Below are 279670 nucleotides of genomic sequence, written 5' to 3' on the forward strand. Positions count from 1 at the left end.
ATGGATTTTGCTGTCCAGTCACAGCTCTCCCAGTATGACAGACATCTACAGTAGTATGTAGGGAAACCGTCTCCTCTCCAATAGCACCAATTTCTAAGAAACCATGGTTGTGCAGTATGGTGTTGGCAAGGAGTGGCCTTCCTGCTGACACCTCTTCCTAACCAAGAGGGATACGCAGTGGTTTCTGGAAAGGGAGTGACCTATCCACTAACAATCTTACAAGAGTGATAGGTTTCTGTAGAAGGGTTTCAGAAACATCTATCTCCTCGTACCTCTTTCAATGCTGTCAGGTATGCATAGTAGGCTGTTGGAAGGAACTGTCCTGTTTGCTGACAGATCTCTCTTGCATGATAAATCTACGTATTACATTGTGAAAGAGACTGGCCCCCTCTCCTGCGACCTGTTTCTTGGATGATGGGTGTATAAATTAGGGTGTTAAAAAAGGGTGCCTACCTCTTTGGTCACAGCTTTCCCCAAGATGGCAGATGTACAAGCAAGGTTTAGGGATGAAATTACCTCTATCATTCAAAGTCTGCCTTTCAAAAAAACTATAGTTACTATGGTATGGAAACACACTGCCCTGTCAGCTGAGATATTTCTTTAGATTAATATATGTACAAAGTAGGCTGTCGGTAGTAAGGTATAGCAATGGAATATCCTCTCAGAACGGTGTCTTAGTTGATTGGTGTGGATAGTTGAAAGTAGGGACACATTCATCTCTCCCTCAGACTTTTCCCCATGTGGACAATGAGGCGCAGTAGGGTGTGCATGTGGACAGACTTCTCAGCTAAAACTTCTCTTCAGAGTCACAAGCATCTATAGTAACGAGCAACAGAACTGTTCTCTCCACTATCATATTTCCACCTGCTGATAGCAGTGAGTACAAGAATAAGAGGATGCACTGGCCTCGGTGCTAAAACCTCTCTCTTGTTTGTGAAGTCTGTATACTACAATGAACACAAGCTCTGATTGCTCCAATGATACCTCACTGTTGCATGAGAAATCACCATAGATTGGGTATTCAAATAATCAGACTCTACATTAACAATTTTCTCTAGCATAAAAGATGTGCATAGTACCTGAAAGATATATTGTATATACTTCAGCAACCCTTGAAAATGGAATTGACAGTTTTTTAGAAGGAGCTCACAAAGGATAGCTCGGGCAGTGTTAGCTCGTGCTGCAGAACTGGAAATCTCTTTATGTCCTTCCACATCATTTGAGCCTGAATACACTCTGCCTGGTCAGGCATTTACTGCTCAACAGGGCAATAATCCTGTTTGAGTTAAAAAGGCTCTTTTGTCCTAATACAAGCAACAAAATAGTATTTCCTTAGAAACAAGTAGACCTACAGAAGACAAGCGTGTCTAAGATCACAAAGGTCCTGCTATGCAGTACAAGTATTATCCCCTCTCCAACTACTACTTTTTTCTGACTTTCCTCAGAGTCATTATTTGCTGTTTTTTAAAAAGTGAACAAGACTTATTTTTCTCCAATATGCATTTTTCCACATACTAGTTTCCTTTGTACAACTTCTGTTTTCCATTTCCCTCCTACAAAAAGAGAAAACAATCGAAAAATTAAAGTTACATACTAGTCAATAAATCATAACAGTCCTTCACAATATTCTGTAAAGTTTTCTACCTCTTTCACGCACTATCACATATTTATATCTAGAGTGCCACGAATGTGTTATTACTTTCTCCAGAACAATTCCACACTCTCACCCAGTGCATTTATTTCACAAAATAAATTATAACATGCCATCAAACCTGATTCCATAAAAGTTTATAAAGTAAAACATTCCTCTTGAGACACCTTTGCTAACACTGAGCACGGTGTTTCACTCTAGAAATATCAATATCACTGCTCAAACATCTCAAAGGGCTAAAGTTTCTGTACGGCGAGGACCTTAAAAGCACTAGGTCTTGTACTAACTCATTTCACAGTTTTGGTTTTGTAATTTGAGAAACACTGCCTCCTTTACTTACAAGTTGGAACACTTCATTTTTCAACACAATCTGCAATACATGCTCATATCTCTCTACATTCTAAAGTCTACCTCTCAAAAGCTACATTATGAGATCTATACATCCCCAAACGGATTTCACCCTGAAACATGCTCTAGAATACATTTACCAACATTAGTACACTTGCTGACACTTCACAACAACGGTTCTAAAATTTTGCATTAATGACTTGAACTTAGAGTTCTTTCTTAAATGCAGATGAAGACACCAGTCTCTTTCAGCTCCAAATACATTCACTTCTGCTGAGCACAACTCAAACAGACTTCCTTCTCCTACAAAGCACCAAAAACAAACTCAGCTATTGCTGGTCTGTACCCAATCACATCACATCATTTCTTCAAACATGTAATAAGAATGGTAACTATTGGTTGAATGGTTGCATTTCTCCCCATATCACCTTGCAAGACTCTCACAAGATCTTAAAACACTTCATGGCAGGCCCAGAAAGATTCAGTGTCGGTCTTGTGTGATTGATCAATCCCAGAAGCTTTTATGCTACTCTTGTGAGACTCTTGCGGGATCACAAAAGATTTGTAGGGAAAAATTAGTAGAAGGGAAGCACTAGCTTTTCCACTAAAAACCCTCTGTTGGAAAATGGGAGTGCATACTGAAGTATGAAGAGGGACTACCCTCTGCTTTCAAACTTCTCTTTTAAATAACAACTGTGCATAGTAGGGCGTGTGCAGGGACTGATCTCTCTGCTGGGACGCCTCTCTTGTCTAATGGGTGTACATGGTCGGCTGTGTTGTGAGACAGGCCTCTCATTTCAGTTCTCTCTCTTGGATAACCAGTGTACATAGTAGTCAGTGGGGAGGGACTGGCCACTCCTTTCTGATCTCTCTCTCAGATGACAGGTATGTGTAGAAGGGTATGTGGATAGAGTAAACTATTCTTTGAGACCTCTCTCTCAGATGACAGGTGTGCACACCAGTGAGTTGAGAGGAACATCCCTCTCCTTTCAGGCCTCTATCAGATAACAAGTGTGTGTAGTAGGGCATGGGAAAATACTCCCTCTCTGTTTAAACCTCTCTCTCCGATGACAGGTGTGCGAAGTAGGTTGTGGAGGGAGGCTCTGGCTTCTCAATTAAGAACTCTCCTTAATGACAGGTATGCATAGTAGGGTATGGGTAGAGACTGGCCTCTCTGCTGAGTCCTCTCTCTCTAATAATAGATGTTTTATTGTAGGGAGTGAAGAGGAGCTAGACTCCTTTCAGACCTCTCTCTCATTTGATGGGTGTGTAAAGCAGGGTGTGTAAAGGATGAGCATCACTGCTGAGACTTCTCTCTGTAATGATGGATTTGTGTAGTAGTGTGTGGAGAGGAACTAGCCTCTCCTTTCAGACCTCTCGCTCAGATGACAGATGTGCATAGTAGGGTTTGTGTAGGGAATGGCCTCTCTGCTGAGACCTCTCCCTGTAATGATAAGTGTGCATAGTAATATGCTGGAAGGGACTTACTTCTCTGCTGAGACCTCTCACTATAATGGTGTGGGGAGGAACTGGCCTCTCCATTTAGACCTCTCTCTCGGATGATGGATGCACATAGTAGGGAGTTTGGAGGGACTGGCATATACTTTAAGACCTCATTCTCAGATGACAGGTGTGTTTAATACGGTGGAGGGACTGATGTGCATAGTAGAGTTAGTGGAGAGAATGACCTCTCTTTTGAGACCTCAATTTTTAATCATAGGTGTGCGCAGTAGGGTATGGGGGGACCGCCCTTTCTTTTAGATCTTTCTCTCAGATGACAGATCAGTGTAGTACCCAGTATAGATCAAACCAACACCCTTTCAGGCATAGAGAGATGAAAAAATTGTGCAAAAAAGAAGCAGAACTCTGGGTAGTTCTCAAGTTTAGGTGGAAAGCTGCTCCTGTATAGAGCACCCTCAACACCAGTGACACACTAGATCTTCTCACCTAAAATGTCTGCTTTTCTATCAAAATCTTTAAGCATAGGATTAGCACAGTGCCATCCACACCAAGATAGAAAGGGACAAAGGGGCATACTCACAAGGAGTTATTGCCACGTTAGCTGCACTTTTATGCCGCTAATGCGGCAATATTTTTATCATAGTATTAATAAGCAGTCACTAACAGCCGTTAGCAACAGTTTTTAGGTGAAAACATTAATTATAAAGATCGCCACTTCTGGCTGCAAACCCCACTTCTCCATATTCACAAAGGAATCCTTAAAGTTCTGAAGACCAAAAATACTGTCTCTAACTGCAGTTAGAGATAGTTACTTAAGGCCAGAAATGATCTGGTCTTAAAAATGGGAATTACACTTGGAGCCAAATCTCAGCAGGTTTTGGTGCTGGGTAGCACTGCAAGCAATGTTGCAGCGCTGCCCTGCGACAAAACTACTGTGCAGGAATGCACACCATCAATAGGATAGTGCACTATCCTGGGCCCCAGTCATAAAAGGTGTTGCAGCGCTGCGACAATACAGCGTTGCAACACTTCTCACTACGCCCTTCTTGCGACAGCATGGATGCGCTGTATTCACTGGACAGCGCTCCATGATGCAAGTAATGACAGATATGTCACGAATCCTGATGTATCTGTCTGCGCCAAAGTCACGAATTGCTGGAGTCATGTTAAACCCATGATGCAACTCCAGCAATGCATGGGGCCAGCCTATCCCTGTGGCACTGCATCATCCTCACGCCTGCCATCAGGCAGGTGGAGAGGCACTGATGCAGTGCCGTTCATGAGGGGTGTCCGAATGTTGGTGCTGTTGGAGATCCGTTGCTGATGGTTCTATGCTGCTGTGTCATCATTTGGAAGCATTGGTGGAGTGTTGGGGTGGAGGTAGTTGACATGACGTTCTTCGATGGCCTTATTCCAGCTGTGAGGGGGTGCGATGATGGCAGTGGCATCTGTGGGCAAGGTGAAGACGTAAAGTTACCAATGATGGTCGGTCCAGGATAGTCCGGTTTTGTGGCTGTAGTTGAAGTTCCCGCTGGCGAAGGTGACATGCTCAACAGTGTGTCCTGCTATGTGGCTTGTTGAGGTGACTTGCTACTTGCGTCTGATGTAGGGGACCTTCCCCAGGAGGGGTGGTTTCCTGGTCTCTGGGGTTGTCCAGGTAGAACTTGGGTTTATCCAGTAGGATGTCGTCGGTGGATGAGAAAACCTGGGGTGCAATGAGGTCTACAATGGTATTGGGAAAAGGGAGGTCTGCACATAAGGGTGCCGCAAAGGATGTACTTGGGCTTGGTCCGGATCTACGAGTTGTGGTGGTCCATGGTCACCCTTGGGTCATTAGAGTGCGCGGTCAGTCGGAGTGTGCTTCTGTAGGGAATGGCAATACATCCTCTTTAACAGTCGAGGTGCTCCTTGTGGGTGATACTGCAGTCATCAGTGATGGCAATGTCTGGTCTGGAGCAGAGGTAGGGCCTGGCAGGCGAGGTGGCATCCAGGGTTGATGGCGAAGAGGGTGCTGGCGTTGTAGTGATGGAGTGTCCAAGAGGAAGGCTCCTTGGTGCTGAGCGCGGTCCAGAGGAAGATGGATGCAAACGGCGTAGCCTATGGGTTGCCTTTGGCACAGGAGACGTCCATTACAATGCAGGCAGCACTTTGTTAACAACTCAACTCCGACAATGCAGGTGCTTTTACATCGCATTTGATTACAACGTATTGTGAGGTCAGTCATGGGGTAATTAACGTTTTATGGGTGGGTATGGGTTTCGGGTGTCTGGTCAGGAAATTGGGGGGTGTTTTGGGCTGAAATATGAATAGTGGGATGTGTTTTCGGGGTAAATTATGAATATTGGAGTGTGTTTTGGAGGCTCAAAAAGGAATTTTAGGGTTAATGCTTTGGTTTGGGGTACAAAGGTTAGTTTTTGGGTGCACTCACTGAAGTGGGAATAGTAATTTTTAGATCTCTGCTATGCAACACCTTCCCTACTGTTACAATATGCCTAATATTAGTATGCATTGGTATGGAATGCCATGTAATGGCATGCGGCGTAACTACGTATGTACCTTTGGCACATGAGCGGTACGCCTGCTACCCATGGGCGCACAGCTGCAGCCATTGAGAAGTGCTGGGGGCTGGACAGCTGGGGTGTGGTAAATGCTGCAAAGAACACTGGATGGGGCGTGGACGCGTGGGGTGTGTGTGAGCAGGTGTCGTAAATAATTTAATAAGGGAAGTCTTACCTCGAGGCCGTCTCCCGTGTCTCTGTTGCTCCTACTCTCCTGCATCTGCTTCCAGGAACAGGTAGTAGGCAGCCAGGCTTCCACCTCTGAGCCAATCACAATGCTGCGATGCGGCGGTGGAATTGGTAATTAGCAACTGAACAAGGCATGCAGCTACGGCCTGGAGGGGTGGGCATGTTCTCCATGCAGGCTGTAATGCAGCCTGCATTATGAACAGGGAAGCACACATGAGTGCTTTGGGAGACGTGAGTGGGTTGACCAAACAGTCATTTACGCAATTGAGTGGGCATGCCAATCTGCCATTGCCCTGCCCCGTGCTTGGAGCAGTCCTACCCACCCTTCTACTCGCAAAGGAAACAAAGCACGGTTACATCACTAAGTTATCATCATGTGATGATTGTTCCTCTTCTGTACTGCTTGAAAAAAGTGGGGTGATGCTCTTCTGCCATAGCGGATGTACCGCCACTGGGGGTGAGTCATCTACGTGTGCTAGGCCTGTGCGACACGACCCCCAGGCGTCCTGCGTTAAGTGTCCCACCTTCTCCTTACCTGGACATTGACAACGTGGCGCAATGTGCTACACTCTCTCCAAATCCAAATCTGTGACTCAGCCAGTAGGTTACTCAGCCAGGTGGGATTTCACAAGCCTGGGTACAGCAGTCGCCGCCAAGTCCGCTGGTGAACATCCTGAAGCAGTTGGTGTAGCAGGAACCCCTTATGCATGAAGGTGCAGTGCTCCCGCCACACAACTTCAGCACAGCTCAAGGGCCTCACCCTGCACAACGTCTGGCCAGCCCAACATCATCTGGCCTGTGATGCTGAGAGGCGCCATCCACCCTTGGTGATCCCCTCTGTGCACCCCGGTGTAGTGGTGGATCGTAGTATGAGATACAGACCTCCCTTCATTGGGACTATTAACAGATCCAATGTGTACAAGGCGGTCTTCTCACACAGGTCAGCAAGGTGTCTCCATGCAACCTACCAGACTTCACCACTAGGGACGGGTGATTGTCGCGCCTCAATGTCTATCGCCACTGCTCAATGACTCCACAGCTCCTCCGCATCTGTTTCCAGGCTCCAGAGGCAGGTCCAGTGAGGCAGCCAGGCTCCAGGCTACAGGTGCAGGTGCAGCGAGGCATGCAGGCTACAGACACAGGTCCCAGACCCAGGTCCAGCGAGGCATGTAGGCTCCAGACACAAGTCCAGCGAGGCATCCAGGCTCCAGATGCAGGTACAGCGAGGCATACAGGCTCCAGATGCAGGTCCAGCGAGGCATCAAGGCTCCAGATGCAGGTCCAGACAGGCATCCAGGCTCCAGATGCAGGTCCAGCCAGGCATCCAGGCTCCAGACGCAGGTCCAGCCAGGCATCCTGACTCTCATCCTAATCATCCCGTATTTTGTGTGGCTTGCAGGGGTTGTTGATATGTGCTGCTCTTGGCCCTGGCTGCTCCATTTGTTTTGTTTTTTGTACCTATTTTCTATTGGAGGTTGCCTGAGTGGCTATTTTTTAGTTTAGAGGCAAAAAAAAAAACACGTTGGGCGGACTAATGAGAGTTTTTTTGCCGCTAATGGGCCTATCAGTAGTTTTTCACCCGCTAACGCCGGATTTCCTTCGCCATTGCGTTGATGTTAGCGGTAGTTTTCACCACTGTTCCCTGATACTATAGCCATGTAGCAATGGCTTGTTAATACAACACTAACATGGCGATATATCTCAGGGCTAGGCGGCAATAAAAAAAACTGCAGCTAACTGGCGTTTGCGAAAGGTATTGCTGGTCCTAGTGAATATGCCCTAAATAATTTTGGCATTTCTACAGCAGAGTCTTTAAGCATAAGACTAGCACAGTGCTGTTCATGCCGAGCTGTAAAATGATAAAAGCCATTTATTACTCCAGGCATAGTATCACAGCTTTGAATTGGTAAAATACCAACCAAGCCAACCTGAAATTAGTAAAAGCAACCCCTGACACACTGTTTCGCTCTACGTAGAGCTCTTCATAGTGGTATAGCTTTGTTCAGACACAAGGGAGCAGCCAGTATAAGTCAAAACAATACCCTTTCAGGCATAGAGTAACAAATAAATTGTGAAAAAAAGAAGCAGAGAACTCTGGGTAGTTCTCAAGTTTAGGTGGAAAGCACTTCCTGTATAGAGCACACTCAACACCAGTGACATTCTAGATCTGCTTACCTCAAATGTCTCCCTTTCTATCTAAATCTTTAAGCTTAGGATTAGCACAGTGCCACCCACGTCAATATAGAAAGGGACAAAGAATTTTGCCATTTCTACAGCAAAGTCTTTCTTGGCATCGTTTGATGAATCTTCACGAAATTTTCAAAACTATTGGCCTGCTCAGGTCAGCTCCTGTCTTTAAAGTTTCAGGGTGATTCAATAAGTGGGAGCCGAGAAAAAAAGAGGGACCCAAAACTAATTTTTTTTATGTTCATTTCCATAGGAAACTTTTGTCGCAGCTACAGCCCGAACTGCTCAATCAATCAATCAATCAGGGAATTGTAAGAGCGCTACTCAGCCGTGAGGGTCTCAAGGCGCTTTGGGGGGGTCCACAGTTATGTTTAGCGGAAGAGCCAGTTCTTGAGGATCTTACTGAAGATGTTCAGGGAGAGGGCGTGTCTGATGTCTACCAGTAGCTCCTTTCAAGTCTTGGCTGCAATGTGAGAGCTGGATCTTCCACCTACTCTGGCTCTGTAGATGCACAGGGCTTCGGCCAGTGCAAGATTTGAAGATTGGAGGTTTCTTTTGGGTATGTGGAAGTTGATTCTGTCGTTGAGGTTTTTGGGTCCGTTGTTATGTAGGTATTTGTAGGCATGAGTGAGGATTTTAAAAGTGACTGTTTTTCCACGGGGAGCCAGTGGAGACTTCGTAGGTGTCGGCTGATGTGTTCATGTCGGGGGATGCTGAGGATGAGTATGGCTGCGGTGTTCTGTATTGTCTGGAGTTTGTGGAGTAGGGACTTGTTGATGCCGGCGTAGAATGCGTATGCATAGTCCAGTCTGCTTGTGATGAGTGCATGGTTGACTGTCTTCCTTGACTCAGGGAGGATCCACTTGAAGGTTTTGCGGAGGATGCGGAGGGTGTTGAAGCAGCTGGAGGTGACGTGTTGACCTGTCGGTTCATGGTGAGTGATGAGTCGAGAATGATGCTGAGGTTCTTGGCGTGGTCTAAGGGGGTAGGTGGGCTTCAGAGGGTGGTTGGCCATCAGGTGCTGTCCCATGCAGAAGGGGTGGTACCGAGGACAAGGACTTCTGTCTTCTCGATGTTGAGCTTCAGGCATCTGTTGGTCATCTAGACTGTGACGTCTTGCATTCCTTTCTGGAAGTTGAGTTTGGCAGTAGTGGAGGGAGAGGATGAGCTGGGTGTCGTGGGCGTAGGATAGGATGTTGAGGCCATGTTGTCGGACGATGGCTGCGAGGGTGTTGTAATTTAGCAGCGATTAGGTTAAGCATTAGCAGAAGACATCATGTATTTGGAGAGTATCTTGTCCTGGGTGAGAGTAAGGATGGGAGATGGTCAGACATTATCAAAGGAAATTCCTGCATTGGAAGGGCTGAAACAGGGATGTGTTCTGGCCCCCCTCCTCTTTAATCTATTTCTAGGAGACCTATCGGTCAACCTGAACGACCTTAATGCACATCCCCCTAAGTCGGGGGGAAAATTGATATCCAACTTGATGTATGCGGATGATGCGATCCTATTAAGCCACACTAAAATAGGTCTCCAGCGCTTAATCAACAGTACACTCTTGTATGCAAACGAAATGGAATGGTTATTAATGAAACCAAAACAAAAATCATGGTGGTATCTAGGAACAAAAATATGAGACAAAAAAAAATGGAACATGGGAAATAATCAACTTGAACAAATAGAGGTGTACAAATACCTGGGGGTACTGTTTGACCAGAAGGGAAATTATCTCCTACAGAAACAGGACATCCAAAGGAAAGCCAACTCATTAACAGCAGCATTCAAGATAGCACAAAAATCCCTTGGAAGTTTAACTTATGGCCCACTATTGAAAATCATAGGTGCTAAATTGCTCCCAACTATTACATATGGAAGTGAGGCATTAATGGGTAAGGATGCGGCACCAATTAATAAGGCACTTTCTAAAGTATATAGATCTCTCTTCCACCTTCCAAAGAACGCTTCACCAACACAAATAAGACTGGAATTCGGTTTGACCAATCAAGAGTTAGCAAGAAAAGGTCAGTTTATTAAAATGTGGTATCGGTTTAAGAATGACCATGATAATCAAATTTCACAAATACTCTGGCAAGAAGTAAATAATAATAAAAAATCACTTGCTGGGAGATATCTTCATGATGCACTAGAGGAGTTTTCACTGATGCCTATATGGAACAATGCAATAAACAATGGATCGTTTAAAAAAATAGTGAATCGAACAACCAGTTGCTTATCACTATTACATGATAAAAACGTGCTGGCAAAAAGAAAGCACGCGTGGACAGTAATAAATGGATATGAAAAAAAGAAAGTGCAAGAATACTTGGAGATACCGTGGTCTGAAAAAAGTAAACAATGTTTCATAAATGCAAGATTTGGAATTGTGCCAGGCCTTAGTCACGCTCTGCCATGGAAAAAAACTAACTCCAGTTTATTGTGTAGACTTTGTAAAGGTGGAGAAGAAAATATTGTCCATCTCCTATGTATCTGTCCTGGCCTTAGCAGGGAAAGATGTGCATTACTTAAACCTCATTTTAATCTTCGGGCCACAAGAACATGCAGGCAGGCATTGAAAATTTGCCTTGATCCAAATGATATAGTTATGAACGTTGCCTTTGTAAAAAAAAATTAAATTATAACTACCGAATTAGAAAAGTAGATGAGGAAAAAAGCTTTTATGAAATCATAAACAAATAAATAGATAATTTAAAAAAATTTTATTATATTTTTATTTAAGTCCAATCATCTCAATTTTAAGGATAAAAGAAATGCCTTCTTTTTTATTGTATTATATTGTACTGTATACGTTGAAAATAGTTTTGTAATGTAAATATTGTAAGATTTTAATTAATCAAACAATAAAGAATTACTTACACTTGAGACTATCTTGTCAGTTGTGTAGAATCCATTTTGTATTTCTGACAGCCATTTTGTTTGCCATGTGCTCCTCATGTGCTCTGTCCTACCTTCCTGTTAACTGCTCTTGAAATCTTCCTGGAGACGAGATATATGCTCAGTTGAGCTTACAGCTGTCCCCAACTTGTAACTGTCAGGATGTGTCCACCAGAATTAGCTAACTATCAGCCCCTCCCACTTGTTGCCAGCACACTCTCTGTATGACCTTATATGTATTTGAAACCAGCATTCTGTACTTGTACCTCCTTCATTTGAGCCCCTGTGTGGGTATAAAAGGACCAAGCTCTTTCCAGTCTGTGTGCTACTTCATGCATTTCCGAAGGGTGCTGTGTGAATGTAGTTCCACCTCATAAGGTTTAATAAACTCTGTCTTTTCTACTACAGTTTCTGTGCAACTTCTTCCTATTTGTCTGAGGACTCTGTGCAGAGAAGGGTGAATCCCTTGGATTGGTAGGCCTTGCTGAGGCTCACCACCACAACTTGGCGCTTCCAACGCGGGGCTCATCGGTGACTCGGATGCCCGAAGGACTGGTCGTGACGAAGGATTGGAATCTCGCTTTGGATGCAATCGCTGCCTGAGGAGACCCGAGTCTTGGCACCCACAGCGTTTTTCCTTTCTTTCTGATCTGACCATCCAGGTGGCACCGGCCCTCGACTGAGAATAAGATGCAGTCAATCCAAAATGCAGCCGCACGAATGCTGGCTGGGATCCCCAAGTTCGCACCAGTTACAAACATCATTAGGGATCTCCATTGGCTCCCGATACGCAGCCGTATCAAATTCAAATCGCTGTGTATTGTTTACAAGTCACTCAATAATCAAGGTCCCCACTTTCTCAAACAGAATCTTCTCCATCATGTCCCAACCCGATCTCTTCGTTCCTCTATTCAGAACTTCTTGGCTGTGCCTTGCACTAGAACAGTCACCTGGGGCGACAGGCGTTTCCTGGTTGCCGCCCCTAGACTCTGGAACACCCTTCCTGCACATATCCGAGCAAGTCCCTCCCTGTTCACATTCCGCAAACAGCTAAAGACGTGGTTATTTGACCAATAGCCTTGTATATCTTCTTTACCCCAGTTGCTGATCCATCCCTTAACTAGCGCCGAGACGCCCACGGGTATTCGCCGCGCTCTACAAATGTCAATAAATAAATAAATAAATAAGATCTCTTCTGTTGATTCGCCATGCAGTGACCATTTGGTCAATTTGAGAACTTGGTAGTTGGAACCTGGACACCATTTGATTGGTAAGAGCCATTCTGCGGCACGTGCTGTTGGTTTGACGCCTTTGATTGGGAAGGTAGTTTAGTAATACTTACTGCGGCTGTACCATTGGCAAATATTGAAATCTGTTTGATAAATATATATTCATTGCAATTCACATAGGCAGGCTAACTCGGTTTGAATGGCGCAACGTACGAAGAGTACCTTAAGCGCTACTTTGATTAATAAATACTGCAAATTCTGCACTATTTTTGGCATGCATGTTTCCAGCACACTTCGTTGGATGTGTTGCTTCTGTAGTGGAACCAGTTTGAAACTTGACGAAGCACAACCAGTCCCCCTGGAGGGGACGCCTAATAGGGACATATATATTAAGTATGGTATTTCTTCCATAATGTACAGCACGTTATGGAACAAATACACTTGTAAAGATCCTGAGCTGAGTTGGCCTATGCATTTGTCATTTGATTTGAGAAAAATTCAGTATGTGGAGAAACGAATGTTTAAGCGAAAGGCTAGGCAAGATATGTTTGACTGTGTACGAATGTGGGAGAAAGAAGTGCGTGAGTGAATATAGCGTGAGCAAGCCTTGATTGAAAAAGAACAACGTAGAAGCATTCATGCGAAAGTATTTGAAATGAAAAATAGGGAAATGAAAGAAATTAAAGATAGGGAAGATAGGGAGCGTCATTTACAGGTAAATTGCCAATACGCTGTTCGTAGACCTCTTTATCCTATTCTTAATAAACCCCAAGATGATTCTCTCTTATTAGATCGTTGTCCACCTCCATATACTCTTCCTTCTGCTCCTTATGAGTCAGATGAGGACTCTCCTACAGAACAGGACAAAGCTAGAGAATCTTATTCGATGTTATCTGCTGCAAGTGCGTCTCAGATTAGATCTGCTGCGCGTAAAGCCGTTCGTAGTACTGCAACTGCTTCTGAACTTTTAGATAGTATAAAAGATTGGCAGGAAAGGGAGCAAATATATTTTATCGATACATTTGCCGCCAAGGTTATCGAACAGTTTAGAAAATATTCGGTAGAAATGGAGCCCGATGATGTAGCAGCTGATTGTAAAAAAACTACGTGAAGGTCTTTTCGTCTTCTCACTGGTGGCTGACACGATCAGACTCTTGGTTAAACTGTGTATTGAAGCAGCCCGTTTGCAAGAGGAGAAAAAGGCAGCAGACGCAGCTGCACAAACATCTCGAATCAGCATGGCGCAAACTTCTACTCCTGAAACAGATAAGAATGTTGTAATTAATGTGAAACCCATGAGGGAAGCTGCACCTTTATATGTCCCTCCTAAAGGAACGGGTACAAATGATGATAAGACTTCTGTAGATGCTAAAGGATATTTTATTTATAATTGGGTTTACACTCCTTGGAATAGAGCAGATGTTATGGCCCTTAAAAATGCATTGCCTGATCCGTGAAAGAATCCAGCAGCCTTTTATGAGGAAGTTGAGGGTGCCATTAGTTCTTGTACTATGACTTTGCCTGATATTGATTTGTTTTTAGGATTAATATTGCTGCCTGATATGTGGAGAACTGTGCGTAAAATTGATCACCGTGCAACATTTGGAGCATTGTGGAAATATTTAGAGCAGTTAGATGAAGACAGAGAACCTGCACAGAAACCGTGTCAGTTAATATTAGATCTTCCTGCAGCTATATTAGTTAAGTTAAAGACGATTATTCCCCCTAAAAAGATAGATTGGACTGTATTAGGGTTGTGTAAGCAAAAGGCAGACAAATCGGTTTCAGATTTCTTTACCCGCTTTGAAGAGGCATTCCATGATTTTAGTGGCCAGTCATTGACAGATGACACAAGTAGACATCTGTTTGTCGATAAATATGTCGCAAACCTTTTGCCAGGAATAGCTAGTCGCCTGAATGCCAGTCAGAGTTCATGGACTACCTCTTCTCCGGTTTCTCTCTTAACCATGGCTCAGTATTATGAGCAACAAGAACTAGAAGCTAAAAGTAATGAGGATAAAAAGTCCAAAGAGTTGCAAACAAAGGTTATCTTAGCTCAATGTTATGACCCACCTTCTAGAGGTAATGATAGAGGCGGACGTGGATCTTATGGTTCATCTTTTCCTTCTTATACTCGTTCGAATTTATCTGTTGACCAGTGTGCGTACCTCAAGAAATTTGGACATTGGCTTTCTGATTGTCCAGTACGGCGTGCTCAGCAGTGTCCACGTGGTCGGGGACAAATGAGAAATCGCTCAGGATATTCAGGGCCTAGAGGAAGCACGAATGATCGTGCTAGGTTTGATGCAAATACACGTGGGCAGGATGGGTTTAACACTTTTGATAGAAGGAACCAATATCAAATGTCTGACTATGTGCCATCTGATTTACAAGATTCTGCTTATGCATAGGATTGCCTAGGATGGGGTAAGGAACCAGTTGAAGTTCCAGTAGATCAGAAGGGTCCCTATGTTACAGCACATGTTTTGGGTTCTACTGATCAGTTTCTGGTTGATACAGGAGGGAGCTACTCGTAGCGCCTTGTCTAAACACTTGGTTCCTAGGGCTCCCCTGTCTGGCTTAACTATTTATCGATAGGTTTCGATGGAACACCTTCCTGTAGCCCACTGTCACAACCACTCGTATTCCATGTTGATAAGTTTATTGCTCCATGTCAGTTTTTGCTCTCTCCAAACACACCGGATAATAGTGTGGGTCTTGATATGCTTAAATATTTCAGGGCTACGATACAATGTTTTCCGGAAGGAGTTTGGGTTATTTTGAATGACAACTACCCTGTGATTGAGAGATCTTGTATTGTTAAAGAGGACATTGCACTAGCCTCACTCCCTAGTACTTTGTGGGCTACTTCAGACACCGATGTAGGGCAAATAATTATTCCACCAGTGCATATTAGTGTCAAGGAGGGTGCTTTATTGCCAAGACTGCCTCAGTATAAGATTTCTCGAGAAGGGGAAGAAGCACTCACACACATTGTACAAAACTTGATCAAAGTAGGGGTCGTAGAAGAAGTTTCGTACAATGTTTGCAATAGTCCGATTCTTCCCATTTTGAAAAAAGATTCTGACCCTAAGGTTTACAGATTTATCATTGACTTGAGAGAAGTAAACAAGATTGTAGTACCGCAGTACCCTGTGGTTTCTGACATAACGACACTACTTACTTTGGTTCCTCCGACAGCAACTACATTCTCTGTTATAGGGGGATCATCCTTTACAACGCAACTTTTACCACGCAGTGCCTTTACGACGCAACTTTTACAATGCAAACCATTACAACGCATTGCGCTGGGGGGCGCTCTAGGATAGGGAATAGGTTTAATGTACCATCCAACACCTTCCCTACTATCCACGGGGACTGGAGATGGAATAGTAAATTAAACTATTCACTATCCAGCGCCCCAAAGCACTATGCGTTGTAAAGGCATGCGTTGCAAAAACCGCGTTGTAAAGGCATGCGTGGTAAAAGCATGCATTGTAACGTCATACATCCCTGTTATAGACTTGAAGAATGCTTTCTTTTCGATCCCTATTCATCCTGATAGCCAATATTTGTTTGGTTTCACTTTGAATAATCGATTGTATAGATTTTGTAGTGTTCCTCAAGGCTATACTGAGAGTCCTAGTATTTACAGTCAAGCATTGAAGAGACAGCTTGATTCCTTTACTTTGCCTGAAGGAGTGGCTCTCATACAATATGTCGATGACATCTTGTTGGCAGCTGATACACCTGAGAAGTGTGAAAAAGGTACTTTGTCTTTGCTTTCTTTTCTTGCCACACACCATCATAACGTGTCACAAAAGAAATTGCAATATTGTAGACTGAAGGTAACCTACTTAGGTCACCTTCTGTCTAAGGAGGGCCGTGCATTGACACCAGATCACATTCAAGCAATTTCAGACAACCCAGTACCTTCCACACAGAAAGATGTCCGTGCGTTCATTGGTTTGACTTTGTTTTGTAGGCAATGGATATTGGGCTTTTCACACATTGTTAAACCCCTGCTAGCGCTTTTGACTAAAAACACTCCGATCCCCCTTCCATGGACAGATGAATGCAAAAATGTTTTTTGTCAGTTAAGACAAGCTCTTTGTTATGCACCAGTGTTAGGCACACCAGATTACACGAAGGCTTTTACACTCTATGTACACGAGAAAGATGGGTGAGCATTGTCAGTTTTAGTACAGACACATAGTGATAAGCAGCGCCCTTGTGCATTTTTTTCTGCAGTTCTTTATCCTGTTGCTGGTGCGTTAGCTGGATGCTTCCGTTCAGTTGCAGCGACAGCTGTGTCCATACGTTAGAGTGAAGGGATAGTGTTGTCAAATAAACTGTTGGTGCTAGTACCCTGAATGCCAGTCAGAGTTCATGGACTACCTCTTCTCCGGTTTCTCTCTTAACCATGGCTTAGTATTATGAGCAACAAGAACTAGAAGCTAAAAGTAATGAGGATAAAAAGTCCAAAGAGTTGCAAACAAAGGTTATCTTAGCTCAATGTTATGACCCACCTTCTAGAGGTAATGATAGAGGCAGACGTGGATCTTATGGTTCATCTTTTCCTTCTTATACTCGTTCGAATTTATCTGTTGACCAGTGTGCGTACCTCAAGAAATTTGGACATTGGCTTTCTGATTGTCCAGTACGGCGTGCTCAGCAGTGTCCACGTGGTCGGGGACAAATGAGAAATCGCTCAGGATATTCAGAGCCTAGAGGAAGCACGAATGATCGTGCTAGGTTTGATGCAAATACACGTGGGCAGGATGGGTTTAACACTTTTGATAGAAGGAACCAATATCAAATGTCTGACTATGTGCCATCTGATTTACAAGATTCTGCTTATGCATAGGATTGCCTAGGATGGGGTAAGGAACCAGTTGAAGTTCCAGTAGATCAGAAGGGTCCCTATGTTACAGCACATGTTTTGGGTTCTACTGATCAGTTTCTGGTTGATACAGGAGGGAGCTACTCGTAGCGCCTTGTCTAAACACTTGGTTCCTAGGGCTCCCCTGTCTGGCTTAACTATTACATCGATAGGTTTCGATGGAACACCTTCCCGTAGCCCACTGTCACAACCACTCGTATTCCATGTTGATAAGTTTATTGCTCCATGTCAGTTTTTGCTCTCTCCAAACACACCGGATAATAGTGTGGGTCTTTATATGCTTAAATATTTCAGGGCTACGATACAATGTTTTCCGGAAGGAGTTTGGGTTATTTTGAATGACAACTACTCTGTGATTGAGAGATCTTGTATTATTAAAGAGGACATTGCACTAGCCTCACTCCCTAGTACTTTGTGGGCTACTTCAGACACCGATGTAGGGCAAATGGTTATTCCACCAGTGCGTATTAGTGTCACGGAGGGTGCTTCATTGCCAAGACTGCCTCAGTCTAAGATTTCTCGAGAAGGGGAAGAAGCACTCACACGCATTGTACAAAACTTGATCAAAGTAGGTGTCGTAGAAGAAGTTTCTTACAATGTTTGCAATAGTCCGATTCTACCCATTTTGAAAAAAGATTCTGACCCTAAGGTTTACAGATTTATCATTGACTTGAGAGAAGTAAACAAGATTGCAGTACCGCAGTACCCTGTGGTTTCTGACATAACAACACTACTTACTTTGGTTCCTCCGACAGCAACTACATTCTCTGTTATAGGGGGAACATCCTTTACAACGCAACTTTTACCACGCAGTGCCTTTACGATGCAACTTTTACAATGCAAACCATTACAACGCATTGCGCTGGGGGGCGCTCTAGGATAGGGAATAGGTTTAATGTACCATCCAACACCTTCCCTACTATCCACGGGGACTGGAGTTGGAATAGTAAATTAAACTATTCACTATCCAGCGCCCCAAAGCACTATGCGTTGTAAAGGCATGCGTTGTAAAAACTGCGTTGTAAAGGCATCGTGGTAAAAGCATGCATTGTAACGTCATACATCCCTGTTATAGACTTGAAGAATGCTTTCTTTTCGATCCCTATTCATCCTGATAGCCAATATTTGTTTGGTTTCACTTTGAATAATCGATCGTATAGATTTTGTAGTTTTCCTCAAGGCTATACTGAGAGTCCTAGTATTTACAGTCAAGCATTGAAGAGACAGCTTGATTCCTTTACTTTGCCTGAAGGAGTGGCTCTCATACAATATGTCGATGACATCTTGTTGGCAGCTGATACACCTGAGAAGTGTGAAAAAGACCAAGACCAAGTGTGAATCAGACCAAGACACAACACTTAATTAGTGCTCTCCTGACAGGATACCAATTGACACTGTTAGCACCTCATATTACCTTGAAGAGGTGTGCGACACTGAACCCTGCCACTTTGTTGCCACATACTGTGGCTCAGTCCCAGTCAAAGGAACCTCACGATTGTATATTCCTTACTGAGGACCAGACAAAGGGTTTCATCGATTTGCAAGATACGCCCCTTCCAGATGTAGATGGGGAACTGTGGGTTGATGGGTCCTGCCTGAAGTTATCAGATGGCACGACTTCAGCTGCTTATGCAATCACCACGCTTGAGACAGTAGTGGAAACAGCTCGCATACCTCAGAAGTTGGCTCAAGCAGCTGAACTAATAGTTTTGACACGAGCGTGTGAACTTAGCACTGATTTGTGTGTGAACATTTACACGAATAGCCGCTATGCTTTTGGAGTGGTTCATGATTTTGGCCTACTCTGGAAGGAAAGAGGCTTTCTTACATCCCACGGGATGCAGATAATGCACGGAGAATTAGTACATAATCTATTGACTGCACTTACATACCCAAAGAGAGTTGCTATTATGAAGTGTAGCGCACACCAGAATATCATTGACAAAATAGGACAAGGCAATGCCTTTGCAGATCGTGTAGCTCGTGAGACTGTGATGCACTACATCCATGTACGTAGTGAAATCACAAGCTGAGCGTTGGCATAATGCTAGAGCGGAAGTATTGGATATACAGAGATCTGCCTCTGTGGAAGAACTTAAGCAATGGTCTAGTCTAAAGAAGGAATGTTAGACAATGAAAGCTGTTGGCGTAATAAAGAAATGAATAAGTGGAAATTGCCTGCAGCCTATTTACAACCTATGGTTCAAATGGCACCTGGGCTGGCACATGTTGGAGCTCTAGCAATACCTAAATTGCTTACGCATGTTTGGGAGCATCCTTAAATTGCCAGCACAGCTAAAAGAGTAGTACAGTCCTGTTTGATCTGTTGGCAGTATAATCCTGGAAAAGGGACACAGACTCCTACAGGAGGGTTTGCTACACCAACTGCACCTTTTGAAGTCTTGCAGATGGATTACATCCAACTTGAACGCTGCAATAATCTGAAGTATGTCCTAGTGGTGGTATGTGCATTCAGTAAATGGATAGAGGCATACCCTACAAAGGATAATACAGCTCTTACTACAGCTAAGGTGCTTCTAAAGGAGTTTTTCCCTGGGTATGGTGTTTGTAACCTTTTGTGGAGTGACAACGGACCTCATTTTATTGGGCACGTTGTTGAGTATGTCCTGAAAGGATTGGGGATCAAACAGAAGTTCCATACAGTCTTCCATCCGCAATCAGCAGTATTAGTGGAAAGATGCAATGCTACTCTAAAATTGAAGTTGGCGAAAATACTAGCTTCCACGTCTTTAAAGTGGCCAGATTTACTCTCCTTGGCATTTTTGTCTATAAGATCGGTGCCACACTCACGATCTGGTCTCACCCCGTACGAAGTGGTCGTTGGGGGACCAATGAATATTTGGGAGTTCCTAAGCCACGCCCCATACATGATGTTCTTTGTGTTCTGTTGAATGATTATTTGGCAGAGTTAACCGACAGTTTGATCTCTATTCATCAACAGGTTCGAGAAGCGCTTCCTGACAGATCTACAGGTTAGGTCCACGAACTCCGTCCTGGCAGCTATGTGATGGTCAAGGTCTTTGACAGATCGAACAGCCTGGAACCGATGTGGCGAGGTCCGGAGCAGGTGCTCCTGACTACAAGGACAGCAGTTTGAGTGACAAACAAGAAGAACTGGGTCCACAGTACACATTGTAAGCATGTGTCGCCTGCCTTGGTGGAACCTGCTGTGCTAACCGATCATCAAGAGATTCTGGAGACGGAGAAAGGTCAAGCTATCCCACCTGATGAATCTGCGGAAGTTCTCCCGGACCACAAGATTCCTGGAGCATCGCAATATCACTTGAGACCGAGGAAAGAATCTGCAGTGTTGAAAAAGACTGGTTGAGCTACCGCCCTGGGTTAGAGAAATGGAAAACCGATGTGGCATGGGGGGGATCAGCCCTGCGTTAGTGTAGTGACATCCGTCTTGGCCCGTGGTGAAGAAATAAGAGCTGCCCGAGGGATAAGAGCTCCAACGATTGTTTTCAACGAGTTTTTAGAAAGATCAATTATCGCTGTTGCTGAAATGAATAACAAAAGAATGATTTGTGCTGTAGGGTTTGTTGTTGCTCTGGCGCTTATGGCGATGATCACCTGGTTTGTTGAGAAAGTGGCTCCTGCTCGACAGCTTCTTGTTGCCACTACTCCAGCTTCAGTGGAACATAACTATTTTACACTTCCCTATCACGAGCAGAAGCATCGACAATCCTACCTAAATAACACATTCATCCAGATATTGCATCATACACACAATGTCATGAAAGCTACCAACTGTTGGGTGTGTGGAATGATACCTGCACACCAAAAGAAAGGAGGAACACCTTTTATTCCTCTACCATTTTCCCACAATGGTTCATGTCAAGCTTAGTATACCCTTTTGTTTGCTTTCAGAAAGCCCTCAGTAGGTGGAATCATCTTTCGGTTGAATAAAGTATCTACCAAGATGAAGATGGTTATCCTCAAGCTAAAGGGACTAAATGGCAATGGGAAGAGTACCAACTGGACAAAGTTTTGACACCATATGTCTTCACGAATATGAGGAACATCAAAGACAATGGACCTTTCGTAATTTCTGTGACCAGAGCTAAAGCAGAACTGTGTATAAGTAGTGTTGGGAGAATTCCAGTAGGACAGAGTGAATGTATTCTGACATTGATTATTGAAGGAGCTAACAACAGTAGTTTTACCTCTTCGCATAATTCGTATTTTGTATGTGGTAATAAAGGATACTATCAATTACCTGTTGGGTGGTCTGGGGTATGTTATATATCATTTTTGTTGCCGCCTGTGTTCTTGGACCCTCCATCATATCACCTGAATTTAAAGTTGTATAATGACATTTCCAAGAATAGATATAAACGAACAATAAGTGCAGATGAAGTTGACTAGACAGATACCACTTTGCAACAGTATGTCAATTTCAATTTGTGTTTGTTCTTCTTTGTGGGTGCTGCATTGAATTGCAGAAAGATGAGGCGATTAACTCGTGTTGTGGAAGCTGTCACCAATCAAACAGCTATGGCACTTGGGAACATTACAGAGGAACTACAAATTGTGAGGATTGTAGTACTCCAAAATAGGATGGTGCTAGACGTGATTTTGGCTGATCGAGGTGGTGCATGTCGCATCATCGGTAGCAGTTGCTGTGTATTTATACCAGATCACTCACCTTCAGTATATGATGCAATCTCAAAACTGCCTAAGATTGCTGCAGAGACTGGTACATGGACATTTTCGAACTGGATATGGACACTCTTTGCTACTTGGGGCTGGAAGCTACTGACTATTCTTTGTATACTACTGGTGATACTTTTTACATGCTGTACTTGTATACAATGTGGTCCTATGTTTTGCTGCATGTGTATCACTGCTTGTACACCTGCCAAAAGAAATACTGCAAACAAAAAAGCACAACAAATTTAAAAAAATGAAATTACTGATATGATCAGCATCAATGTACAGGATGCATATCTAGGTTACCCCAGATAAACAAATGTCTTCAGCTAATGCTGAAAGGGTCATCTGTTGTAATTTAGCAGCAACTAGGTTAAGCATTAGCAGAAGACATCTTGTATTTAGAGACTATCTTGTCCTTTGTGTGGAATACATTTTGTATTTCTGGCAGCCATTTTGTTTGCCATTTGGTCGCATGTGCTCTGTCCTACCTTCCTGTTACTGCTCTTGTAATCTGCCTAGAGACGAGATGTATTTAGCCTCTTCTGCTTCGCACATGCTCAGTTGAGCTTACAGCTGTCCCTAACTTGTAACTGTCAGGATGTGTCCACCAGAATTAGCTAACTGTCAGCCCCTCCCACTTGTTGCCAGCACACTCTCTGTATGACCTTATATGTATTTGAAACCAGCATTCTGTACTTGTACCGCCTTCATTTGAGCCCCTGTGTGGGTATAAAAGGACCAAGCTCCTTCCAGTCAGTGTGCTACTTCATGCATTACCGAAGGATGCTGTGTGAATGTAGTTCCACCTCATGAGGTTTAATAAACCCTGTCTTTTCTATTCCAGTTTCTGTGCCAACTTCTTCCTATTGGTCTGAGAACTCTGTGCAGAGAAGGGTAAATCCCTTGCACTGGTATGCCTTGCTGAGGCTCACCACCACAAGGGGGCCATGTAGGTGTTGAAGAGGGTGGGCCTCAGCAATGAACCCTGTGGGACTCCGTAGGTGATTTTCACGGGGAAGGAAAGGATGGGTGGGAGTCTGATCCTTTGGCTTCTTCCAGTGAGGAATGTTCAGATACAGTCCAGGGCTGTTCCTTGCATGCCTGCGTCATGTAGTCTGGAAACTAGTGTGCAGTTGGAGATGGTGAATAAGGCTGCTGATAGGTCAAGTAGGATGAGGGCTGCAGAGTGGCCTTGGTCCAGGAGGGTGTGGATGTCATCTGTGGCGGCGAGTAGGGTGGTCTCTGTGCTGTGGTTTCTTCAGAATCTGGATTTGGACGGGTCAAGGATGGCGTTCTCTTCAATGAATCATGTCAGTTTCCTGTTGACTGTTTTCTCTGCAACTTTGTCTGCAGAGGGGAGGAGCGAGATGGGCCGATAGTTCTTGAGGTTGGTGGGGTCAGCTGTGGGCTTCTTGAGCAGGGTTCTTCCACTCATCTGGGAAGGTGACTGTTTTGAAGGTGGTGTTGATGGTGCATTGTAGTTTGGGTGCGATGGTGGCTGCGGCTCTGTGGTAGATGTGAGGGGGTAGGGGCAGGTGGAGGCACCCGAGTGGATGCTTTTCATGGTTGAGACCATCTGTGGCACCTAGTGGATGGTCAAGGAAGATGCAGTAAATGTTTTTGATCTTGAGGTAAAAACAGGTTCCAAGCTTGTCGCAGAGGTCTTGGGATGGGGTGATGTCTGTAGCTTCTGCTGCGTGGGTTGGGGAATTCCTGAATGACACTGAAAAGTTCCTTGGAGTTGGTGGAGTTGGCCAGGATTTTGTTATGGCTGAAGTTTCTCTTGGCGGCTCTGATCTGGTGGTTGTGGTGGTCCGTCATGGCATTCTTGTAGGTGGTGTGGTTTTTGGTTTTCTTGGTGCTTCTAAAGTTCTTTCCAGGCATCTGCAGGTGCGTCTGGCTTCTTGGACAGCGGAGGTGAGCCAAGCGTCTTTCCTGGGGCATTGTCCCGTTGTGGGTGCATAGCGGGGAGATGCAGGTGTGGAGTTCTCTGGCTGCGTTGTTTGCGTCAGGTGCCCAGGTGGGGTTGTCTTGGGTGATGGTGGAGTTAAGTTTCTCATTGGTAACCTTGCTCCAGTTCCTTCGTGGTGGACGTGGGGCTGGTTTGGGTGCCTTGGGCTTGTTGATGGCGAAGTGTACGCAGTGGTGGTCAGTCCATAACGGCTGCATTGTGTGGCTGAATTGGATGATGCTTCCGGCCGCGAAGATGGGGTCGAGGGTGTGTCCTGCTCTGTGCGTCAGTGTGTTGACGTGTTGTTTCAGGCCCATGCTGGCGAGGTTGTCATGAAGGATAGTAGAGTTGGGGTCACTGGGCTTGTTGAGGTGGAAGCTCAGGTCTCCAATAAGTATGTAGTTTGTTGAGGCGATAGCGTGGGTTACGATGAAGTTGGTGATGGTGGTGGCGAAGGGTGTTCAGGGGCCAAGGGTCGGCAGATGAGTGTAGATTTGGGGGTGGTCTGGATCTGGAAGTGCAGGTATTCAGTGGAGGGTAAGGTTTCACTGGAGGTGGTGAGGCAGAGGGTGCTCTTGTGGGCAATGGCGAGGCGCCCTCCAGGGTGATTGGGGCCGTCTTTCCTCAGGATCTTGTATCTGTCTGTGATGGCGGTGCTAATGTCGGGGGCGGGGGATGCATTGGTCCAGGTCTCTCTGAAGAAGGCACTTTCGGGGAGAGAGAGTCGAGTAGGTTCCAGATTTACACAGCGTGTTTGTGTATGGAGCGTACATTCAGGAGGATGCATTTTAGGGTGTCGCCGGTGCTGGCGTTGCGGGTGTTGGAGGCCAGGGTGGAGGTGAGGGTCTGGCGGCCATGAAGGCAGGAGAACTGTCTGTGGCTTGTTTTCGGCGAGGCCTGTTGGCCTTCTCTAAGTCTTCTAGGGTTGAGTGCGAGGAGGGTGGTGGTGTCGTAGCGATAGGTAGTGGGTGGTCCAGGGTTTCTGGCACTGGTTGTGGTCGGGTCATGGACGAGCGCAGATGTACTTGCCTTTGGCATGCATTTGGTGGGCCCGCTGCAGGCGTCAGCTGTGTGACTGCGCAGCGGCTGCCATTAAGTAGGGGAGGTGGGAAGGAGGAGAGGCTGGGAGGCAGGAGCAGGGGAATTCCAGGGGGGAATTCCAGGGCGGATTCTGGGGGGAGCGGTCACAGGGCCACCAGCGGTGAAAGACAAAAGGAACAGGCAGGCATGAGAAAATAAAAACAATGGTGGAATTAGAGCAAGACACAGATGGGCACAATAAGAGTGGCACAACAGGAAAAAAATAAGAAAAAAAAAACAGCTGAGAAAGGTTACGGTGGTTGCAGGCCTTCTGGTCCCAGTTGGAGCGGGCAGCAGGCGCAGGAGCGGGCAGCATCCTTGAATCTCCCAAGGAGGAGGTCGGGGTCTGGAGGCAAGAGACGGCACAGCAGAGCTGCAGGGAGAAAATGGACCTAGACTGAACTACTGAATGGATTTACCCTAAATTTGGCTGATAGGTAGCTCTTGGTCCAGAATGAACTCTTTGCTTTGAATAGTGTAAATCTGTTTAGCAGTTCCTGAGACATTCATATTTAAAAAAATATTGATATATAGTGACAGGGGTGGATCATCGAACCCTCACAAGAACGAGCATGGCTCTGATTAGCTGCTAATACTTCAAACCAGGAAGTGTTGGCAGCCATCTTGTGACTCGGTTAAACCGAGTCACTCTGTAAATGCGAGTACTAGTTAAAGAAGCATTTGGAAATGTAATAGGTCTCGCATTTGCGAAATTTAGGGTGATTGGCATTTTAAATGTAAAAGTGTTTTACTAATGTTTTTTGGAGTGGAGTGGAGTGGATGTACATTGTGTGTAGTAGAATTGCGTGGTATGTAGAGTGGGATTATATGTTATGGAGACTAATTATGTGATATGGCAGTTTGTGTTGTGGAGTGGTAACGCAAGGTTTAGTCATCCTCGTTTCCATAGAAGCTAAACTATAAATTCAACTGAGGAGCACTTCTGCACCTAGTTGGAGGTATGAGCAGGGCCACTGCAATTATGTGACTGTTCAGCTGCACCGCTTTTTTTGCATAATTAGACATTTACCACATTTGACACATAATCCATCATCTGCTGCATAATCTGCAAATTTGAACAAAAAACCCTTGTTTCTACCTCAAACGGCTCAAATGCTGGCAAAAATGCAGTAACAAGTGATGCAGCGTGATGGAAGGCCCTTAGCAAATCTGGAGATGTCACTTGTTACTGATTGCTAAATGTGGGTGTTAAATCTGTAATAATGATGTGCAAACCACTCTTGCTTCTTTCTGTGCATCTTTCTGCATTTCTCTTGCTTCTTTGTGCAAATCTCTTCCTTTTCTGCACTTCTCTTGCCTCTTTCTGCACATCTCTTCTACTTTCTGCACCTCCCTTCTTTCTGTAACTCTCTTGCTTTTTTCTTATGTACCTCTCTTGGCTCTTTCTGTACTGCTGTTGCTTTTTTGGCAGTTCTCTTACCTCTTTCTGTACCCTCTTCCCTCTTTCTGTACCTCTCTTGCCACTTTCTGTACCTCTCTTGCCTGTTTCTGTACTTCTCTTGCCTTTTTCTGCACCCCACTTGCATCTTTCTGCACTTCCCTTGGTTCTTTCTGCACCTCTCTTGCTTCTTTCTGCACCCCTTTTGCCTCTTTCTGCACCTCTGTTGCTTATTCCTGCACCCCTCTTTCTGCACACCCCTACCCTCTTTCTGCACCTCTCTTGCCTCTTTCTGTACTTCTCTTGCCCTTTTCCGTACTTCCTTGCCTCTTTCTGCATCTCCATTGTTTCTTTCTGTACTTCTCTTGTTTTTTTCTGCATGTCTCTTGCTTCTTTCTGCACCCCTATTGCCGCTTTCTGCACCCCTCTTTCCTCTTTCTGCACCTCTCTTGCATATTTATCTGCTTCTGTTGCCTATTTCTGTACCTCTCTTGCCTCTTACCACACCTTGCTTGTCTCTTTCTGCACCTCACTTGCTTCTTTCTGCACTTCTCTTTCCTCTTTCCTCTTTCTCCACTTCTCTTGCCTCTTTTTGTACCTTACTGCCTCTTTCTGCATCTCTTTCTCCTCTTCTTTCTGCACCTCTCTTGCCTCTTTCTGTACCTCACTTGCCTCTATCTGCACCTCACTCTCTTCTTCCTAGAACTCTCTTGCCTCTTTCTCAACCTAACTCTTTCTTTCTCTTTCTTTCTCTTTTTCTTGCCTCTTTCTGTACTTCTCTTGACTCTTTCAGTACCTCTCTTCGATCTTTCTACACTTCTCTTGCCTCTTTCTGTACTGCTCTTGCCTCTTTCTGTACCTCAATTGCCTCTTTCTGCACTTCACTGTCTTTTTTCTGTACGCCCTTTGACCCTTTCTGCACCTCTCTTGATTCTTTCTGCACTTCTCTTTCTTCACCCCTCTTGCATCTTTCTGCACCACTCTTGTCTATTTCTGCACTTCACTTGCCTCTTTCTGCACCACTCTTGCCTATTTCTGCACTTTACTTGCCTCTTTCTGTACCGCTCTTGCCTCTTTTTGCACTTCTCTTGCCTCTTTCTGCACTTCACTTACCTCTTTATGCACTCCTCTTGCCTCTTTCTGCCTCTCCGTTGGTTCTTTCTGCACCCCTCTTGCCTCTTTTTGCAAGCCTCTTTCCTCTATCTGCACCTCTCCTGCATGTTTATGCACATGTCTTGCCTCTTCCTGCAGTTCTCTTGCCTCCTACTGCACCACTATTGATTCTCTCCGCACTTGTCTTCCTCTTTCTGCACCACTATTTCTTCTTTCTATACATCTCTTGCCTTTCTGCAGTGCTCTTTCCTCTTTCAGCACCTCTTTTGCTTCTTTCTGCATTTCTGTTACCTCTTTCTGCGCCCCTCTTGCCTCTTTCTACACCTCAGTTGGTTCTTTCTGCACTGTTCTTGCTTCTTTCTGTACCTCTCTTGCAAATTTCTGTACCCTTCTTGCCTCTTTCTACAGCCCTCTTAACTCTTTCTGCGCCTCTCTTGCCTCTGTCTGCATACTTGTTCCCTCTTTCTATACCTCTTTTGCCTGTTTCTGCAACTCTCATGCTACTTTCTGTAGTTTTCTTGCCTCCATCTGCACCTCTGTAGCTTCTTTATGCACTTGTCTTGTCTATTTCTGCACCCCTCTTGCCTCTTTCTGTACCCCTGTTGCATCTTTCTGCACTTCTCTTGCTTCTTTCTGCACTCCTCCTATCTCTTTTTGCACTCCTCTTCTCTCTTTCTGGACCTCTTTTCCCTCTTTCTGCACCTCTCTTGCCTCTTTATGTACTTCTCTTCCCTCTTTCTGCACCTCTGTTTTTCTTTCTGTACTTCTCTTGCTTCTTTATGCACCTCTCTTGCTTCTTACGGCACCCCTGTTGCCTCTTTTTTCTCTCGCCTTCCCTATTTCTGTACCTCTCTTGCCTCTTTCTGCACCCCTCTTGCCTCTTTCTGCATTGCTCGTGTCACTTTCTGAACATTTGTTCCTCTTTCTGTACCACCCTTGCTTCTTTCTGCACGTTCCTTGTTTTTTTCTGAACTTCTCTCGCATCTTTCTGTACTCAAATGGGAAGTGCAAGCTATCAAGTTTGAAGTTCTGGGTGCTCTTGTGACTGAGGTATGTGTCTACTGAGGTATATGTATTATAACATGTGTTATGCATCTGAAGATGGCAGTTTAAAAGTGGGTAGCTTCTCCTGTAGGTGGTTAAATGTTTTCAGTTCTGCTGTCATTCAGTTGCACAGGCAGACATGTCTTATGTATATAGGTGTTATAGAGCCCCTCCAAAATACTATTGAATACCCATGTGCCCTGTATTATGAGCAGAAAGAAATGCATACACCTTTTTTTATACATATTTAGAGAGTATACTGTTTGAAAAACAGGTATTCAAATATGTGTATGTTTATTTTTATGAAACATGTCACTAGGTAAAAGCAGAGACACGCATGCATACCTTCACAAACGCGGTCAGACTTACAACAGTGATATGGTTAGATATTGCTGTTTTATATCTGATAGGTCTAAAATTCTGAACAGTCGATGAATAGTGAACCTTCAAGAGAAAAGTGAGGTTTAAGACATCTTGGGAGAAGGATTAGTGTTTAGGCTACTTTGTATGAGTCTTTGGTAAGGTACAGTCAATGTAGGCTTCTTTCTGCACCTCTGTTGCTTCTTTCTGCACTTCTCGCTTCTGTTTACACCTTTCTTCCTCTTTCTGGACTTCTGTTGACTCTTTCTGCATTTTTCTTGTTTCTTTCTGCACCTTTCTTCCTCTTTCTGTACCTCTCTTGCATCTTTCTACACCTCTCTTGCTTCTTTTTGTGCCTTTCTTCCTCTTTCTGTACATGTCCTACCTATGTAGGCATAGTTAAAAATTAGCATTAAGTGTTGAGGAGGAGCTTCGCGGGCAACCAAGATGGCCGCGTAAGCTCGGAGCTCCGCGGACCTTCCGATCCTCCGCAACTATCCTGCCCGTAATCCTGATCCACGAGGGTGGATACTTGTTGCTGGTGGCTACCTGAGGCGAGCACCGTTTTCAGAACTCAAATCGGTGTCTCCTACGCGGAGCTACGTCGAGTGGGACTCCGTGCCAGCTCGGTGCCATTGTCTCTGCGGACTCCGCTACTACGTCTTGCTGAACTCCAGAGTGCCAGCCTGCTTTTGTCACCGGAGAAGTGTGCTGGACAGCGGTGCTAGTTGGGCGGCGAAGCGCACCTGGAACTGTCTCCCGCTGACGTCCCGGACACCATTCCGGGTTTCTGGGCTTGGACTTGCCTGGCATAGCCCTTTGTTCTTTGAGACCTAACATGGCGGGCAAGGGGGACCTCGACAAGCAGTCTAATAGAGGAGGGCGCAATAAACCGCAACAACAACAGCAGAATCGGATTGAGCGCTATACTCAGCTGAAAACACCGCCTGCTACAGGTCCCTCTGCCAAGGGCATCCCACATTCGGGCTCGCCGGACGGCTCTGAGCCCACTTTGACCGACATTTTGGGAGCCATCACTAGTTTCCGGGCAGACATGCAGCAACAGCATGAAGTCCTCACACACAAGGTGGATGGCATGGCCGTTGATCTGTCCCTCATCAGAGCCGACTTGGGCAAGACTAATGACAGGGTCAAGAATCTGGACATTAAGACGGCCAGTCTCACAGAAGACGTTTCGGATATGCAAGCGGAGGTCCGGAACCTGCAGAGGACGGCGGAGCACTTCGCGAAGCGGCTGGATGATTTCGAAAGTCGGGCCAGGCGGCAGAACGTCCGCATTGTCGGCGTACCGGAGGGTTCGGAGGAGGCGGCGACGGACCTCCTCGTTGAAGATTTGATCAGAACACATCTTGCCCCGCCTGGCCTCAGTAACTTTTTCTCGGTGGAGCGTGCCCACCGAGTACCGGGTGGCCCGCCGAAGACTGGCGTGGCGCCTAGACCTATCGTGGCCCGGCTGCTTAACTTTCGCGACAGGGATGCCATCCTGCAGGCCTCCAGGCGCCATGGCCCTCTTAAATTTCAGAACGCTGATGTCCATTTCTACCCGGATTTCACCAGGACAGTGCAGCGACAGCGCCAAAGCTATTCTGGGGTGAAGCGACGGCTACGGGACCTGGGCCTTAAGTATTCTATGATGTTCCCTGCCAAGCTCCGGATCGAATACGAGGGCCGTGCACTGTTTTTCGACTTCGCCGAGAACGTCAGTGACTGGCTGGACACTCTACCACCGCGCCGAGAAGCGCAGGAGGACCACGAGGGTGGCGCGGCTGGCGGCCCGGACCCATGAGACTTGGTTCTGTAATGGGTGACTAAATGACTCTCTTGCTTGCCTCGGGGGCTATCCAATGTTGCTCTTAGTTGCCTTATTATCTTTCTGTCAATACATGGAGGGTGGCGGGAGGAGTTCGCGGAGAGTCCTTACTCCCCTGGGTGTCTTTTTGTAGAGTAGTTATGGGGCGACAGGCACACTGCTGGTTGGGGGGGCTTTTTAGTCACATGCAGGGGTGCAGGGTGGGGGGTGCAATTTCGTGGGGTTTGTTCTTTGTTTGTTCTATTTCTTTTTCTTCTTTGAGGCAATGGACTGTGTGTTTTGTTGAACAATGTATGATCGGGTCGAACGGAGTCGGGTGGGGTGGGTTGCTTGGGGATGGGGGGTAGGAAACTAAAAGTGCTTAGCTGGAATGTCAATGGATTAGGTGATAGGGTCAAGAGAGGGGTGGTGCTCCAGCTGATAAAAAGGAACATGCCTGATGTAGTTTTACTGCAGGAAACGCACTTAGTGGGCAACTCTTGTAGGGCCCTGAATCGCAAGGGTTATAAAATGGTCGCCCACTCTGGGTTCTCCTCGGGCTCCCGGGGGGCGGGCGTCCTTGTACGTGCGTCCCTTCCGCTTGAGATAGACGTCACCCTGCTAGATGATAGGGGGCGTTACGCAGCTGTGGCGGGGAGGTGGGAGGGGCGTTCCCTGGCCCTGTTGTCGGTTTATGTTCCCCCTGGTCTCCAGTCTAGCACCTTCCGGGACCTTGGTGGCGCCATTTTGTCTCTGCCCTCGGGCCTACTGATCCTAGGGGGGGACTTCAACTCAGTCTGCTCTGGTACCCTGGATCGTCAGCCACCGAGAGACCTTCCGGGTTCCCAAACGTGGCTGCCGACCTTCCTTGACTCTATGGGTCTGGTGGACTGTTGGCGACTTTTACATCCGGCGCTTCGCCAGTTTTCGTTCCTCTCCGGTGCCCATGGAAGTCTGTCCCGCTTGGACTATGTCCTCACCCTGGCGGCGCAATCGCCTGCCATTTCTGAGGCGCGTTTTTTGGCAAGGGGCATTTCCGACCACTCGCCGTTGTGGATCTCCTTTGACTTCGGTGTCCTTTTGTCCAGCCGCCCGGCTGCCGTAAATCCCTGGTATTTCCGCAACCACAACATGCGAGCGCTGCTGGCCAAGGCCATCGCCTTCTATTTTACAGAAAATACTGGCTCAGTGGGCTCTGCGGTCACCCTTTGGGAGGCCTTCAAAACGGTGTTGCGGGGTGAGGCCTTGGCTCTCATCGCGGCGGCCAAAAGAACTCGTGATGCGGATCTCCTGCAAGTTGAGGAGGAGGTCTTGGACCTCGAGTCCCGTCTGGGGCCCGAGCCCGAACCCGCCCTCCTGCATGAACTCTCTCTGAAGCAATCGGAGTATCACGATCTTGCTACGAATGCAGCTCTGCTCTTAGCGAAAGAACAGCAAGGCCGCATTTATGACGTCGGGGACAAGGCTGGTAAATTGTTGGCCTGGCTGGACAGGCGGGAGATGGCGAGCCGAGTGGTTCCGGAGATCCTGTGCGATGACGGAGTGGTGGTTACTGATCCGAGCGCCATCGCCGAGTCCTTTGCTGACTATTTCCGGGGGGTCTACACCTCCGGGTCAGATCGCTCCGAGGCCGACTCGGCTGAATTCCTCTCGGCGATAGACCTTCCTTGCCTCTCTGAGGAGGACAGGGTGGACATTGACCGGGACATCACTGCGGACGAGATCGCCTTGGCGATCCGCGCTTTGCGTACGGGCAAAGCAACAGGACCCAATGGCATACCGGTTGAACTATATAAGATCCGGCCGGATGTGATCTCTCCTCACTTGAAAGACATGTTCCTCCGCGCCCGTGAGGATGGCGTCTTCCCCCTGGACCAGCGACTGGCCACTATTGTGGTTATTCACAAGGATGGCAAGCCGCGAGATGTCTGTAGGTCCTACCGCCCTATTTCCCTCCTCAACGCCGAACCCAAGATCCTGGCCAAACTGTTGGCTAATCGATTGGTCGGGGTTATTAGCGACCTGGTACACCCGGATCAGTCCGGTTTTATACCCCGCCGCAATACTGCCCTTAACCTGAGACGCTTGCATGGCGTTATGGCCAGAGTTCACGCCCTCACTGAACCGGCGGTGCTGGCCTCCCTTGATGCCACAATGGCTTTTGATTCCTTGGAATGGAATTATTTGTGGGCAGTCCTGACGAAACTTGGTTTTGGGTCGGGCTTCCTGGGCTGGGTGCGACTTCTTTATTCTAGCCCCTTGGCTGCTGTTACGGTGAACGGTCGTATGTCTGCTCCCTTCGCACTTCAGCGAGGCACCAGACAGGGCTGTCCCTTGTCTCCGCTCCTGTTTGCGCTGGCTCTGGAGCCCCTCGCGGCGATGCTGCGCTCGCACCCTGACTTGCATGGGATCTCCTGGTCCCCGGGCTTTGAGGACAGGGTCTCCCTGTACGCGGACGACATCCTGTTGTATCTCACCTCCCCTTGCAAGTCACTTATCGTGGCGTGCGATGTGCTCAGGCTGTTTGGGCGTTACTCCGGCCTGATTATTAACTGGGCCAAATCCTCCCTTTACATCCTCAAGGGCGATACGCCGCGCCTTCCCAGAGGCTGTAATATCCAACTGGCGGGACAAGGCTTTAAGTACTTGGGGATTTACATTTCACATAACCCTAAGGCAAGGTATGACCACAACTTGCTCCCCCCGCTCCACCGTCTGCGGCGGGACGTGGAGAGTTGGCGTAAGCTCCCTCTCTCGTTGCTGGGCCGGGCGGCGTTGTTTAAAATGATGTCCCTTCCCAGGTTCCTGTATGCCTTGCAGAATACTCAGGACCTTGTCCCGGCCCGCTACTTCAGGGAGGTCGAGAGTCTGCAGCGTGCCCTTCTTTGGGACGGCCGACCCCGTGTCGCTGCTCGGAAGCTCACCATGCCATGGTATGATGGGGGCATTGCGCTACCAGACGTGCGGAGATACTACTGGGCCTCTCAACTTACCGCCATCAATCATGGTTTTTACGGTCCCGTGGACAACCCCGGTTATGCCATGGACCGCTGGCTTTTGCACGGAGGCAATTACTATCGCGCCCTATATTCTAGGTCCTTTGATCGTAACCTCACCGGCCCGACCAAGGCGGCGGTCCATACGTGGCGGACGGTCACTAAGATACAGGGATGGCAGGGCAGACTGACGAGATTTACCCCTCTCTTTGATTCCGACATTTTGGGCAAGCTTTGGCACACCAAGGGCTTTGAGAAGTGGGATCTCATAGGCATCTCGAGGGTTGAGGACATGCTCTCCAGGGGGGTGGTCAAGACTTTCCCTCAGCTGCAGGCGGAGTATAAATTGAGTGCTACGGAGTTTTTCCGCTACGCCCAGCTGCAGCACGCAATAACTGCCGCCAGGCCGGAGGAGGGTGACATCCCCGAGAGTTCCCCTTTGGAGGACAGGGTGTTGGACGGGCATATGCCTGATAGCGCCATCTCTCTGTCCTACAAGAAACTAATCAACGTTCAGGTGGACCTCCTCCAGCGCTTGCGAGAACAGTGGGTGGCCGATGGGCTGGAACTGGACGATGAGGACTGGCAGAGTGCTGTGTCCTCCCCTAAGGAGGTAGCCATTTCCTCGCGTCTGAGATTGGTCCAGTTTAAAATCCTTCACCGAGTGTATGTCACCGGCCCCAGGCTTGTGCACATGGGCTTCTCGCCGGATGGCCTCTGCCGCCGTGGATGCGGAGCCCTTGCCACCTTTCTTCATATACTGTGGGAGTGCCCCGTTATTGCCCCTTATTGGGAGAGGGTTCATAGAGTGATGCGGGAGGTGACTGGAGTGGAGTTAGCGGCGGAGGCGCGTAGGTGCCTCCTGAATGTTTGGGAGCCTAATGACTATGATACGGCGCAGACCCGATGGGCCACACTGGGCAATATGGTCGCTAAACGGGACATAGCGCAGAGGTGGGGTTCTAATGTGGCCCCCCTGGTGGTACAATGGAAGGCCAACATGGACTGGTGTATGTTGCGCGAAAAGACTGTGTATACTGCCAGGGGGCGGCCTCAGACGTGGAACAAGGTATGGGGTGCCTGGAATGCCTATAGAGGGGACTTGTGTTTACCACCTGCACCGTTGCCACGAGATGAACGCTTGTCACCATAGATGTTGACGACAGCTACGTTACTCTTGTACTGAATCTCCTGTTCTTCCTTCCCCCCCCCCCCGCTTTTGCTACATTCTGTCTCAGTTCTTTCTACGACTTCTCCAGCTCCTTCCGCCTCCTACCGACTAGTGGTCTTCTTCATTTCCATTGCCTTTTTCACGCCCTCGGGCGCTTTGCTTAAGTTTTTTGTTTTAAAAAATAATAAAACAACCTGCATTGTCCTGACAAGAATCACTAGGCACTATGACCGTTCTATACTATGCTGCCTTGCCTCCGGGATGTTAGGCTGAATAGCTGTGTGCTTTTTACAATAAAGGTTCTAAAAATTTAAAAAAAAAAAAAAAAATTAGCATTAAAACTATTCTTAGACACTAGTTTTAAAAAACGCATGTTTCAGGTGCATTATAGTTAGTATTAGCATTTAAAAAACCTTAGAAATCCACTGAAAAAAACAAAGGTTTCAGGAACCTTATAGTTAGGAATTAGCATTTAAAAAGCTTAGAAATTCACTGTTAAAACAGAGGTTTCAGACACTATAAACTTAGGAATTAGCAATAAAAAAACCTTAGTTGTTCACTGAAAAAAACACGGCTTTCAGGGACCTTATAGTTAGGCTGACATTTTACTAATAGAAAACCAGAGAAATTCAGCTGTTATAGTTAGCTGAGCTAACTATAACTCGTGCCCCAGCCATGCACTGCTGATGACATCACATATTACATCACTCATGACATGGTCAGTGACATCACTGATGACATCTCAAATGACATCACTGATGACATCACAGATGACAACATACACTTAATATCTGATGCGCGACCTCACACCTTAATATAACCTTTTATACACCCACTCTAAAATATTGACTACCTTTCTCAAAACCGTAGACACACCAATACCGGTTAGTACATACCCACTCACTGATTCATAGGTCTACACACACATCCACTAACTAGCCCATACAGTCACTCATACATGCAGTCACTCATCAATACAGCCACTGATATATGCACTCATACATACACTCACACACTGCCATTCAGCCATAGAGTTACTTGCAGGACTACACCTACCAGCATGCAACTGCCTGGAGTGTGAGCATGAGGTGGTCACCACAACATCTTTACACCTAATGACCCCAGGTGAAAGGACCAGCCTGTGAACCGGCACTGAGGTAAGCCACATCGGCTGAAACCAGTTTGCCATGTGTTTCATGGACTCTAAGAACCACATGCTGAATACATCCACAGATATATATATTTTTTTTCTTCACAAAAGCCTTTTTAAGTTTCTTCCAAAAAGCAATCTCGAGCCCAGCTCCATTAAGCGTGAGATTTATTAGAACAAAATGACAAACAAACGCCTGACACATTTCGGGCATTTGTTTGTCATTTTGTTCTAATAAATCTCATGCTTAATGGAGCTGGGCTCAATATTGCTTTTCTGAAGAAACTTAAAAAGGCTTTTGTGAAAAAATTAAGAGGATCGCCTCCTCGCTCGAGCCCGCCATCGTCCAAGTGGCCAGGAGATTGATGAACTGTATTTTGAATATATATATATGTATATATATATATATAGTAAGGCTTATAGGTCCATTGTCGACAATTGCTAAATTAGCATGAGCTTCACTACCCTGAGGCTGCTTTTGTGCACGACACTGCAAGCATCTATTTTGCAAGACTTTATTTGTGCCCCTTTACACATGAGAACTGTCTGCCCTGCAGGTTCTTTTCTGTGCTCTGAGGTTTAGTCTGCACACAATGTTCAAGGTTAAACAACAATGCCCCTTGTTATTCTTTTCTGATCTGTCCCTCGCCCCTAGACATAACAGGCTACACACAGCTGCACCTCTGAAAATCGTGTACTTTAATATTGCAACCACAACCTGTTTTGCACAAACAGAGAGACACCTTTCCAGAGAGAAGACCCATGTTTGTCCAGCGATGTGAACATTGCATCTAGGCCTTGAGGTATGGGGGTCTGCTGATGAAGCCCAGAGGTCTTCTGTTTTATAATAAACTATCTCTTGTCACAGGGAGTGTGGTCAGGTCGTTCCGTCCTTTTCCATTGTTGTTTAGAACATGACATCCCTGTTTGTATTCTATGGAATTGTAACAATGCTGACAATATTGTGTTTATGCATTCTTCTTCTGCTAGTATTGGCTTGTGTACTACACCATAGAGCTTGTTAGTTGAAATAAACATTTTAAAGTATAATGCGTCTCTGATTACTCACATTGTGGACAATTATGAGTGTCTGGCTCCCGCAATTCATAAGATAGAGTTACATGTTCTGGGTTGTCTAGTCAGTGGTAGCTTCGCTGTAGACGGAGAACGAATGAGACACTATAGCTAGTCAGTAAGGGATTTTGGGTATGGATGTGGTAGGTTGGTACACCACCTATTCACTGAGCTCCTGTTTTCCTGTGCATAATTCTGTGAATGTGCAGAATCCCCGAAACATGGCGCCACCACTGTTTGATCTCGTTCTTATCTGCAGGACGTTTGAGTAGTGCTTGTCCACGATACCCTCACATCTGCCTCCGGAGGCGGCTGTGACGGGACAACCTCCTATATTGAAGTTTTATAGGTTTTTTCAAGTGTGAAGTTAAATAAAAACGGTTACTCTCTCTTATTAGCCCTTGCTGAGCTGCCTGTCGTTGAGTTGTACATCCTACTTTTGTGAAGGGGCATGAGCTTGCCACACACAGTCGTGCCTCGCTCAGGGACTACTTAAGGAATTTTGGGGTACCTGATGCATGGGTCAATTAAATTTTTGTAGTTGAATCATATCCTACATATCCATTTGAAGTCTTTTATTATTGGGTCACCTTTCCGGCAGTTGAAGCGGATGATAATCTGTTTCATGAGTATAACGCCTCTGCGGTTCCGCTCACGTATTGTCCATATCAGACCCTAGAGGTTCCGCCATCGGCTTGTAAACACTGAATTTGGTTTAAAGGTGCCCTTCCTCACACATTTACACCTGTCTGTTTAGGTCCATATCAACTGAAGGAGCCTCATGGCTGGTGTTAGCTGGGTATGCACCTCACCTGCATGGGTTAACAGACGCTAATCTAAATGAGTTGCGGGTGTTTCATACTTCCTTAATTTGTGTTCATAGAGCTGTTATACAGTTCGTTTCTCTTGCTTTTCAGGTAGCTCCGCCTGGGGTTGTCGAGCACCCTGCGGGGACTGATGGTGTCACTATCTGTCCCATTATTGTTAATTCGGTAATAGTCAAGCGTCCGACAAATAAGGATGAACTACCTTATTGGCTTGCCAAAAAATTTAGACAGCTTGAGGCTGTTTTTCCCTAATACTTCTCCTGTAGAGAAACACTGAATTTTGACTATTAGTTTGCCTAAGGATTTGATTCCAGAGTTAGCTGATTATAACACCTGGGGAAAGGTGTTTGCAGCTGTATTCTCGAAGTGTTTTGGCACGCCATCCATGACTGTCCTCCCCTTCCTGATACAGCGTGTTCAAGATGAACACATCGCTGAAGCAGCTGTGGAACTGGGGATGCGTTAGGTGGGAGTATTTGACGTGGTGGCTGATTTGATTCTTGCCAATGTCAAGGGCGATGCTTTAAGCTTCCAAGTCTCTGACCGCTTGGCGCCTGTCCCTGAACTGGACAGAACAAGTGAATTAACAAGAATTGTTGCACAGGCTTGTAAAATAATTGCCTGCAATAGTTTAGGAAACAAACCTTTTAATCAAGCGCAAACACAGGCACAGCTTAAGGTTCCATCTGATACAGATGGACGCCCAGTCGTTTCTAAAAAGAAATAGAGAAATAAGAAAAAGGGGTAACAACAACAACAGAAAGTAGGCTCGCATACTAGTTCCCCAACACAGGAATCTTTTGAGCATTCTTATGACTTGCGCTGCTGCGCGAAAAGAAAGACTCCTGATAGATTTCAAGTCCCTGATCAGCGTTCCCCTCATTCTTCACAGGACACATCCAGCTCACAAGCTGGTGGTGGTGATCGCCAGGATCGTGGCAAGAATCAACAGGTTGCAAGGGGACATGAACAGCCTCGTCAATTTGACTCCAAGGGGAAGCAAGAAGAGCAATCACGTTTCCGTACAACTTTTTAAAAGAAGAAAGTTGCCGCTTTAACAGCAAGATATGCCTCAGACAGTGAGAACACGACTACTGGAGTGAATCCTGCGAGACAGTGCAGTGGAAGTTGCAATAGTGAGAGAGGCACTGCATCCTTGTCTGGAGGTGACAGCAACTAAATCATTAATTACTGTGGAGATGGCCGACACATGGGTAGCCCCCCCGGGTCGGCTGTAAAAAATAGTTTTTCGGACAGAGGGAGACATTTAGTGTGTAGTTACTGGGATTTTTTGGGAGAATCGGACCGCTTCCTATGACATTTTACTAGCGGAGGCGGACTGGCCCCCACCTTTTGTTCTGGCCATGGCTCACGGGGAAGACGTGATACTTCCTAGTTTTTCACATTACGTTCCCAAAGAGCATGAAGATGCCTTTGCAGCTGAGTGGGCCTTGACCCTTTCTCCGGTATGTACCGCATTCAGGTTGGCTGGGATAAAGATTCACCACCACATGATATTCCATTACGGTCAACCCCTGAACCGCAACCCCAATATTCTATTAGACGGGACGCTAAAGGTCCTGTCGCCGGCATTCTCACTCAGTTGGAATGTCAAGGAGTGATTGAGATGTGAATATCGCCAATGAATATTCCGCTCTTAACTGTATCTAAACCGGATGGGTCGTACTGCATTGTTTTTGATTACCGACATGTCCACTTCCATTGCCAGACCTTTACGGTAGCGAATACCCATAGTTCTGCTTTGGTGGACAGCATAGTTCATAAAAAGTACAAAATAACACTTGATATTTCAAATGGTTTTTACAGCCATAATCTGGCCCCTGAATGCAGCCAATGGACCATATTCACAACAGGTGGAATACAGAAAAAATACCGGCGTTTGCCAATGGGCTACAAAATAGCCCCAGAATATTTACCTCACAGATGACGAATTAAGGGCCCAGATGTGCTGAGTCGACCTCATACTTCTTCATTTTGCGGATTACGGTTACAAGTTTAATTTTGCCAAGTATCACATCGCATGATATACGGTGCTCTTCTTGGGTTATGAGCTCAACAATGAAGGTCGAGGCCTGACTTCTCATTTCCTGGAGAAATGCGCATGGTTGCAAACACACTGAAAAAACTTCAGTCTTTGCTGGGATTTTTAATTTTCGGGCGATCTTATATTCCTGAACATGCCCGGCGTATCAAGCCCCTTTATGCCTTGATACAACCAACTTTTTCAAAAGCCAGCTGGTTACCGGAACCATCTGCTATATTACTTTCTTTGCAATCTGATTTTCTTGAATCTAAATACTTGTTGACGTGTGATAACCACACTAAACTGGTGATACGAATCATACCAGGCGCAGTGGGTTTCACTTACTTGACGTACAATGAAGGAGACACAGTGCCAATCGCATACAAATCACATTTGTACCCTTCAGCCGAAATTAGGTTTTTAATTGTCGATAAAGTTTTGACAGCTGTCCAAATGGTGTTTCTAAAAGAACACGCCCTAGCTAAGGGAAAATGCATTTTGGTAAATACACCTTACACTGCCTTAGAGGCAGTAATGACGGCAAGTGTGCCAAACTCAAAAGCTTTACATCCGCATTGGATACAATGGGCTACTTCTTTTACGTCCCTGGATGTCACTTTTATCTTTGACGCTTCTCTTCAGGCACAGGCAATCTTACAGTATGATCATATTCATCCACCGCCTTTGTCTTTTACTTCTTTTGGAAGACTATGTGTGTATTATTTATACCAATGGTTCAGCTCAACCGGCCACGGCTTCTAAACATGCTTACTTAGCAGCATGTGCTATAGTTGCAGGTATAATGGTGAATGGAGAATTCAAATCTTACATAGTGCACACTCAGGTACTAGGAGACTCTACTACACAATTGGCTGAGATGCGTGCCTTAGTTCTTGCTCTCGAGTTTGCTGATCCTAAAGTTTTGACTCTTAATGTCAGCGATTGTTATTACTGTGTTCAGTCTTTCAAAGACAACTTATTCTTCTGGTCTCAAAATAATTATCGAGATTTTAAAGGCAGCACAAGTAAGCCTAAAAAGCTTTGGGCTCGAGTAGCAGATCTTAAACAACGTTTGCCACTCACACATGTTATACATACTCTTGCCCATCAGCGTGTTGGGGCACACACTGTTGGGAATAGTTTGGCTGATGAAGCAGCCAAATCTGCAGTAGCCACTTGTTCCATAGCAGCCATTACTAGATCAATGACGAAGATTGATAATGACATTTTGGCAGCGATAGCTGTAACGAAGGAGGACCTTAATTACCCGCAGGGTTTACCTTCAAAATATTCTTATCAGTTAAATACCGAACAAGTTCCTTTTGCTAGAATACCAGAAGTTGGAGATTAGCTGATTCCCAACGCGGACCGCAGACACTCTTTAAATAAAATCGCACAAAAAGGCATGGCCTCGGCACATGCTGGAGTGTCTGCTACTGTTTCTATTTTGCAGCAGCTGTACTGGTGGCGTGGTTTGTATAAACAGACCCACAATTATGTGCTTTCTTGTGACATTTGTCAGCAGATTAAGCCATCTGTGGTAACACGATCTCCACAAAGACCGCTTAGCATTGCTAAACGGCCTTTTGCTTGTGTGTACCTTGATTACTGCGGTACTTTCTCTCCAGAAACTGCATATAACTATATTTTAGTTGCAGTGGATTCGTGCACCAAATTTCTTTGGGTGTGGCAACAACGCAGTGCTGATGCTCGAACTGTCATCAGGAATGTGCATGTCTTTGTAGGTATTTTTGCCTGTGGCAACTTTTATTCTGACCAGGGTCCAGCATTTGCCTGTAAGGCATACAAGGAGGCTATGAGGTCTTTGGGGATGCTATTGCAATTTTTTTCTCCATATAGGCCTGAGGGCAACTCAATTGTGGCGCGAATAATCCATGATTTAACGCAATCCTTGACAGCTAGAGTCTTGGGTACTGGCAGAAACTGGTTAGCCCATTTATATGGTGTCCAACATGCACTTAATAGTCTTCCTAGAAGACCCCTGGGTGGGCAGACCCCATACGAAATGCTCTTTGGCATCAAAATGTTTGTGCCAGAGCTTGATGGTTAAGACGTTGCGGCGGCTGCCGAAACCTTTGACGTAGATAATCATTCTGCTTTGTTACAGAATCTAAAAGAGACCCGTGCCAGCCTTGCTACTGGACACTTGTCTTCAGCAACAGATGCAGCGCTACAGAATTCATTGGTCGGATGGCTTCCTAAAGTTGGAGATCTGGTCCGAGAAAAGGTGGAGAACAACAACGAATTTGGTCCCTCTTATCGTTCACCGGTTCCAGTGCTTGGCCTGAAGGGTACTCGAACAGTAATTTTACCTCCTCTACCTAGTCGCAAAGACAACAGATACATCCTAGTGGACTTTATCAAGTTACATCTGGCTGATTCTGAATAGTGTGACACCTGCTGTTTCCTGTCCCACAATTTCAAGAACTCGAGTGACTATAAGATCTTATAATTTGTCAAATGACACTGTCATCGAGATGGTCACTGTAACTGAGCCTCCTACCATCCCTGGTGTAGCAACAGATATGACAGATGCTGAATACACGTATCCCACAAGTGACTCTGTGCATGATTTGCTGGATACCCCTTTACACTGTGGCAGATTTTCATTTGACGCATCCAACACATCATCAGGTAACCCGACAAAATTGTAATTTTTTTTATCTTCGTTTAAAAAGAATGATTTGGTTTCTCCATGGACATACATTTAGTTGACTCTGTTTTTTTAATTTTTCTTTTTATGTCCATTGGGAATTTAACTGTATTTTTTCATCTCATCAATGGTCACTACTTGCCAGAACATTCTGCTGCGAACTTTGTCAATGGAATTTTGGCTGCACATTCATCTTCACACATCATGAAGCCGGACCAGACTCCTCTTAACATTTCTGCGTTCCCTGTTTAGGATGGTATAGTTTGTAATAAAGTGGGTTTCCAAATTCACGGTCCGACAGAGCTGATTAACGTACCGCATATGTTTTTTAAATTGGGGCACGCAGATCTTTTTGAGTACCCGGATAGGATTAAAAAAGAGGATGTCAAATGGGTTAAATCCAAACTCTTGAATTTATTGAGGATGGGGCATGAGGAAAGGGAGTTATTGAAACCATCAGTGAAGGCTCACTTTCTGTTAAAAACCTCCCCTTTGGTTGAGCCCTACCTTAGAATTGTTACCAAGCCCTTTCACTGTTGGCTTTTAATTAGGCTCTGGTTTAACTTAATCCATTTCTCCTTAGGGAATCTGCAAGGCTGGTGCAAACCAAAGGATATAGACCCATGTTCTTGTGATAATTTTTCACCACAGGACACAATACATCTCATAATGTTTTGTGACTCTTATAGTGAGATTTGTAGGAGGTTTTTAGTTCCTCTGTTAAGGGGAAAGGGTTTCTTACAGGCCAGACCAGCCTTATTTTATCTTCAAATACTTAACAATACTTGGGAAATTTTAAATGTTAGACCGAAAAAAAAAAAAAAAAACCTTGTAACTGGAGGAGGGTCTAAGGGACAGTTAAACGACCAAACAAACAGATTTAATTCCCAATTCACTTATGTCTAATCATAAAAGAATCTGGTGATCAATAATAAAAGAATGAGAACGAAAAAAGGACAGCAATATTTACACATTTAGTCAAATATAGAAGATCAACAGGCGACCCGAGCGAGGAGCAGTCGGATTTCCATCAACTGCTAAGAGAGGCCAGTGTCATCATTTGGATATCCTAACACCCACTCCCTTGTTGATCAGAAACAAACAAGAGGTGTAAAGAGAAAATAAACATATGATCACTAGATGCAACAGATAACATAAGTGTATGGTTCATTGATGGAAAATATATGTGCAGTGCAAAGTGAGTGAAGTTTAAAAGGAATTTATTCTAACATCTCTTACACTACCATTAAAAACATGTGAAAAGGGCTTTTAGCAAATATGCCACTTGAAAAATATTGGTCAACTAGTTTAAGCCAATAGAGCCTTTCACCCAGGCTTTCTTCAGGACCTAAAAATACATTGCTACTACATAATCTTTATATAGTGTGAGTGTGCATACACTCATAACAAGTCCAGAAATACCTCATTACCAGCAGGGTGATCTTCACACCTGTAGAAAAAGATAACATCAAATAGACATAATCATCAATAATCGCCTCTTCGCTCTCTCATTAGACACCATCCTAATCTAAAGGTGGGTTCTCATACACATAACAGTAACACTCACCTACTATGTATGAGGTCTAGGCCTCACCTCACCTGCTTACTACTCAGGAATAGGAGACCCCGCCCTGTAAAAAAGAAAGTCGCTGGTCACAGGGCGATCTATTAACTAACAATGCTAAGTATTTGGATACAATTATGATATATAGCAAGTATGAATCTACTTGCTATTTCTCATTCAAAAGGACGCATGACCTGACCAATAATTCCTCTCATTGACATTAACACATTCAATATTCTTTCGCATTTTAAATATAAAATAACTAACATCATTAAAGCTTAGTCAGCATGTATATTGCCACCCAAATCCCAATGGAAAGTAAAAGGTCAATCTTATTTCTTAGCATCATCCTATTAGAGTCTAATGTATGCTGCGATATGTCTAAACTGACAACAATTGCAAATTCTTGATTATTATTGTTGTCGGTCCCTGTAATACGCTCCGAGGCACTTTGTTAGCCAAATGTTAAGAAAGCAGCACCACTGTGTGTTATTACTTGAGGTAATTTGTCGTCAGGCTTCCACTCATTATTAGCAGAGCGTCTCACTCAATGCTCTCAAAGAAGACACTCAGCAAATAACGCTTGAGAAAGAAGATCGAAAAAGAGAGGAGAGAAGCAGTACAGTTAACACTGATTGTATAGTTTACTAGTCGATTGTATCTAGCGGTTAAAAAACAGTTTATCAGATGTCTTTATTCAATGGACAACAACACGCCTTACCTCTCCGTCGGTGCTTCGGGCTTTCCCTGAGATCATGGGAGGTCCCGAGGCACACCGAAAGCGCCATTAAGTAAGTCAGTCCGATACGTCTATGAACAAAACTACAAATTTACATCATCCGCGCCGTAATTGTAGTTTCAATAGTGTCCGTCATGGTATAAACAACAAGTCATTAACGTCTTGACATAGCGGTTGTATTTATTTAAAATATCGATGGTGCCTAATCCATCCATACCCACTCCATAGAAAGTAGTTGTATAGAGAATGTATTTCATGATTTCTGCGACAAACTACAACATGACGTCATCAGCGTCTAAATTGTAGTTTGAAGAATGTAATATTAGTATAGAGATTGCAGGCTGATCCCGATATGATTATCTTAACTGGGTAAAAAAGATTGATATAAAAACTGCAATAGATGCCTGATGCATCATATAAACCTCGAAAGATGGTTTACCAATAATCAATACCAAGTAAAGAGATTCTTTTTGTCAATAAAGTTAGTTTTTACCTAATATGACCAAAACATTACGTCAAGCGCTACGTGACATGTAGTGCAGATTGAGCGTGCCACCTAAATCTGCCAATATTGTACCTACTAACGGACTACTGTCGATAAACCGCCTGATTCATCAAGCTAAATTGCACTCGCAAAGGGCAAGATTCTCAGAATCTTGCCTTTTGCGAGTGCAATTTTTGCATTTGGGATTCATCATCCCAAATGCAAATTTCGCTATTTAAGAATTCGCACATTTGCGAAGAATTGAATTTAAGGAATCTCTATTTGAGATTCCTTAAATGCAATTCATGAAGCATTTTAAAATTGCGAAATGGCAATTTTGGGCCGCTATTTACCGAGAGGTCAGACCTCTCGGTAAATAGCAAAAACTGGACATGTGTGTGCGCAACACCAATGTAGATTACATTTCAGGGGCGCTACAGGGTGTCCTTTGGACACCCCTGCACCCTTGAAATCGCATCCTTATTTGCGATTAGCTAATTGCTAATCGCAAATAAGGAATAACTCCCCTTGCATTCCTATGGGCCTGTAGGCCCATAGGAATGCATGGGGAGTTATTCCTTATTAGCGATTAGCAATTAGCTAATCGCAAATAAGGAACATGTAGGAATCGCAATAATTATTGCAATATCTACATGAATCCCGTTTTGCAAGTCCTTAATAGCGATTCGTTATGAATCGCTATTAGGGGCTCGCAAAACGGGAGAATGATGAATCAGGCTGTAAATGTTTCATGAACGATCAGAAGACATTTATTCAGAACACACCTATTGAAACCCACTCATTACAATGGGCACATTTCTACTTGAAATCCTTTGTATGCATCAATATAAAAAAATCACTGTCTGTGTTGTCGGTAGTTATTGGTATATGTTGATAAAATGTATCGTACTAAATACCTAGTTAGATATTCATAAATAGAGGTATTTACCAGGTTGTGACTGTTTCCGATTAGTCAGACAGAGAGCTAATATAAATGGCCATGCATCTTCATGAACAGCCATTATTGCCAGTTGGATCTTGTAGTTTTATAGTTTCTATGCTCGTGCACGTCCGCTTCTTTTGGACTGGACCTTCTGTATACTCACATGGGCGCGCACTCTCTTGAGGTTTGCAATTGTCTCATAACAGTGCCCAAGGTATTGAGTCCTTGAGGGCCGCGGTGTCTTTTATCAATCTAAACACCCATTTCTGTTTTTTATAAAAGAGAACCTTGGTTTTATCAGAGACATGTGGTGGTATAAACGGTTTCTCTAGAACTGTCCAAGTGAAATCATTGGGCTGGTGATTGGCACAGCAAAATGTCTAGTGAACTTTGTATTGGTCTTTTTTACACCGAAAGGTGCTCTTGTGTTCTAACATCCGCAGTCTCACTTTCCGTGTCGTCATCCCAGCATAACGGTTTTGGCAGGGGCACTGAATCAAATAGATTAGATGATCGCTGTTACAATTAGAAAAGCTTGTTTGTCGCCATGGCTTCGATAGCCCTATATGCAGCTCTTTTGTTTGTTTAATTTGTGGGCAGATGGCACAAGCTCCACATGGGAAGTGGCCTTGTACTTCAGGTAGGTTGCACAGAGTTCCAACTTTTTTTGGTCCTTGTAGTATAGGGCAGGTTGAGGTTCTTCGGTTTCTGACTTCATCCCGTATTTAGCCGCCATTTTGTGTCTCGTCGCCATTTTGTAATGCCCTCACTCATAGAGCACGGCGAACTGAGTGTTTTTGCTTTTCTCAGCTGCTACGTGTCTCTTCTGTTAAAGAGTAACTCCCTGTCCTTGTTTACGAAACCGATGTCAGGGTCTGGCCGAGTTCGCTAATCCATGTCTGGGTTGATTGATCCCTGTCTCGACTGACTATTTGGCTTCTCCCATTCTTTCCTTACATTATCTTATCCGACTGGCCTTCGCTATTCTCTCCTTGTGTTCTCTTGTTACACATCTATCCTTTGAGGTGCACAAATACGTCCTGACACCTGCAAATTGGATTACCGGTACTAGCACTGATTCATTTGTTGGGAGGGGTAACACACGGTGTTTCAGAGAGGGGCGTATTTCGGACACCCGATTTCCAACTTTTCCTATTGACTTGCTTTGTATGTACAGGGAGTAAACTTTGTAAATATGTGTGCTATAAAAGATTTTGCAAACAAAACAGGTGATGGACCGAATGTGGATCAATGTCACACATTCACCCCAGTCCAAAGATCTGGGCCCAAATCCATCGTTTTTTTGCACTCCACACCACCCTGGGTTAGACAATGGCGATATGCAAATCAGCTCTGACCCTGTGCCCCATGGGAACAGTCCAGTCCGAACTACAAAAGCCATGTCCTTCCCAGAACGGAATCAAGCATCCGAGGACCGGACCGGTTTCGAGGTAACACCTCTTATCAGCCCGGCTAGCTTGACTCCAAGTGGTGTGGAGTGCCTGGGACCCACGTCTGAGCATCCCCAGCGCACTTATGGCGGCAATTGCAAACAAAACAGGTGATGGACCGAATGTGGATCAATGTCACACATTCACCCCAGTCCAAAGATCGGGCCCAAATCCATTGTTTTTTTGCACTCCACACCACCCTGGGTTAGACAATGGCGATATGCAAATCAGCTCTGACCCTGTGCCCCATGGGAACAGTCCAGTCCGAACTACAAAAGCTATGTCCTTCCCAGAACGGAATCAAGCATCCGAGTTTGCATATTCCGCCCTAAGTGCGCTGGGGATGCCCAGACGTGGGTCCCAGGCACTCCACACCACTGGAGTCAAGCTAGCCGGGCTGATGAGAGGTGTTATCTCGAAACCGGATGCTTGATTCCGTTCTGGGAAGGACATGGCTTTTGTAGTTCGGACTGGACTGTTCCCATGAGGCACAGGGTCAGAGCTGATTTGCATATCGCCATTGTCTAACTCGGGGTGGTGTGGAGTGCAAAAAAACGATGGATTTGGGCCCAGATCCTTGGACTGGGGTGAGTGTGTGACATTGATCCACACTCGGTCCATCACCTGTTGTGTTTGCATATTCCGCCCTAAGTGCGCTGGGGATGCCCAGACGTGGGTCCCAGGCACTCCACTCCACTGGAGTCAAGCTAGCCGGGCTGATGAGAGGTGTTACCTCGAAACCGGTCCGGTCCTCGGATGCTTGATTCCGTTCTGGGAAGGACATGGCTTTTGTAGTTCAGACTGGACTGTTCCCAAGGGGCACAGTGTCAGAGCTGATTTGCATATCGCCATTGTCTAACCCGGGGTGGTGTGGAGTGCAAAAAAACGATAGATTTGGGCCCAGATCCTTGGACTGGGGTGAGTGTGTGACATTGATCCACACTCGGTCCATCACCTGTTGTGTTTGCATATTCCGCCCTAAGTGCACTGGGGATGCCCAGACGTGGGTCCCAGGCACTCCACACCACTGGAGTCAAGCTAGCCGGGCTGATGAGAGGTGTTACCTCGAAACCGGTCCGGTCCTCGGATGCTTGATTCCGTTCTGGGAAGGACATGGCTTTTGTAGTTCGGACTGGACTGTTCCCATGGGGCACAGGGTCAGAGCTGATTTGCATATCGCCATTCTCTAACCCGGGGTGGTGTGGAGTGCAAAAAACGATGGATTTGGGCCCAGATCCTTGGACTGGGGTGAGTGTGTGACATTGATCCACACTCGGTCCATCACCTGTTGTGTTTGCATATTCCGCCCTAAGTGCGCTGGGGATGCCCAGACGTGGGTCCCAGGCACTCCACACCACTGGAGTCAAGCTAGCCGGGCTGATGAGAGGTGTTACCTCGAAACCGGTCCGGTCCTCGGATGCTTCATTCCGTTCTGGGAAGGACATGGCTTTTGTAGTTCGGACTGGACTGTTCCCATGGGGCACAGGGTCAGAGCTGATTTGCATATCGCCATTGTCTAACCCGGGGTGGTGTGGAGTGCAAAAAAACGATGGATTTGGGCCCAGATCCTTGGACTGGGGTGAGTGTGTGACATTGATCCACACTCGGTCCATCACCTGTTGTGTTTGCATATTCCGCCCTAAGTGCGCTGGGGATGCCCAGACGTGGGTCCCAGGCACTCCACACCACTGGAGTCAAGCTAGACGGGCTGATGAGAGGTGTTACCTCGAAACCGGTCCGGTCCTCGGATGCTTGATTCCGTTCTGGGAAGGACATGGCTTTTGTAGTTCGGACTGGACTGTTCCCATGGGGCACAGGGTCAGAGCTGATTTGCATATCGCCATTGTCTAACCCGGGGTGGTGTGGAGTGCAAAAAAACGATGGATTTGGGCCCAGATCCTTGGACTGGGGTGAGTGTGTGACATTGATCCACACTCGGTCCATCACCTGTTGTGTTTGCATATTCCGCCCTAAGTGCGCTGGGGATGCCCAGACGTGGGTCCCAGGCACTCCACACCACTGGAGTCAAGCTAGCCGGGCTGATGAGAGGTGTTACCTCGAAACCGGTCCGGTCCTCGGATGCTTGATTCCGTTCTGGGAAGGACATGGCTTTTGTAGTTCGGACTGGACTGTTCCCATGGGGCACAGGGTCAGAGCTGATTTGCATATCGCCATTGTCTAACCCGGGGTGGTGTGGAGTGCAAAAAAACGATGGATTTGGGCCCAGATCCTTGGACTGGGGTGAGTGTGTGACATTGATCCACACTCGGTCCATCACCTGTTGTGTTTGCATATTACGCCCTAAGTGCGCTGGGGATGCCCAGACGTGGGTCCCAGGCACTCCACACCACTGGAGTCAAGCTAGCCGGGCTGATGAGAGGTGTTACCTCGAAACCGGTCCGGTCCTCGGATGCTTGATTCCGTTCTGGGAAGGACATGGCTTTTGTAGTTCGGACTGGACTGTTCCCATGGGGCACAGGGTCAGAGCTGATTTGCATATCGCCATTGTCTAACCCGGGGTGGTGTGGAGTGCAAAAAAACGATGGATTTGGGCCCAGATCATTGGACTGGGGTGAGTGTGTGACATTGATCCACACTCGGTCCATCACCTGTTGTGTTTGCATAAAAGATTTTGCGCCACGGACTGAAGTGGCAGTCTCCTTAGAATATACCTTGTACGTACTGCTGGGACAACTGTGCTTGGCTGCAGCTAATAAACCTGGTTTTCTACGCCCATCAGAGTGTCTCGTGTCTCTGTTCGACAAGGCAGGTGAACTCGGGGATTTAAGGCGTGTCCTGCGCCGCCAGGCCCATAAGGCCCGGTTCTCCAACTGGCGCCCACCGTGGGGCGGTTTCAGTGGTAGCGGTTCAGCCCGAGGGTCGTGAGAAGCCTCGCAAGAAAATTCTGGAGGATTCGTGAGCCACGTCATGTGACCCCCTGTATGTCGAAGTGGACCGAAGGTCTTTTGCAGCGCTGCTACTCCTTTCCGATGGCTGCTGACGACTGCTGTCCTGACTGCCGCCCTGCCTTGGACCCTTTGGTGAATACTAGTATCGCGAGACGTTAGACGGACCTCTGTTGGCGTGAGAAGACCATTTAGTTAAGTATTCGTGGGTAGCGCCCACTTCTTTGTTTTGTTTTTGAATTTTGTTATTCGACTGTTGCAATAGCCGAAGCCAAGGGGTGAGTACGTTTGTGCTATGTTTCTTTGCTTTAACCCCTTGAAGTTGGTAAACAGACCAGTGAATTTAAGATGCCTGGTTAGTAAATTTAGGACGTTTTGTTGTTTCGGTTGTAATAGGGACTCCCGGCTCGAGTACTCTTGTCCGATTCCTCAGGTTGGAACTTCCACCTATGAGCTCTATTCTAAACATGGTGTTGGCCCCATTGTCTTTAATGAGGCATGGATCCGATACACGAAGAAAGATGGTGTTTTACAGTGGCCACAAAATGGTAGCTTTGAGCCTGATATATTAGATAATTTGGAAGCAATTTTGTTCAAAAGAAAAGCCCGGCCGGCAATGTTTGACTCTTTCCGCCTTTGGCATAAAGAAGCCAAGCAGAGAGAAATTAAGCAGGCAAAAAGAGATAGAAAAGCGAAGGATATAACGATCATACAGGCTGCCCAGCAGTTCAAGGACAATGAGACTAATCGAGTGATTGAGGTCTCAGACAGACAACATCGTATGGCAATAGATCAATGCTACCCTGCATTGCCTACTTCTCCACAGAATAAGGATCTTGACGAAGATCCCTTAATATCCCATTTGTTGAGATTGCCTCCGCCTTATGTACCAGGAGCTAACGCGCGCTTATTGTTGCCACCTGTCCAGCAACCTGTTGTTCAGCCAGCTGGTCCGGTTCTTCCACAATTGCCTTTTCCTACATTGCTACCCCCGCCTCCTTTGCCACTAACTTCTGTACCTCAGTCTCCTTCGTCTTCGGTTCCTCCTGTCACGGCTAGTCCTTCTCTTCCTTTGCTTAATACCGTGTCTCCAGTTTTATTGTCTGCTTCTTCCGCAACCCGCAATCGGTTGGTTGATACTGTTTCTGGTCTTTTCTCCCCCCTCTTTGGGTCTTTTAATCGGACTCCTGCTTTTTCTTGAAGGCAATCCTGTAGTCAAATACCAGATTCTGATGAATGAGTTGCGTTGGACTCTCTTGCTCACAAATGGATCGTGAGTGGTCCACAGTATAGTGTACCCGATATTTTGAGTACCTTTCTCAAGTGGAATGCGCCCACGCAGAGATATTTTTTTAATGTCATGTGTGAGATTCTTGTCAAAGGATAGGAGAGTATGGAGTTGGATTTAACTCCTCAGGATCTGTTGGACGTACAGGATAAGTTTGATAAAGGGCTTATTGTGGGCCCTGAAGTTGAGGACGCTGTAAGGACACTTGTCACTTTCAGGGCTTTATTTTCTTCTCAGACTGTTCTTGAACCTGATCCTGCAGTTAGACAGAAAATGGCACATTATCATATGAGGGAAGTTCCTCCAGTATGGAGGGAAGCGGTTCCACAAGCAGGTGCTGTTCCGGTTATCCTTGCTCATTTCCAGCGTATATGGGTACATGTCCCCTGGAAACGATCTGAAGTTTTGGCGCTCAAACAGTCTCTACCGGACCCTCGTAAAAATCCTGCTGGATATTATAAAGAGCTGTCCCAGACTGTTGATGCATGCATTATGAATTTGGCTGATATTGATATGTTGTTGGGGAATGTAGTTCCACAAGCGTTGTGAGCTTGGATTCGTAGGGAGGACCACGACCAAGCTTTAGGTGGTAATTGGGCCGCTATAACTGCCGCAGATACAGCACAAGTGGGTGGTGCTAAGCCAGATGATTTGATTGCACAATTGCCTGGTAGAATCGTCGCTCTGATGAAGACGATGATGCCTGCTTTACACGTTAACTGGGATAAGTTAGCTGCGTGTAAGCAGAAGAAAGATGAGAGTGTCTCTGATTTCTTTACTCGCTTTGAGGAGACTTTTATCGATCACAGTGGTCAAGATATGAGTACTGAAGGTGGACAGAGATTATTTGTGAATACATTTGTATTTAATTTACTTCCAGAATTATCGCATAAGCTGAAAGATTCAAAGAGTTTGTGGGCTGTTTTCTTTGTCTGCACAGATATTAGCTACTGTCAGTATTATGAGAATAGGGATAAAGAAGAGAAAGATAAGATTGAGAAGACTAAGGAATTAAAAATGAAGGTTCTTTTGCAACAGGCTTATCCCTCTCGTTCTGCCCAGCGTCATTTTCAACAGCCTTCCCAGCTTCAGAGGTTGTTACAGAAACATGACCCTTTTGTTCTGCTACCTTTGCTTGGTCCTAATCAATGTGCCTATTGTAAAGAGGAAGGTCATTTTGAGAATAGCTGTCCGGTTTTATTGCTGCGTAATGGTGGATTCCCAGGGCCGCGAGGCTATGGTGGTTTTCAATCAGCACCTAGAGGTAGAGGGCGAGATGCGTTGCCTCAAGGACAGCGTTCCTTTCCACCTCAAAATTCTGTGAATTATTTTGATCAGCAGAATATTCAGCCTGCGCAATATTACAATGACGACTATTGTGTTGAGGGTGAGGTTCAGGATTTTCATTCTACATAGGACAGCCATGGACAAAGTAAGGGAGTTGTATCAGTTCCAGTGGATCAGAATGGGCCTTATGTTGAAGTTGTTGCATTGGGTGTTGCAGAGCCATTTCTTTTGGATACTGGTGCAATGAGAAGTTCTATCATTCACTCCAAACTCCCTGGGGCACCTTTGTCTGGTTTAACTAACGTTTCTGTAGGATTTTCTGGCACCCCAGTTACTAACCTGGTTTCTTGTCCTTTGCCTCTTTCGATTGGTCCTTACAATTTGGAAGCTCAGCTTATTTTAGCGACTGGTTGCGGAGAGAACTTGTTGGGTTTGGACTTGTTGAAACGTCTTCATGCAAAGTTGTATTGTTCCCCCTATGGTGTGCATCTTACCTTAGGTGAGAAATTGTTTTCTCCTATGTATTTATTGAAAGACACATTCCCACCCGAATTGCATTCTCTTCCTGCTACGCTTTGGGCTAAAGGTCGGAATGATGTTGGTCTGCTCCAGATTCTGCCTTACGTGGTTACTATTAAGCCTAATGTTAAACTACTACGCATTCCTCAGTATAAGCTTTCCAATGATGGTGAACGAGCTTTGTTGGCTATTATCTATGATCTGGTTCAGAAGGGTGTGGTCGAAGAGACAAGAGGTAATGTTTGCAATAGTCCTGTTCTGCCTGTCCTTAAACGTACTGATCCTTCTCAGCCTCCTGTATATCGTTTTGTGATCGATCTTCGGGAGGTCAACAAGATTGTTGTCCCCCAGTTTCCTGTTGTCCCAGGTATCACTGCCTTGCTCACTATGATACCCGCTTCAGCGGCATGGTTCTCAGTTATTGATCTCAAAAATGCTTTCTTCAGCATTCCTATTGCTGAGGAGAGTAGGGATATTTTTGGCTTCTCTCTTGGAGGCCGAAGTTTCCGCTTCAAGCGTGCACCTCAAGGCTATTGTGAGAGTCCCTCCATTTATAGTGAGGCTTTGAAATCTCAGCTCGATGCTTTCATTTTGCCCCCAGGTGCCACTCTTATTCAGTATGTGGACGATTTGTTAGTTGCTGCTGATTCAGAGGATGTTTGTAAGAATGTGACTGTTTCACTGTTGCGTCATTTGTCTGACCTGCATCACAAGGTGTCACCCTCTAAGTTGCAATATTGCCGCCAGGAGGTTACCTACTTAGGTCATCTCTTGTCGAAGGAGGGAAGACGATTGACCTCAGAACGAATTCAAGCAATCGCGCAAATGTCTGTACCATCCAAACAAAGGGAGGTGCGTGCCTTTCTGGGCATTACCTCTTATTGTAGACAGTGGATTCCGAATTTTTCTTTGTTGGCTAAACCTCTGCTGGCACTTACTCTGAAAGACACACCCCAACCTCTTCCTTGGACTGATGAATGTCAGAAGAGTTTTTCTGATTTACGTACTGCCTTGTGTTCTGCCCCTGTGATAGGTACTCCAAATTACAGTAAGCCTTTCACACTTTACGTTCACGAAAGGGAAGGTTGCGCATTGTGAGTTTTAACGCAACAATTTGGAGACAAACAACGGCCATGTGCCTATTTTTTGGCTACGTTGGATCCAGTAGCCAAGGCATTGCCTAGTTGTCTTAGAGCTACAGCAGCGGCAGCGATTTCCATTCGTCAATCTGCTGGATTGGTACTAGATAACACTCTTGTTGTTATGGTACCACATGCAGTGGATACTCTTTTGAACAGAACGAAAACACAACACCTCACGAGTGCTCGCTTGTCTGGATATGAGCTGACGCTTTTAGCTAGCCAAATACACATCAAGCTGTGTAATACTTTGAATCCAGCAACATTGTTGCCCATTCCAGAAGGGAAAGACACTCAAGAACAGCATGATTGTTTTCTCCGGACGGAGGAGGAAACGAAAGGCAGAATAGACTTAAAAGACACACCACTTGTGGACCCGGATGGGATCCTATGGGTGGATGGGTCTTGTTTCAAACTTCCAAATGGCGAGACGACTGCAGCTTATGCTTTTACCACCTTGTATACGGTAGTGGAGACAGCACGCATTCCACAGAATTCAGCCCAAGCAACTGAACTAATAGCCCTGACGAGAGCGTGTGTGTTGGCTGAGGGAAAGAGAGTTAGGGGCTAGATGTAGGTAAATAGGTTTTACCGATTCTTAAATACCGAATTTTACCGATTCGGTATTTAAGAATCGGTAAAAGCTATGTAACTAAAAAATCAGTAAAAAATACCAATTCGGTAAGATTCGGTATTTACCGATTCGGTAAATACCGAATCGGTATTTGCTATTGAATCCTATGGGCCTTGAAGCCCATAGGATTCAATAGCAAATACCGATTTGGTATTACCGAATCGGTATTTGCTATTGAATCCTATGGGCCTTGAAGCCCCTAGGATTCAATAGCAAATACCGATTTGGTATTTACCGAATCGGTAAAAATACTAAATTGCCAAGGGGGACAGGGTGTCACTTTGACACCCTGTTGCGCCCCTGTTTCTGGCTTGTGTGCCATGTGGCACACATACATGCCCTAAGGGCATGTCTGTGTGCCACATGGCACAGGTGTACATGCACAGATGTGCATGTACACAAGAATTTGTTATTTACCATGCAATTGTATTGCATGGTAAATACCGAATCCTGAAAGCCCTATAGCAGTGCTAAAAGTGCTACCTACATTGGAAACATACAGAATCGGTAATTTTACCGATCGGTATATTTACTGAATCCGTAAAATTACCGATTCTGTATGTTTTCAAGGGCCTTACATCTCCATATCCCAATACCGGTCGGAAACGGACAAAAATCGGTATTTTCGGCCGTTTCCGACCGGTTTTGGGCTACCTACATCTGGCCCTTAATGTTTACACTTATAGCCAATACGCCTTTGGTGTAGCTCATAGCTTTGGTCGTTTGTGGAAGGAAAGAGGATTCTTTACTTCCCATGGGACCAAGATACAGCATGGTTAGTTGGTGACTGACCTTCTCGAATCACTTGCTTTGCCTACCCAAATAACAATAATAAAGTGTAGTGCTCATAAGAAGATTACTGATGATGTGGGTCGCAGGAATGCTTTTGCAGACGAGGTAGCGAAAGAGATAGCAAGAGATGATATGAGTCGCATGTATGTTGCAGGCCCTGCAAGATGGGTCAGAGAGGGAGGAATGTGTGAGGACACAATAGAAAGTGTGAGAATGATTCAAGAAGAGGCTACTGAGAAGGAATTGAGTAAGTGGAAAGAAAGTACGGGAATGTTGGACGCAACAGGGTGTTGAACGGAATTGTCAGAACATCAGCGTTGGCTGTTACCAGATGCCTATGTACTGCCTGTAGTTACTATGGCGCATGGTCCAGCCCACATTAGTGCAAAAGGCATATGCAAACTTCTGGCTCCAGTATGGCAGAATGAAGGAATTCCTAAATGTGCGGAGGATGTGGTGAAACATTGCATTGTTTGTTTAATGCATAATCCAGGAATGGGAACCCCAACTCCAGCAGGTCATTTTGCTCCCCCTACTTACCCTTTTGAGGTATTACTAATTGATTACATTCATATGGATCGTTGTAATAACCTCAAGTATGTTATGGTGGTGGTGTGTGCCTTTTCCAGATAGATAGAAGCCTACCCCCTAAAGGTCAATACTGCTTTGTCTACTGCCAAAGTCCTCTTGAAGGAATTTTTCCCGAGGTTTGGTTTGCCGTGCATTGTCTGGAGTGACAATGGGAGTGAATTTGTAGGCCTAATTATGCAGAAAGTGTGTGCGGGTCTGGTATTAGGCAGAATTTCATGCGGCAAACCACCCTCAGTCAGCAGGTTTGGTAGAGTGCTATAATGGCACTCTCAAGCTTAAATTGGCAAAGATTCAGGCCAGCACGGGTCTTGCTTGGCCTGACACTTTACCTTTGGCACTTTTATCCACGAGAACTACTGTAAATTCTCTTTTAGGACTTAGTCCATATGAGGTCATTTTTGGGCGCCCAGCCAATGTCTGGGGAGTCCCTCGACCTACAAAGTATTCTGACATCCAGAACCCAATGTTGATTGACTACTTGCATGACCTCACCACTAAATTACGTGTTCTTCATCAACAGGTTCAAAACGCTTTGCCGGAGGCCTCTGCAGATCCAGGTCACTCCATCCAACCTGGTGACTGGGTCTGCCTGAAGAATTTCCAGCGGAAAAAGAATCTGGAACCTCGTTGGGGCCTGCCTCTGCAAGTTTTGCTAGCAACACATACAGCAGTAAAGGTCGTCGGGAAGAAGAACTGGGTCCATGGCGTGCACTGTAAGAGGGTACCTTTGTCTTTACCCTTTGATCAGTGGGTTCGTAAGGGTATAAGTGACAGTGAAGGAGAAAGGGCCCCTCGATTTGTACCTTTCAGTAGTGCATGCCTGGATCGAACAAACTCTGAGAAAGAAGACGACGACGTGTTGCAAGAAGCTGTACCATCACATCTGCAATTGAACACAGTAAATCCAGAGACTTTGTTTCAAGAACAAACGATCCCTAATAAGACTCGGTACAACTTAAGATCCAGATCAACGAAAGACAATTGAACGTTTCTTTTTTTCCATTTTCTGATTACATTTTTGAGAGACATTTCTTTTTTCCACTATCCATCAAGTTGCAGGGTCACGGTAGGAGTCTTAAGCTGTGACCTGAGTAGTGACAGAAGTCCTGCAGAACTTGCAGTGTCATAGGACGGCTAATAATCACAGCTAAGTGATCTAAGAAGATTGCTGTGAGCAACGCTTTAGAGAATGGATATTAAAGTGGAAAGCAATGATAAGAATGCAAAATTGAAAAGTAAATATAAAGAACTGTTGGTTAGTCCATGTGGCATAACCTGATGTATTTTAATATGTTTATGTATTTTATTGGCTTGTGTAAGTTGGGTTGATTACACTATGCAGCAAGCACCTGTTCCAACTTCTGTTTCCTTATCTTTTCCTACTACTGCCTCCCCACATCAGTTTCATACACTCCCGGAACATGAGCAGATTAGGAGAACAGAATACTTCAATAATTCATTTATTCAGTTATTGCATCAGCATCAACTGGTAATCAACACCACTGACTGTTGGGTCTGTGGGCTCATGCCCCATAACACAGAGAGAGGGATGCCATATTTAGTTCTTCCATTTTTCTACGAAGGCTCCGCTTGAGCCTATTTGGCCATGTTTTCTAATGTATATCAGAATCAACTTCGATATCCTCCTGGTAGTCTATATGGTGGTGGAGCAGATTTTAGTCACAGTTCTTTGATAAAGGGAATAGTGGCCATGGCTAGAATGCCTGAGTTTAGTAAGATTCCCGTTGATGAGAAACAAGCATATGATGGCTGGAACGTGACTCGTTATGTTACTAGCCTTACAGATAATGATAGACGAAGGAGATCCCCACCAATTTGGACTGTACCTCATCGAGGTAATTTCTGTCTACAGATCAATGGCCAAAATGTAAAAAATCAACAGGAGAAGAGTGTTTGTTCCCATGCTTACATCTATTCACCTCAGATTTCTTCACCGTTAGTGCCATCACAAGGCACATATTTTGTCTGTCATGATAGAGCCTATACGTGGCTTCGTACTTACTTTACAGGAACTTGCTACGTGGCTTTTCTTCTTCCTCCAACATATCCTGCTCCTTCAGGTCATCATAGAAAAATACATGCAAGAGGGGTTATTGATTCTAAGGACACAGCAGGCCAAGAAGGAGGTGACTTTATTAAAGGGTTGCATCTTTCCTGGGGCCCAATGGCCAACAGCAGAGACATTCGACAGCTAGTTCGTGTTGTTGAGGCTACCATAAATGTAACTTCTGGAGCCTTGAGTAATTTGACAGCTGAACTTCAGGTGGATCGCCTTATGACTGTGCAGAATAGGATGGTTCTAGACATTGTCCTTGCAGATCGTGGAGGAGTCTGTAAATTGATCAGGTCTAGTTGCTGCATTTACATTCCTGATAATGACCCTTTGGTATACCAAGCCATTTCTAAGTTGCATATAATATCCGAGTCTATACATCAGGACACAGGAGATTGGTCTGTAATGGGATGGTTTTGGGACTACTGTCCACTTGGGGATGGAAGATACTAACCTTCCTTGGAATGGTTTTGGCCATCATTTTTTCTTGTTGTCTCTGTTTGCAGTGTGGCCCTGCCATCTGTGGTCTTTGTGCAACCATGTGTGTCCCAAGGCCTGTGTCACAGAAAACAGAGAACATTAAAATGATGTTGCAGCAACAGCTCGATGACCTCATGACCAAAGACATCGACTCAGACTAACTTGAGTCCTTTTTGTTTTGCCTGAGTAATGGCAAAAGGAGGGTCTGAGGTTCTTCGGTTTCTGACTTCATCCCGTATTTAGCCGCCATTTTGTGTCTCTTTTTTTTCTTTCTTTTTTTATATCCTCATTTGCGTACATGGCTTCAATCTATCAAAACAAAAGCTGCCGCAGAGCAGAAAATCAGGCAGTGCCTCTGTACTGTCACAGCGTCAGCTGGCAGGGATAGCGTAGGAGGGATGGTGACCAGATCCCAGCAGTAACATCTGGCAAGCCATGAAACTCTAACATGCGGGCTGTTTTGTTGGATAATAGTGCCCGAGATACCAGGGCCCCAAAAGCACCGCTACTACTATAGCAGAACCAGAAGGTGAGCCATGTCTGCGTTAATCATTGGACCTGGGGAAAAAAAAAACCCAGGTTCAACGTGACCTCTCCAGCTGCTTCCAAATGGCTCTTTTTCCCTGATTCCCTCCCCTTGCCAGATCGAGTTTTGAAATCTGGAGAATTGAAGAACGCCATTCGTAGAAGGTGGGTGGCAAGGCGTCTTTCCAATGTCTGCAGATTTCCCTGCGAGCCGCCAAAATGGAATAGAACACCAGGTTAGAGGCAGCGCTGCGGGCCTTCCCACTCAGACCAAAGATGTCTAAGCCCAAATCCATGGAGATCTGAAAATCCAGTATCGAGGACAGTTTATTACTTATGGAATCCCAGAAGGGGGTAATTTGTGGACATTCAAAGAACATATGGATGTCAGACGCCGCCTCCAAACCACATCTTGGGCAAGAGACCGGTCCTGTCAGGGAAAATTTTGACAGTCTCTGCGGGGAATAGTAAGCCCTGTGCATTGTAAATAAGTGGTTCCGTCGGAGCCAAGCAGGCTTAACCAAATCCCACAGCACCCTGCATGAAGTTATCCAAAGTTCTTCCACGTCTTTTCCTGGCATTGACTCAGCCCACAATTGCGTTGGAAGACAGAATTTACCATCTGCTTCCTCTAGGATCATGTTATACCAGAGAGATATCTCTTTCTTTATAGGTGGTTTGTCCACCAGGCACGCCTCTAATTCACTCCCTCCCCCTATGGGAAGACTACTGTTCCGCGAGGACTGTGTGCTAGATGCTTGAACCCAACTTGAGATTTGTAAATATTTAAATCTTGAGAGTCTAGGCCCGACTTTGTTGATCAAGTAGTTCCATGGAAGTAGAGACCCATCAGAAAACAAGTCACCCCAGGATACAATTCCAGCCTCTTTAATTGGTAAGGCTAATGCATCTTCCGCCCAGGCTGGGGGCGCAGGTAAATCCCATATTGGAGCTCTGCTTGAGTGATATCCTAGTTTGATCAAGTGCCTCACTCTATACCACGTGTTGGCCATCCCCTGTAGTACCTTCAGCTTTATTTTTTTTTTTTAATTTGGGGTCTCCAAGTTTGAACAAGAAACTGCCCTGCCCAACTCCCTCACAGCTCAGCAAGGTGGGAAACATAAGGCCCAGGCCTGTCTCAGTTGGTGTTTTCAAAAGCATACATGCATGCGATAGCTGAAATGCCCATGCATAACCCTGAAGGTCTGGGCCCGCCAACCCGCCCTTCTCCCTGCGACGCCTTATCTTTTTCCAAGCAATTCTTGGATTCTTGTTGTTCCAAATGAAAGAAGAAATCTCGCTCTGCAGCTTTGAAATTAATTTGGGATCGAAAAACAGGGAAATTGAATTAAATAAGAAAGATATCTTTGGCAGTATAGACATTTTTATTAAATTTACCTTCCCCAAAATGGTAAGAGGAAGATGTGCCCAAGCTCTCATCAGTTTTCGGCACTGCGCTGCAACTTTTGCAAAATTTAAAGAGGCTATCAAATGTATATTTTTGTCTATATTAATCCCCAGGTACCGCAAGTTAGCTCTTGATGTTTCACTCTGGGTATTTAAGTTGACATTCCATGACATTGACTCAGTTTTGGAGGCATTCACCTCATATCCTGAAACCTTTCCAAATTCCAGGGCTAAATCTATAACCGCTGGAAACGCAGTGTTAATGTCTGGTGTAAAAATCATAATATCATTTGCGTAAAGGGCCACTTTTTTAACCCAGTCGCAGTAGACAAAAGGTTTAATTAGTGTGTTTTCTCTCAATTTCTGCGCGAATGTCTCTATATATAAATCGAATAGCAGGGGAGACAGGGGACAACCCTGTCTCGTGCCCCTCGTTACCCTAAATGGCTCAGATAGGCCCCCATTGATCAAAATTGAGGCCGAAGGGCTTCTGTAAAGCAGTTTTATTGCTCTGCAGAACTTGTCCCCCACATTGAATTTCAACAAGGCCTCCGACAGGTATTGCCAATACACCCTGTCGAAGGCCTTGGTGGCGTCCAAAGTGAGAACCAAGAGGGGCAAAGCTTCCTTCGTCGCCACATCTATAGCACCTACAAGATCATACGTGAGCTCAAATAGCTGCCTCCCCTTTACGAAACCTTTTTGATTGGGATGCAATATATCCGGGGCTACCTGACCGAGCGTTTTGGCCAATATTGACGCAAAGATCTTGTAATCAGCGTTTAAAATTGATATTGGCCGATACGAGCCACAGTCGGATGGGGGCTTTCCTGGCTTCAAGAATGAGTGTTATGGAGGCCTTGTCTCAGGAGGCTGGGGGGGCCTCTCCTTCCCTCAATATCTTATTGAACAGTACCACCAGAACGGGAGATACCTCTAATTGCAAGTTTTTGTAGATTTCAGACGGTAAGCCGTCAGTTCCTGCAGCCTTACCTCCCTTAGCTCCCTGTATGGCCTGCTCTACCTCAGTCTTGGTTATTTCTTTGTCTAAAAGTGTACTCTGTGCAACCATCAGAGATGGTAGGGAGATATCTTCTAACCAGCTCGCAATATTTTCAGAAGTAACACTAAGGTCTTCCTGATATATTGCCTGGAAGAAGTCTTTAAAAGTTTCCCTAATGTCAACATCTTTTGTAAAGGTGCCACTATCTGTTGTGACTGAGTCAATATGATTTTGCACCCGATCGGATTTTACTTTTCATTTTGTGTCTCGTCGCCATTTTGTGTTGCCCTCATTCAGGCAGCACGGCGAACGGAGTATTTTTGCTTTTCTCAGCTGCTATGTGTCTCTTCTGTTAAAGAGTAACTCCCTGTCCTTGTTTAAAAAACCGATGTCAGGGTCTGGCCGAGTTCGCTAATCCATGTCTGGGTTGATTGATCCCTGTCTCAACTGACTATTTGGCTTCTCCTATTCTTTCCTTACATTATCTTATCCGACTGGCCTTCGCTATTCTCTCCTTGTGTTCTCTTGTTACACATGTATCCTTTGAGGCGCACAAATACGTGCTGCCACCTGCAAATTGGATTACCGGTACTAGCACTGATTAATTTGTTAGGAGGTGTAACACAAAGGGTTTGAGAGAGGGGCATATTTGGGACACCCGATAGCTTGTTTTCCAACTTTTCCTATTGGCTTGCTTTGTATGTAGAGAGATTAAACTTTGTAAATATGTGTGCTATAAAAGATTGTGTGCCACGGAATGAAGTGGCAGTCTCCTCAGAATATACCTTGTACGTACTTCTGGGACAACTGTGCTTAGCTGTAGCTAATAAACCTGGTTTTCTACGCCCAACAGAGTGTCTCGTGTCTCTATTCGACAAGGCAGGTGAACTCGGGGATTTAAGGCGTGCTCTGCGCCCCCAGGCCCATAAGGCCCGGTTCTCCAGGGTGTGTACAAGTCTATCTTGAAGGTTCAGACCTTGTTTAAAAGAGAAGAGAGGCATTGGGATCTTTACTTTACCTGTATTCAAAATATGCCAGTTCTTTTGGATACATTTTTGAATACCATTGGACAATGTACTAAAGGTGTTAACAAAAGTCAGACGCCCCAATGGTGGTTTTTCAATCTTCCGTTCCAAAAGAACCTCTCTGGGATTATTGAAAGCCCTCTTGCACGCTTGTCTGATGAGTTTCTTCGGGTACTTTTTCTCCAGTAATTGTACCGACAGATTCTTGTCATGATGGTCATATCTCTCATTTGTAGAGCAATTGCGCCTCACCCGCAAAAATTGCCCAAACGGCAAATTATCAACAATGATTTTGGATACTAGCTGTCATATCGCAGCCAAACCAAACAAACAAAAGAGCTGCATATAGGGCTTTCGAAGCCATGGCAACAAACAACCTTTTCTAATTGTAACAGCGATCATCTAATCTATTTGATTCAGTGCCCCTGCCAAAACCGGTATGTTGGGATGACGACACGGAAAGTGATACTGCGGAAGTTAGAACACAAGAGCACCTTTCGGTGTAAAAAGACCAATACAAAGTTGACTAGACATTTTGCTGAAGCCAACCACCAGCCCGATGATTTCACTTGGACAGTTCTAGAGAAACCGTTTATACCACCACATGTCTCTGATAAAACCAAGTTTCTCTTTTATAAAGAACAGAAATGGGTGTTTAGATTGAAAAGTGACACCGTGGGCCTCAAAGACTCAATACCTTGGGTACTGTTATGAGACAATTGCAAACCTCAAGAGAGGGCGCGCCCATGTGAGTATACAGAAGGTCCAGTCCAAAAGAGGTGGACATGCACGAGCATTAAAACTATAAAACTACAAGATCTAACTGGCAATAATGGCTGTTCATGAATATACATGACCATTTATATTAGCTCTCTATCTGACTAATGGGAAACTGTCGCAACCCGGTAAATACCTCTATTTATGAATACCTAACTAGAGGTATTTAGTACAATACCTTTTATCAACATATACCAATAACTACCGACAACACAGACAGTGATTTGTTTATATTGATACATTAAAAAAATTTAAAGTAGAAATGTGCTGATTGTACTAAGTGGATTTCAGTAGGTGTGTTCTGAATAAATGTCTTCTGATCGTTCTGGAAACATTTAATCTACAGTAGTCCATTAGTAGGTACAATATTGGCAGATTTAGGTGGCTCACTCAAGCTGCACTATATGTCACGTAGCGCTTGAAGTAATGTTTTGGTCGTATTAGATTAAAACTAACTTTATTGACAAAAAGAATCTCTTTACTTGGTCTTGATTATCCGTAAACCATCTTTCAAGGTTTATATGATGCAACAGGCATCTATTGTAGTTTTCATATCGATCATTTTTACCCAGTTAAGATAATCATATTGAGATCAGCCTGCAATCTCTATACTAATATTACATTATTCAAACTACAATTTAGATGCTGATGACGTTATGTTGTAGTTTGTCACAGAAATCAAGAAATACACTCTATATACAACTACTTTCTATGGAGTGGGTATAGATGGATTAGGCACCATCGATATTTTATATAACTACAACCGATATGTCAAGACGTTAATGACTTGTTATTTATACCATGACGGACACTATTTAAACTACAATTACGGCACGGATGACGTCAATTTGTAGTTTTGTTCATAGACGTATCGGACTGAGGTACTTAATGGTGCTTCCCGGGTGCCTCAGGACCTCCCGTGATCTCAGGGAAAGCCAGAGGCACCGACGGAGAGGTAAGGCGTGTTGTCGTCCATTAATTATAGAAAACTTGATAAACTGTTTTTAACAGCTATATACAATCAATCAATCAATCAAAGACATTTATAGAGCGCACTACCTACCCGTAGGGTCTCGAGGCGCTTGGGAGGGGGGGTGCCGCTAATGCTCGAACAGCCAGGTCTTGAGTTTCTTCCTGAAGGAGAGGTGGTCTTGGGTCAGGCGCAGGTCGGCCGGGAGGGAGTTCCAGGTCTTGGCGGCCAGGTAGGAGAAGGACCTTCCTCCTGTGGTGGCTCTGCGGATCCGTGGGACGGCGGCGAGGGCGTGGCTGGCTGATCGGAGGTGGCGTTTGGGAGCGTAGAAGTTGATGCGGTTGTTGAGGTAGCTCGGGCCTTGATCGTGGAGAGCTTTGTGTGCGTGGGTAAGGAGGCGGAAGGTGATTCTCTTGTTGACCGGGAGCCAGTGTAGGTCTCTTAGGTGTCCGGAGATGTGGCTGTGTCGTGGGATGTCGAGGATGAGTCTAGCCGAGGCGTTCTGGATGCGCTGGAGCCTCTTCTGGATCTTGGCGGTGGTTCCGGCGTAGAGTGCGTTGCCGTAGTCCAGTCGGCTGGTGACGAGGGCCTGGGTGACGGTCTTCCTGGTCTCTGTGGGGATCCACCAGAAGATCTTCCGCAGCATGCGCAGGATGTTGAAGCACGACGAGGAGACGGCGTTGACTTGCCTGGTCATGGAGAGGGAGGAGTCCAGGATGAAGCCCAGGTTGCGTGCGTGGTCCGTTGGTTTGGGTGCGGTGCCCAGGGCGGGGGGCCACCAGGAGTCGTCCCAGGCGGAGGGCGAGGAGCCCAGGATGAGGACCTCCGTCTTATCTGAGTTCAGTTTCAGGCGGCTCGTCGTCATCCAGTCGGCTACCTCTTTCATCCCTTCGTGCAGGTTGGCTCTGGTGGCGGCGGGGTCGTTGGTCAGGGAGAGGATCAGCTGGGTGTCGTCGGCGTAGGAGATTATGTTGAGGTTGTGTTGGCGTGCGATGGCCGCGAGGGGGCTCATGTAGACGTTGAAGAGGGTAGGGCTCAGTGAGGATCCTTGAGGGACGCCGCAGATGACTTCGGTGGCCTCTGACTTGTACGGTCGACTAGTAAACTATACGATCGGTGTTAACTGTACTGCTTCTCTCCTCTCTTTTTCGAGCTTCTTTCTCAAGCGTTATTTGCTGAGTGTGTCCTTTGAGAGCATTGAGTGAGACACTCTACTAATAACGAGTGGAAGCCTGACGACAAATTATCTCAAGTAATAACACACGGTGGTGCTGCTTTTTTAACATTCAGCTAACAAAGTGCCTCAGAGTGTACGGTAGGGACCGACAACAATAATATTCAAGAATTTGCAATTGTTGTCGGTTTAGACATATCGCAGCATACGTTAGACTCTAACATGATGATGCTAAGAAATAAGATTGACCTTTTACTTTCCATTTGGATTTGGGAGGCAGTATACATGCTGACTAAGCTTTTAGGATGTTAGTCATTTTATATTTTACATGCGAAAGAATACTGAATGTGTTAATGTCAATGAGAGGAATTACTGGTCAGGTCATGAGTCCTTTTGAAGGAGATATAGCAAGTAGATACATACTTGCTATATATCATCATTTTATCAAAATACTTAGCATTGTTAGTTAATAGATCCCCCTGTGACCAGCGACTTTGTTTTTTACAGGGAGGGGTCTCCTATACCTGAGTAGTAACCAGATGAGGTGAGGCCTAGACCTCATACATAGGAGGTGAGTGTTACTGTTATGTGATTTGAGAGCCCACCTTTAGATTAAGATGGTGTCTAATGAAAGAGCGAAGAGGCGATTATTGATGAATATGTATATTTGTTGTTATCCTTTTCTACAGGTGTGAAGATCACCCTGCTGGTATTGAGGTATTTCTCTACTTGAATGAGTGTATGCACACTCACACTATATAAATATTATGCAGTAGCGATGTATTTTTAGGTCCTGAAGTAAGCCTGGGCGAAAGGCTCTATTGGCTGAAACTAGTTGACCACTGTTTGTCAAGTGGCCTATTTGTTAAAACGATTCAGAAAAGGGGGTGGTGATGGACAGAGTATCTGAATTAAACAGAACACTCGTACCCAGTCAACAGATCAGGGCTTGATCCATCACCGTTTATTAGCTCACTGCATCATCCCAGCTCAGAACCTGGCTGTATGCAAATTAGTCTGTCCCTGGCCCAGTGCATCATGGGAACAGGGCAGACCAAACTACCAAGCCAATTCTTATACTGGAAAGGAAACAAGCTTACGGGGACCGGTTTCTGGCATTACAGCCGTCTTCGGCCCGGCTTGCTTGAATCCTGATGGTGCAGTGAGCAAAGGACTCACATCTGAGTATACCCTTCCACGCTTATGGTGGACAAAACCATTCAGAAAAGGGGGTGGTGATGGACAGGTTCTGAGCTGGGATGGTGCAGTGAGCTAAAAAATGGTGATGGATCAAGCCCTGATTTGTTGACTGGGTAGGAGTGTTCTGCTTAATTCAGATACTCTGTCCATCACCACCCCCTTTTCTGAATCTATTTGTTAAAAGCCACTTTCACATGTTTTTAATGGGGTTGTGAGAGATGTACCATACACTTATGTTATCTGTTGCATCTAGTGATCACATGGTTTTTTCTCTTTACACCTCTTGTTTGATTCCGATCAACAAGGGAGCCGGTGTTAGGATATCCAAATAATGACACTGGCCTCTCTTGGCAGTTGATGGAAATCCTACTGCTCCTCACTGGGGTTGCTTGTTGATCTTCTATATTTGACTAAACGTGTAAATATTGCTGTCCTTTTTTCGTTCTCATTCTTTTATTATTGACCACCAGATTCTTTTATGATTAGATTTTTAATATTGTCAGTTTTTTAGTGGCAGCGGTTTGTGTTAAGAAAAAAGGTACCCTATGATAAAATCAGTATGAGCTTATATCATACATCTGCTTTATTTTTTATGAAATTATTCTTAATTATGTTTTAAGCTCTTTTGCATTAGAAAATTGTTCCTTCTGTATCAATTCCTTTTTTTTTTTAATCGCTCATATGTCTTAATGGGTTACATGATTTTATTATATTGTGCAATGTGTACTGAACTTTCATGATTTTAACTATCGAATAAAGTAATTTGACTTAATAATTAACGTACCATACGTCTTTAGTGTCTCTATGAGTGATGTGGTTACACAAGACATTCATTCAGATGATTGGGATGTGCATGCGATTCAAGATTTTTTTCAGATTTAAAATATTATGCTTTTAATGCTGAAGACTTGTATATGAATTCTGCTAATTATGCTGACCTCTTCTGTTATCAACATTATGGGCATCATTTTATACACAAGACTAGTACATTACGTCCTGTCATAAATTACACTCAGTGGGAGCATTGCCTTACGCCAGTAAAGGGCTGCTCGAAAACATTAAAGAAAAGTTTACCTACTTTACAGAATTTATCCTATCTAATCCTGAATCATTGTATTTCACAATAAATAGCCCTTCTTCTCAGAAACTCATGTTGACACATAGTAAAATAATGTATTCTTCTTCCTTTCGCCATAATCTGGCCTTAAAGGTAATGAACATTGGACGGAAACCAATGATTTAAAATACATTTGGGGTTCTAAAGACTGGCAGGTGCGAGGCTCCGAGGCCCTATTGATGAGTACAGGCCTCAGCAAGGCCTGCGAATGCAAAGGGTTCGCCCTTCTGTGCACGGAGTCCTCAGACTACACGAAGAATTTGGCACGGAAACTGGAAATACAAAGACATAGTTTAATAAACCTTTTTAAGGTGGTACTACAGCCCACACAACACAGTATTGTACAAGGTAGCGCAAAGAACTCGGACACACAGTCCCCTTTTATACACAAAGAAGGGGCTCATAAGTAGGCGGATACAGCTCAAGACATGATTTACAACCATATATGGACATTTCTTGAACATAATCGATACATGGGTGGAGTTAACGGTTCTTGAGACCCACCGAAATACACATTCCTATCTACGCTAATCAAAGACAGATGTGACTCCTACTGAGCATGCGCTAGACGCACAAAGGACTATTTATAGCTTGTTGCTGGGCAAACTTCAGAGGTGACTAGCAGAGAGGAAGGACTTACCACATGTCAGGCACTTCGTAATGTGTAGCAGACAATATGGAGGCCAGAAAACAAAATGGAGTCTGGGCGTATTTAAAGTACGGGCGGGAAAACGAGCAAACAGACACAAAATCATGTCTTCAGCTAATGCTTAACACTATCGCTGTTTTATTTACAACAGACCACCCTTTCAGCATTTGCTGAAGACATTCGATTTTCTTGGATAATCTAGATACTCAGAAGCCACAGAGACGGAGCGATGCAAGAAAGGAAATACACTCCCAATTTGGGTAGATAAGAAAGCCCTCACACACCGACCTAGTCAGTGTCATGCTTCATCATAGGGCCCCACCAAAGAGGCAGAATGCCTCTTTGGTGTGCTACGACGCCAGAAGACTGCGGAGCTGGTTGTGTGAATGGGCGTGCAGTGAGGTATATAGATAAAAGTGCCTAAAGAGTATCTCCCAAAATTTTTTTATTGATAGATCCCTAAGACACGATTAAAAAGGTCTTATGTGTCTGAATTTACAGCCAAAGGTAATGGTTTGGTTTAATTCAGAAAAACATAAAGTCAGTCAACATGTTTCAGCCTTTTACAGTGGTGTTAATTTACCTAGGCATTCATCAGGACTAGTGTGAACCCCGGCGGTATGGACTCTCTAATCGTCCACCCTAACCTGGGGATGTGAAAGTGAAAAAGTAAAAAGTGTAGCCATTATGAGAGAAAGGGAGAGGTATGAACAGTGTTCCCCCTTTCTTTTGGTGTGCCGGCATCATCCCACATATCCAACAGTTCGGGGCATTAGTAGCAACGTGGGTGTGGTGCAGCATCTGAATGAAAGTGTTATTCAAATATGATTGTTGATGCTTCAACTCTTGATATGGGAGTATATAAAAGAAATGCTCATCTGGGACTGGAGTGGAAACAACATACAATACACGGGCAGGAACTTTATCCTCAACAAACCACGTGATTGTAGCAACAACTGCTAAAGCAGTGATGAATCCTACAGAACAAAAAATCTTTTTCTTATCCATTCGAACAAATGTACAAACAGTATCTTCCTGAAACTAAAGTGTTGTCAGAACTCTTCCCCCTAGGTAGCCGTTGATTTCTTCACCAGCGGGCCAAGATGGGTGTCACTACACTAATGCAGGGCTGATCCCCCCCTTGCCTCATCAGCTCTCCGTTTCACTGACCTAGGGACCGTTCTGACAACTTCTCACACAATTGCAGGTTCTTTCCTTGGCCGCAGATTATATCTTCTTAATCCAGGGATTGTCGGGTCTGGGAAGAACTCCTCAGATTCATCAGGTACCACAGCACGGCCTTTCTCCGCCTTCAGGATTTCTCGATGGTCGGTCAATACAGCAGGCTCCACCAAGCCAGGTTGCACCTTCCGGCAGTGGATGGAATGGATCCAATTTTTCCGGTTGGTGACCCGCACAGCTGCTCTTGTGGCAAGGAGGACTTGTTCGGGACCGCACCACCTCGGCTCCAGACTGCTCGACCTCTCAAAGGACTTAACAAGGATGAAGTCACCAGGCCGGAGATTATGGCCTTCTCCTGTGGACCGGTCTGGGAGTGCTTCTCGAACCTGTTGGTGAATAGAAACCAAACTATCAGTTATTTGTGCCAAATAGTCATTCATTAAAACACAAGGTACATCATACACTGAGCTTGGCTTGGGCACTTCCCATATGTTCATGGGGCGCCCGAACACTATCTCCTAGGGCATAAGGCCCATCCGAGAATGCAGTACTGATCTGATAGACAATAATGCCAAAGGTAAAGCATCTGGCCAAGTCAAAGAGGTAGAGGGCTGTATTTTTGCTTTCTTAAGTTTCAAAGTACCATTGTACTTTTCCACCAATCCTGCTGATTGCGGGTGGAACACTGCATGAAACTTCTGCGTTATCCCCAATCCTTTCAGGACATACTTAACAATGTCCGCTACAAAATGAGGCCCGTTGTCACTCCACAACAATCTGCAAACACTGTATCTAGGAAAGAATTCCTTCAATAACACCTTTGCCGTAGTCATTGCAGTATTGTCCTTCGTTGGGTATGCTTCAATCCATTTACTGAATGCACAAACCACAACCAGGATGTATTTCAGATTATTACAGCGTTCCAGCTGAATATAATCCATTTGCAATATTTCAAAAGGCGCAGTAGGTGTTGCAAATCCTCCTGCTGGAGTTCGTGTCCCTTTTCCTGGATTGTACTTAAGACAAATCATACAGGTTTGTACCACTCTCTTAGCCGTGCTAGCAATCTCTGGATGCTCCCAAACTTGCGTAAGCAATTTCACAATAGCCGAAGCTCCAACATGTGCTAGCCCATGTGCCATTTGAACCATAGGTTGTACAAAGGCTGTGGGTAACTTCCACTTATCCATCTGCTTATTCCTCCAAAACCTTCATCATCCAATTCTCCATCCTTGGACCATTGCTCCCGTTCTTTGTCGGAAGCGGCTACATTTCACTACAGCTATCTACTTTGGATAGGTCAATGCAGTCAAAAGGTTATGCACTAACTCTCAGTACATTATATGTGCTCCATGTGATGTCAAAAATCCCCTTTCCTTCCAGAGCAGGCCGAAATCATGCGCTACTCCGAAAGCATAGCGGCTGTCCGTATAGACATTCACACATAATCCTGCACTAAGCTCACATGCTCGTGTCAACGCTATTAGTTCTGCTGCTTGAGCTGATTTCTGCGGTATGCGTGCTGTCTCCACTATTGTGTGTAGTGTGGTAATTGCATATGCTGCCGAGGTAACTTCAAGCAAGACCCATCCACCCACAGCTCTCCATCCACATCTGTAAAGAGCGTATCTTGTAAATCAATACAACCCTTTGTCTGTTCCTCAGTCACAAAGACACAGTCATGTGTCTCTTGCGCCTCAGGCTGAGTCACCGGAAAGGGCAACAACGTGGCTGGGTTTAGTGTTGCACATCTCTTTAGTGTAATATGAGGAGCCAACAGCGTTAGCTCGTATCCTGTTAGACGAGCACTAGTAAGATGCTGCATCTTTGTCTGATTCAAAAGGGCATCAACAGCATGGGGGACCAACACCAACAGCTTATGAGATAGCACAATCCTCTCGTTCTGACGTATTGACACAGCTGTCGCTGCAACAGAGCGAAAACAAATAGGTAGTGCTCGAGCAACAGGATCAAGCACTGCCGAGAAGTATGCACAAGGGCTCTGTTTGTCACCGTGCATCTGCACTAACACTGATAATGCACATCCATCTCTCTCATGTACATACAATGTAGAAAGGCTTCTTATAATCAGGGGTGCCTAACACTGGTGCTGAACAAAGAGCCTGGCGTAATTGTTGGAAAGCATTCTCACACTCATTTGTCCAGGGAAGGGGAACTTGAGTATCCTTTGTCAAAAGTGCTAACAGTGGTTTAACTATGTGTGAAAAACCTAATATCCTCTGTCTACAAAAGGAAGTGAGAATCGAGAAAGCTCGAACATCTTTCTGTGTGGAGGGTGTTGGTGTATCCAAAATTGCTTGAATACGATCTGGTGTAAGTGCACGCCCCTCCTTAGACAAACGGTGACCTAAGTAGGTTACCTTTGGTCTACAATATTGCAATTTCTTCTTCGATACTTTGTGATTGTGCGATGCCAGGAAAGAAAGCAAAGACAATGTACACTCCTCACATTGTTCGGGGTTATCGGCTGCCAACAAGATATCATCGACATATTGTATAAGCGCCACACCTTCAGGTAGAATGAAAGAATCCAATTGTCGTTTCAACGCTTGGCTATAAATGCTGGCACTCTCAGTATAGCCTTGAGGAACTCTACAAAATCTATACGATCTATTATTCAAAGTGAATCCGAAAAGATATCGGCTGTCAGGATGATTAGGGATCGAAAAGAAAGCATTCTTCAAATCTATAACAGAGAACATTGTTGCAGTCGGCGGGACCAGAGTAAGAAGTGTCGTAATGTCAGAAACCACTGGGTATTGAGGTATCACTATCTTATTCACCTCCCCCAGATCGATGATAAATCGGTAAATCCTAGTGTCAGAGTCTTTCTTCAAAATCGGTAGTATAGGACTGTTACACACATTGTTTGGAACTTCTTCAACAACCCCTACTTTAATAGGATCCTGCGCAATCTGTGTAAGCGCCTCCTCCCCCTCCTGTGAGATACGATACTGAGGCAGGCGTAGCAACACAGCTCCCTCCTTTACACTAATGTGTACCGGGGGGATGATCCTCTGTCCCACATCAGTATCTGAAGTAGCCCACAAGGTACGAGGTAAAGAGGCCAATGCAGTATCTTCTTTAATCGTACACACCCTCTCCATTGTCGGATAGTTGTCATTCAAAATAACACGTACTCCTTCAGGGGAGCATCGTATTGTGGCCCGAAAATGCTTGAGATTATCCAAACCCACAATGTTATCAGGCGTGTTTGGGGAGAGCAAAAAGGGACATGGTGCAACAAACTTATCTACATGAAGTGCAAGAGGTTGTGATAGTGGGCTAAGAGAAGGCGTTCCATCGAACCCTATAGATGTAATTGTTAAGCCAGACAGGGGAGCCCTCGTAACCAATTCTTTAGATAAAGCACTACGAGTAGCTCCTGTATCAACCAGGAACCGATCAGTAGAACCCAAAACATGTGCTGTAACATAAGGACCCCTCTGATCTACTGGCACTTCGTCTGATTCCTTACCCCATCCTATGCAATCCTATGCATACTGTGAATCGTGATGTTCAGGACGTGAATACTCAGACATTTGACATTGATTCCGGCAATCAAAGACATTAGACCCATCTTGCGGTCGCATACTAGAGTCACACCTAGCACGATCATTCGTGTTGCCCCTAGAGCCTGAAAAACCTCCCCTATTTCTCATCGGTCCCTGCCCACGCTCTTGCCGAGCAGCAATGGACACTCTTTCGCCCAATGGCCCTCTGCCTACAATATGCACATTGATCCCTGGCCAAATCCGTGCGAGCCAAAAAAGAACCAGAAAAATCTCGACCGCCCCTTTCAGCACCTCTACGAGGCGGTCCATACACCTGCGCTAACATAACCTTTGTTTTTAAATCCTTAGATTTCTTTTTTTCATTACCCTTTGCTTCTAATTCCTGACGCTCATAATACTGAGCCATCGTCAGGAGAGATGCCGGAGACGAAGTTGTCCAGGAGCTTTCACTCGCTATCAACCGAGCTGCCACTCCGGCAATAAATTCGAAACATACTTATCAACAAAAAGATGTCGGCCTGTGTCGTCCGTAACGACGTAAACAACTGGCCACTAAAATCATGAAAAGTTTCCTCAAATCGTGTAAAGAAATCTGAGACCGATTCATCTACCTTCTGTTTACACGATGCTAACATAGTCCAGTCAATCTTTTTAGGGGGGATAATCGTCTTTAGCTTAGTCAAAATGGCAGCAGGAAGTTCTAGGATCGACTGGGGTGGTTTTTGCGCAGGCTTTCTGCCTCTATCCTCATCTTGAAGATCCGTCCATTTGGCCTTAAAGATTACAAGATCGTCTACCTTCCGCACAGATCTCCACAAATCTGGGGGTAATATAAGTCAAAAAAATAAATCAATATCGGCCAGGGTCATAGTACAAGAATTTAGGGCCCCCTCAACTTCCTCATAAAAGGCGGCAGGATTCTTTCATGGATCAGGTAATGCAGCTTTTAATGCCATAACATCTGCTCTATTCCAAGGAGTATAAACCCAATTATAGATAAAATACCCTTTAGCATCAGGAGAACTCCTATCCGAACTAGTACCCGCTGCTTTAGGAGGAACGTACAAAGTCACTGCCTCTCGCATCGACTTAACATGCACTGCATCGATCTTATCTGAATGAAAGATGGATGACTGCTTCCCGCCGCTGCTCGGATTCGTTTTCTCCTCTTCCACCTCCTTGTTCGTGCCTCAGCCAGTAGCCGAAACATCTCGTCCCGCAACGCAAACAGCCGTCGGACCGCATCAGGCACCTGAGAAGGAAGAAGAAGACCTTTACGCAATACTTTAGAATCAGCTACCACATCATTTGGTTCAAGAACATCAGAATATTTCCGAAAAGATGTAACAACTTCACCAGAAAGAGTCTCGGCAAAGTATAATTTCTCCCTATCCTGCCATCCTTCAAGATCCGTTTGCAGTATTAACCTAGATACCCAAAACAGATTATAAGACACTGAGTTTGCGTGTAGCAATATAAATTCGCAATTTATTTCACAATCATATATACATATTTACAAAAAGCCCAAAAGAGTTTGGGGTAATTCTACCCGACTGGCGTGTTGTGCAAAAAATTATTCCTTGGTCTGCCTCAATCAAGATTCACCCTTCGGGTGAGTGTTGTGCCTGCAATTCCTTTTTTTTAGCACAAAAGTAGTACATTGAGCTTTTTGTTGGTTGGGGCAATCTAATGATGCTGTCCCCGTATGATTGTCTTTTAGTTCTTTGGATTCATTTCCCATTCAGCCCTCTCCATTAACAGGAAGAGTTGTTATATCAAGTTTTTCATTTATTGAAACCTTAGAGGACGCCTTTCATTGGTGAGTTTTTTCGTTTTTTGAAAGTAGAGATCTAGCTCTCTATTTAACAGTGCTGTTAATTGATTAATGGGCACTTAGCCATATGCGTTCTTTGTTTGTAGGTGGCTACCCTCATTCTTGGGGCGCTGTCTCTCTGCAGTATAGGTAACGTACCCAACCCTTTCACTGGGAGTTTTATATTGAAAATTGTTGGGTTTTAGTTGTTTGATTCTTCATATGGTTTTCCCCAGGTTCCCTTCCCCCGTTTCCGTCCTGAGGAAGACCCGTAGCTGAGGTGTTTAAAGCCCCCTCCACAGCGCCAGGGTCGAAACGTCGATGATTCCCCCACATTTCTTGATGCGGGCACCCCTTCCCTTCCCCACCCCCTTCTTTGGAAAGACTATATCCGAACCGTATGATTATTATATGTGGGGCTGGCATAATACTAAGGGAACAGAACCTTAGTCTCTTGTTTAAAATTATTTGATTATCCCCCTTTTATTCAATTTCCTCCTCTCTTTCACTTGAGCACAAAACTTTTGCACTATCTACTGCACCTGGCAGAATTCCCCCAAACTCTTTTGGGCTTTTTGTAAATATGTATATATGATTGTGAAATAAATTGCAAATTTATATTGCTACACGCAAACTCAGTGTCTTATAATCTGTTTTGGGTATCTAGGTTAATACTGCAAACGCATTTGGCTTGTTGTTTTGTCTTCTTCTTTTTTAGGATTAAGTCCTACAAAGAGTAAAAATGAATAATTCATGTACATGAGTTTGATAAATTGTGTCTAGGACCACTTTGTCTTGTACTATACGATACCCAGGTCCTTTGACTTTGTCTGGGTCATACCCCATTTTTCTTAATGGATCCTTCAAGATCCTGCATTAACTCAGGAAGAGAAACAGTAGCCTTGTTAACCCGATAAGCAATCTTTCGGAGGTCAGCCATACGATCGGCCAATAACATGGACCGTGTATCCACCTTCTCTGGGGGTGATCCAGAATCCTGACCTCCTCCTCTCAGAGCGGACGGACCAGCTTATGGGGCGGAGACCGATCTGATAACGAAAAATCATCATCATGTTTATTAAGGACAGGATAAAGAGGCTGTCGAACAGCATACTGGCCAAATATCTGCAACCGACATTCTTTTTCCTGTTTTTCTTCTAATTCCTTTGCTTCACACTTTCTCGACTCTTGCGCTCTCTCACGCTCACTCTTTCGTTGTTCTTTCTCAATCAGCGCCTGCTCACCCTTCTCACGCTCACGCACTTCTTTCACCCACATACGCACGCATTCAAACATGTCTTGCCTCGCTCGTCACTTACACATACACTGCTCCACATACTCAATTTTTCGCAAATCAAATGATCCATACAGAGGCCAACGTAACTCAGGATCCTTTTTAGTATATTTCTTCCATAACGTGCTGTACATTATAGGGGAAAGACCAAACTTTACATACATATCCCTATTCGGCGTCCCTTCCAGGGGAGCCAGCTGTGATTCCTCTAATCTTAACCGGGCACTTCCAAACAGCAGCACCACTTACGGAGTGCGCCAAAAACAGGCATGTCAGAAATAGTGCAAAATATGCAATATTATAATTAAAATGGCACTTAAAACATTGCGTATATCCCAAATTCAAACCAAACATATGACTAGTCACAAACAAATTAGTCACAGCAAGCGTATCCTAAAACTGCCTTGCCAATCAAGACTACCAAAAGCTCACAGCAAGTACCGTACAACGGTTCTTACCAATCAAGAGTGTCCAGATTCCAACTGCCAAGTTCCAAATTCGCCCAAACGACCACTACACGGCAAAGCGACAGAAGAGGTCTCAGTCGAGGACCGGCGCCACCCAGATGGTCAGATCGGAAGGGAAGGAAGAACAACTCGGGATGCCAGGACTAAAGGCGCCGCTGGCAGTGATCACGTCCCCGGCAAGGTTCCAATCCTTCGTCACGACCAATCCTTCGAGCATCCGAGTCGCCGATGAGCCCCACGTGACGGGCGCCAATTGATGAGTACAGGCCTCAGCAAGGCCTGCGAATGCAAAGGGTTCGCCCTTCTGTGCACGGAGTCCTCAGACTACACAAAGAATTTGGCACGGAAACTGGAAATACAAAGACATAGTTTAATAAACCTTTAAAGGTGGTACTACAGCCCACACAACACTCTACAGTATTGTACAAGGTAGCACAAAGAACTCGGACACACAGTCCCCTTTTATACACAAAGAAGGGGCTCATAAGTAGGCGGACACAGCCCAAGAAATGATTTACAACCATATATGGACATTTCTTGAACATAATCGATACATGGGTGGAGTTAACGGTTCTTGAGACCCGCCGAAATACACATTCCTATCTACGCTAATCAAAGACAGATGTGACTCCTACTGAGCATGCGCTAGACGCACAAAGGACTATTTATAGCTTGTTGCTGGGCACACTTCAGAGGTGACTAGCAGAGAGGTAGGACTTACCGCATGTCGGGCACATGGTAATGTGTAGCAGACAATATGGAGGCCAGAAAACAAAATGGAGTCTGGCCGTATTTAAAATACGGGCAGGAAAACGAGCAAACAGACACGAAATCATGTCTTCAGCTAATGCTTAACACTATCGCTGTTTTATTTACAACACTACATCGTGCGTGCCTCATCCCCACTCAAATGCTATTTTTGAATAATACTATTTACCAAACTACATGTTTATGTTTGGCGACTACTAAATAAATGAATGCCCCAGCCATTCCGAATGTACCTGAATATAATAATTGACACCCATACACAAATTAAACCATTGAAGATTTACAGAGTTTATTGAAAAGTAATGGGCCTCATTTAGGAGGCTGTGCGTCACTTTTACGCCGCATCGCTGCGTGAAAACAGCGATGCGTCACTTTTCACTGCGCCCTCCTTGCGACACCCATGATGCGTCATAATTACAGTATGACGCCACATGTCGCAAGGAGTTACAGATACGTCAGGATTTCTGTCGTATCTGTAGGCGCAAAAGTGGCGCATTGCTGGAGTGTGTCACAAAGTGACTCAACTACAGCAATGTGTCCTTTCACATGGGGCAAGCCCCATGTGAAAGGGCTTGCGTCAATCTTACGCCTGCTGTGAGACAGGCATAAGATTTTGATGCATTTGAGTCCTAGAAGTGGCGCAGTGAAATCTCATAGATTTCACTGCGTCACTTCCATGACCCTTTCTTGCGTCAATACGCCCCCCCTTGCATACATTATACCTGGCGCAGGTATAATGTGGCGCAGGGGTTTACAAAGTGACGCATCTACCTAGATGCGTCACTTTGCAAATATGGCGCAACAAGGTGCATTTTTTACGCCACTGGTGCGTCACAAAAAGTGACGCACCGGCGGCGTAAAAGTGACGCACAGCCTCATAAATGAGGCCCTCGATTTTCTGATTCACATACTGTCACAACCTATTCTGTTGGTAAACTGTGTCAACAATGGTTACAGCACTCGACACTGTCGTCTGCTAAACAACATTTATCCTTGCTGTCCAATAATATTAACTTAGCAGACTTTGTCTTAGGACCGAGAGCTCCTAGAACAAAGAGATGGATATATGCTGCTTACAATGAAATTTGGAAACTGTCACAAACAGAAGCAGCATCCTGTTTACGGGAAATAGACCAGGCAAATTTGGAAAAAGTTTTAGCTGTTGTCGACAACAGCATTAATACACTGTCTTCCCGCATTTATACATTAGAAAGTATTGTTTGCTCTGTTATTGACATTGTGCCAGAAGATGTTTCTCTGCTATATTATGGTCAAAATCAATTATGTTCAGTAATGCAATTTGCATGGAGTTTGCAAACATTGAAAATGGGAAAAGTGCAATGGCATTTTTTGAACGCTACCGCTTTATTTTCCCTGTTTAATTTGACAGACAATTTATGTCCATGAAAAATGCAACTTATACTCTTTTGCACATTGAAAGAATAGACCCTTTACCCCTTGTAATCTTTCAGCTCTGAATCTTGTGTGCGTTTTAAAACGTAAACCAGCTCCAGGCATAATTCTCACGTTCACACCACTTGCTAACAGTAGCTATTTTATTTTAAATAACCAAAAATGCTGCGGCTTGCAGGCTGGCATTCCTTACATTGTAACGGTTTCCCAGCGCGTAATTTGTTGCAATAATGTGCTTTTCCCATCCCCACATGTGCCGCTGGATAGTCCAGTGAGCCTTCAATTCCAACTTTGAAGGCAGATTTCAAAAAGCCGAGCAGATAAAAGGCGGTTTTTAACTCAACAAGAAGTTGCATTGACATCCGCACATGAAACCTTCACCCTCCAGGTGGCTAGTGTGGTGTCTGAGATTCAAACACTTATAAACACAAACCTCCCACCACATTTTGGGGAGTTGATTCATTGCATTTTCAATGCATCTCATACACAAATCCTGGCTAACTTTTTTAAACATGTGTGTTCTGGCCTGGTTACTTCGTTTCAGACTATATTTGGTTTGATACCGGCATTCATTCATTCTATCTTTTCCAGCATCTTTGGCGGTCTACTGTTACTATTGGCATTGACAGCAGGTGTCCTGCTTCTGCTGTGCCTGCTACGCAATGTCTGCTTGTCTTGTGGTACTGCGCAGGCCAGGCCGTCTGCAACTGCTTCATGACCAGATGCATGAATGCTTTGGTACACTGCCTCTTGCGATACTCAGTATGTCTTATTGATTATCATTTAGTTTTGCTTACTTTACTTGTGTGGAACCTGTGTTTTCTTGCCTCCGCTCTGACTTTACGTGGGCATTGGAGTTATGTCTCACCAACACATCTTGTCTACACCCGGATTTCGATCGGCTAATGGGCCTCATAGTTGCTCATGAGCAAGAGTGTACTGGGATTGGCTTGATGGTGTGTGCTGCTGCACTTGGCATTTTGGCACAATGGGATATCTGTGAGTCTTCACAGAATCTCCTACTACAGAGCTACGTTGAATATCACGCACGTTATCCATAAATGTTAATGAAGGCACCTGACTATGAAGAACATTCTTGTTCCTTCAACTTACTAAATTGGATGACATCTAATTTTTCCACCGACCAAAATGATGTCCTTCTGGAGGGTATTGTATTCTTTTCCACTTACACCTTGATGGATTAATCAGGTACATTTTGCCAGTAGACATCAGCTGGGTTTCCGCATGCCTTGCTTTCAACCATTTTTTACTACCACTTCCTCCTCTCTTTCTCGTCTTTTGACTTCTTCCAGAACTTTTTTTTTTTTTGCACGAACTTTCATTTTTGATGTTTCCAAATTTTATGGACTCGCCGATTGATAACTGCGCAGGCTTTTTGAACTTGGCTTTCTTGCATGATCTACATACAATGGCCATATCAGGGGGAGGGAGTAGTAAGGCTTATACTTCCATTGTCGACAATTGCTAAATTAGCATGAGCTTCGCTACCATGAGGTTGCTTTTGCACACGACACTGCAAGTATCTATTTCGCAAGACTTTATTTGTGCCCGTTTACACATGAGAACTGTCTGCCTTGCAGGTTCTTTGCTGTGCTCTTAGGTTTAGTCTGCACACAATGTTCAAGGTTAAAAAACAATGCCACTTGCTATTCTGTTCTGATCTGTCCCTCGCACCTAGGCATAACAGGCTACACACAGCTGCACCTCTGGAAATCTTTATATTGCAACAACAACCTGTTTTTGATCACACAGAGAGATATCTTTCCAGAGAGAAGACCCGTGTTTGTCGTGCGATGTGAACATTACATCTAGGCCTTGAGGTATGTGGGTTTGCTGACAATGCCCAGAGGTCTTCTGTTTAATAATAAGCGTTCTCTTGTCACGTGGAGGGTGGTAGGTTGTTCCATCCTTTTCCATTATTTTTTATAACATGACATCCCCGTTTGTATTCTATGGAATTGTAACAATGCTGACAATATTGTGTTTATGCATTCTGCTGCAAATATTGACTCTTGTGCGCGTTAGTTGAAATAAACATTTTAAACTATACTGCGTCTCTGATTACTCGCATTGTGGACAAGTATGAGTGGGTAGGCGAAAGAGTTTCTGGCTCCCGCAATTCCCAAGATAGAGTTACTTGTTCTGGGTTGTCTAATCATTGGTAGCTTCACTGTAGACAGAGAACCAATGAGACACTATAGCTAGTCAGTAAGGGATTTTGGGTATGGATGTGGTAGGTTGGTACACCACCTATTCACCGAAGTCCTGTTTTCCTGTGCATAGTTCTGTGTATGTGCAGAATCCAGCAATAAAACGAGGTATTGGGATCATTCCTCCTGCAAATGAATGGCCATCTCCTCGTTTATGTTATGGCCCCCAGGGTACCTATTTCCAAGGCTGATAATGTGCCTTGATTCTCTTTTGCTCAGTTGAAGTACCCTGTTGCCACCTCTACTGTTGCCATGGATTTGTTTGATTGCAAAATAACTCAGTTTGGAACAATCAGAGAAATGGTGTGTCCCGAAATGTCTAGATATTGGATAGTGTGGATCCTTGTTCGTGATGGCCCTTGTGTGTTCATGTACTCTCTTTTTGGCCATGAGTGTGGTGCTGCCTACATGTCTAAGATTGCAAGGGCATTCTAATTCGTACATTACAAACGTGGAGCTACATGGACCAGGGTTCAATTCCCGGCTCGGCTGGGTCTTGAGTCCAAAAATGTCCACGGACTCGACAATTCTCACTCTGGTGCCTACTCGAACCACGGGTTCACACTCTGCGACTCTGGGCAATAGCTTGCTTAATCTCCACAACGGCCCCTCGCGGCGGGATGCCTGGCTTTCACCTTGCGGATGCCCTGCCGGGTATCTCACAGGGGAATACCAGGACGGGTTCCCTAAGCAAGCGCCGGGACGCCCCGTTGGGGCAGCTGTGCGCTATACAAGATAATTTACATTTACATCACGAGACTGCGACGTCTTCTGTAGGGGATACTGGGCCTGTCTGGAATGGAGGTGCCTATAATGGAGTCTTTCGTGAGCATTTCCTAGTTCTTGGGTAAGATTTTGTGTATCTCCTTGGAATTCCCATTGTAGGTACATATAGCCCTGGTGGATTTATGGTCCTCCCTGGTGGATATCTCTGAAGTGTGGTTCTCTAGGGTTGAGGATGAGTTCACATCTTTGACTTTGTTGATGGCCCTGCAAAGAACCCAGCTAGGGTCACTAAGAACCACTGCTGGATGGAATTACACCAAATTTGGCAGAAAGCTAGATCTTGGTCCAGAAAGCAAGTTTTTTGGATATTAAAGGGAAAACAATTGTGTATATCTAGTGAAGATAACATTCAGAGAATCCTCTGGAACTTATGCAGAGATCTGATTGGCTGCAAACACTTCAACCAGGAAGTTTTGTCATCCATCTTAGGACTCAGGATGGGAATTCTCTGACCCCTGTAGGCCTGGTGCTGGGTCCAATTTTTTAAAATTATTTTCTCTGCAAAAATCGCAAAAGTTTTGCAGCAAAAATGTAAAAGAAAACAAGTGTGATCACCCATGCTTGTTTAACCATGGTCCCCTTGGTGGCTAGGTCCAGGAGGCTTTATTATAATTTAAATAGGGGAAAGGGTGCAAGAGCAATTCTTCCCCCTGGCCAATCTTGGCCCCGGGGACTACTACCTGCCAGGCAGACTGATTTAAAAAAAAAAACAGATGAGAGTTGCGTGGCCCTCCTCCATTGTCTGTAAGGGACCCTGGGGTCATCACCTACCTTGGGCCCCATATACAATAAAGAGAGCAGCCTGTGTGGCACCCTCCTTGGCCATGTGTGGGGTTGGGAACCACACCCTCCCAGGGGCTTGGATGTAAAAAAAAAGAGGCGGGCCATGCAGACGCCCCTCCATTGCCCGTAAGGGTCCCATATATTAGAGGGAGGGGGCCACTGGGCCCCCACCAGGGCCATGTACAGCCCCGTGGACCTCCAACCCCCCAGGGCTATTTTATATTTTTAGAAGGAGGTGGGCCCAGTGGCCCCCTCCCTGGTCATCCTGGACCCCCGGGACCACCACCTCCCAGGGGCATTCCCTTAAAACTGAAAGTTGGGGGCAGTGAGACCCCCTCCATAAGCCATTGATAGCACTGGGGACTGCCACCCCCAGGGTCGGCTGCCTATGTACTTGGGTGCCCACCCGGGACATAACTGTTTGCTGTTGCTTGGCAGGTGTTTTGAAAGCTACCGCCAAAGCAAGAGCAAACAGTAACTCCGCTCCCAGTGGACTGGAGCAGGAAAACTGTTTCCCCTTGCTCGGAGTGGACTTTTCATCTGTTTTCCTGCCCGCTGTCAAGTGAGCAAGAAAACAGATGAAAGGATTGCTCCCACACACAGGCTCATCATTTTTGGCTGCTCCCTGTATGAGGGAGCAATGCCGGCTCCCGCTGGAGGTGTGGAGCTGGCAAGTCCTGCTGGGGCATTAAGACTCCACACACAGTCCCCAAAGCTGGCGACTGGTGCCCTGGGTGTCATTTGGGGGCCCGTGAAAAAATAGACCCTTTACCCTTTAATGTAGCGTAATCAGGTTCTGCGTTTTGGTTAATCCATGGGGTTATAGGTTTACCGTTCTCACTGTTTCAATTTACATCCTGTATGAAACATTACCCTGTGGGTCGTTTTGAACCTCTTGGAGGTGTTTTTTCACATGAACTGTGGTTTCTGCCTTTCACTTATCGATTTTTAAGGGACAACACAGAGGTTTACCTAACCGGAGAGGATTGTGATTCGACTCTGGGACACTCCTTGGTACGTACAGTTGCACGGGGCTTGTAATCTTTCAGCTCTGAATCTTGTGTGCGTTTTAAAACGTAAACCAGCTCCAGGCATAATTCTCACGTTCACACCACTTGCTAACAGTAGCTATTTTATTTTAAATAACCAAAAATGCTGCGACTTGCAGGCTGGCATTCCTTACATTGTAACGGTTTCCCAGCGCGTAATTTGTTGCAATAATGTGCTTTTCCCATCCCCACATGTGCCGCTGGATAGTCCAGTGAGCCTTCAATTCCAACTTTGAAGGCAGATTTCAAAAAGCCGAGCAGATTAAAGGCGTTTTTAACTCAACAAGAAGTTGCATTGACATCCGCACATGAAACCTTCACGCTCCAGGTGGCTAGTGTGGTGTCTGAGATTCAAACACTTATAAACACAAACCTCCCACCACATTTTGGGGAGTTGATTCATTGCATTTTCAATGCATCTCATACACAAATCCTGGCTAACTTTTTTAAACATGTGTGTTCTGGCCTGATTACTTCATTTCAGACTATATTTGGTTTGATACCGGCATTCATTCATTCTATCTTTTCCAGCATCTTTGGTGGTCTACTGTTACTATTGGTATTGACAGCAGGTGTCCTGCTTCTGCTGTGCCTGCTACGCAATGGCTGCTTGTCTTGTGGTACTGCGCAGGCCAGGCCGTCTGCAACTGCTTCATGACCAGATGCATGAATGCTTTGGTACACTGCCTTTTGCGATACTCAGTATGTCTTATTGATTATCATTTAGTTTTGCTTACTTTACTTGTGTGGAACCTGTGTTTTCTTGCCTCCGCTGTGACTTTACGTGGGCATTGGAGTTATGTCTCACCAACACATCTTGTCTACACCCAGATTTCGATCGGCTAATGGGCCTCATAGTTGCTCATGAGCAAGAGTGTACTGGGATTGGCTTGATGGTGTGTGCTGCTGCACTTGGCATTTTGGCACAATGGGATATCTGTGAGTCTTCACAGAATCTCCTACTACAGAGCTACGTTGAATGTCACGCACTTTATCCATAAATGTTAATGGAGGCACCCGACTATGAAGAACATTCTTGTTCCTTCAACTTACTAAATTGGATGACATCTAATTTTTCCACCGACCAAAATGATGTCCTTCTGGAGGGTATTGTATTCTTTTCCACTTACACCTTGATGGATTAATCAGGTACATTTTGCCAGTAGACATCAGCTGGGTTTCCGCATGCCTTGCTTTCAACCATTTTTTTACTACCACTTCCTCCTCTCATTCTCGTCTTTTGACTTCTTCCAGAACTTGTTTTTTTTTTTGCACGAACTTTCATTTTTGATTTTTTCAAATTTTATGGATTCGCCGATTGATAACTGCTCATGCTTTTTGAACTTGGCTTTCTTGCATGATCTACATACAATGGCCATATCAGGGGGAGGGAGTAGTAAGGCTTATACTTCCATTGTCGACAATTGCTAAATTAGCATGAGCTTCGCTACCATGAGGTTGCTTTTGCACACAACACTGCAAGTATCTATTTCGCAAGACTTTATTTGTGCCCGTTTACACATGAGAACTGTCTGCCTTGCAGGTTCTTTGCTGTGCTCTTAGGTTTAGTCTGCACACAATGTTCAAGGTTAAAAAACAATGCCCCTTGCTATTCTGTTCTGACCTGTCCCTCGCACCTAGGCATAACAGGCTACACACAGCTGCACCTCTGGAAATCTTTATATTGCAACAACAACCTGTTTTTGATCACACAGAGAGATATCTTTCCAGAGAGAAGACCCGTGTTTGTCCTGCGATGTGAACATTACATCTAGGCCTTGAGGTATGTGGGTTTGCTGACAATGCCCAGAGGTCTTCTGTTTAATAATAAGCGTTCTCTTGTCACGTGGAGGGTGGTAGGTTGTTCCATCCTTTTCCATTATTTTTTATAACATGATATCCCCGTTTGTATTCTATGGAATTGTAACAATGCTGACAATATTGTGTTTATGCATTCTGCTTCAAATATTGACTCTTATGCTGCACCATAGAGCGCATTAGTTGAAATAAACATTTTAAACTATACTGCGTCTCTGATTACTCGCATTGTGGACAAGTATGAGTGGGTAGGCGAAAGAGTTTCTGGCTCCCGCAATTCCCAAGATAGAGTTACTTGTTCTGGGTTGTCTAATCATTGGTAGCTTCACTGTAGACAGAGAACCAATGAGACACTATAGCTAGTCAGTAAGGGATTTTGGGTATGGATGTGGTAGGTTGGTACACCACCTATTCACCGAAGTCCTGTTTTCCTGTGCATAGTTCTGTGTATGTGCAGAATCCAGCAATAAAACGAGGTATTGTGATCACTCCTCCTGCAAATGAATGGCCATCTCCTCGTTTATGTTATGGCCCCCAGGGTACCTATTTCCAAGGCTGATAATGTGCCTTGATTCTCTTTTGCTCAGTTGAAGTACCCTGTTGCCACCTCTACTGTTGCCATGGATTTGTTTGATTGCAAAATAACTCAGTTTGGAACAATCAGAGAAATGGAGTGTCCCGAAATGTCTAGATATTGGATAGTGTGGATCCTTGTTCGTGATGGACCTTGTGTGTTCATGTACTCTCTTTTTGCCCATGAGTGTGGTGCTGCCTACATGTCTAAGATTGCAAGGGCATTCTAATTTGTACATTACAAACGTGGAGCTACATGTGAGGAACTGGTTGATGAGAACATTGGCACCACTGATGGAGTTGCTGTACTCTTTTTTCATCCTGCTGCTGGGACAGGCTTTGCAGTGGCAGCATGGAAAAAAGCCTTGTAGATTGAAACCTATACTGTGATCAGTGGTGGTAATGTTACTGTGAACGAGTGTATCACGGAGACTGCGACATCTTCTGTAGGGGATACTGGGCCTGTCTGGAATGGAGGTGCCTATAATGGAGTCTTTCGTGAGCATTTCCTAGTTCTTGGGTAAGATTTTGTGTATCTCCTTGGAATTCCCATTGTAGGTACATATAGCCCTGGTGGATTTATGGTCCTCCCTGGTGGGTATCTCTGAAGTGTGGTTCTCGAGGGTTGAGGATGAGTTCACATCTTTGACTTTGTTGATGGCCCTGCGAAGAACCCAGCTAGGGTCACTAAGAACCACTGCTGGATGGAATTACACCAAATTTGGCAGAAAGCTAGATCTTGGTCCTGAAAGCAAGTTTTTTAGATATTAAAGGGAAAACAAATGTGTATATCTAGTGAAGATAACATTCAGAGAATCCTCTGGAACTTATGCAGAGATCTGACTGGCTGCAAACACTTCAACCAGGAAGTTTTGTCATCCATCTTAGGACTCAGGATGGGAATTCTCTGACCCCTGTAGGCCTGGTGCTGGGTCCAATTTTTTAAAATTATTTTCTCTGCAAAAATCGCAAAAGTTTTGCAGCAAAAATGTAAAAGAAAACAAGTGTGATCACCCATGCTTGTTTAACCATGGTGGTTAGGTCCAGGAGGCTTTATTATAATTTAAATAGGGGAAAGGTGCAAGAGCAATTCTTCCCCATGGCCAATCTTGGCCCCGGGGACTACTACCTGCCAGGCAGACTGATTTAAAAAAAAAAACAGATGAGAGTTGCGTGGCCCTCCTCCATTGTCTGTAAGGGACCCTGGGGTCATCACCTACCTTGGGCCCCATATACAATAAAGAGAGCAGCCTGTGTGGCACCCTCCTTAGCCCTGTGTTGGGTTGGGAACCACACCCTCCCAGGGTCTTTGATGTAAAAAAAAAGAGACGGGCCATGCAGACCCCCCTCCATTGCCCGTAAGGGTCCTATATATTAGAGGGAGGGGGCCACTTGGCCCCCACCAGGGCCATGTACAGCCCCGTGGACCTCCAACCCCCAGGGCTATTTTATATTTTTAGAAGGAGGTGGGCCCAGTGGCCCACTCCCTGGTCATCCTGGACCCCCGGGACCACCACCTCCCATGGGCGTTCTCTAAAAACTGAAAGTTGGGGGCAGTGAGACCCCTCCATAAGCCATTGATAGCACTGGGGACTGCCACCCCCAGGGTCGGCTGCCTATGTACTTGGGTGCCCACCCGGGACATAACTGTTTGCTGTTGCTTGGCAGGTGTTTTGAAAGCTACCGCCAAAGCAAGAGCAAACAGTAACTCCGCTCCCAGTGGACTGGAGCAGGAAAACTGTTTCCCCTTGCTCGGAGTGGACTTTTCATCTGTTTTCCTGCCCGCTGTCAAGTGAGCAAGAAAACAGATGAAAGGATTGCTCCCACACACAGGCTCATCATTTTTGGCTGCTCCCTGTATGAGGGAGCAATGCCGGCTCCCGCTGGAGGTGTGGAGCTGGCAAGTCCTGCTGGGGCATTAAGACTCCACACACAGTCCCCAAAGCTGGCGACTGGTGCCCTGGGTGTCATTTGGGGGCCCGTGGAGGGAGTTCCATGGGGCGGAAAGGCGGGGCAGGTTGGGGGGGTAGTAAAAACTGGAATATGGATGATTGGTGGTAAGTAAACAATTAAATGAATAAAATGAATTTCGTAGCACGCACTGCATCGCATTTTGCAATGCAGGGTGCGCAACGAAATTCGTTTTATTCATTTAATTGTTTACTTACCTGCAATCATCCATATTCCGGTGTTTACTAGCCCCCACCCTGGCCCTCCCCAGCTCCCCCTTTCCAACCCATGGAACTACCTCCATGGGCCATAACTGCTGGGTATGCTCTAGGACACCCAGTATAATAAAAATGCCGGGACCCAGGGGATTGGGTCACCAGGGCCAATATCTGCCCTGGAGGGGGTGGGGCAGCCCACCCCATAGATTTTTGCCCAGGCCCCGGTCGATGGGGCCCCATGGGCTGGAATTGGCCCAGGGAGGGAGGCCACGCAGCCCCTATGCCCTTTTAAAAATATGAAACAGAGACTATGGGTCTCCTTTCAATTATCATGAGTATGCAAATGCCAAAAATCACCTGCAGGCTTTGCCCATTTGAACATCCTGTTTTCCTTAGTAGTATACAAGTTCCTTCCCGACTTTTTCCATGTTGATGGACAGCTTGTCAAAAGGCCCCCTATCACGCTTCCTGCCAATGTTGTGGACACGTTTTCATGCAGAGAAGATCGAGAACATGACCGCCAAACAAAGAAGCACTTACTTCATATAGTTTAGAGGAATTACCTCTGTTTGGTGGCGATACTCCTCTTTGTAGTCTCTTAGTATTCTCCTGACAAGAATTCATGTTATCACAGATTTGTTGATAAGGACACTGCATGAACAATCACATTGCTGAAAATACATGCACACAAGGTCACTAGAGGCATTACCTCACGGTCCTTTATGCAGCTGTAGTATAGAATATGCACTAGACATTTACCCAATGAGGTCAATAAGGTAGCGTTTACTAATTAACCAGTAGAAAGTTCTCCATTTGAGTATATATTTCAGCAAAAATGTGGATTCTTCTTGGTTAAAAATAAGGTTCCATTATGGCCCTGATGCTCATTTCACAGAAATTAAACCTCAATGAGACGCACTTACAAATACACACATAGCAGGTTCCCCAGGTGGAGCTCCACTTCTGTAAAGGACAAATGATCTTAGCTTCTTGAACTTCGCAAAGGCAAAGAAACTGTGTTTCCTCTCATATTCCACATTTAAAAAAAGCTATGAAATTATTAATGGCAGTGAATCCATCGTTGATCTTTTGGAGTACAATCCGATGTGTAGTGGCTGTGATGAGTGGTTTCTTTCTTGTTGTCTCCTGGTGAGAGCAGAGTCCATGGTTCTCCTTTATAAAAACCCTAAGTATGCAAAACCCAAAATCCATAGCACCACTCCCACACCAACTCAGACCCACACAGGTGCTCACAGAGCCACACAGGTTCTCACCCACCCACTCACACAGGTACTCACAGACCCATACAGGCACTCACAGACCTACGCAGGTACACATACATCCACTCACAAATATACTTGTGGACACACACAGGCCTTCACACACCCATGCACAGACCCAAAGACACACTCACACCTACCCCCAGTCCCATGCACACACTCACACATCAAGTCACCACCCATATAACTACTCAGACACCCACTAACAGACTCATACACATTTTCACATGTCCACTCATAAACTCATAGTGTCATTCACACACCCACTCACACAGACTATGGGTCTCCTTTCAATTATCATGAGTATGCAAATGCCAAAAATCACCTGCAGGCTTTGCCCATTTGAACATCCTGTTTTCCTTAGTAGTATACAAGTTCCTTCCCGACTTTTTCCTTGTTGATGGACAGCTTGTCAAAAGGCCCCCTATCACGCTTCCTGCCAATGTTGTGGACACGTTTTTATGCAGAGAAGATCGAGAACATGACCGCCAAACAAAGAAGCACTTACTTCATATAGTTTAGAGGAATTACCTCTGTTTGGTGGCGATACTCCTCTTTGTAGTCTCTTAGTATTCTCCTGACAAGAATTCATGTTATCACAGATTTGTTGATAAGGACACTGCATGAACAATCATATTGCTGAAAATACATGCACACAAGGTCACTAGAGGCATTACCTCACGGTCCTTTATGCAGCTGTAGTATAGAATATGCACTAGACATTTACCCAATGAGGTCAATAAGGTAGCGTTTACTAATTAACCAGTAGAAAGTTCTCCATTTGAGTATATATTTCAGCAAAAATGTGGATTCTTCTTGGTTAAAAATAAGGTTCCATTATGGCCCTGATGCTCATTTCACAGAAATTAAACCTCAATGAGACGCACTTACAAATACACACATAGCAGGTTCCCCAGGTGGAGCTCCACTTCTGTAAAGGACAAATGATCTTAGCTTCTTGAACTTCGCAAAGGCAAAGAAACTGTGTTTCCTCTCATATTCCACATTTAAAAAAAGCTATGAAATCCTTAATGGCAGTGAATCCATCGTTGATCTTTTGGAGTACAATCCGATGTGTAGTGGCTGTGATGAGTGGTTTCTTTCTTGTTGTCTCCTGGTGAGAGCAGAGTCCATGGTTCTCCTTTATAAAAACCCTAAGTATGCAAAACCCAAAATCCATAGCACCACTCCCACACCAACTCAGACCCACACAGGTGCTCACAGAGCCACACAGGTTCTCACCCACCCACTCACACAGGTACTCACAGACCCATACAGGCACTCACAGACCTACGCAGGTACACATACATCCACTCACAAATATACTTGTGGGGGAAAACCAGACGCAGCTGGTTCTGGGGCACTCTGTTGTGCTCAGCCCCTCTCCCCATTCACAGGACAGGCTAGGGACATCAGTCGCACCACAGGGAGTGGAGCCAGCATTGTGTAGGGAAGGCCCAGCCCTATTCAGGTCCCAGGTCAGGTCCCAGGTACACCCCTCCCTGCTTTCAACATGCAGTTCTCTTCATTCACCACTGAGGCAGACCCATCCTGACTCCTGGAGCCAGGCACACCAGCCAGCTCCAGCCAATCACAAGCCAGACAGTCAAATCCCATTCCCTGCACAGACAGGCCAACTTCTAGAATTGACACTTCCACACCAGACACAATAAATCCACGCACATCATCGTGCATCATTTAATCACACGAGTCCGCACATACCAAACTCGAACCCTGCTCTCCCCACACATCAGGAACCACCATGGACACACATATTCCCCATGCATTCCTATGGGAGGGCAGGCCACTCTCACCACACATACACAGAGAGTGCACGCACTTTACACTGGACCACAGTGAAAAAAGTGCGCAAAGACCTAAAATCACCACACCAGGTTACAGAAACAGGCTAGGCTAATGCAAAAAGTTTCAAGGTGAACTTGCCAAAAGGGCCTAGTCCAAGGTAACCCCCTTCCAGCCAAAACGCAAGGTAGACCAATCACTCCCTTGATGGGCTTCCCTGCTTTGGGCAATAGAACACGGACGCAGGCCGGCACGGCAGGGACACCCTCCGGTTCCACGCCACTCTGAACCCACATGGTTTCCTCTAAACAAGAACTCTCTTGCCCAACTAAGATACCCCACTGGTACTCTCTAGATGTCCACTGCCAGGACCAGGCCCTAGGCCCTCCAGATATCACAGATCCTGACCAATTCACAGAGTGGGGGGCAGTAACCCCTGGCACACAAAAGACATTCTCCACTCTCCCTCTCAGTGTAGCTACAACTACCACTGATCCTTCAACCTAGGGTCCTCACCCTCAGGCTGACCAGAGGTCACGGGCAAGAATTCCCCACCCTACCTCTACTTCTGGGGTTCCGCACCCTCCCAGGGAAGCACCCTCAGGAACACAACTCTCCCACCAGTTAAGGACCTCTCTCCATCACTGGTCTACTGCCTGGGATCTACATTCACAGGATGCACCGGGGTCAGAGGCAAGGACTCCCTCCCTCTGCACCCCCTTCCAGAGTTCTGCACCCTTCCACTGTAGAGCAGGGTCCCTTTCCTTTAAGATGGGCCCGCCCTGCTCTCAGGGCAGTACTACCCTAGTCAGCCAGGGACCCTAAGGATCCCGTTGAGGCCTGCACCACCCCTTCTGGGCAACATAGGGTCTCTTCACTTAAGATAAACCCCACCTGCGTTTACAGGGGTAACCCTAGAAGGCAACCCGACCAGAACACTGGTTACAGATGCCCTGCCTCCCAGGTCAGGCTACAACCCGAACCTGGACTTCCCCTCCTCAGGGAAGGCCCAGCAAACCAGGACTTCACGGGGAGCATGCATCCCTCCCCCCCCTTCAGGGTGACACATTACAAATGCGTCGGCAAAAGTCTGCCTGACTCAGAACAGAAGTGGCATCACCATGGTCACTCATGGATGGCTCAGCCCTTTTGGCTGGCCCTTGATCCACTGGCTTTTCCACTGGGGCTTTCATCCCCCTCTCTTCCCTCAACCAGGCCTTATGCACCCTCCACTTAGGAGCGGTACTGCCCAATTCCAGGACCGCCGGAGTTCTGGTTACAGAAACTCCCCATCCTCTAGACACAGGAAGATCCTCCTCAAATGACCTGCCAGCACAGCCTAGGCCCCCGACCTGGCGCTCCCTTATGGAAACCTCCAGACCCTGAGACAGGGTTTTGGCGCACATGGAGACACGCAGTCCCTCCCACTCCTTCTCCTTCAGAGACAGGACGTGGGCCCATACAACCCTTCCCATTCTACTGGGACCTAGCTGTGCTACACCTGAACCTCTTACTCCCATTAGGACTAGAAGATACACAAGCCACTCCTGTTGGAATCACTCCCCAATGCCTCTGCAAGACCTCTAGCACACCGCCAGAAATCCTCCTTCTCGTCCAGTGCCTATGCAGGACCTCGAGCATGCCAGAGGTACACCTCCCATGCAAGCTTCTTGTCAAGCAAAGAACTCACAGCTACTCCTCCAGGGCCTCGGCAGGACCTACCACACACCACCAGAGGTACAACTCCAGTGCAAGCTTATTGTCAAGCAACGAGCTCACTCCAACTCCTCCAGTGTAACACACCACTCATCCACACAATCCCTCCTCAGACTGGTGCGACAGTTCCTGACTGCCGCTGACTCTCAACCTGTACCCCTCTTACTGAGCACCAGGCACCATACTCTGGGAATGGGACTGGGAATGGGACTTCATGCACAGGACACATTTTTGCTGCCACCACTGGGTATCCAGACACACACACTCTGGGGAATCCAGACACACACACTCTACACTCCGGCGATAACCATCCTCCTGAGCTAGCCATTTCTCCTCCACGCTCCCTCTCTCCTATCTACCCACACCTCAGGGGACAGGAACAGGGATAGGACACTGGAGCCAGGAAGGAACTCCCTATCTACTGGCGTCCCCTCCTGTCATTTTCTCTCTTCTGCCACTAAACATAAAAGTGCAGGAACCTCATTTGAAAATAACACTCTTGAGGATAAACAAAATCAAAAACAATAATCCCCATCATGTGACTATCTAAAATGCAGAGTTTTGTAATGTAGCCAGTTGTCACTGTGGTACTGCGCAAACACAAGTCCTCATCCTCACCGCTAATCACCAATGTTAGAAATGGGGATTCTGGTTGGCTAAGGCTTGCGCCAAAGCCAGGCAGAAACCACCACTCTAGTCAGGGCAAGGAAGTCACCCGCCAAAGATAACCACTGGACACCCCCTTGGTAGCTAGGCACGAGCAGTCAGGCTTATCTCTGAGGTGATGTGTGAAGCATTTGGGCGCGCACCCAGCAACAACACCCAAGGCCCACCACAAAGGAAACTCCACACAAGGTTATATATAAAAATAGCCTTTGTATTATACCAAACACATTAGATAAAAAACACACCTTTTACACTGTACCACTGGCACAGGTGGAATTTACAGGGGAATATATAAACAGGACAGGGCCACATGGACCACTGTCAGGAATAAGCACTTGGTAGAACTAGCACTTTGTAGAAATAGCACTTAGAACTTAGAATAATTGTAGCACCAAATAGCAAATGTAGTACACAACCAGTAACCACTGGTAAAAGGTAAGTACATACTACACAATCCTAACTACCTTAGGCATATCACGCAGGGAACCATGAACTCACTAGCATAACTATACTAGGTAAAACAACCTCCTAAGCATAAACACATTTTGAGGTATGAGGACACAGGGTGAGCAAAACATACTACACACAGTACATTTCCTAACTCCCAAAGCATTAACACATAACCCACATCAAGGTCCAGGTTGCGCCACTGAACCAAAACCTAAACGTAGCAGCTGCCCACTACTTGCTGGGCAGCTGGGGACAAAAGCAAGGGGCCTAAACGCTGTCGCTGGCACTAAGTGCTGTGCAGCTGTGGAGGGCCAAAGTAGGGGTGAAGGAGTGCGACTCACTCCTGAGTCCAGAGAACACATGTCCCTAGAGAGAAAACCTGAACGGTGCTGCTGCTCACTACTTGCTGGGCAACTGTGAAGCAAACTGCGTCAGGGTCCCTCACTGGCCCTTAGGAGCAAATCTGCACAAACTGTTGGAGCCCTCTGGCTCAAGAAATACATGTTGCGCATACGGTGGCTCTGATGTCAACTATGGCCATTGGAGCATTCTGGCTCCTAAACTAATTATGAGCAATCCAGAAAAAGAACTGGCCCCCAACGTTGAGCCCTCTGGCTCTAGGACAACGCGGCCCTCAGGGGCAAGAACACAGGCCCCTCTGGCCCTCGGGACCCCCACTGGGGCTTTTGAGATTATGGATGCCATTATTGGAGCCACGCATAGCTCTGGGGGACTCTGGCCTCCGGGACACCCATTGGGCCCTTGAAACTAAAAAAGAGCCATGAGTGGAGCAGCCCGCTGCCATCTGGGGCCCCTCTGAAGACGGGCACCACTCTGGTGCCTGGGGAGCACATGTGGCCTTCCCCCCGCCTCAGCCGTCTCAACTTACCAGCTCTCGGTGCGGGGGGAGGCTCTCTTCATCGGGTGGCGGGGCAGGCACCGGCAATGTGCCTCGAGCCTCTCCTCTTCTCAGGAACCCTCGGTGGCGCCTTCAGGGCTCTCCCTCGCTTCTGGGAGCCCCGCCTTTGCAAAGGCGCCTTGCCTCACCCAGTTATCTTTCCTCATGGGCCCGGGACTGGGTATGGGAGCCCGCGAGGCTCCAGACGTGCGTTCAAGCACTGGCCCCGCCGATCACCTTCACTTCCGGGTCGCACTAGGCAGCGGCCCGGTAACGTTTCCCCAGACAGCCCGGCTGCAGTGGTGAACTCTCAGGGGCCTAAAACGAGGGGTAGGCTCCCTCATAAACTAAAGTAAACATCGGGTGGGCACCCGGAGTAATTTAACTAGGACTCCGGGAAAAGTCGCAGGGTGGGCACCTGCGCACTTACATAAAAACCACAGGCATAATGCAGGGTAGCCACCTGCTTGTGAATAGCAAAATAAGCGGTCAAGGCACCCACGCTGTAATTAGCAGAGGCAGCAATTAGAGGTAGGTCCCCTCACTAACATGGCAAGCTAAAGTAAAGAGCTTCCCAGGTGCTAGGGGGCACAGCAACTACAAAGCCCCCAAAGAAAGAAAAGGGGCCCAGCAACAAGCAGGGCATCACAGGACAAGGCTTCCAGAGCAAGGAAAGTCCTCCAGCAATCCAGGGGCTGGGCAGGGCCCAGGGAGGCAAGCCTTCCCCTGGGCCCCAGCACGCCCCTGGTAGATTTATATCAGGAAACAAGAACATTTTACAGGAGGACACAGCCTCTTTTTATACACACAAATCATTTGTCTCTAGGGTGCAGGGTGGTGGAAAAACTAGACGCAGCTGGTTTTGGAGCACTCTGTTGTGCTCAGCCCCTCTCCCCATTCACAGGACAGGCGAGGGACATCAGTCGCACCACAGGGGGGGAGCCAGCATTGTCTGGGGAAGGCCCAGCCCAATTCAGGTCCCAGGTGCACCCTTCCCTGCTATCAACATGCAGATCTCTCCATTCACCACCGGGGCAGACCCATCCTGACTCCTGGAGCCAGGCATACTAGCCAGCTCCAGCCAATCACAAGCCAGACAGTCAAATCACATTCACTGCACAGACAGGCCAACTTCTCGAAGTTAGCCTCAGCATATAGCCAGTGACTGACCTAGGGTGGTGTGGTGTGCAAAAAAATGATGGATTTAGGCCCAGATCTTTGTACTGGGGTGAATGTAAGACATTGTTCTGCATTCTGTCCATCAACTGTTTTTTTTGCAATTTTCACCCCGAGTGGGCTGGGTATGCTCAGACGAGAGTCCCAGGCTCTCCACATCACTGGAGTCAAGCTATCCAGGCTGAAGAAGTCTGATAGCCAGAAACCGGTCCTTGGATGCTTGGTTCCGGTCTAGGAAAGACATGGCTTGGTAGTTCGGGCTGGACTGTTCCCATGAGGCACAGGGTCAAGGCTGATTTGCATATAGCCAGTGTCTGACCTAGGGTGGTGTGGAGTGCAAAAAAATGATGGATTTAGGCCCAGATCTTTGTACTGGGGTGAATGTAAGACATTGTTCTGCATTCTGTCCATCAACTGTGTTTTTTGCAATTTTTACCCCGAGTGGGCTGGGTATGCTCAGACGTGAGTCCCAGGCTCTCCACATCACTGGAGTCAAGCTATCCAGGCTGAAGAAGGCTGATAGCCAGAAACCGGTCCTTGGATGCTTTATTCCAGTCTAGGAAAGACATGGCTTGGTAGTTCTGGCTGGACTGTTCCCATGAGGCACAGGGTCAAGGCTGATTTGCATATAGCCAGTGTCTGACCTAGGGTGGTGTGGAGTGCAAAAAAACGATGGATTTAGGCACAGATCTTTGTACTGGGGTGAATGTAAGACATTGTTCTGCATTCTGTCCATCAACTGTGTTTTTTGCAATTTTCACCCCGAGTGGGCTGGGTATGCTCAGACGTGAGTCCCATGCTCTCCACATCTCTGGAGTGAAGCTATCCAGGCTGAAGAAGTCCGATAGCCAGAAACCGGTCCTTGGATGCTTGATTCCGGTCTAGGAAAGACGTGGCTTGGTAGTTCGGGCTGGACTGTTCCCATGAGGCACAGGGTCAAGGCTAATTTGCATATAGCCAGTGTCTGACCTAGGGTGGTGTGGAGTGCAAAAAAATGATGGATTTAGGCCCAGATCTTTGTACTGGGGTGAATGTGAGACATTGTTCTGCATTGTGTCCATCAACTGTGTTTTTTGCAAATTCTAGAAGTGGCACTTCCACACCAGACACAATACATTCGCGCACATCATCGCGCAGCATTTAATCACACGAGTCCGCACATACCAAACTCGACCCTGCACTCCCCACACATCAGGAACCACCATGGACACACATATTCCCCCTGCATTCCTTTGGGAGGGCAGGCCACTCTCACCACACATACAAAGAGAGTGCACGCACTTTACACTGGACCACAGTGAAAAAGTGCGCCGAGACCTAAAATCACCACACCAGGTTACAGAAACAGGCTAGGCAAATGCAAAAAATTTGGGGTGAACTTGCCAAAAGGGCCAAGTCCAACAATACCTAAATACCATAAATTATAAACAGCTATCACGGTATTGGGACACCCTCAGTATTGCAGCTTCAACTTAAAATTGGACTTGGAATTTTGTATTGTATCATATTGCAACAGTACTATAGCATTTCCTACCCCTATGTGGGGCACTGAAGCACTTGCCTACCTGGGTAGCACACTACACAGTGTAGAGTGTGTGGTTGGTAGGATGTTGTATTTGTTTTGATCCTATATGGTAAGTGTTTCCATGTTCTGAGTGATGAATACTGAGGTGCAGTTAGCGTATATGGGACGCATCGTTTAGCAGTGTGATTTTTAAAGAAATCTGAGAGACAGACACACTTCTGTAAACTGGCAGCTCTGAGTAGTTCTGCAGGCTCCTTTATTATTATATTTCTTATGTTCGTGGTCCATTTAGCTAGTTACTGCCCTGGTTTGTTCATTGAGCCAAAGTCCAAGATATTAAAGAAGTCATTGACAAAGGCGAAAAAGTTGATATCCGGTAAAGTTCCGGTATTGTACCCAAACAGCCATCTACTTTGATTGGCTACAGGTGGAGGCTTGGTCTGGTGAAGCTTCCTACATTTGGACTTGGACACTTTTCTGGAGCTCGGATTTTCTCAGCGAAGCACAGCAGGAGGCTGTGGCTAAAGAGGGCTCAATGTTGTTGGATGCGGGTCATCGCAGTCCTGCTTTGTATGATTTGGTACTTCATAAAATACCGTAGCCGGACCTGCGGTGAACTCAATGCTAGCTGTGATGCACCTACAGCAGATCGTCTTGGCAAGTTGACAAAAAGCTTCTTAGTCTCAGGATTGAGCAAATATTAGTAGGAGTACACTTTGACACCAGCAAAGGTCCAGGACCGTGGAGGCATCACTTGGGGATCAAGACTAAATCCAGCAGAGGAAAGCACCAGAGATCCAGGGCAGGTTCAGTTGAAATTGGTTGGCTGGGTGCCGCTCACGGTGTACTCTCTGTGGGAAGGACGACAAGGGATTTCCTGCGCTCTGTTAGCGCTTGCCAGCTTGTGAGGGTCGTGCTGTGGGGAACGGACCTGAACTGCACCTGACGCCGAGGGACTGCGAGGACCAGCAGGCTCTCTGCCTCTCAGCTGCTGCCTCTTCCCTCGGCGTTCCCGCCCGCCTGCCTGGACACTACAAGGACCTATCACGGCCCCCGCTCTGCGGGAGCCGCTCACGGTGTACTCTCTGTGGGAAGGACGACGAGGGATTTCCTGCGCTCTGTTAGCGCTTGCCAGCTTGTGAGGGTCGTGCTGTGGGGAAAGGACCTGAACTGCACCTGACGCCGAGGGACTGCGAGGACCAGCAGGATCTCTGCCTCCCAGCTGCTGCCTCTTCCCTCGGCGTTCCCGCCCCCCCCCCCCGCCTACGGTGATTTAATATTGCTCCTATTACCGCGACGCGGGACGCGCGTGGGACATAGCCCAGGGCGAAGCACGGGCAAAGGGCGGGCCCTCTACGGCCCTCAAAGGCCGGATAAGGACGGGACGGGCCACCCCCTTTGGCTGCCACACTGTAGGCCAACTATAAAGAAGGTAAAGACCCCCTTTTAATCAATTTGGCTTTATATTGACTTTCTAATATATCGCCTCCCTATATCCCTTTACTACCATGACCTCCAAGGAGGGCCATTCAACTGGCGTTGCAGGCACTGGGCAAATGTCCTCCCTGCTAGATGAGTTAAACTTCCTATGTAAATCTAACTATGCTGTACTGGAAACTCCCCCTCCGCCCAAAAGCGATAGTACCCTATCAGACAAGGCTACACTCCCAGATTCCCCCATATCTTCTATTCAACCCAGCAGCCCGAACACTAAAAGTAGTGAACCCCCGCAGGTTCCATCTCTGAAGAGGAAGTATAACGGGGTTAATGTAGGTGGAAACAATCCCAAAACCCAAAAATTGTGCCCGAGCCCATCCACTACTAATTCCTCAATGACTCCACCGACTGTTGAGTTTCCAGAGGCCTTAACATCTCCTCCCCTCTTGCACATATTACCCCTTGTCGAACAAATGGTTAGCTCTATGATAGCTCCGCTGCTGGATAAAATTAACATGTTAGGGGATAGGCTCTCTGGATTAGAGAAAGCCTTCAAGTCAAACCCGTTGGCTGACAAATGTAGTGACATACCCAAGTCACCTCCTACTCACCTAGGCCCTAAACCACTTGCACAGGATAAAAGGCGTCAAACACAACCTACTGCCCCTAGTGCAGCAGGGCAAAAAACAGCTAAATACCCCGCTAAAGTTTCCCTTCCCCAGTTGACCGCACCCAGAGCAGGTCACAATAAAGCGAATTCTATTCATTTACCACCGGAAGCGGCCCAGTACGTGTGCATCCTTGCGGGTGTACCTGCCCTCCCACCTGGAAAAACTGAGAGTCATCATGATTTAGTTAATAAAACTAAATTCTGGCTGTCAAAAAATAAGGCCACTGCCTTGCAATTTATATGAAGCAATAAGGAGCGTCAGAAGGGTGGGCTGGCTGGGCTCCCTTCCCAAAGATATAACTGGGGACCTGGTGCTTGTGAGATTTAGAGACAGACATATTGTCCCTTACTTGAAAACTTGGCCGCCTCAAGTAAGAGACGGCCCAATATCTACATGGGACCTACACGATTTCTACCCCAAAATCCTGTGTTTTCCACCTTTTCCGAAATCATTCCCCATATGGTAGGATTCATAAAATGTATCATGTTCCTTTTTATTTTTTGGGAAACATCTGGACATGTAACAAAAAAAAACTAAAAATGAACTCCTACGACTACATATGAACTCCTCTGGTACTGTCTCAACTTTGGTGTGGAAAATATTTATGATTGGGACCTTATCCTACTGCATCTTGGTCTCGTAAAGTGTTTTTTACTATAATCTGAATTGTAAACTGTATGTATTATGAACTTTTATGGTTTTGTATCACAAAAAACGAATAAAGTATATTTGATTTGATTTGGTTGGCTGGGTATTGAGGGAAAAAAGCCTCTTGAACTTTGTTGTGTCCCTGTTGCACAAACATGAGGCCAGCTTTATGACCCCTGGAGTCCTTTAGCTTGGGTACAGGAAGGAGAGCAAGTCCAGTCTCCAGGGCTCTTCTCACATCACAGACAGAAAGTACAATCCTCTTCTTTTCTTCCAATAATCCAGGAATTATCTAAGGAGTGTAGTGTGGGTGCTTAATGTATGCCTGGCACCAGCCTATTAGTAGAGGAAACTCCTAGCCACCCTAAAATAATTGGGTCAAATTTCCCAAGGGTGGCCCTATCCATTTTTGTAGCACTTCCTGTGTATCCTACAGCAAACAATCACAAAATGTCCCTCTATGCCCAAAACCAATAGGGCACAACCTTACTTCCTCCGTGCAGAGTTTTGTGCCCACCCTAGAGGTATGGCCAGGGAAATGATAGCAACCCCTACTCTGTGGTCTCTCAAAACTTGTTCTGAGGGCAGCTCTTCTCCCACTGGGCTTGGTACATGACTGGCTAAGTGGGGAAAAGCAAGGGAGCAGGCCAGGTGTGATCTACATCTGCCTGTGACAAGGTAGGTCTCAAGTTAATTATGTTCTTGGTCACAGCCCAGGCAATCAGCCTGCCAGAGGAACAGAACACCTCCCCACACCTAAGGCATTTGTCTTAGCTCTGGGGGGAAGTTGAAACCACTTCAAATGGGCTATTTAGCTCCCTGGTGACCATTGGAAGCTCATGCAAATGGGCGTCAAGAGGATTTAGGTGGGTAACAGGCAACTTTACTAAAGCTTTGATCTATTCCGGGCTGGACAAAGGACGCTTGCATGTATTGCATAATACTTTTATCTAAAAGACGGAGACTTGGCTTGGTTAAACTCGCTGCCCCCGCCTGCCGTATAAGATACTGGTGGCACATATAAATATCGCCGAAGTGAACGCCGCATCCTAACTAGATTCATATCTTTTTAGAACTTATTATACCCTGCCACAACGGAGAGGTTTGAGATATTCGGTGCTGCATATTTCTCCCTTGTTAACCGGGACTCCCTCGCTTTAAAACTCCATTTGGCTTCTTTACTTGGTGATTGTTGCATCTAACCCAACGAGTTCTACTTTGCAGCAGTACCTTTCTACTTATCAAGTATTGTTTTTCTGACCCCAACCAGTTCTTAAGTACTTGAGTTCAGGTACATCCCACGACCTCTGTTACGGATATACCCACCCTGAGGAAGGTGAGACCGCCAACAAGTCAAACACCGAAACACGCGTCAGCACTGTATATAAAAATCTATATTGGACCATACAAGAGTGATTATTACATCTGTTCACCTTTATTGTTTAACCCTGAACATTAACTTGAAGATATTCTTTTCATTATCTATTCAAGCAAAAGTTTGGTTTATGCAACAAGTATTTCTGATAATTGTGGTCCACATTTGCAAATATTGTCTTTATCGCTGCTAGTATGACTGGATTTCTGAGTTTCAGGACGGATGAGAATGTGTTGTGTATGAGTTGTTTGGTATGAATGTTTGAATGAATTGGTTGTTGGGATGTTATCTATTTAGCTTATTGACTATTTATGTATAACAATGTATGAATTAATTATTAATATATTTTGATATATCTTGAATTTATGACTCTTGCGTGCCTCAGTTGATGGGCCAGCTTCTCTGGAGTTTATTCATTGGTGACGTTTAGCGCCTCCTTGATCAATACATGTAGAGAATTTCTGTATTATTAGTTTGTAACTTTTTTAAAGTACCTGCTCTTAAATGTTTATCACAAATCTGACTTTTGCCCATGAATTATACGTGTAATGAATATTTCGGGAAATCCAATACTGAATTCTAGGTGTTTCCTAGGTGGAGATAGCAAGGTTAAATGAAGATTTGATCCCAGTGCTTTCCTATGGAACCGCTTATCCTGCTATAGTGAAAATGTTTTATGGCCTATTCACTGTAATGACATGTTAAACATTAAAGCTTTACATGTCCTACTTTTAAATACCATCCACTCTGCCTTAATGAGCAGTAAGGCTTATGTATCGGTGACTTATAAATATTGAAAAATAAGGTTTTTTTCCTTGTCAAACGAGGACAGATTGACAGGTCAAATTGGTAGTTTAAACCTGAAGAGTCAGGCTACTGGTCTCAGGCCTACAATCATGTTTGTATTGTCACTTCTGGAGATGCCACAATGAGGGCTTTAGCCCACACGGGGACATTTATCTTACGGGCCCCGGGTACACTGTGGACACCATACACTAGTGATTTTTAGGTAATTTATATATGCCAATCAATGGTAGGCCAATGTCATCCTGTTGAAAGGGGGAGCATGGGCACTTTAATACTTACTGACAGGGGTAAAAGCACAGAGTTCTATAGCCAGCAAAAATTTCAAGGCAAAAGAGCTTAGGGTATAACACGCATTTGATGGTCATGTGCAAGTCACAACGCCAGCGTACACATACAGAGACGCACACACAAAACACTAACGCACTTACACAATCAATGTTTTAATGAGACGGTAAGGGGTGTTGCTGACATAAACTTTGGTGCAACAGATGTGCTTCAGCTTGTCAAACTTCAGAAAGCTTTTTGATACAAGTGCTCAATTGGATGTTTAGGCAGGAACACAACATAAGAGTTCACAATGACCTATGACACTTTTGTGAAGTTTTACAAGACATGTTGATTGCGCATCCCAAGCCAAGTCAAGTCAAGTCAAGTCAAGATATTTATATAGCGCACTACATACCCAGAGGGTCTCAAGGCGCTTGCAAGTGATTCAATTAAACCAAATCAAAACTGCAAATGGAAATAGACATATTTAGCCTAGGCAGGAAGAAGCGAGGCACCACACCTACAAAGAACTATTGTCTTACAGTTATTTACCTTCTGAAAGTGTTCACATTAAACAACTTTAGTGATATGGGTCAATGTCCAAGGTAACACATAGCACTGCATAACTGTAATGTAGGGATGAGTGTTACTGTCAAAAATAAGAAGATGAAAGATATGTATTATATTATGTATTGAAGTGATTTATTAACAAGCTCTTTCAACCTGAACTGTTTTTGGCCATTAAGTGCAAAGAATTGAGCCAGAACATGTTACTTGCTGTATTTAGAATCATGTATTTTGCAGTACTGTGACAAATACAGTTGAGATGTTAACTTTTTTCCAAAGCTTCTGCGTAGGAGTTTCACTAGTGGACTCCAATATTCGGGAGGCAGCTTAATTGTAGTGAAATTTTGCAAGGGGGACCACATTTGGCTTCAGATAAGGTAATGTATGAGGCACTCCAGAAATAGGGTTGGACTTGCCGATAGGACAATCAGGCAGTGTTTGATTGGCTTATCTGACAGATCAGTACGTTGATCTTTTTATAGCTGTTTGCGGGCCTTTTTTTGGGCCAGGTGGGATGTTTTTTACAGCTTATTTTTTATGATTTCTTCAGAAACATTACCTACAGCAAACAAGCCATGGAGGTCGTTTATTCATTGCCAGGGGTTGCTGCTGTGACCCCTGGCATGCCCCTTGTGACCCCTGACACTGCCTTTGCAACCCCTAGCATCAGCAGTGACAAACTGAGTGGCTGAAACACAAATAGCTCGTCTTTCTGGTCAGTGGGAACTTCATTCACCTCGTTTTTTGTCAATTTTTATTATACTAATAGTGAATACTATTACATTACCCAAGTCAAGTCAAAAGGCAACGTTTATTTAGACCATTGGTCTTTAAACAGCATAAAATAATACAGAAACAATATTCATAAACCGTTTGAAATCATCCGAATACCATCAATATTTCAATCAATTGATGCCATATTTTTACAGAGAAACGCCATAATTTCTCAAGCGATTCAGTTTCATAAGAAGTTATTTCAAAGTATAAATATTTCCATTACATTCCTAAAAGTGAAATAAAAATATCAAATGATTCCAGCATGTATATAAAACATCTGAAGGTAAAAGTCCTACTTTAACCCCTTCGAGGCTGATGACGAGCTGGGCTCGTCATGGTGTAGCCTCCTCAAACACTGATGACGAGCCCAGCTCGTCATGAACAATGGGTTTTTTAAAAAGTCAGCATAGAAGGAAAATCAAAGCAGCGCGCATGTGGTTAACTTTGCATTCATATGTTAATTCACAGAATCATTTTCCATGAAACAACTTTTCCCCACCTTCATATATCTACCAATAGCATTAGCAATATCAAGATTAGGCACACCGGTGAGGAGCTCTATAGCTTCGGCCCGTGATTTAATACCATACTTTAGAAACACAGGCCACAGCAAAAGTTCCCGCTGGGCTAAGACTGTCCTACAATCAACCAAAATATGCAGAATATCACATTTAATTCCTAGCATACATCTGCAATTGCCATCCGGCTGCATCTTTACTAGCCATATTTTATCATTTGTTCTCCATGGGTTAATTCCAATTCTTAATCTTAGGCATTTCTTACCTGAGCCAGTAATTAGGGACTGTATCAAGGTACCGGTACCATGCATCATTCTACCAAGTCATACTCAATTGTACTGATTTTTTCATGCTTTAGTACTCGGCATCAACCCTCCTATCTGCTACCTGCCCTTGGGTCCTTAGTATACTCTTATTTGTTTCTACCTGGAGCGAGTGTGGACAGATTATCACATTAGGATAGGATAGGATAGGATAAAAGTTTATAAAGCGCTCGAATGCCGTGGCGTCTTGGCGCTGGTGTGTATGAATGAACATCCAGAAACCATATCTTATGTCAGCCTAACTTGCAAAAAGCAGCATCTTCAGGTTCTTCCTAAACAGCCTCCTGTCAAGTTGGAATCTCATATCCAGGGGTAGTCTATTCCACAATTGCACTGCCCCATTTGATAGTGTCCTGCCTCCCCATCTATCTGTCATTCAGATTCTCACACACCTTGTACAATTGCCTTCTTGTCTCCCTGGCCCATTTTAATCTATTAAACTGGATTTCATTTCTGCACCACTGGGAAACCTTTTGTACGGAACCTGGGTCCCAGATCTTATCAGTGCCATTTGAACTTGTATACCCGATGATATTGTACCTAGCTCAGCTCTAATGGCCAGGATCATTGAGATCCTGGTAGACATTTTAACATTTTTAGGCACTTCCGTTCTTCGAGCTCCCACCCATGTTTACCACTTAGATAACGTACTTCTGCACTGTACAATAGTTGGGGGGGTATCATCTAGGGTGACCAACCGTCCGTAAATTTCACGGACTGCCCGTAATTTGGGCCTCTTGTCCGTTGTCTGTGAAGACTTCTTTCACGGACGCCTTTTGTCCGTAATTTCAGCTGCCCCCTGCAAGCAGTCTGAGAGTCCTGTAACTCTCATTGCAGGGGCAGCTCACGCTCCTGCTGTTATCTGTGGCCTGCAGCAGCCCCTCCCCTCCCTGGCGCAGACTGCTATCAGGCCCATTATCATTCTGTATGTCGACCTAATTATCACATACAGAATGATAATGGGTCAGTGACCGCATTTGCTGCGCCTCCTCTTGCACTCACTTTGGAAACTCACGTTGGAAACCGAGATTTCCCCATCATCTTTTGGATCGGAGGCTTTTTATGTGCGGAGGTACTTAAATGTTCAGTTCTCAAACGTGAGTGATAAACTATTTTACCCAACAGTTTAACCCTTTCGATGCTCATGACGAGCTCAGCTCGTCATGATGCACGGTTGAGCTGTGCTGATGACGAGCTGAGCTCGTCATGAAATGATGGACATGACGAAAGTCAGCATAGGAGGGGAAAACACCTAGCAGCCAAGGTGTTAAATTATCTGTTTGTTCATGGTAATTGCTATTGTGCCAAATCGATCGTAACAATTTGACATTTGTAAATGGAAATCTACACAGGCTAGTCTACCGGAAGGCTACATTTACTGATTCTCTTTTTAAAAATGTTCTTTTTTTCCAATTAAAAAGAGCAATACTTAACCAACCTTGCAGCACAAAGGTTAACTTTTACTTTTAACTTTACTGCGGGGGTGGGGGTGAAAAACATGAAGAAAATGAAATAAATTGAAGCCAGATATGCAGTGATCATTTCAAGCTGAACAGCATAGACTAGCTTTTTAATGAACGATCAGCAGCTTCCATATGCCATTATCTCCTGTATTGGTTATTGCTGCACAACCTCAGTTCTTGGTTGCGGCTTGCATGAGAAGGCTTCCTAGAATGCTGTAGGGTTTTTGCCACCCTATTTTGACACGCTTTTTGCCTGTATTCTAAATGTATTCTGTGTTAGAACATTTCAACGCATTATTTTTGTCCCACTTTTTGCTACTTATTACATGACAATAATTTCATAATTCCTTCAATATTTTTGAAGTGCCATGCCATGTCTACTGTGGAAAATCTGCAAATTACATTTGTATTGCCATCTGTCTGCCACTCAAGCACCATGAGGACTGAGAATTTTGCCTGAAAATATTAAAGGAAACTCTTAACGACAGAGATGACATCTGCCGCGGAGGTAAAGTAGAATATCTGAGGAGCAAGGAGATATGAAAAGAGCAATCTGATGCTATTCTGGAAGAGGCTCCTTCCAAAGCAACCTTACCCTCTCAATCTCCAAGGTCCAAACACATATTTTCTAGCAGGAGACTGATTTTTATTTTATGTAGATAGTAAATTCGGTTACAACGTTTAACGCAGAGCTCCTTTTGTTAACTGCAGTTCATACATTGTTATCCTTGTAATATAGCACAGTGAGCTATGAAAGACATGTGACTCCTACACCTTGTAACCCTGTCTCATGTAACTCAGCTTGTACATTGATTTACACATGCACATGATTTATTGTCCATGTATAATGTGTATGTTAAGTAAAGAGCTCTGACACCCTGCATTGTGTTGCATAGCGCTATAAAATTAATAAAATAGTATTCACACAAACAATTTTAATAGCACTGAGACAGACCAACACACCGGCAGGGGGGTTGGAGTCCACCCTGTTAAAATAGTAGGTGGAAGCCATGTACCCCCGACATGCGCCCTGGTGTTATCTAGCTTGCACCACATATGGAACTGTGTCATGAGCTTTGAGCAATATAGCTTATAAAACCCCACTGATCATCATTTTATGATCCATGAAAGGATGAAACACTGAAAGGCACCAGCAAAGTGTCTGAAAAATTACTTGCAGGTTATTATGTAAATCACTGCAGCATGTACTCAGCTATCTTACCGAATAGAAGTAACGCTGTAGAATGCTTAAGTTGGCATGCGTAATGAGAAGCCTGAGTACTCACTGCCCGGTTTCCTTAGTTATGTTGCTTTTACTTATTTTACTCTTCGTTATATTTTGATGTTGTTGTTGCCTATAATTCTCTTGCCTTCTTTTGTGTGGCTATATAAAGAAGACAGACTAACATAAGGAATGATGTACGGTACTCTATCCCACGATGTTCCACTTGCATATTCCACTTGCAAAAGGTGTGTAAATGCCTCACGTAGGCAGCATTTTTTTTGCAACGGCAAACCCTGCCAATCACAAAATTGAATGCATGTGTGGAGTAAGGGAGATGTGAACAGAGAATTTTAAAGATAATGTGGATCAATGATGTCACTGTAGGAATGGTTCTGTAGGTTTCTCGGATTGACAGTTCTCTGGATAGTTCTTTGCATGTACAAGAGTTAGTGTGCGTTTGTTTTGAACAGAGTATTTTAGAATGAACTGGAGAATTCACTTAACCATAATGTTCTGGACCTGAGATTTGAGATTTCAGGACGCTGGGGGTGCAGTGAAGGAGAGAGCACAGGGAGGAGGGATTACAGGACTAAAGCATTGGAGTCGAAGGATACCACAGGAGATTGATGGTCCAGAGACAGAGAGCATCAGGAGGCGAGGGAGCATACGAGCAATGCAAAGGTGTCGAACGATAGCACAGGAAACGTCTAGCACACAAACAATGTGCTGGAACCGAGAGAACACAGGCAGCCCAAGGCGTTGACTGTCCGGGAACTAGGTGGAGATAAGGGAGAGCACAAAAACAGTAGGGCCTGGCAGGTCCGAAGATAGAGGCTGGGGCTCTAGACGGAGCTGGGGCAGAGAGAGATGGGCAGCCATGTCAGGCAGACTAACAGCTATGAGGTTATACTGAATAAGCAGTTTCCTACGTCATTATCATATGAAATCTCTTTATAGATGTAATAACTATACACTTTCACAATAGCTTTATTAACCTTCTTGCTTTCTCAAATATTCTTGGAAAGGCACTATTTGCCCACTCTTTTTTCAAACTTTTCTCAGGGAAGAACCCCCCCCACACACACACACACACCCCTCCTAATGAGGTTCAGGCTCGCTCGCTGCTCTCGCCACTGGGCACTCATCACAAACTTTTACGCCCACTACTTTCAAATATCACCAGCGGCCACTGCTCCTGCGGAGCCCAGGGCATGGCCAACTGTTTTAGTTTACGAGCTCCTGTCACCTCACCAGGGGCAAAGCTCTGGGGGGGGGTGGAGGATTCATTTTGGATAATGTTACCCAGGTGCCTCCAAAATGCAAACGCAGGTAATTAAGTTTCACATCAGCACACTACAGATGCAGTGCAAGGTTCTCTGAACCTAATATAAACTTATTTTGACTTGTGCTTGTGTTGGTTGTCTGTTTACTTATGTAATATTGTGCGACCTCCTTTGATGTGTCTGTAAAATGTACCTTTTGTCCCAAATTTTTGTCCTGAATTCTGACCTTCTGTCCTGAATTTTTGTCCTGAATTTTGACCCTTTGTCCTGAATTTTTACACTCACTGTCCTGAATTTGCACCCATGCCAGTTGGTCACCCTAGTACCATCGCACTATATGACTTTATTAGTGGTCTGTGGGACTTTTCCCCATAATCCTGGTTAAATGTTTTCAGACCACATACCGATGTGAGGGCCTTAGCTTTCTGGGCTTCTATGTGTGTATACCACTTTAAAGAACTATCAAACCAGACCCCTAGGTACTTGTATTCCGTCACCGTTTCAAGATTTAGTGTGCCTAGAAACCAGCTACTCAATATTAGTTAAATAAAAAATGAAGTACGAATAGCTGGAATATGACTTTCCCTGGCAGCTGTGGTAATCAAAATCAAATGCTTTTGCATGTATGTAGGTTTCATGCGTGCTTGCAGTTTTGAGTGTGATTATGTAAGAGAGTGGGTATGTTTGAATGTGTGTGCATGTGTAGGCAGAGTGTGTGTATGTGTGAGTGTGTGTGTATATATAAATTGGGTGTATGTATAAGCATATGTATGTATGTGTGAGTGAAAGTGAAGGTCAATGGTCATATGAAATCACTTCCGGTTCCCTTGGCTTTTTGGTGAATTGATGCCTATGGTGCTAGCAGTCTCCAATACTTTACAAACAGTGCCTATTTTGTAAACCACTAAATGCTGGGGCTCTCGACGGGAGGCCACTTAAGCTTGTCAGCTGGTAATGACAGTATAAATACAGCTACTAACCATCACACACAGCTGCTGTTGTGCTAATACTGAAATTAGCCAGACAGTGCCAACAATTGGCAAACTGTCATAAGCCCGGGTGCTGGCAATTAGGTGCTGGTGCTGAGCACCAGGAATCACTGGCTCAAATTAAGCACTGCAAAATACCCATACAGCATGTTTTTAAAAGTCCATAACTGACTTGATTTGCAAATGTGGGTCACATTTATTACCTATCTGGTTCGCTAACCGGGGCCACTTTTATTTTGATGCATAGGCCTATTGCTTTATCCAAGTCCGACCCTGCTGACTACAGAAGAGCCGAGTTTTGGGTTATTATACCAAGTTTCAGGTAGTGAGACCTGGTGATACCACACTGGGATTTCCCGCGACGGCACCTGGGTGGGTTTGAAGCAAGTAAGGTACACCGGGGAGCCGATACCATAAATCAGCTTTACGATGAAACTACCGCACTGCTCCCACTCTCCCCTCGGGTGCCGTAGGCCTCGGCATGCCTGCTCCTGTGCCTGTGCGCTTCCTCTGGCAAGAGGAATGCAAGCGAAACTCCCCTGCTTGCATGCGGGCGGCGCTCTCTCTGCTCTATAAAGACAGGCTGCGGCAGAGAGGAATATCGGAGCAGCCCCTCACGCGCCGACGGCTTCGCACGAGCTCCCGCCGAGTCCAACTGCCCCTGCCTTCAAACCACCGTTCTATTGAGGGGCCCAGCACCAACTGCTCCACCAACTGCCAGAGCTCACAGCAGGGCGAACGCCCGCTGCAACGACCAGTACACCTCTAGTTCACAGGTGACACAAATCTTCCAAAGGTCCTCCTCCCCCTCTGCCCTCACGCGAGCTTTGCCTAGTAGTAACGCGCGCACACTCCTGTGACAGCGTGACATTTTCTAAGTGATTGTAGCTAAGACCCTAAGATCAGTGCCAGCCCTGTCCCCGCCCTGAATCTCACTCCCAGTGACAGCACGCGCGCACACGCCCCAGTGAAAGCCCTGAGAGTACACACAGCAGCAGCAGCCCGCACCCTTGCAGCCTGTGAAGTAACTGTCAGCGCCGCCAGGATGAAGTGCCGCCAGACTCACCCCGTCCTTCTTCTCGGCGGTAAGTCACGTTCTGCTCGTACCCACCTAAGCTCCTGGAGCGAGGCTTCTTATTGATCATTTCATGATGCCTGTTTTGTTTATGACCCACTGATGAACTATATTTATGCGTATGAGTGATGTTTGTACATTACTGATCTTACTCGCATCACCTGTGGCCACTCTCCATTCAAAGAAAACGATTATTTTACCAATAGTAAGTTCACCAGCACAGAGCTCGCTGGCATGTTACTCTTGATCAGCTTTTTAAAATTCTATATACAGGGGCTCCAACCGCAGTTTGACAGTTCTGAACATATTACCATTTTTAATGGTCCTAGATTTATCGTTCCCGAAAGGATGAATGGCGGAGTTGGCCTTATTTGTGAGCAAGACTGTGAGACTCACCTACAGTTAGCGTAGCAACCTTACCTAACGTGCAACTTGTGTTTTGCTACGATGAAAGTTTAATGAGTACCTAGAATTAAGACAAAATTGTCTACCTTGCTGACAGTAGCCTTCATTGTGTAACTTGGCCTCAATATTCTGTCATGTTATCAATTCTTAACCGTTCCTACATTGTAATTGTTCGCGTACGTTTTACGAATGCAAATTCATAGAGGTTGCATAGACTATGAACTTTTTTTGTAATGTTGCGGATAATTATTTATCTTCATACAAAACTTGTTGTTAGTGCGCAGCGTCTGTAAGGTCACTGTGTGGCTTGAGTGCAAGAAGGGTAATTTCAGAGGGACCTAATAGCTTGCTGATTTATGTAAGCTCAAGTGTGCACCAATTATATGTAACTCTAAACAGTGTACATTTAGAAAGTGTGCTACAAGGCGTATTCCATAATGTAAACAAAAATGTGTTCTGAATTAAAGTGATACAACTTTTATTATGAATGAATTATTTTCAGAATTATGAGGCGAATCTATATACTTAGGGGCTGAGGCACACTGTGTAATAGGCAGAGGACACCAAACAGTTACACATACATTTAACATGGCAACGGTGCTGTCGCAAATGTGTAACTATGAACTTTTAACTGAAATCCCAAGCAATATCCTGAGGATAACAATTAAAACTGGAGACCTGTCCTTTATTATATGCGTAGGATGATTTCAGGGGTTTCATTTAGATGCCTGCGGTGTAGGAGTCTAAACTGGGATTCTTGCGTCCAAGGGTTCTGATTCACAAAGGGAAAATTACATGAGCAGATTTACTCACATGTAGATCAACTACTACACTCAGGTGTAACGCTCCACTTTTTAGCTATTCACCATTTCCGAATGGAGATATACTCGTAGGTGTAGATTTACATGTCTCCACCCCTCCAATGAGGAGTTGGAGTCACCTTAGACTGCATTGAGAAACAAATTATTATTAGTAACTTTCTCGTGTTATTTGAGATCTCTGCCACCTGGGTAAAGATTTCCCTATGGGAAGGATAGGGACATTTAATAATGTTTATTTTGTAAACAAATAATTAAAACATTTTTTGGGTAAAAGATTCATATAAAATACATTTAAAACATTGATATTTTACTTAAACGAATAAAATAGGAAATGTCAGCAAATACATGATAAATAATGACATAATTTAAATACATTAATAATATCATTTCTAAATGCTGTGTTATAGATAGTAGTTTGAGTACCCATTTTATTAACATTTCTGTTTTTGTTTCATGTGTGGTAAACTTGATTGCAAGTTTTGGAGGTATACTTTTTACATATTTTAAATATATTAAAAAGTAATTTATTTTAAAAATAAGTGTTGTTAGAAATTGGCCTTCTCCAATGGGTCACCCTAAACTTTTTACCTTCCTCCTCCCCCTTTTCTGACCTTGTTTTTGTTGGCTTTAGGACTCTGCGTAACTTACGACTGCTAACCAGTTGTAAAGTGCATTTGCTCTCTCCCTAAAATGTGGTAACATTGGTGTATACACAATTGGCATATTTAATTTACTTGAAAGATCCTTGTACAGTGGTATACCATATACCCAGGGTCTGCAAAACATATGTGTGAGACTTGGCCCTTTCCCCAGAAATTTTTCGCTTTTTATCCCCTGTTAATTTAGGATGCCCCTATTGAAACAACAGTGTGTAGGCCTTGGGTGGTGGAGAATGCCCTGTGTAGTTTAAAACTAGTGTTAAAATGCAGGTGCCTTCTACCCCTAATATGGCTGCCACAGACCACTGCTGCAGCAGCGTGGTTTAGTGGGCGCATTCTAGTAGCCAGGGGCTGGCTGGAACCCTCAGGCAATGTATCCATCTTAGCCTGCCAGCCTGCCCATAGGTAGAATGGTGGAACCACCTAGCACCTCCTGGAACCTTCTGGAACAGGTGAGGTGACACCAACTGACACTACCAACTGTCAACTGGCACTATAAAAGGAAAGGGAGGGAACTTTCCTGAGGAGAGAAGCTGAGAGGAAGACCTGGGGAAGTACCTACGCAGGAGGATAGGCAGTGGGGGTCAGGGCAGGGTCTTATGATGCTGGAATGACAGGGCCTAGAGTGCTGCTTTACAAGTGTTGAGGTATCCTGTTCCCCCCCCACTGACCTAACCCCGCGGAAGGGAACCCCCAGGGACCCCTTGAAGGGATTGGCTGAGAAGAACTTGGAACACCAGCCACCAATTTATCCCCCCTTCAAGGAATAAGAAACCAAAGGAAACAAGAAACCAACTGCTATTTACAAGGGCGCAAGAAACAGCTGCCAAGAAGAAATCAAGGAACCAGTAACCAAGAAACTTACAAAGGCGCAAGGAACATAAAGCGCCAAGAAGAGACTGAATCTCCACAGGACATTTGAAGAGCCACCCAGGTATTGGCGCTGTGTTGCTCCCTGTGCCCCCTGACGCCACCTGGGGTCCCTGCGCTAACCTACCGCTGCTGTTTGGCATGTCCTGTGAGCTGCCTCTATTTTAAAGCAACTGCTGATGAAGCGCCAACCTAGAAACTGCCTAAGCGCTACATTGCCCTCCAAGCGCTTGACTGGTGAAGAATTGCTGTGTCCTGTGGGAGCGCTGTGAATTGCCTGCAGGGCTGTGGAAGTTGCCCCCCTGTAAAGCGCTGTGAAGTGCCCCAAGTGCTAGGACTGCCTGCTGAAGCGCTATACTGCCCGGGAACTGCTGGTCTGACCGAGCGCTGCATGCCCCCTAAGAAGCGCTGGCATCGTGTGCCATCCAAGCGCTGATAATTGCTCCCCTCAAAAGCGCTGTGAACTGAGACTTGTACCCGGTAAAGCGCTGCGAAGTAACCTGCCAAGCGCTGTTAACTGCTCCACTGCTGACCCCTGAAAAGCGCTCTTATGTCGCTGTGCCGGTGAAGCGACCGGAAGTAGTGGAAGAGCGCCACTGATCGCAACCTCGCCAAGCGCCTACCTGTAGCGCCTAGTGAAACGCCGTGCTTTGCCCCCAGGCGGCCCCCAGTGCCAGGAGAGGGCCGCCTCAGCAACCGGAGGCGTGAGGGAGAAAAGGCGATGTGTCTCGGCGTGACCTGGGGCCGCTGTCACCGCCGCGGCCCGGCCGGAGAGTGAGGGATCCCAGCGGAACCAGCGCCGTCTTTGTGACCCCCCTCGGCGGCCCCCGTGTACCAGGAGAGGGCCGCCGTATTGTACGCCTGAGGAGGCCTCCGCGCAATCATCAACAAGGCCGCGCTAGGCCTGAAGCCGGCCTCCGCCCCACGTGACAGGGGCGCGTGCCACGCCCCCGTCGAGCGCCACTGGCGCGCCCCCAGCATCTTCACCCCTATTGGTTACTGGGGTTGCGGACGTCACAGGAGGCCCGGGAGCCGGCAACTTCACCTACGGAGGGCCCTGGTGGAGTCCAAGTACCCCTCTGCCCGAGCAGGCCCCCGGAGCGCCGGACATTAAAAGTAGGCCGCGTGAGGCCTTCCAGGTGGGCCCCTTCATCCCCGAGGCCTGCTGAGACCTACGCAAGGGCCTTGGATAGGCCGAAGAGACAGGTAATCCCCGGGGAGGTGAGCGGAAGGCCGGAGAAGGCCCGAGTTCGCCCCTCCCCCGGGGCAGACTGTTGTTGGGCTCCATTGGCCCAGATTAATGGCGAAGAGTAAGCCAACCCCCAGGGAGGAGGGCGGAAGGCCCCAGGAGGCCCAGAGTTCGCCCCTTCCTGGGGAAAACTGGTGACTGGTCCACGTTGGCCCTAATTAGCTCAGGAGAGTCCCCTGACCTGGGCCAGGACCCCTAAACACCGTGAGGGCATCACTTGATGGAAGGGAGGGGAAAGAAAGTGCTTACAGGCCTACTGGGCCTTTGAACTGTGCCAGGAATCTATGTTTAGCCCTGCTGAATTGCCTATGGAGACCCTTTATATTAGAAAGGCCATGGGGGAGATATCATATACTCAGGAGCCCCAGGAGATGTGTGAAGTGCACAGGCCAGGTGCATACATTTAATGTAATGCAGATTTTCTACAAATGTATGGGTCTCCTTGCCTGTTGAGTAACTGGTTATTGTTATCTAAAGGAAATGGGGGGCCATACCTAGTGAATTGGGGTCCAGGTTCTAATGGGATGTTTACCCAGTGAAGTGTTTACCTAAAAGGATGCCCGTACTTGCTATATAAAATGCCTATGCTTGATTTCTAGGGTAATGTTGATTCCTGATTAGGGAAGGGTTGCTCCTATTTCCCTGAAGTGTTTACTCCTGATTAAGGAGAGGTTTACCTTGGTTAACTAACTGTTCTACATAAGGAAATGTGTATTCCTGTTTAGAGGAGTGATGAAATGCACTGTTGCATATTAGGATGGAAAGCCCTATAGGAATATTTGGCACTGGGTAGTTAAATGTCTAACTCTGCCTAGTGCGATGCCTTTCAGTTATCTAAGAAAACGTTATTCCTGCAGGAGTGTGTTTTGCAAGTAAAAGTTGATTACTTACCTCCAAGGGGGTAAACCAGAAGATTATTCCTGATTCCTTATTGAGCAGCTGGTTATCACTCATGTAAGGTGGAAGGGCCTAACTTCTAACAAAGAGTGTCACATAGAGAAATGCTCTGCCTTTAAGGGAACGTTTTATGTATACTATGTTGAAATGCCTAAATGAAATGCTGGTTTTCCCCAGTGAGGTGTTTTATTCCTAAATAGGGAGATGGTTAAACCTACACAAGGGGTTATTTATTTATAATGAAATGTTTTTGCCTCTTTAGTGTCATATTTATTGAAATGCTTCCTGTTGTAACTCCTTAATGTACTTGATGCAGGTGCTGACCAGGAGCAAGGCATAGGTCAGGCCTGGGTTTTACTAAAAATGTATTTCTTACAGGTGATGATGAGGAACCAGGCCAAGGTCAGGCCTGTGGTTATTTAATATTTAATATTTATTATTTATTCATCCAGTATTTATTGCCAAGTGTTCTCACACATGTATTTTAATGGAAAGCTAATAAGCTAATTTTATGATGAATTCCTAAAACCCTGATCCTGCTCTATCTTAATAAAGTTAACTTGAGTTTTGACATAAGCTCACTGGAGTGGTGTCCCTAATTGCGTGCCCATGTTTCTGACTCAGTGGTTGCGTGTGCTGCATGGTTGCTTAACACATAAGCTTTCTGATGCCTACCCGCTCGTGCCATGCTACCCTAGGGGACTGGTGACCCCAGTTCCAACATATTGGTGTCGAGCGGTGGGATCCAGGACTTGTGACCATGCAGCACCCTCCATTGGGACAGGGTGCACAGCAATTGGGCTGCACAATTATTGTGTGTGTAAGCCAAAGTAATTGACCCCTCCACTGTCTAGCCTGTGAGTGTATCAAGATCTGTTAGACCTAATCCTGTCACCCACGTCCTGGTATCTTTTCCCAGATTTATCTGAGTCCCCACCTGGCATAATGGAGTTTTGTCAGGGGATGGGGGTGCCTGTTGGGCGGAGGGAAGAAGGAACTCCGTACCATTTTGGGGGCACGGGTAGGAGCCCACCCAGAGGGGAGAGGGGATGGGGAACAGGAGGGGCAGGTCACACCCAGGGAGGCGGGCACACCAGAAGACCCAGGCCTACTCAAAATTGTTGTGTCTGACAATGTGCTACCGGGAGGATGTTCTGGGGCAGGGAGTAGAGTAACTGGGGGTGTGCGTCGTCTAAGATGATAGAGCATGAGAGGGAGAGTGAGAGCCTTGCAATGGATGGGAGGAAGCTGGTGCACAGGCTTCAGCTAGAAGAGTTAGAGCTGAAGGCCTTGGAATTATGTGTACCAGGTGCTTCCAATGGTGGCAGCGTACCCGAGGTTCGGAGTTTAGACCAGTCACAGAGTGTAGGACCTGGACTGGGGTTTCAGGATCAGGAATTGCCTGACCTGGAGGGTGGGGTACCGGTAACTAAGGACCCTACCAGAGTGACTCTCAGGGGTACTACTCCAGGTGGGAGGGTGCGGAACTCTGGGAGGGGGTGCAGAGGGAGGAAGGACTCTCCTTTGGCACCGGTCCAGCCACAGGGCGCAGATCCTGGGTTGGGTGGCTAGGTTCAGGGGTTGCCTGCCCTGGCGGGAGGAATCTCTGTATTCAGAGTTCCTCCGGTTGTGACTTCCAGGGGTACCTATCCTGGGAGGAGGGTGCGGAACCCTGGGAGGGGGTGCAGAGGGAGGAAGGACTCTCCTCTGGCACCGGTCCAGCCACGGGGTTAAGATCCTGGGTTGGGTGGCTAGGTTCAGGGGTTGCCTGACCTGGCGGGAGGAATCTCTGTATTCAGAGTTCCTCCGGTTGTGACTTCCAGGGGTACCTATCCTGGGAGGAGGGTGTGGAACCCTGGGAGGGGGTGCAGAGGGAGGAAGGACTCTCCTCTGGCACCGGTCCAGCCACGGGGTTAAGATCCTGGGTTGGGTGGCTAGGTTCAGGGGTTGCCTGACCTGGCGGGAGGAATCTCTGTATTCAGAGTTCCTCCGGTTGTGACTCTCAGGGGTACTACTCCAGGTGGGAGGGTGCGGAACCCTGGAAGGGGGTGCAGGGAGAGGGAGGTCTCGCCCCTGTCACCAATTCAACTTAAGGGTTTAGACCCTAGGTTGAGGAGGAGAGTGGAAAAAGGTACCACGGGCCTGGGGCGACTGCCCCCCACTCTGAGAGAGAGTAAGGGCCAGAGACATCTGGATTGGAGGTCTGTCCTGGCCGCATCCCACTAGGAACACCAGTGGGGTGGTTGGATTAGCGAGGATGTCATGGTGGTATTGGGCCTGCGTCCACCTTTTTCCGCCCCAAGCAGGGAAGCCCGTCAAGGGAATGATCAGTCTACCCTGGCTTTTGACTGGGGGGGGAGATGTGTGAGACTTGGCCCTTTCCCCAGAAATTTTTCGCTTTTTATCCCCTGTTAATTTAGGATGCCCCTATTGAAACAACAGTGTGTAGGCCTTGGGTGGTGGAGAATGCCCTGTGTAGTTTAAAACTAGTGTTAAAATGCAGGTGCCTTCTACCCCTAATATGGCTGCCACAGACCACTGCTGCAGCAGCGTGGTTTAGTGGGCGCATTCTAGTAGCCAGGGGCTGGCTGGAACCCTCAGGCAATGTATCCATCTTAGCCTGCCGGCCTGCCCATAGGTAGAATGGTGGAACCACCTAGCACCTCCTGGAACCTTCTGGAACAGGTGAGGTGACACCAACTGACACTACCAACTGTCAACTGGCACTATAAAAGGAAAGGGAGGGAACTTTCCTGAGGAGAAAAGCTGAGAGGAAGACCTGGGGAAGTACCTACGCAGGAGGATAGGCAGTGGGGGTCAGGGCAGGGTCTTATGATGCTGGAATGACAGGGCCTAGAGTGCTGCTTTACAAGTGTTGAGGTATCCTGTTCCCCCCCCCCACTGACCTAACCCCGCGGAAGGGAACCCCCAGGGACCCCTTGAAGGGATTGGCTGAGAAGAACTTGGAACACCAGCCACCAATTTATCCCCCCTTCAAGGAATAAGAAACCAAAGGAAACAAGAAACCAACTGCTATTTACAAGGGCGCAAGAAACAGCTGCCAAGAAGAAATCAAGGAACCAGTAACCAAGAAACTTACAAAGGCGCAAGGAACATAAAGCGCCAAGAAGAGACTGAATCTCCACAGGACATTTGAAGAGCCACCCAGGTATTGGCGCTGTGTTGCTCCCTGTGCCCCCTGACGCCACCTGGGGTCCCTGCGCTAACCTACCGCTGCTGTTTGGCATGTCCTGTGAGCTGCCTCTATTTTAAAGCAACTGCTGATGAAGCGCCAACCTAGAAACTGCCTAAGCGCTACATTGCCCTCCAAGCGCTTGACTGGTGAAGAATTGCTGTGTCCTGTGGGAGCGCTGTGAATTGCCTGCAGGGCTGTGGAAGTTGCCCCCCTGTAAAGCGCTGTGAAGTGCCCCAAGTGCTAGGACTGCCTGCTGAAGCGCTATACTGCCCGGGAACTGCTGGTCTGACCGAGCGCTGCATGCCCCCTAAGAAGCGCTGGCATCGTGTGCCATCCAAGCGCTGATAATTGCTCCCCTCAAAAGCGCTGTGAACTGAGACTTGTACCCGGTAAAGCGCTGCGAAGTAACCTGCCAAGCGCTGTTAACTGCTCCACTGCTGACCCCTGAAAAGCGCTCTTATGTCGCTGTGCCGGTGAAGCGACCGGAAGTAGTGGAAGAGCGCCACTGATCGCAACCTCGCCAAGCGCCTACCTGTAGCGCCTAGTGAAACGCCGTGCTTTGCCCCCAGGCGGCCCCCAGTGCCAGGAGAGGGCCGCCTCAGCAACCGGAGGCGTGAGGGAGAAAAGGCGCTGTGTCTCGGCGTGACCTGGGGCCGCTGTCACCGCCGCGGCCCGGCCGGAGAGTGAGGGATCCCAGCGGAACCAGCGCCGTCTTTGTGACCCCCCTCGGCGGCCCCCGTGTACCAGGAGAGGGCCGCCGTATTGTACGCCTGAGGAGGCCTCCGCGCAATCATCAACAAGGCCGCGCTAGGCCTGAAGCCGGCCTCCGCCCCACGTGACAGGGGCGCGTGCCCCGCCCCCGTCGAGCGCCACTGGCGCGCCCCCAGCATCTTCACCCCTATTGGTTACTGGGGTTGCGGACGTCACGGGAGGCCCGGGAGCCGGCAACTTCACCTACGGAGGGCCCTGGTGGAGTCCAAGTACCCCTCTGCCCGAGCAGCCCCCGGAGCGCCGGACATTAAAAGTAGGCCGCGTGAGGCCTTCCAGGTGGGCCCCTTCATCCCCGAGGCCTGCTGAGACCTACGCAAGGGCCTTGGATAGGCCGAAGAGACAGGTAATCCCCGGGGAGGTGAGCGGAAGGCCGGAGAAGGCCCGAGTTCGCCCCTCCCCCGGGGCAGACTGTTGTTGGGCTCCATTGGCCCAGATTAATGGCGAAGAGTAAGCCAACCCCCAGGGAGGAGGGCGGAAGGCCCCAGGAGGCCCAGAGTTTGCCCCTTCCTGGGGAAAACTGGTGACTGGTCCACGTTGGCCCTAATTAGCTCAGGAGAGTCCCCTGACCTGGGCCAGGACCCCTAAACACCGTGAGGGCATCACTTGGTGGAAGGGAGGGGAAAGAAAGTGCTTACAGGCCTACTGGGCCTTTGAACTGTGCCAGGAATCTATGTTTAGCCCTGCTGAATTGCCTATGGAGACCCTTTATATTAGAAAGGCCATGGGGGAGATATCATATACTCAGGAGCCCCAGGAGATGTGTGAAGTGCACAGGCCAGGTGCATACATTTAATGTAATGCAGATTTTCTACAAATGTATGGGTCTCCTTGCCTGTTGAGTAACTGGTTATTGTTATCTAAAGGAAATGGGGGGCCATACCTAGTGAATTGGGGTCCAGGTTCTAATGGGATGTTTACCCAGTGAAGTGTTTACCTAAAAGGATGCCCGTACTTGCTATATAAAATGCCTATGCTTGATTTCTAGGGTAATGTTGATTCCTGATTAGGGAAGGGTTGCTCCTATTTCCCTGAAGTGTTTACTCCTGATTAAGGAGAGGTTTACCTTGGTTAACTAACTGTTCTACATAAGGAAATGTGTATTCCTGTTTAGAGGAGTGATGAAATGCACTGTTGCATATTAGGATGGAAAGCCCTATAGGAATATTTGGCACTGGGTAGTTAAATGTCTAACTCTGCCGAGTGCGATGCCTTTCAGTTATCTAAGAAAACGTTATTCCTGCAGGAGTGTGTTTTGCAAGTAAAAGTTGATTACTTACCTCCAAGGGGGTAAACCAGAAGATTATTCCTGATTCCTTATTGAGCAGCTGGTTATCACTCATGTAAGGTGGAAGGGCCTAACTTCTAACAAAGAGTGTCACATAGAGAAATGCTCTGCCTTTAAGGGAACGTTTTATGTATACTATGTTGAAATGCCTAAATGAAATGCTGGTTTTCCCCAGTGAGGTGTTTTATTCCTAAATAGGGAGATGGTTAAACCTACACAAGGGGTTATTTATTTATAATGAAATGTTTTTGCCTCTTTAGTGTCATATTTATTGAAATGCTTCCTGTTGTAACTCCTTAATGTACTTGATGCAGGTGCTGACCAGGAGCAAGGCATAGGTCAGGCCTGGGTTTTACTAAAAATGTATTTCTTACAGGTGATGATGAGGAACCAGGCCAAGGTCAGGCCTGTGGTTATTTAATATTTAATATTTATTATTTATTCATCCAGTATTTATTGCCAAGTGTTCTCACACATGTATTTTAATGGAAAGCTAATAAGCTAATTTTATGATGAATTCCTAAAACCCTGATCCTGCTCTATCTTAATAAAGTTAACTTGAGTTTTGACATAAGCTCACTGGAGTGGTGTCCCTAATTGCGTGCCCATGTTTCTGACTCAGTGGTTGCGTGTGCTGCATGATTGCTTAACACATAAGCTTTCTGATGCCTACCCGCTCGTGCCATGCTACCCTAGGGGACTGGTGACCCCAGTTCCAACAATATGTAACTAGTAGGCCTGCAGCACTGATTGTGCCACTCTCACAAATAGCCCTGGAAACATGTCTCAGGCCAGCCACGCAGAGCCTGTGTGTGCAGTTTCACTGCCACTTCGACTTGGCATTTTAAACCCTTTGCGAATTCTTGTGTAAGTAAAAGGCAGTTCACAAAATGCAGTACACATACTTTTAAGTTTTGCATGTCCTGGTAGTGCCAAGCACCCAAATTCGTTTTTTTTGCTGTGAGGCCTACCCCTCTCATAGGTAAACATTGGGAATTCATTAATACACTTTTAAGATGTAATTCCTGATGAAAAAGGAGTTTCTGATTCTTTGGAAGGGTAATGATAAATCCTCTCTACCTGTAAAGAGCAATTTAACATTACTTGTTTAGAAATGCCAGTTATAGCGGGCATTTCTCTGCTCTTACTGCTATGTGTGCCTGTAGCCTATCTTAAATACACGTCTGGGGTAGGTGACAACTTCACTTTGTTCATTCCCTCCAGACAGCCAAAAACACAGGAAGGTTAGGTGTGTCTCAGCACTCATCTGTATTCTGATGGCTATAACTGGGCAAGAAAGGAGTGAGGAGCTGATACTTAAAACTGAATATGTAGTGTCCTATCTTCACACCAAGGGCTGATTACACCCTACTGATAGTCTCAAGCCAGGGATGGGAAGAAAACACCTGGGTGCACAACAAGGACCCTTCTTTGAAGTCACCCCCACTTCAAAGGCACAACTAGGTTTAAGTAAATGGGCTCTGACCTTACCAAGACAGTACACTACTGGACCTTTGAAGAACCCTGTCAGGGAGAAGAACTGCTGTGCTGCTACAAGTACTGCCACTCTGTTAGACTGCTGCACTGGAAGAGCTGCTTTTCTGCTCTGATGTGCTGACTGCTACCCGCTACCTTGCTGAATAAAGGATTAGACCCATCTCACTTGAACCCAGAGTGACTCAGAGGGCTTGCTAGCTTTCCCCCTGTTCTGACGTCTCAAAGCCATCAAAGACTTCTTCTAACCTTGCAACAGCACCTGGACTCTGCCCTCCATGAGTCCCGCCTTGCCAAGAGGTAGCAATCCAATCCTGGGCTCTTAGAAACGCTTGTTTTTATGCTGACCCAGAAGAATCCACCCATCAACGACTTTGTGCCAATCGAAACCGACACATTTCTCTGATGCAGCTGCTGCCCGATGAGATTGCATGGCTCGATGGCGAAGGACTGCGCGGCTCTACAACAATGGATCAACTGCATCGCAAAGGACTTTGTTGACGTGGTTTCACTGACTGTGTGGATCAGAACTGACACATCGCCTACATCCACGGGATCGACGACAACTCATCGCCTCTCTGCTCCTTGCACAAATAGTTTACTCGTCAATCAATCAGTCATATCATTTGTAAAGAGCACTACTCACCCATGGGGTCTCAAAGCGCTGGGGGGAGGGGAAGGCTGCTATTGCTCGAAGAGCCAGGTTTTGAGGTGGCTTCTGAAGGTCAGTAGGTCTTGGTTCTGCCGTAGGTGGTTGAGGTGGGTGTTCCAGGTCTTGGCGACAAGTTGGGAAAACAATCTGCCGTCAGAGGTCGCTCTTTGGATTCGGGGGACTGTGGCGAGGGCGAGGCCGGTGGAGCAGAGCTGGCGTGTGGGGGTGTAGAAGCTGAGTCATCTGTCGAGGTATGCTGGTCCGGTGTTGTGGAGTGCCTTGTGTGCATGGGTGAGGAGTTTGTAGGTTATTCTCTTTTTGACGGGGAGCCAGTGCAGGTCTCTCAGGTGGGGTGTGATATGGCTGTGGCAAAGGATGTCGAGGATCAGGCTTGCAGAGGCGTTCTGGATACGTGGCAGCCAGTCAGTCAGTCAAATACACTTTATTCGATTTGTTAAAATCATAAAAGGCATAAAAAATGTACATACATACATATAAATTGAGTAATTCATGTATTTACAAACTCAGTGCAAGGCCTTTTTGAACAGATACGCTGCAGTTAATCAGGTTAAAACCGAACGGAATAATAAAATCAATCGGAATAATACATTTAGTGGCACATTTTTTGTTTTAATTCTGATTGCCGCCACTGGAAAACTGGCCACAAAGAAAATAATGCGGGTGCTACTCAACAACTGGAGATGAGTGAGAGCAGGCCTGACTTGAATAAAGCCGACCTCTCTCAGGATTGGTAACAGATATTTTTTTCTTATTTCTGAATAAAACCCGCAAAACATAATAAAATGCATGGTATCTTGTTGCTAAAAAATTGTCACAGTTACAAGGCGGACCTCCTTCAGGTATGCCCCACGATTGGTAGCTACCCAGGGAATGATGTATCAGGTTGAATCTAAATTTGGTTAATAAAACTCTGTGAAAGGGTTTAGTTACAATTTTAAGATATGGCTCAAGTGAGGGGGAAATAGCTAGCATGTAATGCAATCTAACTGTGGGTTTCAATAGTTCCTGCTCCTCACGAGCCAATCTAGACCTATCTATAAAGTGCATCTTGATCCAATTAACGTCCTCCCTCCTAATGCAAGATGGGGTTAAAAAGAGCTCCGGGCGTCCTAACTGGGTGAAAGAATTTCTCAGGTATTTCAGCCAGGGTACTTTTTTAGCATAATCCAGTTCCATAACATCATTCAAGATAGCATGATTCAAATTTATTTCTTGATTGAGCCATGTTTTTACCCAGAATGTTAATGGAGCTAATTTCAGCTTATCTGTGACGTAATCCAAGCCCACCTCAGAGTGGATCGAAAAGGTAGGGGTGGACTGGGGAACAGACAAAAGGTATCTCAAAAACCTATTTTCCACTCCTTGGATCTTTTCGTGAGATACATAGCCCCATAAAGATGATTAAACATATGTGGCAATTGGCATGCATTTTGTGTTGTATACTTTTAAAAGGGCCTCCATGGGCCTGGCCCCTAGCCGTTTTGAAAAGCCCATGAAGGCTGACATGGATCTAGCCACGGATATACTCTTGGCCTTGATTTGAGGGGCCCACGTCCCCTTCTCATCGAAGAGAACCCCTAAGTAGGAAAAAACGGCCACCCTGGAGACCACCTCACCCTTGCACACAAAGATTTTGGATTTACACTTATTTCTATTATGGCCAACCACAATTGAATGGGATTTTTTTGCGTTAATCTTTAGATCCAACCGATCCATGAAGACCCCGAATAGGTCCAACAGTCTCTGAAGTCCCACTCCAGTACGAGCTAATAAGACAGCGTCGTCTGCGTACAGGAAAGCCAGTAATGTTGCATCTCCTACACCCGGCACGTCCACCCCTGGTACATCTAAATAATTTCACAAGCCATTAATGTAGATGGTAAGGAGGGGGGCCAAAATACAGCCCTGTGGCACTCCTCGCTCCGATTTAAAACGACTCGTACACCTGCCCTCCTTGGTGACCCTAAACTTTGCAAACAACTCCTGGTGAAGGAACGCCATAAAGTTTACAAGTGATGGGTCAATCCCGATCTCCAAAAGGATTGGCCACAGCTTAGCCCTATTCACCAGATCGAAAGCTGAGGAGAGGTCCATAAAGGCCAAAAATAGCGACCCCTCCTTCGCTACCATATACTTGGAAATTAAAAGATGCAGGTTTGAACACTGATCCAGGGTGCCTCTCTTTTCTCTAAACCCATATTGTATGTTTGATTAAACCCCACTTCTCTCTATGTTATCCCTTAGCTTTAACAGTAACACTCTGCCTAGTATCTTAATCGCAGAGTATAACAGGGAGATGGGTCTATAGCACGCCGGATCATCTCGCTGCCCCTTTTTAAAGATCGGCACGATGATTGAAGTGGCCCAAGTGGCAGGGAAAGTATTACCATTAGCAGCGTAAAAGACATTTGTTAACACCTTGGCCCAAATTTTTGGTGAATGTCTATAAAGGTCTGTTGGTATGCCATCTGGCCCCGGGGCCTTGTTTTTAGAGGTCTCTGAAATTGCTCTCTCTAATTTGTCATAATTAAAAAGTAGGGGGGCAAACTCGGGGACCACCGGCGGACAACATGAGGAGCCAGGATCTGAGTCACCATAAACTTCTCTAAAATGACGAAGCCATTTGTAATTACAGATAACGCAGTTCATAACTGTGTTTTCTGAGTCTGAAAAAAAGGCTGGTTAATTGTTGTCCAGAACTGGCTGCTATCACGCAATCCGTCAATTGAAAGTAATTTTTCCCATGCTGCCTTTTTATGTCATGTTTCCTTCCGCTAATTGTTTGCTTGTACTCCTTCCTCAGGTTGGCAAAAACTGCCTTATCTCTCGGGGTGGTTTTCAGTGCTTGTATTAATGCCCTATGCTCTCTTGAGCAGTTAGAGTCGAACCATCTATGGAGATTGTTACCTCCCTGACCTGATTTGGTCGTCAAATCATTCGAGATTTGTACGCATATTGACTCAAAGGCCTCCATGATTTCTTGGTTGGTAGCATTGGGATACTGGCAAATCGCCATGTTACCCTCGATTTTAAGGAACAGTTCCTTGAGAAAGTTTTCGGATACTACCTTTGCCCACTTAAGCCTTCTCCCTTGGTCCTTGGGAAGTAAAGCAGGCCCCATTTGAGAGGAGCAGGACTTAATGCCCATGGAGTCACCCCAGCGCAACTCAAGTAGCACCGGGTTGTGGTCACTATTTATCGAAACAATTACTTTGTAGATCACAACCCTATGTAAGATACCAGGGGTCATAAAAATATAGTCTACCACTGAGCCGGGGTCAGTACCCTTATGGTATTTGCTCTTGCCTCTCCCTCGGTGTTGCTCGGTTCAAATACATTAAAATTGGCCTGCAACTCTTCGAGGGCCTCTCCTGGCTTTGTGTGCTCGAAGTGAGGAGCCACCGAGCCGACTGGGCCCTCCTGTGCTCCTGCGTAACATAGGTCACTACAGGGATGAATATTAAAATCGCCCATTAAAATGAGCTCGAAATTAATGTGATGATTTTGACTGAAGTTAGATAAAAAGTTTTCCAAAGATGCAATGTGTTCACTACCATCGTCCCTTTCCCAGGAATTATAAAAATTAATTAGGATAATTTTGCGGGTAGAAGAAACTACCCATTCAACTATTAAAAGGTTTGGTGAACCGGCCTCCACCAAGTTTAGTGTCCCCATGAGTTTTAACGATAAGAGGGAGATGAGGCCGCCCTTTGCTCTGCCTGCGGTACTTGGGATGGCCGGGGCAGCAAAGCTGGTAAAGCCATCCAACCAGAAGCTAAAGGAAGGGTCCTAAGATTCCTGAATAGCTATTATCTCATGGCTAGCGACAAAGTCAACCCACGCTCTGTCTGCCCTTTTTGCTCTAATACCAGCTACATTCCAACTGATGATTTTGCAACCAGCTGTCGCGTCAGGGTTAGGGACCCTGTGAGTGACAGACGGAGTCGTGACTAGTTGTCAATCATTTTCCTCCACGTCTGAAAGAGGAGGCAAATTGATTGCCCATGGCCGGCCCACACCCCTTTACAGATGTGTAAGTTGTCTGGGGGTGGAAGGCCACCAGGACGCCTTGGCCACCCTTTGGGGGATGTGGGCGAGGTTTCCCCGTTGGTCTTGCACCTCCAAGTTCTGTGCACCATGCTCTCCTTACCATAGCTGGGTGACGTGCCCCATAATGTATGTCTGGGGGCGGGTAGAAAAAGCCCAAGTGAACCGGTCTCATTTGCCCTGTTTGTGAGATCTCCGAGCCATCACAGAACAGCCTATCAGCCAAATCAGGACTATTGAAGTTCACTATGACACAGCCCCCCTCTACAAGCTGAGTGGTCGCTCCCAGTGTCTCTTGCAGGCATCTGGTTATCGCGCTGCATTGCCAGAAATTTTAACTTAAAAGCGCCTTGATTTGCTTTCACATCGCCTGCTGTAGTATTCACTTATTAGCGCTGCCTGTTTGAACTGCTCTGTGACTGCATTCCGCCTGCTATTTTAACTGTTACGTAGCGCTGACTTGCCTGCACTGTTTAAACTGTGTAATTGTTTAGGAAACTGCATATGCTGTGTAGAATTTTGCCGCTTTGTTTCATTAGCGCTTAACTGGTCATTTACACAGCGCTTTCAGTCCTATTAGCGCGCTAGACTGTAGCGCTACGCTGTGCCCCCCCTCCGCCTCCATTTTGTTTGTTGTTGTCCTCGTGTGCCCGCCCCGCCTCCCAGCTGTGACGCCCTCGCCCCTCCCCCTCCACTACCCATATATGACAGGAGTTCCCGCGCGCAGCGTTCACGCGCAGCCACCGCGCCCAACCCGCGCCGAAGGTGCGCCAAAGGTAAGCCCGTCTACGCCCGTCCGCGCCTGGACCGCGCCCAGCGCCAGACCCCCTGCCCCTCGCGCTACCCAGCCCCCCCGCGTTACCTACGATGCCGCCACCCTCCTAGCCCTTAACCCCGGTCGCGCCCCCAACTGCGTCCAAGCCGCTCCTGGACGCACCCATGGACCGTTCTCCTGCCCCTCCTGCAAATTCAGCGGCACCGTCACCATCTCCGCTCCGACCACACCACAGATTCCCGACCCCAACCACCTAGAATGCATCCTTCTCAACACCCGCTCGGTCCACAAGCACGCCATTGACCTTTGGAACCTACTAGACACCATCTCTCCTGACGTCGCCTTCCTAACGGAAACATGGATGAACGCCTCTTCCGCCCCTGACATCGCCATCGCTATCCCTGACGACTATAAGATTACACGCAAGGACCGCACCGACCAAACAGGAGGAGGAATCGCTATCATCCACAAGAATTCAATCCGCATCTCAACCAGCTCTGACGCCAACCTCGCCAACTCCGAACACCTCCACTTCCAGATCCACATCGACCCCAAGACCACACTCAGAGGCACCCTCCTCTACAGACCACCAGGACCCCGCGCAAAATTCAGTGAAGACATCACGGACTTCATCACTCCACACGCGCTCCCCTCCAAAGACTACATCCTCCTGGGAGACCTCAACTTCCACCTTGAGAAGATCAACGACCTCAACACCGCCACCCTCTTAGACAACCTCGCAAACCTCGGACTTAAACAACTGGTCACTTCCCCCACCCACATCGCAGGTCACACACTCGACCCCATCTTCACCTCTAGCAACCATGTCTCTTTCAACCACACTACGGAACTCCTCTGGACTGACCACAGCTGCGTCCACTTCACCTACAACAAGCCGAAACCCATCATCCACCTCCAACCAACTCTACAAAGAAACTGGAACAAAATCACCACGGAACAGATCTCCTCATCGCTCCTTCAAACCTCCCCAGCCCTCTCTTCTAACGCCAACGAAGCCGCCTCCAACCTCACCCTTTGGTTATCCAACACCGCAGACACCTTAGCACCACTGAAAAAACGCCTACACAAAATCAAGAAGGCCTCATGGTTCAACGAGGACCTCAAGAAATCCAAGAAACTATGCCGCTCCCTTGAAAAGGCCTGGAAAAAAGACTCATCCACCAGCAACAAGGACGCCTTCAAAAACGCCATCCGTACTCACCACCAACTGATCCGAAAAGCCAAAAAAACAGCATTCAAGGATCGACTCGACAACAACGCCCACAACAGCAAGGAACTTTTCAACATCGTCAAGGAATTTTCCAACCCCTCGGCCAACTCCAACGACATCACCCCCTCTCAAACTCTCTGCGACTCCCTAGCCTCTTTTTTCCACAACAAGATTGCTGACATCCACAACAGCTTTGACAACCAACCCGGAAGCCAACCCACCCTACCATCAGCTGACCATCTTCCCCCCGTTAACACCCTCAACGCCTGGCACCCAATCACCACTGAGGACACTATCCGCCTGATGAATTCCATCCACTCTGGATCCCCCACAGACCCATGCCCTCACCACATCTTCAACAGAGCAGACTCCGTCATAGCTCCGCACCTCCGAGACGTCATCAACTGCTCCTTCAACTCCGCTACCTTCCCAGAAGACTGGAAACACGCTGAACTCACCGCACTTCTGAAAAAACCAACAGCAGACCCCACCGAACTCAAAAACTACCGCCCCATCTCACTTCTTCCATTCCCGGCCAAAGTCATCGAGAAAGCTGTCAACAACCAGCTCGCCGCCTTCCTCGAAGCCAACAAATCCCTCGACTCCTCACAATCTGGCTTCCGAGCAAAACACAGTACTGAGACCGCCCTCATCGCAGCAACAGACGACATTCGAACCCTACTGGACAATGGAGACACAGTCGCCCTCATACTCCTCGACCTCTCCGCAGCCTTCGACACAGTCTGCCACAGCACCCTTTTACAGCGCCTCAGAAACATCGGAATCCAAGGAAAGGCACTGGAATGGATCACCTCGTTCCTCTCCGGAAGAACCCAGAGAGTCCGCCTCCCACCATTCAAGTCCGAGGCCTCTGAAATCATCTGCGGCGTACCACAAGGATCCTCACTCAGCCCCACCCTCTTCAACGTATACATGAGCCCCCTCGCGACCATCGCCCGCCAACACAACCTCAACATCATCTCTTACGCGGATGACACTCAACTGATCCTTTCTCTCACCAAGGACCCCAGCACCGCCAAAACTAACCTACACGAAGGAATGAAAGAAGTCGCCGAATGGATGAAACAAAGCCGTCTGAAACTGAACTCAGACAAAACAGAAGTCCTCATCTTAGGTAAATCCCCCTCTGCATGGGACGACTCCTGGTGGCCGGAAGCCCTCGGAAAAGCACCCATCCCGACAGACCACGCACGGAACCTTGGCGTCATCCTGGACTCTTCACTTTCAATGAACAGACAAGTCAGCGCCGTATCCTCATCCTGCTTCAACATCCTTCGCATGCTCAGAAAAACATTTCGCTGGATCCCCACCGAAACAAGGAAAACAGTCACCCATGCTCTGGTCACGAGCCGACTGGACTACGGAAACACCCTCTACGCAGGTACCACCGCCAAACTACAGAAGAAACTACAACGAATCCAAAACGCCTCAGCCAGGCTCATATTAGACATCCCACGCAACGAACACATCTCTGGTCACCTTAAAGACCTCCACTGGCTACCCGTCAACAAGAGGATCACTTTCTGACTGCTTACCCACGCACACAAATCACTCTATGACATCGGACCAGACTGCCTCAACTCTCGACTGTCCTTCTACACCCCCTCCCGCCAACTTCGATCTTCCAGCCAAGCATTCGCCACTGTCCCTCGCATCAACAAAACCACCATGGGAGGCAGATCCTTCTCATACCTGGCTGCCAAAACATGGAACTCACTCCCCGCTTACCTTCGCCTCACCCAGAATCACCTAGCATTCAGAAAACAACTTAAAACGTGGATATTTGACAAATAACCCCCCTCCCCTCCCCAAGCGCCTTGAAACCCTCTGGGTATGTAGTGCGCTATATAAAATTTTATGACTTGACTTTTTTATGACATATTCTTTGGGCATATTCACATCGAACCCACCCTTCTCACCATAATGATCCTGTTTGAAATGTTCATCCCTCCGCTGCAGGAGTCAGCACACCAAGCTCTAGCCTTATTTATCAGGTCAAGAACTGGTTCAGACTCTCCCTCTTTAAGTGGAGTAACTCCAATGAATGTGGCAACTAAGGGGGCGGCCTCCGGAGGCAAGTCCAGATTTACTTGACAACCTCTACCAGCGTACTAAAAACTGGGCTTGATGGCGGTGCAAAACTACCTAGGGGGCCTAGGCTTGGGCAAATGGTGTCTGTGCTTGTGGAAGCTATTTGGGAATCTAGGGTCCTGGTGTTATCTAGGGCCACCCCATCACTGGTCGGCGTGGGTCCGGAGGGTCTAACTACCTCCTTAACTATTTTACATAGAGGATCAACACCCGCCCTCGGGGTTCCCTGAGCTACGGTGTGTTTATTAACATATGTGTCTATTAGGGCGCATTTCTTTAGTAGACCAGCAAGGCAGGTGTTCAAAGTTTCCACGATATCTTTCGCTATACTCAGTAACAAAGGCTCAATACGGGCAATGAACAAGGCCTCTAACTGATCGCCAAAATTATCATTAGTCACAGTAGCAATATTTGGTATGACCTCAAATTTTTTTTCTCCTTTTTGTATTCTTCTTTAGTTTGTGGCCAGTAACCCGGGTACACTGTAACGAAGGCGGAGATAGGGATTTGCCAGGGGAGGGACAAACAGTAGGTACTACAATGTTATTAGAGTTTATCACAACCATCTCAGGCTCTAATGGTATATGGGTGCTCTTGGACAGTCTCAGTAACATGAGTACAGTTTGTAAGGGGCGAGGGGGCCAAGCCAAGCTCCTGTTCTGCGTTTGCAATTTCCTTTGTGAGGGCCCCCACAGCAGATGAAAGATAGGAAATGATTGTCTCCGAGTGTCTAGGCACCTTGGCCTTCTTCCCCCCATCTCTGCATTAATTGCTTTCTTGCGCTTACCCATAGGAAAATGTCAGAGGGCTGGCCCAGCCCGGCCTCCCTCGTCCTCTGATGGCCACAGACGGCCCGCCCTTTGCCCGGGCTTAGCCCGGCGCCGCCCACGCACGTCCCGCGACGCGGAGGGAGCCTCTCTTTTTTATGCGCCTCTGGGCGCGAGATTGCTGTGAAGTGGGCGGGACCACTAGGCAGTCTGGGAGCTGTAGTCTCCCCCCTCTGTGGCCGGGCGGTGGTGCTGGCAGCGGCGGCAGGGGAGAATAGCAGCGTCAGGACCCCAGGTATGGCAGGCTCCGAAGTTGGTGTTTGTGAAGCTCAGGTTTGCCCCAAACAGCGTCAATGGCCCCCGCTCCACCGAGGGAGCCTCTGTTCTTTATGCGCCTCCAGGCGCGAGATTGCTGTGAAGTGGGCGGGACTGCTAGGCAGCCTGGGAGCAGTAGTCTCCCCCCTCTGCGGCTGCGCGGTGGTGCTGGCAGTGACGGCATGGGAGACCAGCAGCGTCAGGACCCCAGGTATGGCAGGCTCCGATGTTGGTGTTTGTGAAGATCAGGTTTGCCCCAAACAGCGTCAATGGCCGCCGTCTCAGGAGTTTGGCCGAGGCTCCTGCATAAAGGGCGTTTCCATAGTCCAACCTGCTGCTGACGAGGGCCAGGGTGACTGTTCTTCTCGTCACGGTGGGGATCCACTTGTAGATCCTACGGAGCATGCAGAGGGTGTTGAAGCGGGAGGAAGAGACTGCGTTGACCTGCTTCGTCAATGAGAGGGTGGAGTTGAGGATGACCCCTTGATTGCGTGCATGGTCGGTGGGTGTTGGAGCTGTCCCCAGTGCGTTCGGCCACCAGGAGTCGTCCCAGGCAGAAGGGGTCGATCCGAGGATGAGGACCTCCGTCTTGTACGAGTTCAGCTTCAGTCAGCTGTTCCTCATCCATTCGGCGACAGCCTTCATTCCTTTGTGGAGGTTGGTTTTGGTGGTGTGGGGGTCTTTGGTGAGGGAGAGTATCAGCTGGGTGTAGTTGGCATAGGAGATGATGTTGAGGTTGTGCAGTCGGCCGACGTGGGCGATTGGTGCCATGTAGATGTTGAACAGCGTTGGGCTGAGGGATGAGCCTTGGGGTATGCAGCAGATGATCTCGGTGGCTTCGGAGAGGAAGGGGGGAAGGCGGACACTCTGTGTTCTGCCAGAGAGGAAGTAGGTGGTCCAGTCCAGGGCCTTCTCTTGGATTCTGGCATCGTGGAGGTGTGTTCGAAGTTTGCGGTGGCAGACCCTGTCGAAGGGGGCGGACAGGTCCAGGAGAATCAGGGCTGCTGTTTCTCCATTGTCTAGCAAGGTCCTGATGTCATCGGTGGCGGCAATGAGGGCAATTTCAGTGCTGTCGTTGCTGCGGAACCCGGACTCGGAAGGGTCCAGGATGCTGTTCTCCTCCAGGTAGCGGGTCAGTTGTTTGTTGACCGTCTTCTCGATGACCTTTGCTGGGAACGAGAGCAGGGAGATGGGCCGAAGGTTCTTGAGGTCCTTGGGGTCCGCCTTGGGTTTCTTGCGTAAGGCATTGATCTCTGCGTGCTTCCAGTTCTCCGGGAAGGTTGCTGTCTTGAAGGTAATGGTGATCACTTTCCGGAGATGGGGAGCGATGGCTGTGCTGGCTTTGTTGAAGATGTGGTGTGGGCATGGGTCTGACGGAGATCCGGAGTGGATGGTGTTCATGATCTCAATGGTATCGTCGTCATTGATATTGGTCCAGAAGAGCAGGCGGTTGGTGCGGATGGTGGTCGTGGGGGTGGAGGTCTCACTGGTTGTCAGTGCGATCGTGGGCATTGAAGCTGTTGTGGATGTCTGTGATCTTGCGGTGGAAGAAGGTGACCAGCGAGTCACACAGGTCTTGGAAGGGTGGGATATCGTTGGTGTTGGAGCAGGGGTTGGAGAGTTCCTTCACGATGTTGAAGAGCTCTTGTCTGTTGTGTGCGTTATTGTCTTGGCGGTCTTTGATGGAGGCCCTTTTGGCGGATCTGATGAGGTGATGGTGTCTGCGGGTGGCTCTCTTGTGGGCTGCGTAGCTGTCCGGTGTTCATTCACGAAGCCAGTTCTTCTTCAGTTTTTGGCAGGTTTGCTTGGAGGCCTGGAGGTCTTCAGTGAACCAGATGGCTTTCTTGCTGGTGCTGCTGTTGGAGGGTTTCTTGAGCGGGGCGAGGGTGTTGGTGCAGTCATTTATCCACTGTCTGAGGTTGCGGGCGGTGATGTCAGGGTCGGAGGGGTTAGCGGGTGATCTCTGGGCGAGGGTGGTGGTTAGCTGGTCTTTGGTGACTTTGCTCCAGCAGCGGCAAGGCATCTGTAGGGTGCGGTGGTTCGTGGTGGGTTTCTTGGAGGTGAAGTGGATGCAGTGATGGTCGGTCCAGTGGAGTTCGGTGGTGTGGTTGAAGGAGATGTGGGGGCTTGCGGAGAAGATGGGGTCAAGCATGTGGCCGGCGAAGTGGGTGGGTGATGAGCTTTCTGATTCTGAGGTTGGCTAGGTTGTCTATCAGGGTGGTGGAGTTGCTGTTGTTGTTGTTCTCGAGGTGGAAGTTCAGGTCCTAGAGAAGGATGTAGTCCATGGAGGTGAGGGCGTGTGCACTGACAAAGTCGTCAATGGAGTCACTGAACAGTGGCCGGGGTCCGGGGGGGGTCTCTAGACAAGGGTTCCTCTGAGGGTGGTGTTGGGGTTGTGTGGATCTGGAAGTGCAGGTGTTCGGTGGTGCTGAGGGTGTCGTCGGTGTTGGTCGAAACTCTGAGAGTGTTCCTGCGGATGATGGCGATTCCTCCTCCTACTCCATTGGAGCGGTCCCTGTGGGTGATTTTGTAGCCATCCGGGATGGCTATGGAGATGTCGGGTGCCGAGGAGGGGTTCAGCCAGGTCTCCGTCAGGAAGGCGACGTCTGGGGAGGTTGAGACGAGTAGGTCCTAGAGCCCAACACTGTGTTAGCGGGCAGAGCGGGTGTTGAGGAGAATGCATCTGAGGTCGTTGGGTTCTTTCCTGGACGGCGGCTTGGTGGGGCAGATGCTGGTGAAGCTGCATTTCTGGCAGGTGAAGGGTCCATGGGTGTGCTACCGGATTGCCAAGAAGTAGGTGTATGATCGTCCAGTGTTGAGGGCGTGGAGGGTGCTGGCATTGTAGTGGTGTCAGGTGTTTGGGCGTCTGCGGGGGCCAAGGGGTCTGGCACTGGACATGTTCCAGGTGCTGAAGGGGCAGAAGGATTTGCGGCCTCCATATGGGGGGAGGTGGGAGGGGCGAGCAGCTGGGGGGCAGGAGCAGGGCGGAAGGGGAGTGGTCGGGGGATAGCAGCGAGCTACAGGGAGATAACGGATGGGAGGGAAGAACCAACTGCAAGGGGGAACAGAAGAAAAAAAGGACACAATAACGATGTCAGGCACAAAAAGACGGTAAAATGAAGGGAACAATATCAGGCTCAAAATGCAGGCAGTACAATGAAGGAAACAGAATCAGGCAAAATACAGAGGCGGAAAGGGGAACATGTGGCTCGAACCCTGCAATGGGGGCTGGATGGACCAGAGGCGGCACAGAGCACGGCTGAGTTGTGTGGGGAGTCATGTCCTATAACCAAGGTCTGAGGACTCACGAGTGTTCCCCACAGCGACTGGCTTAAGAGGGGGGTGGGAGGGGTGAGCAGCTGGGAGGCGGGAGCGGGGCGGAAGGGGAGGGGTCCGGCAGGGCCGTAATGGGAACTACAACCGGCCCTGCCAAAGTGCTTGGCTGCCCCTTTCCCCCTCCCCACTCGGGGGAGGGAGGGGGCGGGCACTTTGTCGGGGCCAGTTTTCGGCCGATTTTGTTACAGGGCAGATTTTGCAGCTATGCTGCAAAAATGGCCCTGTAACAAAAACAGCCCCCAGGGGCCAAAAACCGGCCCCCACCCGTGTGGTGCACCGGGAGATTGCCTGGGGCCCGCTCTGGCCAGTCCGGGCCTGGGGTCCGGGGATAGCAGCGAGCAACCGAGGGAAAACGGAGGGGGGAAGAACCAACAGCGAGGGGCAACAGAAGAAAAAAAAGGACACAATAACGATGTCAGGCACAAAAAGACAGTAAAATGAAGGGAACAATATCAGGCACAAAATTCAGGCAGTACAATGAAGGAAACAGAATCAGGCAAAATACTGATGCAGAACCTTGGGTGGAAACGGGAACAGGTAGCTTGAATCCTGCATGGACCAGAGGCGGCACAGAGCACCACTGAGCTGTGTGGGGAGTGATGTCCTATTACCAAGGTCTGAGGATCTTTATATAGACCCGACTGCCCTGTGCCAAACTACCAGAGGGTGAGCACAGGTTATCTTTTAGTGTGTCTCTAGCTTACCCTGACTAGAGTGATGGTTTCTGCTTGGACAGGGTGAATACCTCTGCCAACCAGAAACCCCATTTCTACCAAGTGCATTACATTAGAAATAATAATTATACTTATTTTCTACCACTAAACTGTGCATAGACACACATATACACACAATAATTCAATGTAGAACTTGAAATTAACTAGAAATGTATTCCTATGAGGTATTACTTGAAATGCCTGAGCTACATGCATTTCTATGAGAGTGTGCCTCAATATCAGTGGTTGGCCATGTGTGGTGCTTGACCTTCTGCAAGGCTGGGCTGGAGTACACTGAAGCTTGTTTTGATGTGGTTATGGCTTAGTAGTAGCTTTATAAGTGTATTTTCTGATTTGCAGTGGTTTTACTCTTTGGTGGGTGGGCGGGTGAGTGTTTTGTGTTGTCAAGCCATTCCTTAATTTCCTAATAAACCCACCCTTTTTTGATTAATTATTCCCCATTTTCTTACCATTTGCTCTGATCCCTCCCAGATTACTACAGGCTAGTATGCTTACATATGCATTGTTGCAAATTGGGTTACTGGTTAAGGTGGGTGATACCCTACTCAATTAGCAAACACATTTTCTGTCAGGGTGCAGTCACAAAGAAATCTCAAATTAACCTTTCCTCATCCGTCTGGTAGTTTGTCACACAAGCAGTCAGGCTTAACTTATGGGAAATGTGTAAAATATTTATGCAGCACTTCAAAAAGTAATACAATTGAAAACAAAACACAAAAAAATCCCCCAATTTAGTAAAATTGAATAAAATGTAATACATTATTTGACCACACACAACAAGAGAGTTAACTAGGGTCAAAGGCCAAAATTTAAAGACAGACTGGAATATCTTCAAGCTCTATCCGTCGGTACCTCGGACGGTCAGCAAAGCCGTCGGGGGGTGCTGACCGTCCGAGGTACCGACGGATAGAGCGGTGCCTCCTACACCCTGAGCTGTTGCCAGGTGGGGTGAGGTTTGATCTTCCTTATCTTTAAGAAAAATTGAAGATATTGAGAGGGAAATGGTATCGTGAGAAGTAGCACTCACACTATATCCTTTTTCCAAGTGTTATAAATAGCAGTTTAAATTAATTTGTCTTGTTTAGGTCCTGACGAAAGCACATGGCTGTACTTCTTGCCGCTAAGTGCTGAAACATGTTGGCCATTATTGCATAGGACAGCTATTTATCAAAACTAGTCCTGGCACTCACGTCTTTTTAACCCTTGATCGTGACTGACACCACACGATTTGTTAGTCTGTTCACGCACCAATTTTATTCTTTTGCACTTTATTATTCTGCACTGCATTTAAAATATCACTTCCAAAAAAACTTGGTCCCACATAATATATCTTGCTCATCTTGGTTTACATACCTTCCCGACATTCATTGGCTCTCATATCTATAGAGCCGGTCTGTCATTGTGTACATCCAGGGATACCCAAATGATGAAGCTAATCACCAGGCTTGGTGTATGATGGGAATCCATATTCATAAACTTGTATGTTTATTGCAATTTCACATGCTTTGATTCACAGTAGGAACTTCCTTTTTCTGCTCTCTTTTTTGACTAGACGCTGGAGTATATTTTGTATGTATAATACATTATTTGACACCAAAACAGCCAAGTGGCAGTCAATGATGCCAGACAGAGATATGCAATTTCATGGATTTGAGTCAAAATAGTGCCTAGAAGCTCAAAGTAACTACAGTGGTTATCTGCTCGTGCTGGACCAGCTCAAAGTCACAAGTTCATGCCAACCGCAATGTAGCATGGGCCAGATACAGGGATCAAGTTAGGACCTCTAAAAAATTCTGGTTGCAGAGTGATGTGAATTCTGTGCCGAAGATGTGTCACGCAGTGCATATTCTGCGGAGCTGTGAGGCTGCAATGTAGAGTCCTGAGTAGCCATGGAGGATGCTGTTGATGAGGAGCTTGTAATGCAAAGTCCTGCTATGAGGATGCATCATGCACTGTTGGTCCTGAAAAAGCTGTGGGGCTGTGATGTGAGGTCCTGTGTTGTTGGTGAGTATACCATCAAAGAGGGACTTGCGTTGCAAAGGCCTGCGTCAAGGATGGGTTGTGTAGAGGAAGTGCTGATGAGACTGTAGCTACAATACAAAAGCAGATTTCGGGGGTGTGTCACGCTGTGGTGGTTCTAAAGCGGCTGTAAGGAGATGCATAGCGCTGTGTTGGTTCTACCCACAGGACAATAGTTGGGCTGGCAGAGCACCTTCAGGCCCACCTCCAAGGGTCCAGGGCTGGCGTGGCACCACTTGGGGGGCAGGACTCACAGCAGACAGAGTCCAGGTTCTCGGTTAAAACTGGTTGGGGCCTTGTCTGAGGCACTTTTCAGGAGACCAGCCAATTAGCCCTTGGAGCCACTCTTGTGGTCCTGGGTTCAAGATGCAGGTCCAATCCTTTCACTCAGGCAGCAGGGCAGCAGAGTAGCCGTCCTTCTCGCAGAGCAGCACAGCAGTCCTCCTGAATCTTCCACAGGTCCAGAGGTGTACTGAAGAGTTAAGGTCTGAGTGTCCAATATTTATACCTGGTGCCAGCTTTGAAGTAGAAGAAGATTCTGGAGGCTTCCACCACCAGAGGTGTCTGGAATGTCCTGCCTCCCTGCTCTGCCTGAGCTTGTCTAGGCTCCCTAAATACTAGTATCAAAACCTTTGTAAGTGCCCCCAGGCAAGGCCCTTGTTATGTGCAATGTAGTAGGTGACAGCTGCTCTTCCTCATCAAGGCAGAGATGGCTCATCCTGCCAAAAGATATGGCCCCTAGTCTCACTGTCTGGGAGCAATACACAATTACCAAAAGCAAGCTACACCTAATCATGTGCCTCAGGGAACAAACTGTGGGGATCAATTAGTTAGGACAAATAAATGCCAACTTTCTGAATGTGGGATTCTCAGATTTGTGACTTAAAATCTGACTTTACCATTAGAGAGGGGTTAAAATTACAATTCCATAGACACCAAAATCGACATCCCTGCCAGCTCCCAATTGAAAGTTATCACGTATTTAATGCAATAAGTTACCTACATGTTATCCTGTGGGAGAAGCAGAACTTCCAATAGAGAAAATCAAATGTAGAAGTTTTTTTACTACCATGACATGTAAAAGTTAAAAGTACTTGTCCAACTTTTTAAATGCATTGCTCCCTGCCCCATAGACTACTTAGGGCCTACCTTTCGGGGTGACATATGTGTATTAAAAAGGAAGGTTTAGGCCTGGCAAAAGGTTGATTTTGCCAGGTCAAAATGGCAGTTTGAAACTGCTCATACAGGCTCCAATTGCAGTCCTGAGACATGTTGACTGGTTATCCAAGTAGGTGGGACAATATGTGCTGCATGCCCACTAGTGGCATTTAATTTACAGTTCCTGAGTACATGTATTACCCCTGTAGCAGGGACTTATGAGTAAATTAAATATATGAATTGGGTGTAAGCCACTTTTACCATGTTTAGAGGAGTAAAGTTTAAAGTGCACAGAGTCCTAAGGCCAAGGAAAATTAGATCAGCATGAAAATTAAGAAGTAAGGAAAAAAGTCAGTGGGAAGACCACCCTAAGGCTGGCAGGTCCAACATGCATCCACTTAGAAAAGATGGGAGAGCTGAAATGATGCTTTCCATCTCTAGGTTTGTGAACTGAATTTTACTGGTAAGTAAGTAGTTCTACTGTAGTACTACTTTATGTTTTAGAAAGTTACGTTTGTGACTCTGGCTCTTGGTCATTATCTGTGAGACAGTCAGCCTACAAAAAAATGCAAGGGCCTCGTCAACAAATTTTGCAAGGGTGAAATAATTTTGCAATTCCAATGAAGCTGTGTAATAGTAACTTTCTTTTTATGTAGCCTTCAACAGAACATTTACGACATTTATAGGCTCTCCAAATACCAAACATGTTAATATTATCTAATTTAGTGTTACCTAATTTCCCAATGTCAGAAGGCTGTAAGGGCAAGTAGACACTGCAGGGATTTTAGTACATGACCAGCAGATGATCACATGTGGGTGGCAAGCATTTAGCTCCCTGAACCATTTTGTCAACTGTTTATATGTGTATTTGTGTGTTCTTCCTTATATACGTGTGTACCTCAAAAATAATAATTCATTAATTATTCATGAAGAATTCATCATGAATTATTTAATAAATTAATAAGTATGTACATTGTGTAAGTATTATATTCTTAAGTCCTATATTAGGTATGGGTTGTTGGGCTTGTAGGGGTACAAGGTGGGAAGTTAATTAAGTAATAATTGATTCATAATTAATTATGAATTTATTCTGAATGATTTAATTGATTATTAATTATGTAAATCGTGTAATAATTATAATTTTAAGTTGTATATTAGGTGCAGGCAGTCGTGTGTGTAGGGGCATAGGTGGACCATTACGTGATAAATAATTAATAATTCTTTATGAATGTATTAATATTTATTTAATTGATTATTACATATATTAATTGTGTTAGATTTATTCATTTTAGTTATATTTTAAGTATGGGTGCTAGGTGTGTGGGAGTATATTGGGTACCTCATTAAATAATAAATAAATAAAATGTTTAAATTCATAATCATTTATTAATTTTTGTAATACTCATGTCAATTGATTAATTGTTTTTTTTTATTTTTATATATGTAATTTTCCTAATAGGAGTTTTATATTTCTGATTAAATCATAGGGCTATTAAAATATGTTACCTGTTTTAAGAGAAGCACTTTCCCTACTGCTGCCAGACTGGAGTGGGAATAGTAAATATCAGCCCTCTGGAGTGCAACACTTTTCCTACTGTTGTACAGACTGGAATGGGAATAGTAAATGTAACCCATTTGAATTCCAATGCTTTCCCTACTGTTGCATAAACTGGAATGAGAATAGTGAATGTAACCCCTTTGAATTCCAACGCTTTCTCCACTGTTGCATAGACTGGAGTGGGAATAGTAAATGTTGCCCCTCTGAGATCCTACGCTTTCACTACTGTTGCACAGACTGGAGTGGGAATAGTAAATATTACCCCTCTGAAGTCCAACACTTTCCAGACAGTTGCACAGAGTGAAGTGGGAGTAGTAAATGTATCCCCGCCAAAGTCCAACACTTTCCCTACTGTTGCACGGACTGGAGTGGAAATAATAAAGTTAACCTCTTTGAATTCCAATGCTTTCACTACTGTTGCATATACTGGTGTGGCAATAGTGAATTTTGCCTCTCTGAAGTCCTAGGCTTTCCCTACTATTGCACAGACTGGAGTGGGAATAGTAAATGTTACCCCTTTGAATTCCAACCTTTTCCATACTGTTACACAGACTGGAATTGGAATAGTAAATAGTACCTTTCTGAATTTCAATGCGTTCTCTACTGTTGTACAGACTAAAGTGAGAATAGGAAATTGTACCCATCCAAATCCCAATGCTATCCCTACTGCTGCACAGACAGGAGAGGGAATAGCAAATTTTACCCTCCAAATTACAACACTTTTCCTACTGTAGAACAGACTGGAGTGGAAATAATTCATTTTACCCTTCTAAAGTGCAACATTTTCCCTACTACTGCAGAGATTGTAGTGGCAATAGTAAATTTTACCCTTCCTAAATCCAATGCTTTTGGAGTGGGAATAATACATTTTACTTCTTTGAAGTACAACGCTTTCACTACTGTTGCACAGTGTAGGGCTGGGGATAGCGTTTTTTATTTTTCTATTTAAATACATATTTTTTATATTGTTTTTGTATATTTGTATATAAGCAGGTTTTAAGCAGTCTCGTGATCAAGGTCTCTGCGAGACCGAAACGCGTCGAGTTGTGCTGCTGGCTGAGCTGTTATGAATTAAAATAACATGAACTGCACGGAGTATGTCTATGCCGCTTATTGAGAATCTGGGCGTGCGCGAGGATCGCCCTTGGGAAATTAAAATTATATATATATATATGTGTATATATATATATATATATATATATATATATATATATATATATATATATATATATATATATCTCAAAACAAAAAGCTGACGCCCAACTCTGGAGACGTGTGCTTTTATTGGTTAAAAAGGCGTCAGCTCACAATGGAAGCATATTAAAACTAATACTTTCGTACTGCAGTGCACTTTTTTCTTTTTTGATGTCTCTCTGCGTTGCGGTCATCTGTTAGATTCCACTTACTTCCAAAGTGTCTGCTCTTTACATTGCACACCGATAGTAGGTTTTAAAAGCATACATCTTCAGGGTCAGTCTGAGGAGCTACAAAACTCCTCTAGCATGCCTTGCTCCCCTCAAAGAAGAACTCCGTGATAGGGTAATCCTTTTGCTGTCATCAGGAGAGACTAGTGGGTCATGCTCTCACATTGAAATCCAACACAGCTTTCTCCAATATGGGGGCCCCCCAACACTGATAAAGGTGGCCTCGGCAACACAGGACCGGAGCATCTTGCTGTAGCACCAAAACCAAAAGAAAAAACTGACGCTCAAGTCATGAAACACATGTGCTATTATTAGTTTAAAAGGTGGCAGTTCCTAATTTTTTCCAGACATGTTTTGGCTGCTGAATCAGCCTTAATCACTGAAGAGGAAACATGAAAGCAGAATCATTTGTAGTAGTTGCTGATCGTTCATTGTCCACAATGCACCATAAAAGCTGATGTTAATGTGGGTTCATGACCCGTCCGTTTATGGACAACCTAAGGATTCGGAAACAATGTTGCAGGAGACAGGAGCTTAAATGGAGAAAGTATTATAACAATTTGGAGAAAGATAAATGCAAGCAATGCATTGCAGACTATCAGATCTTGCTTGAGAAAAGAAAATCCTAATACCTTACTCCAAAAACGGAATCATCAACAAATCCTTAAAATAACATTTTCATTCAGTCACTAAACTTACTAATGTCACCAGTAATAACCTGACAGGAAGTAGCCAACCCTTCTGCATTACCATTGCAAATTGTACTAAAAATAAAGTTGAACAGGTCTTTAATAGGATTTCCTTAAATAAGGCAATTAATCTAGAGGAAAGAAAGTTTTCCCCTATACACTCAGATATTGATACTTTTAATGAATTCACTTCCTTCGTTGTTGAGCAAGTAAAATTGAAAACCAAATTCACAAAATCGATCTCCCCACTTGATTCATGTCCTCCGTCAGTTGTATAACGAGGGCCTGAGATCCTTGCAATTCATCTTATCAGAATCTTTAATGAAATGTTCAAGTCAGGTTACTTCCCTAAACAGTGGAAAATAGCTTTGGTGCTCCACTGAAAAATAAAATCCAGTCTCAGTCCAATGGACCCAAATAGTTATTGTCCAATTTTTCGGGCTCCCTCTTCCTGTTAAAAATGTGGAGAAGTCTATGAATCAACAATTTGTCTCCTTCATACAGAACAGTCATCTCCTAGATTCTACTCAGTTCAGATTCAGGAGTGGCCATAGCACAAAAACTGCCCTGATTGTGGTGATAGAGGAGATAAGGGCAGTCCTTGATAATGGTAGGAGAGCAGCCTTTCTCTTTTTGGATCTATTGGCAGCATTTGATACAGTCAATCACGATTTTTTGATTGACCATCTCCATAACATCAAGAACAAGGGGGCCATGTTGACCCTTTTAAAAACTTTTCTCTCCTGGTGAGAATAATCTGTGGCATTAGAGGTATTTATATCTGAACCCTTTTTCATTGCCCTATGGGGTCCCTCTGGGGTTCTCGCTGAGCCCAACGTCATTAAACGTTTATGTGACCAATCTCACCAGTTTGATTAGATCATTTGTGTTTTCCTTGACATCATACGCCAACAACACTCAGATTGTCATCTTTCTCTCTAGTAAGGATAACAGCACTGGAAACAGATTCCGCAATTGCATGCAGGCAGTGAGTGACTGGGTGAATAGTAATTGCTTAAAGTTAAAATCTGGACAGACACCGGTTCTCCTGTTTGGCAATGAGGTCTCTTTTTGGTCCCTGTCCTAATGGCCTCAAGAGCTAGGAACAATGCCGACTCGAGTTAGGAAGGAAAGGAACCTGGGAGTTAAAGTTGACAGCAAGCTTGCCTATGGTGATCAAGTCAATGTTATCATCTCCTCTTCCTTTTTACACACTAAGGATAATAAAAAAAATCTCTCCATGCATTCCACTTGACTTAACAGAAAATGATAGTGACAGCCTTAGTCCTATCCAAAATAGACTACTTAATGGTCTCCACCTAAATATGCAACAGAAATTTATAAATAAGCTCCAAACACTGCAGAATGCTGCTGCACGCATGCTGTTAGGGATTCCTAAATTTCAATCTGTTGCTCAAGCCATACGGAAGCTACAATGGCTACCAACCAAGCAGCTTATCACTTTTAAAGCCCTGTTTATTGCCTACAAAGCACTTCACGACATGTGCACAATCTATCTGAAAGGCAGCTTTTAATGGTATTGTCCACCAGGACTCTGCCTTCTACTGGGGCCAAAAACCCAGTAGTTTCCAAGTTTAAACTCTCCTCTTTGGGTAGGAAAAGCTTTGTCATTTGCACTGAGTATGGAACACGCTACCTTTAAATATAAAATCCATGACTAATCTCATATCCTTTAGAAAATCTTTAAAAATCTGGCTATTTGGTCATCATTGGGGGTTCATTCCTGACTTTTTTTCAACAGTGACAGCGCCAAGAGACCTCCTCGGATTTGCACACTTTAAAAGTGTCTCTAACATAACATAACTTAGCTTGTGCATACTCTGGAATCTTACAGGATGGCTTCTCTCTTGGTCTGAAGGTATCCTTTTTTAGGATACAGTGGGCACCCATAAAGGTTTTTAGGAGTTCTTGGGGGGGTTTAGAGGAGAAAGAGGATTTAGTTAAACAGTTGTTTAGGTTGTATAGCATCCGCCCTTTAACAAAACTTATGTTTCCCACCTGGGATTTGATGTTGGTTCTCCAGAATCTAAAATCATCCCCCTTTGAACCACTAAATACCATTTATTTAAGACTTTTAACTTTCAAGACCTTTTCTCATAAGTACCACATAAGCAAACAAGCTTGCGGATTTGGAATCTGTATTGTTTAGTTCCCTTTTCTTTGTTTTCTTGAGGCTCGAAGCTTACTACAGTTGGGACCGTCTTTTGTTCCCAAAGTCAAATATCAGTTCCATCTGGACCAGAAGATTTCCCTACCAGTCTTCCATCCACATCCTCAAACTCCAGAGGACGAACTTCCACATTGTGTGGATGTGACGCATGCAGTTTTGATTTATCTAGAAAGAATAGCGGATGTTAGTGCTAGTGGGACTAACAGCTTATTTGTGAATTTTATGTCTGTCAGTAAAGGACTAAAACCTTCAATTCTACTACTCAGTAGATTGGTAAAATCTGTCATAGCTTTAGCCTACAAATAACAGGTGTTCCCCCTCCTTGAGTGGTTGTAGTTAGATCGAGTAGGGGAATGTCGGCAACTGTAGCCAAAGTTCAGGGCTCTCCCGTAGCAGAGATCTGCAGAGCTACAACATGGGCCTCCCTGTCTACTTTTATCTGACACTAGAGAGTACTTTAGGAGATGGAGATTAGTCATTCCTTTGGTTCTATGGTTTTATTTTCAATGATTTAATAGAGAAAGAACCAATAACAAATATTGTTAAGCAGTGAATTTCTGCTGTCCTGGTCTTATCATTGCATGCTGAGTCTCATATATCCAATTAATCATGGCTGAAAGAGCATGCAGGTAATGCTTTACTATGTAATCCGTACAAAAGAGGCATATGGAGTAATGACATTTCCGGTGAAATATTGAAGCATTTGTATCTTTTGGGATGGAGACACAATACTGAAACTAAATGAAAATGAAATGAGAGTTTATTGTTATTAGTTAATAAAAAACCATCACAATGTACACATAAAAGAAATTAAGTTTTTTGAATAATCCCTTATCTTAAAAACATGAATTAACGCCTTAACTGCAGCGGCAATTCCGCCGCGGTGCGGGCGTTCTAAGGAGTGGGCGGGGCTGCGTCAGCCGTTGGCAGCACTGGGGAGCACGGAAGGTATTAATATTGCTACGACTCAGCAAAATCTTGTTGTCTCATTTAAAACATTGACATTGTAAAATTACTTCAGTCATTAATGTGGATACTCTTCACTGTTGCTATAAAGTGGCGTAAACATATGTATAAAATTCCACAACTCCAAATGTCAACATCCTACTACTGCTTTAACAGCATATAAATGGATTGTACTCATAATGTGAGGCAAATTCCTCATACTATAGTATGCAGCTTACAATTCTCTTTGACTGCTTTATCATGAAATTGCAGCCGCGGCCGGTGGTGGGAGTACCTGCAGGCGGTGACGTGGGGTGGGGCAGGGTGCGAGGTAGTAATGTATGGATTATGGAGTTTAACAGGTAAGTTAACATATATATGAATAAAACAAATTTCGTTGCGTGCACTGCATCACCAAATGCAATGCAGTGCGCGCAACGAATTTCGTTTTATTTATTTATATGTTTATTTACTAACTTGTAATCCATGCATTACTACCTCCCACCCTGCCCCTCCCCCTCCCCAAGTCACCGCCCGCAGGTACTCCCACCACAGGCCGTGGCTGTGAAATTGTAAAAACTTCAGACAGGAGACACAGTACTGAGAAGAAGCTGTCTACAGGTTTCATGTCTATCTATTATATTCCATATTTATTAACGAAGGGACGGGATCTGGCCTAAATGCTTGGGCGGTGGGACTCGAAACTGGTGACTCTTGAAACTGGTGAACCGGGTTCGAGTCTCAGCATGAACGCTCAACTTCTAGTGATTCTGGGCAAATCATAAAAAATGAATGTGTCCTTCTATAGCGCAACTGGTGCTCATGTAAAGTACTCAGATACCTTCGGGTCTGATTCGCGCTACATAAAACTCCCCCCCCAAAAAAATCCCCAAAACGACATCTTGTCCACTCAGACGGCAAATAGAATGGATAGACCTCTGCCATCTTTCTCTCTACATCTGTTTCTATTTCCCCTGTCCAAGAAATTGCGTGGTGATAGCCAACATTGTTAAAACCGTATTCCTGTAAGTGTGAAATGTCAGGACTTGTGCAGTCCCATTTAAACATTTGAAGCACATTGCATAATTGCTGTCGGAAATAAAGTGAGTCTAATCACCCGGTGTAATAAACTCGAATTAAGTCTCAGTCCCTGGCATCCCCGTTGACGCAGCTCTTTTTCCCAGGGCACTTTCCCCTTCCTTGCAGAAGCTTTAATTTTACCTTATTCCAGTTCCCTACAAACTGGGCCACAATGCAAGCAATGCAATTCGGCCCCAGTCCTGTAACCGGGTTTACGAATACTTTGCCAGCTCTGCCAAACAGGCAGGTACCTGAAACTAGACCAAATGGTTACCGGCAAGTTCTCCACCCCCTACTGACTATTTCGCTGCCTCCCCAAAACTTGACTCTGTTAAAAGTAGCAAGCGTTTTGTAATTTAGCTTCCCAGATTATGAGACGATTCGTAAATGGTCTGTAAATGGCACCTGACACCTTTAGCCAGTCCTGACCTATTAGACAGCATCATTTTACACTCTGTTATTTGTATGAATTCCGTGCTATTTCTGTGAGGTTACAGGTGTCAGCAGCAGGGAGGGTGCTGTTGGTATTAAAGCCCGGAAAGCCACGTGCCCCCTATATTAATATGCTTCACTTTATCATCACGAAGAGCCGCCTAGAAGTTCTCTCGATCTGTGTCAAACGGCTCCATGTCAAAAAAGTGGCCGAGCCAGTCTTTTTTTTCCTCCAAAAAAACAGGCTGTACATATTATTTAATTTTTCCTAAGTATGACCGTATAATATTGCTTAATGTGCTGGAAGAAACCCACCCTCGCTCTGTCATTATGGACACAATTTAAACTACTGAGGTTTTGTGTGCCGGTCTGCTGCATTGTGGGAGTTGCAGTCGTCTCTCCCCTCAGTTAAACTAATAAGCCTGGCAGCCTAAACTGGTTAACAATCACCCTCAAGTCACATGGTCCATTTGATGGCTATGATTCTGAGCGCCATCATTAAAATACACTCATACACTGGAAAGCATTTTCCCTGGCCTCGGAGATTTCCAAATTATATTAATGCAAGCAGCAGCGTTTGAGCCATTCTTCATCACTGTGCTCAAATGGATTTGATTTCTCTAAATTTCACAGGGATCATTTGCATTAGCGAGAGCGCTTCTGTTTGTATTTTATTATAAGTGCAAGGCTTAAGTACAGAGTTTAAAGTGAATTCGGCTATAATGCAGGCCCAGGGCTGGTTTTACTTCCCATGCTTACCACGGGAGCTGTCCTAAAGCACTGTGCAGCCGGGTCTGTCTTCTTGCACTTGGACGAATGGAATCTCAAGCGAATTTTCGCATTGATGACTTATGTATCATTTTCAACAGATGCCACTTGTCCCCAGTCGTGAGGCCTAGCCCAATACGTCAATCCCGTATTTTTTCGCCATAGTCCGTACTCGATCTGAAGCTGTTTTGTGTAGGCCAGACTTTAAATGCATAGATCGTAATACATGTCTTAGAGTCCAAAGCGTTGTAGGTAGCACAGAATGGCTGCCTGAAGGTGACCCTTATGGCACGTAGTTTGGTTGCAGAACAAGGTTTATCTTCTGCTCGTGCCACAAACCAGGGCTCGAGTCGGGGGTACACGCAGGTACACAACGTCCCCCACTCTTTTCACAGGGTGGACGCCATCCCCCTTGCCAAAAAAACTGGCCCCACAGAAATATGCTGAACGTGTTTCGGTGTAATTTTCAGACACCGGGATATGTTCAGCACGTGACGTCATGATGTCATTCGCATATTGTCAGTCCCCCCACTTCTTTTTATAGGACTTGCGCCCTGCACAAACCTATTCGCATTCTTTTAAAGTAGAATGAACTAGAAACACATTCCTGCTCTGAGTACCTGCAATTACTGGCTATGGAATCGATTTCCGCCTGAGGGTAAATAGGACATATCTCCGAGGGCAGAATGCGGCCCGACCACATTCTTCGGACTCTCTCTTCTCCTTTCCCAGACACCAGCAACAGGTTCTCGTCATCAGCTCTTATCCAGTTAGCACCAGAGATGAACTCGGATAAGGAGGCAGCCATGTCGTCACTCCAGACCTGCATACCGATGGAGGCGCCTCGGAATGTGCTGCAGTACTTACACCTACTTCTGCCTCAAGCCAGCTCTTACTACCTGTGGGGTACTCCTGCCTCCGACCGGGAGCTGCCTGTGATGTAAAAGCAGATGAAATGTTTTTCAAAGAAATATCTGCATCTTCCTGGAGTAAGGGGCGCTGCTCACATGAGAGCTTTATCAGCCCTTCTGGGGACTGGCTTTACCTTTGCTCCTGACTGCATTTTTTCCCGAGGACTTGGTGCTCATCATACCCCTTCCTTTGGGTAGGACAGGGGAGCTGAACTGCTCCACGCCATAGGTCTCTGGTGGAGGCATGCATGGACAGAGGACTGCCTGTCTGCTTTGGAATGGCCTGTGAACTCTGGGGGTCTAGGGTTGCTTTGCCCAAACATGTGAAGAATCCCGGATCACCTAAAGGCTTCCGTGGGAGGTCAAATCTCGTGGGAGGTGAATACCTCATGTACATGGCCTCCTTTCAGCATAAAAAACAACACCAAGACTGCTGATATCCCACCATAGTGTGTCATTTATGCTCGCGGACCCTGCATCTTCTTAGAAGAGACTTGCTGTTGCAACCTATTCCAGAAATAAGACTACTCTGCTTTACTCTCTGGATCCAGTGCGGGATAAGGGAACTATCCTAAAATTACATGCTTCTGCCCATAGGGACCGACCTTCCATCTGGCTTCTCGTTTCCGGAGACTTTCTGACTGTGCTTCATGTTATTTCCAACATGCTCCTCCATGCAGTTCCTCTAAAAGACTTTGTAGTATGCAGGGATTGTTTGCTTAGGGCCATGCTCTCTTTACACCCATTCCTCTCACCTGAAGCGTGTGAGAGGAAAGGACGTGACCTGCCAGCCTCAGGACTGAACACTGGTGTGCTACCTTGAAGGTTCCCTAGCCTGACATCTGCAACATCTCTGGTTCCCTGCTATTTTTAAGTGGCTGCTCATTCTATAAAAGGTTGTGGATCATGCTCATCTCACCTCTCGGCCCCCTCCACAGACTTAGTCACGGCTGGTTGCCCCAAACATTCGAAACATTCTCAAATCTGCACATACCTCAGGGACACTAAACTGCTTTTCTAAGGCCCCAGGGAGATTACCAAGATGATTAGTCACTGGTAGAGTGCACTCCTAGGCAGGGGGTTGAATACTTGGCAAGGGGATATATTGTTGAATTGAACATAGCTTGCCCCACCAGGAATGGAGACAATAAATCTTGTTTGTCCTAAACATACCTTCTCAGTTTGTGTTGATATCTTCCTTGACTGTTTGTTTCATATGTGCTCTGTTACAGTCGTATGTTAACTTTTTGGTATCTGCTAGCCATACAGCCTCAGCTGTCTCATCTGTCTGCAGGAATGTTAACTTTTGTAAGGAGGCACGCTCTCTTTATATATCCATCACCAGGATCTGGATCCCTGCTCAGACTTCTTCTGGAGGCACTATCTCTGTTTCTTTTTTTATGATTTGAGACTCCAGCGACCCCCTGATCCCAAGTTATCCCAAAGATCACTCCATGGAGGAGTCTCACGTTTGCCTCAAAAGCTGGAAATCCCTCTACACTGGGTCAGCAGACAAAAGAGCATCCATGCCCACCAATCTACTGGCATCTTACCTGACTCCTCTGAGACAGGGGGTTGTTACTCCCGTTTCCTTCCTTGCTAGGTGGGAAGCTGAGCCAGGTGAAAATATTTAACAGTTGTACTTCATTGTAACCTAGAGGTGCAGTAGCTGAAGTTGAGCAAGAGGGTTGTAGACGGGTGGCTTTAATCAAAATTGGGATTCACCTGTTTTCACAGCCATGGAGGAGCAAACACTTTTCATCTTGATTTATTTATTTATTTATTTATTTATTAATGAAATTTTTAGAGCGCGAACAATGGCCCGTGGGCGTCTCGGCGCTAGGACGTCTGCAGAATTCAACCAAGGAGGGGAAAAGTGGGTCTACTGATTAAAAAGCCAAGTCTTAAGTTGTTTACGAAATGACCAGAGTGAGTGGCTTGATTTAATCGAAGGAGGTAGAGTATTCCAAAGTCTGGGGGCTGAGACAAGAAATCTTCTGTCTCCCCATGAGACAGATTTGCTGCGTGGGACCACCAAATCATTCAGGCTGGAGGAGCGTAAGGTTCTGGACGGACAGTAAGGGATCAATTTTTGAGTAAAAAAAGCAGGTCCCATGTTATGCATGGCCTTAAACACTATACAGAGAACTTTAAATTTTATTCTATTCCTTATGGGTAGCCAATGTAGTTCTCTGATAGTTGCAGAAACGGAATGAAATTTGGGGATTCTGCCCAGGAGCCTAGCTGCTGAATTCTGGATTAATTGCATTTTGTTCAAAACTCCTTCTTGAGCATTCAAGAACAGGGCATTGCAGTAATCCAGGGTCGACAATACCAGAGAGGTGACCAATGTTTTGCCGGCAGAATCTGGGAGAAAAGGAAGGATTTTCTTAATTAATCTCAGTTTGTGAAAAGCGGCAGAGGAGATCTGGTTAGCATGAGGGAGAAAAGTAAGACGGTCGTCGAAAATGACTCCGAGATTCCTTACCTTGCTAACGGGCTCAGGGGGGAGGCCCAGTGACGCGGGCCACCAACAAGAGGACCATTCCGGTGTAAGGTGACCAAAAATGACTACTTCCGTCTTGTCGGAATTTAATTTTAGGCAATTGGATGCCATCCAGTTTCCAATTGCCAACATGCCTTGATTAAGGTCAGCTGCTTTTTGGTTGAGTTTTTTTGACAAAATGAGTTAGATAAAGAGAGGGCTGTGACTATAAGAACAGAGACCATGGTCTGCTGCATTTAATAAATTCCATCTGAGTATGGCTAATCATCCAGTTTTGGGGCACCACTCCAATCATATACAATCAATTCAAAGTTTCTCAGAGTCCAAATCCAAATTTAGGAGTCTCGATATTTTCTCAGTTCGTTTTTTATTTTCTTATATTCAAAGAGAATCATCAGCCAACGCGTTTCGTTCTGACCACCAGAACTTCTTCAGGGCGTGTGCGATAGTAGAAAACACCAACAGTGGGTACCACTGATGAGTTGGGGATCCTTCCAAAAAATATATATAAGTCCAGTTTAGGATGTCTGGAGAGAGTTTTACAGGCTGGTATAATCTTCACATAGCAGTAGGTGATTGATGTAGGTCGGCGAATGTAATAATTCAATAGTGAGATCTGATAATCTCAGCAAAAGCCTATTAGAGGTTATTGTAGTATATCTTCTCTGAAAAGTTCCCGATATGTATCCGACCCGGTTTTATTCCAAATTTGTGATCCCAGTCAAAAATGCGATGAGGAATATTATCACTGCGACTCGGCCATATCCGCCAGTATCCTTAAGCAGGCTCTCAGCGAGCAACCGATTTCAGTCACGTCCCGGCGTTTGTGACATGTTTGGGGGGTTGTGACTTTAGCTTTGCTCGTTCAACACTAAGAAGCAGAGGACCAGGGTTGTATTCTTTACTCCTGTGTTTAGCAGACCAACAATGTGAGTAACGGCGGTGCTTGTGGGTGTTTACATGCACCACTCCAGGCTGCTTGAAGTTTGATGAACAGCCCTCGGAGGTGGGGGTATGAAGCATTTCACTAAAAGGCTCAGGAGGTAGTACTTGTCTCCCCCTGATTTCATCCTAATTTTCATCTTCCCCTCCAAATGTCAGCAGCTACAGATCCTTATCTGATGACTGAAGAGAAGATGAGATTGCTCCTGTTTGACACAATATTAGGCCTGGGCAGGGTTTCCTGAGTTTTACTTGCACTTGCTTGTACTGTTTTTTAGCTTCAGGAGTTTATCCCACGTTGCAAAATCAGCGCGAACAGCACTATGCATCACTCCAGAGGACGCTGCTGATTTCTTCAGCTCGAGTAGACATTCTACTCAAACAGTAGCTTTCTCAACACGAATGGCAGATTTCTCAATGCGAGCGATCGTACCTGCTGTGACCACCCGTGATGAGAAATATCACCAGGAGGAAATCTAGCGCTTTATTTTTCTCGCACACATTTGCCAATTTACCGTTGGCGAGCCACTGGAGAAAAAAAAATCTGCTCCACGTCGCTTTACAGAGTTTTTGGGAATTCTGCACGGAGCGCAGAGTGGGCAAAACTCTGCAGGCGGAGCTGAATTCTTCACCCAACTCTACACAATATGCATGGCAGGATAATACAAAAAAGAAATCCAGTAGCTATTAAATATTATCTTCTGTACCAAACCACCAGACACAGTCATATCATAAAGGAGGAGGAGGTCGATTTGGAGCCTAAAGGGAAATTGATCTTAAAGTTTCACATTAGTACTAACATGGGGTTTCTGCTTCTAGGTAATTGTAGTCTATCTATGCTGTCTGTGGTATGTCAGTGTGAGGGACCTACTACAATCGAGTTGATGTTTTATAGATTCATTATGGTGTGATCCTAAACAAATGGAAATTGTTGGGCAAGATATTAGTGCCTCTTCTCCTATCTTCTTGGCTTTACCCATTACTTGTATGTGAAATTCACGGAACTTTTACATTTCTCTGGTAATGCCATGTGAGCAGAAAACAGATCTACATATGCTAAAAGAGTACATGCTTTTTTATTCAGTGTGGAATTCGTATGTTTCAATATATGGATATTATGCACTTTCTGCACAGCAGTTTCAACAGTATGTGAGTATGATATGGAGATGGATTCATTAGAATGGGTTTTGGACCAATCTGAAAATGTCTTGGATGCATCACACGAGACAACTTTCATAGAAGGTTATTTCTTACTCTTTGTCGAATTCGTATTAGGAGAGAGGGCTTTCACACACCTTACTACTTTCTGCCATGTTAAAGAGCCAGTAATCTTTAAGAACAACTTTTTGGACGGTGCAGGGGCATACTGCGGGTTGTCGTTTGTAGTGTCACAGGCACATCCGCACATCTTTGCACTGTTGGAGTACTTCTACTTTCTCTGTTTGACCAGGACTCGGATCGGATGGTGCTGAACAGCAACTCGGTAAGGGGGCATTACAGTAATGATGAGGTTTTCCTTTGAACTCTCATCCACCCTGAAGTTACAGCTCATGCCAGCCAGGGAAGGTGGTGCATGGTAAGGACGTGAGCATAGTACAGGGAGAGAAGAATAAAGTCTCCAATTGCAAGGAATTAAAGGTAGTGTTACAGGATCTGAGGCCTTTGTCCCACTAGAGAAAAACAGAAGGCAGTGCTGAAGAGTGCTGATAGTAGTTGAGCCAAACTATGTTAACTAGAAGGGTGCCACCAGGTCCAGAGATTGAGCTAACCAAAGCATTCTGGTTCACGTGGGTGGAGACATAGGCTGAAAGCAGTTAACGTTGAGGCAGTGCAGACTGTGTTAGGTGACCGGCTGGGCCATGACTTTCTCCTGTCTTGGGATCTTGCTTTAAATTGATAAGCATTTGGGCATCCTGCTCTGATGTTGAGACTCCAGTAAAGCATGTCTTTGTAACCTCAGAGCATGCATCAATTAAAATGTTTTTTTCCAAACATAAGGATAAGACACCCTTCTCTCCATCCCTAATGCTTCTCTCCATCCCCTAACTCAGTGATTCTATTCCCACTGAGAAAATTGGTGGTTCTTTGTTGGTTGTGGACGGGTTATTTTCCCTCGTTGGTCCAAGTGGCAGAATCTTCAGTGTAGAAAATCCAACGTTTTAAACCTACAATATAAATGAGTCAGTAAATGCAATCTTCCAAGTCAGTGGTCTTCTCGGTTTTGAGGTGGAGCAGGACGACTTCCAAAGGAAAGAGGTATCAACTAAATTGGTGAAAGCCACGTGACAGTCTCAAAAGGCTAACGTTTTTCCAAGCTTATTAGAAGCACTGGGTATCTTCTGAGAGATTGTACATGTTTAGGTGCATTCCCGCTCTAACATGTAGCACTCCTGATATCTTGAGAATTTTTCAGGACAGCTTTATGCTAAGATTGGCATTATCTATGCTTTGGTACAAGAGGCAGCACTGGAAGTGTTTGCACAGTCCATGTGAATAAAGAAGTCAGCTCCTGAAAGACAATACTTCATTTCCAGTTGTCGCAGGAGTTTTGGGTCCTACATCCATCAGAAAAGTAATTGGTCCCAGCTTGGTATGTGCCTTTAGCCCTGGGTGAAGACTACACCTTTGAAGAAGCAGAACAAATGATTGGGAAGTACCGGACAACAAAAACGACTTTAATTCTCATTGTATTGACAAAATCTTTTTGATAATTCAGCGACTACTAAAGATCTTGTATTTCGGCCATGGTGTTTTCTGCATAAATATGGATTCACCACATAATCCAGCCTCTGCTGCATAATCTGCAGATTTTAATAAAATAAAATTCTATCTCAAACAGATCATATGTTACTAAAATCACTGTGACCTATGTTGCCACACAATGGAAGGTCTATACAAAGGTTGACTGATCATCTTTCAGTTGCTTATTACTGTATTTGGATGTTAAACTGGTACTAATAAGGTGAAACCTTTGCCAAGCCAGTGTTAACTTGAAAATATGACACTAATATGAAGTAAAGCTATCACAAAATAAGCTGCATTAGGTCACAATATTTGGCTTTTCTTACCTCATAATTTAGTCAGCAGTGCTGCATGATTTGGACCTCCCCTGCAGCATAATTTTGGTGGCCCTGGCTACAATTCAGCCTTTTGCTAAGCGTGGGAAGTAAACCCTATACATCAATATCTGCTTCTATTGTTCTGCTTCTCTCCTCCAGCCGGGGTGCAAAGGCTGTTTTACGCACATGCATGCCGGCGGTTAACTTATCTAGAAAGACCCGAGATCTTAAGACTGACCACCTCTTTTTGACACATGCTGGTGCAGGGTGGGAGAGAGGCTTCAACTGGGTCCTGTTAAGATTGGTAGCGCCTCCAATCACCATGGCATGATCTATAACAGGCTGCACCAGACTGACCTAGGGAAGATAAGTCACAGGAATCCCCTCTTCCAGGGCATGTGTTTTCATGGTGTTCATCCTGTGGAGCTTGCCTAAATGTGCTACACTGTATTTAAATGTTCATTACGCCAACAGTATACATTTTAGAGGGATTCCTCCAGGCAGTCATTGAGAAAGGGTGTAGTTGGTTTTGATCTAAGGAATTCACATGGTCCAAAAGCATGTTTAGGCTGGTGAAGCGGATAATGCAGTGTGAAGCATTATCCTTAGTGAGGGGTGAGACAGGAAGAGGCAGATGGAGGTAATAGCTTAATTATTACCAATAATCTTGATGAATAGGGACTGTGTTGGAGAGGAGTAGGAGGATTGAAGATTACCACTAAGCAATCATGCAATTACACACTGACATCCTTGTGAAATCAACGCATTCCTACAAATATATATATATATATATTTTCTGCGTAAGCCTTTAGTTAAGAAGGGTGAGGTTCCGCATACCATTAGTTTTGCATGACTCATTGCGCCCCCCTCCTTCACACAAAAAAGAAAAAAGTTTCATGTTAAACCCATGACAAGTTTTCAAGATGTTTTACCAGGTATGTATACTCACGACTTGTCGGTACTGTCTGCAGTTCTGTTTATTTTCTTTCCATTCTAGTACGTGTGGTATAACTGTTCATTCTATAAAGGTAGACCTTAATTACGAGAGTGCAAAGAAAAGTTAGGGATTGTGTATTCAAACGTGTGCTTTTTGTCTTGCTGCTCTGCTATGAGGCCAGCAGCACGACTGGCCACCATTTCGAATGCAGCATACCTGAAAAGGCAAAGTGTTGTGCCCGTAGATGGATTTACACAACATTAGTCTTGGGTAAATTCTTTCAGATTAAAATGGTCTGAACATACCATAGTTGTTTTAACTGAATGCAAACACTGTCAAAAAAGAAAGGATATGTGTGACAGTGTCTTGAGGAGAATATAGAATAACTCCCTTGCACTACAGGGCTTTTAGATGTTAGAGAGATATCACTTAAATGGATGCACCTTTCTCCTTAACTTTCCACATTATTTAGTTAGGTCACTTTCTTTCCTGCCAGGAAAGTGCCAATGACGACAGAGTAAGCCAAATGGTAAGGACCTACTAGTAGCTCCATGGGTGTTGATTATGTGAGGAACTTTCTGACCCTTCACACGCTTTTTTAGACTTTGTTAGTCCTTCCCGATACTATAGATTGGTGGGCTCCCGACTTGATTTGGGATGGTTGATTTTTATAAACTAAAGTAACTCATATGGGTGGGCATGACTAGATAACCTGCCTTGCTTCACTTGAGAAGAATGGTGTGATTGTCATTTAAAAATTGGATATATATGTGTTAGCAAATAACCAGGACTTTGTTTTGAAATATTGTTAATTATGCCTGTAAAATTTGTGACATTTTCTGGAATTTCTCAATAACTGATTTTTGTTAATATTTTTGCATAATATTTGGCCTCTAAAGACTATTTAGAGCAGAAAATGTCTAGCTTGAGACTTTTCCTGCTTGCAGTGTTTTGCTGTCAGCTCTCATACATTTTTTTACGTGAGGTATTCCTTCACCTGAAATTTCACTTGAGGTAAAAGCAAACCATACCTCACATGATTTGGTTTCAGAGAATATGCGTGGAAACAGATTATGCGATTTTTGCGCACCCCTACAGAATGCAGAGCACTTCTCCAGCATTCTAATAGTGCAGAAGTAGCAGGGCACGTGGCCAGTTCAGACATAGTTGTGGCATCAACTTTAGCCTAGATTTATAGGCACTTCGTGTCCGCGCTTGTAAATTTTACATCTATAATCGGTGCATTCCAATGTCTTAATCCCGCTCTCTTTTATTGGTTTGTTTGTGAACCCTGCAGCCTTCCCCATGGCACATTCCAGTCCCAGACCATTTTGTTTGAATGTCCACGCTGACGCAGTTTGAGAATAAAACAGCTCACTAAAAATAGCCTACCGTGCTTTGTTTGACATCCTATTCTTAGGCCAGGTGAAACCACATCTGATAATTCTCTGTAAAGGGCTTGTAATTGAAAGTTATGACGACATCCACCCATTCAAGCTCACTCTTGCAGTCAATGGGCCTTTGATCTCTATTCACCTCCCTTCATGAAAGACAGATTTTCCAGTCGTTCATGGTGGTTAAAGCCTGCTTATTGTGGCAGCACACAAAACGTGTAAATTATGTCAACTGCATTTCTATAGCGCATTTCTACTATTAGTATCTTTACGTAGCACTTGCAGTGGGGTGTGGTGGGGGTTGTCGTGGGGGTTGTCTCAGGTGTTTGAAGTGGAATGCAACATTAGTGAAATGTCTGTGTGTTTTTTAAATGTTGCTTTCCTAAAACTAGAGTATAGGAGTAGCACCCATAGTGTTGCAAACAGCTAAGATAAGTTTAATATGGATGTAAATTGTGTTAACTCTCGGGTACAATCAAATCTTCTCTGATAGCAAAATGATTCTATATATACATATTGTGGACAAGACCATTCCATGCAAAATCATATTCTTGCCTTTCCCAATATTTTAGAGGCTACACAGTCTACAGTTATTTTTTTCTCCTACAGACAGCTTTTACATGTCCGGATGTGAAGTACCTCTTTTGGACCATACTACCAACTTGCAGTGGGCTTAGAGTCAGCTCATTGCGTACCATTGGTTGGCTTTCCTTGTCACTCTCATTTGCCCACTTCTTATTTGTGCCCCAATTTATCAAGCTTGTGTTTGTCTCTCCCACAGGACATTGCCTCCTTCCAATATTTATGATTGGCTATCACTACTTTTTTTGTGAGAACTCATTGTAAACAGTTCTCATCATCATCGCAGTGACTTGGCTTCCTCTTCATCTAAGGCCCCCATCTCATACTTGGAAAAGCTGTAGCTGATCACTTCTATCCATGTGCAAAACAACCACTGTGCATTACCACCCAACCTCTTCCTCCTCCTCTAGTGATGGCTACAGGGAGAACATCAGTACATCTCAAAGTCAGGGCAGCAACTGTGGCACGCCATATTCAGAAGCTTCACGTCCAGCAGTCATTCCTGTTTCAATGTAATTGTTAAGATCACTTCTACAAATCCCGCTCCGGTTAAACATGAGCCTCTTTGATAGACTAACATTCAATTCTAGTTACATTTCCACCTTTCTTCCAATGTACTCCTCCAAGTTGTGTGAAGTCTTTCTCAGACAACCCTCCACTTCTTCCATCACCCAACATTCTCTTGTTGAAGCTACATACAGGTCACACTATTGCTTCCTGTAGAGTGCATGCTATGGCTTTTCTTTACATGGACACTACCAATTAGATCACAATTTCATTTGTGCATAGAGAGACATTAGGTGGGCAGGGTCTGTTTCCCTTCAGGCATTTGAAATTGAGTTTGGATGAAAAGCAAGAAAAATGAAACTTCAATGTGCATTGCATAGCCCAGCTTAATTTAGGAGACACTGCAAAAATACATTGCCTTAATTAACATGTAATTTAGAGTAGTGAATTTCTTCTCGTTAGAGTTGTTGGCTACGTTTTGATGAAGGAGCCCATTTGTATTGTATTAAAAACATATAATATAGAATTACCGCCGCTCCTTGAATAGCTGATGGGAGAAATTATTAAAGAAAACTCCTTTAGTGGTGAGTCCTGCTTAATTGATAGAACAAGTGTTATAAGCTTTTGATGAGAGAATCCCGATTTGATTGCTTTCCTCCCTATTCTTGTGTATGTACTGCCTAGGAGTGTTTGGTGCAATGCTTCAATTGATTGAGTTATATCCTTCGACTGCATCATATCTATTTATGACAATTTTACACAGAAATGGTTTGTAACAACTTTTTCCATGATATTGATGGTGTGTTTTAGGATCCACACAGCAAGAAAAACACAAATTAATGATTTAGATACTGCATCATAAAAAAATGCAGAATGTTATAAGTAGTAGCTGATAACACCAAACAGTCAAAAGATACATGTGAAATCTGACATTTAGGTACATGTGTTTTTATGTTTAGATAATGTGATAAATAAATAATAACACAGAAAATTTCTATGTGAGGATAAAATAGTTTCATGCGTTAAAAAATGGATGGCAATATTAAATGTATAACGTGAGCATTGACAAGAAAAGTAGGTGCTACACGAGGTTATATTATGATTGCATTTTTTAACGTTTATCTTTGATGTGCCATTAAATCTTGTATGCTGTAATAACATATAAAGTACAAAAGAGACTTACAAAATTATATGTGACGTTATAGTGAAAAACAATTTTTAGGGAGTACCCTATACTTACATGAATTAATTGTACTTCTCAGTAAAATGATATTAACACTCTTAATTGAAGAATCAATGCACTATTCTATGTATTTTGAGATTCATGTTTTAGCACAAATTCATTGTGTATGAGCTGTATTTAATGAAAACCTCAACTTTGCTTCCTTTCCTGGAATGAACTTATGAACTGAATAGTCTGATGCCTATAGGTATCTTTCGTAAAGTTACCACTTGTGTTCTAACACTCAATCACCTTCTTTGATGTTTGCAGCTCACTTGAATAGACCTACAACAAAAGTGTTACTTCCTAGAGCAAATGTTTGAAAATGTACAGACAAGGGACGAGAGCATGAAATTGTCTATTTTCTAAATGCAAAAAATGATCTAATGACTAAACTACAGTGGCTCTAAGGAAATTATGAGTAATGAATCTGTACACTTTTACGTACTACATCAGCTCATCCTATCATGAGAAACCAATGGGACAGAGTGGTCCGACAAATTTCGAGATGTCAAGGGGTGTAAACCTATAATGGATGGAGTATAATTACCTAAATTTTGAATTTACCTATCTTGTTGTACAGAAACTGATGATTGGGACTTCCAGAAACAACGTGAACTGTGATTAAATACTGCGGTTGCTGCCGGCTGGTATGCTAGCGTAGCGTAGTAGGACCTTTTTGGCTGAAATGGCTCTCGTCAGAGCAGCTGTGGCATTGATGCTGCATTTCGGACAGTGTTAGACGATTCTGTCCATGAATTTGAACTGGTCATTTGGAATATACTGAATTTTACAAAAGGATTGGTATGAGACGCAACTGATTTACCTACTAATTCACTTTCCTTAGGATAAAATCTCCCTGGGCTGAGAAAGATAGTTTCTTCATATCTGAATAGTAGAACTTGCAAACGCTTATTAAACCTGATCTATTTTACATTTAGGTTGTATGCTAATTATTTGAAATCTAAATGGAAATACAAATTACAATACATTTCTCTGCTGATATTGTCTCTTTATTTGTTTGTGACTAAGTTCAATTTAATTTGGTGGTTAATTAAACTAGAGGTGGCATCACCTGGAAGATTACATCCAATACTGAATATTAGCAATTATCTTATTCCAAGTCCTCATATGATGATTGCTCATCCTCTAAATATTCCAGTCCCTTTCAGCACAGAACAAGATCCATTGGAGGACCTACGAGATTTGATATGGTAGCTGAGGTTAATCTGGGATAAGAGAAAATTAATACAATAAAATAGTTTATGAGGCCCAACAAGCTAATGCTACAATACCTTCAAGGTGCCATATAGTGGTTTAAGGAATGTTAGCTGTTAGAAGTAAACAGAGGAATGATAGCACTTCTGGTCACCTCTCCTTCTGATGGCCCTACCTGCTTAGGCTTGAATGCTGACTGGATGAGCTGTTCATGGCAGATATAGGACAAATTAATGTCTCTAGCATCACCCTGTGCCTACGCACAGTAATAAGTGACCCCTGTTTTACATCACTGTGTGCTTCTATTGTAGATCATACTTGGCTCAGCCAAACATCAGCCTATGTGTTGTTTACAATATTCATCTGGCACTCACTTGGCTTTGTTAATCCCTGTTTTTCTTTTCATATTTATTAGGAAGACTACAGTCACTACTGTTTGTTTGTAACTAGTGTGTATTTTTGTTAGGATTGTACCACTTTAACTCACACTCTGAGGATTTCTGAAAGGCTAAGACAACCAGTCTTGAAGTCAATGTGTATCACGTACGAGGATACGTGGTCAGGGAACATGGCGGCTGGCTGACGCCAGTCGGGAGACACCCCAGTGCGAGGAGGAGAGCCCGGCCCTACTTCTATGCTATGGAAGTATGGAACGCTAGTTTCTGGTTCATGAGGTCTGCTGCTGCTATTTTTTTGTTCATGACCTTTCAGTTCGAGGGATACTGCACAGCTGCGGTCTGGCGGTTCTGCCGCTCTGACGGGGACGAATGAGAATACTCAACTAATGATAACGTCCCCCGGCAGCTTTTAACATTGCAGTAATTTGATCTCTGGTCGCTGGACGTTGTTTTACTCCTCAAGGTAAGGTCGTATGGGTGCGGGTCCTGGGAATCTCTTTTCTACATCGGCCAACGAGAAACGCTGCTCCGCCCCGTTTGGACGCTGGAGCCGGGCGGCAGAGAGCTGGAGGAAACTCTGTATTACTGGGTTCCTTGCGAATAAGCGAGGCGTTCTCATTAATCAGCAGTGCGGGAGGGGCGCAGAGAAGTCTAAACTTTCGGACTTCAAAGTATATAACCTCGGGCTATCAAGAGAGTTTGGGCTGCAGGAGCAATTTGTCTATGTCGAATACCCAGTGGAAACATGTCAAAAGTGTAAGATTGCTTCAGCAGGGTTAACTCAGAGGGGAGTCGGAGCTAAGAGTCATCTTACGGGCAAGGAAGGCTGGATGGAAAGTGAATCTCAGACTCGAGCAGTGGTATCCGGGGTACAACACTCTGTAATCGGTTTTGAGCAGGAAGGGAGGGTGGTAGCGCCTGTTTGTTTCCCAGTTGGTGATTTAAACCTTAATAAAGGGAACACATGTGTTAATACAAGAGGTGTAAGATCCTTAGCAGTAAGAAGCAGATATCAACTCCGCTCAGATCTGGAAAAAACTAAGAAAGGGCCTTTTAAGGATAAGGATAAAGGCAGTGACCCCCCCCCCCCGAGTGGTGACACCAAAAACCCCGCTCAAAAGGGATACAATAAAGGATACAAACAAATTGCCAGTTAAAAAAGGGTGGGTCGAAAAAACTACAGACAGTTTCTAAGCCAATTCCTTCTTTAAGATCTTACTTCAAGATAATGGAGCAGGTAGCTGGCTCTCAACCGGCAGAGGGAAGGAAGGGCGGAACAAGTGGAGTTAATAAAACTGTATTAAACTCGGTAGAAAAAGCTGGTTCCCCTGACCAGTTGGAGAGCCCATTGAGGCTGGAAAATCGCTTCTCACCTCTTATTGAGGCTCAAGTGTATATAGCGGAGACACCTCAGGTTGCCTCAGAAAAAGAAGTTAATGAGTCTAATGAGTATAATGGAGCCAATTCAATATGTTCTGTAAGCACTGCTACTATTGCCACTGCCATTCCCACTGCTGCGGCGGCGGCGTTCTATATTATGCAAGAGGAGAGTAATGTAGGTGCACCTGGAGGTCAATTAGGGGCTTTCCTGGCTGGTTTTAGAGAAGACATTTTAGCCAAATTCGGGACTTCTGAAAAAAATCAAAGAGAGATACATGATAGGGGGGCGGTCCTGGAGCAAAAGATCGATGGCTTGGCCAAAGTACAGAGAACTTCGAAGAGGAGGTGAAGACTCTAGGTGAGAACACTGTCTCTAACCTCAGAGAGATAGAGAAGTTAAAACAAGGGAATAGGGTGTTACAGCAGGATATGGAAAGGCTTGAACTTCAGGCGAGGAGAAATAACATACGTATCCTGGGAATCAGTGAGAATGCCAAAGGGGCAGACTTAAAGGGTTTTGTTTCTCGGTTATTGAGGGAGTTAATCTCTGATAGCGTGGATATTGACAGGGAGAAAAACTTCCAGAGGGTGCATAGAGACCCATATAGGCTGCAGCCGGGAAGGAAAGCCCAGAGGAAGATTCTTGTCTGTTTACATACCTATACAATCAAGGAGCTTGTTTTAACCAGGGCTTTAAAAGAAAGGTCATCAACATTTGAAGGTAATATATATTCAATTCGTTCAGATATGGGTAAAAGAACGGCGGAGCGCCAGTGGCTGTGAGGTTCAAAGATGAATGATTTTAGGCTTAAGGGAGTGCAAGTACACATGAAGTTCCCTGCTATGCTGAAAGTCATGTGGAATAATAAAATGTATAATTCAGGGAACCAGAAGAAGTGGACCCCTAATTAAAAAAGATGGGAGGAGCGGAATAGAAGGAAGTTCACCTCAGACTCTTATGAAGATATAACCCTAGAAATTAAAGGAATCAAGTTATCAGAGCAGCATGTAATTTGTAGTAAATGTTGTAAAATGTGGTTATTCACAAAAACATGGAGCTGTAAGTAACAGAGTCTAATTGTGTAGATATGTAAATATGTAGATATGAGATTGTTAATTTTGTGCTAGGTAGCTGGGCTCACCTTGTTAGCATTGGGGTATCTCGAAGGCGCTTGCGCTCTAAGAGATAGTGGGGGGTTCCCTGGGGGGGGAGGGGCACAGGGTTATGGTAGTATTCGGGAAAAAAGAGAAAAAAGTAGGGTCCTCAAACTGACGTTTTGTCTTATCTTTATGTTAAAACTCTTCGGTCTTATGGTGGGAGGGTGGATTTTTTTTCAGCTGTTTAATGAGTAAGAATTTAGTACATCTCGCCTCATGGATTGTGAATGGAGCGAAATAAAAAAAACTTGGCTTGTATTATGGAGTTTCTCAAAAGATCTGAGGCCAATATTATTCACTTGCAGGAGACACATTTAGAAGAGGAGAAATGTTTAAATCTGTTTAAAAATTGGTCTTGGGTTAAGAACATGTTAGTTCAAATCAGAGGGTAATACAAGAGGAGTTGCCATTATTATAAGTGGTATTAAATTGAAAAGCCATTCTACAGACTCCTCAGGGAGGTGGATAATTGCTAATATTAAAATGCAGAATAGGGCAATGGTATGTGTGAGCTATTATGGCCCAAACCAGGATAATCCGGACCCTTTAATTAAACTGGAGGCATCCCTTCTGTTCGTTAATTCCCCAGTGGTTATTGGTGCCGATTTTAATTAAGCTCAAAGTCCTGAATTAGATAGGACTTCGAGGAGAAACTATAATATACCTATAAAATCAATGGCTGCACTTAAAGTACTGATGCAAGAATTAAATCTAGTTGATGTCTGGAGATCCAAAAAAGGGAACGACAAGGGATCTACTTTTATAGCAAAAAGTATGGCCATCATTTCCGCATTGACTTTTTAAAATTGATCAGTGTGTATGTGGAGAAGTTGAAAGGATTGAGCATTTGCCTGCTATCCTCTCTGATCACTCTATTGTTTTACTATCATTGAGATTACAAGAAAAGAGAGGAGATATAAGATGGACATTGGATCGGACAATTCTACTCGATGAAGCAGTCCAATTAAAGTTGCAGGAGGAGGCTAGGATTTTTTTCCCGGTCAATACGGGTTCAGCAAAGATTCAGGTCATTTGGGATGCCTTTAAGGCATTTTTAAGGGCTGAGATTACATCTGCCATGATTGGGAAGAATGGTAGTTTTAGGGAGAGAGAGAGGGACCATCCTGCAAATATCCAAAGTAAGGAGCAGGAATTACAAAGGGCATCCTTAGAATCCTTCGGTAGGGTACCACTCCTTACCAAGGAGTTGGAGAGTCTCCAAGCAGAATATAAGAGTCTCTTGGATAATATTTTAATAAACAGATGGAAGATTAGCAAACTTCAGAATTTTTCATATGGGGAGAGGAGTGGCAGCCTCTTAGCCTGGAAGGCCAAAACGGATAGAGCTCGAAATCACATCAGTAGCCTGAGAGAGAGCTCCACTGGTCAGATTTTAGATACTAATGTGGAAATAGGAGCAGAGGTCCGAGGATATATGGCTAAGTTATATAGTGAGGAGATTGAGCCCGGGGTGAAAAAAATCAAGGACTTCTTGGAAAGTATGGAGCTTCCAGTCCTTAATGATGAACAGAGTCTTTTTTTAGCCTCTGGAATAACAGAGGAAGAAATTAGTCTACAGCTGAGAAGGATAGCAAGAGGAAAAGCGGCAGGCCCAGATGGCCTCCCGATAGAGTTATACTTATTGTTAGAGGATAACCTGATATCAGTGTTCAAGGAACTTTTTGATAGCATATTGAGGGATGGGGAAGATCCCCCGGCATCATGGGCTGAGGCCACAATAGTTCTACTTCTAAAACCGAATAAGGACCCGCTTGCTGCCGAATCTTATAGGTCTATATCCCTTTTGAACACAGACTATAAGGTGTTTAGGGGGATATTGGCAACTAGGGTAGCCAAAATCATTAAAGTGTTATTCATACTGATCAAAGGGGGTTCATTCCCGGAAGACAGCTCAATGAGCTTACTGGTTTAATGCGGGGGATAGTGGATTTGGCAGAGTGCTGCAATCTCCCAGTAACTATGGTGGCAGTCAACATTGCTAAAGCGTTTGATCAAGTCCACTGGCCATATCTATGGGAGTAATTGGAAAATGTTGGATTCCCTAAGAATCTAATAAAAGCTGTGCAGGCACTCTACAGAGCACCTAGAGCCAAAGTGTTAGTTAATGGGGAATTAACTGAGTGGTTTAATATCATGCAAGGTACAAGGCAGGGGTACCCGCTGTTGCCATTGTTATTTAATATCTATGTTGAACCTCTGGCGGCTTCGATCAGAAAAGACCTTACAATTTCTCCGTTCAGATATAGGAACTTCGAGGCTAAATTATCATTATTTGCAGATGACCTGATTCTATATACACAGAATCCAGGAGTCTCTATTCCTAAGCTGTTGGCTAGAGCAGAGTCCTTCGGGAATGTCTCTGGATATAGTGTGAATAGAGATAAAACTGAGGTAATGGAGTGGAATCAACCATCTGAGACCCTGGGGTTAAATCCCAGATGCGTTATCTTGGCATCTTAATTACCTAAAAGCTGGTAGATGTTTCTACTGTTAACTGGAAAAAGATCAGCCATGAGGTGGGAAAACTTCTGAATAGATGGGCAAATGTATCTCCTAATTTATATGGTAGGGTCAATTTAATTAAAATGATTATCTTCCCAAAAATTACTTTTCTTTTCAATAATATACCCCTTCCATTTGATAAGATTAAGGTCGCAAAATTGCAGGGCAAGATTGGCAGTTTCGTTTGGGCATCAAAGGGCGCCCGTATTTCATGGAAAAGGCTTAGGAGGAGGTTGGAGAAGGGGGGCCTTGCGCTACCAGACTTATGGGTCTATGCACACGTGTTTCACTTCAAAAATTTTAGGATGCTATTAAACAAGCCAGATGACTCTGTATTGGGCTGTATTTATGGAGCAATGCTGAGTGAACTGGGGGATGAGCAGGGACAACTCCTTTTTAAATTTGGGGACCCAACATTTTTCAAAAAGGTTAGACTTAAGATTTTGTTGCAGGCAGTGAGAAACTGGGTTTATATATGATAGTTTCTTACTATTCCGATTTGGAATTCCCCTGGTACCCCAGAATGTTTGGATGATGTGCTTAGTTTATCATTGAAGCAAGGAGGTTTCTCTTGTTGGGGCGATTTAAAATCGGGTGGAGATTTGATAATGTGGGAATCTTTGATTTTAAGTACGCAAGGAAAATTAACTCGATTTAAATACTATCAACTTTCAGCGTGGTGGGCCAGACAGCAGTGGGTAAAGTGTGAGGATGATACCTGGTTAATTCAGGCTATGAAGACGGGGAAAATTAACAAAGAGGTAGCTTTGTGGTATCGATTTTTTATTGAAGCAAAGGATAATATAAATGCTGATGTTCAAAAGCTATGGCAAAATGTACTAGAAAATATAAACTTGAGTGAGGTCTGGCTGGCTTCTTTTTCATTGCTCTGTGAGATAATTAAACCTGCTTATTTTAAGCATAATCATCTTTTTACTCTCTATCGGGTTTACTGGACCCCTGCGAAATTGACAACATTTTCTGGAACTCAGTATGTATGCCCAAGGTGCCTGGATGCTTTGGCAAATGATTGTCATATGTTTTTAACTTGCCCTGGGATCGCTAAATTTTGGATTGATATTGCTGAATTCTTGAAGGATGTCTTAGGAATCCAGCTAGAAATTATACAGTTACTTATTTTCTTTGGTTTATGTCAAGACAATATATTGACTTTAAATAAAAGGGCCACTAGATTAATTTTCCATGTTATTTTATTGGGTAGGCGGGAAATATGTAAAGCTTGGAAATTGGCTGCTCCACCCCTTTTCTCTGAATGTAAAAACAATATTATACGAACGAGTCAATCAGATATAGCATGTGATTCTAGAAGTCAGGATAAGGTTTGGGTACTGTTGGTTGACTGGTGTCAGAGGAACGGGGTCCAATGATTAAGTCAAATTATTATTATTATGTTTCTTATATAGCGCCTGAATCGACCCCCGAAGGGGTATCTCTGCGCTTGCCTTGGGAACCCGTCCTGGCTTTTCCCTGTGAGATAGCCCCTACAGGGCATCCCCAAGGTGAAAGCCAGGCCTCCCACCGTGGGGGGGCCATTGTGGAGATTAAGCAAGCTTAATGCCCAGAGTTGCAGAGTGTGAACCCATGATTAGGTCAGGCACCGAAGCGAGAATTATCGAGTCCATGGACATTTGAGCTCAAGACCCTGCCGCGTCGGGAATTGAACCCTGGTCCCGGGTCTGACCTCTGCTTCAGGGTCTTCCTGCTCTAACCAGTGAGCCACACTTCTCTAATAGTTGTTGGTCCTGATCCCTTTCAAGCGATGTGTGTGAGGGGTGGGAGTGGAAGCAGCTATTCCTTGTGTGGAAAGACTCTATTTTCATCCGGCCCTCAGATTGGAAATTGGAGTATCGCCTACAAGTTAATTGACAGAATGCGGACCTAAAAAAAATAAAAAAGACAACCAGTCTTAAAGTGTAGCCATGTTGATCTAATTTAACTCCAAATACTAGAACGCTATGTAGTTGAACGCATTGATCGGACTGATTACTTTTCAGATTGCCACTTGGAAAATGTCCGCGACTTGTTCAACCTCTAATGCCCGAAAACAGACTCTCTTGCAATTAAACAATTAAATTAATTAAATTGTGCAGTAAATTGAAAAGCAGTCGTTGTGGAGTTTAAGTTGAGGATGCCCTGTATTGAGATATAATTTTGAGCATATTTCTGCACCTTTGAGTAATGCTAATATGTTACTCTTGTGGCTTGCTGGGTTTCTTTTTCTCTCAGTGACTGTATTTCGTTGTCCCTTGTCATCACGGTTTCTTACCTTAACCTCAGTGTTTCGCTTAGGCATTACATCCAATAGGGACACCCACAGAGTTGGTCCTTATGATTCCTCAATATTAATGCCTATCGGTAGGTCTTGAAGTTCTTCTTCCATGACTTGATGTAAGCAGAACAAAATGTTGTATTGATACTAAGCCTCTGGGTTGATGCTTTTATTTTGTGTCAAACAGTGGCTAAGATATATTGACGACGAGTGGTGCATCTGGGAAGTGCCCATCCCTGTACTAAAGGAATTTCATGAGTGGCTTAACAACCGCAGCCCGACATAAAATTCAGTTTGACATATGATTCCCAAAATGTATCATTCTTGGATGTGGAAATGAAATACACACCAAAAGGAATAATGTCAACTCCTCACTTAAATAAGGGGACAAGAATAATACGCTCCATTTCCGCAGTTATCATCCCAGGAGTCTAAAGAATACCCTCCCTTAAGGACAATTTTTAAGAGTGAGACGGAATTTTTCACAAATAGAAGATTTCGAGGTACATGCAGAAGCCTTATACAATATGTTACTTGAGAGAGGGTACCCGCGGAAGCTTCTAAGACATTCCATGAAGAGAGTCCGGTGGACACCAAGAGACCATCATCTCACTAAAAAACATAAATCCCCCACACAACGTATTGTCTGCGTTTCTACATTCAGACCACACCCTCAGCCGGTACAGAAAATCATCCGTAACAACTGGCATTTAGTGGAGGGGGCTATTCCAGACATAGGATCGCCGCTATTCGCCCTGAAAAAGAACCGAAGTATTGGCCAGCAGATTATCAGCACATCAGCAACCAGAATAAAAAAAGATAACAAACGCACTTTCTTTAATCTTCAACCAGTACAAGGCCATCACAAGTGCGGGACATGCTCAGTCTGTGGATCAACAATTGAGGGAACTCTCTTTACAGATGGCAAAACATTCTGGCGACAAAATGATTTCACCAACTGCAAGTCAAAAAATTTTGTATATGGGATCATTTGTCCATGCCAAAAGGTGTACATTGGTAAAACATCCCAGGAGATACGTCAAAGGACAATCCAGCACCGCTCTAGGATTAAAAACGAAGTATTGTCTGCGCCGCTTGTGAATCACTAAATGCAAGTGAACCACACTCCAGCAATTTTAAATAGACAATTCTGGCAATAATTAAACCCTCACCAAGAGGTGGAGACCCAGCTCTCCAGTTGTCCCAAAAGGAGGCATTTCTTATAATGAAATTTGACACGGCGATCAGGGGTCTGAACGAACTGTTCGAAATAAGTAATCTGTAAATAAACTCTGAACTACATTGCCCATAATACACTGTGGTGATAAATCTAGTCCGGGTTTCACTACTAGCACTTGTTCAAAGGGACCACGATTCGAGCGCGCACTCTCACAGAGCTGCAGACTGGTGATGGCGTGAGGATGATTGAGAGTCCTGGAGTTTGAAGGCACTTCTCGGCTGGCAAAACATTCTGAGAAAATCTACGAACGTCTGTTTCATGTCAGGAGCCAAGCGTTACACGCGCTGAGCTCGGTGGGTGACTTTTCTCAATGGTGTTCTATTTAAATTTAACAAAAGTTCATTGACATTGCCAGAGACTCGTGGAGGATGCAACCACTGAAAGCCCCACCGCTGAGCATTGCCGTGAAGGGAGGAATCACAAACAACACGCGCCTCGGAGGTAGGCAAACTCAACCCCCCTTTTTACACTCTAGTACTGTGGTTCCCAAACTGTGCGCCGCGGCGCCCTGGTGCGCCGTAATGAGGTGCCAGGGGCACCGCGCACACTATCTGTAATTTTGGCCATCACAGGGAGCAGCGCTGCTCTCCTTTGAGAGGCCTCACCCCTGCTGCTGGAGGCGCCTCGCACTCCTCCAGGAGCACAAGAGCAGCCCCTCCCGCCCATTGTCATTCAGTATGCCGCTGATTGCCACTTACTGAATGACAATGGGGCAGTCTGGGGGTGTGACACCATGTGGCGGCCTCCTCCTGCCTCAGAGTACAGAAGGGCATTCTGTACGATAAAAAGTAAACGCCCACGCTGCAACGTTAGAAAACACTTCAAAGAAGCCTGTAAAATAAGTTTAAAAGAACACTGTCCTGTCATTTTAGAACTGAAGTATTTTCAATATTGTATTCAACAAAGCCATGGTTGCTCCTTTTTTTTTTAAGGAACTAGCAACCATTGACAAAGCCAATAGTCCTGGCTTGTTGGGGTTTAATGATACTTGCTGTATTATATATCTGGATGCAATGACAGAGACAACATAATACTAGTGAGGCAGAACACTATGCTAAGCGCATATTTTTAGCCTAGGTGTTTTAAGCTGCGCTCTTAATTACGTCAAACACCCCCTTTGAAGAGACCCCCCCAGTTTTTTTACACCGCTTAAAGCCCTGGAAACAACACCATGTTACAGTAACCTCACATCCTGGCACTGTGCATCATGCATGACTTTTACGTTTTCAGTCTGCCTATGTGCAGGGGCATAGTGAACTCTCCACCAGCCCACACCTTGCTTTAGTTCATTCTTGATGGGACTCTTCTGCCTGCCACTCTGCAAACAAAGGCTCAGCTCATAATGTGGAAAGGTGGGTGAGTAAATAAGTGAAGGAATATCTGAATGGCTGGATGGATTACTGAAAGGATGAATGCATGAATGAAAGGGGGAATGGATACATAATGAAAGAAAGGCTGGACGGATGAGTGAATGAATGGGAGTATGGATGAGAAAAAATGTAAATAGATGGATGTATGGGTGGAAGGGTAGATCTATGGGTGGAAGGGTAGATGGATGGGTAAAAGTGTGGATGGGTATGTGAAAGGATGGATGGATGAATGAAAGGGCAGCTGATGGGCGAGTGAATTGGTGGATGGGTGTGTTAAATGATGGATGGGTGGATGAATGAAAGGGTAGATGATGGGCAAGTGGATGGATGAATTGATAAGTGAAATGGTGAATGGATGGATGAGTGAAAGGGTGGATGTAAGGATTGATGAGTTAGTGAAAGGGGGTAGATGGACAAAAGGATGGATAGATAAGTGAAAGGGTGGATGGATGAGAGAACGGATGGCTGGATGAGTGAACGGATGGTTGGATTTGTGAAAGAATGGATGAGTAATAGGATCAATGGATGGATTCATGAATGGATGAGTACATGGGTGAGTATATGGATGGATAAGTGAAAGGGGGATGGAGAGAGAAAGGGAGGATGAATGACTGAAAGGGTGAATGGGTGGAATGATAAATGACTGGGTGAATGGATGAGTAAGTGAACGGGTGGATGGATGAGTAAGTGAATGGATGGCTGGGTGGAAGAGTGGATGCATGGATGATTGTACAGATAGATGGGGTGAAAGGGTGGGTAGATGAATAATAGATGGATGAGTGAAAGGGTGGATAGAGGGATGGATGAGTGAAATGATGGACGGAAGGATATATGGTGGATAGGTGTGCAAATGGTTGAATATGTTTGGATATAGATGGGCACACAGATGGAAGGACAGACCTTTTTAGTGTAAAAATAAGGCTGGGGATACTGATTACGACAGACCAAACTCAATGTTCCATTTTCTCAGAGCGGGTCTCAGTACCAAAAGGTACTGAAAGCAGCAGCTGGCATAAATAAGGGTTTTGGGACCAGGTACTCTGTTGGGGGAAAAAACGATGGATTGGGATGCAGCCAGTGGATGGGATTAATAATTCAAGCATTCCAACCAATATAATACCTTCATTGCGTCCCAAATACTTTAAGGAAGATAACAGGAGGTACACACCACCCACCGGTAAAAAAATGGTGGGGAGCCACGGCCAACTGCCGATTAGGTCAGGGGAGCCACAGGTCAAAAAAGTTTGGGAACCACTGCTCTAGTACATGAGCTTCGTGCAAATGACTGCCAGTGTTAAAGGTCCCCACCGTTGTTGTGCATTAAATAGACACCTCTCTTTCCCTCAGGGCTTCATGGAACATTGAACCCATCTCGATGATTCATTGCTAGTAACTTGGAATCCATTGAGTCTAAACTGTCCCAGGAGGCATGGATTTACCTTCTTTATTTTAATAAGCTTAGAGAGGGGACTTAGACTTTGCCCATGCTAATTCCTTCCCCAATATGTGTTTTTTATCTACAGAATCTGATTTAAAACTGCTTTACCGTGGATTGCTAATACCGCATGGGAGCATTCTGAAAAATGCAGGTACCAATTATTGTTGTGTGTAATCAGACAGGTACTCTTTTGATTACAAGGTCCTTTATTTTAATTGACACCGAACCCCTTTTCTTTTGTATGTTTCGCAGTCAAGGCCATTTTCAGTCCATGTCTTGAGGAGAAACCCTAGAGCAAAGCAGGGTTTGAAACACGTTGACTTTGAGCTGAAGCTAGAATATTTGTGGGGCACTGTTGGGACTCAAAAAAAGAAATGTATTTCTCACTGGTGGAATGACCACATTTAACATCGATTTGCCTTCAGCTCAGTATACAGGCAGGACTTCTTGAACTGGGATATGTCCGCCTGTTTTTTTCATATGTTATACAAGGACTGGTGTCCTCCAATGAATTTTGGAGGCAATTGATATTTTGTACAGTGTGTATGTTTTGCATACCTCTCCATTAGTATTTGGTGTTAGGAATCACATGCACTTTGTTGATAAATGTGTTATTTTGAAATGTGTGTCTCTTTGGACAACATGATGAAATCTTTTCATGTATACATTTTTGGAATTCGAAAATCAATGTGAGAGAAATCATTCACACTAAGGATTTATTGTGCCAAATAACTGTTGAATAAACTTTCTGGTCATTTTCTTGTTACGTATATTATAGAGGTCTAGGCCAAATAGTGATAGGACCCAAGCCTTTTTCTGCTTTAATCTTCATTTATGTGAGGGCAGACTGGACAACTCTTCATTATTCCTAGTCCCTTGAATAGTTTGGGATCTTCCTTGATAATGGATGAGTCTTGCTTGATTATGTACAACATGACAACTAACTTCAGTTGTTCCACAATGTAAAAACGCAGGAACCAGTTGAGCAATACAGGACCATACATTATCTCAATATCAGTCTCCATTGTCCTGCCCATGTTTGTAGGTGAGTTTTGTCCTGCATCTCCTGTGACATGGTAGTATTTTTTAGACATTCTGTTATAAACTCATGTCAGCAGTTTTTAAATCCAGTCTTTGTGTCATTTTCCTGTATTCTTTGATACAAATGTAGTTTAGTGATGCTCCATCATCAAGGATGAATTTAGCATAGAGATCTCCCATCACCTAATTGAGAGTTAGGAATTTTCCTTTGTGTTTGTTTTGTGTTGAACACTAAAACATATTCATCCCTATCTTGTAAGCATGATGAGGTCCTTTGGTAAGAAGTCTGCAATGGTGCTCATGACTCACATGACATGGAAGCAGCAAATATTTTGGCACTTTTAGAATGAGTTAATGTTGTGTTCTCCCACTACTCTTGCATGATGACGTTTCGTGATTTGTGTTTCTGGACTTTGGAGACTGAGAGGATTGTCCTTTAGTGCCTTTGCACACTACATCTTAGTGATTTACTTTCCCACAATTGCAGTCCATTTGCACCATGGTGGGACATTTACCATCATGCACACTAATCATTGTTATCTGACAATTTGCTGAACTCGCGGTATCCGGAGGTGAGCGATTATTATCCCCTTTCCTGTGAGGCAAGATTGAGTGTATTTCTCTCATAGTGCACATTTTTCTCAAGAATAATTTAGTAATTAGTGCCTCACCCACATGTGGAAATGTTGCTGCTTGCTCTCAGGTAGCTCTTAAAGTATTTTGCAAATGTCCTAACCCGTCCGATTATTAGGAGTCATTAGTATGTGTTTTTTGTCTCTTTACCCATGACTATAGAAATTAGCAAAGTCAGCCAGTTAGTCCTTGTATTTTGTCCAGACTGCTGCTGGATGTTTGAAGAATCGTTGTGGGGCCCATAGGTATGCTGTTGAGTGCTTCTTTGCTTTGTTGTCGGTTGACATAATGTTTTTATTTGTCCCAACTGCTGTGTGTACTTTAGTCCTTTTTGCACCTTGTATTGTTTGTCTGCCTTTCCTTTACCACTGCCTCTTTAGTATATCGTGCCTGGACATTCCAAATGATGCCTGTCCTTATGACTGTTTCCATCTGTTAAAAGCGTCTTTTATTTGCTGTTCACCATTTTGGAGTCAGACATTTGTCTTGAAAAAGTTTATTTCCTTTGAACTCTTGCTCATGCAAGAGTCCTGATTTTAATGGCCACACGGAAGGCCATTATAGGGTGATCGGCCCTCTGGGGCTTGGTATTGCGGTGTCCAAAATGTGCCGTTGCAGCACGCTTCCTTTGTCTATTGCTGCAACAGACTTCAACTGTCTCACACTTCAATGGGCTTTCCCTGGCTTACACTGCAGCCTATTGACAGATGACTACCTTTACCTTTCCCCTTATGCTCCCAGGTATGCATTGCTATTTTGCAGTTCTCAGACCCTTCTCTGCAGTATGTTCTGTGCTTAATGCCGCTGTGAATGTGCCAGGCAGGTGCTTCATGATGTGTGTACGCTGATATCCTTGCAGCACAAATGTTTCAGCTACCTTTATTGCCAGGTTTTGGGTCTTCTTTCTATATCATTCATACATAGGAACCAATCTTGCTCAAAAAAGGCACTGACTCTTGATTAGGTAAGCTACAATTTATTTATCTTGGCTCTCCTCTCTAATGCTTGTTCAGCGATGGACCTCAAAGCTGGGGAACTGGGTTCGGGTCTCGGCAAGACGGGCAACATCCTGTGATTCTGGGCTAATCTCTTAATCTCCCTGTGCCTAACAAAAATGAATGTGTCCTTGTGTAACAACACTGGTGCTCACGTAAAGCGCTATGATACCCAAAATCTTCTGGTCTAGTTCGCGCTATATAAAACTCTATAAAAAACATGTCGCCCCAGTCTACCAAGTGTCCTTTTAGTGTTCCCAGTAATTCCTTTATACCTGCCGTTGCCACGAAATTATGACCAGTGTCCAAAGGATCAGTTTGGTGTTCATTCTCTGATCATTGCTGTACACCATGCCACCAACATGACAGACAGTACTATATCCTTCTTCATGAGTCAGTTTTATTGCTGTGACATAGCTGATATGTTTTCTGCAGTATCACACCAGTATGCAGCATTTGTTACCGAGATGCTGCCATCTTGATCAACTAGCTTGCATCTGCCTGAATTTCTGGTGGCATTGGACTGTTTCTGCTCCAGTATAGGTTGGTGCAAAAACAATAAGGTGATGGAAGGCTTGAATTAATCTCAGCTGATGGCAGTCACTTAGGCTGCATCCTGATCCATCATTTTACGTCCACCATGCTACCTCCGTTTGGACCCAGTCACATGCAAATCAGTCTTGACCCTATTCCTAATGGGAACAATCCAGCCCAAACTGCCAGGTCAGGTCCTCCCTGAACCGGAACTGAAGCAACCCAGGACCTGTTTCACCTGTGTTATGGCTCTTCAGCCGGCCATAGCTTGGTTTCAGTGGCAGAGTGAGCCTGGGACCCACATCTGTGCATGCCCAGCGCAGTACTGGGTGGCTGCAGTGGCACTAAAAACGTTTATTTGCAAGTGGGATAGCAGGCAACCTCCCACAGTGAGGCAAAGTGACCAAACACCCCTGAGGAAATGGTCCAGCGAAGGTCCCTGGACTCAATAGAAGGCACACCGCATGTCGCCTAAGATTTTTTGCTGGTGCTCTCCAATCAGTTATATGCAGAGGTGCACAGGAACAGACCCTCACTCATTTATATGGGGGCACAGATCCTTGCAGAAGTGGGAAGGACCATCCCTCATTGGGCAAGTGCAAACGTGCTCCCACCTAATGTGTATCAGAGCAGGGGCCGAAATAGCATATCTGCCACTTCTATAATATGGGAAAGTACTGGGAGCATGAAAAGCATGAGCAAACGGCTTCTAATCTTTTCAGGAACACTTGCATAACACGCCTGCAATACGGTAGCAACATTGTGAATAATTTGCCTGTGTGTAGATCCACTACAATATTCACTCTAAAACGGCACCATTCTGGAAAAAGAGGTGCTGGCAGCAGAAAATCGAAGAGATGGCGAACAGTAAGGACCTGAAGAGTTGTTGGCGGAGATGAAGACTGACACGTTTGTGGCTTTGTCGGGAAGTTGTGGAATGTGAATGTGGCAACAAAGCGTTGTTTGTCATGGACCCGCTCCAGTTAGTGTTGCATATCAAAGTCTGTTTGGTAACCAATACAACTGCTGTGCAGGAGGGAGGTTTGTGCTTCACAATCTGGTGTTCCCCGGGACGTGCTACGAATAAATGCAATGGGCATGCACTATGTGGCAGTCAGACACCTTTTAGTGGAACTAAACTTTAGGACTGAGTCTTCAAAAATGGTGTCTATTTTTATGCAACGAACGAGAAGTGCTTTTCTTCATAACAGTATGTACCAAATTTAAAGATGACATTTCTGAGCAAATGCATACCAGTCAAGCCTTGAAATGTCGAGTATGTTTACCTCCCTCGGGGTAACATTCACAGGGTGCTCTCAAGCACAAATCGAAAAGTTATGACATGGCCTTAGAGAGAAAGTAATGCGGAGTTTGTATCTACCTTTAGGACCTCCTGGCAACCAAATAGCATATCAATTTCATCCGGGCTCTTGTTGTGTTATGCGCGCAGCTTTTGTTGTTGACATACACGCTCATATTACTCAACTACAAAATTATGAAAGTGCCTGCTACAGAATTCCAACGTGCTCCTTTACCAGTGAAATAATATTGAGGCACAGGGCCTTGAATAAAAAAATGGCCCCCGGTAACTTTTCAGCTGCTTTACTTCATGCGTGTTAAGTATGTATGTGTGTGTTATGGCCATTAGCGTTTGCCCAGAACAATCCCCTGCAGTTAAAAATGGAAAGGTGGGGGAATAAATAGGCCATTAAATCAGTGTAGTACTCACAATAAGCAACTAGATGCAAAGCGTCTAAAAACAGATTGGTGGTTGATGGATTTTTTCTTTTGAGTTTAGAAATGTTAATATCCTGGCACCTATATGGAATTCAGTTAAAATAATAAGCACCGTCATAACGCCTTTAATGGCAAGGGGCCAGTGCACACCTTTCTACATCACTAGTAAGGACCTCAGTTTGAGCCAGTTCTGACAGTTGAATAGTAAAGAAACATCGCCATAGGTTGGATGTGGGTGGAGTCAGAATTCTGAATGTACAGGCCTGTGCCTTTGGAACTGCAAGTCCTATCTTAAGGCTACAAATCAACTTTGTTCATAAATTCCTGAATCTAATGTGTTTAAATCAGCTTATGGCACTACAAAAGCACTAAGCTAATTTATTTATTACACAGCCATATACACACATTGCACACCGATAATACATAACTTTACGACTAGAGGCTGGTGTGATTTCCATCTTTTTTCTGTTAATGAAAAACACATCCCTATGCTCTTTGTTATTGGTTAAAAGGACCACCTACCTAACCAGGAGATATTCTGTTTGCCCCCTTTCTGGGTAGGCTACCCTGGTCTTGTTTTTTCAGCGTTGAATTTTTGAGCTCTATTTCTTTTAATATATTTTTCTCTTTTTTTAACATTTCAGTTTAGTACAGCTTGCTACATTTCGTTTATATTTTGTCTGAACTCTCTTGGGCTCTATTTACATTCAAAGGATCTGCTCATGCACAGAGGTACAGAGGCTGAAGGACTGGGTTCAGAACACTGCAGTGAAATTCTACCTCTTAAGGATTATGGGGGGCCTAGGCAAGACATAATTTGGGGGCCCCTGTACAGAAAAAAAATTGATTTTTGTTTACCTATTTCTTGCTAATTTAAGCTGGCATGATGCCAAACAATAATGATTTATATGTTAAACTTTAACAGGGTCATAAAAAAAAGTTTAAATATGTTTTTCCTGGGACCCTAAAATTCCTTATGATGACACTGGAAAGAGAAAGCGGCTCAGAGGTACGTGTGACACAGAGAGGTTTATGGGGAAACATTTGTATCACTGTGCATACTGTAGGGCAATCACACAGTTGATGGGCAAAGTGGCCGTGAAAGGCGCATCCTAAAGTTGTGCGCACTGCACAGCAGATATAGGGACATCTTAAGGATTTTAGGGGGCCCGGGCCAAACATAATTTGGGGCACTCTACTCAGATGGACTCTGAATTTATTTTCCCTTTCCAGCTCATTCACACCATCAGCAACTATGATCTGATCATTGACAACTGTTTATGTTGGCCCCCAAAACTTTAAGGGGTCCCTAGTTCTTCAGAGGGCCTCCATTCAGTGCAAAGCTGTTGCATCTTTATGAGATATTGGAGACCTGAGAGTCCCTTTCATTTTGTGCAAGGGGCCCCATCATTTGTTGTGTTATGCAACGTCTGGAACTGTCCTAAAAGCTTAATGATGGGGCCCCTAGAAAGGTGAGGTCCTTGAGCCAGAGCCAACTTTGCCTATGCCTTAAACGTCTCTGAGCAGATGCACTATGTTGAAGGGCTAGATGGTCTGCTGAATGTAAAGGAAAGTCAGAACGAGGGTGTAAAACGGTGTGTTGCTTTCAGTGCATTCCCAGATACTCTCGATGGTTGCCAGTTAAACAAGAAACAGGAAGCCAGCCAGGTGTGTGGGATAAGAGTGTGATAAGAGTGTGACTGGACTACGGCAACGCACTCTACGCCGGAACCACAGCCAAGCTCCAGAAGAGACTCCAGCGGATCCAGAACGCCTCAGCCAGACTCATCCTCGACATCCCACGGAACAGCCACATCTCCGGACACCTGGGAGACCTGCACTGGCTCCCCGTCAACAAAAGAATCACCTTCCGGCTCCTCACCCACGCACACAAAGCCCTACACGATCAAGGCCTGAGCTACCTCAACAACCGAGTCAACTTCCACGCTCCCAAACGCCACCTCCGATCTGCCAGCCACGCCCTCGCCGCCGTTCCACGCATCCGCAGAGCCACAACAGGAGGAAGGTCCTTCTCCTACCTGGCCGCCAAGACCTGGAACTCCCTCCCGGCCGACCTGCGCCTGACCCAAGACCACCTCTCCTTCAGGAAGAAGCTCAAGACCTGGCTGTTCGAGCAGTAATCGGCACCCCCCTCCCCCTAAGCGCCTTGAGACCCTACGGGTAGGTAGTGCGCTCTATAAATGTCATTGATTGATTGATTGATTGATTGATTGAGTAAACCTCGGTTAGGTTTTCTGACCTTAATTTTATGATATTGTTGAAGATTAGAGGGAAAGTTTGCATTCCTCGTTGAAATGTTTTATGAATCTGAGCATTTTTTAATAGTAAAGAAAATTGTACCAGTGGGTTTCGAGAAACCTTTCTCTTTTCTTAGTAAGGTGTTTAAATAAGCCAACGTGTTTGGATGTTTGTTTAAATTGTCCCATAGGCAGAGTTTTTGCTTAAATATGTGATTTTATGTGCTAATTTTCTGGTCAACCATCTGTTCAGCTGGCATAATGGAATAAAAGGCAAAAACTGGTGAAGAACAGAAATGGGAAGGAGCAGGAGGAGTCAATTTTCTCCAATCAGTCTTCCTGAGGAGGAATTTGTTTGAGTTCATTTTGGGTTGGAGATTCAGAGCATCGTTGGTGTAGTGGTAGCAAGCAGGCTGGCTGCTGAAAAGACTAAAAGAAGAGAACGTACAAGGCATCATAAAAGAAATAATCAATCTATCTCATCATCTCTATCGACAGAGGTGGCATTTCCATCAAATAAAGGTGGATATGTGTACAGAGAGGAGATGATCTGATTTTGGACCGTCTATTAGGGATTTCCTCTTGGAGAACATTCAGAGGCTCTTTCCACTGAATGTTGTTCACTGTGTGCACAACATGTGAGTCCTGTTCTTTCATTACATGAAAAAATGAGTCTCTGATTCTAACTGTTAGAGAATGATGAGATTTGAATTATAGGTCTAATCCAAGATTTATGCAAAGATGTATTTTTTGAAGGGCGCAAAGCATGCTCTGCCACATGCCAGATTGATTCCATGTTGGCAACTTTAAGTGGTTAACACACCCATCAATCGAGAGGACTGTATTCCAGCAGATGTTGGGGATACGATGATAGAAGGTTCTCTAAAGACTCTCAAGGAGATGCAGAGAGACGCTGGATAATAATAAACAAGCCTTTACTAGGTACACCAGTACACCTCAGCCACAGCTGCCGTTGCTCGCTATCTCTCTGAGCTGGCACCCACTGAAGCTCAACATAGAACTCTCAGGGACCAACATTTCAAACTACAGTATCATTCTCCTAGTACAAGTTGGCAGGGGAAAAAATACCATTTAGTACGGTGGGGGGAGGGGAGAGAGAGGACATGTATGTTGGGAGATACTACAAGGGCCATAGACAATTATTTCGTCCTAAGTAGGAACTTGTGCAGCTCATGCTTCTCAATCTCCAGGGAAGGATTTTGTTGCACTTGCTGCAGCTGTGCAGGAGCAGGTAGGATTGTATGATGTTACTTTTGTAGATTTGAAAAGTCATATTCATTTTGGTTGTACTGTGGTGGTCTTTGTGCTTCTGCTTAGGCCATTGGAGTAAGTGGCATAATTAAAAATGAAGGCCCATCCTGCAGAATATGGTACGAGGCTCCAGTATCATACAAATATTCATATGTTTAGGTCTGAATGGGGGTCCACTAAATGATTGGGGCACCCTGAAGGGTTGGGGTCACCCCAGTGCCACAGCAGCGGCAAAGGCTATGTTACGCAAACTGGGGTGGCATGGTGAGCAAACAGCGATGGATTTAACCCAGATCTGTGACTGGGGGTCAGTGTTTGACAATGTTCAGCATTCTGTCCATCATTTTGTGGTGCTATAGCTGCCCTGAATAGGAAGGGTATACCCCGACGTGGGTCCCGTGCTCACTGTGCCACTAGATGTAATCTAGCCTGGCTGATGGGGGGGGGAGTGATACCCCAAAACAAGTCCCAGGATGCTTGTTTCCGCTCCAGGGAGCACCTCACTCAGAAGTTTGGGCTGGACTGTTCCCATGGGGAGCAGGGTCTAGACTGATTTGCATATGGCTGAGTACAAACCGGGGTCGCATGGTGAGCAAAAAAGCGATGGATTTAAGCCAAATCTGTGACTGCGGTCAGTGTTTGACAATGTTAAGCATTCTGCCCATCATCTTTTTGTGTTGCTATAGTTGCCCTGAATGTGAAGGGCATGACCAGACATGGATCCCGGGCTCACTGTGCCACTGGATTCAAAGAGCCTGGCTGATGAGGGGTGATAGCCCGAAACAAGTCCCAGGATGCTTTTTTCCAGTCAAGGGAACACCTGGCTCGGCTGTTCGGATTGGACTGTTCCCATGGGGTACAGGGTCAATACTGGTTTGCATATGGCTGGGAACACACCAGGGTGGCATGATGAGCAACAAAATGATGGATTTAACCCAGATCTGTGATTGGGGTGAGTGTTTGACAATGTTCAGCCTTCCATCCATCATCATTTTGTGTTGCTAGGGCTATGTTACGCCCCTGACTGGAGCTGCAATATTCAAAAGAACAAAGAAAAAGCTCTAGAGGGATAAACATAATAAATTACACAGAGAGGCAAACGTATTATTTATAGCCTCACTGGGGCTGGAATCACCCTCTGTGAATGATCCTATGCATTCAATCACAGTATACACTGATTATAAGAGGCATGGTTGCAACACATGCAGGAAAAACAATGACAATAAACTTGCATTCACATATCCATGTTTACTTATTCCTTATTATTTGTACGCTTTACAAAAAGACTTTGACGTTTAATTGCTGCTATATATCAAAAGTAGTTAGTGTCACAGAAAAGTATTTAAATGCAAGTGAGCATTAGCACCACAATGTAACAACCAAGTGACAGTAGACCTAGTCAAGTATTGCGCAAATCAGTTGTATACCAATATAAATCAAAAAATGGTCTACAGCAAGATTCGCTTTCTCTGTTGTTTCTTCCTGCTTGGTGTAAATCCTAGGGGTTGTGGGTCAACGCATTTAGTCTTTATGATTGATGGCCTCTTCCGGACCAAGCTGAACAAATGTCACCCCAGCTCTTTTGTTTGTGCAACCAAGAAAGCAGAAGAGCTGTTTTGGCGAGACAGGGTCAGAAATGTGCCATCAGCGCTCTTGAGGGAAAGCTGTATGCTCCTTAAATGCAATCAATGGCTTCCCTTCTTTAAAGGTCATTGCCTGTATTAGGAAAATATTAAGGAGGGTGACGCAAGGGCAGGCCAACTACTGGAACTGCCTTAACCACATGGCTGCTAGGCATTTTCCCGTCCTGCGCTGAAGAACCAATATGTCCATTATTTATGACGAGCTGGCCTTGTCATCAGCGCACGGCAGGTAAGCGCCATGACGAGCCCAGCTCGTCATTAGCTTCGAAGGGGTTAATAGTAAAAGCATTCAAGTTCCAGCGATGCAGTCTCAGATATGGTCAGGCATGGGTTTGGGTCGCAAGTGGCGATCCACCAACAGGCTTGTAGGAAAGCTCATTACGCCATTATTCAAACTGGGATGGCATGATGAGCAAAAAACAATGTATTTAATCCAGATCTGTGACTCAGTGAGCGTTTGATAATGTTCAGCATTCCATCCATCATCTTTTTGTGTTGCTATAGTTGCCCTAAAGGTATTCCCAGACATGGACCCCTTGCTCACTATGCCACTGGATTGAAGCTAGCCTGGCTGATCAGGGGTGATACCTCGAAACTGGTCTCAGGATGCTTGTTTCTGGTCCAGGAAGGACTTGGCTTGGCAGTTCGGGCTGGATTGTTCCCAGTGGAGCAGAGTAAAGACTGATTTGCATATGGCTGGGTACAAACTGGGATGGCATGGTGAACAATAAAACGATGGGTTTAAATCAGATCTGTGACTGAGGGTGAGTGTTTGACAATGTTCAGCATTCCATCCATCATCTTTTTGTGTTGCTAGTGCTATGTTACACCCCTGACTGGAGATGCATTCTCGTCACGAGACCATATGCAGAGATTGGACAGTGGATATCTCTGAACAATCAACCCTGTTGAAGATTCCTTCCTTTGGGAAGAAGCTGTTTAGAGAACAAATGGAGCAAATTACAGCAAAAACATTTAAGGGTAGAACACCTGCACTGCCTTAGAAAGGGAAATCATCTCCTTCCTCTATTCTTCAAAATCCTGAAGGACAACATTCTCAAGTGTGCACATAGGGAAAGACGTCGACCCCACTACATTAGCCTGCGAGGGAGAAGGCAAAATACTCCTAACTCTTAGGGTGTAGTTGATCCATGGGTTCTGGAAGGAGGTTGTGTACATTACTTAGTGCAGGAACGAGAAAGTGATGCACCAGATTAGTTATTGTCACAGATTGTCCTTCCGAAAAGCATACTTTTTAGGTTTCTCCTCCATGCCTAACTCATGTCCCCAGGTGGTCTCAAGATAGACACTCCTAGGTTTTATTTTAATAAACTGGTAGAAATCTTGGTTGTAGTCAGTCCAGGACATGGACTCTATTCTGCTGTACCCATATAAAGAGGAAAAAGCCTCTTGTGATTGTTTTTGGACAGACAGGAAGGTCTCCCTTCCTGCACAAAAATATTCATCCTCGAAATGCAGGCACCCTTGCACCATGGGGGAAAGATGCCTGCGTTGGCGCACAGCAGCCCATTGTGTGCCGGCACAGGGGAAAAGGACAGGAATGTGCTGTATCTTGGAAATAAGGCACATTCCTGCTCTTTTCTTTTGCTGTAGGGCAGCGCAGCAACAAGGCCTTCTGCGCTGCCCTATGGCAAAAAACCCATAAATGAGGCTAAAAATTCCTTTAACCGCTAAAATGCTAGTAATTATGAAACAAATTCCATTCACTTCTGTGCAGCATTCCACGGTCTCAGCATGTATACACCTGAGTGTTTTGTAGTCAAATGTTCTCTGACTTGCAGTAGCACAATTGAAATGACTTTTACGACTGCACATTTGTAAAATATGAATGGCCACTAGCTTTCTGATGCTATGTTTCATAAAACCAAATTTTAGTCATGCAATTCATCTGGTTATGTATCTGCGGGCTATGACAATAGTTGGGAAGTGCAAATGTTTTACCTGGGGCTAGGGCACCCAATTATTTCTAGATAGTACCTACTTTGGTTGCTGTAATTTACACCCTGTATGAAAGGGTTTTAGGAAACATTGTCTGTAATTGGATTACCATGTTTGTATGCTGTAATCTCCAAGGGTTGCCAGACCGAGCTGCATAGGCTTATTTCGAGAGGTGATCATAGCTTTGAAATCACTCAGAAAAAGTAATGCCACACAAATTTTCTATTTCATAGACATGTCTTTTAAAGAGAAAGTCTTTATATACATGTAGAAACTATAGGTCTATTTAAATATTGATCTTAAAAAGATCGACTGGGCAGTGTGTACCCCTCCCCCGTACACAAAAAAATGATATGCTTATTTTGCAAGGTACTGCAATTCAAAAATATGGGCATTTATTTCAGTGTTTTCCCTATGTATGATTTGAGTTCTTGCCTGTCTCCAGAAACGCTTCAGTCTTTCTATGTCTGCCTGAATGTTCAGCGCCAATATAACAACTATGCCAATAAGAAGGGTAAACATTTATGACACCAATTTTGAAGAGAGTGCACTGTGTCCTAGTTTCTCAGTGGACTTGGGTGCAAGGGAAGACGTTACTGGGCTTGAGCCCGAACTGCCAAGCCACCGGCTCACTCTGCCACTGGATTCAAGATGTCTTGGCTGATGAGGGTTATGAACCTGAAACCGGTCCCAGGATGCTTGTTTCTGGTCCAGAGAAGACATAGCTTGGCAGTTCGGGCTGGACTGTTCCCATGAGGCACAGGGTCAGACTGATTTGCATATGGCCATGTCTGAACTGAGGTGGTGGAGTGAGCTAAAGAATGAAGATGGATTAAACCTAGATCAGTTGACTGGGGTTGATTGTTTGATTTGCTCAAGCGCTCCGTCCATCATCCCCTTTTGTATCGCAATGAAGAGGAGGCATAAACTGGACCCATATTTCCCCTATTGTGGCAAAAATAAGACCGTTTAGGTTGATATAATATATTATAACAGCACTGTTCGCAATCTCAGACTCTATTTCTGCAAAGTGAACAAAAAATGTCTAGTTTACAGGAAGCTGGGGTCCAGTGGCTATGACCACATATTTGATTAGCTGAACCGCTAAGACCTAAATCCACTTTAAGCAACATCTCAGAAGACAACATCCTCGCTTTCTTCTTAGAACCCTACTCCGCGTTTTGTGAAAGGCAGACGCTCAAAACAGCAGAATGCAAAATGGTCCCATTGTGAAGTACTAATAACATGTGCAACAAATGATTTGATCTGCGGAAACTGGGCACACTAGATGCAAGCAGAGGAAGTGCATTTGTAAAGACAAAAAAACCAAGACAAAATGAACAGTGGTTGGCCTCAAGATCCTTACAGCGATGGAAGCTTCCCTAAATACAACTGAAGAGAAAATGCTTGCTTAAGGAATTTTCCTATCCCAAATTGGACCTCTGACTGCATTGGTCCACAGATATTTTGAAAGAGTATGCAAGCTCACTGCCATTGAAGGCAGTCACTTCATCAAGGTTTGAAAACTGCTTTGGGAAAGATTCTGCCATTCATTCCTAAATCTACTCATTTAACAGTTGTCTTAGAGTGTGTTTCATCATGACTCGACTATTGCAACTCCTTAAGCATCGGTTTACCACTTAAGACACTGAACAGACCACAGCAGCTCAAAATCGTTGCTGTTTGTGGCATTTCAGGCCAGGCTTCAGGCACTCTGGTACGTTATTCATTAAATGTGCTACTGTCCAGAGATGGATCTTCTCTAAAGTGCTTTGTGCTGTGCACTACTTGGTATCTGGAATATAGGTCTGCGATTTCTGCTTTCCATTTACAGAATGTGTCACTATCATCACTAGTACGTGATCTAAACCTCTACCGTTCCACCTCTGCCCCTCACCTCCCACTCATGCTTGACATTTGTCCGCATGGTATATATTCATTAGTGCCCAGATCCATCAGAGGTCCGGGTGCCCCGAATGGTTTTTGTGACCAATCTCTATTGTCGTCTGATGACCAATGGTCCTGCTCTTTACTTGCTGGTTTACTGTGTGCGTGTTATGTGTGGGTTTGGTAAAGCGCACAATTACAAGATAGCTTTCCTGGCACTAAGATTAGAAGGGAGAATGCACTGTTATGAGCAGAGTGAATTAGTTTGCGTACAGCCAGATTTATAAGACCTTATGAACAGGAATAAGCTAAGTATGAGTGTTCAAATGAAGAGAGTTCCAAGTTTTGGCTGCAGATACTGGAAGGATTTGCCTCTAGTTTTGTAGGGTAGAACCTATGGATTGTTAGCAGTCTAGCCGTGTGTGCTCCAAGAGTCAGAAGTGGACTGTATTGGACAGATTTATTACAAAGATAGCCTTGAAGACCAGGCAGAGTGATTTGAACATAATCCTCCTCTTTATGGGCAGCAAGTGCAAAACGTTCAAAGCCATTATTGATGAAGAACACTGAGGAAAGAATAGAGCAAGTCAGACAGCAGTATTCTGGAAGCGCTGCTGAAGTTGTAAGACATATTCTGGAGCATCTAGGAAGAGTGAGTTACACAGAGTATGGTCAACTGAAATACTATTGAGTGGAAGTACCAAGGGGAAGAAGGGGAGAATTTATTACAGCATTCGGAGTAGAAAGAAGTAGGTGGAGACCAGTTTGTTTACCTGGGTATTCAGTGAAGGGTCGTGTTAAAAAAAACACAAAAAAACAGGCTTTGAACTGAGGTGGCAGGTGTGGGAGTGGGACCCAGATGTGGTAAACAAAGATTCAGATTAAGGAGATTAGGGGATTATCGAGTATGAAGCAACATGATTTCCCTCTTGGTTATATTCATTGTGAGTAAGTTGGGTGGCATCCTCTTTGTGACTTGCATCGCGCAGTCCTTAAATTTGGAGCATGTTTTATTGTCTGCTTCATCAAGGGATAACCTAATTTGTGTGTCATCCGATTCAGAAATTCTGAATCATTACCGGATACGACGATCCAAGCAATCTGAACGGCTGGCTGCAACTAAACATTTATACTGAGCCGTCGGCCTGGCAGGCACTGAAGTATGCGTCCTGAAAAAAGTGACTTTGAGGGTATAAACTAAGAGGGCATGTAGAGCATTGCTTGACCACTAGCAGGATATGGTATGTGGAAGCAGAGGGTCAGATACTGTATCCAAATATCAAATTAAAGCCCTGCTTTTCTCTGTGGGTTCACAAATCCAATATTTGCAAAGCATCGTTTAAAATGTTACTGTGTAGTGACAAATGCTATGCACAATGAGCACTATAGACTCTGAGACCAGTTCAGAGACTGACCTTAGGCTAGGTCAGGCAGAGAGTGTATTGCAGGGCTTGGCCACAAACCAGGCCCTCCCACCAACCCCTGCTATGTGTGGCCAACCACTATGCACAGAAGGATTGCTTGTCCAGTGGGTTAGGAATCGGAGACAGGGGTGTTACCTTTTGGACAGCCCTGCTGTGCATTGCCAAAGGCTTTCAGAAGGACATGCCATGTATAATTTTAAAAATTGCATAATTTCACTGAAAAGCAGCTGTCAAAGGAAGTTATGGGTCTCTGTTCATAACACCATACCATTGTTTAAAAAGACCCTTAAATTGCATTAAAAACTGTTAAAATGCAGTTATGGGTATGAAAAAAATCTAGAAACCCCAATTTTGACAAGTTATGGTTAGTTACTCAATCACAGCTCACATCCCCAACATGAACACCACCTACCATAATGTTATGCTAGGCTGAATTTGTAAAGCGCACTGACACCATAAGCTTCCTGGCGCTGAAAATGAGTGCAGAAGATGTGGCAGAGCAGGCTAACCGGACCTAGCGAATAACCAGGTTTTTAAGGTCTTTCTGAAATTCAGTAGGGTACTACTGGTCCTTATTGCCAAGGAGAGGGGATTCCACAGCTTGGGTGCCAAGTGTGCAAATCTGCGACCTCCTAGCTTTTTGAGTTTGATAGTGGGGGTGACCAGTAGGTGAAGGTGAGCCGACTGGAGATTGCGAGCCGGGCTCGCAATGTCAGTGCTAAGTTGATATGTAATGTCACCAGTGGTGATGGTATCCAGGTCACATGTGATATTTTTCAGGTTATGGATGAGGTTGTCAGGAGTGCGTTTGTTGTAGGAATTGTGGTTTCATGGCAGAGGTGCAAGGTCTTGGTTTGGTCAACTAACCATAAATGGTTAATTTTAGGGGTTTTCAGGTTTTATTTCAAACTATCATTGAACTTGAAGTTTATTTTTTAATGAAATTATTTGATTTTGTTGCACTGTTTCTCATATAACCCAAGACAATTCGTTTTCATTGTGATACTTTTCCAAAAAATGAACTGTCAACAGTAAAACAAAATAAGAACATTAAAAACATTCTCTTCAAATAGTACCAAAGATGGGTCTTCAGGGTAAAAAACTGTCAATATGGTCTTAATGATGATATACGATAGTCACTGTTAGTGAAGTAATGACTTCCTGATGTACAAGCTGTAAGGAATATACCAAAAATATTCATAATTTTCCTTTGCTTAGTTAATATGATTATTTGATATAAAAACACAGTATCAATAATTAACTCATGAGTACTCCGACACATACATTAACAGTCTTTCTTTTACAAAACACATATTTGTAAAAAAAATATCTCTGCATATTGGCTCAAGTTAAACATTTTGTAATCATTTTGATACACACAACATAGCGCTTGAGGTTGACATATTTATGCACCTTGAACGCTACCGCTTTTTAGACAGGCAAGAACAAACACACACTCTGGTTCCAACATCACCCGGCACTGCCTAAACTAGCTGGTCTTTGGCAGCTTCGTGAGGTGCTGAGGCACACGTACGCAGTATTGTGACATAGCAAATACACGTTCCAGACATGTGCTGCCCCCTAATATCTCTCTTGTACATTTTAACGCGGGCTCTTTCACCACCTGGGCAGCATTTGGAGACAGGAGACCAAAACCATTGGATAATTGCAGGTACAACCTCCTAATGTAGTAAGTGACTGACAAAGGCTTTGAACACATCAGTTAGCATTTTAAGTCCAATTACACTATTTGTTCCCAATTTTCTTCTACAGATTTTGACTTTGAGGGCACCATGGCCTTGCACCCCACAGGGCCCTTACTCTTTCGGGTTAGGGTGAGTCGATCCTACACACTTTTGTGTGTGATCATGATAAAAATACAGGGGTAAAAGCAGATTGTTGAAGAGAAGCAGGGCAAGCCCTGAGTATACACGTATTGTACACTAGGACCGTTACCCTAGAGGAAATGAATGGAGGGTCAATAGGGACATTAAGGGTGTGTTGGCTGGTTCGCACAGATCAATCAGTAGCGTCACACCAGGAGTACCCAGAACTTCTTTAAATATTTAATTCTAGCGAAACCTTGCTGTCCTGTTCAATGGATTGAGAGTAGCAAGAGTTTATTGCCTGTGTTTCCAGTGCTGAGAGAAAGGGCTGGCCTCAAAGTTTCAATACAGTGTTCATAGCAATGGAACCCCACTACTCGAAGGCCAAGAGCACCCATAATCCATCTGTGAAGGAACTGACACCTCTGCATTTCTCATCATCCCTTTGCGTAGGAAGTGATATCACTGGTTTCCTGTGAAAACTGTCTATGTCACATAGTAGCAAAGCAAGAGAAATACATTTCCTATCATTCCTCTGCACAGGAAGTGACACCACCACAATTCTTATTATCCATCTGCACGGGAAATGACACCCCTGGTTTCCTGCCAAAACCATCTTTAACTCCTTCGCTGCGGCGGCTATTCTGCCGCAGCGCTAACGGTCGCGGGCGGGCGCGCGGCTCACCCGCGCTGGTGACAGAACCGTTCCGTCACGGCTCGCGGGTGAGCTGTGCTTGTGACGGAACGGTTCCGTCACGGCCCCGCCCGCTTAATTAAACCTGCCGCGCAGGCGCGAAATCAGCGCCGCGCAGGCGCGGCGGCCGGGCCGTGACGGAACCGTTCCGTCACCAGCACAGCCCACCCGAGAGGCGTGACAGAACGGTTCCGTCAGCAGCATGGAACTGGTTAAAAGAAGATGAGAAACAAGAGGATTTCCTTTACCATCATCCATTCGCTCAGCTAGTTATGCAACTGAATTTCCCATAATTCATCTGCTCAGGAACACCTACCACTGGGTTCCCCATTATCCATATGCACAGGAAAAGCTTTCTCTTCTGGTCTTCTCCCTGCTTCAGTTACCTCTTTAGAGCATGCCATTATCTGGGCACCCCCAACAAATGGCGGACACAGACAAGGCTATTGCCTGTTTGGGTTTATTGGGGCCAGCAAGGGTCTTGATCTAGAACCCCTGTTCCAAAAGGGAAGGCTCCTCCTCGGAAGCAGAGGAGCGCCACCCCGCCTGCTGAGAGGGCAGCAGGCAAACACACATAAATAAAATGGCACATCAATGCAATTTTTTTTATTTGCCACTGCACTGGCTCATGCTATGGGGCTGAATCTCGCAAATGCAGAATGGCAGCACAGGTATACAGTGTGCATGTTGGATTGGCCAGCCGTCTTGCCCGACATGCGCACTGTAGACTCAGCAATCCAAAGACTGTGAAAAGCTTGGGGATTGCTTGCACAGGCCCACAGCCTCCACATGAGCTCTTGGTCAGACAGCTCCCATCATTCCTGGAGCTGCTTTCACCGCATGCTGGCAGCTCCAGGATTGGTTAGAGATGCTTTCTACAAGCAGGAAGAAAGTCCTTTCTTTCCTGCTCACAGAAAGCTAAGAGAAGTGCTGCAGTGGTCAGGCTCCTGAATTTATGATAAGTCGTGTGCCTTCACGGCCCACCATTTTTTATTGACCGTATCTGCCTCTGTGCTCCACTGAAACTTACAAGGCAAGATAAAATTATTTGCACCACCCAGTACCCCATGCTGTCAACCCCCACAATAATACCCAGATTTAGACAGCCCAGACCTCACATAGTTTTTGCACAACACATAGACCCAACCTTGTACACATTCTGCTAATTACTGTACACCCTTACACTACAAAACACACATTACAACTCACGCTTACTAAAGCTGTCTGTGCAGTGCTCAGCGAAGCAGACATTTTAGACCTCATCGCCTATCAAAAGGATGACATCATCTACATCACAGAAAAATGGTTCATGCCCACATCTTTGCCCATTCTAGCTGTCCTTCATCCCTCAGACTATAGCATCCATTGTGTGGACTGTACTCATAAAAAGGGAGGAGGCCTCACCTTACGTTCTCGTGGTCATGCACCCTCGGGAAGCAAGTAACATTCAACTCCTTGGAGCTTCTGACATGTCATTTACAGTCTCTGTTACTCAGACTGCCAGCTTCTATCTCATCTGGGGGTCTACCGGCCAAAACAAAGACTTCATTGACTTCTCAGATCTTTTCACCACCTTGTCCATCCAACATGCCAACACCATCCTCATTGGGGGATTTCAACCTTCCGGACAATGCAAGAGGCAAAGGAAAAATATACCTATTTAACCTCAACAACACACTCAGCTTGGTACAGCAGGCCACTCAAACAATAAAATACAAATGCGTCATTCTCTACTTGTTCTCAACCTCACCAACAATCCAAAGAAAGCCATCCAAATCCATGGACTGGACTGGCCACTGTGCAACCTCTAGCTCCCTGCTTATGGTCCTACCAATAAATTAAGGTCAACACAAACACGAAGCTCAAACCTTAAGATCCTCCATAAACTTCTCCATAGACAACCTAATGCTTGAACTCACCTTTTGCCCAATACATTCCATCACAAGAGCAAATCCCATTTGCAAAAGATGCTTATCACCTGTGCTGTACCCCAGGTTTCCATACTCTCTTTTCTCTTCAACATTCACATTGAGTTGCTTGGTGCTCTACTCGCAGATAACCGCATCAAGACTCATCCATATGCCGATGATATACAACTGTATTTGAAAGTCTCCTCTGCTTCAGACACCCATTACCTCGAACACTCCTTGACCAGTATCCAGATCAGCATCTGCAGCGCCTACCAGAAGTTCAACCAATTCAAGACAAATTTCCTGGTATTTACTAAGAACAACCAACAAGATAGGGTTGAAACCTGGCCGACATGAACCATGACGACTTCGAAGCCCAATTTTCTCTGAATGGCTATTCACTTGGATTCACCCTGAACACCAATCTCACCCTCAAGGAACTCATTTCCAAAAAAAAAAAGATGGCCTGGTACCAGCTCGCTCTCCTAAAGAAAGCAAAACATTCCTGCTTTACTTCATGGTTTCCTAGACTCCACACTAACACACTTTATGGGCATCCCACATGCCATAGCAAGTCTCATCCAGGCCTGAAGATTTATGATCACATCACCCCCATCCTGATGGAACTCTGTTGGCTGCCCTTGCCAGCCCTAACCATCTTCAAAATCGGCAGCATAATTTACGAAGCCATTACCACCAGCACCCCTGCTTCTGTACCGCCAAGCTCACCGTCTCTGGTGGTTCTCTGCACACCTGCATCCAGGACACGATCAGATTGCAGACTAAGAAGCGTAAAAAGAGGAAAAACAAGTTAACTGACCTTTTCTATCTGTGCATTCATGATCAGGAGCAATATCCCCAAAACCATCAGTACCACCCCAACACAGCTTCAATTTAGCAAAAAGGTGAAGATTCACCTCTTTATAGAACCCTACATCACAAGGTATTGATGTTCTACAATCTTGCTTCCAATTTTCTTTCTTGTTTACTTCCTGCTTGACTTTGACTCTGCTGCCCTTTGACTAGGTTTGTGCTATGGAAATGCATTATACATACATATATACAGTTGAAAGGATGAGGATTGCCTCACAACAGATGTGTCCTCCATTTATAGATAGGCCCAAAAGTGGTGTTCATTTAAATGATCTCTCAGTGCATATCCACTGGTCAGTAGCTGCATGGCACGCTTTCGGGATAATCGGTCTCTAGGCCAAATGTGACCTTTCCTTAATGCACCAATGTAGGATCCAGTCCTGACAATGTCCAGTGAGCAGCGGGGGGGGGGGGGGGGGGGGGGGGAGGGGAATACAGTCATCTGCTGCTCCATAAGCCAGTCGGTGCAGCTTCACTCAACCAGGCATGGGCGGACAGGTTAATTGCGAATATTTTGGACAATGTCCAGACGCTGGTTGAGCCGCTGCCTTACTAGTCTTAGGTGGTGCTTCTTTTCACTGGTTCCCCACCCCTGGAACCCTAGCATTGGGACCTGAGCGGGCTGTTCATCTGTATCTGCAGCAGCAGCGGTAAGCAGATACTGCCTCTACTCAGTTTGTCTCTGTGCAACTCCATCAGGCCTATTAGTGTGGCTGCTGCGTTCTTTGCGGGTACAAAGTGGGAGTCATGGCTCCTGTCGCTGTGCAGCAGTGTTCATCCCCTAGTTTCATCACAGTATATCCCGCTCGAAGTGATAAAGTCACAAACATGCCAAAAGCAGATGAATAAATTCTGCAAGCAGGTATACCACCTTGTGGCTGGCTCTGCCCACCCACTGTAACACTTTTTAGTTGTTTTGAGTTGTAATGAGCGAGTCCGGCGCAATGTCTTACATAAAAAGCAATTAATCTAGCTTTTTTTTTTATTAAACAGAATGCCAACTTTAATTTCACGGCACGTCTCTTCTTGCCCAAAGATTGCTTTGCTACAGAACAAACACCGTGAAATATGACAGCTGCTAAGAATACCGATTCTTTGCATGTCGGATTTCATGGAATATGAAATTGTTCTTTAACAAAACCTTATATTTGACTTTTCTAGGAAGATACAGGTACTGAACACCGGTGATCAGGGCTGGACAGGCCACCGTACCACTCTGGTATTGGCCAAGTGGACTGATTAACAATCTTTGCCAGGGCCGATCCAGTCGGTGAATATTTTTTTGAACTTATGTCCTCAGCTCCTGTTGTAATGAGGATAGAACGTATTGTTTCCTGTTATTCTCTGACCCCGCATTTTTCATAATGATAAGTAAAGTACTTAAAAAAATTATAATTAACACTTATTTTAATTTCTTTTCTTAGGTCTGTGCTTAATACACTTAGCGTGCTGTACCACAATTATCCCTTTATGTGAGTCTGGGAACTGCACGACGGCTCTGGGTAAGCTATACAGTACATACAGTTGCATTGATTTTTAACCGTAAATAACAGGCTAAAACTCACAGCAGAAAAATTGAATTTTAAGAAATGTTTCACAATGCCACTCTTATTAAACAGTGGTGATTTTACAGAAGCAGTTGACTTCACTAATGCAGAACTAGTTCATGACTGTTCTGGGCATGCATCCGAATCATGGACATTGAAGTCTATTGCTCCCCTCTCATAATTTAGTAGAATATTTCGCAATAGCGCTTGGACAAAAAGATTATGACAGCAGTTAGCGACATCTTTTAGGCAATAGCAACCGGTTTGGGGCCTGCTTTGCATGTCAGTGATCTTTATCGCTAATGACATGCAAAGTGGGCGTACCCAAACTGTTAGCGACTGAAAGTAGTAGTAACTATTACCTATTAGCAAGGCAGGCTTGGCGATGAAAAAAATCGGGCTAAGCGCGATTATCGCTATAATCTAACGCCTGCTAAATACATGACTTACCTGTCTATCCAATGGGAGGTGGATTGTCAGGTTAAGTCCCCATTGGCGTTAATGCGTGAATATCGCTGGATTTCCAGCGATATTCATGAATTTCAGCACTATCGCAGGATATTTTAACACAATGGAGAAAAACGTTGCTAATAGCATGTTTGCTCCGCTAACGTATCCAGCGATAGGCAGTGATAAAAAAAATGCACATTTAGCGATAATTATCGCTATTCCTTGCTAATATGCCCCCAAGTTAGGAATGTTGACACACAACTGGCATTTTATGGTCAAAGAGGTAGTACACTGAAAATTCAGTTAAGTGTTTTCTTTTTGCATGCACAAAGCAATATTTTTTAAAAACTGGGCAGAAGCATCCTCAAGGCGAGGTAAAGCAGCAGTCATGGGGCGATAACTGTTGATGACACCAAATGTAAATGGTTCGAAAACTGTCCTTCTTGTAGTATAATGTTACCATGTCACTGAAATGGCACTGATTTCATTCAGAGTTTACACTAGATGGAGTGTAGCATTGACTTGTATGGTCAGCAATGCAGGACGGATTTTGTCTGATTCATAGAGTTTATTGTGTGTGTAAAATCTGTATTTGGCGAACAGAAGAGCCCAATGAATTAAAGTCTGCAAGCTGCGTTTTGGAACCCAGAAGATTTGCCAGTGTAGTGGATTGTCTTCATATCGGAAGGAGTGGGAATTTACTAAAGCATACAAAATGTGATGGATAGAATACTTGAATTATTCTCAGTCACTGGTAATTACTCTGGCCACATCCCAATCCTAGTGGCTGAGATTAATTCAAGCATACCATCCATCACTTTTTGTCTACATTTGTGTGTTGCCCTAAGTGGGACGGGCATGCCAAGGTGTGAGTCCCAGCACATTGTGTCACTGGAACCAATGTACACCCGGCTAATGAACTCTAACTAGGGCAAAACCAGTCCGGGGTTGCTTGTGTTCTGGTTCACAGACAGCCTGGCCTAGCAGTTTGGGCTGGACTGTTCCTACTGGAGGAGGGTCCAGACTGATCTGCGTATGGCTGGGTCCAAGCTGAGGCAGAGGCGGCTCCTCCACTAATGGGGATAAGGATCATCCCACTGCTCTGACAGCAGGTAAAAGGAAAAATAAAATGATAATGTTGTAGTTAATATAATTTTATTATTGTAGTTTCAGGGCTGGGTTAGGGTGATGCGGGGTTGGTGGCAGAGGGGGGAAAGCAAACTAACTGCACAGGACTGCTTGGCCGGCTGTCTGGGACCGCCAAACAGTCATGCACACTTAACATGTTCCCCACCAGGCTGCATTACACAGCCTGGTGGGGAACATGCACAGGTTTGCTGTTTCCGTCTGAGCGCAGACCAATCACAATGCTGCATTGCAGCATTTTGATTGGCTTAGGGGAGCCTGGGAGCTCGGGGTGCTTGCTGCTGCTTTCTGGTTCCGGTTTGAAGCAACAGAGGAGAGACGGTGGACGGCAGCTGTGAGGACGGAGGTAAGTGTTTTCTATTTTTTCTATTTTGTTCAACACCCCCACCCCCACCCCCCCCCCCCTCTGCCATCCTTGTTCCCTGATAGCCGTTACTGGACGGAGGTGACCTGGTGTGCAAATTAACAATGGACTGGAATGCGGCCGCCAATAATTACAAGTGGCTGGGAAAGGTTCAAGCATTCTATCCTTCACTTTTTGTATCCTTTAGAGTGGGAGCTTGGGCAGTGCAGGTGTGCAAATGGCCAGAATCTCATAAGTGTGTGGGCAGTGCTGGAATTGAAAAAATATACTACGAGAAACCGTGAATTGGGAGTCAAGGTGTGACAGAGGAAAGGGGTGAAATCACGAAGGGCAGAGCTTGAAAAGCAGAGTCTGACAGTCAACTTATGAAAATTTACCAAAGAAATTTGCAACAAGGACATATGTGAAAGTAAATCTATTCTAGATTACTGGTCACAAATATTAAGACACCTGCTTTAGGCTTTAGAGATCATTGTGTGCCCAGCAACTTTGAGGGGATTATAAAAGCTGTAAGATAACTTTAGTGGTTAACATAGCTCTGGGAGAGTTCTATGTTTTGCCCAGTTACAGCTTATGATTCATGAAGTAGCTGTTAGAACTGACATACTTGGTGTTATTTTCCCCCAACTTTTTGCTTTCCATCCTCCTGTTTTTTCTGACATTAGGATTTTGCACGCTTTATTACTGCTAACCAGTGCTAGTGCTCTCTCCTTTAAACAAAGTCAAATTGACCTACACCCAATTGGCAAATTTAATTTACTTGTAAGTGCTAAGTAAAGTGGTACTGCATTTACCCAGGGCCTGTAAAATATATGCTACCGGTGGGCCTGCAGCACTCATTGTACTGCACACTTATTTAGTCCTTAAACATGTCTCAGGCCTGCCATTGGAGCCTGTTTGTGCAGTTTTAAACTGCTATTTCGTCCCGGCTAAATAAACCTTTTGCCAGGCCTAAAACTTAATTTTTAATACTTATAAGTAATTTCTAGGGTACACCCTGAAGTGCCGATAGGACAGAGTGGAGTGTGTTTAAAACATTTAACGTGTATTTTTATCTTTATCATGTCCTGGTAGGAAAACACTCAGATACATTTTTCCCTACTGCAAAGCCTGCCCCTCCATAGGATAACATTGGGTTACCTTATTGCATTTAATAGACACTAACATCCAATTGAGAGCAGGTACGATCATCGAGTTTGGTGTCGATAGAATTGTTATTCAAAATCCTCTTTTTTGGTTTGTCAGATTTTAAGTCAATATTCTGACAATGTCACTTCTAGAAAGTTGGCATTCTATTTTTCTAACAGTTTGGTGCCTGCAGCCACTGGGTAACATGACAAGGTGCAGCTATTAGATGGTCTTTGTGTATTACTCCCAGACCGTGAGACAAAGAGAATAGGTTTTGTTAGGATATGCGATCTCTGACTTTATGAGGGGGAGGAGCTATCACCTACCACACTTGCACATCACAATGGATCTGCCTAAGCACACTCACAAAGGGGGTTGACACAAGTCTTTTGTGACCCAGACCAGCTGGGACCAGGGCAGGGAGGCAGGAAATTCCTGACCCCTCTGAGGGTTGAAACCTCCAGAATCTACAACTACTTCAAAGTGAGAACCAGGTATAAATAGTGGGCCCTCAGACCCAACTCTTCAGTACACCTATGGAAGAATAAAAGGACTGCTGTGCTGCTCTGCAAGAAAGGACTGCTACTCTGCTGCCCTGCGAGCTGATTGAAAACTACTGAACCTGCATCTCGAACCCAGGACCACCAGGCTGACTCAATGAGCTAGTTTGCTGGCCTCCTGATCAGAGCCTCAGGGTCAGAAAAGGCTTCAACCACCTTGAACCCAGCCCCTGGACTCTGTCTGCTGTGAGTTATACCTACAAAGTGGTGCCACCCCAGTCATAGACCCCTAGAAGCGGGTCTGAAGGTGCTCTGGAACCCCATCTTTGGCTTTGTGGGCAGAATCGACATGGTGTAAAAGATCCCTGATGCCGGACTTCATATTGCAGCCCACAGTCTCCACAGAACCACTGCTACATGTCACATCTCCAACACAGGCCTTCAAATTTCAAGCTCCTTGTTGGCGGTATCCTCGATGATGACACAGAACTTCTCATTACAGCCCGCTACTCCTTTGAATCTGCAGCTGGATGATGTATCCTTGATAGCGGACTTCAAATCACAAGCCCCTCATCAACAACATCCTTGATGACCATGCAGGACCCAGCAGTGCAGCCCTGCAGCACTTGGGAACCGCTGCTGCATGACGCATCCTCGACGTGGGATCTTGCAAAGCTCTGTAAATCAGGATTTAAGGTGTTGTGTTCAGCAGGCCTAATTGAGTCCCTGTACCCATCCTGTGCTCCATCGTGGTCAGCCTAGACTAGTGATTCTGTACTGGTCTGGCAAAACCAGTTAACCACACTTGACGCTTTGTGCTTCTTGGCACTAGTTTTTTACTTACAACTTTGAAATTGCATATCTCCTGTTCTACCGATTTAATTTTTGTCGGTTTGGTCTAAAATAATTTATGAAAGTTTACTCTATTTTTCTAAATTGGTGTCGGATTTTTCTCGTGTGGTGTTTTCACTTTATTACTGTTTGAAGTGCTGCATAAATGCTTTACACATTGTCTCTAACTTAAGACAGACTATTTTTGTGCTAACAGAGGGTTAAGCACAGGTTAATTTTGAGTTTGCTTGTGTTTCACCCTGACAGAGATTGTGGTTGCCGCTTGATATGGTTTTATCCCCCTCAAACAGCAACCCAATTTCCTACAGTAGCATAGTGTGTTTGTGTGCCTGCTGCAAAGCACATAGTGTAGCATGCAGCACACAGATTTGTTTTTATTTAGATAGTTTAGGGGGTTATGCTTTTAATATTGAGATAATGTTGTTACCTCTAGTTCATAAGTTGCAATCTTTCTAATATAGCACCATCATCTATTTACCAGCATCAAGGAGCTGCGTGCAAACTGTATGTTATGGGTTTAGATCCTAGCTGTTCATTTTCAATCTGCTGGTATTCTAAGATTGCAAAGAAACGTTCCTTTGGGAAGAAACAAAGTTGTATTAGTAGAGATCACCACAATCACAATGTTGGGTTTTATGTCCTGACTTTGTGTTTCTCCCGACTGTTCACTCTTAAAATATAACGTCTACAAGTGTGGATGATATGTGATTCCTACACCTTATATGTTATAACCCTCTTTGCCTTATATAATATTTCCTGTACATTGATATACACACTTGTATGATTTATTGTGCCTCTATGTGCAATGTAAAGCGCACAGACACCCTATACTTGGATGAGCAGCGCTGTTAAGAATTAAAAAAAAAATAATAGTAGGTGCCATTTACATCAATATTTGTATTATTATTTATACAGACAAATAAAGCTTGCATTCTTACAGTACAAATGCATCTCTCACGAACAGCGCTCAACAAAGTTAAAAGCCTGCCTCTAAATCATAGTTTCCCTTAAGGACTTGTGAAGTGGTAACATGCTGTGTGCCTTTGTTTTCTTCCATTACTTTGGCATCTAGGTGTTAGCCTCTATATAGCTCCCATCCAATTCCATTCAAACACAAGGAGGGCTGACTGCCCTTTAAATTAGGCCTTTGTTTTGGTCCCAGCTCGAAGTCTAAATAAGATAGCCACATTGCAGCCTGCACGTTGCTTCTCGGAAATGGAATAAAGACAACATGCGGGCGCTGCTGAATGGTGTTCTAGTGTTAAAAAATGACACCAGGACAAATTCAACATGTTTTCCTGGGTCAGGCCCGATTCTAGATCTGGCCTGTACTAGCTGCCAGAACTGAGATCCAGCTCTATTCCCCTACTTTCCAGCACTGTGTATGGGTGTTCACTTAACTCTTGCTGCATGCATTTCCAGGGAAATCATCAACATTCACTTCTGTCAAAGGCAGACATTTGTTCCCATGAAGTGAATAGGGAGATACACTTCTAAAATCAATGCGAGTATAGACAATGGGGGTTGTCAGTTGGAAAAATATATATTCCTTGGGAAAGGCTTACCTTTTAATGTGGAGATGCACATTTTCTTAACATTTGCAATTTCTGAATTTTCCATCTGCTGGAAATTCTGTACATGTAAATATCGGATATGCATGTTCTCCTCTGAACGTACACCTGGATGGGACCCTAAAGCAGGCCTCAAGAAATCTACTGGCCAACTTGCTTGAGTCAGTTTTATATGGGTGATCTATTTGTTGAGCTTTCTGCCCCTCCCTGGCAAGAGAGCTTTTGACAAAGAAAAGTTGTTTTAAAAGTGAATAAGGAATAAAGATGCCTTAAAATTTTGTTATCTTGTCACATTTGCTGTGCAGGAAGACAGAGGTCAAATGCCAGCTTATGTCTTTTTACCAATTGCTGCTTTTTTTTATTCTGGAGATTGGTGTTTACAAAATCCAAAGTAAAGTGAACTGTCTGACAATCCTGCTGGGGTACTCAAGCAGTGTAAAACCAAAGGCTGTATGATTTAATTTTGTTTCTAACACACACATAGATTGTAAATAAACAGTACAAATACTACAAAATATTTTTCAATGGTTATGAAATCACTTTTTGAAAGAAACTTTTAACGTTGATGGAAACAAAGATTTTAGTAGGATCAAAAATCGCAACACTTTACTTGGTGATGTGCAAATGATAAATATTGCCAAATCACGATTTCCACACATAAATATTTTTATGCTGTATAGTTTTAACAGTAAAACTGCATGTCAGTGGGAAGATTTGTGGACATTTCAATAAAAATGTGCTACCACATCAAGCTTTTATAATATGTTCATTAAAAGGGAGAGTTTTTAATTATGAACTGAGAAACATTCCTGCCCTGATGACAATGTTATGACTGAACTAAAAGGTAAGTTAGGGTTCATGTGTACCATTATGTGGGCTAGATTTCTATTATACATGAAGCAAACGTTTAGCCTATTAAGTCCAGCAAATGAGTTTTTGCACAGCAGACCTGCTGAATTCACATATTTGAAGGTGCTCTCATATATGATAATAGAAGAAAGAAAAAAGTGACTCAGTGAAATTAAATATTTGCCTGGAATCATTCAATTTGAGACCAGTTTATGGGTCAATCGAATTATAGTCAGGTCAAGTAGATTATCCAAGTCTCTCGTCCTCCAGGTCTAGAAAAATGTTTTCAGATTTTTCGTGGCTTGCTTAACCGCTTAACCACGGCGGCATTTCTGCTGCGGTGCGGAGGTTTTACTGAGTGGGCGGAGCCGCATCGGCCAACGGACGTGCGCAGCACTCCGGAGGTAGTGCTCGCGACAGCCGTTGGCTGACAGGCACATGGACGGGGTTAAAGGTCATTATTGAGTAACCGTCCTGTGTGAAATATATACAGAAAACATTCCTATGTTTAGCTTTTGGTCACATTATTGTAAAGATAGAAGTGGACTCATCAAATCATGGAGATTCTTCAGCTTCCTCTCATATGCATGTTATTTTTTACCTTCAACTAAAATAAGATTATAAACACTTGTTAACTTGCACATTAGGATCAAGACTGATTGCCTTGTGCTAATAACTTTCCATACCTGAAAGGATACGGTTCCAAAACTTATAGAAAAGTCACAGCCATATCCTAGATACAGCAGGCCTGGAAGAGACAGCGCATGCCCTGCCTAGGCAAGACCGAAAAAAGAAAGCAGCTGAGTAATTTTGTAGGCAATTGCATACATGATATGCGCACCTACAAAATGACATGGCTGGCCGTGTCAAAGGCTTTTCATTTTTTAGCCAAGCTGCACTGCATCGGGGATGCTGTACAAATTATTGGCAAAAGCCAGTAGTTCCCAAAAGACAAAACGTTTGGCTCTGCCCATGCTTGTTTTGTGCTAGCACAACATGCCTACTTTTAGAGGTCAAAGAGGTAGTGTTACAATTGTCAATATGTTGAACAAATTGCTTGCAATTAAACAATATGTTTTTTTTATTTTGCAGTTCGTAAGAAAGGCACTGCTCGTCCGGCTAAAGTAAGATCAGTCGACTGTGCAGAAGATAAAAAAGACTATTGTTTTCGTGGACGATGCCAGTTTATTTTGGATCTGAATGAATTTCACTGCAGGTAAAGGAGGGCTGAAGAATTTGACTTGTTTTAAAACACAGTGGGTGGTTCAAGTTACATCAACGCCGAAGAGCTGGGCAAATTATCGCAAAATATTTTATTTTTTCTGGGGTATAAAGACCATTTAGGTTAAATCTCACACTAACTGGCTGGCTTACTCACCTTTGCCTATTAATGTTCAGAGACCTCGTGAGCTTGTCTGTCTACCTGCTTTGCTTTTATTTTCTATAATGAATCATGATGACGTAAGCGTTTTTCAGGCTTTTATACTAAAATTGGTATTTATTGCAGACCAAATACAACTTGCTTTGCAGCTCTTTGCCTTGTTGTCCATCATGTTTGTGTTTGGCCATCACTTAATGATGGTACCCTGGACTCAACAGTTCTGCTGGAATAGCATGACTGAATCGCCGGTTCATTATTATCAATTCCTTCAGTTTGCAAAAATATTGAAGCAAATGTCTTTCATAGCTGCCAAAATGACTGTAGCAGTCGCAAGCGGCCTGATTTTGCCATTTGGACCTTTTGTGAATGCAAAATACCTTAGTACACCGGGGGCCAGATGTACAACCAATTTTTAGAGGTCACGGGAAATCGGGCCGTTTGCGACCGCAAAATAGGTCTGTGCAATGTACAAACACTATTTTGCAAGTCAGTAACCTATTACCGACTCGCAAAATAGGGCTTGCGACTTGCTATTAGGAAGGGGCGTACCAAGGGCTAATTTCGAGTTGCACTTCTATGTACGATTATTTTGCGACTGCAATTGCGGTCGCAAAAAACTTGCAGTTTACCACCTATTTCAAAAAGGTCGTAAGCCACTTGTACGCCTTCCCCTTTGTAATTGGCAGTTAAAGTATTTTTTACGAGCAGGCAGTGGTTCTGTGGTCCACTGCCTACACTTAAAAAATTAAACAGAAACATTTCATTTTTCTTTCTTAGATGCAACCCATTTTCCTTTAACGAAAACGGTTTAAATTTTTTTAAAAACTGCTTTATTTAAAAAGTAGCCACAGACATGGTGGTCTACCGACCCCAGTAGGCCACCCTCCCAGTGAGTGCTGGCCATTCCCAATAGCGTCGCAAATTGCGCCTGTATCATGAATATTAATGAGGCAGGTCTTTTGTGATAACATCTGTAACCACAAAAAGTGTCTGAGACACTGTTGTACATTCCATTTTCTGAGTTGCAAAACAACGCAATTTGCAACTTGCAAAATGGGAGGGTCGTACATCTGGCCCTCGGCTCTGGAAATTCATAGGAACAAATTGAAAGAGCAATTTATCCAACAAGTTGTGGGGTAGCAGCTCATGTTGACATTATTACCATGGTTCTTTACTTTACAAATGAAAACATCTTTTGCGATGGCAAGTGTTTGTATGCATTTTATGCCTAAAGGGGAATACGTTTGTATTATCAGCAGCACATAATAGCAAATACATTAGCTGTTTTTTTCTGTATTTTAACAGTGGTCAGTGAACTGATAAACATGAGTAACTAAAAACAATCGCTGAGATGGCTGGTAAAATGATACACTTGGACTTACCTTGAGTTCACTAGTAACAGTTACAGTCCTGTTGTTTCCACTGAATCAAAAGGATTACACTTTAGAAATAAACTACTTTTAAAAAGAAACACGGCGGGAAAAAATCTGGTCAGTAATGTAAACCACATAGATGGGAGCACCAGCACTTTCTTCCAAATGCAAACCTTTTGTCTCAGGGGGCTCATAGGAGGCCGGCACTGGGTTTGAATTCTGGGGTAGCAGTTAGAGAATGAATGGGCCAAAGGACTCTACTCCCACAAAGAAGGAGTAGTAAACCCAGCTAGTTGGCAGTGCCTTCAATCCAGTAGCAAGAGGATGTACAAGCTAGCCTGGCTGAAACTGGTCCCAGGATGCATGTTTACGGTCCAGATAAGACCTGGTTTGGCAGTTCGGGCTGGACTGTTCCCATGAGGAACAAGGTCAAGACTGATTTGCATATGGCTGGGTCTGAACTGGGGTGGGGAAGCTAGCAAAATAATGATGATGAATTCAACCCAGATCTAATAGTTACTGGTGTTGAGTCTCTGAAAAGTTTCAGCGCTCCGTCCATCAGCTTATTGTGTTTGCTTTTTCTCGCACTAAGTTGGCAGGGTATGCCCAGGCGTGGGTCCCTTGCTCACTTTGCCACTGGATTCAAGCTAGCCTAGCTGATGAGGGGTGTTGCCCCGAAACTGGTCCCAGGATACTTGTTTCTGGTCCAAAGAAGACTTGGCTTGGCCGTTCGGGCTGGACTGTTCCCATGAGCAGCCGTAGTCCATGCAGGTAACATCGGTGGGCCAGGCAAAAGGGGATTTCAAAGGACGACACTGAGGGGAAATTAATTATTTATTTACTTTTCCCTCGGCATCGTCCCTCAAAAAAAAAACTTACTCTGCCCCACCGCCCTACCACTGTTACCTGCATGGACCGTTGCTGCCCATTAGGAACACAGTCAAGACTGATTTGCATATGGCTGGGGCTGAACTGAGTGGCAAAGTGAGCAATAGAGCAATGATGGATTCATCCCGGATTTAATAGAGACTGGGTGTGAGTGTCTGTAAAGTTTCCGCGCTCTGTCCATCATATTAATACGTTTGCTTCCTCCCTGCTGCAGCAGCACATGAATGTGGCAGGGAGGATGATTCAGTAGCCAATTGAACAGTGATCTGTACTGCTTCTACACTGTAGTTTGAATATCATTGCCTAAAGGTTTTCTCCAAGGCCCATGTCTCTTGCAATATTATCACATCAAAATGGCTGATGAAAGCACCCCATTCAATATCTCTAAGTTTCCCGCTTAAGCTTGGTATGTTCCATGACAATATTGTGATAGGTGTATCTCTATTTGCAGAGAGGCCAATGATATTTGTAATAGAGTTGTTCGGGAATCTCATGCTGCAGTTTCGTGGAAAGATGTCTAAATGAATGAAGGCTCACCTTCTGCAGTATGATTCAGAAAAGGGGGTGGTGATGGACAGAGTTTCTGAATTAAGCAGAATACTCTTACCCAGTCAACAGATCAGGGCTTGATCCATCACCGTTTTTTAGCTCACTGCACCATCCCAGCTCAGAACCTGGCTACATGCAAATTAGTCTGTCCCTGTCCCAGTGCATCATGGGAACAGGGCAAACTAAACTACCAAGCCAATTCTTATACTGGGAAGGAAACAAGCTTCCGGGGACCGGTTTCTGGCATTACAGCCGTCTTCGGCCCGGCTTGCTTGAATCCTGATGGTGCAATGAGCAAGGGACTCACATCTGAGTATACCCTTCCACGCTTATGGTGGACAGAATGATTCAGAAAAGGGGGTGGTGATGGACAGAGTTTCTGAATTAAGCAGAATACTCTTACCCAGTCAACAGATCAGGGCTTGATCCATCACCGTTTTTTAGCTCACTGCACCATCCCAGCTCAGAACCTGGCTACATGCAAATTAGTCTGTCCCTGTCCCAGTGCACCTTCTGCAGTATAACACGATTTAACTATCTCCTTGGGCATGTTGTCCCTCCATATCCCTTCACACATACTCCAGAACATGAATAAATGTATTGGGCAGTTTGCTTGGGCAGGTAGAAAACCCAGACTTAAACCTGCCCGGTTACATGCAAATAGTAAGATGGGGGCCTCCAGTTTCCTTATATGCATATAAACTATCTAGCTCACTACTTATCTCAGTTGGTCCACATTTCTTTGCCTGTTGACACACAACCTCAATAGATGCTTTTAGAGCATGCACTGACTCAAGCCCCTGCAGGAGTGGATCTTCTCTATGACACTACCCTCTCCCGGTATCCCCATTGCTCCCCACATTATGAGCTATGCGGAAATCTTGGAAAGAAGCCCACCTGTATCTGGGGATTGATAGTCTGATGCACAGGGAGTCACAACTCCAGCTGAATGAGGACATACGCATAGGGCAATATGGAGGTCCAAAGCACTCTTGACAATTGGAGATGTCCTTAGTGGAGCTACTTTCTGATCTTTTGCGTTACTTCAAATAAACGTCTACTTACCCTGGTCCAACTATTGGAGATATTGGTAAATATGGCACTTTCTATGAGATAGATTGGGAAGAGACTTACGGACTTGCCCAGTTTGAAATATCTTTAAAATGGGGGCTTTCTAGAGGCACCGTTTTAAATTTATGCCAGATCCTTATTGACCATGTCTACTCCAACACTACATTACAGTCCTTAAATCTACTGGAATGACCAACTGGGACTAGTTTACTTGGGAGAAACAGGATGGAGATTATGGAATTGCGTGATCGTTCACGTTGAGAAGAACAACTCCAATTCTCTTACTTTAAGGTGTTACATGACTTGGACTGGTCCCCTTACAAATTTCAAAAAGCTTGTCTGCTACCACATAATAACTGCTGGCTTTACCAGACCGTTGACTATGAGCTTCTCCACATACTATAGTGCTGCCCTATTTTTACATGCAATTGGCTCTTGATAAGGAGAGCATTACACAACACTAGCTCTATCACCATTACACACTCCACCAAATTGGCCATACTGTACAACTTTACAGACATAGATGATACTACATCCCATTGGCGTAGGTGGATAACTGCTTTGATGGTGTGGAAGGTGTGTATTTTGAGGCGCTGGCGATACTCTCATGTACCTACTCCTCAAGAGTGGTTCATTGAACTATATTGTTGTGCCACATACGAGCGATGCATATACAAACTCCAAGACCAACTGCTCCACTTTGAGGTCACCGTGACACTTTCCTCCAATTCCAAGACTTCTAATATGCAGCCGTGTTGGTTGCCCTTTACACCTATTCATTCAATCACCCCTACTCCTTTCCCTGGATTTAGGCCTTTGCGCTTAACCAGCACTGTTTGACATATACATTTGCTACGTTTGTTACACCTGTGCTTCAGATACTGATCTTGATATTTTTTGATGATATGTACACCCGATATGTCAACCCTGTGGATGTCGGTTTCTTTATTTTGGGAAAATGTTATAGGAGATGTCACCTATATTTTAGTCTTTTATTGTCCCAGTCACTTTTGTGTGTTCTAAGATCTATACTGGCTCTTTTTACTTATTATCTATTTCTATTATCATCGACTTAAAACATTTTGATGCTTTCTATTTTTTAATTTAGACTGTTTACATGCTTCCCCTTTTCAGTGTCTGGGCTATATTGTTACTTAATACTGACAGTGTTTGTTTTGAGGTACCCCCAAAAAAATGCTTACATATTTTTTTTAACAAAAGTGGCGGGATGTAATCTTTACAATTAATTGCAGTGAGCCAGACCTCTTATCGGTGCGCTCAAGGGAATCCCACAATGAGAACTAGTTAAAAAAAATTGTCAAAGAGTGTTTTAAAAAGCCTAATTTTCACATAGATTTGCAAAAACACCAAATGTTCTGAAAGGGCACTCATTCCTATTCAAGTTGTTTCAAGGTGTACTAAGCCACTGAAACCTGACGCTCTGAAGGAGTTCACACTATTTGTTTTGGGAATGTTCTATGGATGCCCCCTCATGTCAAAAATCCCCTTACCCTTATGTCAAATGACCTTTAGTAAATCAGGTAAACAATTTTGTCATGGTTGCACCCCTCCCACATGCCATGGTTTTTCTCCCTTATGCCAAGAAGTATCTCCAATGAGCTTAAAGCAGCATTTTGCCATGGGTGCCCACAACAATTTTCCCATGTGTGCCAATTGTTTTCCAAGGTTGGCCATTAGGCCATGATTTACCTCCAGTATGCTAGTACCAGTATTTTTCATATGTGCCTGTTATGCTAACAATTGCCTCCAATATGCCAGTGGTCGAATTTTTCCATGAGTGCCTCTATAAGTCAAGAATTTGAGTTTTCTATAGCGGTATCAGAGCGCTTTACAAAGGAAGTAGAGTGAGTATAGAGCATTTTGCAAAACAACAGAACAGATACAGTATCAAAATAATTCTTACAAGGTTAGGCAGGTAGAGCAATGAGCATGTAACAGTAGGAACAAGTTTAAGTACGCATCTGTTATAGAGGCGAAGGTGTCATTAACGGGAGTGAGGAAACAAGTTCGAAGTCGGAGACTGGTTCAGTGCCTTGTGGAATTAAGGGAGGAACTTGCTCATCAGGAATGATTTTGCTTCCCTTGTGAATAGTGGTTTAGATGAGATTTTAATGATGTGCAGAGGTAGCGAATTTCATATTCTTGGTGCCGCTCAGGTGAATGCTCTGTCAGGAGATTTCTTGTTGCTGAAACGAGAGGGTTTCAGGAGTAGGATGTCAGCGCTCCTAGAGTGTCTGTTTCCTCCCGATAAGGTACGTTTTTGGGATAGATACAGGGGGGTGTTGTGGTGTAGAGCTTTATGAGTGATGCACGCCATCTTTAGTTGGATTCTGGCTTCATACGGTAGCCAGTTGAGTGCCTTCAGGTGTAGAGATATGTGGTCAAATTTCCTAGATCCTGTTAAGAGTCTTGCTGCTCAATTGAGAAAGGCTTTTAAAGGGGCAGTTGAGATTTTGGGAAGCCCTGAGAGACTAGTACATCCGTTCTCCAATCTTGAAATAACTAAAGCCTGAACTGTAGATTTGAAGTCACGGATCTCGATTAATGGTTTCATTTTTCTGAGAAAGCTGAGTGAAAGCGGGCATTTTTGGCCAACAGGTTGATGTGCATTTGCATGTTAAGGTTCTTATCCAGTATAATTCGAAGCGATTTTGTGGAGTCCACCAGAGTTGGTGTGCAATTCAAGACCGTGATCATCTTGGTCCATTCCTTTATTTCCAGCGAGCTTTTAGGGGGGGAGATTAAGAGAAATTCTGGTTTTTGCAAGTTTAGCTTGAGGAAGTTTGTTGTTAGCCAGCGGACGGTCTTTTCGAGAGCTTGACCCATCATCTTTAGCTCTTCAATGAGATCTTGATGTAAAGCTGAGTGTCATCCATGTACATGTGATAGGAGATATTTCCTTGCTGGAGTAGTTTGGTTAGTGGTTCGACATATAGGTTGAATCACCTGGGGGATAGGGTGGAGCCGTGTGGTACTCCAAGTTGGTTGGGTGAGGAGGGAGAAATATTTTTGTCTACCATGAACGATTGTGTTCCGTTTTCCAGAAAGGATTGGAACCATGGAAGGACTGTGCCAGATAAACCTATCCTGTTTTACAGTCTTCTTAGCATTTTGTCGTGATTGACGGTATCCAAGGCTGATGAGAGGTCGAGCAGGACTAGTAAGCAGGTTTCATTCCTGTCAAGGAGAGGAGGGCATCCTCTACTATATGCAGAATGGCTGTTTCTGTGCTATGGCCGGATCTGACGCTGGATTGGCAGTTGTTCAGTAGTTTGAAATCTGTGATGTGTTGGTTCAGTTGTTGCTGAACGCATTTTTCCAGGAGCTTGGCTAGCATGGGAATGTTGGTTATAGGTCGCAAGTTATTGGGGTTGGAGGTGTTTGCTGTCGGCTTTTTTAGGATGGGGTGACTTTACCAGTTTTTAGGCAGTCCAGAATGTGACCTTGCGCTAGCAAAGCATTGATGATTTTGGTCCAGAGAAGGGAGATAATATGGTGGATGTGGGATAGGCTGTTAGAGGAGACAGGGTCAGTGAAGTGGTTGTTGGGTTGGGTAGCTGCTAATGTTCTGGTGATGTCACTGAGATCGTAAAGTTTGAAAGTAGACCAGTGAGAGAGATTTTTGAGCAGAGGTAGATTCAGTTGTTTGGGATTTTCATCTTGTATGTTCTTTAGGGAGGCTGAGTTGGTAGCTGCCACCCTTAGCTTGATTTGGAGGTAGTTGGCTTTGGCTGTAAAGAATGAGGAGAATTCTTCACTACTAATCTGTGATTTCATAGTTAAGAGTGCAGTTTTGGCCAATTTGTTAGATTGTTGTTTTAGCATTTCAAAGAATTTCTTCAATCTGTTTTTGGCATTGTCTAGTTCTGATCTGAAGAAGTATTTTTTTGGTTGTAGAATGCTTTTATTATAGAATTTTCTAGATTTCCTTAGTAGTTTGAATTGAAGGGGGGAATGTTGTCTCCATTTGCATTCAGTTAATCTTAGTATGCGTCTTTTTTCATTAGGGCTCCGTTGAACCATGGGTTTTTGTCTTTCTCCGGAATTCTTTTGAGTGTTGGTTGGGCAATGTGGTCGAACATTTTGGTAATCGTGGAGTTGTAGTGAGCAGTGGGGTCATTCATGTCTGACATGTTATTGTGTGGAGTGAGAACTTGCTCACAGTGGGAAGCTAGGTTGTTCCTGTTGATGCTTTTCATTTCTCTTGTCCAGTGTTTAGTCTTGACTTGCTACTAGTACGTTTTTTTCTAGGGGAAGAAATTAGGAAGGTAATGGTGTAATGGTCTGACCAATCACAAGGGGTGATTGATATAGATTTTTTCTTTGGAGAAGATCCAGTCACGTGTAGCACCTTTGGAGTGAGTGGGTTTTGAGATGACTTGTGTCAGTGAATAGTCTGCTAGGAAGGTTTTGAGGGCATTGACTTGCTTGTCTAGGGGGTTTTCAAAGTGCAGATTGAAGTCGCCAAGGTATATGTCATTGGAATGAGGGGATGAGTTCGTAATGATGATTTCCATCAGTTGTTCTGTGAATACTGCATTCTTACCTGGGGCATGGTAGAGTATGTGTCATTTGTGGGAGTGGTTGTCCGAGGACTTTACGGAGATCCCTAGGTATTCACAAGAATCCAGGGGATCGGAGTGAAACTTCAAGATTGTGATCTCGGATCGGTGTAGGCAGGCGATGCCCTTTTTGTGGCATCCGTCTAGTCTTATGATGTTATAATTCGGGGGAACTAGAAGGTCTAGGCATGGCAAGGATGATTCCGTAAGCCAAGTTTCCGGGAGGATGATTATTTCCATTTTCAGGTTTAGGATGAGATCGGCGATGTCAGAAGCATGTTTTTGGGCCGAGTGGCATTTTAGTAGAAGGCAGGAGATCTGGGTTGACGCACTCTCTAAAGTTGGCTCGTGATTTTCGAGGGAGGGGGATATTCTTAGAAGGTTATTCTTGTTTATCCTTCTGTGATTCATTTGGGAAGTTCTGTTTGGGTTGATGGGGATTGGGAGAATGGAGAATTATTCCTTATTTGTGATGGGGCAAGTAGGAGTTTCATAGAGAAGTAGTAAATCTTGGATTTCCCAGTTTGTTAAGTAGTTGGGAAGTTTGCGTGTGCGTAGGTGCAGCTTGGACAGAGGCAGTGGGATAGTATTTATAGCGCTGTTAGCTGCGGCTAGAGAGTTTTCAAGATGAATGAGTTTACAGAGAGAGTTTTCTGCGAGTTGTAGTATGTTTCTAATTTCTAGTATAATGTTTTGTAGGTTCCGGGAAGTGAGGTTGGTATGGGTTTCGAGTGAGTTTCTTTCAGATTGATGAGAGGGGGGAGGGAGGGTTGGTGAGCAGAGCGGGTTGGGAATAGTATTGTTTGGGGGTTCGGTGACTGTGCTGGCAGTGTGATAGGTTTGAGTGGTTGGGAGAGAGGTAGGCGAGAATTAGATGGGTATACGTGTGCTGGGGGCTTTTTTATGATTTGTTAGAGTTGCCTTGTTGTGGTGAGTTTCGCCGGTGGACGGGAGAGGGTTGTGGGGGTGAGAGGGTTGTGGGGATAGGGGGGATAGGGGTGGTGGAGTAATGTGGAAATGAGGAGGGACTGCAAGTGGGTATTAAGGGAGGGACGTTGTTGTTGTTTCTGTTGATGGTTCTAGCTAAGTGTGTCAGATGTATGATTTCAGAGGGAGGTGAGTTGTTGCTGATTCTTCTGAAGGTTCTAGGTAAGGGAGAGGGTCGCTGAGATGGTGAACAGTCAAAATATCGAGTCAACAAATATTTAATGGACATAATATCGAGTATAAAATATAGAATGGCCAAAATATCGAATGGACAGAATATAGACATCAAAAATATCGTTTTTAAGGTAAGTAATGTAATATCGAATGGTAAAAATATAGAAAGTTAAAATATCGAAGTATATAATATAGGTTATTAAAATTATCGATTTTTTAATAATATCGAATTTTTTATAGTGTTTTTTATGTTATTATATGTGTGAAAAGTGTGTATTTATGTTATAATTTTAATGAATGAATTTTGTTTTTTTAATTTTTGCGTAATTTAATTCTGCAGCGGGTTGTGGGTTTATAGGGGAATAGGGTGGGAAGTAATTTAATTATAATTAATTAAATATGTAAATTTATTTATTGGTATTAATTTTTAATTAATTGTTAATTAATTTATATTTGGTAATTAATAAAAATTTAATTGGTAATTAATTTTAAATAATTGATTAATTGCTAATTATGTTAATTTTACTAATTTATTTTCTGTAGCGGGTTGTGGGTTTATAGGGGAATTGGGTGGGAAGTAATTTAATTATAATTAATTAAATATGTAAAATTGTTTATTGGTATTTATTTAGAATTAATTGTTAATTAAATTTTTATGGGTAATTAATACATTTTTAATTGCCAATTAATTCAATTTAATTGATTATTTGCTAATTATGTTAATTTTACTAATTTATTTTCTGTAGCGGTTTGTGGGTTTATAGGGGAATAGGGTGAAAAGTCATTTATTTATAATAATTAAATAATTAAATTTATTTAATTGTATTTCATTTGAATTAATTGTTAATTAATTTTTAATTCTTAAATAATTAATTGTTAATGTGTAATAATTTAAATAATAGGAAACTAATTGTAATAATTAATGTTAATTAGTAATTTTAATAGATTAATTATTATATTATATTAAATTGGTAATTACTTTAAAATAATTTTTTATAGATATTAATTTATATTTTTTTAAATAATATATGGAGTATTTACTTTCCCTACTGTTGCACTCTTTGGAGTGGGAATAATAATTTTTACCCCTACGCTATCCAACGCTTTCCCTACTGTTGCACTCACTAGAGTGGGAATAGTAATTTGTACCCCTACGCTATCCAACGCTTTCCCTACTGTTGCACCCACTGGAGTGGGAATAGTAAATTCTATCTCTACGGTATCCAACGCTTTCCCTACTGTTGCACCCACTGGAGTGGGAATAGTAAATTTTACCTCTACGCTATCCAACGCTTTCCATACTATTGCACCCACTGGAGTGGGAATAGTAATTTTAACCCTTACGCTATCCAACGCTTTCCCTACTGTTGCACTCTTTGGAGTGGGAATAGTAATTTTTACCCCTACGCTATCCAACGCTTTCCCTACTGTTGCACCCACTGGAGTGGGAATAGTAAATTTTACCCCTACGCTATCCAACGCTTTCCCTACTGTTGCACTCTTTGGAGTGGGAATAGTAATTTTAACCCCTACGCTATCCAACGCTTTCCCTACTGTTGCGCTATTTGGAGTAGGAATAGTAATTTTTACCTCTACGCTATCCAACGCTTTTCCTACTGTTGCACTCCTTGGAGTTGGAATAGTAATTTTTACTCCTATGCTATCCAACGCTTTCCCTACCGTTGCACCCACTGGAGTGGGAATTTTAACTTTTACCCCTACGCTATCCAACGCTTTCCCTACTGTTGCACCCACTGGAGTGGGAATAGTAATTTTAACCCCTACGCTATCCAACGCTTTCCCTACTGTTCTACTCACTGGAGTGGGAATAGTAATTTTTATCCCTATGCTATCCAACGCTTTCCCTACTGTTGCTTTCTCAGGAGTGGGAATAGTAATTTTTACACTTTCGCTATTGTACGGTAATAATATTGGATATTATTTAATTATATTATGTTACTATATATATATGTTTTAACAAATATGATATACATTTCTTTTTTATAACTTTCATTAATTATTTACTTATTATAAGTTAATTTAAGTATTTTTAAGTATATTTTAGTAATTAATTTTTAATATTTAATTTAACATTGTTTTTAATAAAGTCGATATTTTTATAAACTATATTTTAGTAAACAATATTTTTTACTCGATATTTTTGTACTTACCTGTTTGTAGATACAAACTCGATATTCTGTCTGTCGATATTTTGTCAACGATATTTTTGATAGTCGATATTATGTCCCTCGATATTATGTCAGTGATCCCGCTGAGATTCAGGAGATGTAGGGACAGAGGGAATGGTTGGGTCCTGGAGGACCCTGTGTGTAGTGTTGGTGTGGGTTTTTAGAGTGAAAAAGTAGTTGTCGAATTGTTCTATGTCCTCATTAGCTGCTTGAATAAGAACAATGCAGTTTTTGTAGGAGGTTATGTTCAGGGTGGCTCTGGGGTTTTGTGCGGGTGTCGTTGTAATCCTGGTTTCGTATGGATTATTTTTCTTGCCATGAATGGTTAGCTTGAAAAGGGCCAACTAGCATGCATAACATCACATTTTCACTACTTTCACTTACATTCACTCACACACATTCATTATCATCCATACTCCATCATTCCTTCTCACTTGCACTCATTTATTCTCACTTATACTCTTGCACTCACTCAAAAACACTCTCACTCAGTCTCACTCTAGCTCAATCATACTTACTCATATTCACTTGCACTGACAGCATTCTCACACACTTTCACTCACTCTCTCTCTCCTTCGTTCACACCCATTCTCACTCATATTCACTCCAAGTATCACTCACTCATACTTCCTCACTCGTGCACTCACTCTTATTGACACATATTCTGACTCACTCCTACTCACTGACACTTAATTTCACTTATTCTCACTCACTATCTGTCATTGGCTCTCACTCACCACCTGTCACTGACTCACTCACACACACTCAAACTCACAAATGCAGATGCACACTCACAAGCACACACTCTCTTTCACACAAACACACTCTCACCCACAGGCACGCACACTACTTACATTTAATTTTTTATTTTTTTGCTTACAATATTAATGCCTTTTTTCTTACACTAATATTGAAAAATAGTGTAAAAAAAAAATTGGCAGAAAAATAAGGTGATGGTTTCGCAACCTCATAAGTCAAGGGTCGCAAAAGCAGTGCTATGGATCACAAGGGGCAAGCCAGGGGTCACATCTGCTGCCCCGGGTGACCCCTAAATGACATCCATGATCCAGAGGAGGGACAAGAAAGGTCCAGTACAGTTCAACCTGGTAGCCCCGGCTTGACCTCAGAGTCTGCTATTCCGACTTGCTGAGCTGACCGTGAGCATACACCTGCCACTTCAGCTATCTTTTCATAAATATCTGCTTTTGCAGAAACTCCATAATCTACACAACCATGCATGGATATTGAGCAGAACCAAGGGGCTATTTCAACTTCCCTATCGAACATACAGAAAGGTGGGTGAGGGAAAGTCATCATTCAGTGAGTTGTTGTGAGTGCTAGTCCACCACAGGTCCATGTAAATTTGGCAAGTGTAGCTCACCGATGTAAGAACAGCGGCACATTTCTAGCAGTTTGAAAGGTCTTAGAAGAAGAATCTCAACCCCCCTGGATATTGAAATGGAGTCCTATTTATCCTGTTTAACGTATCTGTGTGTGTGTCCCTTTGATAGAGCTGTGCTTCTTGTTCGGAGCACAGTTCTCCACAGGCAGGCATAGGACTCTGTCTCTAGACTGGCTCATACCTATATGAAAGAGGACCATGTATGGAAATGTATTGGAAAAAGAGATCACATTAAGGCTTGAGGTGCAAAAGTGTGAAACAGAACCCCTCTCTCATTCCAGATGACCAAAGCGAGAACCACAATGGCTACTGAAACATGCCAATGGAGTGGGTTATAAGTATTCCTAAAGTTATTTTCGGAAGAAAGCCTGAAGAAAATATAGTTAGGAAAGGGAAATGACATAGGCAAGTAGTTTTATGTTGACTACATTTAGATAAAAGTGCCCCACACTAATCGTGACACACCTCACACCTAGATGGCCTGTATGTAAGAGAATTTTAAGTTTATGACCTTGCTTATTGGTAAGTCGTTATATCCGACATTCTCAAATGTCTACACAATCCGTAAAGCATAGCACATAAGACAATCTTTTCATTAACCATTTTGTGGATACCAAGTTAAAGCAAAGAACCACTCTGCCCTGCTAAGTCTGACATGACATGGTTGTCCCCTGCTCACAGCACCTTGGCCCAGAAAAGTGAGCAATGCTTCCACCAACAATGGTAAATAATTACCTTGAAGACATGATTGTCAGTCATAAAAATAATAGCAGAAGAGTTAGTGTGTCAGTTTAGCAATACCCCTCCCAGAGCCTTTTAAGCCAAGAAAAATATGTTTTAAACGTTCAGAGCACTGCTGCAGATAGTATCAGTCCTGTCTGAGCTGCAGGGCATGGAAGCTTCCTGACAACGAATTCTGTGCACTCAGTAAAACAAGCCCAGGCTCTGTTCCTAGAGGCTGCACAAATCACCAAAACACAACAACATTATCAAAAACACATATGCCACAAACACACATATACACACATGCTCACTCTCTCTCTCTCTCTCGCTCTGTCTCTGTCTCTCTGTCTCTGTCTCTGTCTCTCTGTCTCTCTCTCTCTACCTCTTATGGCATTCCAGGGTATACCACCTCATGGTACTGTTGAGTACCGATATTACCTTGATACAAATTGAATTCCAAGTTGAGGTGAGAAAACAATGGGCATCTCCATGCAGCGTTTTTCTCTATTTGAAATCATTACTAATAGTGCCTCTCATTTTTAAGTTAATATTTTGATTAGATCGCCCCCTTCACCCCTCTGCATTAAGTCAATCTGCCTGCTCGTTCACCTTGTTGCTCTTCTGGCAGTTTGTATGGCCTTGCCTGTTTGGTTTAATTGGAGACATTAGAGTGAGGGGCTGGAGAAGCGGAGGGAAAGTTACTCTGTTCCCCACATGATCACCTAGCCGTGCAGAGGATGCTACTGCTAACGGTTGGGATAGGAAAGTGAAGGAGCGAGTTTTTGATGTCTGGGAAACGGCAGCGTGTTCTAGCCTTGTGACTGCAGAGTTTTAGGACAGTCCCTATCTGTTGCAAGTGATATTCGCATGAAACCACCGTTTTTACCTGCTTTTTTTGGTATTTCTCATATGCTCATGTATAGACAGCTAAAGATGGTGGGTACATACACAGAAAATAAATCGGTAATTGCAACATTAAGCTTGTCGAATAGATGCCAGTGTTGTGCCAAATGTTTCACTAAATATGCATTGCCACATTTTCATTAGTTTCAGGCACCTTTTCCTGTACTCAGAGTTTGATTTTTAAAACTCCATTACGAAATGGCTATTTAAATGCACGGGGATTTATGGCGATAATTTTGGAATGTTTTGGCTTTGCTAGTGCTTGTGAAGCAATACCTAATTCAGAGAAAGGTGGAGCCCGATACTGGAGGGAGGGGAATCACTTCCTGCATTGTAAATTGGAGGGTTGTGGATAATTCATAATAACCACAAGAGGGGTGGCAGCAAAGTGGCAAGATTATAACTGCAGAAGAGTTTATGGCCCATCTAATCTTCCACGAAGTGTCAAGCTTTTAAGCACCGACCAACCAGCCAATGGCAGCCTTTAAAAAATGTCTGCAGCCAATGACTGAAGAGGGCTGACTAAAACCCTCTGGGGCATATTACCAACGTTTAGAGATATTTATCGCTAACAATGCTTAGCAACAAATTTTTTAACGCTAAGCATCGCCGGAAATCATCGCAGAGATAACTTGCTATTAGCAAGGTTTATCTCAGTAGTGATAAAAATCCTCGCGCTAACTGCCAATTGAGAGATTATCACTGGAAAACCAACGATAATCTCTCGAAGTTTGGCGTTAGCTTGATGATAGGGGCTCACAAACTTAGCCATGATATCCACCTTCCATAGGATATCATGGCTAAGTCAGGAAAATACCAGGTGTAAAAAAAAGCAGTGCCAACCGCGGTTAGCACTGCTTTTTTTATCACTAACAGGGTTAGCGAAATCCTTGATAATAGGAGAAATGTCGCTTAACAACATTTCTCCTATTATTTTTCTCTGGAACACCCCCTTTGCATCTCATTAGAGATGCAAGGGGAAGCGTAAAGCAAAAGGTTGCTAACATGCAAATTTGCGTGTTAGCACCCTGTTGCTGATAGGGAGATCATTTTATCTCTGCTTTCTTGACTTTTAAAGCCAAAAAAGCGGAGATAAAAACCTTGATAATATGCCCCTCTATTCTTCTGTACATATTAGTAACTTGAGATTATTGAAACTGTCTATAGATGAGACCCCTAAAGGCTGTAACTGACCTCTCATGAGCTATTCCCGAATCCCAAAAAAGCTTTCTCTATTTCTCTCTAGCCTTAAGCAGCAGGTAGCAGGCATTGTGATGCAACCAGTGTTATTGCACACTTGTAGTGTAACTAACAAAAAATGTTACATAAAAAAAGGGTACACGGTGCAATTTGGCGCATCAGGCGGGAAGAGCAGCTTAGGTTAGTCACCGCTGCCAGCCCTTGGATCGCCCAAGTTGGCATACTGCTTGTATTTAATAAACCTGCAGCAAACTATTTTTTCCCGAGAAAACTGGTGTGGACTGTTTATTTTGTGCAGCGCGACTGTTATTGCTAAGCGGGGGGGGGGGGGGGGGGGGGGTTGCCGATACCGCCACTAAGAGGTATGTTGTCCCAGGCAGGAAACTACCCAAACAGTGTATTTGATTCTTTGGATGGGGAGAAACAAATAGGTACGAAAGTCGTAGCTCACTTCATGCAGGTTTTCATCAAATAACCAGCACAAAAACAAGCTGGTAACTGTATTCAGACTTCTCTAATATCTCCTATCCTTGCGCTATGAGTAGTTGAATATCCCACAGGCTTCCTAACCTTTTGCCTGGTTTTAATTTTAGGTGTCAAAAGGGCTACGTTGGTGAAAGATGCATGAATTTGGAAATCGGACCGGTTAGTCAGCCCTTGAGTGAAGAATACGTGGTCCTCACCGTAGTTCTGAGCGTTGCGTTTGTCACTGTTCTTGCCCTAGGCGCGTTCTTCGCGTATAAATGGTAAGTCATCTTTCCTGTTTAAGGTATTTCTGCTTGCTTCTTCTTTCACCTGGCTCGTAGTCTGTGTTGTTGCATCCAGTGACTGTGAAGTTATGACGAAACGTCGTTACAAGTTATTTAGGAAAGTGACAGGCTTGATATGAGGTCAAGGAAAGTTGAAGCTCATATCTGGCAAATGTCAAACTTTCTTTATCTTGTAGCAAAGAGAAAGGAATTCAATTGTGCTTTTTTAAAAAAAAACTTTGTTTATTTGGTTTCATAGAGAACAAACAGACATAGTAACATATAATCATTACAGAGAAATTCAATTATGCTTCATCGGAGTATATATTTCCCAGGAATTGTACTCTGAAGAGTGGAACTATACGCCCAAATATGCAAACGCTCTTATTGAAACCAATCTATACCTTGTACATGCTTCTAATTTTCAAAGACATTTCTATCCAATTTATTAAACTGTTTTACTCCTGAATCTGTGGTAAGACTGCGCACGTACCATAGTACACTTATACCTCCCTCTCATCTCTGTGTTCCAGCTCCCTCCTGAATATGCTCCTCCAGACGACTACTCCCCCTCAACTTCTAACATTAGGTATGACAGGGACCATAGAAGCATGTGATTGAATATACCAGAAAATAGAAGGAAGTAATAGGCAATGAAGTGACAGTCAACTGAAGGGCGGACATATTTTTAGTTACAAGCAAAGATTGGAAGTTTGCTGGTATATCTGATCACTTCCCTTTGATACTGGAAAAATCTGAAGCAGAACCAGCCCATTCCCTCCTATTTGGATCAGCACTTCTTCGTTTGTGCCAGGTTATATTATCAGTAAGCACTGCCATCACATGAATTGCTTTGAAGTAGAACACCTTTGTCAAGGGTTGGTGCCAGTATTTTTACCTATCCCTCCTCCTCTGGTGTTCGCCTTTATAAGGAATGTTTGATTACAGGGAAGTGCCCACACTGGTGATCGAGATGCAGCTATTACCCTAAGTAGGGTATTCTTGATGCAAAACCTCTGGTATGAGAGCGATAGGCATCATCACAAATATTAACACACATTCATGACAGATCACTGTAGATAGCTAGTGATCTGTAAAGCACTATCACCCTGAAGAAGGCTTTTGACCTGATTAGGAATCAAAACAGGTCAAAACCTGTTGGTGCATGAATGTTTGAATCATTGAATTTAGTAGACATCTGTTAGATCTGGCATTAGGATTCTGAACATTTTACCACTGCTAACCAGTGCTAAATTGCATATGTTCTGTACTCTAAACATGGTAACATTTATTTATCTCCAATTGGCATATCTAATTTACTTAAGTCCATGGTAAAGTGCACTATATGAACCCAGGGCCTGTAAATTTCATTACAAGACAAGGAGGCTACATTATACAGGAAGAGGAAGAGGTTCAACCGGTAGAGGCTTCAACCCCTCCAACAACAGACAATACTACCCACAGAGAGGAAGAGGTTCACGCGGAAGAGGCTTTCCCGCACCGTCTTACCGTTGACAAGAGAATGTCCTGCGGAAATAACAGATCTAAAACAGTTAATGGATCTATAGGAAAGACCACTGTCAAATAGTTCCACCAGGAAATTGACTATGTTGACGATAGGAGCCTCCACGGGATCCAAGTCCCTTTCCAAGCACCAACTAGACCATTTTTTCCAGATGGTATTATATCTGTAATGTGTTCCAGGTGCCCAAGATTCTCCAAGTAGAGTGAGAGCATATGACGAAAGCCCAGACAATTGGTTAGATCGCCTGACACTTTCCAGGCAAGAAGGTTCAGATTCCCTGAGAGAACCAGGTGGTGATCTTCTCCGTTTGCGTTTAGAAGGAGTCCTTGAGAAGCCGGAATCAGGAAGGGAACGTAGCAAGAAAGTTCCAGAGCTGTGGGGAACCAAGCTTGAGATGGACAGAAAGGGGTTATCAGGACCAGGGAGCACTGTTCCTGTCTCACTTTCTGCAGAACCCTTTGGATCATCGCAAAGGGGGGAAAGGCGTAGGGGCGGAGAGGAGCCCAAGGTTGAAGGAAAGCGTTCACTGCTAGAGCACCCGGGTCTGGCATCCAGGTGAAGTACTGAGGGAGTTGGAAGGTCAAACGGCTTGCGAAAAGGTCCACATCGAAGGGACCCCAGAAGTGAACCAGGGAATTGAAAACAGAGGTATCGAGTTTCCTATCGCTGAAGTCTTGAAAGAATCTCGAGTTCCAATCCGCTGAGAGATTGGATTTCCCTGGGAGGTATTCTGCCCTCAGAGAGATCTTGTGTTCCAAGCAGAACAACCAGAGTTTCTTGGCCAGGTCTGATAGTCCGGCAGACCTCGTACCACCGAGACGGTTGATATATGAGACTGCAGAAACGTTGTCCATCTTCAGGAGAACGGATCTGCCATGGAGAGAGTGCCTGAAACTCATCAAAGCATAGAGCCCGGCCGTCAATTCTAGGAAATTTATATGGTGAGATGACTCTGAGGGGGTCCAGACACCACCGGTGTCCTGGTCGAGGAGACGTGCTCCTTAACCGTGAAGGCTGGCGCCTGACTCTAAAACGAAGCCCGGAGTCGAACCGAAGATAGCCCTTCCATTCCAAGCATCCAAATTGTCCAGCCACCAAGAAAGTTCCAATCTGGCTTGTTCGTCCAGAGAAACGTGGTCTCCGTACCAAAGTCCGGATCTGAGAGCTTTGGCTTTCACTCTCTGAAGAGCATGGTAGTTCAGCGGACCAGGGAAGATAGCTTGGATCGAGGAAGAAAGGAGACCAAGAAGTCCAGCTAATTCCCGGAGGGAGAGAGACTGTTGCCTCAGAGCAAACCTCATCTCTTTGCAAATTTTGGCAATCTTCTTTTTTGGGAGTAAGAGGAGACAGCTGGAGGTGTCCACAGTGAAGCCTAGGAACTCCAGAGATTTGAAGGGTAAAAGGATGGATTTTTCCCTGTTTATAATGAATCCGAGATCCTCTATGAGGTTCATGGAGGTTTGCAGATCTTCTAAAATCTGTGCATGAGATTGGGACATGATAAGGATATTGTCTAAGTAGATGATGAGACGAATACCTCTGGCTCTCAGGATGGATACTATCGTTCTCATCACCTTGGTGAAACACTAGGGGCGGATGAAAGCCCGAAAGAGAGGGCCTGAAACTGAAAGAGGCGATCGTCCCAAATAAATTGGAGAAAGGATTGATGTTCTATTGCCATGTGTATGGTGAAATAGGCATCTTTTAAATCCAATTTGACCAACCAATCTTCTTGGAGGAGAAGGTCCAGGAGCAGATGGATGCCCTCCATCTTGAAATGACGATAGATGAGGTATTTGTTTACCTCCGGAAGGTTTATTACCGGTCGCCAACCCTTGTCCTTCTTTTCGACTAGGAAAAGGGTGCTTACAAAATTCTTTTGAGACCATGGAACCTCGATTATAGTGCCCTTCCTCAACATAGAAGAAACCTCTTCTTTGACGATTTCTAGGTGTTCTAAAGGAAGAACCAGAGGTTTGGGGGTAAAAGATTGATATGGGATCTCTATGAAATATATTTTGAAACCCTGGACTGTCTCGAGAACCCATGGTTCTTGTGTCAAGGAGTCCCAAACGTGAAGGAAATGTTTGAGCCTGCCCCGGACCTTTGGAGGGGAAGAAGAAGGAGAAGCACTTACTTTGAGTAGTGTTGTTGGAAGCACCACGTGCGGGAAAGCCTCTTCCGTGTGAACCTCTTCCTCTCTGTGGGTAGTATTGTCTGTTGTTGGAGGGGTAGAAGCCTCTACCGGTTGAACCTCTCCCTCTTCCTGTATAATGTTAGCCTCTGTGTCTTTAATAAAATCCAGATTCTCTGGTCATGTTAATAGGAGAATCGCAATTATATGCTACTAGTGGGCTTGCAGCACCGATATTGCCACCCACTTCAGTAGCCATTTAAACGTGTCTCAGGCCTGCCACTGCGGAACCTGTGGGTGCAGTTTTAAACTGTTATTTCGACCTGGCAAGTTACCCTACTTGCCAGGCTCAAACCTTACCTTTTATTACATTTAAGTCACATCTAAGGTAGGCCCTAGACAGTCCTGGGGGCAGGGTGCTGTGTATTTAAAAAGTAGGGCATGAACTTTTAAGTTTTACATATCCTGGTAGTGAAATACTCTTACATTGTTTTTTTGACTACTGTGTAGCCTATCTCTCCCATAGGTTAACATTAGAATTTCCTTACAACATCTTTTAAGTGCAGTTTCCAACAGGGAAAAGATAGACCGTTGGAGTTTGGTGTCTTTGAACTCGAAATTTAAAATCTCAACTAAATTGGATTTTAAGTTGCCAATCTGAAAATGCCACTTTTAAAAAGTTGGTATTTTCTTACTTTAAACTTTCTGTGTCTCTGCCTGTCTCTGAATACACTTCTCAGTTGAGTGACAACTGGGCTTTGTACATTACCTCTAGAAAGCCACAAACACAGGAGGGTTAGATATGTCTAAGGACTTATCTCTATTCTGATGGCTCTTCCTGGGGAGGAAGAGAGGGAGGGGCTGACACCTGCACCCAAAAAGGAGAGGTTCTGTCCTTATACAAAGGGCTGATTACCCACCCTGTAGTGAGCCTGGTGCCAGGGCAGGAAAGGCAGAGACCTTGTGTACTTCAAAGGCTTTGAAGTCTCCCTCACTTCAAATGCACAACTGGGTATGAGTAAAGACATCAAAAGAACCAATTCAGTACAATTCTGGATCTGAGGACATTCTGCCAGGAAGAAAAAGGTCTGCTGTGCTGCCAGGAGGAACTGCCACTATGCTGAACTGCTTTGCTGAGTTGGCCTGCTGCCTCTTGCCTAGGAGTGAGAAAGACTGGACCTGCATCTCTACATCCCCCAAAAACTTAAAGGCTCTAAGATGTTTCTGGCTTGCCTCCTGTTTTAAAGTTCCAGGGACATCTAGGACTTCCTTCAACCCTTCTCAGCTGCTTGACTCCTACCCTGCCAAGAGGTGCCAATCCAGTCCTGGGCCTTGAAAGTGGGTTCTTCTGCTGCTTTTTATACAAAAATCGACAGAGTGACAACTTTGTGCTGATCACAAATGATGCAGTGCTCTTTTGAGGACATCCCTGCGCAGCTCAATAGTGATACAGGACCAGACTATGATGCTCGACGACAACACAGCGCCTACATCAGAAGGGGTTCAGCAACGATGTGTGACCTGATTGTGAGGCTCTCCGACGACGCAGCGCGCGTATCGTATGAGGTACAACATGCTACTGGCATGCAAGGCTCAATGACAATGCAGTGCCTGCATTGTAATGGGCATGGGGATGACACAGCACACGATTGCGAGGCTCAACAATGACACATTCACCTAACTGAATGGTACGGAACCGACGCATTGAGTCTTCTACGCCGATGCATGCTTCATCCAAGGTATTTCGTCAGTGGGATCTGTGTGGGGTCCTTTAGCCGGCCTACCCTCCGTCGCTGTTGGCCTGAACTTTGGATTTACTCTGGTCCAGCAAGATCTCAAGTAACCCCTAGGTGCCATTTGCTTTTAAGCACTATATTGTAGTTTATTGTTTAAAAATTAATATCTCAAGTTCTATTTATTGGATTTTTTTCATTTTGATCCGGTTTCACTCATCATAATAGTCTTTATTTTTCGAAACTGGTGTGGAATCTCTTTGTGGTGTTTTCACTATTACTGTAATTTAAGTGTTGCCAAAATACCTTACGTATTGCCTCTTAAGTTAAGCCTGACTGCTCTGTGCCAAGCTGCCAGACGGTGAGCACAGGTTAATTTAGGTTGTATATCTGACTTACCCTGACTAGGATTGTGCTCCCTACTTGGACAAGGTGTAAACCTCTGCCAACTAGAGACCCAATTTCACACAACATCCCACAAATATCTCTCTTACCACACAACGGGAATCACATAATGAGGAGAAAAACACTCTGGGTATATCCGTGAGGATTTGGGTGTATGATATGATGTGGCTGTGGGACCTTATCACGTAATACAATCACAAAAACTGTCTTGGGTCCAGTCAGGCTCATTTGTAAACCTTAAGCTCAACCCTGTGTAATTGTGGCTTTGAGTAGCAAGGCTTAGCAAAGGAACAATGTGTGAAGCATCCAACAGCACCAAACAACAAAATAAGAAAGTCACACAACAAGAAAGAGACACAACAACAATTTATAAACATAGAGCATTTTTAATGAATTTTCAGAGACCATGATGATCAAAATCCACCGGAGTGTTCCGAAGATACAGGTTTTAGAACTTTTTAAATGATTCTAAATGTAACCGCAAACAAGCATTGGTCAACAAAAAGTGTGTAAACTTTTGAAAAGTTTGAAAGCATTCGTTTGGCAACTCCGGCCCAACTTGGGGAACCAAATCTGAGAAAATGAAGCTCTAGGGGGCCAGAAAGGATCCTTTGAACAGTTACCTGGCCACCAGAGCATTTTTAGGGCAAGTTCCAGGCTCTATAGGATGACTGCAATAGACTATAACAGAGTGGTCCTGATGCCTGGGATTCAGGCTAAAGATGCTCAAATGATGCTACAGTTGAGGTACGGTTGATGGGAGTGTCTTTGTGGTTGTCCCAAGGGGAATGAAGGGCAACTCAACTCACAGTGATCAAAGGCCCTCAATGTCCTCTACGTTGCAGTAGCAGGCCAGCCAATGGTGAGTTACTGGTTTTGTTGCACCGCGGTTGGGGCGGAATCTATAGTTGGTGGCTAGTGTCCCTTGAGTGCAATGAATCCAGTTTCTGGTAGCATTTCGGGTTCTAGGAGACACAGGTGCAGACTTTGGCTATCTTAGATTTGCCCTTTTGTGCTCTTGGCTCCTGAAGGCGACAAAACATCTGTGGTGGCTACCAACTTGTTGGTTTGGACGCTTTCAGATATTATGTCCCTGGAGCTGGTTCCAGGGGATCAGCCACCTGATCCTTGGGGTCACTGAAGTGAGATGAAACCAGGAATCCTCTTTTTTCCTGGTTCAGGTGGAGCAGGCACAGTCAAACTTTACTAGTCTAAAGTGTGGGAGATGCAGTCCCTCCGACGGCAGCATGGCAGTCCTTTTTCAGTCATTGCTTGAAGTCAAGAGTGATCTGGCGAGCAGGTTGCCAGATTTATCCAAGAAAATTGCCCTGAAGGGACCACCCAGTCACTAGCCAATGGGCTACTGGGTCCGCTCTCGCCTAGTGCTGTGTTTCCTGCAAAGGGTGGAATCTAGCTATCTCTGAGTGCACTATTCTAACCAGACTCAAAATGCCGGGACCCTTCTTTAGATTCCAGGAGCTTGGTAGCCCGTTCTAGAGTTATGGCAACCTGTGGGCTACACGCCCATGGGAAAACTGGTTTTGGGATGGGTTTTCCCTCCTTGTCCCTGTCTCTGATTGGTCTGCAGGAACAAAAGATATACTGTCTGGAATTGTTGTTGCAGGTGGCCCTTCAAAGGCGGCTTCCCCTTTGAAGTTCACCTTTTGGGCTAACACCCCAAGTGGCCTTCCTGGGCGAGGGTCTAACACCTCACTCTGCGGCAACTGCCTTTGTTCTTTAGCCTGGGAGCTGTTCACATATCTCCCTAGGCAAGCAGAGGGTTGTTTGTGAGCTAAGGCTTTTATTGTATCACTGGACTAGCTGGACACAGAGTGGCAATTTTCTAAAAGTTGCTTAACTTTAAAAGTGCAAAAAACCTCGACTTGGGCATCAAGCTGGATTTAATGCCATGATTAATTTGATACCTTACAGTACATAGTTAGGTAATCCCATTCAGAAGTTAGCCGGGTTGGGATGACAGCCAGTAACCCTGTGTTAGCCAATGGGGCGAGTAACCTTTCCCCAGCAAAAATATAATTTTGAAGTGTTGCTGTTAAGAAATATGAAAGATATATCTCTTACTTAACAACATACAGCGCCCTGCCATAGTATTTTCTAGGCCTTCCGTAGGGGAGTCATATATAGTGTTAAGGGACTGATGCCTTTGCCATTGGCTTTAATGGCAAAGTCAAACTGGGAGTGTACACACTTCCCTTCCAGTCTATAGTAGCATGCTGGGAGCCATTTTGTCCTTTGTTACACTCAGGGTGGCACAACCAGAGAAGCAGCCATGTGTGGGTACTCTGCCTTAAAGCTCTGGGTACCATATTCTAGTGACTTATAAGTAAGTCAGTATTTGCCAATCGGGTAGAGCCAATTGGACATACTGTTTCTATGGGTTAATAACACTGACGCTGAGCTCTGGTTAGCAGGGCCAGTGCACTCTCCGTGTCGAAAAACCAGCAACACCAGTCCAAATATGTGGGGGTAAACATGCAAAAAGAGGCATTTCCTTACAATACCCATAAGGCATTTTTAAACAACTGGATCCTAGTTCTTACCCAGAAAAAAAACATTATCCTAAACTCCCACATTTGGGTGAGTCACTCAAGGTGGTATTAACTTTCCTTGAGGAAAGGGACACCTATGATAAAGCATTCCACAGTAATTTGGGTGAGGTGTCCCTTTCCCTCACCTCATCTACAAGGTTGTACTTAAATTAACTGCCTTAATCACTGCAGTATTTCTCTTCACTGCATCTTTCCAGGCTTTCCTCTGTTCATACCTGTATAGCTGTTTCCCATGGTAGTGTAACAAAGGCAGACGAGAAGCTCTATCTCAGCAGCTCATTTCAGTGGTAGTGATAGAGACCTTTGACTTCACGAGAGAGGTAAGAGAAATATTGAGAAGAACAGAATTGAATAAAAATAAATAAAATATTGTTGTGACATCTAACATTTCAGTTTCAAGGTCCTGTCACCACCACTAGCCAAAAATGTCCTCATGTACTGTCACTGAAGATTGTTTCATCAAAGATAAGCTGTCCCTTAAGACGTTTGTAAATATGAATAGAGTTACTATAGAAGCATAACATACCAGGATGAGATAGGTGTTGAAAATGGAATGTGGTTATGTTGCACAGGCAGCTGATATTTAAGCTTGCAAAAGAAGAACTTTAACCTGGTATTTGTGGTACAAAAGCTGAAGAATGAAGCCAAATAGCATACAACAAATGCTGCTATACAAGATTTCGTTGCTGTATATGATTGGCGCATCAGCAAACAAACAGAATCCAAGGCCTACAAAAATACATTGTAAAATAGGCTTAATTTAATTAAGGAAAAATCTAAATAGCAGAAATACTGTAAGACTCAACTAGTTTTGGATTGTGTTGTCTCCTTCTCAAGCATAACAAGTTTGTTTGTTCTCGAACTACAGAAATGTAAAACAAGTTTGATTGTATATTAAAAAATAAGTACTGTATAGCAGCTCTTTCCTAAGACCTAAATTGTCCTCTTATGAGACCACCCTATTCTTTTTAGTTCATTTGTGATCTCACGACTAATCATACTCCATATTACTGATTACACTTGATGTTCAGTTATGGAAGATTCTAGCTATTATATAACTTCTGATGTGATCACAAAGGCTACTGAAGGCAGGCAATTATCCCCCGCAAGAACCATTAACTGCCTAAAGCTTTTCCAGGTATACAGAGAAAATCCCCAAGTTGTAGAGTTTAGGTGTATCGAGGTGATAGGTTTGGCTACAATTGAAATAATCAATACAAATGAGGGATTAGGGGCGCATATAGGTCCAGCATACAGGCCCCAATAAATACAATGTAGCACTGAAGGAGTATGCAGTTCCTGTAGGGTGGGGAAATAAGAAGGATGCTAGGTTGGTGAACATCGTTACTCAGACGTGGAGTGTGGGTTTCCCCCAATTTGGGAAGTGGGGCCCTCAAATACCCATTTGAGTGTCATGCTTTATCATAGGGCTTACTCCTCGTCAGGCTGGTCCTGCAATGCCTGACGGGCACCCTATGGGGGGCTCTTTGTCGGAGATCTTTTTCCCAAGCCTTATAGGTGAGGTGTGTGTGAGAGGCCTAGTGGTGTAGTTTTGAGAGGATGTGAGCAGAAATGAAATTGGGCGAGGTGGTGCTCCAAAATGAATTTTAATCTGCAAGCTCACTCGTCTCAATTAAATCCAGAATAGGGATACCACAGATTGTAATGGCCGGAGGTGTCTATATGTGTGTAGTCATGGTCAACATGTTTCTTGTCCTGTGTGTGTAAATCACTCCCCAATTCTTCAGGAACCATCTTGATGCACTATCTACATGGGTGGTTGGTTATGGAAAATGAACCAATAACTGATGACCTTTCAATGCGGTACCTTAATAATACAAATCATGCGGCCAACCATTGAGATTCAAAACAGAGAGAGAAAAACAACAGTACATGAATAAGGTATGCACATACTGTAATAATGCCTCCAGAATGAAATTAAAAACATGCCACAAACACATGCACAAGTCTTTAGGGCAACATAAGAGGTGCATGGCCAGACACGAGACCGATAGGACCGCCCGAGCTTCGGACCACGCCACTGCACTAGAAGGACATATCAGAGCCCTTGTTGCACTAACAAATAATCCTTTTTGCAGGCATACCAATAGCCTTTTTGCTGTGTGACAGGAACCTTTTCATGTAAAGGACTAGTCGTATATGCCCTTTATGACCTAATGTCACATGGATTAATCGAATTTTGCACAGATAGGCTTGGAATTTCGGAGGAGCGAATTTGAATCAGTTTACTTTTTCAGGTCCACTAATAATAGGCTTGTCGCTTGATCCAGCATCTGAGATAAATTTCCCAAAGGGTTGGAAATTCAATATGGAAAATAAAGACCAATCAAATACCTCTATACATCACTTTGGCAATTGATTCAAATTTCTTCACTGTGATAAACTATCAGTACAGGAAATAAGCCTTGAGAAAGTTACGCGTGGTAACGAAGCACGTGTCTGCTATCTTTGGCTACTTCTCAACTGCCATCACTTGGAAGGCTCTAGGATTAGGACCTTCATTCTGGCTTACACTTTTGTTCACAGTGCTCAAAGCGGAGAACTTTCAATGCAATATCAAATATTAAAACTTTGCACTGAAATCAAAACTATATGTACTGTGCTTTGAATTGTATAGAGTATTTGAAAAAGGAAAGAATCTTGGATCAATTAATATTAAATCATACAGAGAATAAATCAACCTGATGTTTTCTTCTCTTTAAATGATGTATGCATTTTTCATGTTGTCCTACCTGTGAAACAAGACCCTATAAAAAGAATTACTGATTTAGGATTTCTCAAATAGGCCATTTGTACAAAGCTTATCACTATACAAAAAATTGCTTTTTGTTAAATGTTAGAGTGACGAGGAACAATTGCTTTTTAATGGCCAGACAAACATAATAAGCAGACTTGTGGCACACGTGACCTATACAAAACATACTGGTGTTATTGGTGGTAACCAACCACCTTAGGAAATGGCACGATGGAACTCACCCAATTCGGGCTCAAGTCACGCCTCATCATTAGTTAGGCAGAGCAACGATTGTTACAAAAGTTAACATCATGGTGGTTTTGAGGAGAGAAAGGGGGAAGATAAAAACATGATGGTTCTAAGCAAAGATGGAAGGCTGCCCTAGGATAAGCACCCTGTCACAGTGACATAGGTGTCTGGTGCCAAGGGGGGGGGGGAGGTGAGGGGAAGAGGAAGAACAGCGTGGAACGTTTACTTACAGTTTTCCTGGCAAACAGGTGCTGGGAACCTACCCCTTGCTCTGCCTCGTTGGGAGGAAGCGATGTGTGTGAAGCCAATGGCTTTAAGTAGCAGGGAAACGACCTGGAAGTGGAAGGTCGAGGGACATGCAGCGACCATCTTTGAAGGAGGTTGAAGCTACTAGCTCCCGGTTAGAACTTTTTGGCCGTCTTAGAACGTGGAATGCATTTGGCATACACAGGTCGATAAATATACGGCAGCCATCTTTGAAAGGAGGTAGAAGCATTAAGCTATTGATTCAAGCTATGGAGACCATCTTATAATGTGGAATGCGCATAGCATTCAAAAGGTGGGTACTGTATTGGATGGGTCTCACGTGCGCATGTATGCGCTAAAGTGTACCCACCCTCGTGGGACGTCTTGAGGCCAACGCCATTGGCAATGTAAATAGCGGTGAAGGAAATACCAAATTGACCAACAATATCGGTCTGCAGGCTGAAGTCAACAATCATAGTGGCACACACAGATCAGACAGTTGAGTTATTTTAAGTTGGTGTAGTCCAGGCATTGGGATGTAAACACTGATACCTCTAGATGTGATATAGCCCGATGGGATGTCATTATTATTATAACATGTAAGAGGTGAAGGAGGGAGTCCACATGGCCATGGTGACAGGGATTGTATGAAGCCAGGCCTGGTTATTGTGGCAAAGTAGATTGTGTTCAAGGGATACCAAGGCCCCGCTGGTGATGGCTAGTATCTGCAGTCAGTGACATCAACTGCATGCAGTGGGAATCAAGTGGGCAGATAGTGGGGGGAGGAGGCTTCAATTATTTACCTCCCCCACCGAATATCCACATTGGACCCATCTCAGTTGCAGGATAGTCTGAAAATCCAGTGGTGCTTTCTCCTGAATAGACCCTGTTTGCTAAGATTGGTGTGGGCCTCAATCACTGTCCACCTTAAGCTATCAGGTAGCATGTCCATTCTCTGTGAAATGTTGGCAGAGTTTGGTAGTTAAAACTGTCAGTAAAGTTTTCCCTTTTGGGTGAACTTAAGAGCAAACCACAGTTTTACACTAGACATACAGAGAATTCACCCACTTTAACAAAATAAGGAGCAGTTAATGATAAACATGAATCAGTCATACAAAAAAACTTGTACATTTTATTTAGGTAGATTTAAAAGCAATTTAAAAAACAGAACATTGTGACACATCATAAATTCATTACATAAAAAATGGGACAGTACATAAGGAAAATAATTCCAATTAAAAGGGGAGAAAAAGAACACCAGTTCCAATGAATTGATGAGATTTACTCCAGGTTGTATATTCAATTCCAGGAGTTTCTTATCTCTATCACTTGGTGTTTCTCCACCACAAAGTGCATCAACGCGTTTCGGTTATGGCAAATAAATGTTCAAGGCCAAAAACCTTCCTCAGGATTAAAATAATAAAATCCCACTTAAACACAATATCTTGATGATTATCAAGCGAATGTTGCTTACAGCACAACCTAGCCGCCTTCTTCTTTCCCCACCCAACAGGAACTGCAGAGTCCTTCCGTGCTACTTTGTATTGGGTGTTTGTGTGAACACCACATGTGCCCGCTGGGCGCCATAGTGGAGGCCCATGTGTGATCGGGGCCCTGCTAAGGGGCCCTATAATTCCCTGTATGCCTTTAAATGGAGGTGGGGTCACCATGTAAAGGCAGAGGGAAAGGGACATCCTAATTCCTATTGGTGGTGCCTCCACAGGTACCGCCTCCATTGTAGGTATTAGGCTTTGACCACCACCTCAGAGTTGGTGGTCTTTACCAAAATTGAAATTGGATTGAATTGTAGTCTTTCCCCAATCCAAACCACTCCAACCGCCGGGATTGTAATCTGACAGTTGGATCGATACACTGGACATCGTAATCAGGCCCTTAGTGTAAGCTTTAGATCTGCTCCTTGTTCAGGATTTGATGGACTTCTCGTTTACCTCAGTTCTCTGCTCCTAATACAATGGCTTTCCTGCCTGTTGTGCTTGGCCCAACAAAGGAGTATTTCGGTCTCACCATGTTGTGATTGTATGGGTTTTATCTTTCCACTACTGACATCAGCACCTTGCATTACAGTGCAAGGGAGGCAGTTTCCTTTCTATCCTTGCACTCTCTATTCCCCTCTTGCCCACCCCTGCATCTTTTATAGAAAACTAACAAATAAAGTCTCCCTGAGCACCCACCTGACCTCACCCTGCTCTGCCTGCCACTGATAGATTGGCGGGCAAACATCATGGAAGGCTTTCTCATAAGCTTTATGAAAAACTGCTCCACAATGTCAGCCATAAGCGCAGGCTTTGGCAGCTATCTTGGAGTATCTGTTCATAAACTTTAAAAAGGCATTCCAAGATGGCTGGAATGTGCACACATACAAAAGCCATCTTAGAATGCTTTTCATTTTTCCAAAATAAAAGTACATTAAATTACTTACAACTTACACTATAAATTACATTGCTTCACTGAAAAAGTTGCATTTTATTGTCAATAAAGGATAAAGAACATTTGGGAAAATGATGGTGGTTTCATAAACAAGTCTGTAACGCAGTGAGCATTTTTCACCCATGGAGGAACTTACATTTCCTTTAAGCCGCATAATAGACCTACAGAAAATTGACTTTCGGCTGGCGCAATAATATCTCATTTGGACTGTGGATAAAAAATATGCAGATATCAGGAACTATTAATCCTTCTGTCCCAACTGTCTAAACATAACGAGAGGGTTATTACTCATAGATTTGAAGACAACTGTCCTTTAGGAGATAGTTGAAGGTTGATTACAAAGGTCCCAAACGATTTCTCAGTGTAGTCTTAAAGCCATAACACCAGGCCACACTAGCTGGTCATAAATAGGCATTATTTATTGTGAGTTGCTTGTTTGTCTCCATTGTGAGACTGGACTGATGGGCTCAGACTGAAGGTCCACTCTAAATTAAATGTGCCCAGAATTGCTGTGGGCCTTATTTAGATCTCGGGGGATGGACTACTCTGTCACAAACGTGACGGATATCCGGTCCGCCGTATTATGATCTCCATAGAATATAATGGCATCACAATATGGTGGACAGGATCGCCATTATTAAGATCACCATAGGATACAATGGGATAGTAATAAGGCGAACAGGACCTCCGTCACGTTTGTGATGGAGTATTCCCCTCAGCTAAGATCTAAATTTGGCCCTGTGTCACAAACAACATCCAAACTCCAGTGTTAGCAATTGTCTGGTGCACATACTGTGATTCTTGTTCTGAAAACGGAAGAATTAGTTTTATCATTACATCTTTTAATTTATTGCCTCTTTTAATTGTAGGTACAGGAGCAAGCAGCTCAAGAAGCAGCACCAGCCTAAGAAGGTGTACATGGAAGTCAATACGTGCAGTGAATAGACTGGATGTTTACACCAGAGGAGTGTGTAATACGACACTTCAGTAACACCCCCATTCCCTTTGGTGAAAAGACGCAAATGATGCAGTGTGAAGTGCCTGTAAGAGGAACGGAAACTCCATACTTTTCCTCCACAGAGCCCATGCTCACCTTGAAACAGTACCTTCAATATGGACGCCAGAAAACCAAAAAGATATTTGCAGCTGAAAAGTAGAACACAAACGAGGCCACTTGGTTACCTAGCCCTGCTGGATTTTTCAATTCTTCGGGGAAGTGCCAACTACCCTTGCCATAAAGCTGTATACAAAAAAACAGTTTTTATTCTTCCTAATAGGCTGTGCGTGGTACGTCGAAAGTATGACTCAGGAGGTTGCATTTATACTTTTCTCCATGTCGGATCTGCGCCAACATCCATGATTTGCCCATCTGTTCATAGTTGCTATTTCTTGTCCACATTGGCTTTCTGATGATGTAAAGCTCGCGTACCACGGAGAGGCCATTACATGCTAACAACATTTAAACCCACAGTGGCATGGAGACAAGAAGAGACATGCAGATGGACCTCAAAGGATTCTGGGAAGGGTGGTTTCACAAGCCACTGTCAGCTGCTGATAATGTCACACCTCTGCTAAGACCCCAAGCTCCCACAACCAGTACTGGGATTAATGAAGACCGAGGAGGAAAGCAAACATGGTTCAGGTCTCGAAGCCTCGTCAATCTCTTATTATCACTCCTTGCCCCTATCCTGGTCTATCATTAGTGAATAAGAAACTGAATGGGGCAACGAGTGGAGCACGTGTTCACACCTGTGATGTTATCAGTGCTCAGCTGGCTTGTGAGGTCAAGTCCAGTACCCTTGACTCTTTTGATAAATTAACATCGTTTGCATTCTCAAAACCACCATCCTAATTGCTCGAACATCTTTAATTACATATGTTATTTATTGTCTTGAAATCAAAGCAGACTATTCGCTTTCCTTCTCATGCCAATTATTTTGGATATGTGGTCCCGCATGTACCTACTCTGCAGGTCTGAACATGCAACTGTTTTTCATGTCTAGTTATGATCTGTTTACAGTTAGAAATGTTTGTTTTAAGTACTCATTCGATCAATACAAAACCAGAACATGACATTTCAAGGATACACTGTGCTATTGACTTTTGGTTATGGATTTAGATATGTGTCAAAATAGTTACTTACAGCATGGACAGCGGGCACAGATCTGTCAGCAGCAGAAACAGCTTCCCCAGTCCTGACAAGGGATTGACACCAGAACATTGCAGCCCCAATAGCTGTAATTGCCCTCCCTCCTACTGCTGAAAGCTGTTGTCCCCGGGTATTTCTCCCCAAAGTTCTTCACATAGCGCATGGCAGATGTGTTGGCTTTGTACTCTGAGGAAGAAAATAAGGGGCATATTTACAAGCCCACTGCTCCACCGGTGCTTCCCTTTTTTTGGCGCACCAGCTGCGCAAAGGGCTTGCCAATATTTACAAGGTCACGTACAGACACCCTGCGTGACTTTTCATAACCTTGTAACTATGGGCACCTTTCACGCATTACTCTGCGTGAAAAGGGTGTTTGATGGGTGTTGCTGTGGGCGTTGCCACGCAGCATCCATGGAACGTGACACATTCCCAGATTTACAACATTTTGTAAACCTGGGAATGTGTCTGAATCCTATGCCTCCTTAGGGGAAGCGTGTGCAAAGAGGATAAATACTTTTATTTCTCCTTATTCTTTCCTCTTTCTCTGCGTGCTGCATTCTGCAGCATGCATAGAAAGAGAAAAATGCCAATAATTATTGTATTGAGCAAGAAGGTGTCCCTTCCTGCACAAAAACAATCATCCCTGCTGCACAGGAGCCCTTGCAAAATGACGCAAGGGTGCTTGTACTGGAGCATTGAAGCCAATTGTGCGCCAGCGCAGGGGAAATCCCAGGAATGCGTCTTATTGTTGTTAATACAAGCAATCGCTGTGCTTTGAAAATGCCCCAGCATGGCACAACTAAATAGTTCGGCAAAGCGCTAATCCATTTTCTTGTTTGATGAGGCCCTAAGAGTTCTGAGGTTACAACACAAAAGCTAAGACTCTGGGGCATTATAGCTAAAATGTTTTGGTCCCAAAGTGTCACATGGCAGATCCGTGTTTCTTCAAATCAGTACTGCTAATTCAAAAGCAATCATCTTTAGAAATGGACTACTCTTGTTCTCCTTAGCTAGTAAACTTTATGTAAATGTGTATTTTTTAATTTTGTTTTAAAGAAGTTTATATTTTAAACCTAAAATATTAAGTCCATCAAATTATTATCTTTTTAAGTGAAATATGTTAAGTGTTTTTATATGGGGTATTTATGTTGCATGTGGTTGTACTTTTAATGTGTTAGTTACTCTGAAATAGCTAGCACTTAATTTGCTTAATAATATAATAACATGCCTAATTTTACATTGGTTATTGTCATTTTTAATCTCCGCACCTGTGTCAATCAATTTAAAATTTAAAAGAATTGCAGCTGTTACCATGGTTGGTATTTGCCTATAAGAAAACAGGAAAATAATGATGTTGGTTTAAAGTAGTGTTGCTTTTGATTCATTCAAACTTGTCTGCCTCCTTTGCCTCACTGTGCACCCAAACGTTTGGTCTTCGTTAGTAGGCACAGCCTTCAAATGCGCTTAAGTACAAATTGTAGATGATTCAAAATCTTCATAGAATTTGTGCACAGTTCATTAAGGAAAAATATCTACCCATATTACACTAGAGGAAACTATAAACCCCCTACTTAAAACAATAGAAATTCATCACCCTTGTCTTAATCAGCTGTATAGATTAGTATTGTAACTGCTTAGAATCTGGATCTAGTTCTCATCGTCTTGGAACAATGTACATAAAATAAATGTAATTTCTCATTGGAGGTAAACTGAGCACTAAGAAAAGTATGTTTTGGACAATTGCATTAATATAACTGGAACTAAGAATGTATTGCTACCAGTTCTAGGTATCTTTGGTGAAAAATATTTTGTCATCAGAGAAAACATTTAAAGCCTTATTCACAAAGGTAGACTTACACTTTTTTTTTGGAATTTACGATTGTTTGCTATTCACAAAGGGATTTATGAATAGAGTGTTTACAAGAGCAGAGTCTCCGCACATAAATAGATAGGTCTTTTAATATCCTAAAAAAAAAAAGATCTTTTTATGTGCGGAGTCTCTGAACTACTAACGTGAACCGCTTTGTGAATAGCAAACAATCGTAAACTTACACGAAAGTGTAAGTTTACCTTTGTGAATCAGGTCCTTAGCTTTCTGACTATTATAGGAGGTGCAGGTCTAGTACAGAATAAAAGTCACAATTCTTATCATGAACAGATCAGACAATGCGAGAGAGTAGCTTTGGCTTACCAGGCAGCCTCTCTTATTTGCCCCTCTTTCCCTTTGCCCTGGATTTTATTTTCTTCCCTGGCTAGTCGTAGGGGTTGGATCGAAGATCAGCCTGCATTGGTACTCTTGTCATCCTGTCTCTGAGGACGAGACTTTCATCATGACAGTCTCTTGGATGACTTGTACAGTGATTAAATAATTAGCAAATTTCCACAGGGAACATAGTAGAACAGAACTAAAACTCTGCAACAGGTAACCTGGAACTTTAACCTGAGCTTACTGAAGGTAAGTTTAAAGTTAGGCATCTGCTTTCTGGAGTCTTGGATAAGTTCATGGGAACATACGGGTTGTCAAGGACGCTCTAATTGTTACCTCGTACAACGGGCTTATGTCTAAGATGCCTCTAGCATTGAAGGTGTCACAATGGGTGAGTTTTGTTGGAAACTGAGGAAAGAAACTATAAAACCACGAAAGAGTGGGGCAGCACAAAAGCATTAGTACTGACATATGTATTCAGTGGAAGAAGAAGAGCTACTTCTGTCTGAATTTCAAATGACCAAAATTCCCATAGTTTAAAATCCTTCAAGTCCCAGCTTGTGTTTCATGTGTCCGGAGGTGCTCAGGACTACTCTAACCACAGAATAAGCTTTTGATAAACGTAGGCCCATGTTAAAGAGGACCTTGCACTGCTGCTGCATCATTTTTTGTGACTCAACAGTGGCGCAAACCGCTAAATCATATTTATGAAGCCACACAAGGCCACTTTGCGTGGCTTTGAATGGCCTCATTAATATGGAGTAAGGCAATGCTGTGAAATTCGGTGTGTTGTCTTACTCTGCCCTAGGAAGGCACGCCATGGGCATTGTGGTTGGTGTTCCTACGCAACACCCATGGGTTTTGAAGCATTTCAAAATTAACAAGACCTTGAAAACCTGGGGATGCACCAAAACCTTATGCCTTCTCAGGGGCGGCGCACCGTGGAGAAATATTACTATTTCTCTTAGTTTTTATCTCTTTGTATTTGTGCTGCATTCTGCAGCACACATAGAGAGAGGAAAAAGCCTCCTAGGATTGCTGTTGTGCAAGAAGACACAACTTCTTTCACAAAAACGATCCTCTATTCAAAACAGACATCCTTGCACCAATCTGCAAGGGTGCCTAATTGGTGGTAGGCTGTCAAAACGACACCATAGGGTGAAAGAATAGTCATGCACCATATACCATAGATGTGCTGCATTCCTGCCCTTTCCCTTTGACCAGGCAGCCCAGCAAGGTGAATCGCTGTGCTGCTCTGTGCCAAAATCTCATAAATCTGCCCTTTAGAGTGTGGCTCAGTGCTTCATTAAGGCTGGTGGTTGCAAGTTGGGTCCACTGGCACTCATTTTGGGTGCAGACTTAATTTTCCTCTTCAGACTTTGACCCAAGGCAGGACTGGTAAAACACACACAAGAGGGAATGTAAGAGGAAGGTTAACACAGAACATCTGTGACAAAGGAAGAAAGCATGAACCTATAAGAGTGAGATAAACGAGCAGGGAGTGTATGGCGGTGTTTTAAAGAGGAATGAGGTGGAATCCTTACTACACAGTTTGGACATTCACAAGTGCCAGCTGTGGTGGTCTGATCAAAACTTTGGGCACCAGAATGTATTCTTTTACAAACTAAGCACTGGGATGGTTCAAAAACCTTCCTTGGTCTTCAAATTAGGGCAGTAGCTAAAACATTAACTTCTGGTAATGCTTTCCAGAAAATGCCCTTGTAGTTGTCGAGATTTGAATAATGTAATGATGTCGATGTCGTAGTTGCAAAGAAGATCTGTAAACTCCAGAGACTAGAAAATCAGGCAGAAGACTTTTGCATTCAATAATTTGGCTTACATCATTCCAGTTCGTAAGGACCTTCACTTCCTCCAAATGGAAAAGATTTGAAATATGACTATTGTGCAATCTTTTAAAAGCATGTAAAGGGCGTAGGCAAAAACTCTTACAGACATTAATTCCAAGCTCCACTCTCATCTGAAATCCGAGATCCAACAATACATACCTGAACTCACAGTTCATATTTAACCTGAAAGATGCACCGAGACCGGTTGATCTAGGTGCTGGGCAGAATTCAAGTAAACACAGAAAAGAGAAGACACTTTAAAAAGGTCTTCCTTCTGATCTCAAAATCACTGGGACTCCTCCCCTCTGTGTGAACTTGGGTTAGGTCTACTGGAAGCACTTTTTGATCTCCTGCGATCTGAATCTCAAGGTGACATCTCCCATACCTAACAAAATGCAGATTTTCCTTGACCTTGAAATGAAATTGGTTAACATGTTAAGGGCCACATATACCAGGGGCGGCCTTAGGCATGTGCAAGCTGTGCACCTGCACAGGGCCACCAAACTCCAGGGGCCGCCACTCCAATATATATCCTTAATATAATAATCCTCTGAGGATGGATACATATTTGCGTGGCAGCCCCTGACAGGGATTTGGCGGCCTCCGGCTCTTTTTCACTTCCTAACACCCTAACCTCCCCCAATCCTGAGGTCCGTGGGGCTCCACCCCACCCAGACCCTTCTTCAGGGGCCCCCTACCTACGCTCCCTGCCCAGGGCCGCCATGAGCCTAGAGCCGCCCCTGCATATACGTAGTATTGTTTTAGTCGCAAACAGCCTGATTCACAGAATCTGGAAGTTTGAGATCAACAAATAGGACTTTCCTATGTACAAAACCTTATTTTACGATTCGGTAACCTATTATCAAATTGCAAAATGGGTTAGCGATTCGGTATTAGGAAGAGGCGCGGTAAGAGCATCCCTTCCAAATAGCAACTCACAGTGCTGTTTGTGAATAATTTGCAACCAAAATGCGATCAGAAAACATTTGCTTTTTAACACCAATTTCCAAATGAGAAGGGGGCCCCAAGTGACTCTTTTAATTTTTGAAACCAATCCCATTTTACTTTAGGGAAAATGGGCTGCATTTAAAAAAAACATTGCATGGGAATCACTAACAGTGTAAAACACACTGTTATACATAACTGTTTGCGATTTTCCAAAAGCGAATTGCGAATATTCACTGTTAGGAAATCACAAATCCAGAGCTACATATATGTGGCTCATATTACTTTCACCTAAGTCTTTAGTAATACAAAGTTCTTACTTGTCACAAAGCAGTGTATTACAGAACAATTAAATACATGTATGAAAAGCAAATAGGTCTGGCTTTAATTTGAAAGTATATGCAAACACAGGCATTCACAAATGCTGTTCAGGTGTGTTACAGGCACAAATGCTGTTTATCACTTTAAAGCCTGCCACATTGGCTTTTCCAGTGCAGAGGGAATAAGTAGTAATGAACCGTTTTCTATATGTAAGCATATAGGTGGGAAAAAATTGAATGTGACACACAGTGTGGTGATTGATTATATTTTTCAGATTTAAAATACTCTCTCATGCAGCCAACAGCATGAGAATCGAGAATAATGCTCCACTGTTCGTAGCCAAACACCAGTCAATATATGTATTTGAAAGAATTAGAAGCAGTATGTCTTGAAGAAAGCTATGCGGTCAAGCCAGACTTTAAAAGGCACACTCCTCTGTATAATAATCACGTTCCCCCCAAACAGGAGCATCTTCTAGCTTGTTGATGGGGCAGTAGCCAACTTCCAGTATGAGTGGTGCTACATATTGCATACACTCCTATTCTAGCAGAATATTAGAACCTAAGGTGGATGATTGGTTACCACACGAGATAGAGAAATTGAAGCGTCTGCACCAAATGTTTCAAGCTAGAAATGTCAGACCTAATTGAGCAATTGGTGTGTAGTGGAGCACCATTTACAAAAATGAACAGTGTCTGTAACTGAAGGAAGTAAAAATCTGCTGGAAATGAACAAAATGAAACAAAGTGCATATTGAGCATTGAAGACAATAACTGTACCGCCGCAAACCCCCATCAAACAGTGGTACAAACACATACCCCATGTAATTGGCACAACGCAATGCATAATCGACCCCCCCCCCCCAAACCCTGCCATGTGGCAAACCACGCTGGATTGCAGTTTACAGGCAGAGCAATGGAGTGCCGAAAAATGGAGATTTCATTACAAACAAGCATTTGGAATGCAATAGGTCTCGCATTTGCGAGAGTTTAAGCTATTGGCATTGTGAATGACAATGCCTTTTATTCATCTGTTTTGATAATTAACATACAAATCTAAGGCATTGTCACTTACAATGCCTATAGCTCAAACTCTTGTAAATGCAAGACCTATTTAATTTCAAAGAAGTGGCAGCCATTGTCCCGGGATGCTTGAAAAGTGAAAGCGTGCATGGCGAGTTGAATGTTGCAGGAAAGCATGTCGTATCTGCAGTAGGAGAAACTCATTAAAGAAAATAATGCATACAGACAAATAGGACATATTGTGTAACAACAGAAGTAAAAAGGACAGTCTTCATGGGAGGTTACAAATGAAGACAAGGGGGTACTAAGGAGGGAATAATGAGCCTATTAATCAATCAGAAGCCAGCATTTACAAAGGACAATACAAAAGCCAATGAAAAATATCAGCGGAAAGTGGGCGGAGCTTCACGTTCTTACTCGAATACAGCATGTCTTGCAGAGCAGTGCATGTGCTGCACAGGCTCGACCTAAAAAGCACATTCAGAACATGAATATCTACCATGACACAGCAATTTCAGCGCACTGCAACGAACATGAACTTTGAAAAAAGTCTCACTATTATATTCTCGTTTACATGCACCCTAATCTCATCCAAACAGATCACATGCACCAGAAACGCATCCATGCAGTTTACAGGAACAGCTAACTCATCACTGCAGTACACCAGCCCAGAAACACATCCATTAGTTTCCTTGCACCAGAAGCTCATATCCACAGTGTACACGCACCAGCAATTCACATGGATCAGACATTCATCCCTGCAGGTCACATGTACCACCAATCTCAATCTTTCTGTTCATATGAATTAGAATCAAATTTATGCAGCTTAAAAGCACCACAGCCTCTTCACTGATATTCGTGGGCATCACAAACTCATTCCTGAAGTTCATATGCAACACAAATCTCATCTCTGCAGGTTACATGTACAACAGTCACACCCACCATTTTGGCATCCCATCTGTTGGCTTGCAGCAGAACCTCATTCATGCAATTCCCTGGCACGACCATCTCACATGCAGATCACTCAGACCAGAACTTCTTTTCCACTTGCCGCAGAATCGTACTCATGCAGGTCACAAGCACCAACATCTGTTCCTTTCAGTTAACATGCAACAGCAACTTGTCCCCTCAGTTCACATGCATTCAATGAACTTTCATGAAGTCAAAATGCATCAGAATCTCATCCCTGCAGCTCACATGCACCAGAATCACACCACCATAATGATGTCCCTCTGTTCACCCGGATCACATTCACGCAATTGACAGTGACCAAAATCGGATTCCTGCATTGCACGTGCACCAGAACCTCATCCCTTTAGTTCACAAGCACCTCAACCTCATCTGTGTAGTTCATGTGCACCAGAATCTCAACAGTGCAGTACATGTGCTCCAGAATTGTATGCTCTATTATGACATCTCACCTGTTCAAATGTACCAAAATCACGTTCATACAATTCATAGGCACCACAATCTGTTCACTGAAAGACACATGTACCAGAATCACATACTAAAGTTTACAGGCACTAGAATCTGATCCTCCTGTTCACATACACCAACATTTCATCCACCCAATGCACCTGCACCAGAATAAACTCCCAACACCTCACATGCACCAGAATCTTCACCGCACACCATAATCTCATCCACACAGTTCACAGGCACCAGAATCTTACTTCCACTGTTACGAATATGTGCAGATTATGTTGACTGCTCCAGGAATCACTGGTTCACTTGATCTGTATAGGCCCATCCTAATAGATGAGCAATAGAATACTGCTCCACCATCTATTAATTAAACAAGGGACACAGTCAATGCCAGCTTGAATTGAGCTCATCCTCAAGCAATTGCCAACCTCATAAAATTCCTGGGCAGAGCGGATAAAACACTCATGACCCCAGTCATTGCTCAAGCTAAGCCTGCATGGAAATCGCAGAGTTCCACATAGTGACAAAAACCTCCCCCAAGCTACACGGAGTTCCGCAAGCGGCGGAGTGGGTTACCTTGCGCCGTTCACACTGATTTATAGTGCAGAGTGTTTGTCCTGTGCTGTAAAATCAGTGCAAACAGCATTGCGCAGAGTGCAAGAGTATGCTGCTTCCTTCTGCCACGCTAGTAGAAGTTCTACTCGAGGGATAGCTTTCTAAACGGGAACAGAATGTTTCTAAACGCGAGCAGAAGAGATCATCCTTGGCCGCTGCGTTGAGAAATCTCACTGGAAAGTTATCCAGCATTGAATTTTCTCACTCACTCTCACCAACTTACTATTGCTGAGCGAGGAAAAACTGTGAGATCCATGTAGCGCAAAAAACTCTGCAAACTCTGTCAACGGAGCAGAGTTCACTGCCCAAGCTTACTCCAATGCCCCCCCCCCAGAGCTCCTGCCTCACTATAAAATGCCCAGATACTAAAAATGGGAAATGCAGCAAGCATATCTGATATTACAGCTGACTACCGACTGATCAGCCTTCACACTCAAAAGATCAATATCAACTATTTGATCATTTAAAGGTGCACAACTCTCAACGATTCTTCATTGTTTGGTATGTTTACTTCAGGTCTTCTGCGGAGTGTCAGCAACTATTTGTGATTACGCTCTGCGGCTTCTACAGAGCTGAATAGACATTGTTAGATTACCTCCTCTCCCATTGTATAGAAAAGGCTGTAATAATCTGCAGGGATAAAACGGAGGCTGCTAGGCAATTGCAGATATTTGAAAATGGGTTGACACAAGTGTATGATTTGGATCTGCATGAACCCATTCTCCCAATTGAAACCGTTATAGCCTAGATGGACAAGTTACTTACTTTCAGTAACGCCTTATCTGGGATAGACATGATCTAGACGCAGATTCCTTACCTTTGAAGTTCCAGGCGTCAGGATGGATACGGAAGATTTTTCTTAGCAGTACCTCTGCGCGCCGATAGATGGTGCCGGTCGATTCAGCATGACGCTGTGTTCGTCGTCATTATAACATTTGTGTCATCAATATAACCGCCACTCCAGCGCACTGACAATAGCACTTTTCACGACTTTCCATGCCAAAAGTGCGAAGCCATGAAGTGACTCACCATGGTGTGTTAAAAGATTAACAACTAGGACCCTGAAGAGAACATACATGACACTTAAAACCAATTCTGCAGTGCAGGGAGGATGGGTGAGTCGGTAAGGAATCTGCAGCTAGATCATGTCTCTACCAGTTAAGCCGTTATCAAAAGTAAGTAACTCGTCCACCTGATAGACATCTAGCCACAGATTCCTTACCTTTGAACAGATACCCAAGCAATACCATCCCCGGAGGAGGGACTACGGAACATCTTAGACCAGAAAATCCTGCAAAACAGAGCAACCAAAAAGGCCTTTTCTGCAAAACTGGAAATCCAGGCAGTTGTGTCTGTCGACCGTGTGCAGAGATGCCCATGTGGCAGCTTGGCAGAAATTGGAATGGGAGCGCCATGGTGGCTGCTTTTGCCCTGGTGGAATGGGCCCCAAGCCCTTCGGTGGGATAATTATAAACAGAAGGACTTCAGATAAGGGAGCAGATAGACCGGTATGTACAATATTTACAAAAATGTGTTCCATTGGCAGGTGTATACCAATTTTGTGGAGGGATGCCTGGCTGCCAAGATAACCTCACAGACTTAATGAGGGAGGTCAAAAGCTGTCAACTGTCGCAACTCAATCTCCACGCAAGGAGTCAGAAAGTGGACAGGTATGGGTGGAGAATCCTCCATTGCTGTTGCAACAGAAGATCGTTCCAAAGGGGCAGCCTGACCAGAGGATCGATGCTCATGTCTGGAAGCTCGGAATACCAAACTCTCTGTACCCAGTCCAGAGCCACAAGAATAGCTTGTGCCCGGTCGCTCTTGATCTTCTCCAGTGCTCTGGAAAGAAGTGATATGGGTGGAAAGGCATATAGGAGGCCTGAGTTCCACTCACAGCGAAAAGCATCCCTGAGCGAGAGCTGCCTTGCAAAGGTGCAAAACTACTGAAATTGCGTGTTCTCTTAAGAGGCAAACAGATCTAACCAAGGCTCTTCCCACCGCTGAAAGAGACCTTGTGCCATCTCCAGAAGGAAATGCCATTTGTGGTCCACAAGGTACCTTTGGCTGAGCTTGTCCGCCCTGGCCAAGTGTTGAACCAGTAGGGAAATGCCCTGTTTATCCAGCCAAGCCCAGAGATGCAGGGGCTCTTGACAGAGTCCACAACCCCACCCCGCCCTGTTTGTTGCACTACCACATGGCAGTAGTGTTGTCCATGAACACCTGTAAGAGCCTTCCCTTTTTTGATGGAAAAAGGCTTTCAGTGCTAGTCGTTTCGCCCAATGCTCCAAAAGATTGATATTGAGCTTGGCATCCGCTGGAGACCAGAGTCCTCTGATGTCCACCTCCCCCAGATGGCCGCCCCATCCTAGAAGGGATGCACCCATCACTACTGTGAGATATGGTTGGGGAAGGGAGAGAGGTCTGCCCTTGAACCAATTGCGGTCACCACTGCAGGTCTCTGACAGTGCTCTTTGAAATCTGAACAAGGTAGGTGAGATTTCCTCGAGGCTGTGCCCCTTCGAGCGTCATGTTGGAGGCAAGCTGCAGTTAGGCTGTGTATGGGGGAGTGGGGACAGGGTGTTACCTACCAATATGCAGCAGGTGCAGTGGCACTGGAACCCAGAGCTGTGAGCATCCTTTTGCACCTCAATTATGTAACTTAACCTGTGTATTGTAAAATTCACTTTCACCCAAGTTTATCTTGGCACTGAATAACAGATGTTTACTATTACCTAACTCAATGGTGCTCATTTTATTGACTTCAGAATGATGAAAGGCTGAGTAGACCCACCAGGATTTGAGCCTGTGACCATGAGGTCGAACACAGGCCCGTACAGAAAGGCCCCTACAGTAGACGCATTAGCCACCAGATCCGTCTGTTTTTGTGTGTGGATTCTGAAGGTGTTTATGTATTTTAGTCTGTGTATAATGCACTCAGTAATATACTGTAGGATGTGGCATACAGTATAATATTCCTATGGTGGAAGTGCATGCCTCATTGCATAAGCAGCCACAAAAGAATCATAAATGTCCAAAAGTATCTAAGAACAAATGTGGAATTATCCTCTCCAGATGAACACATCATTTTTCATGTAAAACTAAGAAAAACGATTAATAATCTCCTTTCATATGACGTCAGCCCCCTAATACTAGTGGTATCTAAAACAGACATTTTTGGACGTTGTGTTATTGGATTAGTCATGTTTTATTATGGCTTTTATTATAACTTCCGCGATGTCAATCAATGTGTTGTTATAAGGGTTATGGTCATATGATATCACTTCGTAGGATGATTGAGGGTCAAAGGGCATATAATGTCACTTCTTGTGATCTCATTAAGGTCAAGGATGTGTCATATCATTCCGCTACCCCTGGCACTTTTGGTGAATTGATAACCATGTGTAACTCTAGGGCTTGTAGTCTGCTTTCTGAATTGTTATAAAATGGGCCCGCATTGGCCCAACCAAACGCACACTTGGCCTACCTAGATGAACATTCCTAGAACCGGGCCTGCTTAGATACAACACAAAGGGCTTTAAAACGTCACTTTTCCTTTAACTGTGAGCCAGTAGAGGAATTTCAGGACTAGAGTGATGCTACTGTATCATTTCAAACCAAACTAAATGCGAGCTGCATGGTTTTGCAGTCTCTCTAGCTGTGACAGAGCTATGCACTGAGACCATGGTATAAATCCACACTTCACATATCCACAGAGAGAATTAATGCGATTTTTCTGAGAGTAATGGAGCAGCGGCAGTACAACATTTAGCAGGCAAATATGTTGGAATGTTGATTTGAAGAACAAATTGATCTGGGGGAAAATGTTGAGCCCCTGTTTGAGTGCCCTCCCCACTTGCAGGCTTCATTCCCAGAGACGGGGCAGAGGGAGCAGGGCCCAATTACTCCAGCCAAACTAAGAGCTCCAAAGTACGGGCGATTCACCCAGTCAGGTTTCCCCTCCATTGCATTGTGGAACTTGTAGTTCTATTTCCTATCATAAAATAGGATTTAGAAGTCCCAGAATGAAAAGTAGAAAACTGGACTGGTTGATTTATTCACTCGCAGACATGGGAACTTGAAAGGTCTATCAGAGTAGAGGAACAAGTAGCTGGACTGTCAGAGTCGGGAAGCAGGATTTAAAGAAAATTACTACAATAAAATGGTACTCGAACCAATAATTTAAATCAAATACAGTTCCTACTACTCATTTGCTTTGATGTCATTTTTTAAAATCGAATTTGGTAGTGCTCTTTCTGAGGGAGAAGCGGTTGGTTCTCCTTTGGTAGATTGGAAAGAGGGGGGTCTCATGATGGATGGTCTCTGAGTAGGGATCTCTGAGTTGAAGCAAGTTGGGGAATCTGTTTAGAAATTGTTCAGGTTTGTGTGGGCTTTCTGTGCCTCAGACTGGATGGTCCTCTGAATGTCTCTCACTGTGAATGGCATTATGGAAAGTGGTGTTCAGTGCTGGTTGGTACATGATTGGGGATGTCAGTTTAGAGAGAGTTTCGAGGTGGGCTTTTCTGCGGGGGTCTTATTCGTGCACTCGCTCTCTGAGGGTCTCTCTCGCCTTCGATAGTTTAGTGGAAAGTGGTCTGTAATGGGCTAAGACATGACTGGGGGGTTGTTTAGAGGTGATCCCGTTTGTGTCGGGGTGGCTTGCTGTGCGCAGGGTCTGGTCTCACTGTCAGAGTGGGTAGTCTTTCTGGTGGTCTCTCGCATGGGGTGGTTTAGTGAGAAGTGGTTTGTATCTTCTGGGTTAAAAGGGTTGGGCAATTCTGTTTGCAGAGGTGCATGTTCATGCAGGGTTAGCATTCCATGTTTTGTCAGTGGGGGGTGTCCTACCCTGCACGCCCAAGGCGAGCTTCTTCCAGATGGGGGCAAATTTCCGGCAGTGTCCGCACCAGGATGCATAGAACTCGGTGGACCAGGCACTGCTGGAGTTGAGCAGGTTAAAACAGGCCAAGTAAGAGTCCAAGATGACCAGTGGGTCTTCCCAGGAGCATGCTGGCCCACCCAGAGGCCCACAGGGCCGGGAAGAGCCACAGCACATGCCTCTTAGGCATCATTCTACGGGAACCAGTGCTGCAGGCCGGCCTGGGAGAAGACATGGAGAAGACGGAACGTGGGCGGGATAAGGAGGACTGGCCTCTGGAGGTACCTGACTCAAGGAGAGAGGGAGGGGAGAGCACGAGCCTGAGTGACAGGCCGTATGACAGGCTTGGAGTCAGGAGTACTAGAGGTTGAGGGTCAATGACTACACGGACATTCACCGAAAAATATATTTGCAATGCTATAGGTCTCGTATTTAAATGCAAGACTTATGGTATTGCAAAAAAAACGGCCGCCATTGTCCCAGCGGCTTCGAAAGTGAAAATGGGTGTGGCCCACTGAATGCAAGCAAAGCACGTTGTGGTGCCTAACGTAGGAAAAACTCAATTAATAAAAAGTACACGTACCATTTAACAACCAAGTAAAGGGGCCAGTAGCCATGGGAGGATACAAATGACGACATGGCCCTACTAAGGAGGGACTAACAAGCATCATAATGAATCAGAAAACTGCATTTACAAAGGACAATCGCACCAGCCAATGAAAAATAAGGACTGGCGAGTGGGCAAAGGTTCTCTCTGTACTGAACTACTACAGATACAGGACGCATGCTAAAGATTTCACTCTTGGGGCCAGAATGACTAAATACCTCGCAACACAGCAGCTGAAAATGCTGTGATGCATTGCAGAGGAGGAGAGAGCAGGAGATTTCCATATCTACAGATTTGTCTCTCTTCTCCCCTTTCCTGCGACGAAAATTGTGCAAGGGTGTGTGCATGAGTCTAGCACAGGTTTTATTCAGGAAGAGTACCCTTCCGAAACAAGTGCTCTGTCTAGACAACTTTTAAAACTGTTCATGTACTACAATTCAGCACATATGCAAAGTCAGAAGAGAGCTTAGATATCAGATGGTGCAGGAAAAATGCATCATGCTAGCACAATATCATAGCAGACCAACAGGAAAAAGCGCACTATGCCCTATCCCAACAGCACAGCATCCCCATTGCCATCAAATATAGCCTTGAGTGGTATTACCATGCCCAACAGAAGGCACTCACTGATTAATACCACTCACTCCTCCCTCTCCGCTCAACCACCAAGCTCTTTCACTCCTTGAAAGCTTTGCATCAAAATACATAGAATAATTAATCAAAAGTTCAAGGAAAATTCTATATTCCAAGAGGAAACATTTTATCTATAACACAAACAATTATCTCTCGGATATCTTGGGGAGTGCATTGCTTTTTGTTTCCATCAGATTATGGTTTATGATACTAACATTGAATGGTAGTAAACGTTCCCAGCCCAGAGGTGTGGAATTCACATTTTGAAACACAACAATGTGTACATCCATGGCAGTTCGCAACAAAAAATTTCATCAGAAGGTATATGGGTAAAGTCCATATCAATTAAACTTGACTATTAGTTGGATTTCCTCTGAACGGGACAGTGATCAGTGAGTCCTGATGGGGTTATGACCTTTCAAGCAAAAGGGCTATGCAGAATGGAGAAATCCAGGTGAAATGCCATTGGTGCGGTCTGTGCTACCCTGATGACACCTAGGGGTATATTCACAAGGAGTTATCGCCACGTTAGCAGCACTTCTCTGCTGCCAATGCGACAATATTTTTATTGCTGTATTTCCAAGCTGTCGCTAACAGCCGTTAGCGACAGCTTTCCGGTGATAGCGGCCGCATCCAGCATAGCAAACGATGTTAGCAATTATTAGCGCTAATGGTATGCAATGTAGGCATTCCCGTGCAGAAGCGCATGCTGACCCCACTCCACTATATACTTGAATATCTTTATTCGGCAAATTGATCACCATAATAGAATACATATACATATACATTTCCAATTTACCAGTAAAAAAAAAAAAAAGATTATAAAATACAATAAAAAGCATGGGCACCTCATTCATTAGTTTGGTAACAGTGAATTCATCATCAGCCTGTAGGACCCCCCGGGTGCAGTTTCAATAAGCGGGAGCGTGTCAACCACACACTTCCCAAAAATTTAGCCACCCCACAAATCATAATGGCAGATGAAGAATCTGTAGAGAGGACGCGTAGTGCCTGGCTATGGCACCTCAACCCTAATTCCCTGCAGACGGGTTTCAACCAGAATTTCCGCGCCCCTTTGTAGGCTGGGCAGGCGAAAAACAAGTGAGCCACCGATTCCTTTGGTGCCGCACAGCCAGGGCATGCGCGCAAGAGGGCATCTGAATTCGACCACCTCACCGTAAAGTCATGCACCGGGAGCGTCCCATATCGCAGTTTTAGGTACAACGCTCGATCCAACGGTTTGGTTATCAAGTCGAGAAAGGGTTCCAATTTTCTCACACATTTAATTGACAAAAATTGATCAGTAAGTGAGCCCACATTCGTAACCCTCGTAGCGTTACTCTGTACCCAGTCCCAGTATAGTTTTTTAATCACATCTTTGGGTGGCGGTGATTGCGACTCCCATGCCTCTCTTAGACCCAAATTGAAAGCCAGTTCTTTCAGTTTGTTTAGCCATCCTATTTTTTTACCCGTGTCCAGTGAAAGTAGATCGTCCAACCCTTCTGCATACTTTGCGAGCTCCTCAGTTCTTCTTAAACGGGACCAGAAGAGCAACGGGCGTAGCCTCACCAAGTCCTTTAGTGTTCTTCTACCCAGATCTAATCTTAGTGGGATCATTGGGGTGGAAGCGGGAAGAGCTACCACCTTCCTAAAGAAATTATTTTCCGCTGTCATCAGATCTGAAACCCCTTCGAACCCCCAAAGTTCGGAGCCATAAAGTGCCGCAGGAAGAATCTGTCCCTCATAGATGGCCATAGCTGGGGAGACCGGTTTACTACTTGATTCACGGAGCTCCTTCAGCGTCACCCCGGATACTCTATGGTGACTGAGTAACATTTTGGAAAGATGGTCCTTCCAGGTCATGCGGCTGTTTATCCGGACACCAAGATAGTCAAAAGATTCGACCAGCTCGAGGGGAGCACTATTGAGCACAAAATTATTTTTAAATCTTTTTGAGGGGGCGAAAGCCATCAATTTGGTTTTCGATGTATTGATGGTTAAGCCTCGGCTAGTGCAGAAGGAGCTAAAACGATTCAAGAGTTTTTGTAAGCCCACCGGGGATTTGGAAATTAATAGGGTGTCATCAGCGAAGAGGAGTGTGGGGATTCTCTCCCCCGCCAGGGATGGGGCATCCGTCTCCACCCCCTTCAGATGGTCCACCACTCCATTTACGAATAGGGAGAAGAGGGTCGGAGCCATGACACAGCCCTGACGTACTCCTCTCCGCACTGGGATCCTATCTGTTAGTTGTCCCTGGGATCCCCATCTAACCCTCGCATAATTCCCCTCGTGCAGCTTTACGATTAGGTTCAGAAGTCCACTAGGAAAACCCATCTCTCCAAGTATTTCCCAAAGTTTTGTACGAGGGACCAGGTCGAACGCAGTCTTGAGATCTATGAAGGCCATATACAAACTGCCTTTCTTGATGGTAACCGCCTTCCAATAGATGGCAAAAAGACGAAAGACCTGGTCCATCGTGCCTACCTTCCTTCTGAAACCCGCTTGTAAGTGGGAGAGGATACTGGCATCCTCTATCCAATCGCCTACTCTTGAGATGATGACCCTGCCGACCACTTTCTGGATTATGTCTATCAAACTGATAGGTCTGTAGTTCGCAGGGTCATCTCTTACCCCCTTCTTAAACACAGTAACTACCTCGGCCCCTTTCCAGGATTCTGGTACCTGGTGTCCCCTCGTGATCAGATTCATTATAATAGCAATTAGTTTGGCCCATGCCTCTGGCTCCGCCATCAACAGATCTCCAGGAATCCCATCCTGCCCGGCTGCTTTCTTAGGGGTTAGATGTCTAATCGCCATCACTACTTCTGAGGTCGAAAATAAAAGGGCATTGTCCCCTAGGTGGTCCCCTTCCCCCAGACTATTCACCCCAGGGCTAGTTGTTTCCTCCGAGTCTCCATATAGGGATGAAAAATGAGTAAACCATTGCTGGCTAGTTATATGAGCAGCCAATGGTTGCGATTTTCTCTGCCTTGTCCTATTAATCAAATCCCAAAAAAGGTTCGGGTTCCTACTGCTCACAGCCTTGGAGAGATCCTGCCAATGCTGTTCCTCCCACTCCCGTTTGGCCAATGATAATGTTTTCAGATAATCCTTCCTGGCCGCTCTAACCAGTAAAGGGTCCCCTGAAAGCAGAGCTTTTGTCAGATCTTTCCTTTTGCTCTTACAGTGATCTGTATACCATGGTTTACAAAGAGTAGAGGGTATAACGGGACCCCTGTTACTTTTCCCTTTCGAGATAAAAAATTGGCCAACTTGATCTATTGTGGCTTTATAGGCAGAGTCAAGGGAGGGGTGTTGGGGGCTGTTAATCCGATTTTCACCGTCCCAGACCTCTAAATTAGAAGACAAACCCTCTACCAGGGATTTAATGATTCCTATATCATCCTCCTTAAGGTTAGCCTTATCCCATTTCAGTCTACGGTTATTGTTATATGGGATAACCTCTTTAGTTATTTTTAAGGTGTCATTCGCCCGCCTGTCATTAAAAACACCCCAGTTGAACTTACAACACAGGGGATTGTGGTCACTATCCTGACTTGGAAAGACCTCCATATCAATAAGGTCTGCCCAGAATCCAACATCCATTAGGATGTAATCGAGTCGGGACGGCCCTGAGAGTCTATTAAAGGTCAGTGCCCCTGTCTGGTCGGATATAGTCCTGCCATTAAGGGCTCTTAGTTTGTGGTCCCTTGTCAGTGCATTAATTTGAATGGCCCTAGGTGACCATTTCCTAATAGGGGGCAGGGATAGAGTTGGGATAGACCATTTTGAATCCTCCTCTTCAATTCCTAAGGGGTCATCTCCGAGGAGGGGTTCAAACGTACAATTAAAATCACCCCCCACAAGGATTTTAGCTGAAGAGGGGCAATTGGCTAAGGCCGAGTCCAGAGCTGTTAAGGTCAAAGAGGAAGAGTCACCCGGTGTCCCTCTAGCATAGACATTAAAAAGGTCAAGCCTAACGACATCCTCCCGTCCTCTTGCCGAAAGGTGGAGTATATCATTACACTCCACATTATGGCATGTGACCACCCAGTCCAGTTCTATTTTTATCCAGACCGTGAGACCACCCGCTGGTCTACCCTTTCCCTTGCTTACAGCGGGCACAGAGTGGGTGGTGTACCCCGATTTATGTAGCGGTAATAGACTCCATGTTTCCTGAAACAGGCAAACATCAAACTGCTCAATGAGTGTATGCCACTCCAGGATTTCTAGCTTCCTCTTTAGCCCAGCAATATTCCAAGAAAGGAGGTTTATTACCCGCCGATCTCTGGGCATAGAAGTATAACCCACCTCAGTCGCACTCTCGTTATCCACCCTGGTCATAGGGCTCCCCCCCTCCTGAACCAATGGAATGGTGGTTGCAAGGCAACCAGCCATACTAGTCAAAGGCCCAGCTAGCCTACAATCCTCAATAATGTTGTTGGTGGTGGCCATATGGGCTGTAAGTAGACTAACTTCTCCTGTATCTATACTACCACAGAGTAGTCGAGGGTCCTCCTCCCCAGGGAGTTCATTTAACCCCCCCCGGACCCCAAACTTCAATCACAGTCTTCCAGCCCTGACAGCTGAGAAAACCGATTGTAAGTATCCAACGGGGTAAAGGGTCTCAGGTGATTCATCCTAGAGCCCTGGTTCATCATATGTCTATAAGGAACCATGGACCAAGCGGAGTGTAGGTCAGGCACCCTGGTGAACTGATGCCCATACTGGGGATAATTGTTATTATAGGGTAGTGTAAGGGGCGGCCTATAAGACTGTGGTCTGTTTGAATGTTTAGAGGTAGTAGCTTCTGACCTGGGGTAGAAGTATGTTAAAGCCCGAGGGGTGATACAGGTTTCCCCATTCCCAGGTGGCCAGTTTAAGATATAATCAACAGCCCGAGGGTCTCTAAAATTGACCACCACAAGGTCCCCCTCTATATTTTTGGTTCTACTCCCCAGCCAGTTGATCCTTCTAACATGAACTATGTCCCCATCTATATTAGGCGCTATCGGCCTGTGCAACCTCAACCAGTGGATGATTTTATTCTTGAGATCAGCATATCCCTCCTTCTTATTTTCTGTTAGCTGAGGGACCCCCGTTAAAATCACCACATAGGGCACTGCTTCTGGAGGAATCTCTACTTGTGGGACCCTTTTATGAGGTATTCTACTATTTCCACCATCCCCGTGTACGCTCTGGTTGTTGCTCGTCGAGGCCTTTAGGGTAGATTTGTTAGAGGCAACACCCAATTCAATTGCTGGTGCCTTTAGTTGTTTAAGCGACGGTGTATTGTGAGGTGGGGGGTCAGCTCTACCCTGAGGCTGGCAAGTTTGCTTAATCAGAGCTGGGGCAGAAGAAATTTTAGACTTCTTTTGGGGTGTGGTGGGAGGGGGCCCTGTCGAGGGTGTGGGATGCACCACCCCACTTCCTTTGTTTTTGGTGAGAGTAGACATACTAGTTATGGCAGCTTCCAATATGGTCAGTCTAATTTCCACCTTTTTAATGGACTCATTGATAGGTAGAAGGAGAGATCTCAACAAAAATTCCAAGTTCCCTGTCACTGTGGGGGGAAGTAGGGGTGTAGTAACGGTTGGGGTGGCTCTATTGTTGTTATCTGGAGCCACATCTTGTGTGGCTGCTACAGATGGACAATGAACCGGTAGAGCCACTACCTGTGGTGTATAATCCTGCTCCACTACTGGGGGAATCTCAGTTATAATGGGGGTTTTTGTCCCTTTACCAAAATCAGTATGTGGTGTTTTGGCTTTACCCGGTACCACCCTTTGTTTCTTCCTTTTTTTACTAGGGGGAGGGCGGTGGATCTGGGCTACAGGTAAAAACTTAGCTTTCTGCTTCCTAGATTTAGATGTGACAATGACGCGGCTACAACTAGGGGTGGGTGAAACAATTATAATATTATCCGAGGGCAAACAGGGAGTGGCTACAAAATCACGAAACAATAAGGGGACTCCGTCTTGACTTACGTTATCCTCACTCAAGTCAGTCGAATCTCCCTCCCGGTTCAATACAAGCAGACTATCAGTGAGGGGTCTATGTTTCATACTCTCAACTGAGCGACGCCGCTCTGCCCTACGCTCTGCTAAAATAGAGTCCTTTTCTCCCTCACTCTTCTTAGGAAAATAATTCTCCAGTGAGCCATTGCGTAATCTGGTTTTTTTACCCGGAGTTACATCTTCTGTTGCCATATCCATCTTGTGGCGAGACACTAACCTCCGAACTGCAAGTGGAAAGAGGTCAGGCCCTGCCCGGCCTCCTCCGGCCCCGGACGGCCACAGACGGTCCCGCCCTTGTCCCGGGCTTCTCCCGCTCGCTCCCGCGAAGCGGGGATACTGCACTCCTAGTAATACTACTGCTGTGCTGTCATTCGGTGATAGGCGGGGGGCGTGGCCAGCGGGGAGAGCAGCCCAGGTGTTGCTGGTTGGGCGCGCAGGGGCTCCTGGTCACTGGAGTCCCCTGCCTTGCTCGCAGCCCCGCTGGAACACTTGCCTGACCCCGCGCTCCTCCTTTGATCCTTGGTGCAGCCCTCTGATGTTCGACGCGCTGCGGGACCCGCGAAGCGGGTCCGGCGAGTCGTGGGTGGAGAAGAAGAGGGGAAGGTCCGCAAAGCAGCTGGTCCGCCGCGCTTCACAAGGTAGGTGGCAAGCAATCCAAAAAGGTGTCCCACAGGCGCTGGGGAGAAGGCTACTTTTAACTCCGTGTGCGGGGGGCGTGGCCAGCGGGGAGAGCAGCCCAGGTGTTGCTGGTTGGGCGCGCAGGGGCTCCTGGTCACTGGAGTCCCCTGCCTTGCTCGCAGCCCCGCTGGAACACTTGCCTGACCCCGCGCTCCTCCTTTGATCCTTGGTGCAGCCCTCTGATGTTCGACGCGCTGCGGGACCCGCGAAGCGGGTCCGGCGAGTCGTGGGTGGAGAAGAAGAGGGGAAGGTCCGCAAAGCAGCTGGTCCGCCGCGCTTCACAAGGTAGGTGGCAAGCAATCCAAAAAGGTGTCCCACAGGCGCTGGGGAGAAGGCTACTTTTAACTCTGTGTGCGGGGGGGCGTGGCCAGCGGGGAGAGCAGCCCAGGTGTTGCTGGTTGGGCGCGCAGGGGCTCCTGGTCACTGGAGTCCCCTGCCTTGCTCGCAGCCCCGCTGGAACACTTGCCTGACCCCGCGCTCCTCCTTTGATCCTTGGTGCAGCCCTCTGATGTTCGACGCGAAGCGGGTCCGGCGAGTCGTGGGTGGAGAAGAAGAGGGGAAGGTCCGCAAAGCAGCTGGTCCGCCGCGCTTCACAAGGTAGGTGGCAAGCAATCCAAAAAGGTGTCCTCCACTATATTCACAATGCAATGAGCTAAAAAAATTGCTGCTAAGGCCCGTTAGCGGCAAGGATTAAGACCATAAAAAAGGAGGTCTTAAAAATTGTGATAAAGAGTAGTATATAAGGGAGACTAGCCCAGAGCCTCATCTGAAGACCCACTGATGCCATGGAGGTACTACTCATGCAGCTCGGAGCACCAAGAAGGCCACAGAAACCACTGTCACTACCACCTCCCCCAGGACCACCACAGAGGCAGCGCCGAATAAGACAGCGGGTCCATCGCCGATGCCTCAGCCTCACAGACCTAACACCAGAGGATGTCATTGCTAACTACAGGCTCAAAAGGTCATCCATCCGCCGCATCCTGACCCAGAAAGCCTACAGGCTGACGGCACCAACACAGCAGATAACCAACATCCCTCTGCAAACAAAGCTGCTGGTTGTGCTACACATGTTGGCCTCTGGTACCTTCCAACCAACAACTGCCAGAGTTGGAGGAGTCTCACAGCCAGCCCAACCCAAGTTCCTCTCAAATGTCTTGGATGCCATCATCAGCCTTGTACCTCAGCACCTACGCTTCCCCAACACTGCCCAGGAGCAGCTTGAGACTAAGCAAGGCTTTTACGCCATAGCTGGCTTCCCACTGGTGTTGGGGGGAATTGACTGCACACATGTCCTACTTGTGTCACCTGCGGACACTGCACACATATATCGCAACAGAAAGCACACACATTCGATCAATGTGCAGGCATTAGTGGACCACTGGGGTCTGTTCGCCAATATCGTAGCCAAGTTCTCAGGGAGTTTGCATGATTCCTACATCTTCCGCTAGTCCATCATCAACCAGCACTTTCAAGATGCACATATGGAAATGCACTGTTTGTTGGTAAGTACTAACGGAACACACCACACATCTCAACTCCACAATCATGGAACTCACAAATATGAGAATGTACACGTTCCAAACTCACATACAAGATGTCAATCAACATGTCCACCTACCAGACACCACAACACAAGTAACTGTGGTAACTGGGGCTAGCCATGTAGACAACCCATCTCCAAAGGCCTACACCCTCTGCGGAGAGGTGGGAACCAAGTGTGTGTGATATAGGTAATTGACCTGTGAAAAAAGTATGCACACAATGCCCAGTGTGGCGGTGGTGTGCTGGACAGTCTTGAGTTTGCAGAGCACAGACATGTCCATGTGGGCATATACTGTGTTTCCATTGTACAGCCTGAAGGCAATGACTGCATTGGTGACTGTCCTACCTAATGGGGGGAACCATGTGAAGGTCGCAAGGAGGATGCAGAGGCTGTCAAAGCAGCTGTCGTCCACTGCGTAGACCTGTTTGTTCATGGACAGGGAGGACTCGAGTACGATACCTAGGTACCTAGAGCTGTCTGGGGGGCTGCTGAAGGCGGTGGCCCAACAGGTGTTGCCACATGCTGATGGGGTGGTCACAGGGATGAGGTCTATTGTCTCCTCTGTATAGAGCACCCCCCAGCTGCTGGTCATCTATGTTGCAACTTGCTGCAATCCTCCCTGGAAGCCCAGTCTGGTATTTGTGGGTGGCTTGGTGAGGGAAAGTATGAGCTTGGTGTCCTTTTAGGTGGGGATGTCTAATGGTTCCCTTCATGTAGCTCCAGTTCTTCTCCAGGCGTCAGCAGATGCATCTGTCATCTTGGATGTGGTTGGTGACCGAAGTGGCATTCATTGAACGCTGTATGTTGGAGTAGCATATTGGGGCAAGTGTGTATGCGCAGTTGGAGATACATGTGTGGAAATCCTGAGCAGCACTGTTGGTGTTGGCTGCAGTGGTGTTTGTGTTAATGTTTATGGTGGACTGTAACAGCTCCTTGGTGACTCAGCTCCAGTAGCCTTGTGTGGGGCCTGCTGTGGGTTTGGGTGTCATGGGGTTTCTCAACGAGAAAGTGTACTCAGTGCTGGTCACTCCATGGGCATTGAGTGGTGTTGATGAAGTGGACGCACTTTCCACAAGTGAAGATGGGGTCAAAGGTGTGCCTTGCCTTGTGGCTCAGTGTGGTGAAGAGTTGGCTTAGTTTGATGTTAGCAAGCATCTGCCAGAGGGTAATGATTTGGAGTTGTTGTGGTATGTGAGGTGGAGGTTGCGCTCAGGAATGAGTACGTAGTCCATGGAGTAGATGGCGTAGTGTGTGATGATGGTGATGGTGTCGGCAAACCGTTCCCGCCCTCTGTGGTGAGGGTGCCTCTGATTGTTGCTTTGTGGCAGGTCTGAATCGGAAAGTGCAGGTGTTGGGCAGTGGGGAAGGTCTGGTGGTAGCAGCAGAACTGAACTTGAGCCGTGTCTGGTGTGGCTCATTGGCATTTAAACATTCTCCTGGCATTGAAAGCGAGGAGGACGGATGAGTGGTAGCGCTAGACGTTAGGAGAGCCAGGGTCCCTGCTGGTGTTGTTGTTAGGTTTGCGGACATGCACAGACAGGCTTGACATTGTTGCGCTGTTGGCCTGCTAGTGATACAAAAGCGCAGCGTACACAATTAAATAGGCTCATGGGGAGGGACAAGCAGATGTGAGGCAATGTTATTTGCATTGATACTGGTCATTTGTCAGAAGCTACATATGGCAAACATGAATTCCAAAGTAGCACAAATCACACACCACAAATCTATTAACACTGCCAACACAGCATGCATAACTACTAATGGACACATCTCTACAAAATAGGATATGCACTCACGCCATGGATAATGACACCCCTCCGAGCCACTTGCACCCAAGCCCAGAGGCAGTATATTTTCGCCCTTGGACGCATCAGGGCCATTGTGGAGTGAACATTTGCCGTGCTAAAGTCACGTTTCCGGTGCCTTGGCATCACAGGTGGAACACTGTTGTAAAGCCCAGAAATAGTGTGCAAGATAATCTTACCAGGTTGTGTATTGCACAACATATGTGTACGCACCAAAGCCCCATGGATCCAAGTGCCAAATGCACTGGACAATGCTCAGGATGATGAGGAAGATGAGGCTGGTGGAGCACACCCCACAGCTTATGCAGCAGGATCTGCCCAAAGGAACCGAATCTTAAACAATTTCTTCACCTGAGCACCGCACATTGTGACTGTCCTTAGCAATCATATATCTGTTCAAAATTACCCCAAGCACAGTATGTGCAAACAAAAAACACCACACACATACCCTATGTGCATGTTTCTCGTCTGCATAAGTACACCACTCTGACAAGTGTAAATTTAACATAAAGTGGTAATAATATCACAATTATAATTTGATGGAGGGGATGTCTCCTCAGGGTGTCATTTGTGCAAAACTAGACTTTGTAGGGTGTCAATTCTGGTACTAAAATCTACTTTTTAGCATGTCATATGGGCCAAAATATGACATTAAGAGCGGGTGGTGGCAGGCACTCTCTCTAGACACCTAGAACAGCATAAGCTCCTGGAGGAAGTCTAGTTTGGCTTTCGGCCAGCCCATGGCACCGAGACGGCCTTAGTGACCGTGCTGGATGAGCTTCGTTGGCGGGCAGACAGGGGACAGGCAGGGATTTTGATCCTGCTTGCCCATTCTGCCGCCTTCGACACGGTGAACCATGGAGTTCTTCTGGACAGGCTGAGAGAGGTGGGGGTTGCAGGTAGTGCCCTTGGGTAGTTTGAGTTCTTTCTTCAGGACAGAGAACAAGCTGTGTCCCTCCCTCCCTTCCAATCGGCCTTTTCCACCATCTCTCATGGCGTTCCAGAAGGCTTGGCAGTTAGTCTGATATTATTTAACATCTACATGAAGCCTTTAATTGCGGTCATCAAACAATATAAAATTGATGATGATACGCAGCTGATTTTCTCCTTGAAAGTCAAGTCAAGTCAAGTCAAGTCAAGTCAACACTTATATAGCGCACTACATACCCAGAGGGTCTCAAGGCGCTTGAGGAAGGGGGGGGGAATTTTACTTATCGAATATCCAAGTTTTTAGTTGTTTTCTGAAGGATAGGTGGTTTTGTGTAAGGCGGAGGTGGATGGGGAGGGAATTCCAGGTTTTGGCCGCTAAGTAGGAGAAGGATCTTCCCCCATGGTGGCTTTGTGGATGCGCGGAACAGCGGCGAGGGCTTGATTGGACGATCGCAGCTGGCGGGTGGGGGTGTAAAAGGATAGGCGCGTGTTGAGGCATTCGGGTCCAAGTTCGTAGAGGGCTTTGTGTGCGTGGGTGAGGAGACGGAACGTTATCCTCTTGTTGACGGGGAGCCAGTGAAGGTCTTTCAGGTGACCGGAAATGTGATCTTTGCGGGGAATGTCTAATATGAGTCTGGCTGAGGCGTTTTGGATGCGTTGGAGTTTTTTCTGAAGTTTGGCGGTGGTTCCGGCGTACAGGGTATTTCCGTAGTCCAGCCGGCTTGTGACCAGTGCATGGGTGACCGTCTTTCATGTTTCGGTGGGGATCCACCGGAATGTTTTTTTGAGCATGCGTAGGATGTTGAAGCATGATGAAGATACGGCGTTGACTTGTTTGGTCATCGAGAGTGAGGAGTCCAGGATGAAGCCCAGGTTACGTGCGTGGTCCGTCGGTAAGGGTTTGTTTCCCAGGGCCGGTGGCCACCAAGAGTCGTCCCAGGCGGAGGGGGATGTACCTAAGATAAGGACTTCCGTTTTGTCCGAGTTCAGTTTTAGACGGCTGTTCTTCATCCATTCGGCTACTTCTTTCATCCCTTCGTGTAGGTTGGTTTTGGCGGTGAGGGAGAGGATCAGCTGTGTGTCATCTGCGTAGGAGATGATGTTGAGGTTGTGTTGTCGCGCGATGGTTGCGAGGGGGCTCATGTATACGTTGAAGAGGGTAGGGCTGAGTGAAGATCCTTGTGGTACGCCGCAGATGACTTCGGTGGCCTCTGATCTAAAAGGGGGAAGGCGGACTCTCTGCGTTCTTCCGGCGAGGAACGAGATGATCCAGTCCAATGCTTTTCCTTGAATTCCGATGTTGCTGAGTCGTTGTATAAGGGTGCTATGACAGACTGTGTCGAAGGCTGCGGAGAGGTCAAGTAGGATGAGGGCGACTGTGTCTCCGTTGTCCAGTAGTGTTCGAATGTCGTCTGTTGCTGCGATGAGGGCGGTCTCGGTGCTGTGTTTGGCTCGGAAGCCGGACTGTGAGGAGTCGAGGGATTTGTTGGTTTCGAGGAAGGCGGCGAGCTGGCTGTTGACGGCTTTCTCAATGACTTTGGCAGGGAATGGGAGGAGCGAGATGTGGCGGTAGTTTTTGAGTTCGGTGGGGTCTGCTGTGGGTTTTTTCAGAAGGGCGCTGAGTTCGGCGTGTTTCCAGCTTTCCGGGAAGGTGGCGAAGTTGAGGGAGCAGTTGATGATGTTTCGGAGATGGGGTGCGATAATGGAGTCTGCTTTGTTGAAGGTGTGGTGGGGACATGGGTCTGTTGGGGATCCTGAGTGGATGGAGTTCATCAGGTGAATGGTGTCTTCAGTGGTGATTGGGTCCCAGTCATAGAGGTTGTTCGAGGGGGGTTTTGGTTCGGAGGTGGGTGGGGTGGGCTGGTTTCCGGGTTGGTTGTCAAAGCTGTTGTAAATGTCGGCGATTTTGTCGTGGAAGAATGAAGCTAGGGAGTCGCAGAGGACTTGGGAGGGAGTGATGTCGTTGGTGCAGGCGGTGGGGTTGGTAAATTCTTTGACGATGTTGAATAGTTCCTTGCTGTTGTGGGCGTTGTTGTCTAGTCGGTCTTTGAATGCTGATTTCTTGGTTGTCCGGATTAGTTGGTGGTGTTTGCGGGTGGCGTTTTTGAAGGCGGCTCGGGTGATAGTGTTTGGGTCTTTTTTCCAGGCTTTCTCAGGGTACGACAAAGCTTCTTGGATTTCTTAAGGTCATCGTTGAACCAGGGGGCGTTTTTGCTGCCTTGCTTGATTTGATGGTTTTTCAAGGGTGCTAGTTCGTCTGCGCTGTGGGTGATCCATTGTGTGAGGTTGATGGCTGCTTGGTTTGGGTCCGATGAATTGGCAGGAGGGTTTTGGAGAAGTGATGTGAAGATCTGGTTGGTGGTGATTTTGTTTTTGTTTTGTTTTGTTTGATTTTGAGTCAACCTCCTTGGAAGTATTTCATAACTGCCTGCGAGATACAGCTGGCTGGTTGAAGGCCAATTCCCTGCAATTCAACACAGGAAAGACAGAGGTGTTATACTGCCCAAGGCCTAGGGTACAATCTTTTCTACCCAGCAACTTCTGGCCTGTGGATTTCACTCCACTGGTGCAGCCAGTGAAGGTAGTGCGGAACCTGGGCGTGATGTTTGACAGCGACCTTACCCTGGAGGCGCAGGTTTCAAAGATGGTAGCTGGCTGTTTGGCCATTATCCGCCTGCTGAGGAAAATCCTTCCTCTGTTACCGCCCCTTGCCCGGGTAGAGGTGGTGCGTTGTACCGTGCTCAGTAGGTTAGACTACTGTAACTCCCTGTTGTTGGAGTCTCCAAGCTATCTTATGGATAGACTCCAGAGAATTTAGTCTGCAGCGGCAAATTTAGCCCTGGAGTGGCCAACAAGATCTTCTTCTTCAAGGACACTGGCTCAGCTGCACTGGCTCCCAGTGAGACAGACGGTGCAATTTAAGTCTCTCTGTCTGGCCTTTAAAGCTCTCCACGGGTTGGGCCCTGTTAGTTTACAAAGGAAGTTCTCGTGGCATGCGTCAGCCCGCAATTTACGTTCATCCTTGGCCTGGTTGGTGACCATACCTAGGCTTAAGAAATCTAAAGCAGGAGGTAGATCGTTCGGCGTGGCCGCGGCGAAACTATGGAACGCCCTTCCGGTTGAACTTAGGCATGCCTCCGACCTCCTCGCGTTTAGGCACTTGAAAACATGGCTTTTCCCGAACCCCTAGCTTACTACCAGTTGTCCCCCCTCCGATATGAGTCTGTCAGCGCCAGGATGCCTTTTTTTAGATGATAGTGTGCTTTAGAAGTGAAGTAAATAGATAAATAAAATTGTAGTTAACTATGAGTTTTAGGGTGTCATTTGTGGCAAGTTATGAATTTTAAGGTGTCATTTGAGGGAAAATATGAATTTTAGGTTGTCATTTGGGATAAAATATGAATTTTAGGATGTCACATGGGGCAAATTATGAATAGTAGGGTGTCATTTGGGGTTAAAACAAGCTCTCCATGGTGTTTTTTGGGGTCTGAAATGAAATTTCATGTAAGACTGTTCACCTGTTTAAGAAACTGCATGTAGAGTACAAAATCTGCCTGCATTAACGTCAATGCAATGTTTTTTTCATACTTGCGATAGAAAATCCATCTCTAAACACATTGAACAATACAAAATATTACCCCTAAGCCTATTTGAATGCAGATTTTCACCGCTTTGTCAAAAAACGGGCTGCAAACACACAGGAAGTGGTGTCTGCATGCTTCCTGTTTTCAGGAGGAGTGCTGGGCAATTTTAGTTTCTCTTTTAAGCACATTGCTGGTGATTGTGTAGAGTGCTGGAGGTGTTTGGTGCTGTGTGGTGCAGATTGGTGATTTAGAGAGTGTTGCTGTGATCTAGAGGGGAACATGGCGGCCGGAAGCTAACGGCTGCGGCAGCGCTCCCCTGATGTGTGGCATCTGACCCGTCATTAGCGGCTAGCAGCTTATAAGGTTCTTCTTTTCCCCCTAACAATGTCTTTTTGAAATACGTTTCTCCCAAAATATTAAAAATATATATATACCCACCCCTCGGTTCGGCGAAAATACCTTGGAGCATGCTCGGAGTAAGGCAGTGCTTTTTTCCGCTGCCGTCTAGAGCATTCCAGCATTCCTGCGAGGCGTGGACTCGATGGTGTGCGACGCCGTGGGAGGAGTGGTGTTGGAGCCTCCGTGGTTCCGTGCTCTGGGCGCAGCAAGAGAATGGAGGTGGAGAACCTCCAGGCGGCAGCTTCGGCAGTCTTTCCTTAGGTGGTCTGTCTTCTACTACTTTGAAGACACCGCTGGATCAGCACTCTGTCGAGCGAGCAGCGTGGAGAGAGCCCGGGCAGAGGGTGAAGCCTGGGGCTTTGATAACGCAAAAATCGGCGCAGTTGGAGAGTTTTGGTACTGAGGTCAAGGTGAGGCTTGGAGGCTCCCTGAGCAGGTCGTGTGGGGCTCCGGGGGCTCAGCTTCCGCCTTGTTTTCTTCCCCTTTGGGGGTCTGTGGTGGGGTTGCAGCGGCTCAGAAACGGGTGGAAAGTGTAGGAGGTGGAGTTCTTTTACAGCTACTAGCTGGGACAGCTGGCACTGAGACTGATGTAAGCCAAGAACGGTAGATCTGCATGGAGAAGTGAGTCTGCAGTGCTACTAGCAGTGTTACTAGTAGCACCTCGAGCTGCAACAGTGCAATATCCACATCTGAGCCTGTGGTCAGCCGATACACCCTACATAATAGGGTTCCTAATACTCTTTCAGTCGTACCTAAACCTCTCGTAATCTCGTCCCCAATAATAGAAATTAGGCTGTCATTAGAAAGGGGAAGGGTAGTCATACTGTGGAAAGTACATCTCCTGGTAAGGGAAGAGGTAGGAATAAAGCTAGAGGGGGCCTTCCACTAAACTTAAAATTACGCCATCATTAAAATCTTATTACAAGGTTCTCTCCACTACCACCTCTGACAGGGGGCAAGATAAAAACACCATTATGGCCACCATTTCTACTGCTTTTATTGCTGCCCTGCCTGGCACCATTGCTGGGGTAGAAAACCCTCAGCCCTCCCCGAGCTCTTTTAGTAATGCAATAGGGGAGGGGAGTGCACTACAAGAACAACAGGCAATTGTGCATCCATCAGTCGAACTATCAAATATCGGAGCTAGAAAATCAGGGTACTGACCAGGGAAATGACTGTAGAAATGCACTGGAGAAGGGAGAAGAGGTCCTTACATCTAGTACATCTGGGACTCAATTGGCAGGGCCTTCCACCCTCCCCACTCCCCCCGATATCGACTGCACCTGGGACATTCGCTGACATCCTGTTAGGTCTGAAAGAGGATATCGGCAGGAGATTTACAATCTCAGAGGCCATTCAAGTCGCTATTCAGGCCTCTTGTGAACTACTGGCACAGAAGGTTGAAGAGGTCTCACAGAGAACGGATGCCCTTGAGGCAGAGATCCCTAAGATTAAGGAGACTATGTGCTCTTCTTCTGCTACGATGGACAAGCTGGTCCAACAAAATAGGGAATTGAAGGACGATATCGAGCGCCTTGAAAATCATTCCAGGAAAAATAATGTGAAAATTCTAAATGTTCCTGAATATCTTGAAGGGGGTGACATTAAGAATTTTGTAGTCTCTCTCTTGAAAGTAACTATCTTAAAAGATTCTCCAGAGGAGGATTTGGATTGTATGTCCTATATTCAAAGGGTCCACCGTGATCTGTACAGGACAAATCCTGGAAAAGAGCGCCCAAGTAAAATCTTGGTGAACTTCCTCACGTATGCTATCAAGGAGAGAATCTTGTCTTTGGCCTTGAAAGCTGGTCATTTTAAGAGCACTTCCTTCTCCAGCCTGTTCTCATTCTCCATTTGTTCTGATGTTTCCCATGTCACTGCCACAAAGCAGTGGGAATTGGGCAAGAGGATGGCAATTTTGAATTCGTTGGGGGCTAAGACACGGTTAAGATTCCCGGCATCCCTTCGGATCATGTGGAATAACCACATGTATAATCTGCGCCAAATAGAGGAAGTTGATACTCAAATAGATAAGATCAGGAAAGGAAGTGGTAGCGGAAGCGAGAGTGGGGTATAATTATTAAGGGTGCGTCTGGCACCTGGCTTCAAAATGAATCAATAAGCAAAGGGAAAAGAAAATAAGGAAACAAAAAACGGAGGGGAAATGTATAGTTTAGTACAATGCCGCTGCCGTCTTGGCAGGATCAGTACATATTTTTATTTAATTGTGTAGTCACTATTTAGCCACACTCAGTGGGGGGGCTCCTGACCAAAGGGCATATGCTCAGAGGAGCAGCAAGGGTTCCCCAGGGTTGTGAGGGACTGATGGGGTCACTTGGGGGGGGGGGGGGGGGGGTGGAGGGGAGGGGGAGCACTGGTTGGGTTGCAGTGGGAGAAAATATAAAAATAAGTCCTCTTTCTTTGATTTTTCTTTTCTCGATGAGTAAGTTGCTTTCGGGGTGTCTAGCTAAAGGGTGGGAGGCAAGAAGAACTTGCAAAATATGATGACCACTAGGATAAGGTTTATCACGTGGAGTGTCAATGGGCTTCGATGCCCAAGAAGACAAAGGCTGATCATGAAATTTTTAGAACAATCTTCAGCCCAAGTGTGCCTCTTACAAGAGACCCACCTAAGTTACCTCGAGTGTAAGACTGTCTTCAGAAAATATAGATGGGTTGAATTAATTTGATGTTCTGGACAGACAGTACATAAGAAGGGGGTTGCGGTCCTAATTAGATCAGGAGCTGGTGGCTCCATAAAGTCCACGCTAACAGACCAATCTGGTAGGTGGATCTTGGTGCAGGTGGCCATCAGGGAGACCAAGCTTGCTATGGTGTCCTACTATGGCCCTAATGTAGAGGATCCTGCCTGTCTACTCAGAGTACACACCAAATTACTAGATGTCACCACTCTGGTAGTAATCGGTGGTGATTTTAATGTCTTTCTTAATCCCCTTCAAGATAGGTCAAGTTATAGTCAGCATGTTGCCGCTCCCTGCACGCGTCGGGCAATGATCAATATGATCCATGAGCTCGGACTGGTAGATGCTTGGAGGGCTAAGAAGGGCATAGAACCAGGCTTTGCATTTTTTTGTAAAAAGCACGGCCACTCCTCTAGAATTGATTATATTCTTATGGATAAATTGGGCCTGGAGAATCTAGCAGATATCGCCATTCTCCCAATGCCCCTATCACCTTTTCATACTTAGGGAATAAGTCTAAGTCTAATTCCACCCCTAGGTGGAAACTAAAAAGGGCAATGCTATCTAACCAGGAAAAAATCACTGCTATTAATACATCTACCATCGAGTATTTCTCCGAAAATATGGGTTCAACATCACTTGACTACGTCTGGGACGCATTTAAGGTCCACATTTGCGGCCTGTTACATAGCCTGACATGCACTAAGAACAGGGAAGAGGCGCTAGAATTCCAAAAATCAGAAAGAGAGATATCTAAGCTGGAAGGAGCTAGGTTGAGTTGTCAACCTGAAAACTTGACACAAATTCTTAGCGACCTGGAGCACCTGCGACTAGAGAACAGGAGAAAGCTAGACCAAAAAGTAAAGGCACAATGGTTAGCCCATAATATGGAGAACTATGAATATGGAGAGAAAGCAGGAGCCATTCTGGCATGGAAGGAAAAGGTGGACCGAGTAAAGAATAACATCAACAAATTGATCATAGATGAGACAGGTGCAACCTCTTGTACTCAAGAGTATATGCAAAGGTGCCTCCTTTCTATGTTTTCCAAACTATATAGAGAGGAGACAACTTCAAGTCCCGATAGTATTCAGGAGTGGTGGAAAAATAAGTCCTTACCAACATTGACAGGTGAGGGTCGAAACATGCGTGATGGCCCAATCACGGAAGAGGAAATTAAACTCCACATAAAGAAGATCATGAACAACAAAGCTGCAGGGACGGATGCTCTTCCAGGTGAAGTCTCTAAGGCCCTTCAGGATGTGATAGTTCCTAGTCTATGTGAACTTTTTAATTACATGTACAGCTCAGAAGGTAGGGTCCCCCCGTCATGGAAGGAGGCAACAATAGTGCTTATCTTGAAGCCCGGAAAGGACCCTCTTAAAGCAGACTCTTATAGACCAATCTCCCTGTTTAATGCGGATTATAAGATCTTTACCAGCATTTTGGCAGGGAGGTTGGTCAAGATAGTTCCACAGTTGATTAACGGTGATCAAAAGGGTTTTATCCCTGGAAGGTTCAACCAGGAACAAACTTTACAGCTAATAGGCAGCATTGATCTGGCGTTGGCAGGGTCAGAACCCTTGGCAGTGGCTGCATATGATGCAGCCAAGGCGTTTGACCGCGCTAATTGGGTCCTACTTAAGCATGGGCGGATTTTGCGGATCCACGATTTGCGGATTTGCGGATCGTGGATCCGCAAAATCGGCGGATTTTGCGGATTTGCGGATTTGCGGATCCGCGGATTTGGGGCGGGGCTTCCATGCAAGTGCACATGCCTCTTGTGTGTTTAAAAGGTCTGAGAAAGATCAGTTCAGCAGATGAAGAGAAAGAAGCCCCTGGTCACAAGAACAGCACGGGTATTGTGCTCGTGAAAGTCAAGGATGCAAAGGCCTCTATCCAGCATCACAGCTGATGTTCCACGGTAGATTTGGGATGAAGGCATACCTGCCCAGCCTCGACGACGCTCACAATTGTTTTTGGGCTAATGAATGAGTCACTGAATTTGAGCTTCAACTAGTTTGAGCGACCATGTGTGTGTTACTATGCAATCGCCCCGAAGGGCGCAGGGGTCCCTGAGTGAGCTGTCCATCATAGTGGGTAACTGGCGGGAAGACGGTGCACACCGCGAGTGTGTGAGCGGGACCAAACGTGCGGGGCTTCAATGCGAGTTCACATGCCTCTTGTGTGTATAAAAGGTCAGAGAAAGATCAGTTCAGCAGATGAAGAGAAAGAAGCCCCTGGTCACAAGAACAGCACAGGTATTGCGCTAGTGAAAGTCAAGGATGCAAAGGCCTCTATCCAGCATCACAGCTGATGTTCCATGGTAGATTTGGGAAAGGAAATTACACCAGCCTGGCCTGTTGTAACTATTTTACGATGGCGCCGGCAAGCTGCCAGCGCCATCCTAAAATAGTTACTAAATTAGCTTCAACAGGAAGCTCTAATAGATAAAATTGAGCACCTGCTTTATTTTATCTATTAGAGCTTCCTGTTGAAGCTAACTTAGTAACTATTTTAGGATGGCGCTGGCAGCTTGCCGGCGCCATCGTAAAATAGTTACAACAGGCCAGGTTTCAACTTTTGCCCCCGGATCCGCCGCTCGCGGATTTGCAAATTCTCGGTAAATTCGCGGGAGTTCGCGGATCGCGAATTTACCGAAAATTCGCAAAATCCGCGAGCGGAACGGATTTTGAGCTCATACTTAGTCCTACTTTGGGAGACTCTAAAAATGATGGGATTTGGTTTAACATTCATACAAACCCTCATTAGATGCTACGAGGGCGCCTCTGCAGTTATCCTCCTGAATGGTTCACCGACATCGAGCTTTAGTATAAAAAGAGGAACACGACAGGGGTGCCCTATCTGCCCCTATTGTTGGATATTTATATCGAACCCCTTGCCCAAGCTTTGAGACTGGTTAAACAAATTGCTTCCTTCCACGCCTCAGAATACAGGTGCAAATTAGCCTTATATGCAGACGATCTGTTGGTTTATACTAACAATACAGCCGAGGTGCTCACCAAGATAGAAACTACCCAGAAGGAATTTGGTCTGTACTCCGGGTACTTGGCTAACTCCTCCAAGACTGAGGTAATGTGCTGGGGTGTTGATAACTGGTCCGGAAGCTGCAGTAAGGAGCTTAAGTACTTGGGGATAACTATAGTACAGGATTTAAGTAACATCCCCCTGATTAATTTGAGGAAAGTGGCTAAGGAAATGGACCATCTTTTCTCTAGATGGCAGAACTTAACCCTCACCATCTATGGCCGTGTAAATCTTGTCAAGATGGTTATTCTGCCTAAATTGACGTACTTATTTAGGACTATTCCCCTCAACTTCCCAGGTAAGCTTTTGGGTAAAATCCAAAGTAAAATAGGCAGCTTCATATGGTCTAATAAAAATTCCAAGCTATCCTGGAAGAAGTTAAAACGAAGACTCTTAAAGGGCGGTCTAGCTCTCCCAGACGTGCTCTGGTATTCTTTTGCCTTCCAGTTTAAAAATATACGCTGTCTACTTTCAAGTCCCGGTGAGACCAACTGGGGGAGGATTCTGAGGGTCATGGCTAACTTTGAGGGAGGGGGTATTGGATTCCTGTATAAGTTCCGGGCGCCAAGGTTTTTTAAGAAGGTTCGCCTAAAGGTTTTAAAATCAGCACTCAATTTGTGGCATAAAGTCAGGGCGAGATGGGGGATAAGATATTATTCATACTTCAACCAAAACGGGGACTCCCCGGGATTGCCTGTGCGTTTGGAAGATAATTTAGCATCCCGCATTAAGAAGTCAGGAATCATGATCTGGTCCGGCCTAATATCATCTGACGGAGTCCTTCCTTGGGAGGTTTTAGGATCTAAAATTGGCAATTCCTTCTCTAGATTTAAATATTTGCAACTGTGTTCCTGGTTTTCAGCAGAGAAAGAGCATATAGGTGGAAATAGGGAGATTGAGTATATACTTCAGAATGTAAACCCAAGAAAAAAGGAGGTTGGATTCTGGTATAGTAGCCTATTAGATGCCGAGGATGTAGAGTTTCCCCCTTCTCATTTGGTATGGAATTCAACCGTATTGGGAGATGCATCTGTTAATCTATATGCTCTATCTCTTCAAACCCTATATAAGTTTGTTAAACTGGCTTCTCTTAAAAATAATCACTTTTATGTTGCTAATAGGCTGTATTATACGCCTAAGAAAATTGCAAAATTCGCTTCCTGCCCACCTCTCAAGTGCCCTAGATGTGATTTGGTTGAGGCGGATGATATATATATTTTTTATGAATGTATTCATTTAAGAAACTTCTGGTATAATGTGGAGTGTGTCCTGGAAGGCATTTTTAAACTTAAGCTGAATATGTTATGTTATGTTATGTTATGTTATGTTATGTTATGTTATGTTATGTTATGTTAAGGCGAGCTTATAGAGCGCTCTGTCACCGTGGGTTTCCTGGCGCTGATCTGGTGCTAAGGGAGGCAGGGGAAATTAGCCAGATTGTGGGAAGAGCCATGTTTTCAAAGATCTGCGAAATTGGATGAGTGAATTGGAGAATTTAAGCGAGGGTGGAAGAGAGTTCCAGAATTTAGGGGCCAAATGTGCAAATCTCCGACCTACGATTCTGCAGAGTTTGAAAGAGGGGACAACCAGGAGGCGGAGGTGAGAAGATCTGAGGTTACGTGAAGGGCAATAGGGACTGATAAGGAATTTCAGGAAGGCAGGGCAGGGACCAGTTAAAGATTTGAAGGTGAGGCAGCCGATCTTAAAGGCTACCATCGAAGTGACAGGAAGCCAATGCAAGTTGGTAAGAAGAGGTTTAGCGGATTGCCATTTCGGGATCCCGAAGGCCAATCTCACCGCTTGGTTCTGGACGATCTGTAATCTAGAAAGAAGGGCCTTGGGCAGACCGTGATAGAGAGAATTCGAGAAATCCAAGCGGTAGAGGACGAGAGCCATGATGACTTGAATCAGGACTTCGGGAGTCAGGAGATCGGCCACCTTCCTGATCCTGCGCAGCTGATACATGCAGGAGGAGACCACCGTCCCTATCTGGGGCTTAAGGGATAGCTGGGAGTCAATGATGACCCCGAGACTCTTCACCGAGGCCACAGGGGTGGGAGGAGGGCCAAGCTCTGCCGGCCAGAAGTGCGGACCCCAGTGCGTAGAGCTCTTACCAGGGAGAAGGAGCTCCGTCTTCCCGGGGTTCAGTTTGAGTTGATTCTGGCTCATCCACTGAAGAATGTGGGACATGACCGCCTGAAAATTAGAAATAGCAGAAGAAGAGTTAAGAGGAAAGATGAGTTGCAGGTCGTCAGCGTAGTTAAAGACGGTGACGTCCCACTGCCTCAGAAAAAAGAGAAGAGGTCGGAGATACAGATTAAAGAGAAGAGGGTATAAGGAGGAGCCCTGGGGGACCCTGCAGAGTGAACGTTCCCTAGGTGCCCTGAAGGTACCCAGACTAACTTTCTGAGACCTCCCGGTCAGAAAGGATTCGACCCATGCCAACGCCAGGCCCTTGATGCCGGCCTGCTCGACACGGTGGAGAAGGATGTCATGGTCCACCGTGTCGAAAGCGGCCGACAGATCTAAGCCCGAGTTATTTTTGGTTTGGATAATGATCTTGTGAGTCAGCTTTCTGCGGTGCAAGTGTGCTTGTTTTTCTGCTTGGTTTTGATTGCCAGCAGGGAGATCTGTAGATTGTGGAAAGACCCCAGACCCCCGCTTTATGAGAATTGGTTGGGTGCGGCATTGGGCACAGCGCGATTTGACCAGGGCTTGGTAGATAACAGTGATAATAACATCTGGTCACCACTGATATCCTGTGGCATGGAAATGTGACTGGTCTAAGGTCTCATAGGTCCAATGATTACACCAAACCTCGTACAAAAGAAGCTGGACTGGTTGGCCTAAAGCAAATGCAATAACATAGGCCCTGGGCGCCCAGGTTGGAATGGGCTTTTATTGTTAACCTTGCAGACGCTTATGGTGAAATGAGGACTTAAATTGTTTTTTTTTAAAAAGAGAGTGTTGCTGTGTCCTGTGATCTGTCTATAGTGTCTCTGTGAAGTGTGGTGTACTTGCTTTTGCGTGTTATTTTGTCTCTTGTCCTCAATATTGTCCGGTGTCTGTCTTGGGGTAGTTAACTTTCTTTTTATTTTTTGGGGCTATTCTATTGGGTTTCTTTCCTATTGGCTGTGGGTTTAGGTGTGTGCAATGAGGGCAGGATGTCAGAGGGGGCATTGGGGGGGGGGCTTTCTCTGGCTCGTCAAGTTTTACCTGACCTTGATGGTGGAGAGGGGAGGCCGGATCCTCTCTGGATATGGTGTCAGTGTGCGGAAGGTCAGGTTGGACATTTGCGGGCGCAGATGCTGTGTGTATTTGGCACGGGCCGGACTGTGCACCACTGGGAGGATTTCCTTGGCCATGAGGGTGACCTATTGGACCACCTGGGAGTCATCTTTGGCCTACAGTGTGGTAAGTTCTACCTCTAAATTTAAATATTAACACTGTAACACAAACCCATAAATGCAGTGTGGGACACACTGTTGTCCTAGTGTACAAATGTGGCATAGTGAGGAGTTAGACGTCATGCATTCACACCTAACATTGGCACATCAGCAACACAATGCTGCTTCATATCGACAAGCATAGGGTGCAGGCTTATGTTACCCACTGCGCTGGCGCAACACATAGCACTGCAGTACCAAGGCTGGCATCCTTGCGCAATACTGCGTGCGTGACAAATATTGTTTGTGTACAGGGTGACTGTACATAAACAATCCAAGACCTTGTTTCTGGGAACTGTGTGCTGCACAAAAGAAGTGTAAAAATGCTATCCTCATCATTATTTGGTATGTTTGCTACGCTGCCCTTGTACATAGGCTCTGTGTGAATATGTATGAGATATGAACAATTGATCAAATGAAATATGACATCTCCAGAGTGTCATACAACACCAACATCTGTGAAACAGCCTTGTGTGATCTGCAGCAATGCCATTGTACACAGAGCATGTTTTATATCTTGTTGTGTGTACAAATGGGGCCTTGTGAATGTGTCACACAACTAGTATGTGCAAGTTTGCTAGCATCATTGTCTTTTTTGGCACAACTCAGCGTTCACAGGTCTCATGTGAATAGCAGGCAAAGTAGAACCCAATCATAGCCAACATGAAATGCAACAGTACAGTTATGGAGCATTGTCAGATATGGAGATGATTTGTATGCTGAATATGACGTATGCGATTTTACACCTGATACCAGCACACATTTCTTTTCATGTCTCACAGCTGGACAACCTCTCATCACATCAACAGCTTCACGGACCCACATGCCACTGCTGAGTTTGGCCATCATAAATTGGCATAGTGCCATTTCATGAATTTCAGCGTCAAATGAAAGATTTTGTGGTCTGCAGTTTAGCTGTGTATCAAATGTACATTGCCTGCAGTGTGATGATGTATTGTGGAATTCAGAAGTGTGTACAAATATGTAAGTGAAGTTTGAGCAATGCATTTGTCTTCCAGATGTAACTGTGCATATCCCTAGTCAGTGATACACATGCAAATTTGATCTATGGGTTCGGTCACAACAACACATGCATGTGGGATTACAGAGCGTACAGATAAGAGAGGAGACATGTAAGTGGTGTTGCTGATGAGAATGAGCAGACATGGAATGCATGTACATCCTTGACTGAGATTACTGTGCAAGTGGGCCCGATCATGAACAAGGAGGCTGTCATTTTCAGGCCGTGCGTGATCTGATGCGTGATGGGATTTTGGAGGTATGCTGCAACTTAACTGAATTAGCAGTGCGAAGCTTTGAGCCAAGCATATCAATGGCACGTTCCCCAAACACCTAGCAAAGGTGGGCCTATGAATCTCATTGGCATGTTTGGCCACTGCAATGGTGTTGTCAAGCTGTCTCCTTGTGGTCATTCCCTGGTCAACACAGGCTCAGGTGTATGAGCCCCCTCTGTCCGAATTGGTGACATTACTCCACATGCATTTATACCGCATGCTTTAGCTCAGCATTTATTGCTGTACCATAAATTTTACAATGCAGGGCTCTACAACGCTATCTGTGAGAAAGCATTGCCCATCACAACACAGTAACCATTATGACTCCAGGGTGCTGTTACTATGGGGAATGCATTGTAACAGTTTGCTTTGTTGAGGGCTGCGTAGTTAAAATGTTCTACGGACTGATCATAGCAGATCCAAGAAATGCATGATTGACAAATTTGAGGAAACAATGTTTCCCCCTCTCGGCAGCAACGCGTCACCTATTGTGATGTAGTGGTGGAGAGAGGGCCAGCGCTTCATGTACAAGTGAGGGTTCACCCACTCCTAAAAACCCCCACAATTTGGGTAATTATTATTTAATTAATACAATTGAATAACCAATGAATCATTAATTAATAAAAATGTAATTATATAAATATGAATACATTACAATGATTAATTACTTCATTATAATTAAATAACTTCCAACCCTATTCCCCTATAAACCCAGAACACGCTCCTAAAATAAATAACACAATTTACAGAGTTATCAATTAATTAATTAATAAAATGTGATAACCAATTAATAATTCATTTATAAAAAAGTAATTATAAATACTAATACTTTAAAATTATTAATTACTTTATTATAATTAAATTACTTCCCACTCTATTCCGCTATAAACCCAAAAACCTACTCCTCAACAAATATTAC

At 44.9% G+C, this 279670-nt stretch overlaps 1 protein-coding gene across 1 annotated transcript; it reads left to right on the forward strand.

The window, feature by feature from the left end:
* The first annotated feature begins 111877 nt into the window (after nt 1–111877).
* LOC147727483 (proepiregulin-like) lies at nt 111878–240041 on the forward strand. Its single transcript, XM_086961557.1, has 5 exons — nt 111878–112359; nt 197436–197513; nt 205511–205634; nt 222435–222587; nt 237525–240041. Exons 1-5 carry the CDS (start codon nt 112320–112322, stop codon nt 237598–237600), a joined length of 471 nt encoding a protein of 156 aa, XP_086817683.1. The 5' UTR covers nt 111878–112319; the 3' UTR covers nt 237601–240041.
* The last annotated feature ends 39629 nt before the right edge of the window (nt 240042–279670 follow it).

Source organism: Lissotriton vulgaris, chromosome 3_1 (genome assembly GCF_964263255.1).
Source record: "Lissotriton vulgaris chromosome 3_1, aLisVul1.2, whole genome shotgun sequence".
Taxonomy (NCBI): domain Eukaryota; kingdom Metazoa; phylum Chordata; class Amphibia; order Caudata; family Salamandridae; genus Lissotriton; species Lissotriton vulgaris.

Coding starts and splice junctions, on each gene's coding strand:
- LOC147727483 (XM_086961557.1), top strand. CDS start 112,320: ATGAAGTGCCGCCAGACTCACCCCGTCCTTCTTCTCGGCG. Junction 112,360..197,435: donor CCCCGTCCTTCTTCTCGGCG/GTAAGTCACGTT, acceptor TTCTTTTCTTAG/GTCTGTGCTTAATACACTTA. Junction 197,514..205,510: donor GAACTGCACGACGGCTCTGG/GTAAGCTATACA, acceptor TTTATTTTGCAG/TTCGTAAGAAAGGCACTGCT.